General features: G+C 50.6%; 2 protein-coding genes across 4 annotated transcripts; both read right to left on the bottom strand.

The window, feature by feature from the left end:
* Window positions 1-37,011: 37,011 nt before the first annotated feature.
* LOC142856800 (ficolin-2) lies at window positions 37,012-46,496 on the bottom strand. Of its 2 annotated transcripts, XM_075984450.1 has the most exons (10): window positions 46,381-46,496; window positions 44,327-44,440; window positions 42,078-42,131; window positions 41,720-41,773; window positions 41,400-41,435; window positions 40,746-40,778; window positions 40,466-40,593; window positions 39,927-40,056; window positions 39,051-39,185; window positions 37,012-37,575 (listed from the first exon to the last, which is right to left on the bottom strand). In XM_075984450.1, exons 1-10 carry the CDS (start codon window positions 46,460-46,462, stop codon window positions 37,328-37,330), a joined length of 1,014 nt encoding a protein of 337 aa, XP_075840565.1. In that variant the 5' UTR covers window positions 46,463-46,496; the 3' UTR covers window positions 37,012-37,327. The 2 variants fall into 2 exon arrangements, with proteins under 2 accessions (XP_075840565.1, XP_075840566.1); XM_075984451.1 differs by lacking the exon at window positions 42,078-42,131.
* Window positions 46,497-95,697: 49,201 nt separating this feature from the next.
* Window positions 95,698-246,658, bottom strand: Col5a1 (collagen type V alpha 1 chain). Of its 2 annotated transcripts, none has more exons than XM_075985567.1 (66): window positions 246,402-246,658; window positions 212,639-212,806; window positions 205,664-205,877; window positions 204,801-204,963; window positions 185,222-185,353; window positions 184,017-184,148; window positions 183,296-183,535; window positions 182,389-182,568; window positions 181,786-181,842; window positions 176,371-176,412; window positions 176,107-176,169; window positions 174,315-174,389; window positions 172,996-173,088; window positions 170,940-170,996; window positions 169,736-169,789; window positions 169,401-169,454; window positions 168,107-168,160; window positions 166,847-166,900; window positions 165,331-165,384; window positions 163,754-163,798; window positions 161,670-161,723; window positions 161,010-161,054; window positions 160,411-160,464; window positions 160,174-160,218; window positions 159,210-159,263; window positions 154,393-154,437; window positions 153,867-153,920; window positions 149,921-149,965; window positions 148,255-148,308; window positions 146,409-146,516; window positions 145,570-145,623; window positions 143,716-143,769; window positions 140,072-140,116; window positions 139,890-139,943; window positions 138,710-138,754; window positions 137,876-137,929; window positions 136,680-136,733; window positions 133,966-134,019; window positions 133,115-133,222; window positions 131,534-131,623; window positions 131,199-131,252; window positions 129,944-130,051; window positions 126,864-126,971; window positions 125,327-125,380; window positions 124,445-124,498; window positions 124,253-124,360; window positions 123,451-123,504; window positions 123,241-123,348; window positions 121,969-122,022; window positions 121,112-121,219; window positions 120,535-120,588; window positions 120,248-120,301; window positions 118,851-118,904; window positions 118,064-118,117; window positions 117,437-117,544; window positions 117,305-117,358; window positions 117,158-117,211; window positions 116,139-116,246; window positions 114,723-114,776; window positions 113,903-113,938; window positions 112,492-112,545; window positions 110,840-111,095; window positions 109,933-110,045; window positions 106,341-106,409; window positions 102,520-102,753; window positions 95,698-98,017 (listed from the first exon to the last, which is right to left on the bottom strand). In XM_075985567.1, the coding sequence occupies exons 1-66, from the start codon at window positions 246,508-246,510 to the stop codon at window positions 97,871-97,873; spliced, it is 5,523 nt and encodes a 1,840-aa protein (XP_075841682.1). In that variant the 5' UTR covers window positions 246,511-246,658; the 3' UTR covers window positions 95,698-97,870. The 2 variants fall into 2 exon arrangements, with proteins under 2 accessions (XP_075841682.1, XP_075841683.1); XM_075985568.1 differs by lacking the exon at window positions 106,341-106,409 and adding an exon at window positions 106,211-106,279 and having other exon boundaries at window positions 97,742-98,017.
* Between the last annotated feature and the right edge of the window lie 41,700 nt (window positions 246,659-288,358).

The following is a 288,358-nucleotide window of genomic DNA, read 5'->3' as shown; positions in this document are numbered from 1 at the left end:
CCTAGCACGGAATAAACCAGGTGTGGCAATGTGCACCTGCAATCCTAGTGTTTGGGAGGTAGAAGCAGGAAGACACGAAGTTTAAGGTCATTCTCAACCAGCCGGGGCTGTGTGAGACTGTCTCACAAAACAAAACAAAACAATTTTCCCGTAATGAGAAGTCATTACAAATGATTTGCTAATAGCACGGGAGAAATAGTCTTTGTAAAGGCTTAGTGAGCTTATGAACATTTCCTATCTTAAGCCCTTGTAAGAGAAGTCTGTGCAGACCAAGGCAGGGTTTGGGGAAAGGGTGCTCTTGGCACCTGTTGTAACATGTCACCACAAATGCTGTAATTTCAAGTGCCATAAATGCATTCACTTTGCGTCATCAGCATTGAAGGTCTAAAACCAGTAGTCACTGGGCTGCTTTCTGCAGGATGCTCCAGGGAGACTCTGCTCCTGTCCCTGCCTTGGCTTCCAGATGCTTCTGCCTCTTCCTCCATCTTCAAAGCTCACCATCCCGACTTGGTGGCCAGGTCATCAGTGAACCGCCCGTCAGCTCCGACCTCTGCCTCCCTCATATAAAGACCCCTGTGGTTACGCTGAGTAATAGAGGCAAATCTTCCAACCCCCGGATCTTTAATTATACATCTGCAATGTCCCTTTCCTTTTAAGGGTAGCCACAGGATTGGGATCCACAGGTCACAGGGGAGTGGCCATTTTTAAGTCAGTCCAACATGGTGTTTTTCCCTCCAGTTTTCCCCATAATGAATTAGTGGTATTTTATATATCATAAAGCTTATGCTGCAAAGTAAAATATGTGGGTTTTGTGCATTCTGTTTTGGCTTTAGAGTTCCTCAGACAGATGTCCAAGGTCCTTTGTCATCTGGTCCAGGAGTCCCTCCCAGATCTCTTCCTCTCAAGCTGAGGTGTCACAGCCCTGCTTCTCAGCCTTCTTCACCCGTGAGGTTCCCCAGTCTTAGCTACCCTCCCACTTCCTGACCTAGAGGACCACACGCTCCCTACACCTGGATCTCTCTTGATTCACTCCCAGTGCCCAGTTCTTCTCCTGTTGGCCAATCATCCCCACTCCTCATTCTCCTGCCTCCTGGTCCCGTGCAGCAGGTACAGAACTGCTCTTGGTGTCCACACCTAGTGAGCTCACACCAACCCAGTCCCCTGTGTGGGCAGCTGAGGCATTTTGAAGCAGGTCTCCCAATGGCTGCAGCTGCACCCAGGAGGGAGATGTCCTCACACATCACACTCACGCTTGCACCGGTTGCCAGCTGCCCTCTGATGGCTGTCTTCTTAAAATGTCCCAGACGGGCTTGCTGGCCTAGTCCTCACTTCCTTCTGAGATGTGTGAAGCTCCCCACTGCAGCTCTTCTTCGACCCCTCTGGTTATTTCACTCCACCGTGACTCTTCCACTGCCTTGGGAATCATTTCTTCAATACCTGTCACTGTTCTAAAAACCTCACTCCTACATCCTTTTTCCATCCCCAAATGTGCCATTCACAGGGCCTGGCTCCTCACAGGAACTCAGCAGTCTTAATACGGGACTGTCACAACTCTTTGGGGTCAAGAGGAACAGAGAGTCAAGAATATGAAATATTGAATGCTGATTCCTAAGAGATGGCACTGTCTTGGACAAAGCTACTGGGAGATGGGACGCTCAGAACCAAATCTTCCTGTGAAGGTGAATGAGTCCCCTGAGTCTAGGAGCCTGGTAGGAAAAGGCCCTGGGTGGTTTACTGTTCCAGAGTGAGGAATGGCCGGAATGGACCGCCTTCGAACCCAGACGGCGATGAATCATCTTAATTAGTGCTGTGAGGAGGTTCAAGTGGATTCTGCAAATGTTAGCAGCTCCAATTACTCCGTCCCCAAATTTACTGCAATGTGGTTACACTGCAAAGCCCCAAGGGAACTCTTGGGGCGAGGGAAGGAGGGTGTCCATAGCAATGTGCCTACACCATGCCAAACGAGTGTGGGATCAGGGAGGCTTGAGGAAGGGGTGCCACGCTGAGGACTGAGTGGGCCTTGCTCTGGCAAAATCTGGTCCTCAATTCAGGACCACACTTTCCCTAGGCTTTGAGACAGTTGCCATATTGAGAACAGCTCGGGACACCCGGCTTTGCCAACGCAGACCTATACCCAGGGTCTGTGGAGAGGCTGCTCCCAACAGCCACGGTCCAGAACATTTGGTCATCACACCTGTGAATTTGGGCAGGTCCACCCTGTCTCCCAGGCTCTGAAGCCAAGACTGCCTGTGGTGACCTCCCAGCTGGGGACACTGTGTGACCTAAACCTTGGTGTGCAACTTGGCTGTGCTTAGCCTGAAACAGGCTCTGTATCTCCTGTTGCTGGATGTCTGGGGCCCTTCAGAAATCCAGAGTGCAGATTAAGATGAGCCACCTCTCTACTGCTGCAGCCAGAACCGAAACACACTGGGGCAGTCCCCGAGAACCAGCTCTGTCCTCCACCATAGCCTTATCTCCAACTGTGCGCTGGCTAGCCATGGCACAAGTCTGGACTAACCCAAGCCTCTTGTTTTGCTCAACACTCATGCTCTTCTCTGCCTAGTGCTGGCTCAGACATCCAGTCCTGCTTTGATTTGTAGTCTTGGGGTTTGTTTATATTTATCCTTCCCGTCAGCCTCTTTCTTAGGACCCCATGGGGCTCGGGAAACATCAACGAACAGGTTAGTCCACAGAGACTCTTGAGGGTTTGAGCCCATGTTTTGGCAAGGAAGCACAGAATTCTCTTGAGGTCAATGAGCATTTGTAAATAGAGAGGAGGGAAGAGGGAAGGACAGATGGGAAGAGCGTGGGCACTTCTTGCAGATCCCATGGCAACCTCCTCTCTGTGCCTCCTTTGGTACCAAGGGCCTGCTAAGACCCTGGAAACACCTCTGTCCCTAAGCCTTATTCCTAGCCTCGTGACAAATCCCTGCTGACTAGTGGAGCCTCCCCTGGTGTTCCTGCTGTCCAATAAACAAGTGGCCTTGGGCAAAGCTGGCATGTCTTGGGACCACTTTTCCTGAGTGTCAAAAGAGGGTGTACCTCACAGGATGTCTTCAATGGGGACAGAAGTCAGACACACCTTTGGGATTTTGTCCAGGACATCCAGGAAGCACCATGGTGATAGAGATGGGGCCTCCTCCACTCTCTCGTTTTTCCTTACCTGCTGTCAGCTCCTGTTCAGAGCAAAGAGCAAGACATGTCCTGCTTCCACAGGGGATAGAAGCAGAATACAAACGCCTGGAACCCACATACCTAAATGGTTCTGTGAGGCATCATTACATTCTTAGACCACTACCATAAGACCTCCAGCTTTTCCTGTGCTGCCTCAACTTGGGGTGTTTTGGGAACACGAATCCAAGAAATTAGAAAGTCTCACTGGGGTAGGTTTGAGCCAAGAAAATGCCAACCTACCTTTGGGAAGGGAGAGATGAGGAATAGGAAGATTATACTGGTGAATATACTTAAAAGACTTTCCCCAAGCCCAGACTAGGAGAACGTTAACAGAGATGGGAGCTTAACTCAAGGTGGGGAATAACGTTGTCCCATGTTGGGGCTGACATGGAAGGCCTCTTCTACAGCTAAACAATGAGAGGTCTTGGGGCCAACTGTGACATATATAGGTAGACCTGGATAACAGGAACTTTTGGAGCAGCAGTCAGGTAGGGTCCTTGGTGGGCAAGTGCAGTATCCAGGCCTCCGTCTCATTCTTTCTTTCGATATATAACTAAATGTCTGCATTAACAATGTTCTCTCCAAGGGGCAAAGATCATCTAACCTAAACCACAGGTATGAGAAGCCCTCTTCTGACTTGGTGGTCAGGGTTGTCCAAGAGACTCCCCAGACATCCAGCTTACTGCTCTTGCCCTTGGTCGCCTGCCAGAAATAGAAGGTAGGTTCCTATTGATGAGGACATGATGCACTTCAAACACAATACCCAGAGGCCATTGATCTGAAACTGACCTGGATGCCTCCACCCTGAAGACTAACTTTAATGGTGCCAGAAGCTTCCAAAGGAAGGAAACAACCAACAGCCCTGCCCACCTCTGATGCTTATGAACCACTATGACCAGCATTAGTGGCACACACGTCTTGGCAGTAACCAACAGCTCTCCTAAAACATGATCAACAAGAGGTAAATTATTCCTGGGACTCGAAACCTAGCCAAGTACCCACGGTTAGTGAGGCCATAGATCTCGGAGAGAACCTAGAGCTTTTATCGGCAGCATTTTAAACCAGCTTAGCCCTTAACCGTGCTCTAAATACTTATTTTTATACACACAGATAGGTGTTGTCCTCACCACTCACTGAGGAAACTTCTCTTTGCAACAGAGACCATTAGAAATTCACACTCACGTGTGGAGCCCAGTCCCAACAGCTCCATCTACAACCCAATTCCTACAGCCAAGGCTCAGGGAACATCGCAGAAGGGGAGGTGAAAAGATTAATAGCCGGAGCATCAGAGAGCCAGCTATGAGGTTGTGTCTCCTGGTAACATCAGAAGCTATACCTATGAAGTCTCACCAACATGGCCATCTAAGCAGGAGCTGAACAAGACAATGGCAGTGGTCATGCCAAAGTAGATGGGGGAAGCCCACAAGGCCTCAACAGTGCACAAAGAACTACAGGCAGCTAAGGAGTGCTCCCTGGTGAAGAGCTCACCAATTGTTTATTCAACACCAAACCAGCCAGCCCTGAAAACAAACATATAAGTAATATTATACAGACTGAGAAGATTGCACATATGTGTTTAGGAACACACACACACACACACACACACACACACACACACACGTAATGACAACTAAGGAAAAAAGGCCATGAAGTTGAAAGAGAGCAAGGCAGGTGTATAAAGGAGATTTTGGAGGGAGGAAAGAGAAGGGGGAAATGGTGTAACTATAATTTCCAAGAAATAATTTTTAAAAGCTAAAAAATGTTTTAAGGATTAAATATAAAACTGTAGAAAAAATCTCCTTTTACTATGGAAAGAAATGAATTGCTATACCCTGAGTGCTTAGCCAGGGCCAACTGCTGGACAGAGGGTATCAGGTGTGTGGTATTAGTATTAGGTTGGCGAGGGTTTATATATGAGGTAATTGAAGGAAACCAAAGTTGTGTCTTGGAATCTGGAGGTCTGGATTTTGCAGCCAGAGCTTCCAGTGACCCTGGGGTCTAGGGAGTGAGGATCATGCCTCCTCGGTGCTGATGCTAAGATTTCAGCTGATGACTGAGTTCCTCCATGTGTCTGCTTAGGAGTTCCTGTGAGTCTTGGATTCAATCACAGTCTTGTTTGGCACATAGTGAGAGCTCTGAAACATTGGCGGGTACAGGTCAGGTCTGGTCCTGCAGATGTGGAGAGGAGCCTGCAACACTCTGGTAGAAATCTCTGTAGGACACTCACTGTAGCCCACCATGTTCAGAGCAGGAAGGCCCCTTCAATGAGACCCCTCCCAGCTCCTCACCATCACCACCCACCCCCTTAGATGGAGGATCTTGGTCCTCGGCTGGGCTTCCCTCTGCTCCTCTGCAGAGCAGACTTTGGGAACTCTGTCCTGGGGAGGGCTTTTCTGTCTGAACATGGGACTCCGCGGCTCTAGCACTTAAAGCTGCAGAGAGGACACGAGCGGTATGCCTCTCACTGTAACCCAGCTATCGCCTTTAACTCTGTACAAAGCGGATTTGCAGCTTTCATGGAAAATTAATTTTAAGACTTAATGCTTAGTTAAATAGACTCAGGAAGCCCTTGTAGAGAATTTTTATGTCCGGCAAAGAAACCAACATTGGATGTCCTGAAGTTCCACGAGAGGCTGCCCATCCTTCCACCATTGCCCTCCCACGAGCTTGTGGCATCCACAAGACTCAGGACATCCTAGGCTCCTCAGAATTCCAATTGCTAGGATGGCTGCAGTGGGGCAGAGCTGGACTCACCGGCTGTAAAGAGACTTGCTTGGCCACTGTGGGAATCAAAGACATTTCTTCTTGGCTTTGAGAGCCAGCAGGGCCTTAAAGCCCCTGGTAGCCAGGACTGTAATATTGGCAGTGGAACTTCTGGCAGGTGGAGCTCTACAGGAGGTCCTTAGGGTATTGGAGTACAGCCCCCACGGAGACTGTGGTGTAACACCCGCAGCATCTCTCCTCCGGAGGTCAGCATTTTGCTCGGACACAATACTGCCCATTGTCTTCTGTACCCCTCAAGATGACCCTCTTCAATCATGCACAAAACTGTGGACTAAATAAACTTTCTCTCCATCTACAAAGCTTATTGCCTCAAAAATTGTATTATATTGCCTGAAATCTGACAAAAGAATGGGATACTCAAGAAGGCCTCCGTCCTTTCTGGAGGCCATATCTTAACGACCTGCAGAGTCCTTTTGACATGTGAGCCGATCTCAGATCATAGGGACTGGGACAAGGACTCCTTGAGGGCTGTTTCCAACTCACCAGAGCACTCATTTCCAGTGTTAGCCAACGGTACTGGGGACAGGGACGAGGGATGACAGACGGCTTCTGGGCCCATCCTCAGGGCCTCTGAGCCAGCACTGGGCTCTTAGAATGGAAAAGCCACAAGTTTTTGTCTTGGATGTCATCTGAATTCCAGCCCCTTGCCTGTGGATGGTTGCCCAGAGGTTGACCATGAGTCCTCATACAGGGACAGGCAGTGGGTGCCCTGACCACCGTGGTTGCAGGGACGGAAAGGCAGTCACACATGTGAGCGTGTGGGAGAGTTGACTTTGACCTGCAGCGTATATGTGGGCTCCTAACCTGGGGGAAGAGGGTTGTGCTAAGGGCCTATAAGGAGAGCGATCCGGGGGTGCAGGGGCATACTATGAAGGAGGACGGCCAGGTGAGATGGGATGGAGACTAGGGGTGCAGCCGGACCAAAGGCCAGTGAGCATGGTGAGCAGTGCAAAGCACATGGTCAGGCCTGGTGACCCCAGAGCCACTCTGACTTGGGGTTTCTGGCTACCCACACCATGACATGAAATGACCGGTGTGTTGAACTCCACCCCCGGTTTTAGTTATGTTTATGGCCATCCCAGTAAGTAAAAAGTGTCCTGATCCGTGCTAGCCCAGCAGCCTGGCCTCCCCACTGGCACTTTCATTCCCTCGGTCTTCATAAGAGCAACAACCTTCAGCCTCCAATGTCGAATCCTCACTGTCCAATCTCCCCAGTCTCCAACCTCAAGTAGCCAATCCTAGACTTCCAATCTTCTATTCCCAACATCATCCTCTGTCTTGTAACCTCCATCAACTATCAACTTCCTGGAACCCTTAACCTCTAACCTTTAACCTCTTGTCCCCAGTTTCTCCAGTCCTGGGCCTCCAATCTTAGCCTTCGAATTTGAATCTCCAGGGTGTCTTGACGCTACTTCTTTTACTTAAAATATTTTATTAAATTGCTTTTTAAAAGTCAGGCAGTGGTGGTGCACGTTTTTAACCTCAGCACTCGAGAGGCAGAAGCAGGTGGATCTCTGTGAGTTCAAGGCCAGCCTGGTCTACAAAGGAAGTTCAAGGAAAGCCTGGTCTACAGAATGAGCTCCAGAACAGCTAGTGCTACACAGAGAAACCCTGTCTTGAAAAACCAATATATATGGAAGAAACTGGGGCTGGAGAGATGGACCAGTGATTCAGAATACTGGAAAACTCAGGTTGGAGTCTCAGTATCTACACAGTGACTCACGGACACCTGCAACTCTAGTTCCAGGAGATCCAACCCCCTTTTCTGACTTTTTTGGGCACCAGGTACACATATGGTGCATATACATACACGTAGGCAAAACCCCTCCAAAAATTAAAATCGGCAGAAAATTTGGAGTTGATGTCATTAAAAGAAGGTATTTCCAGAAAGGTTTAGCTGAGCAGATAAAAATGACCCTTAGTGTGGGTGGTACCATCCCTCGGGCTGGAGTCTCTGACTGAATAAAGAGAGGATGAACCAAGCCCTGTCATCCGTTCTCTGACTCCTTGCCGCCTCATGCCCCAGCAGCCACTCTTCCGCCATCATGGTGCCTCAAACCATGACCAGAATGAACCCTTCCTGTCTGAAGCTGCTTTTGTCAGGCATCTTGTCAAAGCTGTGGGAAAAGTAATGGAGACAGTAAGGAATGTGTCCGAGCTCAGCCAGGATTCAGGTTCAAGGCCAGGGCTCAGCACCGCACAGGGACAGGACCCTGGCACAGGCTGCTCACTCCTTCCCTTTTCTGTATCCAGACCCTCTTCCATCAGCACCTTCTTCAGGGCCAGGCCATGGTGGCGGTGACCCTGGTAAGGCTCAATTGAGCCAGGTTTATTTGAGCCTCCTTCTCAGCTGGAACCTGACCTTGGACATCCATGGTCATGTCCCGCTGTGACTCCCCCACTTCCGGCTTCTGGTCCCAGCTTCATTCCTAGTCCTTGACATCTCAAAGTGTGGCCCACCTTTAGCAAGACTCCTTCTAAGGCAGGCTAGTGAGAATTTGCCATCAGTGTCTAATCCATCAGGAGCTTCCCCTCCCCCACTCTGCTCTCTCCCTCGAAGCATCTATCACTTTTCTGTGTTGGAATGGAGCTCGGTCCTACCCCACACTCCCCTTTCTGCTGCGGGAGCTTGAACAAAATTACACTTACTATTTTTACCAAAACTCCAACTCCAGTGCAACTCTTCCCCCTTGCACAGCTGAGGTTATATATCTTGGACGGTGACTTGCAGGCCGGAAGATGAGCGTTTTTTAAGCACTTTGCATAATTGCTCTAGCCTTTGCTCTTACCATCGTCGTTCTTCCTGTGGCCTTCTAGCCTGGCTCCTAGGCACTCTGCGGTTGTGAGATCCTGAGGCCAGTCTTCCCCTTCTCTACAGCATCACCCCCACACACCAGCCTGCTCCCTCTGGCCCTCCAGCAGGCTTCAGAAGGAACCACCTCCACTCCTTTAATTATAGCCTCCACCATGGCCTGGATTGCTGTGGTCGGCTATTTTTACTTTCGAACTAGGAGAGGTTTTTGTTTTGTTCCTACCTCAGGTGCAAGGACACATGCTGGGCAGATGTCACTCCTCAGATTTGAGGTCATCCTCAGAGGCTGCCCCACTTCTCCAGGCAGATAAGCCCAGGATGAAGCTGCCAGGAGTTGGGAGCCTGGTGGGCCTTTGCCTGGAAGCTGTGTATTTAGATGGGAATGCCGGGACCTTTGTTTTAATCTGTTTATGGTCATAATCTCCTATGGGAATCGACGACCCTGAACCCATGACTTTGTGCACAGGGACGTCACAGATATCCTTGTCTCTCTAATTACATGTGGTAGATGTATCTCAATATATAGACCTTGGAAGCTACAATGTGCTCCACCAAGTACAATGCCTGCAAGATCTCCCCACTGCTGCAGAGCTGGTAAAAGAGAGGATCAGTGTCGTTGATGTCACCACCGAAGACAACATTTAATCCCAGTGGTTTGGTTCAAGTGTCTTATGTTAGACCCGAGGCTGCTCAAGACACCCCCATCCATGGTCCTCTGTCTCCATCCTCAGGGTTGAGGCAAAGGACTGCCTCTGGATAGACAGAAGACAGACATCGCCCATAGGAAAATGGCAGTTTATAAAAGTAAAGGGGAAAACCCATGCTAGGATGAGGTATTTAATTTGAATTGGCCTTGTCAATTAGGTGAGCCAAAGGGGGTTTTTGATTGCTGGACTTCAGTACTTTGGTATTTGACCAAATCAGGAAATAGATCTTGGGGACTAGACTTTAAAATTTAATGTAAAAGTTTTCAGCAAGGCAGAGGGAATGGGGGAGAAGGGCGAGGCTCGCCTGAGCCACGTTTGCCATGCTCGGGCTGATCAGAGTCCCAGCTTCTACTAGCACACTTTCATGCGGATAACTTGCTTGGGAAGCTGTTGTGTTAAAATCTTTTGCCCATTTACTACATACGCCGTTGGCGAGCTTGCAATCGGTCTCTGAGATTTCTGTATCCAATGGGAGTTCTTATTAGACACATGATTTTAAAGTGTTGTCTGCCAGAGTTTGTTGATAGTCATTCTCTCTCTCTCTCTCTCTGTCTCTCTCTCTCTCTCTCTCTCTCTCTGTCTCTCTCTCTCTCTCTCTCTGTCTGTCTGTCTGTCTCTCTCTCTCTCTGTCTCTCCCTCCTCTTACTTGTGTGCATGTACGTGTGTGTGTGTGTGTGTGTGTGTGTGCAAGAACCTGTGGAGACCAGAAGAGGGCACCATATCCCCCTGAGCACACACAGACCCTCTCCTGGGCCACCTCCAAGCGCATCCCTCTCTCCCTGGTATTCCCTCTATGGTCCTGGCATCTCCAGTATCTTGGCATCCCCATTAACATTCAGCCTTCACCTTCATAGTTTCACATACATCCTTAGCTGCTCTCCACACCCCCCTCAATCTCGCTCGCATCCTCCATGTCTTTGAAACCAGTTCCACCTGGATGACATCACCAAGTTCTGCTGTCAGCTCAAGACACCACAACTGGATCACCTTCTGCAAAATGACCCCAGGAAACAGCTGGGGAAGGGGCAGAGAAACCCCCCCGGGTTAGGCTTTCTCGTGATACCTCACAGATGGAGCCTTCTGCCTTCTGCACTGTCCCAGGGCTGTGTGTGAGGTGCTCTTCAGTGATGCTGAGCCCTTTGACAATCACACCTGCTTTCCCACACCAGCCCGAACCCTCTCATGTCTTGAAATGTCTTCTGCTAAACGGAGTGACCTAGCATCTCTCAGTTCAGCTTCACTCAGGTTCATAAGGCACAAGCAGAGTGAAGTCAGAATTTCACACGCATGGCCCAAGCCCCCATTCCTGATAGCTCCTATTCCCCTCCAAAACTTTATGAGCTGGGTTCCCACTGTGCATGTTTTCCTCATCTTTCAGATGAATCCAGGACAATATTTAGTCTAGGGGTGACTTTCCTGACCCTGGCGACCTCCTTCTGTGTTTGCAACTGGTGCCCTGAAGCTTAGGGACTCATACATACTCTAGCCGAGGAGATCGGCCACACGTCCTCATTTTGCCTGAGCTCCCAGTGCTTGACTTCTTCCTGTCCTCAGTAGCCAGAGCACACATCTCTGCTGATTCTCTGCTGATCTCATGGTACCCACGGAAAGGCCAGAGTAGTACTCACGGTGTCTCCTTCTGCTGGCCTTTGAGACAGGGTCTCTCACTCAACCTAGAGCTCAGACATTTTTGGTCAAACTGGAGGCCAACAAGCTCCAGCGATCCTTCCATCTTTGTTTCCCTCCCATCAGTCCTGAGCTTACAAACACGCATGGCCATTCCTGACATCTCGCCTGGGTGCTGAGGGTCTGAACTCGGGTCCTCACCCTTGAGTGTTTACTCTCTGAATCACCTCACCAGCCCCCTGCCACTTCCTCGGTGATCTGTCTCAGGGACTCCAGCGGCATAGTCCTCCCTGGACCCTCAGCTGGTTCCTGCACTTTGTAGGGGAGGTGCAGGACTCCCTCACTTCAATGCAACTTGAAGATGTTCTCCGTGCAGAAAGTTGACCTTTGGTTACATCTGTTCTTCTGTGTGAGTTGCTTCCTACCTGATGTCCAGGCCATTGCTAGATCTGTTTTGTCCAGTTTTTCAACCTCTTCTTTTCCGTGTTCTTTAAAGTTGTCTCAGGAGGGATAGACTCTCTCTCTAACAGCTCTATCTTGACTGAACACTGCTTTAATTTTTCTCTTCAACCAATAAAGGTTTTTCTAGAAATGTTTATTCAACAAATACTTATTTTCACAATATCAACAACATGCCTGGGACTGGCTTGGGCGTAGGGAGGTGGAGCTGTGAAGACAGGCAGGCCCCCAGCCCTCTGAGGTGAGCCAGACAGTTAGTGAGCCTCCCAATTAGCCATTTAATTGCCATGGCAATAAGGAAGGGTTATAAAAGCTGACAGCCTCCGAGCAAATGTGGCAAAGTTGACCTGATTATTTATGAAAGGTTTGTTTTGGAAAATAGGCTGTAATGAGTTCATTTGCAGGATGAAGCAGAGAGATTCTCCTGGAATCCCCTGGAGAGGTGAGAGGGGCCCTGGCTGAAGAGAGCCTGGGAGAATATCCCCACAGGGGTGCTGTCCTACCAACCGGTAGCTAGTTCTGCCTGGCAGCCTGCCAGGTGTCCAGCCAGCACGTGTGTGCTCACAGGTGGAGCAAGGATGCCTGGGGCAGAGGCCTCTGTGCACATACCAGCAGCTGGCCAGTTGCCTGCCCATCTTCCTTTTCTAATAACCCACATGCTGATAATACAAATGTAAAACAGCCCCCCAGGAGGCCCAGGTGGAGAAATTAGGGGTCAATGATGGGGGAGAGTATCAATCAAGACCCCCTAGGGAGATGAGGCTAGAATCAGACTCCCTGCCTGTTGAGCCACAAAGCCTACCTGAAAGCCCAGCAGCTTCCTCCCCCCCCTACCCTCCCCCACCCACTGTCTGCCGCTGCTGCAGTGGGTGGGGCCAGAGCAGACTCAGTGCTGTGTATATCAGCAGCCCCTCCTCTCCAGCATCACTGATATCTTCTGAACTGTCTTGCTAGGATTGTCCCACCGACACCCACCGGCAGAGCCCACTGCATTTATTATTCATACCGAGGAGGGTTTCAGGGCAGCTGGCGCACACTGACTGGGAAGCACATTATTGTTTCATTAAAGATTGATCACACATGCAGCTGGTCATTTAAATAATGGCTCTACTGACACCGTTAATTGAATGATAAACGATTCCACCCTTGCCCCTCTAAGTCAATACCAGCGCCACTCCAGAAGAGCACAGCCTGTTCTCCAGTGGGGGGCTAGGAAGAGGCTGAGGGTGGAGCAGGTCACTCTGGTTTTGCACAAGGTGGGTCTGGGGGGGTCACAGAGGCCAGGTGGGGCATTTCAGATTGCCCAAGTGTTCAAGAACCCATGCACAGCTGCCAGGAGCTCAGCCGATGTAAAACTTCTCCACTAGGAACTTGATTTAATTTAATAAGACAGATACTGTGTGTGGTTTAATGCCAATTCATTACAGAAGCAAACCGATGGAGACTTAGGGCGTTAGCACACTGGGCATCATGGACCAGTGTAGTCCTTCTGGAGTGCATGGCCACCACAAGCTGCTAAGACAGAGGGAGGCATCAGGGAACATGATTGTGTATCATTCATTCATTAGTTCAGTGACTCATTCACCAGTCATTCATTCATTTACCCATTCCATTCATTGGTTCATCCATTCATTCATTCTTCAATTACTCATTCATTCTCATCTGATCATTCTTTCATTCTGCATTCACTAACTCATTCATCAACGTACTTGTTCATTCATTGTCTTAGGGTTTCTATTGCTGTGACGAAACACCACGACCAAAGGCAACTCGGAGAGGAAAGGGTTTAATTTCAGCACAGTTCGTCATGAAGGAAGTCAGGGCAGGAACTCAAACAGGACAGGAACCTGGAGGCAGGGGCTCACACAAAGGCCATGGGACGTGCTGTTTACTGGTTTTCTCCTCATGGCTTGCTCATCCTCCTGTGCAGCACCCAGCATCACCAATCCAAGGCTGACATTGCCCACTGTGAGCTGGGCCCTCTCGTGTCAATCATCCGTAAAGAAAACGAACTGCAGGCTTGCTCTGGGGGCATTTTCTTAGTTGAGGTCCCTTTGTCCCAAATGACTCTAGCTTGCTCAAGTTGACTTAAAATCAGCTCACTCATTTACTCGTTCCATTCAGTCGTTCTTAATTTATTCATCCACTCGCTCATCTGTGCAGTCATTTATTCCCTCAGTCATTGTTCATTTCCCCACTTGTTCAGCCATTAACCCATTCATTGATTCATTCACACAATCGGAGTGCCCATTGTTGGCGGAGGCTGCTCGTTTATTTCCTGACCGCGCAGACCCGAAATAATCACACAGAAACTGTATTAATTAAAACACTGCTTGGCCAATCACTTAGGTGTATTGCTAGCTAGCTCTTATATCTTAAATTAAACCATTTCTATTATTTTATATTTTACCGGTACTGGTGTGTGGGTGGCTTTCTCCTCTGGCGGCTACATGGCATCTCCTTGACTCCGCCTACTCTCTCTCTATATCTTTATATCTCTCTATATATCTCTTCCAGTCTCTTCTGCCCTGCTATAGGCTGAAGCAGCTTCTTTTATTAACCAATGGCAGTTATTCACAGCACACAGAGGAGAATCCCACATCACCCTATCCTAGGTTTCACGTTGTGAATGAGTAAGTGTGACACAGGCCTCCTCTTCCAAAACTGTTGGCTAAGAGGGAACAGAGGGCAATTAGACAACTGAGCAAGGAGACCTAGGCTGCCGAGGGGACACCGCAGGTGCCTGTGTGTGAGTCCTGGGAGAGGAAAGCCCCAGCTGAACAGAGCAGGGTCAGCATTTCTGTAAGGAGAGTATTCAGCACTGACTTCCAGGTGCACAGAGCCCACCTTGACTGCCAGCCTTTCCTCTTGCTCCCTCTGAGGGCAAGAGCTGGAGGGTGGAGCAGCCCAAGCAAAGCAGGCTGGAGTTCCAGTGATGACAAGTCTCAGGTGTGGTTTGTGTCCAGGCAAGGCTTCAGCTGGATGACAGAGAAGCTGGATTAGGAAGGCAGCCTGCAGAACCCAGGGCTCAAATGCTGACCATTATGGGTTCTGGTGAAGCCATAGCTGTGGGCCTGGGCCACCTGGGCCATTTGAAGGAAGTCAGCCCTGACTGGTAGTCCTGTTGCCGGCTTCTGTGCAGATTTCTTGGAGGAGGTGGCCTTCCTGTGGGCTACACAGTGGGCCTGTTCCATGGACGGAAGCATTCCTGAGGTTTCCCCCACATACACACTGATGGTGTGTTCTGGTGGGAATTTCCGCTGAAGTTAGGTCTCAGGCCAGGTTATCATCCCTTACCCTGCCCATCTTGTGCCAGGTTTTCCTCCCATTTACACTTCTTTTTTAAAAAGATTTATTTATTATGTATATAGTATTCTGCCTACATATATCCTATAGGCCAGTGAGGGCACCAGATCTCATTACAGATGGTTGTGAGCCACCATGTGGTGGCTGGGAATTTAACTCAGGACCTCTGGAAGAGCAGTCAGTGCTCTTAAACTCTGAGCCATCTATCCAGCCCCCATTTACACTTCTTCACGGGCCCACTTGGCTTTCCAGTTGAGAAGCCCCGGTAAGTCCTAATACCGGCAGTCTTTCCCACCCACTTGATTCTGGACCTGTCCGGCCAGCACTGATGTCACCAAAGAGGTAATGCATGGCCATCCTTCTCTATCCTCACAGAGGCTCGGGGCAACATGGCTTGTGTGGTTCTGGAAGTGACCTTTGTGCTTGTCCCTCATGGAAAACCCTGCCTGCTCATTATGATCAAGGCATGGGAAATGGTTAGTGGGTGGGGTGGTCCCCATTCTGGACCCTGTGTGGGCTTCTGTTGGGCTTGAGGTCACACTTGCAAACATAGTGGTGGATGTCAGGGGCTCAGGGCCAAGGAGGTGGTGACAGTGGGGCTCTGGGGCTCTGCTCCTGGGTTAAGGATGAGGCTGGTCCCCTAGCCGTTGGGCATGGGAAGAGGCAGGACGATTGAAATTCAAGCTTCATCATTTTGCCTTTAATCATGACAACATGGACCATTAAATAGCCAACAATTGTCCTTTGGAAGTACACCATAAGATTGACTAAGGGGCTGTGCATATAATAGAGAATTGTCCCAATTATGCCTGGTTTTTGGTGGGGGTGGGGGGGATGGAGGGTTGGAATTTAGCACTTTGGAAAATTAAAATATCGAGAAAGCAGCTATGGAGAAGACGAGTTCGCCTCCTCAGCAGCCCTTCCTCCCATGATTAATCAGATGATGGGCTAATCCAAGCGGCAGGTTTTGCTGAAGCTGCAGTTTGGGGTTTCACTGAGAGAGAGAGAGAGAGAGCAGACGTGAAGCGTGAAGCGTGGCTGGGCTGCAGGGGCTGGGGCTGTCAGCTGCACCCCCCCACTTCTGAGCTGCAGGGGCTGGGGTTGTCAGCTGCACCCCTCACTTCTGAGCTGGTGGAACAACTCCTGGCTGCCACCATTTTCCCTCATTCTTTTCCTCAGCCTAGGGAGCCCTCAGAGGAAATTGCAGGGGAGGTGGCCGTGCGACAGCACAGAGGGCTCTCACTGCCCGGGAAAGCCAGCTGTGTTTTCTCCAGGCAGGATCCACACACGGGTCAAGACCGCTCCTTCAAGGTCAAGCTGTCAAGTGGGCTCTGCTGAGTAGCATTTTAATTTGTTTCAGACATTGATTAGGCATGTGAGTGTAGCAGAGAATTGAAGCTGTGTTCTGTGGAGAGAGGGCCCTGCCCACCCACCCCAGGGCTCCTGCGGGCATTCTGCTGTTATCTTCACCTCCCCGTACCCTTGGGTACCCCTGAGGCTGGCATGTTGCCTCTGGAACCCTAAGCATCAGCATCTAGGGCTCCAGAAGGCTGGGCCACTGGGTCTTTGTGACTGTAGACTCCTGGTGGCTGTTCTCAATCTGGGCTCACACACTTGAGCAGGGTCTGGCTGGGAACCATGTAGACCCTTTAAAGAATACATTTATAGACCTTTATGAAGTCCATCCATGGACACATTCATCCAGGACCTAAAGACTCATGGAAGCCATTCCTAGGTTCTCCATACAGGGAAGAAAAAAGATCCTCATATATATGAAAGGAGGGCCCAGGACCATGGGGAGGGACTAGCTTGGATTTCTGGTATAAATGGCCATATAGCTCTGTCCAGCCACCATCTTACTTATGACTGCGGCTGGTAAATGCTGGGTGAGCCTTGATGGCCTCTGCTTTAGTTAGGGTTTCTCTTGCTGTGAAGAGACACCATGATCACAGCAACATTTAGAAAGGAAAACGTTTAATTGGGATAGATTATAGTTTAGAGGTTCAATCCATTATCATCATGACGGGACATGGTGACGTGTGGGCAGATATGAAGCTGGAGAGGAGCAGAGGCTTTTACATGTCGTTATGTAGGCAACAGGAAGTGGTCTGAAACACTGGGCATGGCTTGAACATATATGAGACCTCCAAGGCAGCCTCCACAGTGACACACTTCCTCCAACAAGGCCACACCTTGCTGTTTTTCTGCTTTCTTAGTGGCCACGCCTGAATCTACTATTTTAACTCTGTTTGCACCATGTGGCCCTTGGTCAGCACTATGCCACCTAGACCACAGCCTGGTGGGATTTCTGTCCTGCATTTGGCTTGGCTGCATTTTGTGACTGCCAAATGTTTTTGTCTAACTGAGTTGTTCTATTTTACCAGTAAAGATTCAGGAGTCAGAAGTTGGGGTGGAAACCTCCTAGATCAAAGAGGTCAAGAAACAGCCAGTTGACCATCCTCTTCAGCTGGAGACCCAGCAAGAGAGAGTGCCTCTCCACATAGCCCCAAATTGAAAAGACCACAAGTCTCTAAGTCCCTCCCTAATCCTTCCTGTGTCTCTCTCTATCAGTATTACTGGGCCCTCCTACTCTCTATGGCTGATTTTTTTCACCTAGTCGCCGGCTCCACCCTCTGATCCAAGGTGGACTTTATTTACGTGTTTATTTGGTGTTTCAGAGAACCATCAAATATCTTGCAACAATACCTACTCCAATAAAGTCACACCTCCTAATAGTGCCACTTCCTTTGGGGGCCGTTTTCTTTTAAACCACCACAGCCTCAAAACTGCTGGGTTCTCTCCTACTCCTGACAGGAGCTAAACATATAAACATAACATAAACCCTTAGGTTCCTTCCACAAGCTTACTTCTTTTTTTTAAAGATCTGTTTACTTACTATGTATACAGTGTTCTGCTTGATTGCCAGAAGAGGGCACCAGATCTCATTACAGATGGTTGTGAGCCACCATGTGGTTGCTGAGAACTGAACTCAGGACCTCTGGAAGAGCAGCCAGTGCTCTTAAATCCTGAGCCATCTCTCCAGCCCTCCACCAGCTCTCTCCTAATGGGATAAGCAGACCCTGGAAAGTGGTTCTAAACAAGCATTAGCCAGTGGCCACAAGGCATCAGCTCAACCACCACAAGCCCGTGGAGTGGCATCAATGGCACAGGAAGGCCCCTCAGAAGCAGGAGGCTTCCGGGTCCATCAGTCCTGTTCTTGGCCATCTCATGCATCTCCTCCCCACTCATGCTAGGAGCTCTGTGATTGACGTGTCACTCTTTTTTTAAATTATTTATTTATTTATTATGTATACAATATTCTGTCTGTGTGTATGCCTGCAGGCCAGAAGAGGGCACCAGACCTCATTCCAGATGGTAGTGAGCCACCATGTGGTTGCCAGGAATTGAACTCAGGACCTTTGGAGGAGCAGGCAATGCTCTTAACCTCTGAGCCATCTCTCCAGCCCCCTCGCGTGTCACTCTTGCTTCTGAGTACTTTCTGGGCTAACACAGGATTCACTGGAGCCAGCGAGATAGCTCAGGGGGTGAAGTCACTCACTTGATGCCAATTAATCTGACCACCTGAGTTGGATACCTGCGATCCACACAGGCAGAGAAGAAAACCGACTCCTGCAAGTTGTATTGTGAACTCCACGCTTGTGTTGTGGCACAAGTGCCACCCCAACACACACATCACACACATGTTCTCTCTCACTCCCTTTCTCTCCCTCCCGCTCTCTCTAAAGAGAAAAAGTAATTTAAAACAGAATAGCCATAGAACCACTCTCTGCCAACTCTTCTCTCTAATTGTGGATGCTCTGGTTTATGTTGCTGAATACTGCCGATGCGATGGTATCACAGCCACTCTTAATCTGCCCTCAGACCTTTCCTCTGTTCATCTGATCAATTCAGATCCGGCAGGTGCAGGGTGGCATATGAGCCAAACCCAGGGAACAAAGCTTTGGGTAGAACTGGATTCTCTGAATTCATATACTGGAGCCTGTGCCCCAGTACCTTGGAAGGTGACTTTTAGAGACAGGGTGAGGTGGCAGCCAGCATGGCATTCCAGTATCCTTACAGAAAGGGGACAGTTGGAGCAGGCAGATATAGGAAGACTCTGTAAGAACACAGAGAAGAGACAGCATCTGTGCACCTAGGAAGGAAACTGAGACAATAAAAACTGATGATTCGAGGCACCAATCAGTCTGATTGCTTCACTGTGGTGACTGGGCAGCCAGCAGAGTTCAGTGGGTTGGACGTACGGTTATATCCCTGTGGAGCTAGGAATCTCTGAGGGTCCCAAGAGGGCCCTGCTAAGTCCAGTATCCCCTGGCTGCAGCTGCCTTCCCCAGGTGACCCCAGACTGCATTTTGCTGTCTCTCCAGCATCCTCCAGAGATTCCTCTGTCCTTTCTGAATTCCCACTGTGCTGCCCTCATTAGCTGCTCTGGGTCCCATTTTTAGGTGTTTCATTAGCACTTGCTGACAGGGCAGCTTGCCTCACCTCATTGTATCAGTCAAATCCTGGAAACCCACCATTCCCCATTGGGAATGCAGCCCCAGTGGGAAGAACAGCAGAAACTCACTCATTTTAATCCCAGGCAATGGGGTGTGTGTGGGGGAATCATGCCCCCACTGGAAACCATAGGAAAACAAGGCGCCAGCAAGGCAGCGGGTGTCTGCATGTGAATGGGGCATGAAAGATTTCGGTGCCATCTGGCTCTGGGGCCGTCTTGTTGGGCACAACAATATCATTACACTTGGGAATTTCAGAGACTGGGCTGAATCTGGTAACAGCCACTTTCTGAATGATCAAGGGAAGTGGCTGAACCCCTCTGGGCCTCAGTTTCCCCATCTGAGACTATATGCACCTCAGATGCTGACAGGCTAGCAGGGTGCTAGCTGACTGACATTGCCATGTGCTTATGGTAGCTCCTCTGCATGAGCCCATGACACAGAGGAAGGTGAGGGCGGGACACAAGAAGAGCTGAGCCGAGCTCCAGCCCCAGGGCAGCTTCCAGCCTCATCCACTGCTAGCCAGAGTCCTCCGTCTCATGGCTGGTAACAGTAACCCCACAGCAGGGGACTGTGACAGCTTCCCAGAAGTGGGGCATGCAAGGCATGGGTATGCACGTGTGCAGGAGACGACTGTTTCCTGGCGTCTGCCATCAGCTTACGTTAACAGTCACCCGAGTGTTTTGAATGCTGGAATGGTTTCTTTACGAGAAAGCGTTTGCTTTTTGTGACCTTTAAAAAGCCCAATTAAAGTTTATATGGTGCTGGAAGGAAGAGTTCAGTTCCCAGTTACTATGAACTCTGCAGGCTACATTATTGTGGCGAAGGGGGTGCCTCCCTCCCACCTTCTCCTCAGGGGCTAGCCTGACAGGTTTCAGGGATTCAGGGACGGGAGCTTTGCTGGGGATGAACAAAAGGAAGAGAGACAGGGGTTGGCTTGGGTCACCCTCTGTGTTGTCTATGGTATGGTAGCCTGCATCTAGCCAGCTATGTGAACTGTTGACCAGTTACCCACCAAGGACAGTACTTCAGAGCCGCCTGCCCTGCTGGCTTCATGAGTTGGACACGTTTTGTACACAGGGGTCTCCAGAGTAACTTGGTGTGACTGTGGTGTTGAGTTCAAACAGGCCTGTCCCCTCTCTGAGAGCTGTGTGCAAACATGTGGAAGCACCTGAGATGCTCCTGTCCTGTGAGGAGCTGCCTACAGCTATAGGACACTGTGGGGTGGATGAGAGCTAATGAAGTCCTCTGTGCTGAGTCCCCAGAGAAGCAGAAGTCAGACCCAGGTGGTGTCCTGGTTCATGCGCCTTCCCAGGATGGTGTAAGCGGGTTGGTGCCCATGTGTGCCAATACACCCCAGGTGAAAGTGTGACCCTCATGATGCCAGGTGGGGAATGTGAACTAACAGGTGCCCAGGCAGGTCTAGGAGGGTTCAGAGACCTGTCTTAGGGCAGAGAAGTTGGGAGCTGTAGCCCTGGTCCTGGTCACAGCTTGGCCATCAGACCCCATGTGACTGATGGCCTCTCCTACCCTCTTGGGAACAGGTTAGGAGGCAGGCCTGCTGGAAAACCTGATGGTTGTGTAGTACACGGGGACAGAGAAAGTGCAGAAGGGCCACGTGATGGATGCTAGGTGCCAAGCTAGGGCTCAATAATCCCCTAGGACCTGCTCACCTCTCTGCCAGACACAGTCCCATCCTGGTTCACATCTACGGGAGCTCAGGGTCATTCCTGATGGAAATGCGGTGACCTTGGGCTCATGCTGGACAAGTCACCAGACCTGTCATTCCAAGGACCCCAATGGGTCGGGGATGCTAGCTGTGAGCTCTGTGAAGCCAGATGGGAAGCAGGGATCTGCCAAAGCACCCCCCTTACCGGTGGTAAGGAAGAGCAGGGCTATCTCCAGTCCTCACTACGCCTTTCCTTCAAACCTGTCTGGAAGAAGCCCTCGGAGTATCAGCCAGCCAGCCAGGTTGTCACAGCGCCTTCAGGAGAAAGGTCACCAAACCTCTGCTTGTTTGCTGGCTCTGCAGAAAGGGACTAATTACTAATTAAAGCCGGGGCTTTCAGGTCGGAATACTAATCCCTCTCAGCCGTGTGGCCTTAATTACACTTCCCTTCTGACATCCCAAGGAGCAGGACTGGGACCGGGAGGGATATGCCAGCTTTCCCAGACTGTGGCCCCAGCCTGGGTGCTAACCTCCCTCCTGTCCCCAGACTCTCGAAGGCAGAGCTGCTCTTGTCTCTCGCTCCTGTTCTTCCCTAGAACACACACAGAAATGGAACTCCCAGGAGGTCGAGCCTCTTCCTTTTAATTTGTTTCAGTTGTTGCCTAAAGAAGCTGCTTGGGCCTCGGGCTGGCTCTGGCAGGCCCTGAAGCCTCTTCCCAGCTGTTCTTCCCAGTGATTACAGTTCAGGCTGCCTTGGGTTTGTGTCCCTATGGATGCCCAGCTGATGCCTAGACTCCATCTTTCCTGGAAGTAGGGGCTGAGCATCTCTAGGGGCCTAGAAAATGTGTGTTCACATAACAAATGGGGGTGGCGTGAATGCTGAAGGCTGAGAGCCTCACTCAGGGGTTTGGCTGTCTGAGAGGAAAGTCAGCCTGTCAGTCAGCCCTGGGTCCAGCCAGCCCTGGGTCCAGCCAGTCCTGGGTCCAGCCAGCCCTTCCTCACCTGATTGCTCTGTCCCGCCCCACACCCAGCTGGGGCAGATGCCTCCACAGCTGGCCCCAGTGCATTCTCTCCTACCTGCCCCAGTGTTTGTTCTGTTGGGCTTGCACTCATACACCAGGAGCCCTTCCTGGCCCCCTGCAGCACCTGGCAGACCCTCCTGGGACTCCACTCTCTGGAACCTCACCACAGCTTCATCTAGAACCTGTGCCACCAGCTGACATGGAAATGGCTTCTGCATTTGTGGGCAGCCATCCTTGTCCCCGTGGAGTGTGGCATCCCCAGCAGGGCCTCCTTGCTGCTCCTGGGCCAAGCACACTAGCAGTCAGCAGTGGATCTGCATTTGCCCAGTGGAAGGATGAATGGACAAGGTGATGAATGGATGCTGCTGTTGTAGAAGTCAGAGAGAGAATTAATGTGCTGGGGCTCGGGGAGGGGTAGAGCCCTCCAGCTGCAATCAGGCAGGGAAGGAGGTGGCCGCAGCTCAGACATCTGGGGCAGCCCGTGGTTGTGGCTGTGCTCCATCATCTATCAACTGGGCCCCAGGGCACCTGCCTTCTCCTCCAGACACTCGCAGAGGTGGAAAACTCTATTTCCTGATTCGCAATGCTCAACAGCTCAAGTGCTTCATAGGCAAGGAACTAGGTCACCATGGAGGAGCCACAGCATTGTGTGCCTTCCTGGAATCTGTTTCTATTCCACTTGGGCACGGAGTAAAGGCTCTACCCAAGTCTCAAGTGGTGACCTGATCACTTTATTGGGATAACTTACATGAACACGAGTGAGGGGTTTCTCACAGGATCATGGAGGACATGAGCAGGCATAGCACCAAAGTCCCACCCCAGTAGGAGTGATGATTCATGAAACCACATCCCTGGAGTCTCACCCTGGTAAACCTTCCATCTCCTATCCTCGCTAGCACCTGCTAAAACATGGGCAGCTGGACAGGATTAGAGCCAGTAGGAGGATGGATGAATGACCAGAATGTCCGGTGAGGATCTAATGACACACCTCCCGTTCTAGGATCTCATGTAGGTCCTCACAGCCACTCTGATTTCAGGATGACAGTCATCACGCCATGCACAGGAGGCACAGGAGATGGAGCTGAACACACATGGTCAGCTTCTGAACTTGCCAACTTCATGGAGGACAGGAGACAGAACACCAGCCACAGTCCGAGACTAGTGGAGGAGATAGGTGTGGGCTTTACCCCTCGCTCAGGTCTGAGAGTGAACGTGTCAGCCAAGACACACACACACACACACACACACACACACACACACACACACACACACGGCACTCAATAATGGAAAAAGTGACTACATACTTGGTATAAATTTATTATCTGTGTAGAGATCAGAGGCATCTATAAAAGACCCTACAGACTTGTGCTGGCCAGTTTTATGTCAACTTGACACACGCTAAAGTCATCTGAGAGACAGCTTCAGTTTAGAAAACGCTTCCATATGATTAGGCTGTAGGCAAGCCTGAGGGCATTTTCTTAACTAGTGATTGATGGGGGAGGGTCCAGCCCATTGAGGGTGGTGCCATCCCTGGGTTGGTGGCTCTGGATTCTCTAAGAAAGCTGGCTGAGCAAACCATGAGGAGAAAGCCAGTAAGTAGCATCCCTCCATGGCCTTTACATCAGCTCCGCCTCCAGGTTCTCACCCTGTTTGAGCTCCTGCCCTGGCTTCCTTCAATGGTGGACTAAGATGTGGGAACATAAGCCAAATAAACCCTTTGCTCCCCAACTTCCTTTTGGTTGTGGTGTTTTACCAGAACAATAGTAATTCTGGCTAAGACAAGACTATTAATTTTTTTTCTGGTTCTTTGAAGCTGTAAGGAGAAAAGAATATTCCAGAAAATATTATTCTACCTTCCCCATGGCACTGGAGAAATCCAGGGTTGCTGTACCCTGAGGTCCGGGGCTTGCATCTCACTTAGATGCAGGCCTTTCTTCACAGCTGCAGAGGGGTAGGTGCCAATCTGAGCCAGCCTTAAAGCCTCCCCTTTTCCTGCTCAGACAACAGCGGCAGCAGCACAGAGCAGCTGCGGTGCCCGGGAAGCACAGACCCACAGGGCTGGCCACCTATGGACTGGACCCTGGGCAGCAGAGCTGAAGCCTCCTCCTCACTCCACTGTGTGGAGAGCTCGCAGCTGGGGCTTCTGGAGGCCCTGAGTGAGCAGAGGAAGATGGCCCTGCAGGATCCACCAGTCAGCCCCTGGAGCCCCAGGTGGGCCTTGCTCATTCCAGCTCAGCATCAGAGTCATTCATAATTTACCAGTGTGTGTGTCTCCACTGTTGATGTTCCATGAAGCCCCCGTGGTGTGAATCTAGGGGTCTGTTTGAAGACCAAGCTGGCAGAGAAGGTAAGTGTACAGTCATTCCTTCTTCCACACAGCCCCCTCCTCAGGTGACTGACACCATGGTCCTCACGGCTCTGGCACTTGCCAGGTTTGGCATGATAAAGATCTTGCACCAGCCCCAGACTGGTGTTGCTCTGAGAATGGAGTGAGAACATGGATTCCCCTTTCTTCTGCCCTGCCAGCTGCTTTCTCTCTTCTGTAAACAAGACTCCTGGGCCCGGACTCCAGGACCCCCCAAGCCAGTAGGTGTCCTCTCAAAGGAAGTTCTCTGCCCACCCTCTCAGCCAGGGACAATCTTGGCCCCAACAACCAGTTCATAAAAGCTGCTTCTTCAATGGCGCAACCAGACACAGCTCGGTGCTCCAAGGGAATAGGATAGGGCTTCTGTCTGTGTCCTCATTCCCTCCTCACCTCCTAGTCCCAGGCACATAACAGGAGCTCAATAAATATTCATCGAAGAAACGAAATTTGCAAGACATTTAAGAGAAACACGGCTCGAGTCTGCGCTGCCGCCAGACTTCGTTTCTTCCCTGACTCCTGATGGTTGTTAAACCAGGAAGCGTAGCATCGTTATCCCTCCGTCACCTGTCTGACAGCATGCTCCAAAGGGCCCTGACAGCTACAAGTCCTTCCTGGCTTGTGCATGCTGAGACCCTGCAGTCTCTGGTCTCGTCCACTTCTGGCTGGGGGATTAGTTTGCCAGAGAGACTGGAACACAGGAGACCTGGATTTGGTCCCTCTGCTGAGGGACTCACAGTCGGGTGGGAGGAAGCTGGTCGGCTTTGTTTGATGTCCTGGAAAGGTCAGAGGAGGAAGAGGACCAGACCAGCTCTCTATTGTCTCAATTACCAACTAGATAGGCTCTAGAGTCACCGAGGAGACAAGCCTCAGCGTGCACCTGTGAGGAGTGATCCAGATAGGTTCATTGAGGAGGGAAGACTCACCCTAAAAGTGAGTGACATTATTCCCTGGGCTTGGGTCCTGGATGGGCATTTGTCTGCCTGCTTCCTGACTGAGGATACCGTGACCAGCTGCCTCAGACTCTGGATGCTGTGACATTCCCCACCAAGGAAGACTGTCACCTGGAACTGAGAGCTGGAACAAGCCCTTGCTCTCTTAAGTGGCTTTTGTCTGGGTGTTTTATGAGAGTATCAAGAAAAATAATTAATATTAACATAAAAATAATGAATATGCCTGAAGGGGGCAGAGGTGAGTCCTGGGTCCTGGGGCTCTTCCTTGGCGATTCTGGGGTTTGCAGAGAACAGAGGGAACCCCTGGAGCCGTGTGAAGATGGGCACATTTTCCAGTACCTGCAGCTATCCTCACCTGCTGCAGGAAGATAGGCCACTTTCCAGGGCAGAGCAGGAGCCACACAAGGAAGCTTGTCTGTTTCCCTCTGAGCCCAGACAGAATAAATAGACATAAGAAAAAACTAGGGATCCAGACAGTCAAAAACAAGAACATTCCAGGTTACAGATGACATAGTCTCCCTAAAATATTTATTAATAACCCTTAGAACAAACAGGAGATTCATCGGTACAGCCCGGACAAGGTCAGTACATAAGCATCCTTCGTGTTTCACTAAACTGGCATGGTGGCACTCACTTTTGATCCCAGCCCAAGGGAAACAGAGGCAAGAGGAGCTCTGTGAGCTCAAGGCCAGTTCAGTCTTCAGTCTACACAGTGAGTTTCAGGCCATCCAGGTCTATGCAGTGAGACCCTATCTCAAAAAGACCAAAACCAAAAAACAAACAACAACAACAAAAAACATCTTAGTCAATTGTTTTCTCTGTATGCACTTGTAACACTCCAAAAACAAAATTGAAAAGAAAAAAAAATAATTCCAATATGTTAACAGCACAAAGAACAAGATAATTACGGTGCCAGACTTATAAATTCTGAAATACTGTTCACAGAGACTACGCCTTGGTCACAGAAAGACGCTTCCGCACCGCCAGCAGGATAACTTAGGGCTTTTAAAATGACAGTGTACTCTCAGTGTCTCCACAGAGTCAGTGCAATACCTCTCAGAGCCCTAGATGGAGTGCCTTTTTATATCTGGGTGAAATAAAGAAACCGTGGCTGGTGAGATGGCGGCAGGTAAAGGCACTTGCTGTCAAGCCTCAGGGTTTGACTTGATCTGGGGCCCCACATGATGCGAGCAGAGAACTAACTCCTGAAAGGCGTCCTCTGACCTCCGCCACATGCAAGTCCTGGCCTGCGTGTGTACGTGTGTATGTGTGTGCATGTGCATACACACACGAAATAAAAATGTAATGTCTTTTTTAAAAGAAGTAGGTAAACAGATTCTCAGGCTCTTATGGATCTGAAGAACAAGAGCAAAGTTGGACGCTCGCTCCTTTGATTTCAAAGCCAGTGGTCACGCTACCACAAAGCCAGTGTGAATGGCCATCTGGACAACACGTGGGTCAGCAGAACCGAGACAGAGAGCGTGCAGATGCTATGGTTGGATATAAACCTCCTCCTCAGGATGCTGAACGTTCCATCCCTGCCTGATAATGCTATTTTGGAAGGTTCTGGACACTTTAGAAGGTGGGAATCCAGCTGAAGGAAGCAGGCCACTGTCTCTGCCCCTTCTTGCCCTTCCCCTTTCTGGCCACTGTGAGGTGAGCTCTCTTGCTCCTCCACATTTTCTCTGCCATGATGCGCTAAACTCAGCGACACCGAGCCCGAATCGACCCTCCCCATTTCCGTTGTTCCTGTGGGTACTGTGGTCGTAACAGCACAGCAGTTCCACACACGCAGACACCCACCTTTATGGTCAAGTGGTCTTCAGTTAGGAGGACAACACCAAAGGGAAAATATTGCTGGGACAACTGAATATTAAAAAATTATTCATAGGTAAAAATTAAAATAAGGTCAGTGAGATGGTTCAGTGGGCAAAAGGTGTCGTGAAATATTAATTTAAGGTGTGTTACATTTGTTTATGTTGTGGAACATTTGCTTAATGATGCAAAGATGTGTTGCATTCTTTTATGTTGCATTTGTTTAACTCTGACACTGTGTTACTTTGCCTGTCTAAAACACCTGATTGGTCTAATCAAGAGTTGAATCGTGGGGGAGGGCGGGGGAAAAAAAGAGTTGAATCACCAATAGCTAGGCAGGAGAGGGATAGGCAGGGCTGCCAGGCAGAGAGTGTAAATAGAAGAAGAGGAGGAGAAGAGCAAGAAAAGGAGGAGGAGGATGCCAGGGACCAGTCACACAGCCAGGCATGGAATAAGAAGAAGGAAAAAATATACAGAAATAGATAAAGGTAAAAAGCACAGAGGCAAAGGTAGACGAGATAATTTAATTTAAGAAAAGCTAGCTAGAAACAAGCCAAACAAAGGCTAGGCATTCTTAAGAAAAAAAATAAGTTTCCATGTATTTATTTGGGAGCTGGGCAGTGGCCCCCAGAGAGTAAAGAGTAAAGAAAAAACCAATTACATAAAGGTGTTTGCTGCCAGCCCTGACAACCCGAGTTCAATCCCCAGGACACATGCAGCGGAAGGAGAAGTGACTCCTGAACGTTCTCTTCTGACCTCCACCTGCAAGTCACGGCACAAGCACACAGACACACACGCGCGCAAATCAATAAATAAATGTAATAAAACTTTTAAAAACTCAAAATGAATCAAACCCCTGAGTGTGGTCCTGGGGTGAGATGCCAGTAGTGCTTGCTATGTGAACATGAGGATTTGAAGTTAGAGCCTCTGTATTCACATCAAAATCCAGGCATAGAACCAACCCTGTTGACCGAGGTGCGGGCGAGCCAGTCCCAAAGTTGTGAGCATGGGAAAGCTATCCCCACTTCTCATCTGTATGGTGGCAGCATGGGCAGAGGAGAGACGCCCTCCTTCCCCCACCATCAATGCCTGAGGCAGGTGGGAGCTCTGTCCCTGCCTCCCATCAACTGCAGCACTCAGAAGAGTGGTCCCTACACATTGCCTGGGCAACACAGTAGAGCTGGCCCTGGAGATGTAGCTGTGGGAGGACCGACCCTGAGGATGGGAAAGCCAGAGAACCGGCCCCCGCTCCTTGCTCATCCCTGCACGGGGTGAACCAGTCAGGATAATGCAGGAGAGCTCACCCTGGTGGCGGAGACAGGGGAGAGCTAGCAGGCTGACCAACCCTGCAACTACCCAGCCCCAGAACCAGGATTATGTGTTGGCTCACCCCAACATCCATCCAATCTGTGATCTGCTGGAGCAAGTTGGGGGATTAGTCCTGTGGACCCTGGACCGCAGGATCTCTGTAACATAGGGCAGCAACAGGAAGTCCAGGAAGAGTCCCAGTGTGGATGGTGTAGCAGAGACCAGGGGCCTCAAACCAGACCAATGATTCTTTTTGATAAATGCCTGTATGTAAATTTATATGAATAAAGGGGTTCATTGTGTGACTCACTGTGTCACACTGTGGCTTCCATGATGAGATTTTCCCCTTCTTCCTTTTTTTCATCCCCCCCTTTTTTCTTAAATTTTATTTTGGGGTGGGGTGGGAGATGGGTGGGATCAGTAGGCATGATGTGAAACACAGAAAGACACAAAGACGGAAGGAAGGAAGGGAGGGAGGGAAGGAGGGAGGGAGGGAGGAAGGGAAGGAGGGAGGGAGGGATGGAGGGAAGAAACAAGGAAGGAAGGGAGGGAGGAAGGAAGCAAGGAAGGAAGGGAGGGAGGGAGGACAGGTAGAAGGAAGAAAGAAAGAAAAGAAGGAAAGCCAGGTAGAAGGAAGGAAGAAAGAAAGGAATATACAGGCTTGGTCACATGTGTCTGCAGCTCCAGTGCTGGGCATCAGGGTAGGGGAGAGACACCCTGAAAACATCAAGCTCCATGCTTAATGAAAGACCCTGTCTCAAAGGATAAGGTGGAAAGTGATAGAGCAGGCCATCCAGTGTCTGGTCTCTGTATGCACAGCTGCATGCACCTATAGCGGTGGGGTGTGTAAGGGCTAGAACTACAAATCTCTTGGGGGAAACGTAGGCATATGTCCCCATGGTCTCGGGTTAGGCAACAGATTCTCTGATGTGACATCAAAAGTGCAAGAAACAAAACAAAATAAAACCCCAAGATAAACTAAGCTTCATAAAATTAAAACCTTTTGTGTTTCAAGCAATAAGAAAGCAAGAAGACAGTGGACAGAATGAAGAAGCATCTGCAAACCCATGAGCTGACAAGGCATGTGAACCCAGAAGATATGGGAAACTCTCTACTCAATAATCAACAGACAGATAAACCAATGTTCTAAAGGAAAGAAAACTGAATAGACTCTTCTCCCAAGAAGACATGCAAATGGCCAACAAGCACATGAAAAGGTGTATGATCACATTAGCCATCAGATGTAGTTCTGAATGGTTGCAAGAAGCCTCTTATCCATCAAGGTGGCTATAAGCACAAAGACAACCAAAAAGCAATGTTGGAGAGGGGACAGGGAGGGTGGGACCTCTGAAGATGCACGGTGACAATATGAAATGGGACAGAGTGGGAGATGGGTGGCTGCTGGCAGGAGTGGAGGTGAAATCGCCATTGGACCTAGAAGGCAAGTCCAAGAGAGTCGCTCACAACCCAGCCTGAGTGTCCATAGCTGTGTTACTCATCGTAGCTAGAAAAGTACCCCCTGCCCCTGTCCCTCAACCAAATTATCAGGAGAAATGCCTATGCAGACAGAGGAACAAGAGGAACATCACTGATCACCAAAAAGAAAAAAGAAAAAGAAAGAAAAAAAGACTGTCACATGTTACAACATCCTTAAGTCTTGAAGAGTTTTGCTAAGTGGAGTCTCCAGTCTATGAAGATGAAAAGGCAGTCAGGACTCTGGGGCGGGGTAGCACTGGGAGTGCAGGTTCTCAGTTGGAGGAGGATGAAGATGCTCTCAAATTAGACTGTGCTGATGGCTGCCCAGACCCAGAATATACTAAAATGCACTGAATTGCATATTTTAAATTAGCAAACTTTATGAGATGTGAATTTTGGCTCAATAAAGCTATCAAAACAATATCAAAGACAAGAAAGACTCTACACCCCCTCATGGCCCACATCCCAAAGGCTCAGGAGAGGGTGTGTGAGCCTGGCTGTGCTGGGCAAAGCAGCTCCAGCTGCAGGACCCTGGGTGCAATTAAAGTCACACAGTAGCCCAGGTGTGGAGCAGGCCTGTGGCAAGGCTTCCGCTGTCCTTTCCTCTTTTTGTCTTACTATAATGTCAGATCTGTATGAACACAGTCATTGTAGGCACTCCCAAGATTCACTGATTGTAGACAATCTCTGTCCCTCTGGAAAGATCCCTGAAATCCTTTCCAATTGCCCCTGTCCAAGCAGTACGTTCATACCCTAATGTCTATTATCGTGACTGAATGTATGGTGTGAGCATATCATGATTTGTTTATTGATCTGCTTTTCTGTGGATGGGCATGTGGATTTGGTGATAACAGACAAAAACATAGTGCTATATAGTTTCACGGGTGGACACAGTTTGGCATTTGTCTGGGGTAGAGACATAGGCAGGAAGTGGCTAGGTGTTCCACGTACCTCCCCAGTCATGAATGGCTATGGCCGGGGACCCTCTCTTACCACCCCTGCATTTCCAGTGCTCCCTTCCACAGCCAGCACAGAAGGGTCCACCTTCTTCATTCAGTCACTCCGTGGGTTTCTCAGTGCCCAGGAGCAGCGAGAGCTGATGGAGAAGACAGTGCTGACTGTGTGCCCGATGCTCTCCTGGGAAGAGGATGTAGCAGATGGGTGTGCAGTCCGTATACAATCAACCCAAGGCACATGGGTCGTGGTTAGACCGTGATTGTAGAGGTGTCAAAGGCCGGACTACATTACTCCCTCTGAGACTTTACAGTCTCTTTCTCAGTCCTGGCCTAGGACTCTGGGATCTGCAGAATGCCATCGCTCTCTTGGAGATCTCCTTCAGCCAGCTCAGACCTAAAGAAGTACTTTGAGGGGTGGTTTGTACAACCTGTGACCCCAGGAGATGTTGAGGGATATGATGGCATATGAGAGGAAGGAAGGCCACCTCCTCTCACAGTCCGTAGCATGGTTTCACAGAGGGCGACATGGATCCATCAGAATCTGTTTCCTTCCCAAACAGCTGAGGGCAGAGACCGGAGACAATGAGTCACAGTAGCGCCCCCTTCAGGGAATTCCTGCAAAGTCCACCCCCAGCAGAAGGGAGCAGACAGAACAGAGACTGATTGAGCCCAGGACAAGACTGACTCAGGAGAACAAGACTGCCTCCTTGTTCTCACTCCTGGAATGTGTCAACCGCTCTTTCACCCTGATGTCTGCAAGAAGGCAGAGAGGGGGGCACCTGGATCTTTTAGGGGACAGAAAGGTGTGTGCTGGCCTGGGTAACTAGCTAGGCATGTCATCCGTGACCAGGGACCAGAGATGGGTTAGAGCCATCCAGACTCATGGGTGTGATGGCTATTCTTAGCTGTCAACTTTACTGAAACTGGGATTAACTAAACCACATGGCTGGGCACACCTGTGAGGGATTATTTTTTCTTAATTGGATCACTTGAAGTGGAAAGATCCACTTTTAATCCATATCTTTAGAGGTGGGAAGATACACCTTTAATCTGGGTCACACCTTCTGTTGGCAGCTTCTATAAAGGGCACGGGAGGAGGAAGCTTGCTCTCTTTGCCTGCTTGCTTTCCCTGACAAGTCCACACTTTTACTGGCATTAGAGCCTACTCCTTTGGGATTTCAGCATATACTGGTGACCAGCTGAGACATCCAGCCTCATGGACTGAAAAACTACTGGATTCTTGGTCCTTCTTGTAGTGTTAGGAGCGGCGGGCTGCTTCCCGCCACCCAGCTAGCTTTACCCAAAATAATTATACGGAAACTGTATTCTTTTAAACACTGCTTGGCCCATTAGCTCTAGCCTCTTACTGGCTAATTCTCACATCTTGATTAACCCATTTCTAATCATCTGTGTAGCACCACGAGGTGGTGACTTACTGGGAAGGATCTTAACCTGCATCCATCTTGGAGAGGAGAGCTATAGCGTCTGTTCACTTCCCTTTTTCCCAGCATTCTATTAGGTCTACTCCGCCTATCTAAATTCTGCCCTATCAGGCCAAGCAGTTTTCTTTATTAATTAACCAATGAAAGAAACAGATAGATAGAAGACCCACCTACATCACCTTCTGTGGGTAGAAAGTAATTGTTGAACTAGCTAGATAACAACCCAGACTGTAAGGCATTCTAACAAATTCATATATAGATACACATATATAGATATGTAGATATAGAGATAGATAGATGATAGATAGATAGATAGATAATAGATAGAAAATCAGATAGTGGACTAGCCTCTGCCTCTCCATAGATGGGACCCCCTAGTGAGTTGATGATCCTGGCATGGAGCACCCCAGGCATTCCAGGCATCCTAGGCTGAAGTTATTTGGGGAAAAGGCCAGCCTCAGTTTCTGGGAAGGACTTCATTGCAACTACTCTCCTAGCAGTGATAGGACAGGCAGGCATGGCCTCCTGCCATTACTCCTGTGGCACACGGTGGAGGATGCTCCAGGTACTCTGTTCTCAACCAGAAGAGAGACTCACAACAGCTCTGTGTGACTCAGAACTGGACTGGATGCTTCTGGAGAGCCACAGGGCACCAAGAATCCTCACTAGATCTGGAGATGCCCCTTCCATCTCTGAGCAGTGGGTTTGGGTTTATCTAAGACTTCCTTGTGTTACTCAAAGGTCTACGTATATTGTCTGTCCCTCGGATCCAGATGGAGGGAAGCCTGGGGCTGGAGCTCAGCCTTCAGATGTGGATGGGGTTGGCCCCAGTCCAATGACTCAATGAAGTTTTCCATGGAAGCTCAGTTTCTCCTCAGTGTGACTGGCAGGTTGACTGGCCCTAGATGAGGAGAACCTGCCAGAAGGTAGAGCTACACAGGAGTTTAGGCAAAGGCCTCTAGCGGTGGCCAGGAAGGTGGATGTGATCTGCCAAGCATCCATGAAAGAAGAGATGCGAGTCACAGGGAAGCACCTCCCCTCCGTGTGAGGTCCCAGCCAGAGGCTGACTCGGTGGCTTTCAGATGTCCACAGACAGGCGGAGAGAGCCTCTGTAACGTCTATGGTTGTTCGTCTCGGTAGCTCTTGGTTTCCTTTTTCTCTGTGTTGTGTTTTTCCAGCCTTACCATGACAAGCTATGTGGTATTTGTAATCAGGAAGGCTGAGCTCATCTTGGTGCTCAGAGCCACTCAGCTCATCAGAACTCACTCTCCCTGAAGTTCCTGTCTCTGGCTCTTCGGACATGTTCTGAGATTTAGCTCATCACCCCCACTTACAGGTGAGAGATGAGGTACAGGGCAAGAAAGTAGCTTCAGATCAGATGTCTCATAACTAAAAATACATTTCTTGGGTGCACATTGCCTCGGTGTGAGGGTGGCTAACTGCATCCAGTGGTTCTGACAAAGGGTTGAGGCCACACAATGTGTATGCGACAAGGTCAAGCGTGCTCTGAGGGAGAAGGGCATCCTGGTGGATGCTGTGCCAGAGAGAGGCTCCAAGAAACCTGTCTGTGGACTTCAATGGGCCCCTCTGAACTCCAGGGGTTGAGCTGTCTAGGAACACACTGTCCAATAGCATTGCCTGCCAAGGTCAGGTCTGGGGACACTGGGAGCCGGTGGTAGGGATGGGGTTCACTCTGAGCACCACAGGGTGAGGTGAACTGCCTGATGCGGACATGCAGGGGAATACATGCGTGGGCAGTCAATGGGCTGACACGCTGGACCAAGCCTCTGGTGGAAGCGAAGCTAGCTGGGTAATCCTAGCAGCCAGCCTCATAAAAGAAAGGTTTAGCTTCAAGGAAGGCAAACAAAACCAGAGGGATGGAGCTGGATAAGCAGGGCTTTAGGGGGCTGAGGTTGGGAGGGACAGGGCGGGATGGTCAAACAGCTCTGTACTGAGTCTCCAAGGCCAACAGACACTTGGATTCTGATGCTGGTGTCCAGCATCAGGACATAGGATCCAGGGCACAGTCCACTTAAAGAACAGAGGTCTCTACAGACGATGATGAAGCAGCCCTGGCAGGCCAGTTTGGAATAGCTGGAGGGGTTCTTCATGATACTAAGAACTTTCTAGAGTTTTCCAAGGGAGTCTCCATCCTGGTGGTACTGCCTGAAAAGACCCCAGGTTAGTGAGTTTGGGCTGGGTGTGTCATTTGAATATAAGAACCCTGCCGTGTCTGAGGCAGCAGCCAGGTCTGTGCTTGGAGCCCTAGCTCCCTTCCTCCTCATCTGAACATTGGGGGCTGACTGGCATGTTACAGCTCCCACACACATACACACACTAAATAAATATAAATGAAAATAAAATAAAATGGGGCAAATTAAGCACACTTATGGATAACAAATGTGGGATTTGTCACCAGAAGAACTGCATTTTGACAAACAGCTATATGCGGGGCTAGAGAGGTAGCTTCAAGTTTGGGAACTTGGGTTGTGCAATGATGAGGACAAGCGCAGGATTTGGGTTCTAGCACCCGTGTAACAAGCTATATAAATCATGAATGCATGTAACTCCAGCTCCCAGGGATCCAATGCCGTCTTCTGTCCTCGGTAAGCACCTGCATACACAGGTTCATATACTCATGCACGCACATGCATATACATGCATGCATATACATGCATGCACACATTAATAATCAACTAAAGTGTGTATCTATGATAAAGGTGACTCCCACCCCTGCCGTGCCCACAGCTGCTGAGGAGAACTCTGTGGGGCTGCTGTCTTTGTGATTTTCTAGGCACATTCTCCTTGTGGTGAGCATTGGGATTCACTCTGGCCTGAGAGTCTTTAGCTCCTGGGCCATGCCTCCTGCAACCATACTGGTGCCTCCATGCCATGAAGGGCGCCCTGTAGGTATGAGGCATGTAGTATGATCATGACTGAGGCCCTTCCACGGCATCAATGAATGCTCATTGTTTTCATATTGGCCATAGCCTTCGGGTTGCCGCTACTGGTGAGTAGACCCCTTGTCCCCTAAACTTGGTCTTGCTCATTTAGAGCTGTAGTCTGTATTAACACCTCATTTTATTATGATTTGCATCTCTCTGATAGATACAATTTTTATAAGTAAATTGAACCTTTTCTTTCTTTCTTTCTTTTTACAAATATGAGGGTGTTTTTAGAAGTCTAAATTATTTGGAGCCTTTCACCAAATGCATTGAAATCAATTTCATGAGACAGTTGCTCAAATCTCATGCTTTCTTTGTTTTGTTCAATGCTGCCTTTCGAACTCAGTGCCTGTGCATGCTGGTCAAGGGCTCTACCACCAAGCTCCATCTCCAGCCCAAATACTAGTTTTCACTGACCTGCTGCGGGTATTTTTACTGTTATTATTAGATTGTGCTGTTTGGTTTCTGTTGCTGTTATTGGGTTATTTTTTTGAGATAGGGGCTCATGTATCGAAGATGGGCTTCAAACCTGAGATGGCCTTGAACTTCTGATCTTTCTGCCTCCATCCCCTGAACGCTAGGATTAGAGTGTGCACCACCACATCCAGGTTGTGCAATTCTGGAAATCAAATCCAGCACTTGCATGTTAGTCAAGTACCCAACAAACTGAGGTGTGTCCCTAGTCCTGCTTTGTTTTGTTTTGTTTCTAATAGGATGTTGTGGGCAGGGTAATATGTCCTCTGCTAAAGATTTTTTTGCCTGATGCCCAGAACCTGTAAACAGTTTCAGGGAGCAACTTGACTATGTGATTTCTCGAGACCTGTGGGGCAGGTCTAAGCTGACCATATCTAAGTACAGTTAGAAATGGAGACCCATTCCAGGTGATGAACAGCAGTAGATCAGATTGAAACACTGCTGCTGGCTCGGAAGCTGGACAAAGAAACGATGGCCCAGGAAGTTAGGGTACCCAGGAAGCTGGAGGGGGTGGGAGTCAGACTCTATGCCAGGCATCAGGAGGAAAGCGCACCAGTGTCTTGACTTTGGCCGGCTGGACCTCCACAAGTCTTATTATCTTGGGAACTGTGGGTAACAGATCCTGTTCTTTTAAGCCACTAAATGTGTGGGTGACAATTGAAGCAGAGGCGTGGGGCTAAACGTGAGTTTGTAGAGAGATTCTATTCTCCTGGGTCCTTGTTTCCTTCCTTTGTGCCTGATAAGCAGATGGGCTCGTTTGAATGAAGCAGGGCATACCACTGAGATCGTCCTCCTGTTCAGACTTCCTGAGTCCCATGGAGACACTAGCCCTAGTGTGTGAGGAGTACCTCTCCTCGACCCCAGAAACCCCCTCAATTAGAACTGAGGTTCTGGAGACGAGATGTGCCCTGGGTGATCAGGCCCCTCTTCATCTTCCCCAGTACTGCCAGCCCTGTGATCAGCGCTCCCCATATCTGCAATTCATGCGAAGCTACTGTCTCACAGAAACATTTGCATAACAAGAAAGGGTTCTGCATGTTCCCAACCTCTTATGAATGTTTTCTAGCTCTACATGACTTTTTAATGGTCATGTTAATTGCTGTCAGTGAGCTATAAGGGGACACGGGGCTGGGATGGGGACAGGGCACTTATGATAATAGCAAAGCTGGGGGTCAGAGGCAGATGACCCTAGAGAAGCAGACATTGGTCGTTTCCTCCACATTTATAAATGGACTTTGCAACTCTTCCTGACTGTCAAGGTCATAGACAGCTGTGTTGGACGATACAGATGCAAAGAAATACTCAAAGGTAACACGGAAAGCTCACAGGCACAAGTCTGTTGGAGAACAAGCAGTTTTTGGAAAGGCAATTTTTCTTTTGAGACGAATATGCAGGTGTGTGAGGAAGGCTGTCCTGGAGTTCACTGGCTGTATGGGCTGTGGGTAAAGGGCAGAGCTGGACAGGGTGGGCATGCTCCTTCCTTAGCTGGCGATGATGACAGAAGGACGTCCCTGTGTGGGCAGCTAGGTGAGGCGTATCTTCATCTCAGAAACCTTGTAGCTATAGTTGTACCCTCTCCATGACTTCCAATTGACACCGTCTGCGTAGCTCTTATGGGGACCCCCGAGGTAGAGGCCATTGAGGTTGGAAGCGTGACAATCCGAGTACCACCAGGCTCCGTGGAATCGCTGCGCACAGCTGGAAGAACCCTGGTCATTGTCTTGGTCTTTGGTAGAGAAGAATCGGTGGTTTTGGCCAGTCAGAGAGTCACCTGTTCAGAAAGAACATGCATCATGTAGATAGATGCTAGACATCCACTAGACAGCCCTGCCTGTGACTTGCCTATCCTCAGCTGGAGAATTCATCAGCTCAGGTCCAGGTGAGGGAGCCATCTGTGAAAGCCTTGGGAAAGAGTATAATGACAGATATGACCCCTCCTCCTGGTCCATCAAGTCCCTGTGGCCACTGTCGTCGCTCTCCCACAACACTCTCTGTTCCCTCAGGGATCCTTTGAATTGCACCACTGGTACCAGCTCTCTCCCCACTGCAGGCTGCAGCTCTCTCTAGGACTTCTTTTAACTCCCCTCTTGCCCTGGCTGTCTCTCAGAAGACACCTAATGGCCCCGTGTCTCCAGGATTCACCCTGTTCCGCCTCCATGCTGGGCCTGCAGCTTGCAGGGGCCCTCTGTTGCGTCCCTCTGATGCGTCCCCACCTGGGACCAGTGCTCCCTGCTTGTTTTCTTTCCTAAAAGTCCCAGGTGAGATGGGGCAAAGCGGGTGCATAAATTTTAGACCTGTCACCTTCGAAGTTCCTCAGAGAGTGGCCTGCCCCACTTAGCTGTGGGTTTCGCAGTTAAATAGGTCTGGTCACGCCCCACAGCTCCCTGAGACACATTGGGAATTTCGCCACTCCCTTGTACCCAGCCGGGCACTTACTTCGTGGGATGCACTTCCCAAACCACAGGGCCAGGGTCCTTTGGGAAAAGCTGCTGTGGTTCAGATGAACTGTCCCCCCCCCACAAACTGTGTGTGTTGAAGGTTCAATCGGGGCAAGCAGTGTTTGGGGTTCTGGTGACTGGATTAAGAGAGCTGCGACATTATCAGTGAGTTAGTCACTGATAGATTCCCAGTAGCCCTTAGGGAGATGGTGACTCTGGGAAGTCAGGGTCACTAGAGACATGCCTTTGAGGGGTGTTCTCTTTCAGTCTATCTCTTTGCTTTCCATTGACCCTAAAATGAGAGGCTTTGTTCTATCAGAAGCTTCCACCATGATGTTCCTCCTCACCTTTGGTCCACAGTAAAGGGTCTGACTAACTCAGTGTCCCAAAGGTGCTCTTTCTATGGGAAAATGGGGCTTTATGACCCCATTTTCCCATAGAAAGACCATCTCCTGACTCTATCAGGTATGGTAGTCAGTGGTCCCCACTCACTCTGCATTTTCCCATAGAATGACCATCTCCTGAATCTATCAGGTATGGTAGTCAGTGGTCCCCACTCACTCTGCAGTGGAGCAGGGTGGGGCCCTTAGTCTGGGCTATTGGGCAGTCTTGGGAGTGCTATCAGACTGCTTCTATGGTCCTCACCTGGCATAAAGATGCAGATATTAGTGTTTTTCAGATGGCAACCCTAGCCTCAGAGCCATAGACTCATCAGCTCAAGGCTACCAGGGGGAGACAAAAAGCGGGCCCCTTTCCTCCCAGACTGGTTCAGAAGCCCCCATCCCAAGCCTCTTCCCAAGCTGCTCACCAGCACCACCTCCAGCAAAATTTCCCAGGACAAGCTTGTATTTCTCGGCCTCTCCCTGGATCCGGAAGGAGCTATACTTGGCAAACTCGTGATTGCCCTCAAAGTCTGTAAGGTCGACTCGCAGCTCACTGGTTCCTGCAGGAAGTGGAGGGGGGAGTGTGAAGAGTCAACCTTTGAACTTGAACACTAGGCAGGCCTGGGGAATTCACCTGGGTAGGTACCAACATCTTTTGGCCTGGGTGGGGGCACCATTTCTAGGCACCCTCCCTTCTGTTCTCCAGGCAGTACCTGAAAACCCACTGGCAGTGTTCCCTTGGCATGACCTGGCATGTTTCAGTCTGTGAATTCTCCCAGAGGGCTCTGCCCTCAAATGCAGTAGCCTGAACCTGAATGTGAAGGTTTCTTTTCTTTCTTTCTATTTTTTCCCTTCAAAAGTTGGATACACAGGAGCAGACACAATAAGGTGTCCTGGCAGTGAGTAGGAGACAAAGGCGACGTGGTTTTCATTGGATCACAGGACAGACAATGTGCGGGTGTGATGTACCACAGTGGGGCCAGAAGGGCTTTGGGGAGCCTACTCTCTGTGGCAAGGGGGACTTCAACAGGACCCAGAGACAGGTGTTCTGGATGAATTAACAGCTAGATTTGCGAAGGGATGTCCCCAAGACTACCTGCACACCTCTTCCGTTGTTTTCTGAGATGTTAGTAGCCCGCAGCTAGAGAGAGTCCTATCCCCTGACACCCTCTGGAAGGTCCCAGCAGCGATTTCATGCCCTGGGGTGTTGTTAATGTGCCCTCTAACCACCTGGGGCTCTTCTGCCCCCTGGTCCAGCACTCAGGGTCTCAAGGTTACCCAACCTGACTGGCACTGCCTACCCTGCATGGTCAGGGCGTGGATGTTGTCATTCCCCAGCCAGAACTCCCCCAGCTGACTGCCGAAGCCCTGCTTGTAAGAGGCCCAGTCCCGAAAGAAGTCCACAGAGCCGTCGAGCCTCCTCTGGAAGACCTGGGACAGATACACAGAAGTCAAGGAGGCAGGCAAACTTCCCACAACATGGCAGACCAAGTCTCAGAACAGAGCAGGAACCTGTGATCCCCAGAACACTGGGGAACTAGTGCTGTATGCATGCCATCGCAAACCCCACACAATCAAGTACATGGCAGCTAAGAGAGTAGGCAACGTGCCCCAAGCCACAGAGCAGGAAATGGAGTGTGCTGGCTCCATCTGGTCCTCCCCTTCAACATGGGCTCCCCTGCACAGGTCACCAGCCAGCATTCTCAATTCTTTGTTGTCAGAGAAGAAAGGGCTCCCTCTGAGGCACAACAGGACAGAGAAGCCCACAGGTCTCATTTCCTGTTTGCCACAGAACTTGGGTTCTGACAGTTCTGTGCCTGAAGGCTAGCCCAATACTCACAGTCCAGCCTCCACCATCAGTCTCCATGTCACACAGCACAGTCAGGGGCCTGCAATCTGACAGGTAGATGGTATACCAGCCAGTAAGAAAGTGGCCCCGGGTGAGCAATTCCTTGCAGGCCCGAGGTCCTGTGGAGGGAAGCAGGAAATGAAGGTGGGACTGGAACCCAGGTATGCTCAGAGAAGGTAGGCAACAAGCCCAACATCATACGGCAGGGGCCCAGAAGGGGAGGCAGGGACAGAGAATATCTCCATGGGGACAGAGTAGATGATGTGGTCACCTGTAGCACATGACTGAGATAGCCCGGTGTCTCCTGTGAGGGGAGAGAAGCGACCTGGTTGTAAGTGTGTGGTCATCAGCTTCATCCCCATTGACCCCTAAGTCCCCACAAATGCATGAGCTGGGTAATTCCAGGACTCGCCTAGGTCCTCCTCTTGAGGTACATGGTCCAGCTGCCTGGCTTTTCCTCTGCAGCTGTGGTAAGTACTGTCCTTGACAACACCCTTGTTGAGGCCTTGGGTATCAATGGGAGTAGATAACCCCCTTCTTGTTCCCAGCATGCTTAGACTATACTCTGCCAGAGTGTCTAACCAGGAGGCCTTGTGGGTGAGGGATGTCCATGGCATTCAGAACTAAGGTAGCTCCCTCTCAATCATAAAGAAAACATGAGGTTCTGTCTTAGAGTTTAATAATTTTTTTAAAAAAATAATAAGTAAGCATCAATTAGAAAAAATTCAATTCAGTTTTGCTAATCACCCAGCTAGACCACAAGTAGGTGCTAGGATGTGAGCCCTCAGGGTTTGACTGTCCTAGTGCCCGCCTGCCACCTACTCTACCCACTGAGCCCCTCCCTCTCCCTGGGAATGGCTGAGCATGGCAGACCTCACTCTGCACAGAGCTGTGGACTCCCGCAAGACCTAACACATGGACTCACCTTTCTCTCCACGTGCTCCCTTTTCTCCTTGGTTTCCTGGGGAAGCAGAAAACAAGATGCTAGCACCCAGAGCATCTGATCGATCAGGAGACTCACCAAAGGGGCTAGTTACCTAAGGCAGGCACCGCTTAGGGCCAGCTGGGGAATTGGAGTCAGCAAGAGTGGGGGCAGGCAACCCCTGTTTATGACAGGGAAGGGACACTGAGGCTTGGGGTAGGGCAGGCTCCCTTCCCATCTCTTTCTCCAACCCCCATGTTCTTCGTGGACAGACTGAGGTGACTTTTTAACACCTCTCGGCTGTCTGCCAAGCTGTCTGTTACCTTTAGGCCCCATCAGTCCTTCCTTCCCAGGCTGTCCAGGGAGGCCGTTGTCTCCTGAAAATTCAAATGTACTTTCTGAGCAAATCATCCACCATTGTCTCCATGGACAGTCTTTGCCTAGGTGGCAAAATCCTGACCCTGTCATACTGACCTTAGTGACCTTCGGGACTATAGTCAGGCTCGCTGTGGAGGATGCAGAGGGTGGTATAATCTAACACATGGCTGGGGAGGGTGCATTGGTGGGTTGGGCACTGGGGCCTCGGGTAGACTCCCTTCCCATCTCTTTCTCAAACCCCCATGTCTTTATGGCAGATCGAGGTACCTATTAATGCCCCTTGGCTGTCTGCCAGGCTGTTACCTTTGGGCCCCATCGGTCCTGCCTTCCCAGGATGTCCAGGGAGGCCGTTCTCTCCTGCAAATCCAAATATACTTTCTGAGTAAAGTATCCGCCATCATTCCCATGGACAGTCTTTGCTTAGATGGAAAACTCCTGACCCTGTCATGATGGCCTTAGCGACCTTTGGGGCTATAGCCAGGCTCACTATGGAGGGTACAGAGGATGGTATAGCCTAACCCGTGGCTCGGGAAGGAGCAGAGGTAGTCTGGGTACTGGGGCCTCGGGCAGGCTCTCAGTAAGCTCTCAATTATTCCTTTGTCCAACCTGAGTGACCCAGGCCTGGGCCACAGCGACCTCACAGGGGAAGACAGAGACAGGGAATGTGTCTTCAGAGATGCTGTCCTGCTAGGTCTCCACAAGGAGAGGGCAGATCTTCCTCACAGAGTGTCCACGTAGAAAGCCGTGGCTGCGTCGTGCCCAACGACCCTGTGCTATATAGTTTTTATGTTGGTTTGACACAAATTAGAGTCATTTGGAAAGAGAATAACAACTGAGGAAATGTCCCTACCAGACTGGCCTGAAGGCAAGCCTATGGGGGCATTTTCTTGATTAGCGATTGATGTGGTAGGCCCAGTTCACTGTGATGGTATTATTCCTGAACTGGTGGTGCTGGAGCCAAGAAGACAGGCTGAGAAAGTTTTGAGGAATGAGCCAGTAAGCAACATTTCTTCATGGCCTCTGCGTCACCCGCTGCCTCCAGGTTCCCGTCTTAAATTCCTGCCCTGACTTCCCTGGATAACAGACTGCAGGCTGTGAGATGAAATAAACCCTTTCCTTCCCGAACTGCTTTTAGTCGTGGTGTTCTATGACAGCCATAGAAACCCAGCTAAGATGCTTCCTGGCTCAATGGAAGCTATGAGGCAGTCACAAGGTCCTCCTTGCAGGTTCTGATAGCGGGAATCACACTGGCCCCCAGCACAGCCCTGCTGGTGTCTGCAGCAGCTTGAGGATGCCAGGCTCCCATCGTCACCTGATGGACAAAGTGGACTTGTTCATCCTCTACAGATGGACATGTGCATCAGGAGAATCAAGTTCACTGCGGGGACACTGCGGCAGGCCCGCTAACCCTACAGAGCACCCAGGAACACTAGTTCCCGCTTGACTCCAATCAGCAATGCACATTGGTAGCATCTTAGTTATAAGAAAGTGGGGCCCATGGGCTGGAGAGATGGCTCAGTGGTTAAGAGCATCGCCTGCTCTTCCAAAGGTCCTGAGTTCAATTCCCAGCAACCACATGGTGGCTCACAACCATCTGTAATGAGGTCTGGTGCCCTCTTCTGGCCTGTAGACATACACACAGACAGAATATTGTATACATAATAAATAAATAAATATTTAAAAAAAAAAAGAAAGTTGGGCCCAAAGCAAGAGGTCAACAGCCCTTCCCCATTGCTGGCTGTCCCATTCTGGTCGTGGGATAATCTCTTCCCCAATGTCCCTCAGCAAAGTTCTGGGAACAGAAATCCCCTCCCCTAGTGGGACCACAGAGGCGAGCAAGCAAGTAAGATTTGACTTGGGGCCACCCACATCAGCTCTAAGCCTGGCATCTTCTAGTGGTATCAGAAGTGTCTGTGTTTGTCCTCTCCCCAGAGGATCATCAGCAGGGTCCACCTGGGGAACGTTCAGACATGGGGCTCACCCAGGCAGCTCTGCTGCTGAACCCCAGTGTACATCGGAGTCTGACTTTGGAAACATGGGTACCACCACTGTCTCCCACTAGGGGAGAACAAGTGTGCTCAAGGTCTCCACAGGCACTAAGGTAGTGGTTCTGGGCTCTAGGGACTGTATTCTGAAGCAGACCCCAGATGGAGGATGCCCCACTCTCTCAGGAGGTCAACTCAGGGAGGAGCTGGTCCCTTTTGAGACTTTCTTCTGTCACTTGGGGCAGGTGGGGAAGAAAGTGATAGCCCAGCTTGCAGGTGAGGATGCCAAAGTGCCTATTGCCTAGATGTCTTCTAGTGATCAAGTGAAGGAAACATAGGTAGGAGACCAGGAGGCACCTAAGATGGTCCAGGGAAACCCTCCTGGATCTTCCCAGACAGGATAGACCTAGTTTCTGTCATTTACCATTGTGCCAAAGGTACCCAGTGCTCAGTGCAAGACCCAGAGTCAGAGAGGACCTGAGGTGGTCATCCAAGTTCAGAAGACCAGACTCAGGGCCCCTCCCCCATTTCTGTACCTTCCATACAACCCCCTTTTCCAGAACACACCTCTATCTCCTTTGGCACCAGCTTCTCCCTTGGGTCCCAGGGCTCCAGGCAACCCAGGGCAACCTCGAAGGATGGTGAGTTTGTTGGAGCCCTCCAGATCCAGGACTTTCACTTCTGCAGAACAGCACAAGCATCAATTAGTTTAGCTTGGGCCACCTGCCCTGAGGGCGACTGCCAGCTCAGCCACATCAGATGTGGGTAGATGGCTACAGCCAGAATCCCCAGCCTCCTCTGCAGAAATGGGGCAGAAGTCAGATTCCTTTGATGGCAACTAGGTCCGTCCTTGTCCCGGGAAGCTGGGCAGGTGAAAGAGGAATTCAGGATACAGCTCTATGGTTTGAGTAGAGGAAGCCTGCTCAAGAATGAGTCCTCCAGTTACCAGTGCTGTGGTCCTTTGACAGATCACCTAAGACCCCTGAGACTCTGTCCCCTCAGCCCCCAAGTGGTTGTAGGAACTGGAGAGATAGCTCAGCTGTTAAGAGCATAGTTCTTAGCAAGGTGGTGGTAGCACACGCCTTTAATCCCAGCACTTGGGAAGCAGAGGCAGGTGGATCTCTGTGAGTTCAAGGCCAGCCTGGTCTACAAGAGCTAGTTCTAGGACAGGCTCCAAAGCTACAGAGAAACCCTGTCTCGATAAAACAAAAACAAACACAAACAAACAAACAAAAAGTACCGTTCTTTCAGAGGACCCAGGTTTGATTCCCCATGCCCACATGACAGCTCACAACTGCCTGTAACTCCAGTTCCAGAGGATCTTCTGGTATCTGCAGGCACAAGCCTGCAAGTGTCACACAGACGAGCTTACAGATAAAACACCCATACACATTTAAATATACGGTTTCCCTAAAGAATAGGGGTGTGGCAGGGACTCACTAAGAGAATGACTTTGGAAAACTAAAATCTTGCCATCATTCTGGCATTTAGAGACAACTTCGTGAATGGTTACTGTTTCTAAAAAAAAATAAGAATCTATCTTGCTAAGAAATTCAATCAACATAAGATTGTCTCTCAGTCTTGAGGATTAACCATGGAATGACTGGGCTAGAAGAGGTCTTCTGGGGAGGGGGTATGCATGCCTCAAGGCGCAGCTGGCACCCAACAGAAGTTGCTACATTTTTGAAAATATTGTTCAACTGTGGAATTGCAGAGTACACACCCTTGTAGAACTCTTGAGTTATCAGAGAAGGGCGGGTCTTTGGTGTGTTTCTTGCCAAACTTTTTTTCTTCTTTTGAGGTTATAATTCCATTTTTCCCTTCCCTTTCCTCCCTCCAAAACCCTCCTACATACTTCTCCCCTCCCTGCTCTCCTTCAAATCCATGGTCTCTTCCTTTCCACTAATTGTTATTGTATGCATATCTGTGTGTTTGTACACATGTATTCCTGACTATGACTGAGTCCATCTGATGTCACTGGTGTGTATGTTTACAGGGATGACCGTTCGGCACTGGACAGTCATTTAGTGTGCTCTTCAGTGGGGAGGACCATCTCTCCTGCTCCCATCATCCCTCAGTTGCCTGTAGTTCTCTGTGTAGGGTTGAACCCCTGTAGGCTTTTCCTGTCTGGTTTCCCTGCTGGCTCTTTTCCCTGGACTGGGCTGTGCCTTGCTGTCTGAGTCCCTTCTCTAATCATGTCATCACCTAGGACAGCTGTCCTGTGCCTGGGAACAATGTCCCCAGGGTGGACAGAGCCAATCAGGGATATTCCCGACCCCAAGTCCTTGCCTATATGTACCATATGAGACTATAGTGTACATTTTTACCAACGTTACCAAGGTGTGTGTCAGCCACCAGATTAGAGGCTCCTAGCATTTCTCTCTGAACTCCCTAAGAAGGTAGAAAACATCAGTGTCATCTTCTCCTGTGAAGCTCCTGAGGTTGGACTGCAGGCCTCGGGGTCAGCAGTCCCAGGCTATAAAATCTCCACCTGACCTGGTGCTGGTCACTTCCAGTCTGTCTTCAGAGGGTGACACTGAGCTGGCAGGAGCTTCTCAGAAGAGGTGAGCACCAGGACACTAAGTAATTACCTGCATTCAGGAGCTTAGAGTCCATCTTACCTGGGCAGGTGTCAGCAGCATGAGTGAGCAGGCCTTTGATGAACAGGGTCACGATGAAGAGGGCAGCAGTGTCCAGGGCCATGGTAACTGATCAGCTCCCAGTCTTCTCTATAGCTTTGCAGAGGCACCCCACTCTTATAAAGCAGGAGCCCCAGCTCCCCACCTTGGGCTCCAAGTGTCCCAATCCCCAGGAGATAATCACTTCCTGGAGGCCCATGGTTGCACAAGAGGCCTGAAATTGTTCCAAGGGTATGTCTGTTCTTCCAGTGAGGCCTCCCGAGGCTCACTTCCTCTGCAGAAGCATCTGAGCCCAGCCCAGGGTCACTTCTATTTGCAAAGGACCTGCCTTGCTGGCTTAAGTCAAGCATAACCCCATATACTTTTCTTGTTTCCCATAAGGCTCTAAATCATCTGTGGTTAGATAGGATTCTGGAGCCAGTCCCCAGGACAGTCAGGAGTGAGCTGGTCACTGGGGATTTGATGTGGACAGGAAAAGAAGTTCTAACCTGTGACACCCGAAGTACTCTTGTACCGCTGCCTTGTTACCGGGTACCAAGGTAGAAGAACTTGCATGACATTTACAAGTAGATCCCACAGCCTGCAAGGATCAGACACTGGACTCTATTCTGTCAGAGATCCAGTGGACCGGGGCCCACTCATCACACACACAGGTGAAGACACCTCTTGTGTCTCCACTCTGGTCTCCCTGCCTTCAGGCGAAATTCTGTGTTTTGAGTTCTGTACCCTGCAGGCTCAGCCTAAACTGACAGTGGCTCTTCAGCTGAATGATATGGATGTCTGATGATGTCAGAGGATGGGGTTTCAAGGAACAGCTATTTCCCTGGGTCACTGTGAAAAGTAGTCCAGCTGTACTGCTTGTGTCAAGGTAGACAGACGCAGGGACAGAGTTAAGAAGCCTAGGAAAATATGGGGTGTGTGCTGGAGCACCATTGCTGAGTGTGGTACGCAGTTCTAGACAGCACCATTGTACAAGTGTAAGCAGGCTTCTTTCTGAGTCTCCCAGCACCCCTGAGCCAGAGAGCACAGGGCTGAGGCCTGGCAGGCAAGCTTCATTGTGTCAACTAGTTGGTTCAGGATGAATGTTCACCTGGGGTTTGGTCAAGTCGGAGAGAGGGAGTAAGTCTTTGGACCCCCATATGCCAGCTGCCTCTGCTGGCACAACTCCTTCCACACAGTCACCAGGAGAGATGTCACCAGTACAGTCCTGTAGTGGGAAAGGCTGCTAAGATATGGCTTGTGAAGACTGTAGATGCCGTGGTTTGAAGATCAAAGGTGTTTGATTCCACTGTAGTGTTGGGAGGTGGGGCCTCTGGGGCAGTTAAGACTAGGTCAGTGTGTTGGTTACTTTGCTATTGCTGTGATACAACACCACAGCCAAGACAACGAAGAGAAGAAAGCGTTTATTTGAGGCTTATGGTTCCAGAGGTTTGGAGCCCATAATGGAAGATCAGAGGTAGCAGGTGGCAGGCAGCGGGGGCAGCAGTCAAGACTCACATCTCAAAGGGAAAATAGGAAAGCAGAGAGAGGGCACTGGAGATGGCAGGTTTAACCTCAAAGTCCTCTCCCAGTGACATACTTCCTCCAGCAAGGCCATAATCCTAATCCACCTAAGCAATTCCACCAACTGAGGACCAAATATTCAAATGCCTGAGACTATGGGGGGACATCTCACTTAAACCACACAGTAAAGTTGTCAGAGAGTAAGTTCCATAGTCAGTCCTGATGGTTCTATAGGAAGAGGGAGGACCAGGACACATACGTGTGCATATCCATACACCCACGTGTTTGCACCCATGTGTGTATGCATATACCTTCATGCAAGTGCATACACATGCATGAGCACATGTATGTGTGCGATATGTACATGTAATACACATGTATATTCACGGGTGCATGTTTATAAATAGTAATGCATGCACGCATGCACACACATGTACATAGTAATACATACATGTGTGTTCATTGGTACATGTATATATTCATGCATGCACACATGTATACATATACATATGCATAAACACTCACAAGCATTCCTGCCTTTCACCAGGGACCTGTGTCACCATTGCTAGCAAGAGAGTCATCGCCAGATGCAGACCTGGAATTTGCATGCCCAGAGCCACGAGCATAAACAAAACTCACTTATTTATGAATCATCTGTTTTGTGCTCTGTCAGTAATGTAAAAGAGACAAATATATCCAGGTTCTGCTACAGTCAAATATTTTACATTTGGCTGTATGGGAAACACTGACCTCTGGCAATGGCAATCTGGATATTCAGGACTGTCGATCCTACTGGGGACAAACAGCAAAAGGTCACAGACTTGCAACCACAACCGCTAAGTTCTGGGAACATAAATCTTGAAGAAAGAAAATAAGGCTCCCAGCTTCTTTTATTGCAGTGAGAATTTACCAAACTCAAAAGCTAACTGCACAGCTGTGCAGTGCTAAAGGTCAAAGGTCAGTGCCAAGGACTAGGAAGAGTATGTGTTTTGGATCCAGAAAGGCTCCAACCTAGAAGCAGGGTGAGCTCCCTCAGCACTGCTGCAAACTGCCTTTGAGGAGGTGTGTGCCAGGGAGAAAGCTAAGATTGAGAAACGTCTTGGGGTCTTCCCAGGTCGCTCGTGCCTGCATGATGGGCTTCACAAGATTTTTATGTATGTGTGTGTGTGTGTGTGTGTGTGTGTGTGTGTGTATTGGGGTGACAATTTACAGGAGTCAGCTCCCTTTTCCTACCTTATTTCTGAGGCAGGCCCTTTCCTGATATTTGTGCATGGTGTACTTGAGGTGAGCTGGCCCGAGCTTCTGACCAGTTCTCCCATCTCCAAAGAAGAGCTGAGGTCTCATGTGCGGCCATTCACTGCTCCCAGTGGGTAATGGAGAGCAAATTCAAGTGGTCAGGCTTGTGCAGTAAGTATTTTTGCCTGTTGAGTCGTATGCCTGGCCCTCTACAAAGTGTGTGTGTGTGTGTAAGTAAATGTCAGAAAAGGATGGGAGACAACCATGCTCGAAGGGAGGAAAAGCAACAGGTCCAAGAACCAGTAATGAGAACCCAGGACATGGAACACAGAGGTCACAGGTGCCAAAGCTACACCCTCATAGCGAATGCCTGAGAGCATCCTCTGAAACAGGAATCCAGAGTCCTCACTAAGACCAGGATCTTGGAGGACTGTGTTCATGTAAGTCTGTTCTGCATTGATGGATCAGGGTGCCCATGCCACGTGTCCCCTGAGTGAGCAACGTGTCCACTACATATATCATCAGTTATCTCTTCCAGCATACATTGGACAAGATGGACTTAAAATGTTCAGAAAAGCCATGATACTCATGAGCAGGACCAGGAGACACTGGTCTGCTCTGCCTGGCACCAAGGCATCCCTAAAACCAGCAGTAACTCAGACAGGATGCTCTTGACTTAGGGCTATGCAGTCAGACAGTAGGGCCAGCAATGGGCCCAGCAACAAAGCAGGGTGTGTCCCACCCTTTGATCTGTGCCAGTGGAGGCTCTATAGAGAAACAAGGAGTGAAAACTTTGAATAAATTCTCCAAACAACTGTCTTTGTGTATAGAAAAACAAGAAGGGAGAGTTGAATCCAATCGTACAAAATGAAATCAATGTTGGGAAAACCGTAAACCCTAACATGAATGGTAAAACCTAGTGGTGTTAGATCATATTATATGTTATCAAACAGCTTCACTGATGTCTTATATGGGATAGAAAACTGTCAGGCACAAAGTTTAGAAACTGGGGTGAACCATGGAGAACAGCATTTGTTTTTCAAACTCCACCAAGGTGTGGGGGAAGACAAACTTGAAACACGTCAATGCACGCATGGTAGAGGGCTCGCTTTGTTGTAAGAGGGCTTCCTGGGAGCCACCCTCCTCTGGAAAGTGGACCAGTAACCCCAAGAGATGCTTATAAGCATGGATGCTTCATTCCAGTAGACGCAGCAAAGCACACACAGCTCAGGTGACCGGAGCAGTACCCTTAACATCACTAGACACCAACCATCCATTCAATCTAGCACAGATTTTTTCAAAAAAGCAAACTACATAGGGTTTTGGTGAGAATGCATGAGAACTGGGGACCCTCATCCACTATCACAGAGGGTGCACATGGTATAAACACATCTGAAAGCCCCTTGGCATCATGTCCACAATTCTTTGTGACCGGTAAACTCAGCATCCAGCCACGGGTAGCTCAGCGGGGAGATGCTGGGACCCACAGGAAGACAAAAGATCCACCTGTTGCAGAATGGTCACTACCCTGCAAGGGGTCTCATACTGGGGAAGTGTGTACAGCAATGGCATAAAGCCATCACAGCTTCTGCGGAAGCTTGCTGGAATTCACAAACCACCAAGCACTAAATGAAAGAAACACGAATTAAAAGAATGCTGGGTACAGGCTAAGTGTAAGGACCCAAGTTCAAATCCCCAGCATCTGCATAAAAGTCAGGTTTGGTAGGGTACATCTGTAACCCTCTCTCAAAAAGTGAGATGGAGAGCCATTAGGAGGACCTCTACACACATGTGCACACACACAAGCACATGTAAACATGTATGTACACCGCATGCACTAGGGCACATGCATACACTCTACACCACACACGCACACATACATAAAAAGAACATTTATAGTTAAATTGTGTTTGTGCAAAGTTTATGAGAAGGGACCTGAGCAGTGGGATTAAAGAGTGTGGTTAGTGGTGAAGTAGGTAGAAACAAGACTCCAGCCTCCCAGAGAAACCTGGTGTGTGGAACTCATGGAACTTCACCTGGGAGGGCCCTGGGAGGGCCCTGGGAGGTTGGGTAGGGCCGTGTTAAAGTTTCTTGGGCTTTGGTGAATGGATGTTTTGGTTCACTAAAGGAAGGTCAGAGCAAGAAGAGCCAGCACAGGTGTCAAGGTCAGCCTTATTGCCTCCTGCTGAAGCTCCAGACCAACCATTCACAGGAAGCTTGGGGAATGGAGGGCCCAGAGACCCTTTCTATACCCTCACTTCTAGGAGATCAACCAAGCACTATAACCTTCTCTGGCCCCCAGTGCTAGTGCTGAAGCCAGAAGAGAGGGAAATGGACAGAGAGAGTGTGCCTTCTGTAGGGACCATGCCCACACAGCCTGACCGCTGACTGCCTTGCTGATGGAACAAAAAACCTTGAAAGATGTAATGAATGGTTCCTTATTTGCTGGGCTGTGGCATAAGTGGACAGGGGGGAAGGGCACTTCCAGCTAGGACACAAGGCTGGGGCTGCTCTGCAGGTTCTAGGGGAGATGGCTTCCTCACTCAGCCTCCCTTCCCAGGATCACAACTGAGGCAGATACCTAGCCACTGCACCATGAATGGCCCTTTTCTCCAGAGTACCTGGACTTTCCCCTGTCCCTCTCCTAGGGATACACACCCCCATGAAGCCCGGAAGGCGGTAGGAGGGACCTTTGCATTACTCCATCTCTGAGCTGCCAGGATAGCTGTGTCCCCTGTGAGGACATCTACCTTCCACCCATCTGGGATACAGAGGAAATCTGCCAAATTCAGAGCTCAAGAAAGGGACTGAAGGTCCTTTCACCATCCAGTGTGGGACAATTCCTGTTTGGGAGGAAAATAATTCCTTGAACCATTTCAGAGGTGTCTATGCCGGTGGGCTACTTCTCTCCAGCCTTAGGCCATTCACCCGGCCCTTTCTGCCAGTGGATTTAATTGGCCCTCCCCACCCCTGGGTTCTGGAGTCGCCAACTTCCCCATTCTCCTCCCTCCACAGTCTCCTCTCTGCTGGGGCCTGACTCTGGGGACACACCATTAAACATCATGAGATCTTTTCATTCCATCTTCTCTGGCTGAGGATCATTCATCTTAAAGGTCCTCAAGCCTGTCTGTCTCCACCCCACTGAGATCCTTCCTGGTGGAGCCCTAGGGAGAGCCCCCTAGTGCTCCACATCCCACGCTCTTCCCCTTGGCCCCTGTAGACAAGCTCAAAGGTCAGTAATCAGCTGTTGTGAAACACACTCAGAGTTGTCATATGACCCGGAACCTTGGCTCCCAGGTGGCGACCTGAAAGTAGTGGGGTTGTGTGTATCCACAGATTCGTCCCTTTGCAGCTGTAAGATCATTAGGGCCCAAAGGTGGAAGCAGATGCATGTCCCTCAGCTGGTGAATGAACAAACAACACAAGCCATCCATCAGCATGCCCTCGGCTATCCAGAGGACTGAAGTTCCGGTTTATATCACACTGTGGATGAGCTTCCAGAACGGGAGGGCCAGACCACACTGTATATGTGTATATGCCCCCAGAACAGGCAGATTCACAGAGAAGATACATAGTAGTTGTCAGAGCCTGGGGCAGAAGAGAGGGCGTCGGGACAATGGGTCTAGGGTTGTCTTTTAGGTGATGAGAATTTTCTAAGTTATTATAGAACTGTAGAATATGTTGATGACACATGACTCTTAAAACATACAAAACCCCGCTGAATCGAACACTTCAAAAGGGTGAATTCCGTGGTGTGTAGAGTCTATTAATAAAGCTGTCAAAAGATAAAGGGACTGGGGAGACCCAGTGAATAAAAAGGCCTCCTTCAGATCCACGGAGGTCCTTAAGCAGTGCGTGTGTGTGTTCATGTACGTGTGGGTTTGTGTGCACAAGTATTCACGAACATGTATAAGCTGGAGGTCTGGTCCAGCTGTCATTTCACACTCTCTGTTTACCTTGTTTTTTGTTTCTTTTTTGTTTACTTAGTTTGGGTTTTGTTTCTTTGTTTTGAGAAAGGGTCTGACTCACTATGCACTCTGAGCTGCATGGAGCTTGATTTGTAGAATAGAGAACCATCTGTCTTCTGCCTCCTGGTTGCTGGGATTAAAGACGTGCGCACAATGCCCAGTCTCTGGTTGTTTTATGTTTTTAATTGTGTGGGTGTTCACATGAACACAATACCTGTCTCCACTCACATGTCATTCCTATGGAGGTCAGAAGATAATTAGTGGACATTGGCTGGTTCTCTCCTTCTACCGCGTGGGTCCAGTATTTAAGTCAGGTTGTCCTACTTGGTCGCGAGTACCTTTACCTGTGTGGGCCACCACCTTGGATTTTGCCTGAAGCTTTCCAGTTAGGTTGGGCTGACTAACTAGTGAGCCCCAGGAAGCTGCTGGTCTTCATATTGACTATGTTTGGGATTATAAGCATGTAGCACATCACCCAGCTCTCTCCCTTCCTCTCTCTCTCTCTCTCTCTCTCTCTCTCTCTCTCTCTCTCTCTCTCGGGTTCTGGGGATTGAACTCAGGTCCTCATGCTTGCAAGCAAGTCCTCTACTGACTAAGACTTCTTTCCAGTTCCTACAGGGTGGGAGGTGTCCTTGCCTTCTGCCTCCTTTCTCTTCTCGTCCCTCTCTCCCTTCTCTGTCTTCCTCCTTCCCCCTCTCCCTCCTTTCCTCTTGTCAGTTCCCTTTCTTTTACCTTCCTTTGTCAGGAGCCCAAGTTGCTGTGACCCTGTCTTGGGAAAGCCACTTTCTAGCTATGTGGTATTAGGAAGTGTTTGGCAGCCCTGGGGTGGGAGGCAGAGCGGGCAGAGCGGGTGAGGGAGGGTATCAGGCAGTGCCAGCCTCTGAGAAGCAACACTGCAGTGGTGGTAGCTGAGGTCAGCCCGGGCCACGAGGCAGAGCACCTGGGGCTCTGCAGGAAGCATTCCTCACCCATGGACTGTTTTAATTTCCCAGAGATAATAATGGGGCACAAAGCACCTGCCAGGCCCTCGAAGACAGATGACCAGCGCTTGTGGCATAATAGTCTGTGTCACAGAAAATTGGAATTTATATCTCCCGAGGCAGGGCATCTTTTCACACCATTCCTGCATCCCTAGGACACGTGAGTCTGCCCTAGGCTGCTTGCTGGAAGACACAAACCAAGACAGAGCACTGTGGAGGAACTCTGCTCCCCGTGTCCTGTAATGTCTTAATCGAGTCTACAAGCCCTAGGGCAGCGTGGTGCAAACAGATCCAGGAGATCCTCTTCCAGCTCCGCCTGGGATGAAGGTCACAGTCACCTTCTGGAACCCAGGCGCGACAAATCAGACAGGCAAGGCTGACACTTTTCCTGAGGTTTTGTTCCGTCTTTGTGATTGTTCTTGCTTAGTTCGCTGTGTTTTTAAAGCTTGTGAACAAACCAGATCCAAGAGTCTGTCCCCACCTGAGTTAACCTAGTTGTTCTTAAAAACCCAAATCCGTCTACAGCCTTTTGTTCCTGGAGCCCAGAACACAATCCGCCTTGCTCTTGATTTAAGCATGCTGACAGGTCCCTGCCCGCATGCCTGCACTGTGGCAGGAGTGGAACGGGGCTTTCATATATAATGCATGAGCCAAGCACAGTGGAGGCAGGGACGAAGAGCGTGGAGCTACGTGGAGCTGTGTGGACCCTGTGTGCCATCTGCCCTGGAGCTCGGTTTTCAGAGTCATAACACAAACATATTCACTCTGGGTAAGAGATCAGGATGAGGCTGCGCAGGGCATTTGCTCACCGAAGTGGATTTAATTTTTTAAACTCGCATTAGGACAGGATTAACCTTGCTGAAGGATACTGAGACATGGGCAGAATGTATAAGACTCATCCCAGTATGCGCGGTATGGGAGAAACACAGGTGAAATTAAACATTTATGGTATGGAAATGCCTTTTCCTCAGCCTTCTTCCTCCCTATAGTCATCTCTGAGGTGCTGGCTCCCTGCCCTGTGGAGTGGGCACAGGCTACGACATAGGCCTAGTCACATGGTGTTCCCTCCATCCTTCTGGCCCCCTCACCCTGTCATTCTGGGGACAGGTAGGCGGGCTTGCAGGCTTATGAATGCATGATTGCACACACACACACACACACACACACAGAGAGAGAGAGAGAGAGAGAGAGAGAGAGACAGAGACAGAGACAGAGAGACAGAGAGAGACAGAGAGACACACAGAGAGACACACAGAGAGAGAAACACAGTCCCTGCCAGGCTCTTTCGAGACCTGCTCTTTGCAAGCCAGAGAGTACCTGGTGTGGTCTCCATCCTGTCCTGTGAACTGGAGGCACTGACTGCATGTTTAAAAACAAACAAACAAACAAGCAAAAACAGGCTCTGATTGGCTGGTCAGCACGTCCGTTGAGCTTTGTGGGAAGGCAATGCTTACACTAGAAAAGGCTAACCCACTTGTTGAGGGCTCCTTAATCTAGGAAATTCTCCAGTCCCATACAAACCATGATTGATCTATACTCAAGAGGCCATCTAGGAATTTCCACACTTGATTAGTGAGTTGAACAAGCAAGTTCTTGCTTCTTTCTCAAGCACTTTAATTTTGCAATTTCTCCACAAACTCTTTCAATAAAAAACATTTCAAAAGAACCAACAAAGGAGAACTGAAAGCAGGCCACGGTCCGCCCTGTGGTTTCCTCAGTAGAGCCCAGATCTCTGCTCCAACTGGTGGCTTGGCTGAAATGCCCTTGGGAAATTGCCAGTGTATGCCAGAATCGTGCAAACCAATGGCAGGTTCCTCTTTCCAAGCACTGGACTGCGGGCGTGCCCTTTGACTAGCAGGGGGCTCCGCACTGTGACATCACTGCAACCAGCTCTCTACACAAGAAAAGCCGGGAAGGCTGTGAACCCACAGTCACCATCTGGAGACCCCCGCAACCCCTGGGAGCATGGTAGAGAGTGGTAGAGAGCCTGGGCCTGAATCTTTCTGCTTGTACTGGCTACTTTTACATCATCTTGACACAAGCGAACATCGTCTGAGAGGAGGGAACCTCAAGTAAGAAAATGCCTTCATAAGATCAGGTTGTAGGCAGGCCTATAAGGCTTTTTCTTAATTAGTGATTGATGGGTGAAGGCCAGACCATTGTGAGTGGTGTTACCCTGGCCAAGTAGTTCTGAGTCCTATAAGTAAGCAGGCTGAGCAAGCCGTGGGGAGCAAGCCAGCAAGCAGCACCCCTCCATGACCTCTGCAATAGCTCCTGCCTCCAGGTTCCTGCCCCCACTACTTTTGAGGATGAACAGTCATATGGAAGTCATATGGAAACAAACATCTTTCCTCCCCAAGTTGTTTTGGTCATGGTGTTTCATCACAGAAATAGTAAGCTAACAAAGACACTGCTCCTGAACCTGTGTGGGGACAGGGAAACCTCCACATGGCAAGTTGCTGCAGAGCAGTGACCTCCAGCAGGGGACATCTGTATACACTTTTCAACCGTCTTCGATGTAAAGAATATCCTTAGTGACCTAAGAGTGAGTTGTGTTCAGTGAGGGATCAGGGTGGTACCCACACCAAATCGCCTTCTTTAACCTGCATCACTCTTAGGTTTCAAGGATGTAGAGACTACCCAGAGAGGCACACAAGCTAGTCCAACCCTCTATCCCTGGATAAGACTCTGTGTGAGGTTCACCTTTCAAATTAGCCTCTGTCACAGCTCTTATGGGGACTGGTACCCTCGGCCTGTAGGGAAGAGGCTGTTTTGCACTTCTTTCCCGTTTGAACATGAGTCCAAATGGACAATCTAAGAAAGGATATGACCTCTTAAACTGGGGTGTGTTGCTGTTCCTGTATGTCTATCCAGTACCTCTCCCCCCTTTTCCTCCTCCCAAACACCAAAAGGTGGAGAAGAGCCTTCTTTTGGGTACTCTGGAGATTTTGGAAGACCCCCATGCCCATCTTCTAATGTGGACTGACTTATACCTAAAATAGGGGTCAGGTCCAGCTCCAGAAAAACAGAGTGTCCCAAGATTTAGACCAGTGATGGAAATCACCCATTCTCCCTCTAAGATTCCCTTCCTGACTTTCTTGAGGCCAGACTGCTATCCTGATAGCAACAGTAACACTGAGTTCCTGACCTGGATGTGACAACAGTGGATATGGGCCAGAGGAGGAGCTGAGCAGGGGAAGTTCAGTATGCTCCTGCCCAGCTACTGTTGGCAGATGCTAGGCATGACCAGGAAAGGATTCTCTTCTCACCACACCACATGCTCCCTGGGGTCAGAGGTCAGCTGTCCTCCCTTGAGGCTAGCCTTGTGGATACTGGCCTAGAGGTGCCATTGTTCACCCAGCCTTCTACCTGGGCATCACCACTTTTCTACCTGGGCGTCAAAGCAAAGGCTGTCACCACCAGAAATGATGCAAGGAGCCCTTAGGGTACCAGCTCACTCCTCTGGGTCTCCAACTCCCAGGCTTAGTTGTGCGATGCCGCTGGATCTAAGGGCATCATGTGCCACAGGCCTGGAAAGCTGGTGTTCCCAGCTATTACAAGTTTCCAAAACCTACAACACCTAGGAGCTGGTGCTGGACGGGCAGCGAAGCCTCCCCTGAGCTTCAGCTGCCTCAACCACAAGGGAAAGAGAGACCCCACACAGCCCCTCCCTCCAGCCCACATCCAGTCTGAGTCCACTCACTCGGCTGCAGATAGTCACTTTTCCTGCTACATCTTCAGGGTCCCAACCCCAACCCTCCCCTCACATGCTACCTCCCAGTTTGAGCTTCACCACACCATGGAGCTGCAGCCCCGATGGACCCTATACTTCCCCCAGCCCCACTACAGAACCAGATCCAGAGAGAAAATTGCCCCGTTGCGCCTCTGTGCAGACCCGGTCCACACTCTCCTGTTATGGCTGTTCAACAGACTCAGACTTTCCCCACTGGCCCAGTCTCCTAGCTGTGTCTCCTGTCCCTCCAGCCCTGCCCTATCCCAATGCCTCACCTCACTCCCCCATCACATGCATCAGCTGAAGCCTCCTGCAAACTCAGATGCCTCCTGCAGACTCCATGGACTTTCTTGCGTGCTTCTGTCCTTGCCTGTTAACTGCAACATGCCCTTCTGTCTTGTCCGCCCATGGAGTCACTCCTCTCTTGTCATCGTTCCTGAGGGAGGGCATGCTGGACCTTGCCCTCTGAATCCCACATGTGTCTTTGAGATGATTTTCATCAGTCTCCTGCTTGCCAGCATCTGGGATCCCATGGACCTAATCTACCCTTGAGCAGCAAACTTACAGCTTGAGCACAGGGCTGGGGGCTGTGACCACCAAGGAGTAAGTGGATGATTGCATTGGGTAGATTGGTAGGTGGGTAGAAATGTGGGCGGATGGATGGCTGAATAGGTGGTTTTGGAATGGTGTGTGTGGGGGAGATAGGCAGGGAAGTGGAAGTGTGGGTGACTGCATTGGTAGGTGGGTGGATAGACAGATGGACAGGTGAATCAGGGCATAGATGGGTAGGCAGGAGGATGAATAGTGTGATGGCTAGTTTTAATGCCAACTTGACACAGGTTAGAATCATCTAGGGAAAGGAAACCTCAATTGAGAAAATACCTCTAGTGGATTGGCCTTTAGGCAAGGCTATCGTTCTTTTCTTGATTCATGATTGATGCGAGAAGGCCCAGCTCAGTGTGGGTAGTGTCACCCCTGGGCTGGTGATCCTGGGTGGTATAAGAGAGTAGGTTGAGCAAGCCCTGAGGAGCAAGTCAGTAAGCAGCATCCCTGGCCTCTACATCCTTTCCTGTTCCAGGCTCCTGCCCTGACTTCCCTCATCGGTGGAGTGTGAAGTAAACTCTTTCTTCCCCACATTGCTTTTGGTACTGGTGTCTGTCACAGGCACAGAAACCCTAACTAGGACAGAGAGGTAGATGAACGAGGAGGCAGATAAATGGGTAATGAGTGGGTGGGTACAGGACAGATGGATGTACGGACAGACACATTGGTAGGTAGGTGAATGCATCGATGAATGCGTGGATAAGTGTGTGGATAGTCGAGTGGATAGATAGGTAGGTGGAGAGATGGTTAAGTGGGTGGATAGGTGGAAGGACGGACTGCTGAGTGATGGACAGATGGACAGGTAGACAATTAGACTCAGTGGATGGATGGGTGGGTGAAGATTGGTCTAAAGAGGTCCTTTCAGCCCTGAAAATGACTCAGGGAACTAAAGTATGGATAGTTTTGTTTTGGCTGGTTCCAGATGAGGACAGTGGCTCTGTCTGGACCACTGCCTTCACAACATCTCCCCTTCCTCTGGCTCACTGGGGAGAAGCACAAATGGCAGCTAGAACCACTGCAATGGATTCCAGAGGAGCTCCACGACACTGAGGATGAAAGGCAAGGTTGGTGGGATGCGACCTGTCTGGGAGATGAGGCTGTGACATGTGGATCTGGCTGAGTCTTGTAGCCAGACCAGTCATAGACTCTGGAAGCATCACCAGAACTAAGGACTTCCCATTGGTATACTAAGAAGGCCCAGGTCCTGGGTAGGGGCAACCTAGGTTTCCTCTGCTTGGCTAAGTGGCTGCAGCTGGGTGCAGAATGCTGGCAGGACCACCCTTACTACACATAACACTGAACACATCACGGTTAGCTTTCAAAATGGTTCAGAAGATGCTAAGAGCAATTCTACCCTCCAATGGCCTCTCGGTCCCAGACGGGGAGTGGGAAGTGGGGTGAGATATGATTCTCCAGTCACAGCTGGGCTCCAAACAGCTGCAACCCCTTCACCTCAGACTGGTGGCTTCTCTCTAACAATGTTTGCTGCTACATCCATCACAGACCCAAACAGAGTTTTCTAGGCAGAGAGACTCTACACCTAATGACCTTGGTCTTTCTGTGACAGAGAAAGGACTCCCTCCCTCCTCCACTCATGCACCTATGGGCATCTAAGCAGCACCAGAGCAGGCAGCCTCCAGCAGCCAGACCACCAGGACCCTCTGCCTCGTCCTGTGCATGAGTTTCTCCACCATGACCCAGCTACCCCTCCCCAGGTGCCCTCCCGTGCTCTTGTCCCCTTGGCTGGGCTGCTCTGCACATAAACTGAGCACTAAGCCCAGGCCTGGGTTCAGAGGCAGAGCTTAGAACACAGTCAGCAGGTCCCCTTCGGAGACTTCCTGAGCTCTGCCTGGGCTGTGGGTGACAGCCGTGGCAAACACGCATTGTGCACTGTGTTGGGTGGAGATCAATGCTTGCCGAAAGACAAAATGGGATGAGAAGACAGAAAGGGGCAGAGAGCTCCAAGGCAAGCACTGAGAAGGTGACAGCTGAGCCACACACTGGCATATGTTCTTCTCTCAGGAGCATATCTGGCCTTGCAGCAGCCTCAGCCCTGTTCTGCGATGGAAAAGCAAAGCTCAGAGAGGGTGTGTAGATGATCGGAAGGCCCACAGCAAATGGGCAGCCTTAAGCCCATTTCTCCTCCCTCTGAAGCTTTCTGATTCCATGCTAAGAGAAGGTCAAGCCAGGTGGATAAAGAAGTGTCTTACAGGAAAAAAGGAAATAAGAAAGAAATGCTGCCACATATCCACAAGTCAGGATCACCCTCCCTCTTGTCTGTGTTAGTTTTTCCGCTTTTCAAACTCTCTGCAGTGGGGTCTATTCTTTCAAAGCTCAAATACAATCAATAAAAAATCCTTCATCTAGTTTCTGAAAGGCATCCAAATGCCCCTAATCTGGTGGCCAGGACACTGAAGTGTCAGGAACCTCCAAGTGCAGATTTGAATTAAAGCGTGATGCCGTGAACTGAATGTAAAATGTCTCCATACATAGGCTCATGGTTTGAACTCTCAGTCCCCAGTTGGTGGCCCTGTTTCCTGGAGGTGATGGGAGCTTTAGGAGGTGAGGGTCACCAGATACGGGTTCTTGGGTGTGTGTTGTTCTTGATTCCAGACTGGCTATCTGTTGACTGTGATGCGAACAGTTCCACCGCCACAAACTGAATTGCTGCCGCCACGATGGATGGAAACCCATGGAAATATTGAGTCAAAATCAATCCATCATCCTTCAAGCTGTTCCCGTCAGGAATCAGGGTCACAGTGAGGTCAAAGGAACCAATACAGAGAGGGCCACAAAGTGAAGTCCCAGCCTGTCTTGACCTGAGCTCAGGTGTGCCTGGGATGACGCGGGCACCTTCTTCACAGGTGGTAAGGGCCTTGTGCTACTTCTGTTGCTGTTGTTGCTGTGACAAACACTGTCACCAGAAGCAATATAGGAAGGAAAGGCTTGATTTCAGCTTTACAAGCCTCAGCCCATCCTTGAGGATGTCATGGGAACGCAAGGCAGGGACTCGAAATGGAGACCACAGAGCGATACTGCTTCCTTCCTGGATTGTTCGCTCTGGCTCATGATCAGCCAGCTTTCTTACACACAGTGGTCTAGGCCCTCCTCCACCAATCAGCAATCAAAACCGGTCCCTCAGATGTACAGAGGCCAGTCTGTTAGAGGCAATTCCTTACTCCAGGTTCCCTCTTCCTGAGTGACTACTTGTATAGGCGTTGACCCATACATATCAATGGCAAGCTCTCAGATAATCAAGAATAGGTACTCAATGGTCACCACCTCAGGAAGGGTCAATAGCAGTCCCCTGCCCTCCTTGCCAGGGCTGAGAACAGAGGATGGTAATATAGGCCTTGAACCTGGACCAATAAGCTGAGGGGGCGGGGCTTAACCCTGTGACTTGCCCGGGAGTCCTGTGTCTTCCCTGCACCACCATCCCCCACCTCTGTACCATGCACGGGTGTGAGGGTCCAAGGATACCTTCAGTGACTTGAAGGAAACCGGCAAGTTCTTGAAGTGATAAAGGAAGAGCCACTTCCGTGCCCATCCCCTCACCCCCCACCCCCACCCCCATCCCCGCCTTCTGAGATTGAGGCTCCTCTACTTGAGCTCTTTTGTCTCTCGCTCCCCCAAAGCCTTCAGCTTCTCTGCGGCTGCAGGAAGCTTTGATTCGCTGCCGAGAATCTGGGTTGCAATTTGGGGGCTCAAAAAAAAGGGAGGAACCATTTCTTGTGGGAGGCACGGGAGGAAAATCATTTCGGTGACTGTAGGTAATTAAGTCGCCACAGCGCTATGGAACATACATTATATTATACGATGATTAATCCCTGGGACAGCGGGGAGATTTTTCATCTTCAAAGCGCTCCTCGGCTGCTCATTAATCATCTCAGCCCCAAGGAAAGAGAGGCTGATTCTGTTCCTGGGAGTGGGGAAACTGAGTCAGCTGAATGTCTCTGACCCCACCTCCCAGAAGCAATGCAGGTCAGGGCCACCAAGGGCTTGTGCCCCAGGTGCCTCGTCCTGGTGGCGTCAGCCTACTTCCCGGCCTCGTGGGGACCTGCACGCGAATCAATGGAAATGTTATTTTAAATGAGAAGAAAGCTGCCGAGCTCTGCTGGCAGGGGCTGCCAAGGCGCGCCCGGCTTTCATCTGCTTTTGTTCTCTCTGCCTGGGTACCTGCGAATTTGCAGTGCGCAGCCTCCCTGGGAAAGCGAGGCATCTTCCAGTTCTCTCAGTGAGCAGTTTAAAGGAAAGTGCTGTTTTTCTCACAGACGCCTTCCTTTGCAATTGGGACATCGTGCTATAAATACAGCCCATCCTGCTTTGCATTCAAATTGTTGTGAAAGTTTGGGGCTGTAAATAATATGTTCTAGGTGCTCGAGACAGATTTTTTATTATTATTTTTTTTCCTCCCAGTTCCTGGAGCCAGTGATAAATTAAACATTTCTTTTACACTCCCACCCTGCAATACGAAATACAGGGCTGATTGCTTCACACCTGACATCAAGTGTAAAGGTGACCTGTGGGTGAGTGGAGGGTGGGGAGTTACTCTGAGTGGGAGAGGTTGGGGAGCAGGAAGGGGGAAGATGCTTTTCCGAGCTTGACCTTCCCCGTGATGATGTTTACATCTGAATGACCTTCTGATAGCAGGAAGGGATCGCCCCCCAAAGATCTCTTTTATGCAGGGGAAACTGAGGCTGAGAGCTATCTGCTGCAAACATGTCCACCATGACTACAGGGTGTGCCCTGGCCCGCTTTTCCTCTGGGTGTGCTGGATGGTGGAGAGGGGAACAGCTGGTCCTTGAGCCCAGCTGGAAGAAACAGGCTGCCAGGCACTGTGGACAGGTAGAGCCCACTGGCAGCATCAGATGGGCCCTTACAGACAACATAACCTCATATCCAATCTCCAGTCTCAGTTCCCTTGCCCTGAAGTGAAGTAAAAAATAGAATTCCTTAGGCCCTGGGGAGGAGTGAGAAAGGTCTCTGATGTGCTTAAGGGGGAGCAGCTGTGACCCAGGACCCCATGCCCAGGAATGATGTCACTCCTTAAGCCATTGGAAACACATGCAGGCTGCTAGGAACTCCAGTCGATACCAAGCCAGCAGGTATCTTTTCTTACTCTGTAAGCCCATTGGCTGAGTCTACCAGGAAGCTGTATTCATCAGACAGGTTTAGATAGGACCTATGTTTTGTAGATACAAAAGGGTTCATCCTGGACATGGCTGGGCTGCATTCGGACCCCAGGCTAGAGGAGAAGGTTTGCATGGGCCTTGACAGCAGCGTGGGTCAGTCAACACTCCGGCCACAGGTGGCCATGCAGTCCACTCCGAGCAGCGTGACCCTGGCAGCAGCACGTCCCTCGGATCTAACATGGCCACTGGTGACAGCGCAGAGCCCAGATATCTGCGATATTTGTTGGTGACACAGGCCGTGGGCATCAACCCAGACCCTGGCTATAGTAGGACCATGGCCCCAGATATGGTCCTAAGAGGTAGCCTGGATCCAGATGCCACCGTGGTCATGGTTGCAGCAAGGTCTCTCAGATCAGTATCACCTCGCCACAGGGTGGCCCTCAGACACTAACACAGCCACAGGTGGAGGCCCAGATCACAGGCACCCACCCAACCCTTGATGGCAACGGACACTTTGGATATCAACACAGATCCTGGCTGTGGTGGGGCCACAGACCCACACGTAGCTCAAGCCCAGACAACAATATGGCCCCAGTGGCAGCCCAGGCTGCTCAGATTGTGGTGGCCCCTGTGACGACATGGCCCTCGGGCACTAACGTGGTCACAGTGGCAGCCTAGATCCCAGGCATCCTCACGACTTGGGATGGTAACAGGAGCCACGGACATCAACGCGGATCCTGGCTGTGGTAGGGCCACAGACCCAGACATGGCCCTTGGCAGCAGGCCAGGACCAGACGTTACCACAGCCCAGGGTTAAAAGCAGGCCTCCGACATCAGCCTATTTCTCACCACCTTTGCCTCTTCAGATCCACCTCTCTCCACAGGACATGAACCTCTTTGCCTCTCTCTCCCTCCTATACCCCTCTGCATTAGCTCACCATAAAGATGCCGGACTGCCCTGACAACCAGTGGTTTCTTCCCGCCCACCTGGTGCTGTGTGAGTTCATCTCCTCTGATTGGTCCCAGTAGCACTGAGCAGGCCTGTGGCTTCTTCCTGCCCGACCAGGGCAAAACTCCAGTTCCCGAGTTTTCAAGGCAAGCATTTAGCTAGCTGAGCCTCCCCCAGCCGGTACTTTATTTGAACTATTATTATCATTTGTTGTAGTATCCTCACTGGCAACTGTTTTCTTTCTGTAGCTTTTTTTTTGATTTCCTTGATTGCTTTTGTACAGTGCTAAGGATAGAACCCAGGGCCTTGGGCGAAGGATGCCCTCCCCATTCGCACCTCAAGCCCCTAGCACCGGGAACTTGCATGGCCAGTTTTGTAGACTTGTTTTCTACAGAAAGTTAGCGAAAGCCGTGTTCCTCTGAAGACTACATCACAGGCGACTACTCCCCCACCGTGTTAAAATTTGATTTCTATGCTTGGCTTTTTTGTTTTTCAGTCTTAAAACTTCCCTTTGACTCCGTCTTATGGCACCTAGGTCTATGATGGGGACAAAGCCATTCATTTCAAGAGAGTTTGTCGTTACCTCTTGAAGCATGGTCCTGGGGTGTCTTGAGTCTTTGGCGCTCCTAACTCAGCTGGATCAGCAATGCAGGGTTGGGTGTCTTTCTGCTGCAGGGTTATGTGTTTCCTTTGTACTTTGTATCCCCCATACAATTTGGGACTGTGGGCTGGACTTTTCAGATTTTGTTCTTTTGGCACCCTGATCCCTTTAAACCCCTTCTGGGACAAAGTAGATTTGTTATTGTTTGAGCAGAGAAACCTCTTTCTTAGCAATGTTAAGAGCCCCAGTTTTGATCATCTCCCCAATAGCCTTTTTTCCTCTTCCTCCTGGTCATCAGGTACTTTCCTTTACCTTGAAGATGCAGATGTCTGAAAATGTGCTCCGAGTGTACGCTGCACAGGCCACGGCTTCATTTTCTGGTTTTCAAACTGACTTTTGAACCTCCCAGAACTCCCTAATTGTTCAGGCTCTTTTACTGGTGATGACCCCAGGTGATGACCGACTGTAAGTATCCTGCAAAGGGTCCCAGCTACCCTAGGTCCCTGCCCCTCTGGGTCCCTGTTCCCCTTAGGTACCTGCTCCTTTAGGTTCCTGCTCCCAGTGGGTCCCTGTTCCCCTGGGTCCCTGCTTCCCTGGGTCTATGCTCCCCTGGGTTCCTGTTGCCCCTAGGTACCTGCCCCTTTGAGTTCCTGCTCCCACGGCATCCCTGTTCCCCTGGGTTTTTGCTCCCCCAGGTCCCTGCCCCTTTGGGCCCCTGCTCCTTTGGGTCCCTGCCCCTCTGGATCCCTGCTCACCTAGGTCCCTGCCCCTTGGGGTTCCTGTTCCCCCTGGGTCCCTGTTACCCCTAGATTCCTGCCCCTTTGTGTCCCTGCCCCTCTGGGTCCCTGCTTCTCTGGGTCCCTGCTTCCCTGGGTTCATGCTCCCCTGGGCCCTTGACCTTTTGGGTCCCTGATCCCTTGGGTCCTCGCTCCTTAGGACTAGTCTCCCTTTGGGTCCCTTTTCCCCCTGGGTCCCTGCTCCTGGATCAGTGCCCCTCTGGGTTTTGTTTATTTGGTTTTGGAAAGAATCTGACCCCCCCCACCATCCCTTCTAATTCATTAAAGGATATGGATAGCTATACTTTTTATGTTCTAATATGAAATGCAGTTTACATTTTTCATAAGTTTTATTTTATGTAAGATTTTATTTTATCTTATGCATACAAAATTATACAAAATTTTATTTTATATATACATAATTGTGAATTTTTATGTAAAATAGTTTGTGTCTCAACTTTGCAGTCATTTTCCATGTTACACGTGTTTGCCCATTTAGGTTTTTAAACAGCCACTGACTCACGTGAGGAAATAGTCATTCTTTTACTGTAGACTTGGGTCCTGCACAGCATTCCACGCGTGTGCAGATGCAGCCTTCTCTCCGCTGTTGGCTTTTCTCCCAGGAGTGAGGTCCCTGGTGAGCCTGTGGATTCAGAGAGCATTCTCTGTCACTGACGTGAGGTCAGCAAGATTCAGCCACCACCAGGCCCCCGAGGTAAGGCAGGAAGATACTCTGCATTATCAATCTTAGCCCCACCCAGAGTTTCCTTCCCATTTCTTTCTGATTCAGCTTTTTCATGCCTGCACTCCAGGCTTGGCTGGAGGTCTTGGGGACATGTGGCCTGTAGGGGTAACTTGTGGTTGACAGGTCTATTTGATGTCCTGAATATGGTTTGTGTGTGTAGTATATATGTGTGTGCACTCAAGCACATAGAGGCCAGGGGCCAACATTGGGTGTCTTCTACTGCTCCCCACTCTATTTTTTGAGATGGGGTCTCTCACTGAAACGGGAGCTTACTGATTGGCTAGACCAGCTGGCCAGCCAGCATCCAAGGAGCCTCCTTCTCCTCCTCTTCCCCTCAGCACTGAGGTAACAGATAAATATCACCTCACCTGGTTTTGCTCATAGGTGCTGGGGGTCTGAACGCAGCCCTCAGGGTTTAGAGTGTTTTACTAGTTGAGCTGTTTTCCCAGGGGCCGTGTGTTGCGCACTGGGATTCTGGGATCCTAGGCCTGAGAAGGGCCATGACTCTCTTTTTTGAGAATCTTTCTGGATGGTTGTTATGGGCAGTCAAGATTGGGGACCTGCAGGATCTGCAGGTGATTACAGAGCAAAGGAGAGCACACCCCCAGGCTGTCAGAGAAAAGCTCATTTAAGAGCAGCCGTCCTCAACCTTCCTAGTACAGGTCCTCGTGTGGTCGTGACTCCCCAACCATAAGATTATTGTCGTGGCTATTTCATAACTGTAATTTTGCTACTATTATGAATTGCAATATAAATCTGTTTTCCAATGTCTTAGGTGACCCCTGTGAAAGGGGCGTTTGACCCCCAAAGGGGCGTTACCCACAGGTTGAGAACCCCTGCTTTAGAGGGATATGATTCAGAAGAAAACTGTGTGGAGCAATCTTCCCAATGGGAGTCACTGGAACCCAATTTACAGGACCTGGATTAAGGGCAGCTGAGAGCTCCCAGCAGCCCTGTTCACATGACCCTGAACTTCTGCCCTCTGCCATTCTGCAGAGCAATGTGGGTGGCCACGCCTGTACCACAGCCAAGCCTGTCCTGTGATAGAAGCCTGGGTCAGACCTGGTTAGGCTATGTTTCAAGCCCCTTGTATTGGCCACCAGCCTGAGCAAGCCCCTTTCTGTAGCCCAGTGTGTGGCTGTGGGCGTTCTGCTCTGCAGGTGCTGAAGCCCACACAGCTTCTCTTAAAATGTATGGTCTCCTTCGGTGGGAAGACCTGCGTGCCCAGAGGGACTGTCCTGCCCTTTTCAGGACACTTTCGAGCAGCCTGTGCCTGCAGGCTCCAAAGATTTAGTGGCTATGGATCATGGGTAGCTGAGAGGCCCGTGATCTGGGTGAACAGGAGACTTAGTCAGCTGTGAAATGTGAGTCTCCTTCCAACCCCCCTTAGGGTTAGAACTCCTCTTACCACAGCAGGACAAAGCTCCGAGAGTCCTAGTTGCCGTCTTGGGACAGATGGGTTTTCAGATGGCCACTAGCTGCTTTACTGGCTGGGACTCGTGACACATGGTGTGGTGGGTGGTGGGTGGGAGGGACAGAATCACTGCACAGCTCCAGGAACCACATCACTGGCCGCCCCCCACCCATATGCTCCAGGCTGGCTAGTCTCTATGACGATGACAACAGCATAAGTAGTTCAGAACCACTAAAGAACAGCTGAAGAACGCAGAAGGCCGCAGCGCTTGTCACAGCCAGGGGGTCTCGGGGCTGCAGAGAGGGCTTCCGCCACTCCTTGGTCCTCCTCGTAGTTCTCCGTCCACCATCTCTCCTTGCAGTGCATCTGAATAAAGCACCTGCCTTTCGGGGATGGACACAGATTCACTCTTGCTGTTGCCCAGGTCATGACCAGAGCAGGGCATGGCAAGCAGAGCGGGGGTGGGGTGGGGTTTGGGGGGGATCTTGGGAGCTAAGAACAGGACCCCTTTGAACATATAGACCCTCTCCCCTTCAGCCCTACTGGGGCTCCCACTGAGACAGTCCTCAAGTGTTTTCTGCCTCCCTGTATCTAATGTATCTATTATCATGAGGCCATCTCCCTGAGGTGGTCCAGGCTCAGGCAGGAGGAATTTCCCTTCCCTCCCTCCCTCTCTCCCTCCCTCCCTCTCTCCCTCCCTCCCTCTCTCCCTCGCTCCCCTTCCTCTCTCTCCCTTCTTCCCTCCCCCCTCTGTGTGTGTGTGTGTGTGTGTGTGTGTGTGTGTGTGAGAGAGAGAGAGAGAGAGAGAGAGAGAGAGAGAGAGAGAGAGAGAGAGAGCACATGTATGCGTGTGTGCATGCGTGGTGTGTGTGTGTTATTGTTCACATGAGTAGGTCGGAAAACAAACTCAGATGCTGTTTCTCTGGAGTTACCCACTTTTTCATTTTATTTTATTTTTTGAGACAGGGCCTCTCCTTGCCAAGTAGGCTACGCTGGCTGGCCTGACCTATGGACGCACATCCCCAGCTCTGGAACACACGTGTGCGCCACCATGCCTGACTCTTTACGTGTTTCTGGGGATCAAGTCCCTTAGGCTTGCGTGTCATCGCTTTAGCACCTAGGCTGTCTCCCAGGCAGGAGAGACCTTTAACACAAGGCGAGTCACTGTATAAAAAGTATCTGCTGGTCTTGGTTGCCAACAGGAGCTTAAAATCTCTCTTATTGTTTGGAATCTGGAAGTGTACCGGCATTTTCCACTGCTGCCAGCCCTCGGCCTCCTGGAGCCTCAGCCTGCTTTGTTCCTGTCTGCCAACTGCTAAGCTTTGCTTTTCCTTGTAACACCTAGACAGGCCGCCAAGAAAAATAAACAGACACCATTAGAATCTTGTTTTTCCAGGTCTCTCCCGGGGGCCATAAAGGATGGCTCTCCCCCGGGGGGCCATAAAGGATGTTGTGCATCCACCCTTAAAGTTGTTGTTGGTAATGCATTGATCAGACTCCCGTCTTTTGCCCTCCAGCCCCTACCAGCACTGAGACCTGGGTGGCTTTAGATTTAAATCAAAAATAGACCTACTACAGATTTCCTTATGAGTTACAAGATCGCATATGGGTATTGTGATAGAAATCCTGGGATCACTATCATGTTGTCCCTGGTTCTGCTGTATACCCTGACAGAGTGCCTTGGGGGTTTCTACATGGCACAAAAGACCCAGGAGCTGCAAGTGTCTGTAGAACCTCTGTGACCATCTGAGAACTGAGCATCTATAGTGTGGTCCCATCTACTGCCTGGTGGCTTGAGAAATGTGTCCTTCCCCCAGGAAGAGGACCGAAGACCGATGTGAGCACCGCATTATTCCGTACAAAGACATCTACAAACAGTGTTGACCTGATGGAAAGGGGATTTCATAAAGACGCAGCCTCTTCACAGACGTGTGCTCCAGTGATGGACTGGAACATGAGCTGTCTGTGTTTGCACTCACACTCTGAAGTGCACGGACTGGAGAGACGGCTCCATGGGTAACGTGCTTGCTGTGTAAGCACAAGGACCTGATTTCAGTCCCCAACACCCATGTATTGGCGGTGCACCCCTGTAATCTCTGTGCTGAGGAGGCAGAGGCGGGAGGCTCTCCTGGGCTCTGGCCAGCCAATCGAGCCAAAACTGCAAGTGGCAAGAGCCAGGCCCAGTGAGAGACCCTGTCTCAGAAAGTAAGGTGGAGTGCAATCAAGGAAGATATCAACACTGACGTCTGGTCTCCTCATGCGCACACATCAGCAAATGCACCAACACACGCACACACATGCGTGCACACACGTACACAAGCATACACGCACGCACAGTGAACACAGGTCTGATAGGTGGGGGGACAACATGGTGACTCTAGAGGATTGAAGGGAAACTTAAGCCAACCTGGTTAAAAAAAAAACATAGGTCATGCTTCTGCCTCGCTCAGTTTCCTGTTTGTGGGGTGCAGCTAGGAAATGCCCCCCTTGTCTCAGGGAGAGCATGTGCAGAAGACCCAACAGTCAGGACACTTTCCCTGGTAATTTCAAGAGAGCGTGACATCTGTGGATACTCCTGGGACTTGTGGCGTGTACACCAGTTTTAGTCTCTCAACCAAGTGATCAGTGCCACTTGCGGGGAAGAAAAGAGAAGGCAGGGACTTGAAGCAGATGCCTATGCTGGCCTGGAGGATGGGGGTAGGGGCTCAGCCTGGGGTTTTCCTTTCTATTGTTAACACCTGCGACCCTTCCTGAGATGACCTGGTGGTGGTCAGTTTCAGGTGCAATTGGATTAGTGGGAGAAGCCAAGGGCTGGGTGAATAGCACACAGTCAGCGCATTGCCACAGCAGAAATGATGGGGTGGGGAGGCAGCGGATGGAGGGGAAGATGCCATCTAGTGAGTTAGCTCCACCGCGGTGGACTCCGCAGGGCCCCACAGCATACATCCATGCCCCTCTCCTGGGTCTCGGTGACACAGCCTGGATCAGTCTATTACTTTTCTCCCTCCCTGTGATCTGACAAGAGGCAACTTGAGGAAGGGTTTATTATGATTCGTAATATGAAGATACAGTTCAAGATGGTAGAAAGTCTGAGCAGCAAGAGAAGCTGAAGGCTGTGGCAGCAGGAACATGAGACTGCATAATGACATCAGGGTGGACCTGGAGGCCAAGAAAATAAGACAGGAAGCAGGCAAAGTTATGAAGCCTCAAGGCCCTTGGGGTTGGGTAATGGCTCATCAGTGAAGAGCATTTACTGCTCTTCCAGAGGACCCAGGTTCGAGTTCCAGCACCCACATGGTGGTTCCTAACCATCCATAACACCAGTTCCAGGGAGATATGATGCCCTCTTCTGGCCTCCATGGGTATTGCAAGCACTTGGGGCACATACACATATTGGCAAAGCACTCACACACACAAAATAAATAAACCTAAAAAAACAAAAACAAACAAGCAGGCAAAGCAAAACTCAAGGCCTGCCTCCAGCAATTCACTTACTCCATATAGGCTTCACCTTCTTAAGTTTCACAACTTGTAAAAATCTGAAGCTTCTAAAATTGTACTGGGAACTGGGAACAGAATATATTTAAACGCACAAGCCCATGGGAGGTGTTTTCTATCTAAACCATAGTGAATGGGACCCCATTTCAGAGGAGCAGTCACATGCTTCCCAAACCCAGCGCAGCATTTGCTGACGTGACAGCCTCTTCAAACACTTCTTCCTGGAGTCGATGGACAGGTGCTGTGCTTTGGATGCTGACTGTCTCCCACAGGCCCATGTGTTAAAGGAGAGGTGTGCAGTGTGACTCCTTTAAGGGGTGGGGTCTACCTGGAGGTTTTTAAATACTGGGCATGTGCCCTTCAAGTAGTCTATGGGACTCCTCTTCCTTGCTCCTCTTTGTACCCCGATTATAATGTAAGTGGCTTGTTCCACTGCACAAGCCTACTAGGCCTCCTTGTGCCCAACTGACCATGGATTGGAGTTGTTAAACCCATTAGCCCACATAAGCCTTTCCTGCAGAGGCAGAACCTGGAGAGACAACCTTTCTTCTCACAGAAGTTAATGGTCTCTGGTCTTCTGTTATAGTAATGGAAAACCAGTTCATACAAACCAGCCAGGGAACCCATGGTTCACAAAAGAGGTGGCACATGGGACCAGAGACACAATGGGTGGGAAAAGAGCATCAGTTTGGCTTCTAGAAAGACTTGAAGCCCTCACCAACCAAGCAGAGAGGCCTTCCGATGCCTTGGGCCTATACCTTCCAGGAACCCACAAACACTTGCTCCCATGTGCACCTTATTGGGGTGATTTCAGAAGACATCTCTCTCTCCCAAATATATTGGCCTTTTAATAAATATTTTTAAAATCTTATCAAGATAAAGCAAAGATGCTCATAAGCAAATTACATCAGGGCTCAAATTTTCGAAATTTATTTATAAAAATTATTTTTAGCTCATCACTCAGTTAAGCAAAATTTAAAAACAACACTTTAGGGAAAAAAACTTTGAGCTTGACAGATTAAAAAATGTTTCTGTCTTTAATCGTTTATTTTTGTCTCCTGCAATAATGACACCTACTTGGGAAGGTAAATGTTTTTTGAACAAGCATCTCTCAAGGTTTAACCTCAATTAATCACAGCTTCAAAGCTCTCTCACTTCCTGGAGGAACCAGCGTCCCGGGAGAACCTGTGTAGATTCAGAGACCGAGACCGAGCCCTGGGCCAGAAATTGGAACTGGGGCTCAGAAGGCTGAGCGATTGCTTAGCATACAGGACGCCCTACCTTTGATTGCGGCTCCACATTATCCAAGCTGGGACTACACACTGCCCTGCTCAACACTCCAAGGGTGGAAACAGGAATATGGAGACTTAAGACCATCCCTGGCCAGCCTAAACTACACAAGACCCTATAAATAAACTCCCTCCATCATTCCCTCCCTCCATCCCTCCCTCCTTCCATCCCTCCCTCCCTCCTTTCCTCCCTTCCTCCCTGCCTCCTTCTCTCCCTCCCTCCCTCCCTTCCCCTCCCTCTGTCCCTCCCTCCCTCCCATGACTGCAGTTACATTGGCCCTGGGCCCTACTGGATACTGTGAGTGCAAAAGGAAGGGCAGCATCCCAAACTGTGCAGACCTGGGGTGCTTTTGGAGGTCCAGGGCTACACTGGGGATCCAGAAGTCTCCACCAGGAGAAAGAAACTGGTCTGTGGTTGGACTGCTTCCTGGATCAGTAGCTAGACAGAGAATAGCAGCTCAGAGTGTGAGGGGAAGGAGCGGGGTAGCTGTCCAGGACACATGACCTGTGTGCTATTGCAGGGTGGAGGGGCACTTTAATTTTGATTTTACAATATATATAAAATGTTTTAGAAACTTTAAAAGTTCTACAGTCTTAAAAATTCAAATACCTTAAGTTTAGTCTCTTTTTTTAAAAAATATCCACAGTCTCTTTTTTAAAATCCAAAGTACACAACTGTAGGTGCATGTATATATATATATATATATATATATATATATATATATATATATATATATATATATATATATATATATTTAAATACTTGTTTTCTTCAAGAAGGAAGAGCCAGGTACAGTCACAATCTGAACCAAACCAAACCAAACCAAACTCCCACAATGTAAGTAATTTAGCATCCAGTGTCTGGGATCCACTCACCAGGTCTGGGCACCTCCAAAGGGTCACTTCTCCAGCTCTGCCCTCTGCAGCACGCCCAGCTTGTCTTGTCGGCTCCAGCAGGCTCCACACCACTGCTGCTGCTGCTTGTGGTGGTCATCCCACGGTGCTGGCATCTCCAAACTGCTGGGTCTTCTGCTGCAACTGGGCTGCACTTTCACCAATGGCCTCTCCTGGCTCACTCTTCAGGGACTCCAGCCCTGCCATACAGTGCCAAGCCTTAGCTGCTCTCGGTGACCCCTTCATGTCTTCAAAACCAGGTACACCTTACCGAGTACTTAGTACTCACTCCTTACCTTACTGCCAGCACAAGGTACAGTCTTGACTACCTCGGGAACAGGGCTTCTGCGTGTTGACCCTGAGAGAACATTTCCCAGAAGACTTCACCTCAATAATGCTGACCTCTTCTTAGCCACAGCTGATCTCTAGCCCCGGGTGACCAGTACCCATTGCCCCAGCAAAGCAAAGAGGCAAGTATAAGGCCTCAGCCTGTGGGGAGACTGAATTCATACTGACAGCCTAGAGTGCCTGGGATACCACCACTTAGGGGCTTATTTCCTCTTCTGAGCCAGGAGGAAACAGAAGCCTATGCTCCATAGCCCCACCTGCAAAGACCCCTGAGATGGAGAAGAGGGGATGCATTTCCAGCCTCCCACTGTCTCTCCTTACTATACACCTTCAACAAAGGGCTTCCACTGAGATCCCAAAACTAGTGGAGACTAGACGAACCTAAGAGATTCGTGCTACATGAACCTTTCCAGTGAAAAACAGCTCAAGAGATGGCTAAGGCTTCAGAACACTTACCATTCTCCCAGAGAGCCTGGGTTCAGTTCCCAGCAGTCATATCCAGAAGCTCACAACCACCTGCAACGTGTCCTCTGGCCTCAGTGGTACCACCATACACAGAAACACAGAAACTCATGCAAGCATACAACATAAATACTATACATATAAAAATAAAGAAACCTTCTTTTAAACTTTTATTTATTTTTATTTTATGAACATTAGTGTTTTGCCTGCGTGTATGGGTGTGTGAGGGTGTCAGGTCCCCTAGAACTGGAGTTAGAGACAGTTGTGAGCTGCCATGTGGGTGCTGGAAATTGAACTGGGTCCTTTGGAAGAGCAGTCAGTGTTCTTAACCTCAGAGCCAGCTCTCCAGCTCCTAAAGAAACCATTTTTTAAAAAATAAAGGTAGATTCCCACCCCCGAAAGTACCATAGTAGAATGAAAGAAATTGAATTCATTTTGAACAACAAAGATGTGACATCTTTGACAGGTATAAAACTGCCCACAAAATAACACATGAGCAAAATAGAAACAAAAAGTCCCTGAGTCCCCATCATGAGAGCTTGGGGCCATTCCTTCACCTTCTTGCGTCTGAGGAAGCCACGGTTCCAAGCGGGGCAGAGGTGACACACGGTTCACCACCAGCCTACACCGCCCAGCTGCACTCCTCCACTTCCTCTTTCAGAAGTGGCCCTCCACAGCTCTGCCCAGCTGCCCAGCATGGTTCTGGCATGCGCTGAGCATGGTCACACTGGGAGAAGGGAGATGGAAGAGATGAGATTAGAGGTAGAGGGGTCTGCAGCCAACGTTTGGGCCACAGCAAAGATGCCCACAACATTCTAACCACTAAAGGAACAGATTCAAGCTATACAGAGAAAGCTCTGAACTTCTGTAGAAACCAAGGAAATAAAGGGCTCTAGAAAAGCTATAAAAAGCTATAAAACCTATATCTGGCTACTTCATAACTTTAGTTTTCTTCTAAACACTATAGATAGCCAGGTGGTAGTGGCTCACACCTTTAATCCCAGCACTCGGGAGGCAGAGGCAGATGGATCTCTGTCGGTTCGAGGCCAGCCTGGTCTACAGAGTGAGCTCCAGGACAGGCTCCAAAGCCATACAGAGAATTCCTGTCTCAAAAAACAAAACAAAAACTGTATACAACAGAAGACATCAAAAGGAAAAATGTCAGCTGATTTTAAAACCAAGGAAAATAAGAAAACACAAGCTCTCAGAGCTGGTGACTGGGAAGTCAAAGCAGGAAAGGTCCGTAAGGCGTGTGTGTGTGTGTGTGTGTCTGTGTCTGTGTGTGTGTGTGTGTGTAGTGCTGGGGCGGCCCTTTCTACCTCAGCCCTGGAACAAAGAGCAAATTAAATCCAAACAGGAGACAATGAACAGTGATGAGAAAGAGCCAGAAGTGGTGGAGAAAAACAATAGAACCAAAGTTGCTGGGTCTTTGAAGAAGTCAATAAAATGTAGAAATCTGTAGCCAGGCTTTTTGAGAGAGAGAGAGCACAAAACATTAGTCATTTTAGAGCGATATCATTAATATATACTCTGCAAACATTAAATGAAGATACTATTTTTCAAAACCTGTGCCAATGAATTCAGCAATTCTTGAGCACCGAAGTCACTCAAGAAATACACAGCCTAGAGTCCATGAGCTGTCTGGGTCGATTAAAGCCATTACTACCATGCCTGACACCTACGTTTAATCCCTGGAACCCCCACAGTGGAAGGAAAGAACTGGTGCCCAAAAGTTGACCTCTGACCTCCATGTCCACAGCATTACATACGTGTGAATGAACACACACAGCCCCACCCATCCCATCATACACACACTAAAATAAGTGAAATGTTAAGAAAAAAGTTTTTTTTAACTTTATTTATTAAAGATTTCTGCCTCCTCCCCGCCAACCACCTCCCATTTCCCTCCCCCTCCCCCGATCAAGTCCCCCTCCCTCATCAGCTCGAAGAGCAATCAGGGTTCCCTGCCCTGTGGGAAGTCCAAGGACCACCCACCTCCATCCAGGTCTAGTAAGGTGAGCAACCAAACTGCCTAGGCTCCCCCAAAGCCAGTAGGTGCAGTAGGATCAAAAACCCATTGCCATTGTTCTTGAGTTCTCAGTAGTCCTCATTGTCCGCTATGTTCAGCAAGTCTGGTTTTATCCCATGCTTTTTCAGACCCAGGCCAGCTGGCCTTAGTGGGTTCCCGAAAGAACATCCCCATTGTCTCAGTGTGTGGGTGCACCCCTCGCGGTCCTGAGTTCCTTGCTCGTGCTCTCTCTCCTTCTGCTCCTGATTTGGACCTTGAGATTTCAGTCCGGTGCTCCAATGTGGGTCTCTGTCTCTGTCTCCTTTCATCACCTGATGAATGTTAATATTCAGGAGGATGCGTATATGTTTGTCTTTGGATTCACCTTCTTATTTAGGTTCTCTAGGATCGCGAATTATAGACTCAATGTCCTTTATTTATGGCTAGAAACCAAATATGAGTGAGTACATCCCATGTTCCTCTTTTTGGGTCTGGCTTACCTCACTCAGGATAGTGTTTTCTATTTCCATCCATTTGTATGCAAAATTCAAGAAGTCCTTGTTTTTTACTGCTGAGTAGTACTCTAATATGTATATATTCCATACTTTCTTCATCCATTCTTCCATTGAAGGGCATCTAGGTTGTTTCCAGGTTCTGGCTATTACAAACAATGCTGCTATGAACATAGTTGAGCATATACTTTTGTTGTATGATAGGGCCTCTCTTGGGTATTTCCCAAGAGTGGTATTGCTGGGTCCAGGGGTAGGTTGATCCCGAATTTCCTGAGAAACTGCCACACTGCTTTCCAAAGTGGTTGCACAAGTTTGCATTCCCACCAGCAATGGATGAGTGTACCCCTTTCTCCACATCCTCTCCAGCAAAGGCTATCATTGGTGTTAAGAAAAAAGTTTTTAAATAAATACAGAGCCTGAAAAACCCCCATATGGATAAAAGGAATTGAAATGACAGTACACACAAACACAAACACACACACACACACACACACACACACACACACTTTATCCTGTAATGTGGCATTGCTCGAAAGGTAATTTCTTGATCAATGAACAGAACAGAGTCCACAGAGGAAACCCAGACCCAGGTGGCTTTAAGGACGAAGTCATCCAGACATAATAATAGCAATTCTACCCCTACTATTTTCTGAAAATCAAAAAGTTACATCTATTTCCTAACTCATTCTTTAAGACCAGCCTTCCTCAATACTAACGCCAGACAAAAATTATCACAAGAAAAGAATAATGATAGATCAATAACCTTTGTGAGCATGGATGTAAAAATTCTAAGCAAGACTTCAGCAAATGGAGTCCAACTATACAATGTCTAAAATACAGCAGGAGCTGCTGAGGGTTAGCCCAGGGGTGGGAGGTGTGTTTACCATTTGGAAATCAATGCTGTTCTTCATCTTACTGGGCTGAAATGGAAAAACCTCATGGTCATCTCAAGAGAACGGAAACACATTTTTAGTCGTGATCCATCCCCCATCTCAAAGACTCTTAGGAAACAACAGGTAGAAAGTCCTAGCGAGTTACAGCACAAAGGAACACAGTCTCGTTCTCCTGAGGTTTGTGTGTGGGCCCAAAGCCTACACACAGCTTCACTGAGTCCGCTACTGAGGGTCAAAGGTGACCACCGAAGTTCTACCATCCCTGAGATCCACTGGGGGAAAAGCTGTGTCTAAGCTGCCTCAGTTGCTTCTCAGAGTCCAGCCGCTATGGCTGTAGAAGTGGCGGGTGCGGCTCCCTAAGGGTGTTGGCTGCAAAACGCCATTGTAACTAAAGGCTGCCTGCCCATGGCTTCACTAACATGGGCGACTTCCTATCTCAGAGTGGGCAGGAAATGAGAGCAGCAAGACTTGCCTAGCAGGAACTGCCATTTCATGTGACACACACACACACACACACACACACACACACACACACACACACACACACAAAGACCCCCATTGCACTCCCCCACACAGAAGCAAGCCACAGGTTCTGTCTACAGTCAGGGAGTAAGAACCTGGCAAGGTAGGCTAGTAAGGCACAAGGAGCCTGGGGACACTTAAGGGTCTGTCACCACAAAGAGAAACTTGCTCAACAAACTATGAAAAAGTGTCCCCAGCTCACATGACATTAGCGATACAAAAGTGAAGGCACAAAGAAGGATCGAAAGCAGGGGCTGGGGAGATGGCTCACTTGGCAAACTGCTTGCCTTGAAAGAATGAGGCCCAGAGTTCGATCCCCAGCACCCACTTAACAAACTGGATGCAGTGGTACATGCATGTAGCTCCAGTGCTGGGGAGGCAAAGGCAGGTGGATCCCTGGAGCTTCCTGCCAGCTAGTCTCGCTGAAATGGAGAGATGAGCTCCAGGCCAATGAGAAACCCTGTCTCAAAAATAAAACAGATAAGGTGGCAAGGGACTGGCAAATGACACTGATGCTTGAAGTTGACCATGTTCTCCATGTGCATGTGTACACACCATCCTCATGCACACACACATGCACACAAGCACATGCGTGCACACACACGAATGCTTTCTGGTAAGATGAAAGGCATCTGATAAGATGAAAGCTGATTCACAGGGCAAGAGGTCCAAGGTTAAGGCAGAAGGTTAAGACTGATTGTGTCTGAAGTGGATCTAATGATGCAACTTGGTTCAAATCAGAATCCCAGCAGCCTTTATCTTCGGAGCCATTGGAATTGAGCCTAGAAAGACACAGAATGTAGGACTGCCCCAAAATCTCTGAGGAGAAAGAAAGAATAAATTTGACAGATGTGGCATGATTTCATTTGTTATTATGTTAATATTGCTACATAACTTGATGGGCTCTGAATTACAGGAGTAAGAATTATCAATACAATTATGGTATTATCTCAAGATTATTAACTCAGCAATGGGGTATTCATTTAAAGGGAGATAATGGAACAATGAAACAGAATGGGGACGCAATAATATATGCTCAGATAAAGAGACGGATGCTGGGCCAAGGCATGGAGGAAGTGTAGAGAATAAGCTGTTCAGGAGGGGATGCTGGGAAAACCAGCTTGTAACAGTTGATGTCGATTCCCAGCACCCCCTTAAAAAACTGGGTATAGTTGTACATGCATGTAGATGCTGGGAAAACCAGCTAGTAACAAGAGATGCCGACCCTACCTCTCATTGTATGCAAAATCAACCTGAAATGGACCACAGACCTAAATGGTAAACAAAAAATAGGAAGCATCTAGAATGGAAAAACAAAGGTCCTGAGTCAGTTTCCTGAAGTACTGTTTCCAGTCAGAAAATATCTACAGGGAGACACCCCCAAAGTCCCGCTCTTCCGCCCAGTAAAAGGCTCCTTTGGAAGCATTGTTTTGGTTAATTTCTTCATTGCTGGATCAAATGCCAGAAGCAGCCCAAAGGAGGAAGGACTTATTTTGAATTGCAGTGTCAGCTCATCGTGGGGAGAGGACCTGGTAGAATTCATGGTGTAGGGAGGGCATGGCGGAGACACTTCACCTCCTGGCCAGTCAGGACTCCGGAAGTATGGACTGTCAGCAAAAAATGGACATCATCTTCAAGACCCTGGTTTCTGCTTGCTAGGTCACAATGTCCAAAGGCTCTTCAACCACCCTAACTGTACCAAAGCTGGAGACTGAGTTGGAACGTGAGTCTATGAGGGACATGTCACTGATGTACACACACACACACACACACACACACACACACACATATATATTTGAGACAGGGTCTCACTATGTATCCTTGGTTGCCTTGAACTTACTATTTAGACCAGGTTGGCCTGCAACTCACAGATTCTCCTGCCTCAGCTGGTATTAAAGGCATATACAACCACACCCTGTTGACATTTCCACACTGAAACAGGAATTTAAAAAAAGACTCAGAGAAAACATTTCTGAATCTTAGCCTGAATAACAGCCCTAGAACCAAAGAACCACATATGACAAAATGCAGCTACCAAAATCTCTTGGTGCCCAAGTACCTTATTTAACGTAGTATGACGTTTGCACAGAAAGTATACACATCCTTCTGGGTGCTTTAAACCATCTCTGGGTGACCTACAACACCCAGCACAGTGTAATTGCTATGTAAACAGTTGTTGTATCGTATAGTTCAGGGAATAATTTGGAAACAAAAACACAAAAGTATACAGATGTTCCATAATATGCAATTTCCCTCCAAAGAGTTTCAACCTGTGCCTGGTGGAATATGTGGGCATAGAAAACAGACAGAATGCCCCTGGTGCCACTGGGCACAAAGAGAGATGAACTGTGGGTCCTCTAGCCCACCACGACTCTCAAGTACACTGACCACTTGTTCACTGACAGGAAACCATTAGGGAGGGCTGGAGGGACAGTACAGTCCGTCAAGTGGTGTCCGAGCAGGAGGCTCTGCGCTTAGTCTCCGGGTCTATATAAAGAAGCTGGACGTGATGGAACCCACTTGTAATCCTGGGGAGACAGACACAGCTGGATCCCTAGAACTCAGGTGGTGAGTTCCAGGTCAGGGAGAGGTCAGAGAGAGACCCTGTCTTGAAAAATTAAGGTAGATGGTTCCTGAAGACCCTTGAAGTTGTCCTCTGGATTCTACATGCATGCCCTTACAGAGGTGCATGTATATACTCATACATGAGTGCTGTGTGGGCATGTGGGCATGCAAACACCACACACACACACACAGGAGGGGAGAGAGAGAGCGCGCAGGCTCATTTACAATGGCAGAACAGATGTCACCTAGAGAGCAAGGCACTGAGATGCTGGATGTAGGGAAACTTAGGGAGGTGACAGACAGGTGTGTTCATCATCCTGACCAGGGTGATGATTTTATAAGCTGATTGAATGTCAAGATTACTCATCTGTACACTTAAATTACATGCTGTTTATCATAAGTCAAGTCCATCTTGCCGATCCCTGACAAACATAAACCGTACATGGCCCAGAGTGCAGGCTTCCAGGGGTCCTTACTGTTGTCAACAGGAAGAGGCGCCTTCTTTCGGCTCCAATTCACACACAGGAGAAGGATGAGCTCCTGCCCTATGCTGGGGCTCTGCAGCTCTTGCAGATGCTGCTAACTGGTCTCCAGGCAGCTCTTTACAGCCAGAGTGCTTATGCCGTGTCTCCCCAAGCTATCCTGGCAGCCAGAGCCAGCAGCTCCTGGCAACCCTTGCGGCTTTCCCACCAGCCTTCAATGTGACTCGCTCAGCCCACTCTAGTCAAGATCAAAATCACAAAAAGGTGAAAGCAATGCAGTCTGAAAGAGACTTAATAGGAACTGACTGCGGCATGAGGGGTAAGCGTTGGAGGGCAGAGTAAGGCAGAGGCTTCTCTGGCTGACGAGCAGTACTGGTATGTTTTGTTTTTGTCTTGAGACACGAGCTAACTCTGTTAGCCCAGATTGTCCCCAAACTTACTATGTAAACCAGAATGATCCCCAAATTTTGGCAAACCTGCCTCAGCCTCCTAAGCGCCGGGGTTAATTGCCTCAGCCTCCTAAGCGCCGGGGTTAAAGGTATGACGTGTTACAACAGAGAGGGGGTGATTTCACAGTTAAGAAGCTGGATGGTGCTTTGTGGCCCCCCACATGGCCCTAGTGCTCCTGGCAGGCTGGATCAGGGACAACTGCAAGGCCCTGGAGACAGGGCCATCCAGAGTAGCTCTGGGCATTGGAAAGATTGGCTCCAAGACCCCGTATCATGGAAAGCCATCACGGGTTGAGAGCATGGAGTCTGACAGTTTCTTCTATGATTGTGAACTTTCCTTTCTCCTTTTTCAATTCATGCACATTGTGTTGAGCGTCTCTCCCTCCTCCACCCTGTTATCTCTTCTTGCCCCTCTCTATCGTTTTATTCCTACTTATATGTACATACGTGATTTCATGTGGCTGTGTGAAATCCAGGAACCTCAAATGAGAGAAAACCTGTTTGTCTTTCTGAGAAGGCTTTAATTCATCATTCGTTTTCCTGCAAATGAGACAACTTCCGCCTTCTTTACAGCTGAAAATATTCCACTGTGTGTGTACCACGTTTTCTTTCTCCGACCCTCTGCTGCAGATGCCTGACTTGGCCCATCACTTGGGCATTGTGAGCTGCAGTAGCACAGGTGTGCTGATATCTCTGTGGTGTGTTGGCTCGGAGTCTTTTGTGTAGAATCCCAGAAATGGCGTAGCTGGGTCCTAGAGGAGAATGCTTCTTAGTTCTTGGAGGCCCCTCCATACTGATTTCCCCAGATAGCTCTCATAAATGATAAAACCATTCACTTTCACTAGACATCAGAATGACCCCCCCTCGTGTGTGTGTTTGTGTGTGTTCATGTGGTGTGCGTGTTTCTGTGGGGTGTTTGTGTGTGGTGTGTGCTCCTGCGGTGTGTGTGCGTGTGTGTGTTTCTGTGGGGTGTTTGTGTGTGTGTGTGTGTATGTGTGTTTCTGTGGGGTGTTTGTGTGTGTTTTGTGGAGTGTTTTTGTGTGTGTGTGTGTGTGTGTTCCTGTGGTGTGTGTGTGTTCCTGTGGTGTGTGTGTGTTTCTGTGGTGGGGGGGTGTTACTGTGGAGGAGGGTGTGTTCCTGTGGGGTGTGTGTATATTTGAGTACACTTGCTTGTGCAGGAGGGTGCGAAGGCCAGAGGTTGACACTGGGTACCTTTCTCTGTTGCTCACTGCCCTATTTTTTTTTTATTGAGAAAAGGAAGAAAAAAAAAAACAAGTTTCCACCTCCTCCCAGCCTCCCATTTCCCTCCCCCTCCTCCCACCCTTCTCCCCCTCCTCCCACTCCTCTCCCCCTCCCTCTCCAGTCCAAAGAGCAGTCAGGGTTCCCTGCCCTGTGGTAAGTCCTAGGTCCTCCCCCCTCTGTCCATATCTAGGAAGGTGAACATCCAAACTGGCTAGGCTCCCACAAAGCCAACACATTGAGTAGGATCAAAACCCCGTGCCATTGTCCTTGGCTTCTCATCAGCCCTCATTGTTCGCCATGTTCAGAGAGTCCAGTTTTAACCCATGCTTTTTCAGTTACAGTCCAGCTGGCCTTGGTGAGCTCCCAGTAGATCAGCCCCACTGTCTCAGTGGGTGGGTGCACCCCTCGTGGTCCCGACTTCTTTGCTCATGTTCTCCTTCCTTCTGCTCCTCATTGGGACCTTGGGAGCTCAGTCCAGTGCTCCAGTGTGGGTCTCTGTCTCTATCTCCATCCATCACCAGATGAAGGTTCTATGATGATATGCAAGATATTCGTCAGTATTGCTATAGGCTAAGGTCATTTCAGGTTCCCTATCCTCAGCTGCCCAAGGAACTAACTGGGGACCTCGGCTTGGGCTCCTGGGAGCCACTCTAGGTTCAAGTCTCTTGCCAACCCTAAGGTGGCTCCCTTAACTAAGAATTGTGCTTCCGTGCTTCCCTATCCAACCTTCCTTTATCCCAATCCTCCTTTTTCCCCAAGTTCCCCCCATCCTCCCCTTCTCCCTTTTCTCTCCCCATCTCCCCTTACCCCCATCCCACCCCACCCCCAAGATCCCAATTTTCTCCCCAGCAATTTTGTCTACTTCCCATAGCCAAGAGGGTAACTATATGTTTTTCCTTTGGTTCACCTTCTTACTTAGCTTCTTTAGGATCACCAATTGTAGACTCCGTGACCTTTATTTATCACTGCCCTATTTTTTGACACAGGGTCTCTCACCGAGTCTGTGTCTTGCTGATTTTGGTTAGACTGCCCAGTGAGCTCCCAAGACCTTCCTGTCTCCACGTGGAGCTACAGACACATACTGCCACACTGGGTACCACACCCAAAGGCAGGTGCTGGGGATCTGAGCTCAGGTCCTCATGCTCACAAGGCAGGCACTGTACCCACTGAGCCATCTCCCTGGCATGGTGACCTTTCTCTAAACCCCCAGACCTCTCCAGGACTGAGGAGGTGCTGCATTCTGTGGGTTCACCCAGGTAGGGGCAAGATTCCTTATATGAAATTAGAACAGAGAAGCCAGAACCAAGCACCTGTTCTTTGCACGGATGCTTCCTTGGAGATGTTGGCCAGAGGCTCACAGCGGCCTAATCCCGCTCATTTGGCCTCCAGACAAGGAACAGACCCATGCTGGTGTGTTTCTCCCTGAATCTGGACAAAACGGCATCGTGATTCTGCAGCAGCTCTTTAGCACCTGGGACATTCGCCATCAGCATCATGAGCACTGGCAAAGTCTTCCTTTAGGTGATGACGTCACAGTCCATCTGGAAAGGTGACACCGAGCAAAGAAACGAGCCGGTCATTTCAATGTGTTTATGCGTCACAGGAGAACAGCTAAGCCACCCCCAAGTTCAACAAACTCATGTTTAAATGGCCAGATTTCTAACAATGAGCTCATACCCACAGACTTGGTTGGAACAGGCCTCAAAGACATAAATTTAAATAGATTAATTTTGAAGAATGCAATTAAAATGTTTAAGTCTGTTAAATCAGATAAGCCAGTAAAGAGGCTGAGAGTCATTTATGGGTTCCGTAAAAGAAGTTATTAAAATTGTATGTCGTATGGGAAGTCAGGTTTATGAGCCAAATTCAAAGCTTAGGAAAGCACTGGGTTTGGGGATGTCACTTTAAGACACCAAACAAACTACACTTGAATGGAACTTTTTTAAAAGCTGAAGGTTAAGATTCAGAGTCACCTTTGCTAAGAAATAAGATCTCACAGGTGATAAAACAGCAGAAGAGAAGCCTTGCCACTTAGACCAGGCCCAGGGCAGCTGCCTCTCTATGATGGGGAAATTGAGGCTCAGGAAAGAGAGAGGCTACCTTGAGGCTATTTGGCTCTCTAAGGGTCCCAGAGTGCTTCTGAACAGAGCAGCCTCCGGCACCCTCATCCACACCTACCCTGGGAGCCCATCCGCATCCTCCTGAGGTGAAGGGTTTGAAACCTGCTTGACTTCTGCCCATGCTCACAAAATAATTCCTCTTCATTGTCAATCAACTTCATCAGATTTGGAATCACCATGGAAACACATCACTGGTGCATCTGTGAGGATATCAGCAGAATGGTTTAACTGAGATGGGAAGGCCCATCTGAATATGGGTGACACCTGTTGACCTGAAGTCCCAGAGTTATAATTAATTAATTAATTAATTAAGGGGAGAGTGATCTGGGCATCAGCATTCGTCTCTCTGCACCTTCACTGTGAATGCCACGTGACCAGCGACCTTCAGCTCCTGCAGCCCTGACTTCCCTGCCATGATGAACTGAATACATCCTCAAACTGTGACTTGAAAGAAACCCTCCCTTGCTTAATCTGCCTTTGACAGGGAATTTGCCATAGCAACGAGAAGCATAATGTATAGACTTGTTGTGGCCTTGGATTTCATTTTTACACAGATTGTGAGCCCTGACTACACTCTCATTTTTATCTTAGTCAGTGAATGTTTATATCTAAGGGGCTTTCTCTCTGCCCATCGCTCTCTCTGCTTACTTGAGGCAATGTCCCACATGTAGCCTAAGCTGGCCTGCTGCCCCATCTCTGTCATGCTAGGATAACATGTAGGGCTGCCAGGCCTGACTTTGCACCATTTTAACAGGGAGAAATGCATTCTGGAGACCAGCTTACCACGGTGACTTCTCTCACCACTACGAATTGTTGCTTTTCTGTCCTTTCCTGTGCTGCCCCAGCTGGAGAACACTGCAGCATAGCTGGGGCGTGGGCCTGCCCACAGTCTGAGTTTTTCTCTTCCCGTGTTTCCACTCGATGTGAGTTCAAGGCTGCCACTCCTGATCACTGTTTCTCTCGTCCTCATCTTCCTGGTTACTCTTCCTGTCGCACCCGCTGCTGTCTCCAGGAATGCTTCCTTCACCTCTGCTCCCTCCCGGAAGAGGCTTCTCCTGTTCTCCTGTGTCCACGCTGTAAGTCCATCTCCCTGACTCCTCAGATCAGTAGTGTCAGCTGCCGCTCATCACAGTCGAACATCTTCAGCCTGCATTCCTCCAACTCTGCCCCCTTCCCCTGCCCCCCGCTTGGTCCGAGTCCCACTTTGTCTGTTTGCTCCTTACCTCCCAGGAGTGGGGGCTGACTGCTCTTATTTTATAAACCATATCTCTTTGGGGTGGTTGAGAGTGCTGGCTGCTCTTCCAAAGGAACCAGGTTGGGTTCCCAGAACCCATGTCGGTGGCTCGCAGACACCTGTAACACAAGCTCTGAGAACTCTGACTTCCTCTTCTGGCCTCCAAGGGTAGATGTGCATATACAGACACACACACACACACACACACAAACACACACCACACCACCCCATAATTAAAAATAAAATAAATCTCCGAAAACATGGCTTCTAAACCCCAATGGATCAATGCTACCAAAGCTCTCTGTATCCATGGGTTCTCTGAATTTCCATCTTCAGCATTTACACTTAGTTCATGCTTGCTTTTTTTCCACCTCTTCTGAACCCCCCACATCCTCACCTGTGGTCTTCTTTTCTGGCATATATATGGTTAAAGTACTGGCTGAGAATTCTGACATCTGAGGCATTCACGTGTTTCTTCTCCTTCTGTTTCTCTTCTCCACTCCCCCCTCATGGCAGAGTTTCTATGTGTAGTGTAACAGTCCCAGCTGTCCTGGAACTCGTTTTGTAGACCAGGCTGGCCTTGAACTCACTGACATCCTCCTGCTTCTGCCTCCCAAGTGCTGGGATTAAAGGTGTGTGCCCTACCACCCAGTTGTTTCTATTTCTTCTTGGCAACAGGCTCCACGTTCCTGCTAGGGCATATCTAGTAGATTCTGATTCTATGCCAGCTATCATGAGCACTCTACTGTGCAGTCTGAAAATGCCACGTACACTGTGTTAGTATGCACTGCTCTTCCTTAGAAGAGGCCTGGCAGGGTGCTTTAGACCGGCCCCGCACTATTTAACTACTCAGTCCTGCGGGGCTGCAGTCTTGCAGGGCTGGCTTCCAGGCTTTCATAGGGTGCCTCTGTCTGGTCCCTTTAGTTGGGCATGAGGCCTCAGGGGAGTCCAGTGATGAGCTGGGGTGGAAGCTAAGCACTAAGCAAGCATTCACCGCCCTGCTCTTGACTGTGGCTGTGACATGACCGGCTGCTTCAAGTTCCTGCCTTGACTTCTCCGCTGTGATGGACTGTAACCTGGACATGTGAACTAAAATCTCCCCTAGTTCTCAGTCAAGGTCGTTTATCAGAGCAACAGAAATAATAACACATATGAGACAATAATAACACAACAGAAATAACCACAACATATGCCCAACCATGATGCTAACCTGGATCCCTGGGACCAAGTCCTCTGTCTGATAAGACAGCTGCCACCTTGTCGGGGAAAAGTCATTATGGTCCATCTTTTAGAAGAAGTACATTATAGCAATGTGCAGGTCAATGTACATTATAGTACCTTATACTAATGAATCACAGATTAGCAGGAGGCTCTAGGCCCCTGTGTCCCTAGCTAGCTGCTAGTGCCTACTCAATTGGGTGCTCTCTCATTTAACTTAGGGTTGAATGGTCACATACAGTTAAGAAAGAGCAGGGAGACCATGAGCTGTGGGAGGATGGGGGATTTGGGGTGGGGGCTATGCTAGACAAATGACAAAGATGGTATTTCTTCCATGGAAAACCCACCCAATAAAGAACTCAGGGGACAGAGAAACGCCATTAGGAATATAAAAAAAAGCAACAACAAACAAAACACCGCTGCCATGTGCCAAAACGACACATCAATGTTTACTCTAGACTCAGTGCCGCACTGTGCTAGGCTGTAGAATAAATTGCTTCACTTTTGATTCTCCGAGTCTACATTATTCCTGTTTGTCTCTCATAGTTCATAGTAGAGGAAAGCCAACAAGAGAGAGCCAGGCGCCTGCAGGTCTTCTCCATAGAGCCCTTCTCCAGCTTCCCCATCTACAGCTCACCTCCATATGAGTTTCTTTTCTATTTCTATGATAGCATGCCATGATCAAGGCAGCTTATAAGAAAAAAAAAGAGAGGACATGTTTAATTGAGCTTATGGCTCCAGGGGGTTAGAATCCATGATGGTGAAGCAAAGGCGTGGCAGCAGGGACAGCTGTGAGCTCACATCTCAAACCCTAAGCAGGAGGCAGAGAGAGACATTGGAAATGGCACAGATCTTTTGAGGCTCCCACCCCTACCCCCAAGGACACACCTCCTCCAACAAGGCTGCCTCCTAATCCTTCCCAAACAGTTCCACCAAATGAGGACCAAGCATTCAAAACTGTGAGCCTACAGGACCATTCTCATTTACATGACCACGCCCACATCAGCCCCCAGTTGCATTTCTGCTGTGCCTTAAATGGGTGTGGCCATAGTGGCCTTACAGCCCAGTTTCCTGAACTATACTGTGAGTCATGAGGGTCTTAGAACCGAGTGTGGGTGGTGATAACCTTGTCAGCAGTGGAAGGTTTCTGCATACTCAGTGAATTCAAGTTCACTCTCATCCAGAGTCCGTGTGTTTCTGGCAGCGCTGGCCTGTGCTGAACCATGGGAATGGCACTGGGCACGTCATTGGATCGTGTGTCATCGAGCCTCCTGAACTACATTGCTCAGATGTGAGGCTCTCGCCTGCTGTGAACTGCAGGTTCTACACTGTGCCTACAGTTTCCGACTTTTAGAGAAACACAGAGACTTAACTACAGGGGGAGAAAGTCAAATAATTCCCTCCCGCCGTTCTTCAGCATGTAAATATCATGTCAGTATGTCTTTGGATTGAGACTATCAGATTTGGGGCTGGAGAGATGGCTCAGCCGTTAAATGCTAAGCTCACAACCCAAAATATAAGAGAAGTTTTGATTTTTTAAAAATTGTTTGAGTTTCTGACTTGAGATTTATTTTTAAAAATGCTCAGTGAATTTTGGGTTGGGATTAGGACAGAATTTCCAACAGTTCTGAAAGTGTTTTAAATATTTCCCTACCATCTTGTACTATGTTTATATGCAAAGTGGCATTGACGGCTGTAAGATCAAAATATCAATCGACTCTGAAAAAGATTGAAGAGTTTCTAGGTCTCATGGTATCAAATATTCAGGCGAGATTAGATCTTTATGTAAACACAAGCACATCCATGCAACACAACCACTCAGCACGGCCACACAGCACAGCCATGCAGCACAACCACACAGCACAGCCATGCAGCACAACCACACAGCACAGCCATGCAGCACAACCACACAGCACAACCACACAGCACAGCCATGCAGCACAACCACACAGCACGGCCACACAGCACAGCCATGCAGCACAACCACACAGCACAGCCATGCAGCACAACCACGCAGCACAGCCACACAGCACAGCCAAGCAGCACAGCCACACAGCACAGCCATGCAGCACAACCACACAGCACAACCACACAGCACAGCCATGCAGCACAACCACACAGCACGGCCACACAGCACAGCCATGCAGCACAACCACACAGCACGGCCACACAGCACAACCACACAGCACAGCCACGCAGCACGGCCACACAGCACGGCCACACAGCACGGCCATGCAGCACAACCACACAGCACAGCCATGCAGCACAACCACACAGCACAGCCATGCAACACAACCACACAGCACAGCCATGCAGCACAGCCACACAGCACAACCACACAGCACAGCCATGCAGCACAACCACACAGCACAGCCATGCAGCACAGCCACACAGCACAGCCATGCAGCACAGCCATGCAGCACAACCACGCAGCACAGCCACACAGCACGGCCATGCAGCACAGCCACACAGCACGGCCATGCAGCACAGCCATGCAGCACAGCCATGCAGCACAACCACACAGCACAGCCATGCAGCACAACCACACAGCACAGCCATGCAGCACAGCCATGCAGCACAACCACACAGCACAACCACACAGCACAGCCATGCAGCACAGCCACACAGCACAGCCATGCAGCACAGCCATGCAGCACAGCCACACAACACAGCCATGCAGCACAGCCACGCAGCACAGCCATGCAGCACGGCCACACAGCACAGCCATGCAGCAGGGCCACACATTGACAGGAAAATTTTGTTTTTGTCTTTAATGAATGATAAAATTAATTAATATGTTTACCAAAGTTTATTTTTAAAATAGTTTCTTTAATATAGTTAATCTAATTTCTTTTACAAATTACTATCTATAAATGCTTGGTATGTATATCTGTTTTATGTGTCTATATGCTTGTAGTTATATAAAATTTCTTAGGAAAGAAAGGGTCAAAACCACAAAAAGCTTAAGAAGTCATGCCATGAAATGTTTGTGTTGATGATGTTAGAGAGAAATCTTTATGATCCATTTTCAGGGTGAGGTGGAATTCATTAAGGAATCACAGATAAGCAGGAGGCACAGGTTCCTGTCTTCCCCTACTTGGGAGCTGGCTCCTGCCTGCCTCAATGTATTTTAGTTTATCTCAGGGTTAAAAAGGTACAGTATCTGCTCTGTGACCAGACCCTCAGAACCCATGTACCAGGAAATGGAGGGGTGGTGTCAACCTGGAGCCCCAGGAGGATGGGGAGGTAGGGGTGGAGTATCAACCTATGGGAAAAACAGGCAGGAACGTCTCATGATCAGTACTAAATTGCTGTGTTGTCCATTTTGCTTTGTTTCTGACATCTGACGTCACAAAGCAGAAGAGTAACCTTCTCTGCATTTGCCTCTCTGAGTCCTCAGTACGCTCTCCTATGAAGCAAAATTGCTGTCCATCACATTGCAAAGACAGACCCAAGCAGCCTTCCAAGTGGGTGTTCACAATCCCCACTCTGCAAAGTCATAGGTGAGAGGTGGGACTCACATCTGCAATACTAGGGGTGAAGTCTACAGAAAGAGGCAAAAACCTTGGAGGATCCCAGACATAGCAAAAAGACCAGGGCACCAGAGAACAGTGGATGGAGACCATGGAAAGATAGGCCTAGGGAGTTTGACTGCACGGGTGTGTGACAGCTGATCTTGGATCACACAGACATCACAGGTGGGTGAGTGACACCCACCCTTGGCCACCCAGATATTGATATAAAGGCACGTGATGTCCATGTCTCCATTGAGACGCTCTATATTTCACTGTCCTTTCCAATTATCTTCCCAATGGCCTCTGTGCCCCGCCCCAGGCCTATCCCCTGCTCCAAGCCCACCCTCATAGCCATGCTCCCCACCAAAAGATCCCTTTGTCCTCAAAACCCTTCCCTGATGTCCCTTTTGTTGTGAAATGGAACCTCCCAAGATGGGAGCCAAATGAACCTTTCCTCTTCGTGCGTTGATTTTCTCAGGTATTTTGTCAGAATCACGGAAAGCTAATGGATAAACTAAATGTACAGGAGTGGCCCAAGCCACCGCCACGTTTTTACCTGTGCCCAGTGTCCTGTGTGGCCTCCTGGGACTCACAAACACTATCTCTGGGTGGGAGCTGCTGCCATCGAACTGCAGCGCCTTTCTGCCCCTACGTCCCAGGTCCATCGCCTTTCCCAGCTGGGCATATACTCCTTCATTAATCTGTAAACTCGTTCCCCCAAATCATTCTTTTTCCTGGGTACCGGAAGACCCTGTGTTGTCAATCAGAGTGGGAAAAGCCACCATCTAGCTCTGGTCTTCTTCAGCATGGAAACATCCGCTAGAGTCTCAGGCAAGGAGGGATGTAAGGCCCTCCTGGCAAGGGAGAAAGAAGAAACCCCAGCAAACAGGTCTGCAGCAGTTAAGAAGGCTTCCGCTCTGCCTTTTCCTTCTCGGGTGTTGTTCCGCACTCAAGTTCCACCCTGGATGAAGATGGCTGTGTTCGTCAGCTTTGTTGTTGTGACAGAATACCCGAGAAGATCAATCTTCAGCTTCCAGGGCTTCACGGTCACTTCCCTGGGTGATGTGGAGCCTATGAGGTCATTGTGTGTCTCAGAGGTGGAAATGTGAGGGAGGGAAGCCTATTACTATGGCAACAGAAAAGCAGAGACAGAAAGAGGCTGGGATCCCAATACCCCTTTCAGGGGTACTTCCCCAATAACCTAACTTCTTCCCAATACATTCCACTTCCTGGGGTTCCACCACCTCCCAGTAATGCCACAGGCTTGTGTCCAGGCCTTAATACATGGCCTGTGCAGGCTGTTTAAGATCCAGAACACACTACTTTACCCTCACCAGTGTAATGAAGTAGGTTGCCACACCGGAGAGACTGCCCATGAGAAAGGTCAGCAATGGCTGCCCATCAACAGCACCCAAGGACCCGAATCCTGCCGCCGCCAAGAGTGCTAGGAAGTAGGGCCTTCTGTGGTCATCTGGTCAACCCTATGAAAAAGACCTGGGTCCTCACGGGCACCTGATTGCAAGGCCAGGCGAGACCCTGCACCTCAAGGCCTGCTGAAGCTCTTTCCAGAGGCTGTGGGGTGAAACTATGAGCTGTCTCAAACCTCTATGTCCTTGTGTCCTGGGTTACCCCACAGTGAATCCCACGGACACAGAGGGGGTGGGCTCCCTGACTGGGGAAGATCTTCTTAATGGCTTCGACCCTGAAAAGGCCTCTGGGCAGAGGCTTCTAGTTTGAAACGAATTTGAGGACGTCCCAGAGGGCAATGGATTCTTGCACAGCTGAACATGTTGGCTCACAACATATGCCTGGAGACTAGATGTCTCCCAAACCGACGTGATTTCCACCCGTCAATATGGAAAGGAGGGATGTGGCATGCCCGTGGGAGGACACAAGTGTGGCTCCTGTGAAGTGTTTACTCTTGGGATGCTGCTGGGGAGGGGCGTCTTCCTGCCTGGGGCCTAGAACACACCTGGTGCCTGACAGGAGTCCCGTAAGTGCGGTGCAGGCAGTGGCAGATGCTCATGGCTCATGTTTGGGAAGACAGGGAGCAGACGGAAGCCTGGGCCTTGCATCCCAACATGCTGATTTCCACAGGTTGAGGGAGGGACGGGGCAAAGAGCTGAGCTGGCGCTTTCCAAGATCAAGACTCACTACAGTCAAGCTGGGGAATCTAGCCTTGGTTCCTGCTGGGGGTGGGGGTATCCTCACCTACCACACTGTGGCAGGGCAGGGAGGTTCCAACACCCGACACAGTGTCTAGCTGTTCAATCATTCAGAGAGAGTCAGCTGGCCATTCCAGTCCAAGAGTCTCACGGAGAAGCTTTGTTCAGGCAACAAAGGGGGGAGGACCACAGAGGGCCTACCTAGGCAGGGCTCTAACCTCTAGCTGATTCTTTGAGCAAGGTGAGGAGGGAGAGATGGAAGGGGCGTTCTGCTAGAGTTGCCAGCCTGAGGGCTCTCTCCTCCTGGGTTAAGTTCTAGAACCATCTAAGGAACTTAGGTGCGGGTTGGGGAACCACAGGAACAGTGACCCCTAACCTAGGTGGTGGGACTATAATGCTAAATCAACTGTTAGAAGCCACTCTGTCTCTCGAGATCTGGGGCCAAGCACAGGTTTATGGGCACCCTAGAACAGGTCTGGAGCAGCCCAGTCGGCGCCTGGCCTTCCCATTCTCAGCCAGAAAGCTGGCCCACTCTGGTCTGAAGGAGGCTCTGCCTTCAAAGTGTCTAACCTGCAGGTGCAGTTCCCAGGGAGGTGAGCCGGGCTGTTTTTTTTTTTTTTTTTTGCTGTGTGCTGCTTCATACGGGTCCAAAGTCAAGGGACCCTGCAAGGCTTCATCATCTGCTCCTACCGACCCTGCTGGAGGCCATTTCTGTGAATCCCATCTCTTAGCAGCCAGCTTTCCACCCATGCATTCCTGAGGCCCCACCAGTGGCACCTCCCGCCATGGCTCCGTGGACCTCCTCTTCTCCTGTGGGGCTCTTACATCTACCAGCCTTTGACAGTGTCAAATCATTGGTGTCCCTTTCCCAAGTCACTCACTGCAACCCATAGGATGTATTGGTGTCATCTGCTCCCACTCCAAGCCTGAATTCCAGCTGCTCAGCCACAGTGGCCAAATTCTGATGGGTGTGTCCCCCAGAGCTTTTCTCAGTTGGCTGTTTCATCCAGCACTGCAAATCCTCAACTCTGGAGGCCTTGGAGGCTTTGCTCTCCACAGTTCAGGGCTGCTTTCCTCCGGATATTACCTCATCATTCACTTCCAAGCCTTGGAGCTATCTAGTTATTAGTGAGACTCAAAGGCCTGCCTGTGTGACTGACAGCAGCTTTATGCTGGGAAAGAAGTGAGGCCTCCCCTCCAGGACCAAGTCCTTCACAGTTCAGGGGTCATCAGGACAGTACTCTCAAATGGCCCAGTCTGTGAATCACCTTGGCAGAAACAGACGCCCAGGCTTCCTAGCAGAGCGTCTATAGAGCAGAGTGGTATGCTGCCTGCCGTCATGGGGCTGCGAACCACACTGAGATCCTCTGGCCTGGCATCCCTTGAGGTGGCTCAAAGTAGCAAAACCGGCTTCCAGGAGTGATGGTACACATTCCTGAGAGTCCGGTGGCTGTGACAGCAGAACCTGCAGGGATGTTGCCATGACTGCTGGAATACAAAAGAGCCGCTCCTTCAGAAGCAGGAGGTACAGGCCCCATTTGCTGAATGAAGGTCATTGGCTGAAATGAACCACCTGCGCCTCCTCCAGCCACAAACAGAAAGGAGTGTGACCTGATTATCTGGTTGCAAAGGTGTCACCTGATGGATTTGGTGACACGTCCCCTCCGGGTGCCAAAAGCCCAGGGTGAAAAGTAAGGCCTCTGAGGTCAGCACTGGCTACATCCTAATACCCATTCATGGATACAAAGCAGCCCACAGCTGAGCTGAGCCCACAGCAGCATGAGGTCACAGCCAGCAGCCATTCTCCACCCCTCCTAGACCACCACCCCCAGTTCATAGTTTTTAATGTCTGGGACTGTAAGCCAACAGAAGCATCAGGTGGCAGAGGGCCTGGCCATGCAAAGGAAACAGCCGGTCAAGTCTCAGGTGTAAACAGTAAACTCCTTTATTGAGACACTGTTACAAGGATTCCTTTAGTACACGGTTTTAAAATATTTTTGAACACTCTTCCTGTGGAGAAGTGAAATTTTGAGGCTTCCAGTTGGACCTCTGGGAAATATACAATGTACCCTTTGGCCTAAAATTTTAAAGGACCCAAGGTCCTATAGTTTTTTATCACAGCATTCTGTTTATGCTTTTGTGTGTATTTTCGCCACCATTTGCCCAATTATATATATATGGAGAAAGAGGGAGAGAGAGCACACACCAGAGAAAACGGAGACATAAAAATGATGCCAGGAGCGTTTCTGCAAATATAAGAAGTAATTTTATTGTAAAATATTGAAGGTGAAGTGGACTGAGGAGAACAGGACACATTTTGGACTTCAGTACAAATTGCAACTTGGAGGGGAACTGACAGAAGAATGGGACAGGGTGAAAGGGCAAACCAGATGGGGAGAGAGGCAGACACCGAATCACATGACCTACACAGAATCCACAGGGCATCACATGGCCGTCTTCCAATATGGCTTTTCTCAGGCAGAGGCACGCACAGCAAGCGGTCCCTGGCTCACGATGGTATCCTGGCTTTCAGAAGCAACCTCCAGGCCAGGCTTTTCTTTGGCAAGAGTAAAACTTGTTGTTGAGGAAACCCGGGGATGCCTGTTGGCCGCATTCATCAATCCTGGTCACTCCCGGGTGCTGTGTTGTGGTTTCCTTCACTTTGGGGTGGGGTGGGGACAGGAGCACCGGAACATGATGGCTGACTCCCTGGGCACCATAGCCTCCTCACGGTGGAAGGAGAGGCACAACAGGCGTGTGACTCACAGTGAGCCATTCTTTTCTCTTGCTGGTCCCGGAGACCTCTGCACCCAGAAGGCAGCCTCTCCATCACACACACCTTGGAGGAGCAGGAAGACGACAGCATGCAGAGGGATCCATCCCGACCCCAGAACTGACACCTGTACCCAGAACACCCCTCTGGTGGAAACCCAACAGCAGCCCTGGAGCCACGAAGTCCGTCATATATCTCTTAGTCCACCTGCTGCTCACAGGGCAGTCTGGCTATCAGCGTGGGCACCCAGTGGCTTCCATCCCATCCTTGGCACACACACAGAAATTAGCACCACGAACATTCAGCAACTGAACACAATCATGGATACGCAATGTATCATGCAGGAAGTCTTTGTTTTGCGCGTGTGTTTTCAAATGAAATCAGCGGAGCCCGAAGGGGATTCAGGCTTCAGGAAGGATGCCCCACCATCATGAGCACGGGGTGCCTTCAAGGAAGAAAGGTCTCTGGCACCGATCTGATCGTTAGGTCCTTGGCAAAATCTCAGAATGTAGAAAAATGGCCAGGATAAAGGCAGGTGGGGGAAGGAGGCACGGCGGGCACCCTAATGCAGCCTCTAGGACACATAGCACCACGAGAGACAAGTGTAAAAAAATCAGCACCAATGTTCATAGTTACTTATCATCTACAGAACACGTGGTTCTCAAGCTTTGGACACTGTCCCATCAGCCTCTGCAGGAAGAAACACGGAAAAAGGAAGCAATCAGGATTAATTTAAGCCTGTGTTTTAATCTGAGTGCATGTAGGAAAGGCAGGATCTCAAATGCCTATTTTTCCCTCCCCATAAAAAATTATCCAGAGCTAATCAAAAAGAAAAAAAATAATTAAAAGTCTGGAAAGGGCCCAGGCACCTGCAGTGGCGATGCAGCTTCTTGCCGACTGAGCAAATTTCCAATTTATTGCACTTTCTTGCTGGGTGGGGGAGGGGAGAGGAGTGAGGAGATGCCCTCTACAGAGAGCTGGATTGCAAACCCGAGCTGGTGCCCCGTCCCAGCTGCCCACACTCCCCATGGGCCTGAGGCTGGGTTTCCATGCAAGATTGAAAGCCAGGCACACTTAACATTTATAACAATACAATACAAATATTTACTTAAAACTCTCACAAAAACATAAGCACCTTTAATCCATCGGAAAGGCACGTGTGGAATGACATTTGGCCTCTGAGTGGATGTGTTGAGGGGTGTTTAAAAAAAAAAAAGAAGGCTTTGGCGACCTTTATAGGAACACCTCAGAGCATCTTTTGAAGGTCAAGGGGCGATACATATCTTCAAGTTGCATCTTTTTAAGTGATTTCCAAATACTGCCCCACCCTAACTCCCTGCCAACAGTCCATGAACGCCTTTGATGAACCTATCAGGAGAGCTAGGGACCAGGGCCTGCAGTGTGGCAAGAGGCTGTGGTGTGGCTAGGTCATGTGATTCGGCTCCGTGGGGGACACGGCTCTTTCCCTTTGTTCTCTCTGGGTGTGGGGTCCAAGGCCACGGAGGGTCCCTCCGAGGCACGGATGAGTCAGGCAGGCAGGGGTGAGAAACGTTCACTGTCCGGGATGGGCCGTGCACAGGACACCCACAGCTGGGGTGCTGAGGTCACGAGGTTGCTCTGAAGACCGGTGGGCTCAGCAGCTCCTAACCCAGGAAGCAAGCTGGCCCCACTTCAAATCCAAATTTCTGTGAGGCTTCACCAAAGTCGTTGAACATGATGTCCACGATGGGGACTTGTTCCACTTTGGGCGTGTCAATCTCCAGCACCGTTTTCTGGTAGCCTTTCTTGGTCTAGGAAGGGGGAAGAAGGTGGAGGCAGTTAAAGCCGGGGGCTTCTTGCAGTGGTTAAGGTGTTTAGGTCACCTACCACCCCTGGCCCAGGTCCCCCTCTGCCCCAAGACCCTACCAACTCCCTGAACCACCAAGAACAGCAAGTTGGAGGAAACATGGCCAAGCAGAGAGGTGATGGGACTTCCCGTAAGACTTCACACAAGAGCTGCCATCCCAGGCCTCTCCTAGACAGGTGAGGGAACTTTCCTTACTACCTGTTCCAGAGAGAACTGGGTACACTGAGGCACAGAAGGGCCATGATGGTGCAGGGCCCAAGCAGTCTGTGCCCTACTGTGATCAGATCAGCACTTTTGAGCGGAGCAGGACAAAGCTCTCTTAGGAAAAGCAGGCTGAGCCTCAGGCAGGTGGGGGGAGTTGCCAGCAGAGTCAACCCTCTCAGCCCAGAATATAGGGAGGCCATGAGTACTTCTGTCCCCACCGCCAAGCAAGCTTAACTTAACTTTAGTTGTCAAGAGCATTTATCACAAAGAACAATCTGGTTCACCCACTCTGTCAACTTCCTTCAATGGTGCCCAATGTCTGCCTTTGAACCACAAATCTTGGGCTACCCACTGGCCACCTGTCCTATGCCAGGGCTTCCACTACCATGGATGTAGGCTGCGTTTACATGCAACTGTGTCTGGCCTGGGAAGGCTTTCACTCCACTGCGCAAGCCCTGGAGAAATCACGAGGAGAAAGCAGAAGGGCAGCAAGCATCTCCTTTGTGGGTACAACATGCCAGGATGCAGCCCGGCAGAGGGTCCTCTACTGACCCTGGGTCAGTTCTAAATCTTTCATGTTTGGTGCCCAGCTGCAGGGCCTTCCTCTCCATGGGTACCCCAAATCCAAATAGGAGCCCAATTACTCAAGGTGATTGTGGGATGCTGGGCACCCACAGAGATGATTGGATCATGAGGATGGACCCCTGGACCCCTCATGAGTGAGACTGGTTCCCTCATGAAGACCTCCTCTGTCTTTGCCATGTGATAACATTGCAAGAAGGCGACTGTGCACAACCCAGGGGTGATGACCCCAGCCTCGGACTTCCTACTTGCAGAACTGTGGGCAGCTCCCATGGTTTGTAAGCCACTTAGGTGATGGTCATTGGTGGCCATGGCGAAACCAACCCAAGCCACCCTGAGCCACAGCTGCAGAGGAAGCCACTCTTAGGTTTCCGATCTCAGACCTGAGCGCACTAGTAAATTTCTTTGTGTAAAACTGCTAAGCTCTGCAGGTTAAGTCGTTACAATAGCACGGCTACTTGACATCTCCAGCTGGAATATGGAGGGATTGCTGAGAGTGCAGGGGTGAGTGCGGGAGTGGGCAGAGAGAGTGCAGGGGTGAGTGCGGGAGTGGGCAGAGAGAGTGCAGGGGTGAGTGTGGGAGTGGGCAGAGAGAGTGCAGGGGTGAGTGCGGGAGTGGGCAGAGAGAGTGCAGGGGTGAGTGCGGGAGTGGGCAGAGAGAGTGCAGGGGTGAGTGTGGGAGTGGGCAGCTCCTTGTCTACCCGGCACGAGTGTCCGGTCTTCACTGCTCTCAACGTCCACTCGCCCCAGGCCCCGCTCACCCACAGCTTTCCTGATAAGACCCCTCTGTCTTGCTCTCAAAGCCAAGCTAGGAACACACGGAGGCCCAGGAGCGTTTGAACACTGCAGGCTCTGCCCATCCAGATAGACTTGGAGTGAATTCAGAATCTGCAAATTTTTCTTCAATGGGAATCTTGGATGATTTTTGTCATCTATAGTTTTCTGGCTGTCCCTTGAGACACATCGAAGGAACTTGCCACCAGGAACCCAGCACTAGAACACGGTCCAGTTTGAGGGCTGTTCTGGCCAGGGATGGGTGGTCATACCCTTGCACTAAAACTTATCTGCGGGCTAGAGAGATGCTCAGGTGTTAAAATGTTCACTATGCAAATATGAAGAGAAGTTTGAATCCCCACAAATACATAAAAATGTGGCATCCCACCTGCAATTCCAGTTTTGGAAGACAGAGATGGGATCCCAGAGCGAGCAAGCTAACAAGACAAGTCATATCAGTGAGCTCTACATTTGATTGAGAGACACTGCCCCAGTAATTAATATTCATGATTCCCAACAGACTCCAATGTTAGGGCTCTACATGTGTACATACATACACGCACACACATACATACACACAAACAAGCTTGCGTGCGAGCATGTATATACGCAAGTGCATGTATACGCGAATATGTGCTTATACATGTAAAACATGCATATACACAAATATGTACATCACACACATAAAAAATACAAAAGAAAAAAAAAAGACAGGGGCAGTGGCCCATGCCTTTAATCCCAACCCTCAGGAGGCAGAGACAGGTGGATTTCTGTGAGTTCAAGGCCAGCTCAGCATACAGATTGAGTTCTAGGATGGCAAGGGCTACACAAATAAATTCTGTCTCAATAAAAAAAAAGGAAGGGGGAAAAATCTGGGTATCTTCAGGGGCTGGACTTTCATACGCATTGAAGCTAACTGTGGGGTAGCTGAGACCCTCACCCTCCTGGCCAGTTTAGGGAGCCAGAATTGGCTACTCCTCATGTAGGCCCTGTTATCTTGGGCTCTGCTCCCCGACCCAGACTTACACGAGGTCAACAGCCTGGCCTCTCCTGGACCCTGGAAGGTGGTATAGTCTTGGGAAGCCATGTGAGGTCAGTGACGGGGTCTCCGTTTTTGTATACCAGTGAGTCATGAAGCTACAGGCTTACAGCAGGCCCCACTCCCTTTCTTTATGGCATGAGCATGGAGTGGGTCTCTCTCCCCTACTCCGGGGACCACCGTGTGTGGAGCTGGCAGGCGATTTCACGTGGATTTGTGGGGCCCCGTTGCTCCAATTATCAGAGCGCTTAGAGAGGGACGCAGTTAAAGAAGAGACATAAATAACCATCGCCAGCTAGCAACGGCCCCCCAGGGGCGCACAAAGCTGCACAAACAACGGGATTGATGCAGAGTGACTCCCGGCCCCTCCACAGGGCCAGCCTCTTGGCAGCCCCCTCAATCAGGCTACCCAGCCACACAGTACCAGCATCGGAATTCCAATTTCAGTGGCTGTGATTACAAAATGAATCAAGTTGGCCTCCCAGGGCTGGGCAGGCCTTGGCACCACTGGCCTGCGTGTGGAGGACAAAAAACTCCTGAAGGAGCCCTACAATTGAATGAGAGGATCGTGACCTTTCAAATCGTGGCCGGACTTCTCCGGGGTTTGGGGGCGGAGAGCATGTTGGCCACCCCAGCAAGTCTTGCTTGCTGTTCCCTTTGGACTGCCTTGAGCCCGCTGTCTTGCTGGTCTATCCCTCCCAGTACACAGAGCCAGGTTTTTCTATCAGCGGGTTATTCTGTTCTGAATCATTATTTCCCCACCTTTTCCAAGGCAGGATTTTCTTTCAGAAGTAAAAACAGCAGGGGGCTGCTTTTCCCTTTCTAGCCCAGTGGACTTCTCCATCTTACACTTGCCTCGGCATCTGGGGATGCTGATGATGCCACAGCTCATATGATGCTTGGTGCTGTGGATAGAATAGCTCTCCCCATGAGAAGACGGTCAGTGTGGGCTATGGTCAGGAGAGCTTGTGTTTTAGCTACACACTTCCACACTCTCTCTGGGCCAGCCTGCTGTAGGAGGTGTAGAGAGAGCTCCTCGGCAGGGTTGGCTCCCTGCTCAGAAATCCAGTGCTGGACTGGAGAGACATTTTAGTTAGCAAAGTGTTTGCCATGTAAGCATGAAGACCAGAATATGATCCTTAGAACCCACATTTTAAAAGATGGGTGTGAGGGCTCAAGAGATGGCTCAGTAGTAGAAAACACTTGTTACTCTTGCAGAGGACCTAGGTTCAATCCCAAGCCCCCACATGGTGGCTCACAACCATCCATGGCTCCAGTTCCAGGGGATTCAATGCTCTCTTCTGGCCTCCATAGACACTAGACATTCTTGTGGTACATAGACATACATGTGAACAAAACACTCACACACATAAAATACAAATTAAATAAACCCTTAAACTAAAAGCTGGGTATGGTGGCACATGCCAGCAGTCTTGGTGCTGGGGATATGTGGCAGGGGAAGGCTACTGATTCCTGTAGTTCACTGGCCAACCAGCTCAACTTACTTGGCAAGCTTAAGCCAGTGAGAGACCTTGTCCTTTTACAGGAGTGACAATCACTTGTGCCATCCACTAATACATAAAAGTGCGCATACACAAATACAGACACGTTTCCATGCACACAAAGGTGCCCAGTCTGGGTTCTCACCCTACCTAGAAAAGAGCTATGTAAGTAGAAGTGGTCTCTAAACTCCAAGCGGGACCTGTCCAAGTCAGCTACACCCTGATATGGGCAGGCTGGGGGCATATTTGGTCCCCGATACATCCCCAGGGAATGGTACACAGAAGACACAGCTGCGCACCCAAGGGGGCATACAAGGTGACATCACGGGCACATGTGATACTCACAGCACAGCCATCCACCAGGGCGCGGATGTAGGGGTTGTTATCGTAAGACATCTCCTCATCGTTGGAGCCCAAGAAGCGGATAGCCTTGTCGTAGCTGCCTGTGGCGGCATCCTGCCAGGCCACGGACTGGTAGCAGTTGTAGGTGATGTTCTGGTGGGCGGAGGCACTCAGCAGCCGCAGGAAGGTCATTTGTACCACGCCCACAGGGTTGCCTTCAGCATCCACATAGGAGAGCTAGGGGGTGGGTATAGCAAGGGAATCAGCAGGGTAGAGATAGAGCAATGGCCACAGAGTTGCCCACATCCACAGGGCTTCACCCAAGCCCATCTCCCTGAGGCCACTGCCTGGAAACCTCCAGACTCCTTGCCCCTAAGGCCAGCACATGGAATCTCCTGGGAACTCTGGAATCAGGAGTCAAGTGAAAATAGACCCTGTTTCCTTCAGGGACTGACAGTCTACTTATTATCCTTCACCCAGCACCCTCCAGGTCCAGTGCCTGCACTGCTTCCTCCAGAAGCCTGCCTGGATCAGGTTTTCCTGAGTTTGACCCTCTTTTCCGTCTCTAGCTTTCAGGCCACGTCTGAGGAGCCAACCGCCTCCTCCCCACTTGGCCGGGTCTGCCTGGCTTGACTACACTGAATGAACATACGTTCCGTTAAAACCTGCTCTCTCGTCTATGGGACACAGACAGCTCCACGCTCCCATCAGTGAGTCAGGGTGCTGGGAGCAAGAGGCAAGGTCTCACTTCCTCGGATCAAATGTATGGGAATAAGGCCTAGGAGTAGAAACAGCTCCTGGGGTTCTGGTGACCACACCCTTTGCTGCCCTGATAGTTCTTGAGTGTTCTATCCGACCCTGAGCCTTGACAGGAGTTCTTCTCTCTCCTGGGCACACAGCCATGGGCAGGAGATGCTACGACTGTCACATTTGGTCACAGCTCTGCCACTGCTCCTCACGGCTTCCTGAACGCAGCCCTGAGGCTATGTGTACCAGCTCATGTGCACCCTGTGTTCCGGGCCTGTGTGCCATCGTCCTTGAAACTCATATGCCACAAGCACAGAAGCTCAGCCTGCTGTCCCTGTCCCTGTTCTTAGCAAAGGAAGGTGGCACGGGCTCTTGTGGAAAATGGAAGGCCACCTGCTGAGTGTTCAGGCTGTTCACGGCCCCACCTTGTGAATCTGCTAGATTCAAGAACTAGAACAGCCAAGAGATCTTGGAGAATGGCTTGGATGGATGATCAGCCTGAGTAGGACCTGAGCTGTGTGGGAATTTGAGTGACCGGGAGTACCCTGGAGGTACAAGGGTGTCCTCTTCTGTAGGGATTCTGAGGCAACAAACAGGCTATCCTGCTGACCACTGGCCATAGCAAGCAAGAAACGCGGGTCTCTGGAGACAGGACCCCTCACTAGACGGCTCCACTCTCCACAGCAAACTGGGAACAGCATCAGGTAAAGAGAATGCCACTTGCTAAGTAGCTTCCACAGTGTCAGCAGTATCTCAAGCCACTCTGTTCTGCTAGCATGGGCATCCCGAGAGGAGGATCTCGTTTTCTGCATCTCTCTCACAGGGAGTTTTCTGAGGTGTCAGCATTAGCGGTGGTGTAAAATTCTTAGTTGTGGGACAAACCACAGGCTCCCCCAGCCTGGGTGTGACTGGAGTCCTCTCTCCGGGCAAGGACTAGAGGGCTTAGCTGGGCAGGTCCTGTAACGACTTTTCATTAAGAAAAGGAGACTGTCAGAGGTTCGTGTCTCACCCTGGTAATCCCATCTCTGGTCGGCTGCTGCTCTAACACTGCTCTGTATTGGCCACTTCAAAGGACACGAGGTAGGAAAGGAACCCTGAGGCAATGTTGGGTCTGGTACAGGGCACAGTGATCAAGTAAACAGTGACAACTTCAGAACCCATGTATTCAGAAGCCAGGCCAGGATCCTGTCCTTCCCACCGTGGCACTAGGACACCATGGGGGTTCCCAAGCTTCCGGCAAACTTTATTCCCTTGGAGGCAGCTCGAGAAAACCCACAATCAGACTCTCAGAGGAAAATGCATACCAACCAGTGGTCTGGGCATCTGGTGTTCCTGGGAGGTCACATGACTGACTCGAGAAAAGACACATGCCACAGCAGAGGCAGAGCTGGCACCAGACACAGAAGGACCCAAAACTCCAGTACTATCCTCGTAGGATCCCAGTCCTCAAGTGGCCCTGCCCTGGGGCATTTCCTGCCATCTCAGTGTGAGCAGCCATCTTTGGCAGCTCACAAAGAGATTGGCTTCTTCCCTGCCCTCCAGTTACTGTGGTTCTTACTGGGAGCTGGGAATGAGGCATTGGAGCCTGGAGGCAGGCTGGTTTGTTGTGGATGGTCCCTGCACCCCTGTTCCTGGCAGCCACCTCAGGAAAAGGTCAGAGGGGGTACCTAGACATGGGTATTCTATGGCTATTTGTTCCTTCAGCAAAGATCATGGTGGGCGCCCCCTGGGGGACCTGGACTACACACGGAAGCCATCTTGGAAGGGGAGAAGCCAGGCCAAGCTCAGGCAGACAGGACCCAATGGATCTCAGACCTGGGGAGTCTCACCCCCTTCTTGCCTCAAGTCTCCTGCCACTGCTCACTAGGCCTCCCTCCCTACAGGTCCTTCTGTGCACCAGTGGTTCTCTCTGAAGGAAGCAGAAGAAGCAAAGGAGAAGAAACAACAAGGAGGAAGCCCAGCTCCCAGCAAGGGAAGAGAAGACTGTGGGGGCTGGAGCCAGAAGAACACAGGCCTGCAGCTTCTGTGCACAGGCCGAGCACCTCAGGACCCCAACAGCCAGCCAGACATGCCTCCAGGGAAAGGGATGACAGAGAGGATGGTCCCGGAAGCCACTGAAAGCTTGGGTATGCACGGCTCTGTGCTTGCTAAAGGCGGAGGTTGGTGCAGCGTTGAGAGGCAGTGGAAGCCCAAAAGGGGTTTGTGTGAGCAAGGACCCATAGGGTGAGGCCCACTAGATGGAAGAAGAGAGTCCAAAGAAGGTGTGTAGGCTCTACTCGGGACTGGAACCTGGAGTCCGGCAGGGTGTCACTGAGCTTCGATGGGGCTTTAGGAAAGGTTCAGAGAGCTAAGGGGAAGATGTCCTATTTTGAGTGGAAATGAATGAATTGAAGCAAGTTCCTGGCCTCTGTGCTGGCCACAGGAGCCTTCTGGTTGATGTTTTAAGATCTTTTCACCTCCAAGGTGATGGGGTTCTGAGGTACACCTCCCATGAGTTAAAAACAGACTAATATGTGAGGGGCAAGTGGAGACTTCAAGGCCAACAGCCAGAGCCCATGGGCCATGCACAGCCCAGGAAGAAGGTGTGAATGGCGGCAGCCTGGACGGACCCTCAGGAACCACCTCATGGGCTGCGCCCACGGACTTATGCATGTCGTCAGCTGGGTTGTGCCATCTGTCAGTGGCATATAACTGGAGTTCCCACCTCCAGCTGTGGGTGCCCTGAATCTCAGTGGGAAGCTACCCGCTGACTTCCAGGAGGGAAGGAACTCTGGGCGAAAGAGAAGGCAAGAGGAAGGAACATCACACCCATCGGACCTTGCTGTCAGGCGTGTGGAGCAAGATGGCCTTTAGGGCATTAGCGGGTGTGGCCCCAGCTGCAATCAGTCCCAGGCAGCACCCAGAGCCAGGCTGAGCCGCAAGCAGGCAGCGTGAGGCGGCCACTTACCAGGGAACCCCGTTTGTACTGACTATACCAGGTGGAAGGCTGCTCTTTGGGCCAGCGGGCCATTTTACTCTGCAAGATAGGAGATGGCGGGTTTAAAGTGACAGCTGCAAAGGACGTGGGGTCACCTTACCAGTTTCCCACGCTTGAATTCACTGAACCAGGAACCTGGGTTTTCTTTGGGCCAAGAAGTGATTCTGGCCTACACATCAGGCAGGGATGGTGGGGAGGGAGAGAAACAGAAAATGAAAGGGTTACTTCTGCCTCCACAGTCAGATCTTCCCAGCTTTCCCAGCCCCTGTGTCCTGCCAAGGTGCCTACGCTTCCCTTAAGAGCTGAGGCCTTACCACAGTGACACGGGGTGACAACAGCTCTGGAGCCCTACAGTGGCCTCGTACATGTCAACACAGTTATGCCAGGGCTGCAGACCGCACCCTAGCAGCTGGTGTGCACCAGGGCATCAAGTGACATGAAAGGCACCCGTGGGGCAGCACACAGAAAATGCCGGAGTCTCGTGTCGGTGACGGGAAAGTTGCAGCCAGCATGCAATGTGTGGACATTGCATCCCACTCTCAATCTTGAGACACAGCGGGTGGTGGTCTTCCGCTACACCTGCTACTGCAGCAACATGGGCAGCCCCACTGTGTGGGAGCTGCAGAGGGGTGTGTGTGTATGCATGTATGTATGTATGTATGTATGTATGTATGTATGTATGCACAGTATATGTATATATGCATACATGTTTGCATGATATGTGTGTGTGTGCATAAGGTACATGAGTGTGGCGTAAGTTGAGTACATAGCCATGTGGAAAGCTCCCTCCATGTTGGCCAGCTGCAGGCCATGGGAAAACCAGGCTGAGACTGAGCTCGAAGCTCTCTCCCTTCTGGTTGATTTCCTTAGCGCTAGGTGGTACTAAGTAGGCTGCTGGGGGGATGGAGAATTGTCCCCAACAGTCCTGGTTAGTTATATGTCCTGCAGGCTATTCTACCAACAAGCCAGACAAGATGTGCACATTGCTGCCACAGTGATTCAACTTTTATGATGTAACCAGCTGATTTTCAATAGGCTTAAGGCTCACTTCCCGGAAGGGAATTCACATCTGGAACTGGAGGGCAGGGGGAAAGCCCATGGCTGGGGAGATGACAGGCTCTAGCGGGGAGGCCACTACACTGCTTTGTTAATGTTTGTGACTCCCCTATCAAGTTGCCTTCTAACAGTACCACTGCTGTCTCGGCTGGTCATGGGAGGAAGCTTATTCTTTTGCAGCAGGTGACTTGCAGAGGCGCGTAACTAGTCACGGAGACTATGGGGCTGCTTTCACAACACAGTGGCCGCAGATGGAGGAAAATAACCACACATATTTATCACACTCTCTAGGGCTCAGGAAACATCACAGAAGAAGGTGTGGAAACACTCTTAGAGCCAGAAGAAGGGGTGAAACATTGGTTTTGTAGCTATATCCTCCAGATGGAAACACCTTTTCCTATAGCTAAGCTTACTAAGGCTCAGAAAGTAAATACAACTCACAAGTCTCAGAAACCTGTTTTGGCTTACAGGACACACAAGGCCCCTTCAAAAGCTATAAAAACCATGGGAAGAAGAGGTTATCTGACCAGCCACACTGTCTGCCAATCACAGAACTCCAATGATACAGCTTTGGTAAGCTGTAGGCCTAGGGCAGAGGTCTTTCTGCCTTTGAGTCACCCAAGCCCCTGGAAGTGACCCCAAGAAACTCATAGCTTTGCTCAGCTAGACCTGGGTAAAATAATTTTTTGTTCTTTGCTCTTTTGCTGGTGCCCTATCTTAGGTGAAAAGCTGTTCGTCATTGTCTCCCCAGAAAAAGTCATACAAGAGAGGGGTGTGTGTGTGTGTGTGTGTGTGTGTGTGTGTGTGTGTGTGTAGGTCTTCACTGGGGATTTGTAGTCTTCGGGGCCCTTGGAGCTGTTAGGTAATATTCCGTGACAAGGAACAAAGGCTGCCCCAAAGCTCCTTGTACTTTCAGGGATATCCTTCATCATGGGCTTACTTCGGGCCTCCCTAGGGAAATCTCACTTAGGGTCTAGTGGGTGGTTGAGTCTCTGTAGGTGAGGGTGGGAGGTGTTGTCTCTGGACTGAATCACTGTAGGAGTGGGAAAAAAAGAGTCCTCCAGACAGCCTGGCCCAGACTGGGCTGAGCTGGTCCTTTCGAGACCATGTTTGGGACCCGGGTCCATATGTTAATTGGGGAGAAGAAGAGATATGAGACACTATTGATTGCCCCCCTTGAGTTGGGTGGGTGCTAGGACAGAACAGACTGCTGGAAAAAAATGAGGTGTCCTGTCTGCCAGAGCCCTCAGAATCCTCCACTTTTCCCTGTTGTTTTCAGATCTATCAGTCAAGGCCACACTTAAATTGTATGGGAGCAGTTCCTCCCAAGTTAGAGACAGAGAGCACAGGCGTAACTCAGACTTCTGCTCAAAGCTGCTCCAGGCCCTGGAGCCTCATGTCCCAGCGCTGCTAGGAGAGGGTCTTTTCATCCTGGACAGGGCAGCCCTGGCCCAGCCTGTAGTTCATACATTGGAAGAAGCAAAGAGCCAAAGTACAGGGTCTGTAAAGACTCCATGTGACCCAGCCCCAGAGACAGCTTGGCTACTAGCGGCTGGCTGGAGAGGGCCAAGCACCAAGGCAGGTGAGAAAGGTCTCTTAGTTTAATTCCATCCCCAGCTCTGGCCAGATGGAGGAATCCAAGACCCATAGAGTAGGCGCTCAGGTCTCAGACCTCTGCTAAGCCCTGGCTTGTTTCTGGGAGCCAAGGGATCCAGGATGCAGGAGGGATGGATGGATGTCAAGCCTATGAATCTCTCACACCTGCTCTGCTCCTGCTGCCACCAGCTGAGTGTGACCCAAGGGCATGCTGGTGCTTGCCACTTTTATGGTGTGATTTAGGGAGGGGATGGAAGCCCCAGGGAGCCCTTACGCTCCTTCCAGCGGGAACTCACTCCCCAGGTGACAGGGTCACAGGAGGCTGTGGTGTGGAATACATGCATACCTGCTGTGGCATCCAGAAAATGGCATGGGAAAACTATGAGCCATGACAATCCAGGTGGAGAGACCCTGAAGTTGGAATCGTGGTCACATCCTCAGATATGGAAAATGCTCATCCTGCCTGTTCTAGGCCAGAGTCGCCTTTGCCACAGATTCCCCCACATAATTTGCATACCCATCACTTGCACACAAATTCCTACCTACAGGACTGAGCTCCTGAAAGACCACAGGGGTGACTAACTGATCTCCCACAAAATCTCCTGAGTCAGAACCCACTATCTGCCCACAGATTCTTCACACATACCCCTGTCTGGCACCTGAGAGGATGGGGACAAATTCAACAGAAATAAGTTGGCACTCTCGGTTTAGGCACAGCAACCTCTAGATGTCTTGGGCTCATCATCACACTTGTCCCCAAAGTTTTAGGTTGGTCTGGGTTGTGGTGCTTCTGAGAGCCCCAGGGAGGCTGGAGGGGCACCCTCAAGGCAGCCTTTCTCCCACTTGCTGGGACCTAGGCTACACCTGCCGCCACGTACCTGAAATATCTCATCTCAGGACCCCTTAAGAATGACTTCCAGAAGAATGCTCTTGGTTCCAAAACTGATTGGTCTCTGACTTTTAGCCCTAAAGCTGCACACACACAAGAAATACTGATGCCCTGGCCGGACTGGAAGCAAGCGGTTGACATGAGTACTCACCCCCTCAGACTTCTTGTCAGGGAAGACACATGTGGACCCTCCGGCTGTGAAATTGCAGTAGACTTTGAAGGAGTCCCTAGAGCACCCCTGGTTGGGATCGACCCAGTATTCACCTGGTTTCAGAGACAGGGAGGCAGATTCATGAGAATGGCTCTCCAGACAGCGGCAGAAACCACCGCAACATTTCAGTCTGGCTGTTAAATGCCCAGCCAGGGCCATAAAGTCACCAATACAGCCTTCCTTCCTCATCTCAGAGCGCTTCCCTTTTCCTGTGGGGAGCATAAAGAGTAGCAGACAGCCCTGCTCACAAGAACAGAGCCGGGCCATGCAGCACACCGTGTACGTGACTGCTGACCTTGATGGGTGGGCGACAGAAGGGCAAAGAATGTCCTGAAACAAACCTGGAAATTCACACAAGTGTGGAGTCAGAATGTACTGGAATCAGACACCCCTCGCATCTTGCAGGAGCTATGTTCCTACTTACTGGGGGAAGACAAGCTGGATTTGGTTTGTGGCTCAACAGGCCCTTGGTTTGAAAAGGGTGAGGATGAAGCCCCATGGTTCTGCTGGTGTTTAAAACCCGCCTTCCCAAGCATCGCACATCCTGACATCAAGCCGCCTTCAGGGTCAGCTAAGTGCCAGGCCAAAGGCATTTTATACATTGTCCATTTACCACCACAGGGCATGTTTCTGTGCCCATTTTACAGATCAGGAGCAATGAGGCTCAGAGTAAAGCAGCCTTGAAGCCTTGGTGCTCAGCCCATCTGACCTCCCCTGACTGTGTTACCTCCCTCTCTGATGTTTCCGCAGATTAAGAAAGGGTCTAGCCTATGCCTCCTCCCACGGACGGGGAGTGAGTGAGGAGTGGCTCTGACTGGCCTAGACTCCCACTGTGGCCCTCCCTCACCGTCTGGGAAATCAGGATGGCAGAGCTGTAGGTCCTTGCAGGTACGGGCGGGGTTCTGCTGTGTGCCCAGTGGCCGCTTCATCTGCTCAATCTCCTGCTTCAGGGAGTTCAGGGAGCCGAAGATCTCCTCCATGCCATCTGCGTAGTCCACATAGCTCTCCCCAGCCCCGTCATCAAGGAGCTGGCTAGCATCAATGTTCCGCCGAGTCCGGGATGCCTGCATTGGCAGGGGCTGGATGACCTCCCCTGGAGGGCCCTGGGGTGCAGAAGAAAGCAGTCATGGATGGAGGTGGACAAGGATGGCTCTGTTCCAAGGGCAGAGTTAAGATGATCCTGAACCAGAAATCTGGGTCCCTCGGGCTCTGTGTGCTGGGTTGGAAGGACAGGTGCCAGGTCACACTGTTTGCTCACTCCTTCCTGTATCCTGAATACTCCATGCCCATCCACTTGCCCAGGCTAAGCACCTTTCTCCCCTGAGCCCAAGGCCCTGCCTCTTCTCCAGAATTTAGTGGCTCAAGGTCTTAGCTTTGCATGTTGTTCTGTCATACAACAACACACATGCGTAATGCTCATATAGAAACATGCCTGAATGTTTATACATTCTTGTTCATACATATACACATGCATAATATGCATTTAGAAACACATACATTCATGTTCACATATATACATAATACACAATCTATACATATACATGTTCGTACATGTATATTCATATATATACATATACATACACGATACATACATAAAGAAACACACATGCATATTCACACACTTACATATAGAAACCCTAACTTTGACAAATGCAAATGTACAATATACATAAATACATATACACATATGCATGCATGCTCACACATACATATAAGCACATATATAACATATATGTAGAAATATACAATACACATTTCATGTTCATACACACATGCACAAAATACATATGTACAGCTGCACATATTGTGTTCACAAACATACCTTGTGTATGTACACACATATTCACACATATACAAATAGACTCACACATCCACATTTACAAATTCATGTTTGCACACATATATGTACATATATAACACACAGACAAAAATACACACACTTGCATGGACATGCATGTTCCAGTATGCACATGAATATAAATATCCATAATACATATAAACACATGTACACCTATACAAAGAGAAGTATATATACATAAATACATATTTACACACCTAAACATACTATGCATACATGCTCACACACATGCATATAGCATAAACATGCATGCACTTATACTTACATGCATATTTACACATGTATGTATAGGGTACACACAAATGCACAAGTCCATACTTACAACATGTATACAGACATAAGTTATTACTTATAAATATGAATATATACACATAACTAAGTACACATAAGCGTGTACAGTCATATGACACACTCACATAGTCACAAACATACATGCACATTCCCTCTCTCTCTGGCCAATAATCCTACCCAGGGCAAGTCAGCCCATGAGCTCCATGGACAGGCCTGTGACACTGACAGCCCCCTTTGCATCCCCAGGGACCAGCCTCTGGGGATACCATCTGAGTTTCACTGCATCTCAGACAGCAAGCCCCACAACAGACACTCCTTCAGTCTCCCTCCACACTTCACAGACTACTCACGGGTGGGCCAGGGAGTCCTGGGTGGCCTGCCTCGCCCTTCGGGCCGGTGGGACCCTGTGGAGAAAGCGACAAACCAGTACTTGGTCAAGGGGCCTTCTGTGATCTGACAGACCCACTAGCTCCAGAGAGGTCAGAACAAAGTGAAGGCAAGACTTCTCTTCTTGAGGCTGGCACCCTCCACAGCAGGGAGCAAAGAGCCCAGATGTGTTGGCCTGAGCTGGGCTGGGCTCATTCCGAAAGACAGGAGACAGGTATAAAAAAGAAAAGAAAATGCCAACAAACAGGTTTATGGAAGCATGCCAGCTGCGTGGGCCATGGGGGAAGTGTAAGCCCAGCTCCCATCAGGACTCCATCCCACCTCTGCCAGCAGGGTCCTTATCAGAGAGACTAAAAGAAGTGCTAGAGAGGACGGGGCACTGCTGGTGGGGACACAGAATAGTCCGCCATGGTGGAAACAAAACAAGGTGGGCATGCTACACCATCTCACTGTCCCACTTCTGAGTAGAACAAGGACACAAGTCACTGTATCTGTGTGACACTTGACCCCGTGGTGGCCGCACTGAACACAATAGCTAAGATGTGGGATCAGCCTGGGTGCTCCAGCCAGTGAAAAGGAAATGCATCGTATACACACAGGAGTATTGCTCAGTCATAAAGGCCATCTTGTCTTGTGCGTGGGGACACAGGGGAGGGGTGACGACTAGAGGCACTCTGAAATCAGCATTACCAGAAGTACAGTGCAGAATAATTAGAACATTAGCAGTTGATAGAAAGGACATGATAGAATAGTGATCGCTGAGGTTAGGGGAGGGCACCGGAACACTGGAAGGATGGAAGATGGATGATGGATACCAACCATGGTTGCATGGAAGGAATAAAGCATGGCGTTCTATAACACAGTGGGGGATTGACACACATCCTAGCCTGCTAGGTTTCATGACTATATAGAGAGGCTGGAGGGCTCCAAACACAGAGTAACAATAAAGACGCAGAAACGCTAACGACTCCAGTTCGGTCAGGACATGCCATATGCACAAAGTGAGAAGCCACACTGAGCCTGATAAATACATGTGTTTGTTACGTTAGCCAGAGTGCAAAAAGGTTGCAGGGTCTGGCAGAGCTAGCTCGTCTCATTTGATTTTCTCCCACAACACCCCAGGAACAGCTACAATTAAAATAATACTTAAAAGCAGCCAGCAATAGAGAGATAGAATCATATTTTTTCGCCAAGGGAAATCTAGAGAAAACAAGGAATACCAACAACACACAGTATAATGAAGAAGAGGGGAGGGGTGGAAAGGATCTCTATGGGCCCGGGTGGGCATCCAGGTGACCCACTTCCCAGAGGGCTCCTTTCCCACCTCCAAAGTAGTCTCAGGTATCATGGGCCCCACAAGGCAGAGTCACTTACCGAAGAGCCTTTAGCACCTTTGGGACCTGGAGGGCCCTGCAGAGAGCAGAGGTCAGAATGTCAGTAAACAGAGGGGCCCACAGGTCCTAGTTTCACTCAGCCTGTCCCTGATCCTGCACTTGCCTGCCCTCTCTGCACTTGCCTGGCTGGTAGGCAGGAGGAGAGCTGGTGATGGCTGCCACTCACCACCACCCCCTAGAAGGCAGAGGGTGTCCGCTGAGAGTCCACCCTGCCCACAATGCTCAGCTTGGGAATGACATTAGATATCAAGAGTCAGGGAGTGTCTGGACTCCTGAGGGGCCTGGAAGGAGTCAGCTGCCGGACATCCAAGGCCATGTGAACCCAAGGTCCAGTTAACACAGACGGGTCAGGGAGGGCAGAGCTCAGGGATGTGGGAATGGCATGTGGGAAGCACAAGGAGGCCTAGGCCAGGGTGTTGAAGAGGACAGGTCCCTTATTCTCAAGCCTGGACTGAGATGGCCTGACTCGTGCGCATTAGGAAGAGGAGAGCCAAGACATTACCCCCCTCTTCCCAGATGCTTGCAGAAGGATCTGCATTCTTTGGAATGGGGTTCAGGCATTAAAGTTTGCCCTTCCCTTCCCCTTTGGCAAGGCACCCAGGGGACTGGCATCCAGGGGACCAGCAACCCCTCTCCTGCTCCTGTGCCTTGGAACCCCAGTGTTGCATTATATATAAATAAGTTCTGGTTCAACCATCTCGCCTGACTTCCTTGTGGTTCTCTAGCCCGGCTCATCCATCTCGCTTCCCTCCTTGTATCCACTGGGTCCTACATCCCCTGCACCTGTCCTAGATACATACCGGCAGGCCAGGGGGCCCAGGAGGCCCAAGTGGACCAGAGGGACCAGTGATGCCCTGGAAGGGAACAGAAAATGCAGGTTACCAGCTTTTAGATGGGGTGGGATTGAGGAAGGTGACAACGAAGCCTGGAAGGCAGCTGTAGTCAACCACTCTAGAACTTACTCCACGGTGAGGGCCTTCGTGCCTCCTTGCTAGATTAGACTGATTCACCCAAACACCAGCCACGGGCTGATGTCCCCAGGCCCAGCCCCTCCCCAGGCCAGAAGGAACTATAAATTAAGACACCACCCCCACCGTACACCACTGGAACTCAGAAAAGCCTGATCCAGCCTCCTGCCCAGCTTGGCCACATATCTCGGTTCATGGTGTCAGGTCTCACTACAGGAGACAGGGGAAAGCAGAAAGTGTCCAGGAGTCTAGCCTGTCCAGCCACAGTTGACAGCCCAGCCTCACAGAGAAGAAAGTGTCTCCCTGCACTGTTAGCTCACAGGGCCTGGCCTCTGAGTCTCTACTGTGTCCCGTGTTTCTCAAGCCTGCACGCTGGAGACACCTTCTACCTGTAACATGGCCAAGACCACTCTTCATGTACAGAGCCACATAGTCTGAGTGCCATGGAAGCCTGGCGACACTTGGCAGTCAGAAAACAGCCCACAGTGGCTGAGGCAGGGCTTCAGGGAGTCTCCTCCTTTGATGCCATTCACTTCCAATATGACCTAAAGAGGGATATCTACCGTTCGCTCAGCCTCCTGAGGCTCTTGTCACCCCCACATTCTGCTGCTGTATTCAGGGACAGATCAAGGCATGGGTAAGCAAAGATCCCCAGATGTGAGTGGGTACAAAGTGGGGAGTCCCACTACAGTGAACAGGGGGTTCCCCATGTGAACACGTGTGTCTTTTCTTCTGTGCCGTACACAAACTAACCCATTTTCAGCTTGGGCATCTCCTCCACTTTACCTACTACAGACAAACCAACATGCAGCCAGGGTTTCCTCCTAGCTGACCAAGACTGCAAATTAACCCACTACAGTGGATCCAGGGGAAGTCTGGGGTCAGAAGTGGGCATCTGTGACAAGGGGGAGGCAGGGATGTTAGTGGCCATTGCTCTGCCTCTCTCCACAAGTGAACGCAGCTGACGGTCCACCATCACCTTCTGCCCAGTGAGTTAGTGAAGATGGGGAAGGATTTGACTGCTCAGGCCCTCTGATTCTGAGGGTCATCACGCCAATGAGCTTCTGCTCCGCCCAGGACTTGGGTTTGGGGTAAGTTCTAACTTGTGCCTTGGGGACCTAGCTAAGTCCAAGTCCCCGCTGGTTCCATCTGCAAAGCAAGATGTGAGATTCCACGGCAATGAGGGCATCCTCCCAGGTTCCGCCAGAAGCTAGAAACTGCTCTGGAGATGTGAGTTACTCTATGTACCTGTTCTCCTTTAGGACCAGACGAGCCCTGGGGGCCGGGGAGTCCTCGGTCACCCTTTTCACCTTGCTCACCCGGAGGTCCGATGAGTCCAATCAGACCTGGATGGCCCTGTGAGAAAATAAAGCTATGACAGATATCTGTGCTACCGGTGCCCTGAGTCCACCGCACAGAGGGCCAGGTGACCTGGCACACGGCCAGAACACAGGGAAATGTGTCATCGTCAACATGTCGAGGATTGAAAATAAACAGAGGCCAGGCGACAAGGGAGGCCTCATGGACCCTTGCTGGTAAGGAACATATCTGAAGAAACACAGGGAGAACCAGGGTGTGGCTGAGCAGGGAGGCCCTGGGCTAGCATGTGTGAGGCCCTGGGCTCAAATCTACAGGATGACCACCACCATCCTGGGCACTGGACCCCAGTGATGACCAAAGGAAGCATATAGGGGTCTCCAGACCCAGAGGCCACTGGATTTCCCTGAGGGATAGTTTGCTTACTTTAAACATGTATCCTCTTCCTACAAGGCCTGAGGTTGACCCTGAATGGAAACCGCCCCGTGCTAAGGATATTATAGTCACTGAAACAGCTTTCAAGAGAAAAATCCACCATATCTGCCCTATACATCTTTTGGTTTCACACGAGTTTCTAGAATGTTCTGGCAGGACTGCAAGCTTCCATTATGTTGGTGAAGGATCTCAAAGTAGAAAAGGGTATTCCTTGCTGTCTTCTCTATGGACAGCTGCCTGTCTTATGAGCCCATTTATTCACAAATAAATCAACGTGAGGAGGTGAAAAGACGCCACCAGTTAATGATGCTCGGGGCTTTTAGAAGGTTCTTGTCAATTATGGGGCTTCTAGGACACCTTGATATAGGCATGAGTCTCAAAGCCCTGGGTGTACTTCTCTGTCAATCTACCTCCAGGTCCTGCGACAGTCACAGCAGGTACTTGGTCAGTAACTCCTATGGATTAGTTGATGGTGTTGCTATGGCAATATTGGAGTCCCCTAAGCCTTAGCTCACCTTTTCGCCTTTGGGACCAGAGTCTCCTTTGAGTCCAGGGAGTCCTGGAGGGCCCTGTAGGAGAAGAGAGAGGAGTCAGTCTCCTTGTCCCAAAGGGTTTCCAGTGACCGGCCCATACAGAAAACACTGGCATTTCATGCTACTCACCAAAGGGCCAGGGGGACCATCAGGGCCTGGGGATCCTGGGAGGCCTTGTTCACCCTGAAACAGAGTCCCTTGTTGTGATTAGGTGCCCCCATAATCACCTGTCCCTCATCCTATGCTTGCTAGGCCACTTACCACAGGACCAGGGATCCCTCGAAGACCATCAGGGCCAGGCTTCCCAGGGGCCCCTTGGGGGCCAATAGGACCAGTCTTCCCAGGAGGGCCTTCTAAACCGGCTTCTCCCTGTTTAGAGGATGCAGATATTCAGAGGCCCCCAGGGTGCTTCAGAGATGCCCCCATGTGTCCTACGTGGAAGCTGACTTGGCCCACGCTCCATCCTGTTAGCAGCGGCTCCCTGACTCCTGCTGACTGTGGTAACCATCACAGCAGATCACCCAATAGGTGCCTAGCCAAATGACACCCGTATGTGGGGGCTCACTAAGTCTCAGAGATGACAAATGTTCCCATCCAGGCGTGCAGGTCACCCCACTCGAGAGTAACTGGGTGTTCCAGTCCTGGACACATGTACCACTCAGGTAATGCCCATCCTAGTACCCTAAGGCCCCACTTCCTGTTTATTCTGTCTTCTGCTCTGTCACAGGTCAAAGACTAGGTGTGACCTCACCCTGGCTCCTTTTGCCTCCTTCCTCTGCTTCTTTATCCTCCCTCTGCCTCCATGGCTCCTCCGTCCTTAGACTGCACCCTGCCATTGCCCCAACCTCCTTTAGACCCACAGAGGTCACAGCCACCAGGGTAACTTACCTTGGCTCCTTTCTCTCCTTGTCTTCCTTCGGGGCCCGCAGGGCCTGGAGGACCCTAGAAAAACAATAGAACAACTAAGATTTGAGCGCTGAGTTTGAAGACCAGGCCTAGACTCCAGGGAGAGCAACAGGATGTGAGGCCACCCTGGACCACTCTCCAGTGAAGATTCAGGCCCCCATACGCGATCCTATGACTCCAGAAACCTGCAAAGCTTCTGGTGGATCTACAGATGCCCTAAATGCCTTGTGTATAGAAAGACCTCGCCTGCCTGTACACTCTGTGGCTCAGCCGCCACAGTCCAGGCATCCAGTGACACACTACAGACATCTGTTCCTTATCTTGACTCTCCTTCGTTCAGATAGGCTGGTCTATGGACAAGGAGAGTGCAGCTCTTGAGAATTTTCTCTCCCATGATGGCAGAACACATACGTCAGTCACTGGCCATCCTGAACACCCCTGGTTTAGACTTTGCTTCCTCTGAGGTTGCTCCACCCAGCTGTGTCTTCCCACTGATCTGTGACGAGAATTTTCTCTCCCATGATGGCAGAACACACACGTCAGTCACTGGCCATCCTGAACACCCCTGGTTTAGACTTTGCTTCCTCTGAGGTTGCTCCACCCAGCTGTGTCTCCCCACTGATCTGTGACCCGATGAGCGTGTTCCACATTTCAGATATCTGTGTGCCCTCTTCCGGGCCAAGCGGGGCACCAGGGGCTCCACAAAGGGGTAGAGGTCTTTGTGCAGGAAGCAGCCAGTGAGAGGGGAGCAGAGGGCAGAAAGACTTACCCTCTTTCCTGGAGGTCCGGATGGACCGGGTTCACCAGTAGGACCTGGGGATCCCTGGTTGGGGGAAAGGACACAGAGCATCAGAAGTCTGTCACGTCAGGACACAGGGCCGTGCTGCCACAGCCGAGAAAACACTTGGCGATTCAGTCCTTTCTGTGGCTAGCCCTGCATGGCCCCTCTCTGGTGTGAGTATAGCAAGTCCCATTCCCTGCTGGTGGCACTCAGGGACTACAACTGCTAGCCCACAGCTGTTGTATCTGGAACAAAGAGAAACCCTGGGGCATGCTTGAGTCTAACACCCTGGAATCTGGTTTCCACCACGTCATCACCTACGTCTCACTTGTAGAAGGACCAAGCTGAAACCCAAGGCAGGGGTCATGTCACGACACGTTTGGCTCATAGTCTGTGCCCCCAGCCTTTCACTTCCATTGCTGCCTGTCTCAGATCAACAATACAAGTCTTTGCCCTTCCTTGGGTCAGTGATACAACGGTTTGAATGGTCTCTAAAACCCAGGCTCATATCAGACTGCCCTTGCGCTGGTGTTGAGAGGAGGGGCCTGGTGCTCAGGTCATGTGTGTATGCATAGTCTACACCACAATCACAGAAATGAGCTCATTCTAAAAGGGTGATTAAGCCCACCTCTCCTTCCCCATCAGGTCAGGGTGGCATCCACTATGTTATTATTTGAGACGGGATCTTACTCTGAAACCGAGGCTGACATTGAACTCATTATTCAGACCAGACAGCCTCAAACTTGTAACAATCATCCTGCCTCAGTTTTCTGAGTGCTGGAATCAGAGCACGAGCCACCATATCTGTTCTTACCTTGCTAAGCCACAGCAAGACACCCTACCTGATCGGGCCCCTCTATCTTGACTTCCTAGCCTCTACCACCCTGAGTCAAACACATTTGTCTTGTTTTAATTCACCCAGCTTGTAACATTATCCCACCAGCAGCAAAAAGACCTAGAGAGTCAGTCATTCCTAGGAGCTGGCCCCACCTTGGGGGTAGGCTGGAGAGACCTCTGAGTCCAGCACAGTCCAGCCAAGGGACCTGAAGGGGTCACCTGGTCCCACGTCAAAGAGACCACCTTGCATCAAAACAGCTGCTCAAGACCAAGTGGCCTCAGTCTTAGGGACATTGGGCACCTGTTGGGAAGCTTTGACTGACATTCAGGGTGAGACTGGGACATTCTGCAGAGACCTTAGACTTTGGGCAGGTCCCCTGGTGGGACCACACATGCGTCTTTCCTGTTGAGGAAGGGTCCCAGCCTCCATTAGGTCCCGGGGCTCCTAAGCTCTGGCCACAGTCAAGAGGGACCTAAGTTTGGGCTTCTCATAAAGACCCAAGAATGCAGGGATGGTCCTACCAGGAAGGCATCAGACCACAACTCACCGTCTGTCCAGGTTCACCATCATCCCCTTTGTCTCCAGGTGGACCATCTTGACCCTGTGAGAACAAGAACATTGCTTCCACTGGAGAGATCAAGTTCACCCTCCAGCCCTAGTATGTTCTCAGATCCTTTCCCAAACCCACGTGCACCTACTGTGCCCAAAAGTTGGGCATTGGAACAGGGATAACCTGGAGGGGCGCTGTGGCCTAGAGAACCCGGTAGAAGGGTAGAAACAGCGAATGAGCAAATTAGGGATGGCAAGAGGTGGCAGAGATGGGAGGACACTTACTGCAGGGCCTGGCTCTCCAGGGGGACCAGGGTCTCCGGGAAAGCCCACAGGGCCCTGAGAAAAGAGAATGAAACTATCAGCAGCCTGACACACCTGCATGGCCCACTACCACCCAGGTCTCAGGACAAGGGACAGTGCCGACCCCTCCAGCACTTTTGATCGTGAGGCCCCTATCCTGAAGAGTCCACGTAAGTGCAAACACACCCAGGAGGCAGGTATGGAGCAGCAGCCTTCTGCTCTTTTGAGCCTAGTGAGGGCAGGTGCCCTACCCACACATCCACTCTGGTGGCCCCTTTAATTTCTGATGCAAAATTGGGGCCATCAGGGAAAAGCAGCATCCTGAGCCTGAAGGCCTTCCATCAGGAGCCCCGCTGGCTGCTGTTTCTGTCCCAGGCCTCCCCACCCCCTCTTGCAGCTTCATCAGTAGCTGCTGTGGAAACCTCTAGGGTAGACAGAATTACCCTTCCAACACACAACATTCGTACAGCTGTTCCTAGGTTAGGGAGCACCCAGTGCAGGCACTACAGGGACTCAGAACAGATGCTGCCCAGACACCACAGCATCTAGCGTTACTTACAGGGCTGCCTTTGGGACCATCATCTCCAGGAGGGCCTTTGGATCCAGGGGGTCCAGCAGCACCAGAGGGGCCAGCTTCTCCCTTCTCCCCTCTTTCTCCTTTAGGTCCCTGGAGAGGAAGACAGCTCAGTTCTCAGAGCCCACTGTGTACTCACCAGAGCCTGAAAGGCACTGGCCTGGAACTGGCCATCCATGGACTCATTGCTGCATCACGCCGGCAGCCCTTTCCCAGCATCCCTGTGCTCCAGGATGGGGATGGAACTGTTCTTGCCTCTAATTCTCCATAGCAACCTCATGTGTACCACCAGGCAAGCAAAGAACCCTGGCCTTCTAAAACCTCAGCTCTAGGTAAGGTCTGATTCCTGATCTGATGAAAGGCGGTGAGGGAGTCCCATAGTTCAGGCATAGGAAACAGTGGGAAACTGAGACACCTCAGTCCCACAAGATGCTTCCTAGATCCAAAGCTACTCTGGGGACGTCCTCTCAGTGACCGTACCCAACCTTCAGAGGCCAACGCTAGCTGAGTTAACAGGGTGGCTATGCTCATACCACAGCAGTCTGTGAAAGGGTCTATGTACCACAGATGGCAGTTACCGGTGGCCATGATTGTGAGGTCATTGTTGCGGTCTGCGCACACACACACACGTGTGCTCAGCCCCATGTCTGTACATACGCACGGACACAAGCTCAGCCCCCACAAGATGCTACACCTTCCCAATATAGTTCTGTTTGACAGAGCAGGGTCATGACTCCCATTTCATGGGAGGGGAAACTGAGGCATGAATGAAGCTTCTGGTCCAATGCCTTGTCAATGTTCCCACTAGGCACATCCCACTGCTCCTCCAGGGCCACACTCACCGGGGGGCCTCCTTCTCCTGGAAGACCAGGCTCTCCAGCTTCACCAGGCTCCCCCTGAGAAGACAAGACAGTGTTGGAAGGTTCCCTCACCGATGGTGATAAGGGACGGGCCATGTGGCAGCACCTGCCCAACTGCCCCATTCTGCCTGCCTATCCTTGGGCACCGGAGTCCAGGACTCTGTGGGGTCCAGATAGCTCACAGGAGTGCAGTGGGAAGCCAATGCAGAAGAAGGAATGGGAAAGACATGAGGGAGATGTGAGGGGATGGGGATGTCGGGGCACTGTGCAGATCACAAGGGACACCAACTCAAGGCTGTCCCAAGCAAGTGCTCTGCCTCCTCGCACACGGGCCACCATGCCTTCCCACCATGATGAGCCAGACAGCCCACCAGCCTTTAAGTTATTTTCTCAGGGATTTTGTCACAGCGGTGAGAAAAGAAGCCGGGTAGAAGCGAGAGACCCAGTGTATTCTCCTGCAGTGCTGAGACAGGAAGGAAGGGCCTATGAGATGGTGGCAAACAAAGGCCGTGTAGGGGTGAGGCAGTGGGGAGGAGACAGCGGTGCCTCTAACCCACACCCACTTCTCTCTCCCTTTCTTATCATAAAGAACAAGCACAAACCAGCCTGTCCCGAGCGTAAGGCCTTGCATTAGGAGCAAGCCCCAGGAAGGGCAGACCGTAGGCTTCTAGCCCTTTCAAGGCCCAAGATGGCCTGCTAAGCCATCCTCCCAGTACCCTGTGGAGCTCAGTCTCACACTGAGACCATCACGGTTCATACACACACGTGTAGTCACAAGCATGCATGCACACATCCACACATATCCGTGCCCACATGCTTGGGCTAATGGTGCTCAGTCAGCCTCAAGGGCCAGGCCCTAACCATCAGGAATGGCAAGGCCCTGGCTGTGAGAAAACAGAACTGGGAAGAGGCGGTCACAGCAAGCTCAGTGTGGAAGGAGATCTGAGTAGGAAGGAAGGAAGTGGGTGGGGTGTGGGGGAGCCAGCATGCTACTGCTTTGGATTTTGCAAATGGCTGTTACAAACGACCACTGTCAGAGCTCTGGACTTGAGGTCATGCATCTACTTTTAGGTTTCAAGATGGGTGTGATGGGAGTGTCTCTGTGCAAACATGCATGCGTACATGCATGTGTGCTCACATACACAGGCACACGAGTGCATCCACACACAGGCACATGCGACTGTGTGTACACACAAACACACTACTTCTCAGGGAGCTATGGGGCAGACACTGTGATAAGCAGACGGACATCACCTTTTCTCCCACTGCACCAGGGTTGCCGATTCCGCCAGGAGGACCTTGTGGCCCATCAGCACCTGGAGCTCCAGAAGGTCCTCGGGGACCCGGGGGACCAGGAGGGCCCTGGGAGAAAGAAAGAACATTGGGCAAGACAAGTTGAAAATACCCTTCCCCAAAATGTAAACCAGGGGAGCCCTACTGGGCCTCGATGGCCCAGCCACTTACCATCTGGCCCACGTCTCCTGTCTCACCCTTCTCTCCTGGAGGTCCTGGCAAACCCTGTGGACAGAAAACTAGTGAGATGCTACTCTGTGAGAGATGCTCAAGGCTCTCACGAGTGCCACAGCCATGATCAGCCCTGCTATGATTGCCACTCCTATGATGCTTCCTGAAGGCCCTGAAGTGTGCTTCCGTGAGTCTGCCTCCGCGGAAGGAGTTTTCCTGCTTCCAGGGCTCACACAGCCGAGGATATAATCAGAGGAGAATGGGAGGATTTATGGGCACCAGCACTTACTTACGGCAGCTTCCCATAAAACAATAAACCTAATGAGCTGGCAGCAGGGAAGCTTCCGGATAAATCAAGTCCCCACCATATGCCAAGTACCACCACTAACTACAATTTGTGTTTTCCAAAATAAAGTCTTGTGTTCAAAGAATATTTAATGGCCTTCAACATGGCCCATAACATAAAACGAAAGGCTGGTGTACGCTTTACAGTGCACAGTGAGTTTGGGGTTTTATGGACATCCAGTAGAGTCAGTCACCCTGGGCAGAAACAGGTAACCTAGAGGGCAATGAATGGGGTGGGCTGGGGGGATGGCTGTCACTTCTAGGTGGTTTGTTCAGATATGAACATGTGTAAGTGCGTGTGTGCGTGCACATTCCTGTGAAATAGGCAGCACTTCCAATCCCTACTACTGAGGCTCAGTTTCTTCATTCTTACAATGACAGGAAGAGTGGGCTTAGCAAGATACTGACACCTCTTCTTGGCGGGGTGGGGTGGGTTCCTGGGAAGCTCCATGGTTACCTGTAATCCCACTGGCCCTGGTGGTCCTGGGAAACCTCTTGAACCTTCATCTCCTTTCTGTCCAAACAGGCCTTGTTGCCCGCGAGGGCCAGGCTCACCGTCTGCTCCCTGGAGGAAAGAAGTGAGCATGAGCGAGGAGGGATAGCAGCTTGAGAGGCGGGCCTTGCTATGTCATTCAACACGGATACTCACCGAGGGACCTGGCTGCCCGATGGGGCCTTGAGGACCCGTAGGTCCAGGAGGACCCTATAGGGGTCAAACAGAGACATAATTATTTTGGAATTGCAGACGAGTCCAGTGGTAGGTTGATTCTGTCTCCAGAACCGGCTGGGTGAGCAGGATGTGACTTTTGAATGAGAGTCCCCAAATGTGCCAGTCATCAGAGGGACACTAATGATTAGCATTATGGCACAAGCCAGTTGTAGGTTCTGAGAAGTGGGCAAGGCACGCAATCCAACTACGATCATGTTGCTATGGGTAACAGAAGCGGGGCAGGTCACTCCGTGTCCTCCCAGCAATCCCTCCCCCCCCACACACACGCCCAGTTGTGGCAGAAGAGACCCCCTCGGACAAGGATCAGAAGGCTCAAAGCTCCTAAGAGCTGAGCTAGGGAGGGACTCCCCCATGACCCTTGCTTGCATGCTGTCCTCAAGCACCTATCACCGTGGGCTCAGGAATGGAGAGAGAGAAAAGCCCGCTGGAACAGACAGCCAGAAGCCTGTACTGACGCCTAGCGACGTCACCACTGGTACTAATCTGAGGCTTAGGGGAGTCTCATGACGCTGGAGGGGGCTGATATGGGAGATGGGGCTACAGCACCCACAACCCAGCACCTCCAATGTATGAAAGGGCAAGGGACAATGGATGTTTTGCTTCTACAGAGCTCTGAGTCCTCAGAGATGAGCCCCCAGGCAGACACATGGCTGGTCGTGCTTTGCACCAAGAGAGTCTCTCACACGCCTGAACACACATGCACACGGGTGTGACCCGGGAGTCTGCGGTGTTGGGATCACGGAGCATGAACACAGGGTCATTCTGCTCTCGGCAGCCACTCCAGCACGCTCACGCTCTTACCTGCTCGCCTTTGTCCCCCTTGCTTCCCTTCTGCCCTGGCTCCCCGATCTCTCCCTGGGATGGACAGGAAGGATGTTGTTAGTCCAGTGGCTGGATGTGCCCTTCTCGGTCCCAAGGGCAGTCTTTCTTGGAGACTAACAACAGTTGCTCTCCACATGGTCCCGAAATTTTCCAAAAGAAAGTAACCCCTTACTTGAACTTGGTTTTTTTTATGATTTTGATGTCTGTGTATACCTAGGTGTTCATGCGTGTGTGTGTGTGTGTGTGTGTGTGTGTGTGTGTGTGTGCATAGCCTGACTGTATGTCTGAGCACTGGATGCAGACACTCTGGGGAGGCCAGAAGAGGGTGTTGGATTCCTTTTAACCAGAGTTGCAGGCAGTTGTGAGCGGCCATGTGGATGCTGGGAACTGAACCTCAGTCCTCTATAAGAGCCGTCATGCTCTAACCACTGAGCCATCTTTGCCGTCCCCTACGTCTTATCTGCTCCTTTTTGAGACGGGTTTCTCACTGGCCTTGAACTTGCCTCCATCAGCTAGGATGGCCAGCCAGGGAGCCCCAGGGTTCTTCCTGTCTCGCCTCCCAGGTTCCGAGGTTATAGACACACTACCACACTGGGTTTTCTAAGCATGGGTTTGGGGAGTCGAACTCACTTCTAATGCTAGCAAGGCAAGCGCTTTACTGATGAACCAGCTCGCTGGCTCCTCGATTTCCTTTATGATCCTCAGATTATTGCAAAGGTATTAGTACACATGGTGATGTGGTAGCCTACGATCCTCTCTGGTGGTTCCGTTGGACAGCCCCCCCCCCACATGGAGACATAAGACTAAGATATCCTCTGTGTAGAGGTGAGAAATGCAGCAATATCACGAGAGAGCTCTGGCAAATGGAGAGCGAGGCTGAAGAACTCAGCCACACACTCTTTCCTTAATGAAGTATAAAACCCGGGCTCATCGATAACAGCATCAGAAAGAGCAATAAAAACAGAGCCTCAATCATTCAAGAGAAAACTCTTAAAAATATACACAGCGTAAAACCTCATTAAATCCAGCCCCACACCGTCCCCGTCTGAAAGGGCTTCAGCTCTGGTGACGACCTGCACACATCTCAGGCAACAGAAAAGCTGCCAAGGAGCCATGTGCTTTCCAGGCTCCCGACACATGCTACAGGTCTTATTGTTATTTATTTGTGTGCTGCTTTAAAATCATCCCCTCGTGCCCGGTCTGAAGGTGCACAGCACCGATCTGCCGGCTGAGCCCTCTGTATCATATATGATGCTGTCTCCAGGTCTGAAGGTGCACAGCACCACTCTGCTGGCTGAGCCCTCTGTATCATATATGATGCTGTCTCCAGGTCTGAAGGTGCACAGCACCACTCTGCCGGCTGAGCCCTCTGTATCATATATGATGCTGTCTCCAGGTCTGAAGGTGCACAGCACCACTCTGCTGGCTGAGCCCTCTGTATCATATATGATGCCACTTAAAACACTGCCCTTATACTTATTGCCGACAGGCCACACACATTCCTACTTCTCCGTACCTTATCTCCATCTTCTCCAGGAGGACCCACGGGGCCAGCTGGACCAGGGAGCCCCACAGGACCTTGGAGGCCATCGCGGCCAGCTGGGCCTTGCGGACCTTTCTCGCCCTAGAGAAGACAGGCAATTCAGATCAATACAGCTTGATATTGGGAACATCGTGCCAGCACCGCTCCTCACCCTGGAGAAGGGCCCCGGGGCAGGAAGTTGGGGGTGTGCGGGAATGGTCCTAACATGCCATCCAGAGGAGTGGAGGTGATTCTGCCCAGTTCTGAACTGTGGATGGATGTCTCATTGTTGCACCAGAGCCACGCTCAGAATACCACGTAGAGTGAATTCTCATTAATCCAGTCCCGCAGAGTCCAGCCTGAGTCATTCCAAGGGGAACAGGGAGCTGTTTGGAGGACTCCTTAGAGATGAGGAAACTGAGGCACAGTTAGTGCTGCGTTTGAACATGCAATGGTGAGGCCTTGGTTCTGTCTGTGGGTGCTGTGGAAATCCGAGGAGGATGGACTTCATTTGGAAAAGCAGGTCACTGAAGCTGTTCTGGAGAAAAAGATTCACCTCCCTCTCCCCACTGCCTTCTTGGCTGCCCTAAGGTGAGCAGCTCTGATCCAGCATCCAGCATGTCCTTCACCATATGTTCTGTCCCACTACAGACCCACAGCAATGGAGCCAGCCATGAACCAAAACCTCTGGACCACAAACCCAAACAAATCCTTTGATTTAAGTGGTTTCTCTCACATATTTGTCAAAGTGACAGGAAGCTTATTAGCAGAGCTTGTGAACGGAAGTTCCCGAGTCTGCTTGGGCTCTTCAGAGCTGGTGAGCAGGGACCATGCTGTGCTACGGGATGGCCTGAGCAGCAGCTTATGCAATCTCTGTTACTCTCTCAATGCTTTGTGAACACCCTGCCTGTACAGGCATACATACACACATACATGTGACATGTATGCACACACATACACGCATATACACACATAAACATGACATGTACGCACACATACACATGATATGTATGCACACAGAGACATGCATATGCACACATACACATGACATGCATGCACACACAGACACGCATATACACACATAAACATGATATGTGTGCACACAGAGACATGCACATGCACACATACACATGATATGTATGCACACAGAGACATGCATATGCACACATACACAAGACATGCATGCACACACAGACATGCACATACACACATACACATGACGTGTGCACACAGACATGCATAAACACATACACATGATATGTATGCACACAGAGACATGCATATGCACACATACACATGACATGCATGCACACACAGACATGCACATACACATGACGTGTGTACACACAGACATGCATATACGCACATACACATGATATGTATGCACACACGTGTGTATACACAGCAAAACACAAACATGTATACATACAGACACATGACATGTGTGCACACACATACAAAAGCACAAACAATAAGACACATATGTCCACAGGCATGCTCCCACACAGGATATGCACAAGCTTGTACATATGTGTTCCCTCCCCCACATACACAAATACATGCAGACATGCATCCGCACATATACACATGCATGGCATTCACACAGCATGCCATGCATATACACACACTCGAGCATGCACATAGACATATACACATACAAATCCTCATCTTTTCTGCCCTCCTAACTCTGACTTGTTTTTCTCCCTTCATAATCTCCAGAGATCTCACTAGTACTTGCTACACTCAGTTTTGACAAAATCCCATCACCAGAGAGCAACACGCATTTTCTCACCTCAGCTAGGAGTTTATTTTTTCCACTGACACAAAGAAAGAAATGTGTGCAACAGGAGAGGGCCATGGATGCTGGCTAGCCGGTCCTGTCCTTCGTACACCTCAGTCCCCACCCCTTCAAGTTAGCCTGTCCTCCGTAAGCTAGAAAGAGCTCTGGCAGGTTCAGGGTTTGGGCAGCATCTCTCCCTGCATTCTCTGTCAGGTTGGGAGTCTGCAGAGCCACCGACCCTCTCTCCATATTTTCCTCTTGCTGGATCTATTCTGGGAGACGGTGAGCTTTTCCCTGCTTAGGGCAGTTCTGGCAAGGTTTCTACTTAAATATTGAATCTCTGGAACCAGTGAGCTTCCTCCAGTTGAGTCTGCACGTGCCACATGTCCTGAACCTCCGACTCAGAATCCAGCTAGACCTGTGTCCTGGGTACCTGACTAAAAATGGCACATTGTTATCAATCGGCAGAAACAACGTTGAAGGATTCTCTGTGGTACTGAAGCTCCAATGTGAGCTGACTGTTCTTCCTCCTTGTGAGCCCAGGAGAGCAGGACACACGGAACACAGCTTCACTAGCTTCAGTCAGCGGGCATGTGTGTCCAGCTCGGTAATCCATGCCCACCCTACACTGATGCTCCTTCCAGCACTGAGAGAGGGAAGCTGGGCTGAAATCTGTGAGATCTACCCCCACGGTCGTGGGAAATCCAGGGTGATGGGAGGGCATGAAACTGCTTATGAAGTGTAGACACAAAGTGGGGGTTCGGCGCCACTACGAATGGGGAGCCATGCTGGATGATCAGAGAAGGGCTGTGTGGAAACCCAGGCCTGCCCAGTGTCCTGGCTTTAGAGGTCTTTCAGCGCCCAGTGAACTCAGGCCTCTCAGAGGAGCTGTTCCACCTTCTGGGGACCTACCTGCCCCCCTCTGCCTGACAGTGTCTCTCTCCTGTGGTCTCATCAACAAAGGGGTCACCCATTCCCAAACACTTGTCTTTCTCCTAAAAGACCCAGTCATGAGGTTTTGGGGGAGGTGATATTTACTCAGCAGACTGTCCAGCTACCCAGGAGGCACAGTAGCTACAGAACACAGGTCTGTAGGGGACAGGCCACTGTGGTATCAGCATTCTGGGTAGGCCAGGTTGAGCTGGCTGGAACTCCTCATAGGTCTATCCCTATAGGATAATCAGACTCCATAGCCTCTGTTTCCTCCCACGGCAGGAGAATGTCCATGGAGATAACACAGTAGGAGGGACAGGACCAAACCTGGGAGAGGACCCCAATCCTAGGTGGTACTTACCGGAACTCCTTTCTCTCCTGCTGGCCCTGGAGGTCCCTGAGGCCCAGGTCTCCCTGGAATTCCGATGGGCCCTGCAGCACCAGCTGGTCCTCTCTCTCCTGGAGAACCCTAAAGCACAGTAGGAGAATGACTCACTTTAGAGGCTTCTGAGCTGTATGGTAAGACTCACTGAAGCACCAACAGGTCACACCACGCTTCCGCTCACTTGAGAGCCCTCGGTGGCCCCTAGATGACTTTCTACAAGCATGGACTGTTCGGTCTAGTATTTAGGGCTGTCATCAGGACCCTTCTTAGCTCTTCTCCTCCCACAATCCCCTCTTACGCATGCCCTCTCCCCCTACCTGTCTGGGAACAAGTGCTATTTTGTCTGTCTTTGGTGGTCTTTTCCGGAGACCCGGCACCTACCCATCCCGGTAGGGTCTGCCTGCCCACAAAGTGCTCACAGAGTTAGAAGAGTGGGTCTTGATCTGGGAGGGGACAGGTACTGATGATAACAGGGAGCCAGGCTAAGCTTAAGGTCACACCGAAAGGCCAACCCAGCCTGCAAGCCCTCCGTATACCCTATCAAAAGGGGAAACTAGTTTCTCGTTCCATCTGATGTCCCCAGCCTGGAACCCAGCTAAGGGAGGTTACTCCCAAACTCATCTGGACTTGATACCTGAGCACATCCATCAGGCTGGCTTGAATGGCAGAGGAAGCAAAGTGGACAGCCCTTACCCATGTCAGGGAGGAGCAGCCTCAGGCACGGAGCCACGGCTAAGGGCCTGGGAAGGCAGGGTCCTAGAGCCTCTTACAGTTGGGGTACTGGGATTGGCGGGGGATTAGCTAGTTCATGAAACAACATGTAATAGCTTCTGGACTATAGGCTAGAGTTAGACCCCTTTCCTACCTGTTCTGGGTGCTCCGCCCTAGGACACATCCTTGAGCTTCATAAGGAGAGCACCTACTCTCTGTGCTGACCCAAGAGAGGTCCACACCAAGTGTGAGTCCCCCTCCTCACCTCCATGCCCAGACAGGTCACTTGTAGATCTCCAAGCTGTCACTCCCCTGCTGCTCCTCATCCAACGTGCTCCTATGATGCTATCAACCCAGCCTCTGGCTCAGGGATTCTATTCCTACTCTCTACCCTGTCCTCCTGACACACTTGATGGGGACCTTAGCAGCTAGGCACGCCCTCCCAGCTCTGAGGGCATCCTACCTTGCCTGAGGAACAACAAGTCTGAAGGATAGGATGGGATAGAAGACTTTGACTTACCGCAGGACCTGGCGGGCCAGGGGGGCCTTCGCTGCCTTTTAGCCCAAGTGCTCCCTGTGAAGTAGTAGGAATAGGATTGAGGGCACTGAGAGGGATCCCCAGGGCTGTGCACCAGGGCTGTGCACCATACCGCCACACCCACAGAGGGAGCCCCAGGGCTGTGCACCATACAGCCACACCCACAGAGGGAGCCCCAGGGCTGTGCACCATACCGCCACACCCACAGAGGGAGCCCCAGGGCTGTGCACCAGGGCTGTGCACCATACCGCCACACCCACAGAGGGAGCCCCAGGGCTGTGCACCATACTGCAATACCCCCCTAGCCCATCACTCACCACTGGGCCGGGGAGCCCTCGGTCCCCAGGGAATCCACGCAATCCTGGAGGGCCATCCTTCCCAGGGAGGCCAGCAGGGCCTGGGTCCCCCTGGAAAGAGAGCCAGAGTTAACCCTACCTGGAAGTGCCAGCTGTTGATCTCTCAACCTCCTTCATTGTCTAAGGTGCAGGGTGTGGCATTTGTTAAGATCCATTGGGATCTTGACCGGAGCTTCCTCTAGCCCCTTGGCTTTAAGGAAATTCTCTGCTTTTGTTTCCATTTGGAAGCTGAAGACGGAAGCCCGGACCTGGCACGTCGCCTCTGTTCCTCTGTGGACTTCTCTGTGGACTTGAGCTCAGCTCCTGCAAACACCTGGGAACCATGTTCTCCAGGCTGGTTCTGTATGTAGATCTGGGGAAGGGACTCCAACTGTGACTCCCTCTCCCTGTGCTCATTCAGGTCCCAGACCTATAAAGTCCAGCAGAACCACAAGGGTTCCGCAATGGGACCGTGTCAAGCTAAGGGCACACTAGTAGCTTGTGGTTAAAAACACACCACTCAGGGAACTTGGCTGCCACCCCAATACCCACTTCTAATAATAGACACCATTGGGCTTGCCCTTCCCAAAAGTGTAAAAGATAGAATATCTTCCAGAATTTTCCCTGGCTTCACATGGGAAGACACAGATCTTTCTGAACTCAACGAGCTCTCTTTTTCTAGAATAGATAGATTTATAGTCCAAGAGCTGTGTATGTTAGGGTTATAGATGTGTATTCACATACACACAGATCTGAGGATATATGTCTTTACTTACCCACACACTTACGGGATGTGTGATTTCCTTCAGTATTTATTTCCTGAATGTCTCTAATCTTATTTATTTTTATATGATCACATCAACAGATGGGGTGGGCCAGACACGGTGACACATGCCTTTAAACCCACTCAGGAGGCAGAGGAAGGTGGATCTCTGCAAGTTCAGGCACAGCCTGGTCTACATGGCAAGTTTCAGACTAGCCAGGGCTACACAGTGAGACCCTGTCTCAAAACAACAATAACAAAAAATAGCCTGAGCGCTCGTATTTTTAGTTGCTGACACAGAAATTTGAAGAATTTTATGCTAGCATACAAACATTACAACCACAAATTTGGGGCACTCCAGCCTACTGGACAGACTACAAAAAAAGGGAAAGTCGGCGCTGAGTACAAGGTTAGAAATGCATTCATTTTTCATTTTCAGAATCTATTTTCAGTGTGTTTAAGCGAGGGGTTTTCAAAGAACTGTGCTCTACCAGATCTGTATTGGCTGCTGAAGACTCAGAGCCTTTAGTCTGTTTCTGGGAGGAATGGGCAGCAGGGGAAGGCACGCTCCACAGGGTATGGGATGGTTTGATCCCATGTTCCCTCTGTGCGCTAGCTGCAGCAGGTCACAGCCCTGTCTCCGTTCAAGCAAAATGGATCTGAACGTGTAGGTTTCAGAGAAGCATGTGTTTGATAAATTACCCATTTGTTGAGAAAGATCAAGAGGAAAAGCAAAGTTTTAACTGATTCCCTGGGAAAAAAAAAAGATTCTTCCCACACGGAAGCTTCCGGACACTCACCTTTGTCCCCTCTTTTCCGGCAGCACCTGGGAGGCCCTGTTCACCAGGGGGCCCTGGAGGGCCAGGGTGACCACGCTCGCCCATCGGACCCGTTTCTCCTGTGGGACCCTACAGGGAGAGACCGTGTTGGTTTTGAGTGAGTGACCTGTAAGGGGGTAATCTCTTCTTCCTGAGCCTAGGGACAGCCCGACTATGGTGCCAAAGCATCCACAGTGGACCTCCCATTCTTCTCCATTCTCTCGCAAGGCTCTTCCTGCTGTCCAAACGCCAGGAGGAAAAGATGAAGCCAGTGGAGAGTTAGCCATGGCTGGTGTCCCCCTGTGCCCACGCCTCTCGAGAGGCTGTTTCTGGGATGTGATCAGAAAGATACCAAGGGCTGCCATAATTGCCACAGGGAGGAGAAGGCCTCATGGGCTCCAATTCTGGGGTGACACCTGGTGTCAGTCTCTTCTCATTATGTCAGGTGTGACTTTCTAAGTGGCAAGGTGGCGGGTACAATACTGTCCTTGGATCTAAAGTCATCAGCCCCAGCTGGAACCTGTGCCCTTCACTGATCCATATTGGTTGGAATCAGGTGCCTCTGCTGCCCGCAAGAGGACAAAAAGACACCATTGGTCCCTGTGCCCATGGGGGTAGTTGTGACTCCAGAGCCTGGCCCTGTTTGGCCTGGGGTCACCTGAGCTCTCCTGCCTGCTTTCTCTCAGCACAGCCCCTCCAGGGGTTCATCTCCTGCAGTTAGCACAAACTTTCCATGGGACTTAAGCCTCTCCACTAGCGGGTCCACCCCCCTAGAACTGGGGAAAACTGACCAGAGCCCTGACTCCCAGACCCAGGACGCTGCAAGGTCTCACCTGAGGGCCAACCACTCCCGGGGGGCCTGGAGGGCCAGTCTTGCCTTGGAAACCCTGTGGAGAGAGTCAGCAAGCTGAGGGCCATTGCGGCAACACACACCACACTGCTATAGTCTCCTCAGAAGCCCATCCCGCACCAATCCCGGTGGCTGCGCTCGAAACCCTCACTTTGGAGTCATGCCTTATGCTCCCTTTCCATACTAATTTCATGAGACTACTGAAGTCAGGTGGGTGAGCTCCACGCTGCGTCTTTGTACTGAGAAACCGATTTTAAGCCTGTTATTCTCCCTCATGTCACTGCGTGTTCATTTTCTGAGGACACACGAGAGCCGTCTCTGGGCTGGTGCTCATTAGCAACTTTGTAGGACGGTTTAGCCTTTGTTATCTGACGCCTCTGACGCACAGCAGGTGACTCGCCTGCCTGCGTCTCTTCATATTTAGGACGGGCGGGAGCCAGGCCTGGCTGTTCTCTGAAGCTGTCCGCTCAAATATGTTAGTTTAAAGTCACTTCATAGATGCTGTCTCCTTGAGGATCTAAATGCTCATGCCTACAATGGTCCAGGCTCGCCCCCCACTTGGGCTCTTCTGCCCGATCTCTCCTATTGAGCAGGAAGCTGCAGCAAGCTAAGCTTGATCTGAGGCCTGATGGCAGAGCAAAGTTGGCACAATGAGATACACCTGCAGCTGCCAGGTATACAAGGATGGATCTACCCAAGGCCTGAGAAGGATGCTCTAGCTGTGCAGAGGTCACTGCTACGGCAGGAGGGTGAGCAGGTGGCTCAGGGCCAGCAGGTGACAGTCTAATATCTCACACAATTCACTGGCCACATGAACCACATCAGACTCTGCCCTGTCGTCTCCAGAGAGCTCTTCTCTCTCAGCCCAACACAGCTCACACAGCAGGCATTTCTGAGACACATCTATTTGACAGCCAAAAATAAGGGGTGATGGACAGGTCAAGAGGGGGAAAGTTGACAGGATGTAGGAGCCAAAGTAAAACTCTGCTCATGGCAGTGTCCGTGAGGAGGGCAAGAAAGACCTCCCACCAGGTCCACAGCCATTCGAGGGCCAGGCAGGACCGACAAGGAGGAGTCTGCTCCTTGCTGAGAAACAGAGTTTGGGCTCCCACTAAGAAGTAATGTCCACTTGTGTCTGGATGGAGGAAAACGGAGGAAAAGAGGAGGTGACGAGGAGAGGGAAAAGAAGAAAGGCTACACTCCAGAGGTCTCCAGACAAGTCTTGGATGGTCAGCGGCATTGCCGAAGTGGCCCCATATTTACAGAGGTGGCCGCGGCATGATCGAAGATGCTGGGAACTACACTTTCCCAAGCAAAGACAGGTTTAATTATCTGCAGAGTAAGTCTGAGGAAGAAAAGCACACAGTATGCAAAATTCTTCTCTTGTCTCCTTGGAAAGGCATTAGAGGAGAATGTGCAGAGCTCTGAAGAAATGCTTTAATTTTTCTCTCTAAACAAAAGAGCAAGGTAATCTTCATTTATCAGCCGGCACGGGCTGCTCCAACACTGGCAAAGGCATAATTAAAAGGCTCCTCGTCCCTGTGCACTGAAAGGCAGAGGGGACAACATCTTAAAGCATGTGCCGGGACTCGATATGATGAGGTGGTCAAAGGTCCACGTCAGGAGGGTCAGTTTCAGCCATGAGAGCCCCCAGAAACCTTCAGGCACAATGAACTGGATATAATGACACAGAAGCCTGTCGGCGCCATGGGCCCCACTCTGCTCGGTGAGAAACGCTTAAGCCTGTACAAACTGCCCTTTAATGTGGATGGGGCAGGGGACACAAAGAGAGCATTCAGAGTGGCAGCAAGGATGTTGTCACCAGCACTTGGAGGACTCAGTTGCTTCCAGTCTGAAATCCCGGGGTCACAAGTGCAACCAAGATCACAGGCAGGCAGTGCTCTTTCTGAGATGGGGTCTCTCACTGAACCTGGAGTCCGCTCATTGGCTGAACTAGCTGGCCAGACAGTCTTAGGGACCCTCTTGTCTCCCCTTCTCCTGCCTCAGAGCTACAGACTTGCACCTCCACACTGACTTTTCACATCAGTGCTGAGGATGGGAGCTCAGACCCATGCTTGCCCCATGGGGCACCTCACGCACTGAGCCATCCCATTTCCCATCCACAAACGATTCTTCTTTATCATGACAGAGGAGGCTAAAGTCACTTTTTGCTCCCTTCCACCAGCTCCCCAAGCTGGAATCTCCCAGATGGACAATATTGGGATCCATGTGCTGCCACCCTTGCCATGGGGTTCTGTAGCCTAAGTGATCAGCTTTTCACAGGGACAGAGTGCCCCCCCCAGCCCCCAAGCACTCTTCCCTATAAGGGCTGTGGTGTCCCCAGTAAGGCTGCACACACAGTTACCCAGGGAAAATAAAAGTTGGAGACACAGGTCTTCTGATGTCACAGTACTGTGTCCCGATGGCTTTAAACATGGCCTTTGTCCAAAGCTACTAAAACAAGCAAAGAATCACTGCCCAGTTTTCCACTGTGACATCCTGGGGCTCCTGCCTACCCCATAGCCTGACCCCAAGTCAACAGCAGATGGCTGGTCCACAGGAAGCCTTGCTTCTTTCCCAGCTGGGCAGGACCCCCTGGCTATGCCAGGCAGTCAGCAGTGTGCTATGTATAGGGTTGTGAGCAACCCAGCCAGAAAGGCCAGACATTGCCGTGTTCCCAGCACTTGTAATACTCACTGTCTCGCCTCTCTGCCCAGGATGTCCAGGGAGCCCATCCTTGCCTGGTGGGCCCTGTGGAAAGAATCACAGCAGGGAAGGTTCATTCAGCAGTTCAGAGAAGCAGGTGACAAAAATTATGTCATTTTAGTGGCTCTTGAGAAAGGGAATCACCCAGCTGCCACAGGGACAGCAATCATGGAACTAGATGCCATGGAGAAACCTGTCCCACAATCCTTATAGCTGTCCCAAGGGGTCAACAGAGATGGGGGGGGCGGTGGTCAGTCAGCTTCCCAAGCTTGAGCGGGTGGGTGACCTGGTTGCACTGGGATCCTCATCTGTCAAGCTTGACAGACAACTGAGGAGGGACAGTAACTCCAGAACCCAGAGAGAGGTCTGGACAGACTTTCCCTGCCATGAACATCCCCTGCCAAGGCCCTTCCCCTGCTGTGGGCTAAGTTCCAGACCCTTTCCTCCCATGGACCTTCCATGTTTCCAGCCTCCCCCTACAGTGGACTATGGTTCCTCCTCTGATGTGGAATTTCCCTGGCATGAACCTCCCATGCCTTATGCCTTCCCCTACAATGGATTTTTCACAGGCACTGACCTCCCCTGGCATGGACTGTCACCTTCCCTGGGCCTTCTCCTGGCTTGAGCCTTCTTCTAGAGTGAATTCTCATTTGTTGTGGGATGCCTCCTACCCTGTACTTTCTTCTTCTGTGAGCCCTCCCTTGCAATAGGTGGGCCCTGAGTGGGCCTTCCCTTGCTGTGGATTTTGCTGTCAGCCCTGCCTGGATCCTAGGGAGGAACCAGCTTTTGCTGCAGACATGGCTCCAGAATGGACAAAAGACCTTTCAGTTTGTTTAAGAAATCTTGTTACATTTGTGTGGTCACCCAATACACTAGCACAAACTCAGTTAGAATGTCATGATATTCTCAATGACAGCAGGACCTGCCATGGGAGGCGCACACAGGGGAAGGGCCTCAGCGGCGAGGCTCATGGAAAGGAAATTCTGTCTAGAAGTAAACTCTTTCCAGAGCAGGAGGCCTGAATGGGTGGGGCATGGCCACAGGCCGCCTTAGCAGCCAGGCTTGGGAGGTTGTCTCCACTGCCCACCTGGCAGGGTCCACCCTTCTCCCCCATAGCCCAGGGAGAGGAGGAGAATGGTGTCAGGGAAACCTGACCTGCCATCTCCATGGGAGAAAGAAGTACTTACCGGGGGACCCTTGGGTCCGGGGAAGCCCGTGGGTCCTTGGGGTCCATTAGGTCCCTGGGAACAGAGAGTGGCAAGTTTGAGAATGGATTTTTTTTCCTGTTAGCATCCCCCACTCTTTCCTCACTGTGGCACTGGGTGCCCTAAAACCTTCTCCCTATTTAACCTGACCTCTTTTTTCCCACTTGACTCTAGAGAGAGAAGAGGGAGAGAGAACTTAGATAGAAGACAGTAGATGGGTAATAGACAGTAGATTGCCAAGATAGATGATAGGTAGGTAGACAGACAGACAAACAGACAGATACTAGATAGATGGTAGATGGGTAATAGACGGTAGATTGCTAAGAGAGATGATAGGTAGGGAGACAGACAGAGAGACAGATAAATACTAGATAGATGATAGATGGGTAAGAAAAGATAGGTAAGGTAGATAGGTGGATGGATGATAGATAGATAGATAGATAGATCGATAGATAGATAGATAGATAGATAGATAGATAGATAGATAGAGATAGATAGATAGATATAGATAGATGTCCAGTGGTCAAGTTGCATGGCAATACCGAGTCCTCTTTGCTGTATGAGGCCAAGACAGAATTTTTGTGGTCTTAGTCATCTCCAGCACCCCAAGGCCAGGTCCAGAGGGTGGGATGAGGTCTCTACCCGAGGAACACAAACTTCTGGATATGAGCTCTCAAGCCTCAGCAAGCCCTGCTCCTCTGCAGGGCACTGTTTACCTCCTGTACTGGCTCACCCAAGGTGAAGGGCCTGGAGTATGTTTGGGGCCAGCTTCCTCCCTGGAAATCCCCTCATAGCCCAGGCCTGAAAGACTCTTACCCGCTCACCAGGAGGGCCAGCCGGGCCATCGCCTCCGGAGTTGCCCTGAGAGAGGAGAGAAAAGCTCACCATGACTGCTATGGCCAAGGGCTCTTCGAGGGCCCCTCTACAGTCCAGTACAGCAGTATGTAGTGGCATTGAGCCTCAGTTCCATGCTAGCCTGCCTCCGTGCACAGCCAATAGGAAGCTAGCATGAGCAGGATGGTGATACTTCTGGAACAGGCCCCCATGGCTAGCCTGACACAGACTGTGCTCAGCCAAGAGCACATCAAAATGAATAGAAAGAACACACGGCTCAGCTTCTGACTATTCCATGTACCTAGCTGAGAGGAGGAACTTCTTAGGAACAGGTGAGTCCAGTGTGTGTGTGTGTGTGTGTGTGTGTGTGTGTGTGTGTGTGTGTGTGTGTGATGGACCTGAAACTTAGTACAGAAGAGCTCAAAAGAGGGGATGGAAAAAAAAAGAGAGGATGGGCCAGAGGAATGGGTCAGTGTTGACTCTCTGCTAACTGGAACCTCCTCCCAGCAAGATTATTTTTAAAATATTCTTATGTGTATCAATGCTATTTTGCCTGCATGCTGCCTGTGCATCAGTTGTGTGCCTGCAAAGATGGCATCAGATGCCCCAGAACCATAGTTCCGGATAGTTTTGTGCTATGTGTGGATGCAGGGAACCAAACCTCGGTCCTCTGGAAGAGCAACAACTGCTCTCAAACACTATCTCTTCAGTCCCCGAGTCTGGATTTTTACTGTTTAGAACTGGGCAACACACCATGCTTGGCTTTCCCCAGGTTTACAGCACAGGGAGCTGGTTTCCCCACTCAGCATGAGGAGTCTGGGCAGTGGTAGGCTCAGCTCCTGCCTGCACCAGAAGGAACCTTCTAGCGAAGCCCTCTACCGTTCTCAGACACCCTTACCAGAAAAGAAAGAAGGCTTCCCTGCCAGACCTGGGTGGGGCTGTGCAAGGCTGGCTTCCTGGGGTCTGAAGCTCCTGTGTCTGAGAGCTGTCCTAGCTCTGTCTGCATGGGGTCTCCCTAGGGTTACCCTGAGTCACGTGGTTCAATTCACAAAGCGTGCTGAAGGCTGCCAGAGGGCAGAGCCCCCTTTAATGATAGTCAAGAAAATTGTTACACAGACCACCCATGGCTGATCTCCACAATGGGAAAATACCATGAACCTACCTTAGGGCCAGGCTTCCCTGTGATGCCCCGTGGGCCTCTTTCACCCCTCGGACCCTGAGCAGACGAACAGAGAGAAGAAAGGTCAGTTAGCTCAGAGGCCCCCAGACTCACAGAGCCCACCCACCCACCTCACATGCTCAGTTTGTACAGAGAAGCTCTAGGCCACAAGGAAGGTTAGTTACCGTTGGGCCTCGCTGTCCCCGTGGTCCTGGCTTTCCAGGTGTCCCCTAGAAGCAGAGAATAGGATGTCAGTTACCCTGGGCACGGATGGCCCAGACCTGCAGGCTGCCCTCCCTGAGTTAACAAGAGACTTCAAGAATCCAGAATGAGGTCAGGAAGGTCCCATCTGGGGGCGAATGGGAAGAGTATAAGGGCAGAAACATTGATGGATTGTGTCTGTTACTTAGCTAGGTCACTGGCTCCCTCCCTCTTCCCCACTCCCCTCCCTGCCTCTTCTCTCCTCTCCTCTTAGTGGGCACAGAAATCATTACATGAAGAGAGAAGAAAGTCAACTCCTATCACACATAATTTTCTTCCGCTACTGTTAAGAATATTAGGCATTAAATTTTCATCAGCCTCTGCAGGCGCGAGGGGAAGCTGCAATTTAACATAGAAATCATACATCCAAGAGTCCCTGGCTTCTCTCAGAGTTCCGGCCTTTCACTGCTGCTGATCTGCATTTTCCAGACCCCGGAAAGCAAACGCACGGCATTTGTTTTCTGTTTTCTGCCATAGCAAGGATATAATGGCCCGCAAGTGCAGTTTACCCACAGCGCACAGAGGTAATGGATTGCCCGCAGAGGCTCCAGCACTCTGAGGTTCATCCCGGGTTTATCCTGGCCGCTACCAACAGAGCCAAGTCAGAGCGATAAGCCGAAGCCATAGAGTGAGCCTTTCCTTAGCATTTCCCACTTGTTCGCTAGCAGAAGCAAAACAGTCTCCCATTTTGAAAGGCATTTAATGAAACAAATCACAGCAAATGAGTTATGTTTTTTTCTCCCCCTTAACAGCACACGCGTTCCTGTTATAATGCCTCAGCTCTGTGACAACATCCTTTGGCTGCAGGTAAATATTTGCATATGAAAATTAAGGAAGACATCTGCTGTCTTCTGATGTGTGTGCCCTTACTGACAGTGTAACTAGCCCTGACTCATCTGGGTACGCAATCCAGGCTGGGCTGCCAACCCTGCTGTCCCTCTCCTACCTTTAACACTGCCTGGAACGACACGCCGATGCCATCTGACCTTGCGGCATCGCTGGCACCCGATGCAGCCTGCCCTGATGGTTCCTGGGGCGTCTAGGCACACTAGCCTTGGCAAGAGGCAAACAGGTCTCAGCCCAGCTTCCATCTGGGCCCTGGGGTAGCCTGGTACCCAGCAGGGTATGTGGAAATCTAAGCCTCAGGTGTACCTGGCCTCTAGAGCCTGCCAGGAGAAAAGAGGGGGTCCCTGAAAGGGTCTTGCCTACAACTCCTCTGGAACACGATATCAAGCTGAAGTATGAAGAGCTTGAATTTGCTGGGAGACCTCAGGAAGGCCTTCCTCTCCTGGGACCCCTCCAAGAGGCGGGATACAGTCTTGTCCTAAGACACTGTTCTGCTTGCATCTTGGCTCGGCCTTGGGCTGCAGCTGGCTGGTTGGGCAGTGTTGCTTCTGATGGCTTCCCATTTAACCTCCCACTGTCAGACAGTCACGGACCACCAGCTCTGCGGAAGCCAGGCCTCTGGTAACTGAGGACCGAGGTATATGGGTGAGTGGTAAAGACGCAATGTGCTATAAGCCCAGCATGGCATCCACAAGAGAGGCAGGCTGCTGACCACGTCTTCTGCAAGTAGAGCAGGTCTCCAGGGTGCAGCACAGACCCCACCCCCACCCCTTCACAGCCTTCCCATCCTCTGTCACATGGGACCAGGATTACCTTTAAAATTTTCCCCGAGGTTACCCCCATGACTAAACTCTGGCTGCCTTGGGATAAAGACCTACTCTGAGACACAGCCTCCACCAGCCCAGGCCTCTGCACTGGGCTCAACTACACCAGCTTCCCTAAGTGGTTCTGTCCCCCTTTCCCCACCCCCAGCCCTTTCTGGTCTTAGCAGGAGCATCTTTGCCTCCTGGTAGTACCTGGGTCTAGGGGCTCAGTTTATCCTTCCTTGCATGCTCGTTACCCTCGAGCACTGGTTCCTGGCGGCTTCTTATCTTGCTCAGTCACCGGAGCATCCCCTGCCTGGTAAGCTCTGAGCTTAGCAAGGACTTAGGAAGCGTGCGGTGCAAGCGAATGAACTGCCTTCTGTGAAGCCCATGTGACTAAGGGAGCATGGCGGAGCAACAGGATAACATAGCCTTAACCTTGGGGTTGGTGTTAATTCAGGAGATGATTTTGCACCAGAGGCTCCTTGCAAGGCCAGTCCAGCCTCCAATCTCCATGGACCGTTAGGAAAGCCAGTCACTCCTAGTGGTCCAAGGACCCCCAATTTTTGGTTAAGCTCTCATGTAGGCAAAGCAACAACCCATGAGCTTTCCATCCTATTCCAGAAGCAACTTACACACCTGTGAGACCCTGGACCTCACGGGGAGTATGTCCAAATATCCAGGGGACAAACCTTCCCACAAACACTAGTCAGATGATTCTAGATAGAGAGTTTGACTGAGAAGAGAGATAGATGATTGGATGGATGGATGGATGGATGGATGGATGGATGGATGGATGGATGGACTGATGGATGGACTATCAATGGATGGATGGATGGATGGATGGATGAACTGATGGATGGATTATCAATGGGTGGATGGACCAATGGATGAATGGACCGATGGATGGATGGACCAACGAATGGAGAAACGAGAAGATATGTAGAGATACAGAAAGATGATAAAAGAACTGTGTGAATGAGAGGCGATGGTGGCAGTAGATAGTCTCAACCCTGTGCACTCCTTCCCAGGACATTTCTGCTTTCTGAGTTGTGAGACTGGAGACCACTGGCTTATTCACATGGTCTCATATCCTGAAGTCATTTATCCTGGTTTTTAAGAGCACATCAACTCTGTTTTACACATGACATTCTGATGAAGCAATGTCCTGAGAGGAAGAGCCTCAGCCTCAGCTCTGTGTGCGTGGAGGGCAGGTAGCAAGGAGCAGTCTGTTCTGTGTCCCAAACACCAAAGGCCTCTCTACGTAACCAAAGCCCAAGATGACCATCACACTTCATCTTCCAACTGGAGGTGCTCAGATCTGTGCCACCACTCAGAGATGTGATGTCGGGGGCGGGGCTTCTACAAGGAAGGCCCGAGTCAACAAGGACATCACAGAAGGTGAAGGGGGAGGGACATGGTTCCCCCAGGTTGGCCCTCAAGATACCTCTGTGAGAATGACAACAGAGGGAACCCAATGGTGTCATGTCTGCCCTGTCTTTACAACCTGGGTAACTTCCAACAGGGACTGCAGGTCTGGGAGTCACTGCACATAGCCCCAAGCTGATATGCACTCCGTGTGGTAGATCACACCAACGAGAACAAAATACGACCTTTTCCCCCTCCCTGTAAAGTTAGGATGCAGGGAAGTCTCTCAGAAGAGGATCGTCTGGAGGAGCCCTAAGAGTTTCCTGGCTCCCACCCATCAGAAAGCTCCATTCTCCCAGCATGCTTTTGCCCTCCCACGGCCCCTTGCAATCATGGTGCCTCCATAACTGAAAGTTGACGAAAGGCTTAGAGCTCAAGATCCGCTACTTCTGAAAACGTAGTTTTGATAACACATGGGGAAAAATCAGCCGAGCATTGACTGGGGAACCAACACCTGCACGCCAAGGCGGTCGAGCAACCGCAGTCCTTACCCTGCCACCCTTCTCTCCGTTGGCACCCGGGAAGCCAGGGAATCCGATAGAGCCCTGCAAGACAGTAAAGGAAAGATAAAACAAGACTGCCAAGCCAGGAGCAAGGGCCATGCTGTCGTGCCCACTAGGGCGAGTTCCTGATACTGTTCACATTCCTTTTCTACCCACTGACCAGATCTTTGTACCCAACCGCCATGCAATGCCCACCAAGCCCCCGCCCACCAGCTAGCCATCCTACTCACCCACCCATGGAAAACCCACTCACCTATCCTTCCAGCCTCCTATCATCCATTCGCCTAGCCACCTCCCATTCCACACCCATTTACCACTCAGTATTTCCTGAGCATTCACTAGATTCCAAATCCAAACCCAAAGTTAAGTCCTAACATGTTCCATCCCGTTCCCCTCACTACCCACATAGAGGCTGTGCATTGCCAGCTGTTATCTGGGGGATGGGAGAACATGAGCTGCTGAGGTTCTGTGGAAATAGGGGCTGCATCTCACAGCTCTGATCATTGACCCTGTGGTCACAATTTGTGACCTGTCCCATAAAGCCTTAACTACAGCATAACGGTTTCCAGGGTCAGAAATGGACCCAAATCCAGGCACAGACTGTAGTACTTAACTATATTCAACTCTACAGATGTACACACAGGCCAAATATGGTTCTCATGACTTTCCAGACTCCATATATGAACAAAAATATGCCACGGGGGCTCCCCAGGACATACCCAGGGCAGCCCACTGCGCACCAATGTTGGTGTTATCTACGGCCCTTTGTGGGTCTGCCCTCTGGGTGGCTTAGCATCCTGCCCTGAGCACATTCCTGTTCCAGGAAGTCTTTGACTCCATGCCCTGTAGTCCTTCTTTGTGTCCACCTGGCCACCAGGCAGGAGACTGAAACAAGGGGATCTGGGGCGGCCACTGTACAGCCCATTGCTGCATCTAGTCACAGCCCAAGTACAGAGATTCAGATCCTGCTGTCTTGTGTCCCCAAAGCGGCCAGCACTGTGTCATATCCCACCCTCCCCTCTCTCAGATGTCTCCTCTCCTTTCTCTCCTCCTGGGACAAGCACCTAAAAAGAGGAAGAAAAATGTACCCAGGCGCCCATTTCCCAACACTTGGGCGGACGACTCCAAGTGGCAGATACATTGAGGTCATATCTAAGGGACACACAGAGCGAACAGGAGGACAGGCCACTGCTTGCCCATACAGGCCCTTCTCCTTTGGTTGGCAGGCCCTGGCTCTTGTGAGTCAAAGCCAGTGGAGCTAGCAGGCAGCAGAGGGCAGGGATGCAAATCTGGGGCAGGCTGGCCGAGTGCTGCTAACCAGGTCTCCAGCGCAGACAGCAGTTATTGTTTAAGGAGGAACCGTGAATAATAAAATGTGGGATGAGAAGAGAATAATGTTCACACTGATTTCCAAAGCCTTTAGGACCTGTTCCACTTAAGCCTGAACATGACTGCAGATAAGACGATAGCTGTCCCTCTCCTGCTCCGTTATAAACAGTCCCCAAACTTCCAAAGCAAAATGAGGCCAAGAGCAGGCTGGTGTGGATAAGCCAGAGGGCTACGCAACCCCAGTAGGCCACCGGGACCCCAAGCTGGCCAGCCCCATGGCTGGGATGGTTTCTGCCCCCTTCTCTGAAAGGCTCAACTCGTCCAAGCGCTTTCTTTGAGCTTGATCAAATTAACACCAAAGGCTGCCTGGGGACTATGAGATTACAGCGAACATATTGTTCTACTGTGACACAGAAGTCCCGCAGAGGTGGAGAACGGATGAGGGGGTTGGGAGTGTGCAGGATGCCGCATGAGACAGTGCCTGCCAGGACATCTTAACATGGCTTAAATTACCTTTGGTCCCTGTCTTCCTGGGTACCCTGGCAATCCTGGCACTCCGAGCTTTCCCTAGGAGCAGAAAAAAGACTCATAAATCATAAACATGACTTCTCCATCTCGTTCTCTGAGCAGAGAGCACTGCTCTGAGGGGGGCTAGGGCAGGTTGGAAGGGTGGGGTCAGTGTACAGAGGCAACTGGATCCCACCCCTCTGGAACTGAGTGGGTCTCTAAGTGAGCCTATCTTACCAACATGCCTGGAAAACCAACCACCAAGCAAAGGGATGGTTAGTATGGCCAGGAAGAAGAATGTTCTTACCCAAGGGGGTTCTGAACACTCTGTAAGAGTTCTAGCCCAGGGCAGGATGGAGTGGGGGACTTAAGTCCTCCTTGTGTCCCTTCCTCCCTGGGTTACTGGGGACAAAGTGTAGGAGGGTACTGGTGGTACAGGGCAGGCTAGAGACAGGTGTCTACTGGAACCTCGTGCACATGCCATGTGTGAGAACATTCTGTCACCCCAAAAGTGGAGGCAGGACTTGATAGGGATGGGTAACGGATGTATGGCTGGTAAGGTCCCCAAGATATATTTGCTTATATCTGGAGGAAAACACTCCTCTAAGGTATGGTGGTGGGGTTCAGAAGGGGAACATGGAACAGGAGAAGGACCAATGGATCCATACACAGACACACACACACACACACACACACACACACACACACACATACTGGGAGAAGAGGCAAAAGACTGGGGGTAGTGACATGGGCTATTCAGAAGTCCCACTACCCCTGCCAAGCATGGGAGGGGCCACCTGGCACTCAGAGCCCTCTAGGCATAGCTAAGCATTGTAACCACAAACCTTCTCCCCAGTGGGCCCCAGAGGACCAGGATCACCATTGGGACCACCACGACCCTTTGGGCCTTCAGGACCATCTTCTCCTCGAGGACCAGGTGGGCCAATCTCTCCCTGCAATCAGAAAAGAGGAGATGAGGGAGATGCTCCCCAGTCTCTACCCCCAACTGACCCCTCCCACTACTCTGGGGTAGGATTACACACACACACACACACACACACACACACACACACACACACACACACATCAAAACACAGACTGCTCAGAGACAAACAACTGCAGAGTGCTCATTCAACCTACTAATCCTTTAAGTATTCACATCTGCGCACCTAGAGAAAACCCGGCTCTAAAACAAGGCTCTATTTGTAGAGGAAGCAGAGCCATAGTACCGTGCTCCCTCATCTGTTAAAAACTGTGCTCCCAGGAAGTACCTTTTGTATGACTCATTATCTATTTCTATCTATCTCTATCTATCTATTATCTATCTATCTATCTATCTATCTATCTATCTATCTATCTATCTATCTATCTATCTATCTATCTATCTATCTTCTATCTCCTACTTCCATCTCATCTCCAGGGTCTCTCTAAACTGGCTGAAAACGCAAACTCATCCTCCTGCCTCTGTCCCTTGAGATTACAGGCACACACCACCACGACTGTGCTCAGTCAAGTGGACTCTAATTGTGTGTGCCGAGACATCAGAGAGAAGGAGTCAAAGGGACTTCTGCTGTTGACCTAGGGTAGCACCTCAACCAAGGCAATGAGGATCCTTCATTTGGAGGAGGTCTGGGGCAGCCTTCAGCAGCAGCATGATGGAACACCATGTCCCTTTTTAATTTTCCTCCTCTAGGACAGGCAGGTGGCTTCTGTCATTCTCTGACAGGTTGTGGCAAAGTGTCAAGTATATAGGCCCTCTTGTTCTGGAATGTTTGGCAAAGGTTCCTTTGGGGCCTGCTTTGGGAGATAACCACAGAAGTGGACAACAGGCCCGCGTTAGACAATAGACAACACTCAGGTGTGTGCAACATCTGGGCTACCAGAAGCACAGTGCGTCACCTTCTGTCAGGCTCAGACTCATTCTGAAGTTGTGGAGAACGTCTCAGCAGGAGCTAGCAGATGGTTCTATGGGTCACCAACCTAGAAACCGCCCTCAGTGCCACTGTTAAACCCTGGCTCATTGTGCCTTCTGTGCTAGGCACCCCCAATCTGAGAAAGCCATGCCCTCTTCTGCACCAACAGCTCTCTCTGGAGCTGGGGTGAGCAACCCATCAGAAAGCAGCCAGGCTATAGGGCATCACCCACCACCCAACACCAGATGGCAGGGCACTGGGGTTGCATGGTCTTAAGAGTGACCTGAATGCATCCTGGGGACCGGGATGGCCCAGGAGCTCAAGAGAGACTGCAGATCCTCAATAGGATATGGAGCTGTTGGCATCTGCTACATCTTGGGCAGTGGTTTGCTTACAGGTCTGTCTGGATGGTTTCCGTCCTCCCTCCCAGTTCCTCTTCCCAGGGTTGCTCATCATCCTCTGGGGTCAAATTTCTCTGTAATCCAGGGACCCCCCCATCCTTACTAAGATGCCTACCCAGCACCCAGAGTAGAGGACCAGTGACCACAGTTGTCCTTGGCGCTGCTCTGGCTTTGGAGTTGGAACTGAGGAACAGCGTCGAGAGCACTGCACAGGGCCGCTGGGCTCCGGGCATCCCGTCCTCACACTAAGATCTTGCAGAAGTGCTGCCTCCCTTCTGATAAGCTGCTCTTTGGTCTCAGATACCCCCCGCTTTCATGCAGCTCTCCAGACCCACCCTGCTCGACCCTGACCCGAATCCTAGGCCCACAACACTCACCCGGTCGCCCTTTATTCCCATGTCGCCTTTGAATCCAGGGAAGCCGTCTTCACCCTGAGCATAGACAAGAAAACGCATCAGTCTACAGAGAAGAACTCCGCTCCACAGCACCACTTCCCACCACTGCACAATGGGTTTGCACTGTGCAGAACACCCAGCCCGGGGCAGAAGCAAGAGAGCTAGCTGTACGTGGAAGAAACTCGGTGCCTGTCTGGAAGGAGGTATGTGGACACCTGGCTTCACACCGAAGTTCTCAGACATTCTCCCTAGAACCATGAAAGTCTGCCTTCCTGGCCCCCTTGGGACAGCCCAGGAACTTCCCTGGTAAGGCAACATTCCCATGGAACCCAGTCACATCCTCCCATGCAGCCCTGCCTTGTGAAGATAAGAAGACAACATAAAGCAGTAAGCCTGGGACTCTAAAAATCCTCCTCAAACAGGCAGAAGATCCTCCAGTAATAAAGACTCCCAACAGAGTGGGAATTCTGGGACACGGGGCTTTTCAATCTACTTTAAGAGGACTTGCTTTCTCCTAAACCCCTATGAGATCCACACAGCGGTGTTCTTGGCTGAACGGTTCAGAAGACACACCCATTCCCCTGACTCTGCAGGAGGCGGCCTAGGGTTCTACCCTGCAGAGGTGCTCTAGAAGGAGTAGATATTGAAAGGCCTCTTTGCCTGCTCTTCCCAAAGTGTAGTTAGTAAACACCCAGACACAAGGTAGGACCACCCAGCTACTGTGCTGTTCCCACCCACAGCCCTTGAAGCAGTGCCTGGAGAAAAGATTTCAGGCTAGAAGATCACTCAGGAGAGGAGGCAAAAATGTCCACGGGTGTCCAGTGAGATGCAGGGGCGGGCACATCTGCAAGCATAAGCAGATGCAGGTGCCAGCTGCTTGAGCTCAGGCTTGGCAGGCCTTGCTCTCACAGCCTTCAAACCCCAGTGTCCCAGGGAGCACCACAGCCCGCCACAAAGGGTTGCCACAACCGCTAGCTACGGCAGGAGGGAAGCCCAGTAGGACGGAGCTCAAGATGGACAGATCACATCCAAGTGCCAGGCCTCTTACCACCTAACGGAAAGGACAAAAATAGCTGGCTTCACAGTTCCACGATGGTTCTTCCGCCAGGGGTATTGGGCACTCTGACGCTAGGGCATTCAGAGGGCCATTACTTAGCTTCGTATTAACCGATGATGATCCATATAGGCCTGATATGTGGCCTTGACCATGGCAGGCAGCACCACATTCCAAAATGTGGCTTATATGTGAGTGTGAGCCGTCACTGAGCTGGACAGGCCTTCACGTGTCCCAGCGCTGAGCCCTAAGCCCAGGCTTTAACCTAGCCTGGATGAACTCTGTGCAGGAAGGCTGGGTTTCTCAGGTACTAACAATGACAACTAATCATGATGAGGACTGCTGTCTGCAAAGGACCCACAGGGAGGGGTTTGAGGGAGGAAGTATGTGAATATGGCCACGTGGCCATCCTAGGGCCCCTGGGTATACTCTGGGCCAGCCCAGGAGATGCTGGCAGTACCGTGGCTCTAGGTAGCTCCTTTCAACTTTTACAAACAAGTAAGCATCAACTCCCCTCCATACTCAGAGGCAACCCCACCGGGTTCTGTACCACACTGAACCAGCCCACTATCAAGTGGAAAGATAGATCCTTACCTTCTCTCCCTTGGTGCCCTTCAGTCCTCGGATGCCATCTGCCCCCTATGCAGGCAAGAAAAGAGAATGCTCATAAACACACAAAACCCAGGGGGGGATCAAGGGAACAGCTCCCACAAGCGGTAGGTTCCAGTATCAGAAGGGCCCCATTCACTATATCCCCTTGTCCAGAGAGGTTCCAGTATCAGAAGGGCCCCATTCACTATATCCCCTTGTCCAGAGAGAGAGAGGCGTTTCCTGTGCTCACATTGATTGACAGGGGCTCACATGAGGCCCCCAGTGTCCTTCATTCCTTCACTGGCCTCTGAATCCTCCTTCTACACAAACACCCAAACCTCTTCCTGGCCAATTACTCAAAGGTCTGGTTTTGCCTCTCCAAGGACCCAAACCCCTGCCAACACTTTCCCATGCTAACATGCCTGCCTGTTCTAGAAGTAGTCCCTCAGCCCTTGCAGCTAGGAAGAACTCAATGGCGGCAGGCAGGTTAAGATCCTGACCCTGTCCTATGGCCTCTGATGATGTCCCAGACGTCTGTGTGCCTCAGTTTCCTTATCTGGTAGTTGACTGATACGGACCCTAGCCTTGTTTCTGCTGCTCGGAAAGAATGGTCTGCAAACTCTCAGGACAGTGACCAGGCATCCAGCAGATAGCAGCCAGGAACTGTCTTTTTGTGTAACCTCTGCATGATCATTCACAGGAGACATGGTATTACGTCACTAATGCTACAGCAATGACTGTGGCTGTCCTCAGCCCAGGGTGGACCACCTCACCTCCCTGCTAGACACAGCTCTAAGGACATAGACCAGACCCCTTTTCTCCCGTTCTCGATAGGCCTAGTGCCTCTGCTGATGGAAGTGAAATGGTGAAATCTAATGACATATGCAGCCACATCCTCATGGTCCATGACCTTTCACCTCAGGCCGCTGAGAGGAGTGACATTTACCTACATGGACAATTGACTCCAGGAGCTGCCCCAGGCTGCCTTTGCCTAGGACCCCAGAGGAGCCACGTGACCGGGACCGTTCCTGCTGGATAAGGCTGCAGCCTAGGCCTGAGCCACTTTCTGGACCCAGGAGCCACCAGCTGCCCTCTGCTGGCCAGAGCTCCACACAGGCTTGCAGTTCTGAGCTTTTTGTTGGGCCTAAGAAGAGCTTCAGAATGGAGGGTGGAGACACTCAAACCCAGGAGCTCAGACTGTGGTCTGGGCCTTGACACAGGAAGCTAGGAGCTACAAACCAGGCACACAGGTACCATGAGATCATAACCACTGGAGAAAGAGAGGGCTTGGAGCATCAGGGGCAAGCCCATTGTTGGCAGCATCCCTACTCCGTATCCCGTGCTGCATGGCTTGAGATGTGGAATGGAGAGGCAAGAGGATACATGGAGCAGAGAGAATCTGGGTAGCAGCTGGGTCAAAGTATTGATCACTCATCTTGACTGGGTAAATGAATGTGGGTTGACATTGAAGGTTCCCAGTCTGTTAGGATAGCGGCCCCTGGCCCTTGGTGGCAGTTATAGATGGAAGGCTCTGGAGGAGCAGTGCTAACTCCAGGGAGCCTGCTCTGTGCTTGTTCAAACCTGAATCAACGATGGATAGAAAACTTAAAGATGGAGAGAGACCTAGGGCAGGCATGGAGAAATCTAGCATACACACGACCTCACAGATTCTGTGAACAAGGGTTGCCACAGCACCCAAGCGACAGGAATATAACAACACCTGTGGTCCAAAGGACTTAGGAAGGTGCGACGTGCCCTGTCTGGCGAGCTGCCTTGGAGCTAGTGGTCTGTGAACACTTGTTCTTTTCCTGAGATACCTTCTGGGTATCTAGAAGTCCCCAAAGAAGAAGACAGTGGGTGGGCCGTCCAGGTGGCTGTTCAAGCCCTACCTACCATCTCACTCTTCCTGGCATGTCCATGGAGGAGAGACACAGAACCACCAGAACCCTGTGGTGAACTCTCAGGTCCAGGCCTGCTGGCACAGACCTGCAATCCAAACTTCTCCTGAGGCTGAAGCAGGATCCTGAGTTAATGGCCAGCCACCTAGGCAGCTTAATGAGAGTCTGCCTCAAACTGGGGATTTAGCTCAGAGGTGGGGTGCTCATCGGATATGTGCACCCTGAGTTCATCTCTTAGTTAGGAGGGGAGAAGGGTGAGAGGGGGCGTCTTTCAGCCCTTTCTGCCTTCAGAGGCCACAAAGAGAAGGCCCAGGTATTGGAGCAGAAAGTGGCTCTAACCAATAATGAGTCTACTTGCTCCTTGACCTTGGACCTCCCAGCCTCTATTTCAAAACCCCCGATCATGGGATATCTCTTACACAGACAGATAAGCCATGACAGAACCCTTTCTCATGGAGAAGTTTAGGTCGGAAATGACCAGCTCTCCCTAGCCGAGAACTAACTATCCCAATGGTGGCAGCCAGGACCCCTACCTCTGCTGTGTCTGGACCTGGAATTCATTCGGTAGCCAGCACCACATCTGCTCTCAAGAGAACAAGGAGCAGGATCATCTATTCCTCTTGTGAAACCGTCTTAGAGCTTGCTTTCCCTCTGCTCCCACGTCTAGCTGGATTGCTCACGTCATGAGTGAATTTTAATCAGATAGACAGATAAGAGCATTCCCCATAAACATGCTAAAGTAAACACCTTTCGGCTTGCAGAGGAATTATGTAATTAGCCATGTAGAGGAGCTGCCAAAGGCTGGGGGTAGGCGACAGGAATTCGTAAGATAAACACGCATGCAGCTCCCATAGTCAGCACTGCTGCTCAGTATCTTCCTTAGAGCAGTCACTAGGCATTCTGCTGGGGAAAGCGTGCTTAAGGAGCAACCTGACCCGCCTAAGGCTGCCGTGCTTGAGAGGCTGCTCTTGAGGAACGTCTCTGTTTCTGAGACGTGGAAGCAGGGCCGTCGGGGTTCAAGTCTAGCCTGAGGTACCATGCTAGGTGGGATTCTGCACGGTCTCTGAACACTGAGGTCCTGAGTTCTCCACCCCCACCCCCACCCCAGGGCAGCTGTGCACTTTGGGTCTGCATTCATGCTGGACAGAGAAGAAGAGCCACAAAGTAGACGGGTGAGGTCAGCAGCCTTGGTCATATTGATAAAAATTCTTCAAACCTAAGAAGTCATTCTGTGTGTGCGCTTGTGTACATGTGCACACTCACAGGGCCACAACCGTGTTTCCTTTCCTGTCAGGTTTGAAGGAAGGAACTGTTATCTTTTGTTGACAGTGGGAAGCCTGGAGCTTTGAGATGCTGCTAAGCCCCTGTTATGGAGAAAGAAAAGGCCCTGTCCGTGCTCATCTTCTACACAGGAATGTGCCTTCGCCCTGGGAACCACGGAACTCAAGATTAAATCACGCAGCTCAGAGCAAACACAGTTAGTGCTGAAGGGACAAAGGGGACCTTGCTCTCAATATTGCTCTGGTATTCTGTGTCCTGCTTAACAAGGTTCCAGGAATTTCTACCAGCAGAAACATGATTGTAAACAAATGGACATCTCCCATAAACTCTGCCTCCCAGGGATCTGAGAGGACACACTGGTCTTTTCTTTTCCAGCATGTCAGTGGCTCAAAGGACTGTGACTGGGTTTTCCCGGCTGGCCAGGCCCCTGCTTCATGAGATCCTACCCGCTGTGAAAGGCTCCTGAGGTCAGCCTGGTCGGAAATGGTAAGCACCAGAGGACGGCCAGTACCACCTACTTCTTCACAGGCTGCCTAGGAGGTGGTCCCTTGCTCTATATCAGTTTGTACCTTGCTGTCAGACTGCATTCTCACCTGCTCAAACCTGTTGTTCTGGGTCCCAACATCTGTATACTGAACTGGGGAGCCAGGCCACGCTAGAGTGTTCGTTATGGGGCTTAACCACAGATTAACTTCCAGGAGGCAGTCAGGGCCATGCATCCATCCCATCCTGACGCCCGGGAAGACCCAAAGCTACAGAGTTCCTCTTACCTTGACTCCTCGTGGACCTGGGTAGCCAATGGGACCCTGGGGACCAGGAGGACCCTAAAACCAAAGGGAAAGACCATTAGCTACCTTCAGGTGTGAGTACCCGGGCAACCTCTGTGGAACCCCATAAAGCCGCTTTTGGGATATGCAGTATCACAGATACTGATGAGGATGTTGGAGGAAGCAGAATGGTGCCTTTCAAAGAGCATAAATGTCTAAGGACAATCAGATGCTGTGTCCAGCTCCAGGAAGCCAGGAGGGGATGGGAGAGAGGTAGCCATGCAACATAAAGAGACACAGCTCTTGCTCGAGAAAAAACAAATAAATGTGTCCCCATCCTAGGCACCTTGAGAGGAAATAATTTTCAGCTGGGGAACAGGGGTATCATATTCAGGGAAATGACATCCTTCAACAGTCAAAAGGTCTTCCCAATGACTGACCAGAGCTTACAGTCCAGGTACTACTCCCACCCTGCCTGGGAGACCTATAGAGAGACTGGCTGCTGGGGCCGGGTGCAGCAGGTACCTACCTGGCCTCCTTTCTCTCCTGGAGGACCTTCTTTGCCAGGGTGCCCCTGTCACAAGAGAGAAGTCTTTATTAGTTAGCCCCCTGCTCAGAAAGTGGCTCCTACCTCTGCGGCATTTGTGTTGGTTCTGCAGCTGTGCCCTCTCCAGGAAAAACAAAAGAATGAAAGTCAAAGATAGCTGGACAGGCAGGCAAGCTACTTCCAGTTCCTGGACCTCGGCTGCTTCCATTGCAAAATGGGAAGAAGCAGTGTGGCCCTGCAGCTGGTTGCTCATGGAAGGGACCATGATGATGAGGGTATAGCAGGCCACCCAGTCTGAGACCAGCCTACCCTCCAGGGCAGATTTCACTATGCCATCACTTAAGGTCACACCAACCAAATGAACCTTCAGGACCAGACTCCTGAGCCCCCAGGAACCAACAAGAGCCACAGTGTTTGCCAAATACAGCAGCTAGCTATTTGGGGAAACTGAGGGCAGGTACGGTAGAAAGAGGGCCATCTTGTCACCTGACTGAGTGCATCAGCACCCCAGTTTTACTCAGTCACATTCCAGTGGCCCTGCAGAGGCATCTGGGCCCTCTGGTCATCTCCCACAAATCCACACCTGGGCTAATTCCATCCTACAGAAAGCAACATAAGCTCTGTCTCACCAGACTGACCCTGGTGTTAGAGCCCTAAGGTCATAAGCAGTGAGTCACAGGTAGAGAGGAACCCCTAAAAGACTGTGTTCATCTTAGGGACATATTGTCCCACTGCCACCATTTTCCAGCAAATAGAGGCCAGGCAATGGGGAAGGGGCTCACTGCTACCTCTGGGTACATTGAAACTGCTGTGCATGCCTGGGCAAGTCACTTGCCTTCTCTAGGCCCATGTTTCCTCTAGCTTAAGTGGATTAAATATCTGGAGCCCTAGACACTGGTTCATCTTCCGGGGAATAGCTGGACGTGTGGGTTGCTCCTCTTAGTTGTATAACTGATTTTTGCAAAAAAGCTCAGCAAGTGAGTTAGGACACAAAATTCCAACGTGGGAGCCAGGTAACTTTTGAGGGAAACTGAGGCACCCACAGGTGGACTGTACTTGGCACTCTGGCTCCGAAGACAAGCTGATCCAGTCCCTGCCTTTCAGAAACAACCGTGCTTAAAGAAGGCATCGGAGGCTCTCAGCTGCAAGACTGAATCTAAGACAGCAAGGAGAGCGCGTCCCCCCTCAGGGTAGCCAGAAGGGTAACTGTGGTCTTCCTCTTTGTGCCCACCGGCCACAGACAGGGATGGGCAGGCACTACGGGAGGTCACACGCCAGGATCTCTGTGACACACGCAGCGAGCATCACTAGGGAAGCCAGATGCCCTCTCTGTGTGTAGCTCCTTCAGGGCCATGTTAGAGATGGCACGTGCCCAACCACGGAGGGCATCAGAGACACCAAGGAGATATTCCCTAGGTGCTCAGCAACGGGAGTGTGGCCGACCAATAGGAGCTGGTGGATACCATGGCCATGGCTGACAAGATGCCTTAGATGGGTCTCAGCCGTGTTCTAGAAGGAAGCAGCTGCAGCAGGGAGGCGAGGGCCTCATTTTTTAACCAACAGGCTGAGAATAGAAGAAAATCTAACACTGACAAATCTTCCTGCCGTGCAAGGCGAGGCTGTGTTCTCTCTCTGCCAGTGCACATTTTCCCAATATTTTACAGTGAATGTTACTTCCATAATGGAAAAATAATAAAGCTTAAATTATTTGTATTTGATATTTTTCTGATTAAAAAAGTAATATATGTTCATTGAAGACAATTAGGAGAGTGGAAAAGGAAATTAAACTCCTCCACAGCCCACCGTGCAGAGCCACGAAGCTGGTCGGGGGCACAGGCTTCCAATCCATTTTCTCTGCGTGTGTGCATACAAAGCGGGCAGGTATTATATGATCTGAATTTAATACTGGATCATGAGCACTTTCTTCAAACCCTGACTGTTCATTCACATTTTATTTTTACTGGCTCCATTTACCCATCATTTTGCTGTGTGCTGTGGAGAATTAATCATATTTCAGGGCACTGGGTATGACTTGAAACTCTCCCCCACTCCTTTCCCCCCTCTGCCTCTCTACCTTCCCCCTACTCCTCTCTCCCCCTCTGCTTCTCTGCCTCTCTCCCTCTATGTGTGTGCATGTTTATGTGAGTGTATATACATGTGTGTGATTGTGTGTAGAGGCCAAAGGTTGATATGAGATGTTTTCCTCAATTGCTCTCCACCCTAACCATTAAAATGGGGTCTCTCGTTGGACCTAGAGCTCTCTGACTTGCGAGACTGACTGGTTGCAAAGGCTCAGGGACCTTCCTGTCTTCTCTTTCCCAGCCCCAGAATTACAGGCATACACTGCCATGCCCAGCCTCTATGCATGCTGGGATAAACACTTTACTAACTGGGTCATCTCCCTGTCCTGTCAATCACTCTTTCTTCACAACCAAAACTAAACAAAGAGCAGAGGGAAACGGCCTCAGCACAAGCTGGCCTCTTCAAGGTTTATCAACAGCAAGCGGCTTTCATAAGAAAACCCATCCATCTTCCCTCCTTCCCAAACACATCGACAGCTGGATCTGGTTAGGGTCCCCGATGTTTTTCTGGTCCATCTGCCATCTTTGGGTCCTTCCCAGGGAGAAAGCAGGCCTCTTCCACAGTACATTTTAAAGTTTAGTCTTGGAATTGACAGGAAGTAGAACCCCCTAGGAAGAAGCCTTAGGGCATGTCTGTGAGAAAGTTTCTGAGGTAAAGACTCCGCCCCCTAACTATGGGCGCTCCATCCCATGTGCTGGGGTTCTGGACTGAAATAGAAAGAAGCAAGCATCTCTCTCTGCTTCTTGAAGAGGGACACAATAAGTCCAGCTGCTTTGAGCTTCTGCTGCTGTGACTTCCCTAACATGACAGACTGGACCTCCCTTAAACTGTGAGCCCCTCTGTCCTCAAGTTGCTATTGTCAAGTATTTAATCACAATAACAAGAAAAGGAATTAGTATAGTTCCGAATAGAGACAGAGAGTTTACAGGTCAAAGGGTTCTGGTTCCCCACCTACAAAATCTAAAAGGAGACCATGCTCAGGGGCCTGACTCTCAAGAAGTTTCAGTGTGGGGAGAGGAATTCTAGGCCAGAACCAGCCAGGCCTATCGAGGCCAGAGACACATCTGTTTGTGGAAAGGATACAGCCACTCACACCCGGACCATCTCCTCCCTGCAGGAGATGCATGACACCCTGCATTAGACCTCCCTCTGTGGGCATCACCCACCACAGGAAACCGACACTAGGGAACCACGGTCCTGTGACCTGTGCTGGCCAACGGGGATGGATCGGGCCATCCATCTGCCACCTCCCTCACCTCACTGTCTACTAGAAAATGTGACATCTGCATCATTTTTTTTTTTTGCAACACAAAATAAATGTCAGTTAAAGGACAGACGTGACACACGATGAGATGGCAGCCACTTTGCTCCTAAACTCCCCAGCATGTCCACATGGAGATGGCAGTGACCGCATGTGTTTGCTCAGACCAACCAAAGATAAGCTGGAGTCTGAGAGGCACTGGCCCAGGCCACCCTCGGCATGGAGTGGAGCCAACAGCTCACGATGAACCATTCATTCCCTGACCATTACCACACTCAACATCCCCTTTCAGTTTTTTCCCCCTTTTCTACTTTTGCATCTGAGTACGTGGTGCACGTGTGTGTTTATAAGTCTGTCTACATGTAAGTAACCCCATGCATGTGTGTGGTCACATGGAGGCTTGAGGTTGGCGTCAGGAGTCCTCCCTGATCACCGTTCCACCTCAGTCACCGAGGCAAGGTTCTCTCAGACCAGAGCATGCTGGTAGAACTGGGCTTGCCTGCCAGCTTGCTGCGGTAAATCCCCATCTCTGCTTTCCAGAGCTGACCACCCAGCATTTGCATAGGTTCTAAGGGTCTGAACCCTGGTCCTCATGTTTGTGTGGCAGTCACTTTCATCACTGAGGCATTTACCTACCCCCATCCACCCCCCGCATTTAGTTTTTAATGGCGTTATTAAAACAATAAACGAAACTGTCATAAATAATGAATGCATCTCATCCTGCTTTCCGAGATACATCCTTTCAGTTTCACTAAACACTAAAGAACAAGAGAAGCCGGGAAAGGATAGTGGGAGGGGGGAGGGGAAAAACTGGAGGGAAGATTTGATAATTTACTTTTAAAAATATTTAAATTAAATTGAAAATTGAAAAACCCTCAAACCTGCAACATTTCCAGGCAGAATGGCAGCTGTGGGTGGCGTCACACACACACACACACACACACACACCCCTGACTGCTTCCTCTTCCGTGCTCCCCCATTTCTGCACAGCTTGCCCCCAGATTGGACCTGTCACTCACTTGCTATTTCCAGGCCCTGTCTAATCTGGCTCCCCAGCTGTGCTCACTGCAGACATATGCCCCTCCTTCCAGCAGCTTCCCCCTAAATTCAGAGTGTGAACACTAAAAATACCTCCGGCACACCCTGCCCCTCACTTCCCATACCGGTGACATGTGTGAGGGCTTGGAGCCCAGCCCAGTACTCTCACGGTTTCAAACACGATGCTGAGTTCGGGGGAACTAATTTGCACACCCCAACAAGAAAGTAGCGCTCCCACCACGTAGCCACATCCCCTCTGTGACAGGAACACGGTAAGAAAGCTTGAGATGAATCTAGTAGTCACTCAGCACAGAGCACCAGTTCACATGAGTTTCACCCACAGTGGCTCAGGGACACCGATGTCCCCAGTTTCCTTTTGGGGAGGAGAGTGGGCAGAATGGGAAGGGGCACTACTCACCGGGGGTCCATCAGCACCGGGCATTCCTGGGAGACCTGGTTTCCCCAAAGGACCCTAGTACAAACCAGACAGTATGTGAGGAAATACCTTTGATGTTTACTCCGTCCCTGGGATACCCAGCCCTTCTCTATAGACTCCCAAAATAATTCAGATATTGTCCCTCAGGGTAGCTGCTGTGGTCCTCACTCCTAGCATCCAGTTTTCCCTGCACCCAAAGAAGTGCTTCCTTTGCCAGAACCTTCAGTTCTCTATGGGGGTACCCCACCCCCATCTTCCTTCCTCCTTACATCTCCTGAGCAAATGCTGGTGCCCTGGGAGCCTCCTGAAGCTGCTCCTGGCACAAGTGGCACCTATGAAGTCCCTCCCACAGCAGGGTAGCCACAGGGCCACCAGGCCACCGTCCCCTGACATTCTTAGCAAGGTCCGGGTCCAGCACAGCCTGGCTGTCTGCATGACAAGCATTCCCAGGATCTGAATGCCCTCAGAACCACTCTAAAGTGTTTCTTGCCAGTCAAGACCTAGACATTCTGCATTTCCCAAAATAACACATGCATGGAGTTCTATGATGCCGTTGGGAGTATCTCAGGACACGGTAAGGGCCAGAAGTCTATGTGCCAAATTCACTAAAGCTCAACTAAATAAGATGCTCAATTCAATCTGAATTTCTGATAAATGGCTCATAGTTCATACGCAACAGTGTGTGCTGGTTTGGGGATCCCTCACCCCTTGCTAAAACCGGCACTTCCCCACATAGATGGAGAGTGAGTCGTGAAAGGATGCATGAATTAATGAGAAGGATTTAAGATCCTCCCTGAGGCTGGCATGCTTGGTTCCCAGAGGGTTAAACTTCAGGGCCTTCTGGAGAGAAAGGTGTGCATGCCTGCTAGTGAAAACCAGTAGAACCCCAGGCCTGCAGGACCCAGGAGCCATGTGCCCTCTGCATGCACCCAGCTGGCCCACCTACCTTTTCTCCTGGAGGACCAATAGCACCCTGGGGGCCTGGGAGACCCTGGAGGGGGAAGCAACAGGGGAATGAGGAGACTGACCAGGGAATCCCTCCACCGTTCTCCCACTGATTGCCCCCCCTCCATCCAGAGACCAACCATGTGGATGGCAAAGCTAAAGTCTGTACTTCTCAGACACCTGACCCGAACCTGGGCCCCACCCTGAAGTTCCAAGTCACCTTTCCCAGGATACTTACCTGAGCACCGGGATTACCCTGCTGTCCGGGGGGCCCAGGCTCTCCCTGGGGACCCTATGGAAAAACAGAGGCAAAGGCCCTGAGAAGAGGGTCTAGGAACCTCATTTTCACTTCTCATCTTTTCCTCCTGTTCTGAACTGTCCAACAGAAGTCCCCTGGAATCAGGGGAACAGCTGTGGGAACAGCATTCAGGAAAAGGGAACCCACCAATGAAAAGTAGGCAGAATCTTATACCCGCAGGATTAATGGTTTGACTCTGAAAGGGGGATGTGGCCTTGCACTGGCAGAGAGTGTGACAGGAACTGAGCAGGAAATAGTTTATTAGTAGAAAAGTGTGCCCTTGAAATAGGTCTAGAGCTAATAGACTCACTTCTGATGGCATTGACTCTTACTTGGGCCAACCTCGGTAAGAAATTCCAACTTGGGATTCTGACACCAGAGGCTTCTGCCACCAGAGGGCAGCACCAGGTCATGGGTCAGAGCCTAAGGTGCCCACTCTCCTGCCCCAGTTCCCAGCTAATACAGACTTCCACTGCCAGGCATGGACTGTGCCCACAGACCACCGCCACAAGCCAGATCATGTGACCCTTGGGACTCACCACATTTCCTTTTGGGCCGGGCTGGCCATCCATACCAGTTACACCCTGCAGGAGAGCGATAAGGAAATGAGATGCTTTCAATGTAGCCTGAGCAACCCCACCCCACATGCTCGGGCACGGGTCTGAGGTGACAAGACAGACTTGACTCTCCACCCCTCGCAGTCGGGGCTACTGACCCTTCACCAAGCTCTAGCTGAGTTGTCAGGACCCCGCACCCTCAAGTGAGCAGACCCTGAGCCCTACAAAAATCTCAACGGGGCTGAAAACTGTAGGGTCAGTCTGAGCCACCAAAAACAGAGCCCCAGTCAGAACCACGAGCCTCTGTCCCCTTCCAGAACTCCCAACAAAGATGCTGGAAGGCCTCTAAAGCAGAAACACGGTGTGGCATCCTGAGGTATTTCTTATGACAGAAAAAAAAATAGTCAGCAGGCATTGTGTGCCTGAAAGGGAAGTGGAAAAGTCTCGAAGAACTGCGAGGCCAGTAACCTCAACCCTACCCGTTTTCTGGTTCTTCCTGTATGAGTACGAGTGACCCACAGCCCCTCATACCTACAGCCGCACACCAGTCAGTATGGCCTCATGTCCCCAATGCCACTAGCTAGTTAGAGGGTTTCTGGGGCCACAATGTGAATACATATGCCAAGAGGTGACAGAACTTACGGGAGGGCCAGGAGGTCCAGGAGGCCCTTTGGGCCCAAGCAGACCACGTGGTCCCTGCAAGAAGGAAGAACAAGGAAAACATGAAACCCAGCTGGAGGCCTGCCCTGCTTGTCTGCCCTGCACAGCCCATGGCCATCACCCTGCACCCCACTGGAGCTTAGCCGGTGAAACCAGAAGCCTAAGAGACACCGTCATGCCCCACTTATCCCATCCTCCTCTCTCCCTGGAAAGGGAATCAGAAGTGGAGGGTTCCTGAAAGAGGGGGGCTCAGCTCGACATCAGGAATGTCTTCAGGGAAGGGGTCTTTCTCATTTGCCCCTGACACTCTGGGAAGTGAGCACAAAATCTCTCCACAGAAACTCATGAAATTGCATTGCTCCGTGGGATCCAGTGTTTATTGCTGAGTCTTTCCTTAGTCTCTCTTCCCCGTGGCACACAATGCTGTCATTTCTGGGCTGACAGAGCTCAAGGGATCAGAGAACAGGGTCAGAAGACAAAAGTCCTACAAGGAACTTCAGGGTCTTGTTGGGGACAGCTACTTAGGAGAGCCCAAGCTGTTCTCTCCTCCCCTGGACATGGAAGGGTTGTTGGTGCAGGAGAATTGTCTGTATTCTGTCAATCATGTTTTAAATAAACGCTGCCTGGCCAGGCAGGAAGTATAGGTGGGTCAGCCAGATTGGAAGTAGAAGCGGGGTGATGAGAACAGGAGAATGCTAGGAAGAAGGAAGCCCATTCCTCCCATTCCTGCCTAGACCACCAAAGACACAGGAAGTGATCTGCCCTGCTAAAAAAGGTACTGAGTCATGTGGCTAACATAGATAAGAACAATGGGTTAATATAAGCTACAAGAGCTAATAAGTAGCATGAGCTAATGGGCCAATCAGTTTATAACCTAATGTAGACTCTCTGTGTGATTTTCTTTGGGGATTGCCAGCTGTGGGGTACTGGGCAGGACAGAAACCCTAACAAGCCAGCTCTCATGTCACAGGTTGTGTGCAATGCCTCCCGCCTCGACAAAGGGCCTGGTGTGAGGTGCCCTGGATGCTGATGTCTGGGGTGGATACAGGGCTGCAAGGGAACCGCCCACCTTAGGGATTACAGGCTTCCCCACAGCCTCAGATCTCAAGTGCCCTGATTTTGACAGAACCTTTTTAGATGAAAAAAAAAAAACCTCAGGACACCTTTTCCTCACGTTCACTGTCCTAAACGCTTCCTTCATTACTTTCATGCTTAGTCATAAATATTTTTGAGACACTAATAACCCAGAAGGCACCGCTTAGATGTGTGTTAAGGAGAGCGGCGCTGATGGAGCCTCCTCAGTGGCTAATCAGACATCTAGGGTATAATTTCATCCCAAATGAACCTGAGCGTGCCGACCCTGCGCTCTGCCCTGTGCGGTGTTTGTGGCATAGCTCATCAATTAGCTTCGCCAAATGCGAATGGCCGCCTGACTTGGATAACGAAGGTAGGTTTCTGAGCGTCAGTAAATGAAAGATAATTAATGTCCTTTTACCCTTGTGAAAATCTGCTTTAAGCCTAAATACAAATTGGCTGGCTGAAGGCAGCTTTTCCTGCAGTGGACCGGGCAGCACCCTGGAGAGTGCAGTTGCCAGGCCTGGAGCAAGCTTGGGCCTATTCAGTCCCCTTGACTGTCCCAGCACCCACTATGGCTACTAATTGGACACCTGCCATGGCACCCTGGACACCAGCACAATGTCCTAGAGGCCCATCATGTTACTTAGGTGCCTGCTATGATTTATGAGGAACACACGCCATATCGTGTCTTCCTGTCCACTCTGACACACTTGGGTGCCCACCGTAGTCCCTCTGAATGTCCTCCATGTTGCACGTGGGACATAATTTCCCTGGAACTACGATGCCCCTGGGCATTTTCTACAGCTTCCTCCCGGTGAAAGGGTCAGTATACACTCCCCAGAGTTACCCAAGCCCTAGTGTCCTTCTTCTTTTCTATCCTGGGCCAATGTCACTTGTCCCCTTCTTCCAACCAAGCTCTCTAATCTACACACCCATCAATTCCCAACTGTGTAACTGAGGCCCAGAGTCCTCCCCCATCAGCAACTTACAGGCTCCCCAGGCAGCCCCCTGGGTCCAACTTCTCCATCGTCACCCTATGGAGGAGAGAGAGAGGATGATTAAGGTCAAAATTTGAGGTCTGGATACCCAGAGGCCACCTCCCAGCACCGCACAGCGGGACTCCGTCCGCTCTGCTCAGACATATGCTATTTTGCTAGTGCTGTTCCCATAGGAGAGGCCCCTGTCCTCACTCTGGAGCTACAAGGGTGCAGCTGCTGCAGGGAAACCGTGAAGCTTGGAAGCAGGCCCTGCTTGCCAGCTACATTCACAGCTGCAGCAAAAGCAGCTAGTCAGAGCACTTATGGAGTTCAAGGCCTTAGTGACCCTCATGAGTAACAGAAACTGAGAAACAGGGACATCAGAGGAGGGACAGAGGAGCCCTGGACAGACTGTTCTGAGCTCGGAGTCTCTCAAAGTCCAAAGCAGCCACAGCAAACTCAGAAGAGCCTTTTCCTCCTGACGCCAGATGGGATGGTTGTCCTGGTTCCATCGGGTCACACCCAGGGATGCTAGCCAGGGCACATTTCCCTATCACACAACTCATCTCTCCTGCCTTCCTCACACACAGAGACATACGCGCTCCCATACAGCCTGCCTGCACACAAGCTTATGTGTGTCTACATTGAATACATCTGCTCACTGACGCATCACATACATACATATATGCAAGCATCTGGGAGTAGACTTTTGCATCCATGGCAGTGTACATGTATGTGCACACCCTGTGTGCACACATATGTACACAAAGGCATACAAAACATAGTGCAATCTGTACATGAAACACAGCTGGGCACACAAATGCACATACATGAACCCACACCCACATTTTCTAAATCAAGGGGTGGGGCATCCAATAGCACCCCTCTCCTTCCTCACCTTACAGCTGATTAGGCCAAAGCCGAGAAAGGGGAAACTCCCTAGCAAAGTCCGAAACTGGAGAGGGTACAGCTTCTCTCCCACTTTCCGGGGCTTCTTGAACCTCCCAACGATAGCGTGAGGAGCCCATACATCTTATCACTCATTCTTGATCATGCACATCTGTGCTCTGGCCCGAGTACGAGCTTAACCTTCAGCCCCTCGAAGATACTCGGGACAGACCTGAGGAGGCCTCTGGATACAGAGCCCAGGCTAAGGAGCCCACCGCCAGCCCTTCCCTCCCTCTGTTCCTATATTCGGTTGTTTCGCCCTTCCCTCCCTCTGGGGCCAGAGATAATGACTTTCCTCTTTCCTCCACCCCCTGCTCTCCTCCTCTAGCCCTTGCTTCTCCACCTGACACCTCATTTAGATGAGATCAGCAGAGAGGCCGAGCTCATTAAGCCCCTGGCATCTCCCCTCCACAGGATCCGGGACACCTGCCTCCTATAGTTAGAAGCTCCGCTTCTGAGGCCCATGACAGTTTGACCCTCATGGGCAAGAAGGATAGGAATGCCTGTGCCTTGCTTCGGTCTCAGAAGCACACAGCCACCTCCCTGGGCCAACATGCACACCTCCTTTCCCCAGCACCCCCACTAACCCTGTCGGGCCCATACTCACAGTTTTCCAGGGAAAGGGATGCTGAGATACGTACCCTTTCTCCATCTTCTCCTGGAAGTCCAGGTGGGCCGGAAGGACCAGGGTCACCCTAGTAAGTCAACCAGGGTCAGTGTTAACCACTGCAGAGCAGGTTGTCAACAACTATTCCAAGCCCCTTTCTCTGTCTCTTAAATCTAACCCTGAACACCACAGGGAGCAGGCTAGCTCCCCTGGGAGGAGGATATATGCTGAGTGGTCAGTCTATGGGGTTAGCCGCAGAACCTTGCACCTAAGTCCCATCTGGACAGTTTGATGGCAGCAGAATCATCCGACTGAACACCTAGCAGGTGTAGCAGGAGACACAGACATGCAGGCACATGGTGCACTTGGGGTGAGGGAAGATACCGCAGAAAGGTACCACCCTGGACCAAGAATCCCTGAAGGTCAGGGCTAATTTACCTCATGAAAACCTGCAGTTCCAAGCCTCGCCTGTAGCAGGCGCTCAATTGTGCTCTCATCAGTAGGTCAAAAGGATTGCACACACACACCTTCTATCCAAAGACTGCCACTGGTGGCTTTGAGTTTGCCCGTGTATAAGCATGATTGTACTGTTGCATCCCCGTGTACATAGTATATGCACATGCATGTATTGTATATGTACGTATACCCATGTCTGCCTGTATGTGTGGGTGTGCCTGGGTAAGTATGAATGTCTGTACCCATGTGTACTTGTTTACATACATGTGTGCTCCTGTGTATATACATGTATATGTACATGGATGTCTATATGCCTGTGTCTGTTTGTACCTATAGCATATGTGCTTATGAATGTGTGCATATATATCTAGGTCTTATGTGATTACACTGACATAGATGTCTCCATGCTTGTATGTGTGTACACATGTGTGGGCCTGTGAATATGTGTATACATGTATGGTATGCATGTGTGTGGCTAAGAATGTGTGCATATGCATATGTGTGTGGATGAATATGTGTACCCTTACTTTTGTATATGCCCATGAAGGTAACTGTGTACATGTGTGTAATACATATACATGTGCCTGGATGTCCCAAACAATGCTAAAATTGGCTGATAAACCCACTTCAGGGCAAAGCAGGTCAGAGAGGATTCATTCCAGCGGGGGTGAGAAAGGCAGGTAGGCACCAAGGTGGCCAATTCCAGGCCTCCTTAGCCAAACCATCCAGAGCCACCGCCTTACATCCTGACTCTGCAGCTTGCATGTGATAAGTGTTTGGTTTCCCACGCATGTGAAGCCTCCCTTAGGTAGGAAGTGGGTTCTAGAAGGTTTTAAAGCTAGTTCTAATGGGCATATTCCCTCACTTCCCTGTACCCCATGATGCCCTGGGGATGAGACACCTGCTGGTCTTGTTTCATGAACTACAGTAGGAAATCAACTTCTGTGGCCTAGATCTCCATCAACAGAGACTTCATTCTGGGGGTCAGTTCTGTGAACAGTTACAGCACTTTACACAGGGACACTGTGAAATGGGGGAACCTGGCCCCATTTAAGGAACCTGAGACCTTCCCAAATCTCGCAGCAAATACTCACCCTGTGGCCCTTCTCTCCTGGCAATCCAGCCAGGCCATCAAAGCCACGGTCACCCTGCAAAGACAAGAAAACTCCATCAAACACCTATACAGCAACACCCTCAACTCAGCGCCCTGGACCCAGGGTGCTCTCATGGCCCCTGCACGGTGCTCCTGTCTCAGGCCACTGTAGAGCCTGAATATGCCACCTCCTCTCTCCCAGCAAGGCAGAGAGTGGGAAGGGAGGAGCACTGTTGCACCCATGCCAGTCCCCATGCCAAAAGCCAGGGCATCCTTGGGAATACAGACATGCAGTTTTATCCGTGGCCGCTGCAAAGTCAGCATGCTCTCATTTGCTCTGAGGTCCCCCTGCAGGAGGGGTGGTCTCATCTGTCCTGATGGTGGCAGCCTTGTGTCCCAAGGGCTGTCACACACCGCAGCTCACACTCACTGGTGAAGGCCCCAGCATCGTCACCTGCAGGGACTCTGGCTCCTGTCTCCCAGCCTCATAGAGCCCAGTATCAGCATCCCATCTTGTGGGTGTATAAGCCACGTAGGATGAAATCAAGAGTGGAGTATTTGAGGCTTTTCATGACTTTGTAGTAAAAGAACAAAAACTACTTGACAGAATAGGAATATTTCCCTCTGTCTGTCATTCACGACCTTCAGTGTCCATTAACTCAGGGTTCACAGGAAGCATTCAGGACTTTGGAACCAGGGAACCCAGCACAGATGTGCTGAGCAGGGACAGTTCATGGAGGAGAGCATTCATACAGGGTCATGGGAAGAGGGATGAACCCAGGATCCACAGCATCAGGCGGGAAAAACAGTTGTCATGCATCTAGACAAGTCCTATGCATGCACAGGAGCCCCTGTTCTCCTGCAGGTGTGTCTACTCAACCCCACAAGGTCCAGGTCCTGACTTCCCAGGGCAGTATAGGAAGATTCACGTCCCATAGACTTGGGATCATCTGGCCACTCACGTCCCCAAGGGTGTGGCCTGCTTACCTGCACACTCCCAAGGGGTTCTCACAACTGAAGTCACCCCACCTCACTCAGTGCCCATAAGAAGAGGGAACCTGCCCTTTTAAAGAGATTGATGCTCACCTACGCAATTCAACTGTCAATCTCTCCCCCCAAACACACCAAAGGGACTCATCCAAGACAGTCAGCACACCCTATCGTCACACTCGTCACACATGATGGTTATGTCATCAACATGACGTCAGGGATGATGGTGAATGTGGTCCCCTGACATAAGGAGGTATGGGTGACAGCCTACCTTGGGGCCTGTTTGTCCAGGCATGCCTCTGGCTCCATCACTCCCAGCACGGCCCTGGAAGAGAGAAGACAAGCAGTCCGTATGGAAGAAAAGGCAGCCTGCCACATCCTCTGGGAGCAGCTTCCAAGCAAGCCAAGCTGAGGGTGGAGATCATGGAAAGTACTCTGGCCAAGGGCGACTGTTCAGTGTCATCAGACTGGACAGGGGACCCAGATCCAACAGCCCGAGGCCATGCCACACCACTGACCAACAAGTAAGACTATAATGTTTGTCTCACTACGACTTGCCCAGGAGCCTGGTACCACCTGTCCTTCTAGGCTTGGGAAGGATGATGGAATTTGGGAGACCCAGTACAGAGAACTCTATTTTATGGCTCCAAAGACAAGCTCTTTGCTACCACTGGGAAGAAAATTAAAGACCAAAGATTCATGGGAACAATAAAGGCCTCTCTCGGTCCATCTGAGTATGAGAGAGATTCAGAGGGTGTGTGTCCCACTCAGACAACACAGCGACCTAGAGGCAGGGTCTGCCCTGGTCACCCATCTTGTCTACTCTCACACCTGCTTCATAGTCATGGAAAATATTCAAGAGCAAGCCCAGGGTTCCCAGTTGATTGCCATAGGACTAAAGGCCAAGTGGGGACCTTCAGTGTCTGCTATATAAGCTATAGTCACCACAGGAGAGGCACAAGGGAACAGGGATTCCCTGCCAAGCCCCTGCTCACTTGTGAGACACACCAGCATCTTCTTTCCTGTCTCCTGTAGGTAATTGGTCATGGGTTAGGGGAGGCATGGTCAGGCATGGAGGCCGTGTGGACAGTGGTGGCTTTGGTCTCCATATGCAACACCTGATAAGGTCTGTTTGTAGCAACAGGATGGGCTAATTCAGACTTTTCTACTAGTCTTCCTGGAGTGTGGTCATCACTTTTTAATAGTGTGGCATCTTATAGCAGCTGTACTCCTGAGGAAAACAGCTGGATCCATCCAGGAGAACACCATTCTCAATGGGAAACCCCAAAAGGCTAGAGGACTGAAGGAAGGCAGGAACTGAAAACAGTCACTTCTAGAGAGGAGGCACAAGGTGGCCCCAAAGACAAGGCCCACTATCAACCATCAATGATGTGGATCCAACTGCTGTGACCTGTCTGGTAGGACAGCATTTGTTCCTAAGCAGAAGCTCAGACACAGCCTTGGAGATAGACATGGGACAATGAGTCCCTGAAGGGGACAATCTACCTTAGGTCTGGGCATGGATGCCGCCACCATACCACATGTTCGTAGCACCTAGCACTTACCCGTCTTCCAGGCTTCCCCGTTGGGCCAGGTGGACCTTGCACACCTCGCGGACCCTGCCAGAAATCAGAGGACAAAGCATCAGGGCATGTCCCTCTTCAGAGGAAGAAGAACGTTCATCCTCATGCTTGTCAACCTAGCCTAAGGCTTCCTGTTCCAGTTGCCCACATGTGGGCATCCCAGGCCCAAGACAGAGATCCAACATTAAGTGGGGGCACAGGGAGCCTGTTCTAAGGTATCAAAGGACAATTCTTCCTGATTTGGTTGAAGAACTGGGCCACCACGAGAAACCAGGAACACCATCCTGAAAGCAAAACAGGGGTAGGTTTACACATACCTGAGGTCCCATATCTCCTGGCTCACCCTTCAAGCCTCCGCTCCCAGGAGGACCCTAAGGAGACAGTATAAGATTAGTGTGTACTCAGACAAGTGACACAGGACACAGCAAGGCTGCACGGGGTGGATCACGAGGGTGGCCTGCCAACTGCGACAAAGCAAAGAGCATGACTTCTGGGAGGCGGGGGGACCTGTAGCTGCTGGGGTCTCTTCCTGGTTCTTCGTGGAACCCCAGGGGATGGAGCTCACAGAGTCCATGAAATCCAGAGAGAACAACTTGGCCTATGGTTTGTTACAGCCCCTAGCTTGGAACACACTACATAGCCTATGGTCCAGCTCAAGAGTTCCTGGGAGACTGGCCTCACCTCCTGGGTGCAGGGTACTGAACCCAGGCCTGGGGATGGGAGGCAGCATATGACAAAGTCATGAGGGGCCCAATGGTACAAGAATTCCGTGTCCTTGGAATTGGGCATTTAGCTCAGTGGTAGAGTGCTTGCCCAGCAAGTGCAAGACTCTGGGTTCCGTCCTTGGCTCTGGAGGGCGGGGAGGTAGCTGTGTCCTTGTAAGGTCCTACTCCCGGTCCCCAGAGCTTGTCTTTGACACTTGAATGACAGCTGAGTGTCCCTGCATATATGACATCCATGCTGTACTGTGAAGCCCCAGAGGAGAGTTAACCACCTAGACCAGGCAAGGGAAGACTGTAAACCTTGTGGTTTCCCTGCATTGGGGTCACCTTTGACCCTGGAACAGAACTGTAAGGAAGAAAACCCCAGAAAGACAGAAAAGCTGATTCCTCATGAACCAAAGGTGCAGCAGCATAGCTGTATGGGCTCAGCCTCTTAGGACATCTCCAGGCCTTTAGCATAGCAGACCCCTCCCCCACCTGCTGTATACCTCCCATGATAAGAGAAAAGTGAGAGTAGCCTAGAGTGTGTGCTTTACAGAGAGAGCTTGGAGCTCAGATGCAGAGGTGAGGAGAGAGCACCCCCATTCTCCCATCATGCTTAAACTGAAGACCATTTCCCAGGAATCCCCCAAAACTTCAAGTGACCTTAAACACAGCCACACACACACATCCCACACACACACATGCTCCCACAGCTCCAAGAACCTGTCTGAACTGGCTCCCAACTGGGAACAAGGTCCTGAGCAGAGGGCCATCCAGTGTTCCCCACCCACTGATCCCAGACCTGCCAATCACTCACCATGGGGCCGGGTCTCCCGGTGAGACCCATTGGACCAGCTGGTCCTCTCAGTGCCAACTGAAAAGGAAAGGGGAGGAGATCAGGAAAAGGCTATGGGTGGACCTGTCCTGGCTTTCAGGCCAGGAGGAAAAGGGGCCTAGGACTGGAGGTTCACAAGAGGTCTCACCCACTCAATTCTGGACTCTCAGCATCCACAGGGAAGCAGGGCACAGAGGGAGAAATCAGTGCTACCCACTGCCCTACTGTGGGCAGGGTCCCCAACGTCTTCTTCTCTTCCAGCACTGCTGGAGAGACCCTGCTTGTGGAACCTCCTCCCTCCATACCAAATCTGAAATGTAGTCTCCCTTCCTGGGCTGAGCAGAGGTGTGTATTTTCCCTGTTTCATTTCCTGAGAGGCACTAGGTACTCTCCAGCAATGACAGAGGTGTGTGTGGCGCATGGCAGAGCCTGGGGACCCTGGGCTCTTTCTCACATACTGAATCCCAGCTTTGTGTGGCTCCTGCCAGCGGCCACACAGGCTCAACTTGTCTTCCTCTCCATTGTGGGATTGCAACCTCCAACACAGTGCCATCTTAAGTTTGGAAGGTTATTTTGCATTTTAAAGCTCTCTGAAGGTTAGGGAGATGGTAAAATGCTTGCCATGCAAACATGAGAATCTGAGTTAGGATTCCCAGCATACATGTAAAAGGCCAGATGTTCCAGCACCTGTCTCTATCCCTTGTGCTGGAAGGCAAAAACAGCTGGATTCCTGGAGCTAGCCAGCTTAAGCAAATCAATGAGTACCAGGTTCAGTGAGAGACCTTATCTCAAAATAAAATAGAAACCGATAGAGAAAAATACATGACATTCACCTCAGGCCTCCACACACATGAACACACAGGTACAAATATACCCATATATACACAATAAAAAATGTAATATTAAATAATTTACAAATAAAAATATACAGTATTATAAAAGCATTCCAAAAATATCAGAACTGGAGAGATGGCCCAGGGGTTAAGAACACTTCTTCCAAAGGACCCAAGTTCAATTTCCATCACCCACATGGTTCACAACCATCTGTAACTCCAGTTCCAGAGGATCTGATGCTCTCTTCTGGCCTCTGTGGGCACCAAGCACACACAGAAAATAAAAGTAAATACATCTTTAAAAAAAAAAAAGTCTTACAAGCTCTCTCTCTCTCTCTCTTTCTCTCAGTTGACTTTGATAAAATGCATTGATAAAGAGGCCAGGCAGGCAGGCCCATGTCAACAAACCTAATCCCAGGAGAGCCATATCCGATTTGGGTTTATCCCTGGCTGGCCTCTTCCATGGCAACTACACAATGCTGAAACCGTCCTTCAGCTACCCCAGTGCACTCTGCCATTAACGTCTGTTCTGCCCTGCAGAGTACTGTCAATAGTTCCGGAGTTTTATTTTGGCTTCATCCACACTTCACCAGAGGATCACCCACCTGCCCACCCCACTGGCCAGTGGCAGCATCAGGCCAGTTACTGGCCATCAGGAATCTGGAGCCACGTTCTCTAATGATGCCATTCCTGATGGGCTTACTCAGGAAGGAGGGGACCCTGGACCCAGATCTGTGACTCTGGGCTCAGTGTGAGAGACCCTGGACCCAATGCAAGAGCCTTGTGGGTCCATGAAAGATTCTGGGTCCAGAGTGAGGGACCTTGGGTCTACAAGCTCTCTCCTAGGGTGTGTCCTCGCACTCAATAAGAACCCCAGCCCAGGGAAACTGAGTCAACCATCCAGCATCCCTACCCAGAGCCCTGAGAGTGCCTTTCCCCATGGCTAGCCCCAAGTGCAAGGCCTGGCAACAGAGGTGAGTGTTTGCATTCACTGGATCAGACAAGCTGCAGAGATCCAGAGGCCTCTCACCCCTCATTGTGGACAGGGAACCCCTAAAAACTCTCCTTAAGCTCCACACATTCTCCAGCTGTATGTGGAAGACCCAACCTTCCCTGTGCTCCTGACCAGGCAAACTGTGAGACAATCGTTTGATCTCTGCAGCCACCGGGGCCAGGCTGTGAATCCAGGCATTCACACTACTCACCCTGGCTTGCTGGAGGATAGCCTGGGCCTGGGACTCCTGGGCAGAGACCATAGGGCCCTTAGAGCCAGCATCACCACCGCCTCCAAACCGGAACTGCAAGAGAAAGGTGAAGGGTCACTAGGGAAGGAACATGGCACCCACTCTGACCCTAGCATGAGGTGGGTCTCATGGTCCTTATGTAAGCAGAGACTTCCAATCCCAGAACCTGCATCAACCTGTGTTCCACAGCAATCACAGCTCTTCCTGTAGCGTGGACACCTGAAACCCGGCCCTGTGCTCACAAAGGACTTTGGGCCTTCATTGCTTTGCACCCTGAGGAGCCACAGACCCTCACCACTGCAAAACATAACCAGGGGTCAAAGAAATAGGGCTAGGTCCAAAGGACCTGCAAGGGACACCGTGGGCTGGGTCTCCCTTAGTGTGACATGCATCTGGGGCATACAGTGCAGCTGGTGCTCTTGTTCTGAGACCTTAGAAAGAGACCAGGAGCACCAAATGCCACTTTCTTCAACATCTGCCCTTGAGAGGGGAACCTGCCAACTTTCCGTCCTCCATCACACCAGCTGGCCCCGGAGCACTGTGCTTAAAGAGCAGAGCTGAGAACAGTGCTGAGGGCACAGACCTGGGAACATAGTGATGAAGGCACAGGGCTGAATACAGCCCTGAGGACACAGGGCTCAGGCATAGTGAAGGAGACAGGGACTAAGGAAAACAGTCAAGAACAAGGTGGCTGAGGGGCTGGCCCAGCCCTGCCTATGCCTCCCTCTAACTCCTCACTTCCCCAGGTTTGTTAGGCCTGGCCTACCTAGAACCCTCGCTCCTGAGGGCACTTCTGCAACGGTCCCAGATATTCTCTGGAGGAGAGACAAGAGTCCAGGGCATGTACCCCTTTCTTTATAGTCTCCTATAACGGCAGAGACCCCAATGCCAGCAGCAGTGGTTGGGTGCTGGCTACAAGGACACAGATATCTAGAAAACTTCTTGGTTTGGACCCTGAGGCCAGGTTGGCTTCCAGCTACTCTCTGAGCTCCAAGTCTTTCATCTATGAATGATTGACCTGAGGGACCATTCTTCACTTATCACAGACACAGAATGTGAACCTGGGCTTCATTCTTATTACTTAGGATTAAATAGCAACTCCAATGGAAAGTAGCACCTAGAAGGTTCTAGAATAAACCACCACAGTTACAGAAGATGGTACAGAAGTAACTTCCAATGAACCACCCCCACAAACCCCATTCCTGGGCTACCATATATCCATGCACACACACCACTTCCAGGACCTATCCACTGCAACCTCCTCAGTCAGAGACACTTACCGGCAGCATGAGCATTGTTCCTGGAGGACCAGGCAAGCCATCAGCACCAGGAAGACCTGGGCGCCCAGGGGGACCCTACAAGAGCAGAAAGAAAACTGGTCAGAGAGATGGAAGGACGAAGCTGAGCAGCAGCACTGGGAATGAGAATTCAGAAAACAGGCTAGGCAAGACAAAGACTTTATAACAGAAACGTTCTAGAAACCCAGAGAAAGAAATAACACTATAGGGGGCTGTGGGGATGGGGAGTGAGGGAGCTGACTTGGGTATAAGGAATTCAGAGAGGAAAGGTGGGTGACAGTGTCCGGCTGGATGCTGAAGACTGAAGACTGAGTGTCAGGCTTGGAGAAAGGCAGGGGCCAGCTCCCGTCATTCCAGAGAGCCCCCACTGTCTCCACACAGACTGGAGCCCGAGAACTGCGGCCGCAAGCTCCTCTGGCCATGAATGAGGAGCCCTCCTTGCTCCAGTCCCCAGCTCTGCATGTGACCAGGGACTGGAGGACAGAATAGAGCGAGCACCTGCTCGTTTGGACAGACCCAGAGTATGGTGTGAACAGAAGGAAGGACCACCCACGGGAGCACAAAGCCGTCTTGAGCAACTTTAACGTGTTCAGGAACATTCTTCAGGCCCTGGCTTACAGGGACAGAGGCTGTGACAGAGTCAGAGTTCAGGCTGTCTTACAAAGTGAACTCAGATGCCCAAACTGAACCCAGCTTGCAGAGACACCCACGCCTACAACCTCTTCCCTGTATCTACAGGTGCCTAACTTTTACACTTACCCATACTTGCCTAAACCACCATGATATCCTCAGCCACTGCCTTGAAGAGGCCACAGCCAGCAGAACACTCTACTTGACACCTTCCATGAGAACACACCTTCATCTTCCTTTCTACCTCCTGCTTAAACGCCTTACTGTGCTGGGCCAAGAATCAGCTCCAGGGACAAATGCCTGTCCTTAACACACATACATCCTTGTCTGCAACTCAGATGTCTGACTATAGCGATGACATTTATTAGATGAGCAGGCAGGAAAAGAGAGAAGAGAGGAAGGGAAAGAGCGAGGGAGGAAGAGAGGAAGGGAGAGAGGGAAGGAGGGAGGGAAAGGAGGGAGGAAGGGAGGGAGGAAGAAGAAGGATGGAGGGAGGGAGGGAGGGAGGGAGGGAGGGAGGGAGGGAGAAAGGAAGGAAGGAAGGCAGGCAGGCAGGCAGGCAGGAAGGAAGGAAGGAAGGAAGGAAGGAAGGAAGGAAGGAAGGAAGGAAGGGCTTCAGAATCCCACGGGCTGCAGTACTCCAACCCACCACCAGGTGTCGGTAGGAGTCCACGGCCCAGGACTGGGCTCACATCCCACCCAGAACAAATTGACCAGCCAGTGTCTTGATTTCTAATAAGAGGGGCTAACGTGAGAACTAATGTAGGCTCCGGGTCAGTACCAGCTCCTGTGTCTCACCAGGGCCCTTCAAGCTGTCTCGCTAACGTAGGGCCACTGCCAAGGGCATCTGACTGCCGGCCAAGGCTGATGCCAGCTGCCTCTGGGCCCAGCTTGGTTTTTACACTCCTGGCACAGAGCCAGGTGAGAGTCAACTCCATAGAGACCTGAGGGGGTAACAATGCATGGCCCTGGGGAGAGGGGTCATGTGAGGAAGGAGTAGACGTCCTTAGTGTCATTTCTACATCAGAAAACAGTGCAGGAGGCAGAGCAGGAAAGAAGGAGGAAGAGACCGGACATGGCAAGAGGAAGGACGCACAGACAAGCCCACCGAGCACATGGTCTTGGAACTGAATCTGCCTCTTACCCTTTCTCCAGGGTCACCCACTTGGCCAGTAGGACCCGTAGTTCCTGGTGGTCCCGGAAGACCCTGGAATTAAAAATAAAGTCAAGACAGGGTTTCAGATAAGGCCGCAGGGCAAAGCCTTCGCTTCTGGTTATGAGAGAGCAGAGTGGGGTCAGGGAAGCAGACCCAGGTATCTGCAAAGGTGGAGAGCATCCAACTTCCTACCCAGGAGTTCCCCCCACAGTACCTCCCACAGGTCAGAGGGTAATAAATGCAGACACTCACAGCAGGGCCTTCAGGGCCTGGGGGCCCCTCTATCAGCATGCCCTGTAGAGAGGAAGAGAAGGGGGACATCTGAGATCACTGGTCCAGCCCAACTGAGCTGGTGGATAACAGTCTAGATTTGTAACAGTCAACCGAGAGATCAGTCAGTCCCTACAGGGCTCAAGGGCAGCGGCCTGTGGTGGGGAACACACTCTTACTGTCTTTGCATTCTCCTCAAACACAACGTTGACAAAAGCACCACAAGCCAGAATGAGAGAAAGCCCCGAATACTACTGCTGTCCTCTGTCATCTACCTGAAATCCAGCCACCCAAGGGGTGGAATAGACCCCAGGACCAGGCACCTAGGTGGACTGACAAAGGCTGAAGAAAAGAAGCTACATGGGCTGAGGGTACTCAGGACACACCCAGTTCCTCCTCCCCACATCCTTCTGAAGTCATCTGACCCACAACCGCCTTTTTCCCATCTTCCATCCTGTCACTAACCCTCACTGTGTCCAACCCCCAAAGGGGATAAGGTATCCCAAAACCTATTGGCCCTTATTTATTTATTTGTTTGTTTATTTATTAAAAATTTCCACCTCCTTCCATTTCCCTCCCACTCCCCCCACTCCCTCTCCAGTCCTAAGAGCAGCCAGGGTTTCCTGCCATGTGTGAAGTACAAGGTCCTCCCCCCTCCATCCAGGTCTAGGAAGGTGAGCATCCAAACAGACTAGTCTTCCACAAGGCCCTCTTGGTCCTGTCTTAAAAGAAAGGCTTTTCTGCTTTGGGACCTGCATTTCTGGGCACCCCCTTCAGAAAGTACCACCCAGACTTCTCTTGGTCTCCCAATCACTGCCTACCCAGAACATTCTGAGTCCCTTGCACACTTCAGGAGAATCTGTGCTGGGGGGTGGGGATCTGCACACGAGGCCGCAGGCTGGTACCCAGAGTCTGGGACAGGCTTTGGGTGGGTAGTTGCAGGACCCTGTCATGACACTGGCATGCCGTACGGACTAGCCATGTGAGAGACATCCATAGGTACGTCTTGGTTCTCAAGACTGCAGGAATAATGGAGTGAGTGGCTGAGGACTTGGCCTTGAGCCAGGTCCCTGTCTAGTCTCCCAGCCAAAGGAAATAAGAATGGCTATTCTGCTGAGATAATGGGTACCATCATGCCTCCAAATGTGTCTTTGAAAACACATGACTCTCTTGTCAAATGTGTGCTTTGCCCTAGCAAGCGAAAAGACCTGTTCAAGTGGAGGTGTGAGGCCTGAAATGCTGGTCACCATGGCTAAGGGGGAAGGGGAGAGTGAAGCCCAACTGACTAGGGGCAGCAAAGTACCCTACACACACACACAAGCCTTAGCCACCCTGCCTATGAGGTCTCCTGGTCTCTGGGAAGCTATACGCCATGTTTACACAGATGCACTAGGAGAAATATTTGTGCGTGTGATGTACACAGAGAACTCATCCAAGCGGCTCATCTTCCCACTTCCCGTTTCCCCTGACAGGCAGCTGGGAGGACTCAGAAGTGGAGAAGGGATTAAGGGAACCACTGGTCCAAGCAGGGCCCAGGAGACAGCAGCTGTCTTTGCAGACACACACACTGTTGTTCTGAGGAGCGGAGACAGCATCGTGGGAGCTCACGGGAGGCCAGTCCAGGATCACCCCAGGTCAGAACAAAAAGGAAGGCATGTGGCTAGGAGAAACAGCCCTGGTCCCGTGGCCTTCCGAGGCAAGCTGAACCTAAGCAGCACCCCACACCCCCAACATCTCCTAATGCACTGGGGCTTGGAACTACAGGAGAAGGTCTCTGTAACTGACAGGGCTTATTCCCTGGCGTCCTATGAGAAACAATCTCAGCCACCCTCACTAACCCCAATAAGCCACACTCACACACTGACTCATGCTCACACAGAGAAAGGCTGGGACATAGGGTGGCAGACGGAGCCCCTCGCAGTGTATACACATGCTGGGGGTGTCAAAGCATCCATCTTGAGGCCTGGAGAGATGGCTGAGTCAATAAAGTGTGCAAGCATGAGAACCTGAGTCTGGATCCCGGGATCCACATAAAACCTAGGCTTGCACCTGTAACTGGAGACAGGCAGAACCCTGGAGTTCACTATCCCAGCAGTCTAGACAATGGCTGAGCTCACCACCTTCCTACCTCCAGGGAAACCCTCTTCAGGGTGCTGAGGGCACCTGCACATACATGGCAGACACTTCAGAAATATTTTTTTAAAATAAAATAAACCTTAAAAAAATAAAGTGGAGAGCAACTGAAGGAAACGATTGGCATCTACCTTTGACCTCTGCGTGTATGTACACACACCCACAGGTATACATTGTACATATCTGTACCAAAATGTACCTATATACACAATAATAAAAATGATTACGATGATGATGATAAAAGGCCATGTTGTTTTATTTCCTTAAATACATATGGTTAAACAAAAATCAGAAATAAAAAAACCTTAGACTTAGCCGGGCGATGGTGGCGCACTCCTTTAATCCCAGCACTCGGGAGGCAGAGGCAGGTGGATCTCTGTGAGTTCAAGACCAGCCTGGTCTACAGAGCTAGTTCCAGGACAGGTTACAAAGCCACAGAGAAACCCTTTCTCGAAAAACCAAAAAAAAAAAAAATCTTAGACTTGGCCAAACTGAAGACAATTGTTTACTTTTCAGTGAGTAAAGACTTTGGTCTATAGCCTAGGCTAGCCCAGATCTCAGATCCTCCTGGCTCAACCTCCCAGTCGCTGGTATCATAAGTATATGCAGTCACTCACTCCCAGCTCCCAAACCATTCTTAATAGAGATCCATCCACATGCTAAGCAGAACAAACTAGAAGCAATGGCAGAGCCTGGGGTCCTTTGGTAAAGTGATGGCCTAGCATACTTTGTAGCCCTGGGTTTGAACTCCAGCACTGGAGGAACTGGGTATGGTTCCTAACCCCAGGACTAAGAAGACGGAGGAAGGAGAATCAGGAGTTTGAGGTTATCCTCAACTGGTTAGGAAGTTCAAGGCCAGTCTGAGCTACTTGAGACATGGTTTCCCCTGCCCAAAAAGGGTCAATGATAAACCAGGAAGGTAGAGTGGGTGGCACCAGGTGAGAGGCATCAACTCGGCACTTCTGGCCCCTGAGCCCATTGTAGGCTGGTGCCAAGGCTACTACTGGGTCTGCCTCATCTCTGCCAAGTCAGATCTGTCCTTTTAAGGAGCCCCTTGTCTTGCTGATAAATGAGAGGAGCTAAACCTGAGCAGGGAGGGCCAGCTATGCCCCTCCTGGATGCAGGGGACTGACTGGCGCTGTGCTCAGTAGTTATAAACCCATGCTGTGGGACAGGTGTGGGGAGAGGGAATAGCAGCCGCCCCCACACGGGGCAGGGTATACACTGCCAGTCCCCAAGGCTTCCATCTGTTTATGTATAGCTAAGACTCTGAGGACATCTGGCGACGCTCCAGGTTGACAATTCCAAATGTTTACACCATCTCTCCATGGGGACTTGCCAAAGGCCCCGTGGACACTCTGAGGAAGCTGGGAAGAAGCAAGCAACAGGCGGGGGTGGGGGAGGCTTCTGTAACTGCCTCCAGATGGCTTGGGCTCTTCCTAGAGAAGAGGAACTGGATCGTCTAGTGATTGGGTGTCCATTGGACCGCCTCTACGTTCTCAATGCTATCTCTGGCCCGCCCTCACCCACAGCCTCCTTCAGGGAAGCTCTCTAATGGAGCTCTCTCCATGCCTCTCCTACTCTCAAAACTGGGGTACCAACTCCACATACAATAATCTTAAGTAAGCCTTATTCTAAGGTACCACTCAACCATTTCTGAAGCTGGGAACCAACCTTGAGGCCTGCAGAGCCTTGGGTACCTGCCTTCTCTGGGATCTCACTGCCCTACCCAGGAAAGATGTTCCTTTTAGTGAAGCATCAGGGACCCCGTCAAGGGGCTGCAATGGATGACCACGTCCACCTGAGGTGAAGTCCCACTGAGGCAGTGCCATATGGAGGTCTAGCATAGAAGAGATCTGTGCAGCAACCTCCCTCTGGCACAGAGTAGAACAAGCCTCAGACTTGTGCCTGGGGATTAGTCTGCCTTGGTCCCTTGAGATGCTCCTCTTCAGGACTAGCCTCCTGTGAGTATAAACTTGGGTTGAGGTTTCCCATGGGGTTGAGCAAGGGGCCCCTGAGTTGGGCTACCCTGATGCTCTGCCCCCTTTCCCTCAGTGCCCGATCATACAGCCTCAGATAAGGGTTGTCATCTTTCGATCCACAGGGAGGTCAGGGAGGGATCTAGAAAGAGGATATATGCCCTCGGACTCACTGCCAGGGGGAACCAGGGGCATGAGTAGCAGGAAGAGCCCTTGGAACCAGCAAGAGGCTTTCTTCGAAGGCTTCCCTTGGCCAGGAAAGAGGCCAAGGCAGGGAGCTTGCCCTGGTCCACTGGCCTACTAAGCACTGCCAAGCAAGGCTCTCCCCGTGTGTGAAGGTGGTGACCCTATGAGGCTGGTTCTCTCTCTGAGGGAGCCCCAAGGTCATGTTATGAACTCAGCTCCAGGGAGCCAAGTCCTGGTAGTGGTACTAATAGCTCCCCAGCCTTGCAATGGCTGGGATGTAGGACAAGAGCCTCCTCACGGGCTATGTTAGGACAGATGACCTCAGTGGCCAGCTCCTCTAGGCAAAGCCAATTCTGAGCCCACACTCCCATGGCTACCAAGCCCAGTGCACTCAATTACACAGCATTCTGTTCCCTGAGGTCAAAGTCCTGATGTCAGCAGCTCTGAGACCCAAGCAGGCCACAGCAGCCAGCAGGACAAGGCCAGGCTCCCAAAAAACTCTCTGACTGAGGAGGGGACACGGGCTGTACACAACCACACATTCTCTACAGGTTCTTGTTCTAACTTACCCAGGATCCCACTGCCTAATGACATGGGGCTTTACTCAGAGGTGAGTCCTACCTCAGAACCACTGACATTCCCTTGATCGTCTTTCCTGTTTCAATGGTTGCATGCAGTAAAGGGACTCAAAGGGGGGCATTAGGGACACAGAGAGGTGAAGTCTTTAACTAACTATGCCCCTGCCTACTACTTACACTAGGAGTTCCCCACCCAGCCTTGGTCTAGCCTCCCTCTCGAGGTCTGTGTCCCTTCTAAGGAAATCTCCGCAGAGGTGCTCTGACCTTCCGCCTTCTCTCCAAGTACAGACACTTGTGATCCACATGCTGCCCAGCACCTTGACCGAGCTCTGGAATACTCCCCCAACCCAGATTCTCCCAAGCATCTGTGATACAGGGGATGATTGCATGGGGATGGCTTCTCGAGTATCCTGACGGGCAGAGAAGGGACCCACAGTCTGGTCACACTCTACAAAACCACCATGAGCTTAGCAGAGGACACCACAGCAAAGACACACACACACACACATCTGTGTCCTTACCGGCTCAATAATGGCTGGCTCTCCCTTTTGTCCTTTCTCACCTCGAGGTCCTCCAATCTGGGTGGGGGTCAGTGTGGAATGTGAGATTCCAGAGAAGAAGAACGGGGGAGAGAAAGGAAACAAAAAGTCCACATGACACAAAAGTTGTGCAAAAGCAGAGTGCTCCCTGCCACCAGGTGTCTCCCCTCGTGTCCAGGAGGAGGCTAATGAGCTGAAGCGGGCTGCTCATCCTCACACCTAGCCACGCATATACAGACACAATCAGGCAATGAGGCGCAGCTAATGGAAGTCGGAGGGGCCACTTTAATGAGAGAAGCTCAGCCAAGCATGGTGGCACATGCCTTTAACCCCAGCACTTGGGAGGCAAAGGCAGATGGATCTATATGAGTATTAGTCTGGTCTACACAGTGAATTTCAGGCCAGCTGAGTCTACATAATGAGATCCTATATCAAATTAGTTAATTGGTTAGTTAGTTAATTAAAAGAGAAGAATGAAGCTGCGTGCTATCCTAGGTCACTCTTGCCACCCTCAGACTTCTGGAAGGGCTGCCCCTTTCCCACCACCCAGATGCCCCCGAGCAGAGAGGAGCCTGGGTCACTTACCCCCTCGTAGATGGTGTCCTGGTTAGCCGGCATGCCTGGCCCTATCTCTGAGGGCGAGACGTTGGAGTCGGAGTCAGGGTCGAAGTATGGGTCATAGTAGTTGTCTTCTATGTTCTTGATAGTTTCCTCAGTGAACTCACCACCCAGGTCATCCTTCCCTTCCCCTGGAGGCAGAGCTGGCTGTAGATGAAGGGGCAGAAGGGGCAGAGTCACTCAGGGAGGCCGACCAAGTGACTGCAGACTTCACCTGGCTGGCACTGAGTCTGGCAATTTCTGCCGGACACATAACAACCAGTGGCCCACAACAGACCATCTAGAGCTGAAGCCCATGGGGATTCCATGAAGACCTGAGCTCCCCACAGCCTTTCTGCACACTTTCCAGCCACCATGGGGATGGTTCCCTAAACTGCCCAAGACCCCATAACAAGTTAGGGCAGTCTCTGAGAGCGGCACTCCCCGCTGGGGAGGTCTGCACTCAGATGGTGATTATGGCTGTACTCTACCCACTCTGTGGGCGATTAAAACTTGCACCCTGGAAACCGAGGGTCTTTCTAACAGTGAAGAACACAGTGCCCCGTGAGGGTTACTCTGATGCTCATGGATGGTACTCCTGGAGCCAAAATCTACAGTATTATCTGTGCCACCCTGAGAATGAGAACTCAGAGCCCAAGAGCTATTCTACCTATTTTGCAGTGGAAAACAGAAATAAACTCAGAAAAGCCAACGGCTTCCAAACACACTCAATCCCACTACAGAGGACTCGGGAGCCAGAGCATGGGGGCGGGGGTTGTTGGGTAATGAAGGCCACCCAAGGAAGTAGGTGCTCAGCAGGGTCCCAGAGCCACAGCCTTGGCCCCTTCCCCCACCCCTCCCCTAGGTCAAGACATAAAGGAAGGAAGACAATTACATTGGAGGTATTGGAGGTAACAGTGGTGCTGGTGGGAATCTCGGCCCCTGAGTCAGGGTTGGTGGGCTGGTCAGGGTTCTCTACCCCCTCGCCATAGCCAAGGTCTTCATAAGGGGAGACAGTGTAGTAGTCGTCAGTGGGCACATAGTCATAGTCCCCAATTCCTGGATCATCCTCCTTGCCAGCAATGTCGCTGGTCTCAGGCACTGTGGGGGCTTCTGGTGGGGGCTGGGTCTGTTCCTGGGGGCAAAGAATAGAGAGAGGCAGTCAGGGGACCTGGATCCAGGATTTTCTAAGCACCCTTCCTAGCAACCCGTTAGTATGACAGTGAATATCAGAGCGTGGATGCAGAACTCAGCCAAGGCCTATGAACTTGGATTCAGGATCCTTTGTCCCTGAAACACAGAGACAATGTGGAGAGAGGCAGCCAGTGCGTGAACACCAGCTACCAGGAGTGGCATGAGTAGATGGAGGACAACCCAGGAACATACCAGGAAAGGTCCAACCACAGCTTAAGCGTCCATATATGTGGGGAGGGAGAATGTTTCCCTCTGTAGCCCAGGCTGGCCTAGAACTCATGACTGTCCCAACTCAGCTTCCCAAGAGCTAGGATTGTGGGTATGTGCCATCATGTTCATGGCTTCTGGCTCTCTACCTTCCCCTGCTCCATGGCCTGGAGGGACCAGGAACCTCCCCGACCCAGCCCCTGTCCAGCTCAGACCTCAGGAACCTCCGTGGTTTCTCTGGCAGCTTCCACTGGCTTCTGCGTAGGGGCAGGCTCCTTCCCGGGGTCTTCAGGGTCTTCATAATATGGGTACTCGTAGTAATAGGTCTCACCGTCTCCTTCTGGGTACTGAAGTCAACGGTGGCCATAGGAAGAAGGAATTGGACATATTACAGAGCAGCCTGTCAACCTCCTTGCCCTGGCTCAGATGGGGAATCAGATGTCACAAGGCACTGCCCAGCACCAAGGGTCCCCAGACAGGGCTCTTCCCTCAGTCACTCCCTGAGAAGCTGAACAAAACCCAGAAACCCAACATGGAGATGGACGACCTCACATGCTCCTGAGAGGTCAGCAAAAGCAGAGCCCTCAAAGAGGTTACATCTGACCCATAGGAATCAGAGCCGGGCAAAGTGTGAGTTCCATTGGTCACAGCCATTAGGCACCAAACATGACCTTCAACCCCAACTCATGGGACTCATAGTCAGAAGCAGCATTTTTGTCCTCAAATACTAATCAGGGACCTGGTGGAGGCTGGCTTTGGACATCCATCCAGCAACCTAGGATCTGTGGGGCTGGGCTCTAGGCCAGGGAACCCTACTGCCCCATGAACACCCCCTACCTCATCTGAGTAGCAATGAAAGAGGAGAGGTGTGAGGAGAAATACAGCTGGAGAGACAAAGAGCTCAGAGGAGCAGAAGTCAGGCCTGGCCAGAGGCAGGGGAAAGACAAGGAAGAACTCCAAGTAAAATAAATAACAGAGGGCCTGGGGTGAGCAACTAGAGCGAGAAATGGGGAGAAGGACAAAGGGGACACACATGGCTGTCCTTCAAAGTCGCAGCTACTCTGGGAGTCAGGTTATTGACCACAGTACATAGGACTGAGCATGCTTCAGGTACCCATGAGGGAATGGGCTGCACTCTAAAGAAAAACTGAGGCCACAGCCTGAGGGTAAAGGGCACCACCTATCTGCAGTCATTCATGGACGTGTGTGGAAGATTAAAGGCCACAGCTGCTGACGGGACTTCCCTGAGAGACTCCATCATGGCGAGGTCGGTGTAACTACTCCATGGTAAAGTGGATCAGACATCACACACTGCTTCCCCTATGGTCCTGCAGCTTCCACAGTCCTTTGTAACCCTGCAACTCTGTACCATCCTGGTCTGCCTGTGCTCCCACCGTTAATCCGGACAGAGATGACTCACGTATTCATCCGGGTTAGGGTCCTGTGACTGAGGTGTGTCAGGGACCGCGGTGTCACAGTCGGGGCTGTAGTGCTCACAGTAATCATAGGCAGCTCGGTGGTCAGAGACAAAGAACAGCTGTTGGATGTCACCCTGCAAAAGAACAAGAGCTCATGAGCCAGCAGCACAGGTACTCATAGGGACCTGAAGGACCCAGGGGACCCAGCCTGATAGCCTGGATCAGACAGCAGCCTGGGAAAGACCCTGAAAGGAGGTACCCTCAGGGACACACTTCCTCCCAGCAGATGCTGCTCTGCAGAGCTACTTAAGCTAGGTTGGCTGACCTAAGGATTAACCCATTCATCCCCCCAACCTTCTATTTACCCAGGCACCTATGCATTTAGCTACCTTTCCATCCATCCATTATCTAAACACCCATTTATTCACTTACCCACTCATCCACTCACTACGCTTTTATCCATCCATCCATCTATCCATCCAGCCAGCCAGCCAGCCAGCTCACCCATCCATTTACCTCCTATTCACCCATCTATCTACCTATACATTTACCTACCCATCCACTCATCATACATCCACCGACCTATCTACTCATCTACCCTTCCATTAACTATCCACCCATCCATTCCCTAATTCACCCATCCACACATCCATTTATCCACCTTTCCATCCTCATCCATCCACCCATCCATCCATCCATCCATCCATCCATCCATCCATCTACCTCACAAATCATCCATCCATCTACCAGATACCTGTTACACATTTGCCAACGTCGTGCTCACAGCTAATGTAGTTAGAAAGCATAAATGCATCTGTTCTAGGAGGGCATATCCCTGTCTCCATCAGTCTCCAGCACTGAGGGGTATCTCTTTACAATGCAAAGCTTGCTTTTTCATTGAGTTAAACGCAGAATTACTATATGACCTAGCAGTTCCAGCCCTGGAACTTAGAACAAACACTTGAACAAATTTCCCCAAATCAGTATGCCCCTAAAGATAAAGAGGGACTGACTCACTTGGGCCAATGCATATCCATATACTCTCAGAGAAGTATTGTCAACAACCCCAGAGCTCCAAGTGTCCATGCAAAGATGGCAAGTAAGTGGAACACAATGATGAATGCCCCACGTACAAGTCAGCCCCGACGACTCCACACAACCTAATGCTGGAACTTCCCAGCTGATCACAGAATCAGGTACCCCACTTCTCTCTTACTAAGATATGCAGACAGCAAAGAAGTAAAGAATCTGCAGAGACCGAGAGCACAATGTACAGATACCCTCCTGATAACAGCAAGAGCCAGCCTGAAGCAGGGGCTGAGCCCTCCCAGCCAATCAGACCGTATTGGTGACAGTGACCGGGAGTGAGACTGTTTCCATTCGCTGAGCACAGGTAAGGAAGGGGCTCATGGCCTCCCATTGTGGCCATCACAGTCTATCAGCCCCCATTCAGTAGCCCAAGAAAGTAAGGCTCAGTGTCCAATAGCAGGTGGGGCAAGGCCTGTGAAGGTGGCTCACAAGGTTCCAGTGACTTCCTCCTACTGGGCTCAGAGCTGGAGAGACGGTAGCAGAGCATTCTAGCATTTTGAAGGCCACACTGGAGATGGTACAATAAACAGAGGTGACCTAGGGCTGCGCCAGGTCAAGTTCTCTGTGCCTGGAGCCCATCCTGTCACACGATGCTATCACCATTCACTATAGTTGAATGCATTACACTACGCTGGAATAAAGTGTGCAATATATCCTATGGAATTTTCCGGTAGTGGGCTGCAGAGACAAGGCCTAGATGAAATTTGGAAACCAGCACAGTCTCTTGGGTTTCTTTTGGGTTTTCTCTCCACCCCAGGCAGAAATGCTACCTGCCTGGTATCTTTTCTCAATGGCATCTTTGCCTTTCCAGCTGAGCTCTGCACCCCTAGCGGATCTGCAGGGCTGAGTCCTCCAAAGGGACAGCAAGATAGAGAATGTCAAGGGGACAGGGGACAGCAGAGGACTCAGTTAGGACAGGGAACTCAAGAACAAACTTGAGGTAGCAGCGATCAGACACTTTGGACATACGAGGCCAGGATCAGACCACAGGATTCAGGAGCAAAGCCACAGGCCCAGAAGGAGGGGCTCAGAGGGACTTGACAGTAACCAGCGAGCACTCAAGAAGGGAAGGAAATAGTAGACGCATTTTTGTGATTACAGAAGATGACGTGCCCAGCTCTTTCTCACTGATCTCCTTACTCACCCATCCATCCATATACGTTGCCTATCCATCCATGCATGCATGCGATTCATCTGCCCCTCCAATCATCCAGCCAGCCATAAGGGCCCTCCACCCATTGATGCACGTCATTCTTATGGCCATCCATCCTTTCTCCCATCCATTTATTAATGTCATCGGTCCATCTATCATTCTTGCATATCATCTGTCTATCCACCCACCCATGTCATCTGTCTACCCATTCATTCATTCATGTACCCAGTCATGCGTCCATCCATTAACCTGCTGGTTCAACAGCCACCAGCACCTCCTAAGTTCTGGCCACCATGTCATACACTGCAAATGCATTTGTGACACAGAGCAGCTACACAGTGGTGCCCACATTCTATCAGCACAGACTGACCTGTGCTTTCTGATAATATCACATCCTCCATGTAGTCATTGTGAGCTTCTTTTGGTGCCCTATTTCTGGCCAGAATCTTGGGGTTATCTCTGGTCCTGCACCCACAGCTCTGCTGTGTTCTGGGGAAAATGTGGCCTTCTTGCCCAATCCAGGGGGCCTTGCATCCCTGCTTTTCAATAGGTGAAGCATGAACCGTTCTCTGAGATGGACCCTAGGCTGAACCTGGAGGCTGCAGGGACAGGTCTAGATGTGGCACTTCTATCTACATGACCACGGCAGGACGGCAAGAGTATGTCACCAGAAGTCACTGAGTGTAGGCCCACAGGTGGCTTCCTAGGATCCTCCTTCCTGAGAAGGAGGGTGTGGATGTCTTCTGATCTAGGACAGGATCCGTCACCATCTCTAGCTTCTTCTGAGGGGAAGCTGGCCTAGAACTGGGACGAAGTGGGAGTACTCACTGACAGAACCAAACACCAGTCTCGGAATACATCAAAGGCCAGCCTCTCTGAACCCTGGAGGCTGAGTTCCACATACATGGTCCCACTGGGGCTTGAAAACCCCAAGTAACGAGCAAAGAATTCCAAGTACCTTACACAGGATTGAGTCTGGACGGCTGGGTAGGGTAGCCTTCAGGGCAACCTACAAGGTCCTTTCCTCTGGGTACCATTACAGTAGACAGATGGAGCCCAAACCCTGATCTCTATGGAAAAGAAGGGGCAGATATTTCCTTCTAAGTTCTGCCTAGTGCCCTAGGGCACAGTGCCCATTCACTCACGTGACTGTTACTCCCCACTGGACAAGTGAGGAATTGTATTCATGAGAGGTCACTGGCCCTGATCTCAGAAGTCTGGCTTCCTTTCCATTTCTGATAAAGCACTCGGACAGAAACAAACTAGGGAGGAACAGATTTATTTGGCTTACACTTCCAGGTCTCAGCCCAGGATTAAGTTCAGGACAGAAACCTAAAGCCAGACCTATTTGCTATTCCATGAAGCATTGCCTCTAAACAGAGAAGTCACCCACAGCTAGGAGTACAGCAGAAATCATGGAGGAGGGTGCTCGCTGCCTCACTCACAGACAGGCACATGCCCTGATAGTGTTTTGCTGTTGCTGGTGTTGTTTGCTTGTTTTTTGTTTTTTGAGAGTTAGCCTTTCTGTGTAGCCTTAGCTATCCTGTAATTTGTGCTGTAGACTAGGCTGGCCTTGACCTCAGAGATCTGCCTACTTCTGCCTCCAGGGTGCTGGAATTAAAGGAATGTGCCGTCACCACCGGGCTCAGTTAGCTTTCTTATACAGCCCAGGACAATATACCTATAGAATAGTGCAATCCAACCCAGGCCAGACTCTATCTATTCACAATCAAGAAGAATATGCACCATAGACATGCCCACAGGCCAGTCTGATCTGAGTCTCTTGAGACTCCCTTCTCAGATGACTCCAGGCTGTGTCAAGTTGACGATTCAAACTAAGGCATTGAGCTACAGGGGTAGTTCACAAGCCCTGTACCCATGACTACCAGCTGACCCGCCCCACCTGTCCCCACCTCTGCAGGCAAACTCCTATCCAGGCTACAGACAGAAAAACATTCTTCCCCGCAGCAAGCAGGACAGCTACTGCCTTCTTTGGATGTGCAAAGAGCTGTGCCCACCACTCCACAATACTGCTATGCCCTGGAGCCCAGGTTCCTTCCATAAGATGAGGCAGGACAGCTGTGCAAGAGGCAGCTGGGGGTAAGAGGGCCAACCTCACCCCTGACCCCTAGAGATGAAGGGCCAAAGGCAAGGACAACAACTTCTTCCTCCTTTAGACCAGCGCTGGGCTCTAGCCCATAAGGGGATTTGGGAGTCAGAGAACAGATGCATAAAACTGCTTGCTGCTGCTGCTGCTACTGCTGTTACTGCTTGATGCTCTGCAGCCTCTGCTGCAGTAAATGGGGTGGGGGGGGCGCACATCAGGGTCCCAATGATCCCCTCTCCGTATTTTACATAGTATTCCCCCTACTGGCACCCAGGCTAGTTACTTCCCTCTCATTCCTGTCACCCCTCCCCACCTTCTCTGAAACCAGCAGAGGTGCCCACAGCCCTGGCTCCCTCCCTCCCCACGTGTCTCTCCTAGGATGTTGGAGGCCTGGGTTTTCAACGCCCACAGATGAGAGCCTCATCTCAGGACGGTATGGGAAAAACAGACATTTTCATTTAGCAACATGACCTCTATCCAGTTCAAATTTCATCCAATTCAAATAAAAATATTTTCTTTCAGTTGAGAGCTTGGCGTGTAAATAAATGATCTCCAAACACACTTGGCGGGAGGAAGAGATGTCTTTGGGGGGAAGTGAACACTTAGAGTCTTTGGGGCCTAGCAGCTGACACATTGTAAGACCACTGTCTCTTACAGGCTCTGTCTGCCTTTCCAGGAGCACCACGCTCTCTGGGCAGGGATGTGTCTAACATATCTCTGCAATCCCGCTTAGTGGTCAAGAGAGCGGGACAGGGTAAGATGGCTCCCTGTCACTGAGTGTGGGTACACCACCACCTACACACTACATGACAACTGGTTCCCAGGCTGGATAAAGGGCCCTAGGAACTAATGCAAAGTCCCATATACCTGTGTGCCTATCCTGGAACCCAACTAAGCTGGCTTCAACCCAGTAAGGTTTTCAGTCTCAATGTGGACATGCAATCAACCCAGGCTGGTCGAGGAATGCCTGCCTTCCCAACCGCATCCGTCTCCGAGCCCTACTAGAAGTTGGTTTAACTCTGTACCTGGTACTGGTGCAGAGTGCCTCTGGCCCATCTTCCTTTGCTCACTGCATGTGAGGGAAAGGGAGAAGGGCCTCAAATGCCCAATGCTCAGCAAGACTACCAAGGGACAAGAAGCTTTCTGCAGGGCAGGAGGATAAGATGGTAGGACAGGGGCTCCACTTGGCACCTGTTTCTGCTCCCCCCAGCTGTGTACTTGTTAAAGCCTGGGGCTGGAAAAAGAACTCAGCCATTAAGAGACTCGTTGCTTTCCCACAGGACCTGGGTTCGATTCCCAGCAACCACTGTAACTCCAGTTCCAGGGTATCCAACACCTTCTTCTGGCCTCCATGGGCACAAAGTACACAAACGTACATGCAGGCAAAACACTCATACATATCAAATGAAATAAATAAATCTAAAAAAAAACAATGGCCAGAGTTTCACATTGAGAACATTTTATCAATGATTCATGGGAGAGACCCGGGCTCCATGCAACAGCCCTAAACCTCACAAGGACCTCTTTAAAACATGGGAGAAATGCAGACTTTAAACATGCAGGCTGGGGGCCCCCAAGGCCTCCTCAGAGCCCAGTAGTAGCCAGTAGGGGTAGAGGCAGGAAGCCAGAACCTAGGCTGGGCTCATAACCTCACTCACCCACAGTTTGCCACTACACAGAAAGGTCTCACATCTGAAGTTCAGAAAGACACTCTTAGCTTCTCAATGAAGGCAGGAGATTGCAATTGCTCATGGACAGCACTCTGAGGGCCCTGGGGTGCTGCAAGATGTCAGGATCAGCTGCCCTTCCAGAGGTGGGCCTTGGCCCCAGGTTCTCATAAACAACCGGCTGAATTTGGGGATTGGGCCACAGGCTCTCTGCTCCTGCATGGGGACACTGGCTATCCAGGATCTCACTGAGGTTCCCTTAATATCAGGTCTTATTGCTAATCATCCCCATATACACAGCCCAGAGACAGCAAGGATGGCAGACAGAACCCCCAGCTCCTTCAGAATTGCCCCTGCTCTTACCTCCATCCTGATACAAACCACATACCCCGCCCCCTTTCTCCATGGGCATGACTTTGCCCAGAGAGGGAGAGGTCACACGCCAGTGGGGTGGTGCCATGTAATACTCTAGCCCGGCCCACTTGCCCACCACAGAGGAGTCTCAGGGGCAGGAGTCAATCTGCTGTTCTCTGCGTTCTAGAGATTTTCTTTGGAGTCTGTTTTCCCAACACTACCACAAGGCCACAGACCCTCTGCACTTACAGGCCTGGAGGCCTCATAGCAAGAGCTGAGGTAGTCTGGCTGTTTGTAGATACAAGCATAGATCTTGTGCACATTCATGGGTGTGGAGACTGTATGTTAGCTGTAGTATATGCCCATGTGGGCACTGCTTTGTCTGTGTGCATGTCCATGTGATGTCATGGGAGGGCCCTAGTATGTGCTAAGTGGCTGACCCTCAAAGAGCACAGGAGTGTGGACCTGAGTACCCAGGACACTGTTTTCCCCCTCAACTGCAGTTATGGGTTCTCAAGAACTGCACTGAGACTCCCCGTCCCCCTTCCTCCCCACCCACGTCACCCACATGATGACATGAGCTGCTCCGGAAGAGGGAATCTTGACTGAGCCTGCCTCAGATAAGGTCTAGTGTTGTCCACCAACCCTCGCTGGCCCCTTCTGTATCTCAGCAAAAGTGACCATTCCCCAGGCCTGACCCTACCCTATCCCCACACTTCCAAGTGAGGGGGATGGATGGCTTCTTCCATCTTTCCCTTCTCCATGTCACAGAGAGATGAGACCACTGTCACAGACCACCCAGGAGGAGGCTGCGCACACCTCTCCTAGCTCCCTGGAGTGGCTTCCCTTGGAGCCTAAGGCCACAGTGTCAAGCTGTGCACCTCACACATAGGACACCCTCAAACTGCTCAGTCACCCGTGCAGGCTTATACGTGGTAGGTAGCAGCCCAGCCCATCCTTCTAACCCCAAAGGCCAGGGCCAAGCCCCACCACCACACAAATGCCACACACAGAACTAGCAGTCACACACGGCCTGCCTATGGTGACCCTAAATCACGTGGGGAGAAAAGGTGCCAGTATTCAAATACCACCTTCACCCTCACATACTAACCTTTGCCTGTCCCTTCCCCTTCCGTTCACAGGCTTACTTCCTGAGCCCCTATAGAGTCTCTAGAAGCTTCTACCCCCGTGCCTGTCGGTCATTACGCTGTTCCAGTGTGCTGTGCTGACCGTGCCCCCATGTTGGCAGCATCAAGTGAACAGTCCATTTTTCTTCAGAGGGCAGTCCCATCCCCATTTGGACACTGTAGAGATCACGCTGTCCTTGGCGCTCACGGAGCCTGAAGCATTTTGCTGAGCGAGTCGGTTGTGTTTCTGCCGATAATGAGATTTTAGCCAGGCTGCGTTGGGCCGAGGAAATTGCAAAGCTTTTGTGGAAGAGTCTGCAACCCTGGGGGCTATGCAGCGAGCACACTCACATACAGTGGAGAACTTTGCAATCTACCCTCTCATAACAGAGCCTTTCTCTGTCCCCCTCCCTTTTCATTCTTCCTTCTCCCTGAGGCAGCCCTCACGCCATGGCTGCCATACCTGGCCCTCACCCCATCCAAAGGGGGCTCTGCAGGGATCCCCACAGACTACTGCTTAATTTACAGATTACATCCTGAATTTTATGTGGATGACCTTGAGCCTGCAAATAGACAGGTGCAAATAAGTTGGAAAAACAAGCCCTTCTTGTTGCAGGCTGCAGGAAAGGCAGCCCACAAGTGTACTCGCCGCAAGTCCTGAGTCCCCACTGCCACACTCCCTGGCCATGAGCCATCCCCAGAACCATGCCCAGAGCTGGTGAGGGTAGACCTCTCCAACCCCCATTCAAAACACACCTAGGTACCTGTGGCCTGGACAAGTTCCCAGAGCTCCTTGCTTGTTGTCACAGGTGGAAGGAGGTGGAACTCGAGGGCCACACTGCCAAGCTCCCCTGGTTTCCCATCTGAGTCACGCTCAGTGATCTTAGGCACTTTCCCAAACCACATCGGGCCACGCTTCCCCATCTGTGAGGATGGAAAGAGGACTGGCCTTGGCAGCGGCCAGCGGAGGCCTCAGCCCAACTTCCGCAACTGGAGCAGAGGACGACCATGTTTCCAGCGGCAGTGAAGGGCTGCAGAGCCAGGCCACACGGGCGCATGCCAGGTACCCGTAGGTACGGGACACACCCTGTCAGTCAGCCAGGGATTCTTCCACAGGCTGGAGCAGAGCACCGAGTGCTGAGGGACCCTTTCTGTCACCCCATCTTGTACCCAGAGGTTCCCTACTGACAGATCACCCGTTTGGGTCTTCTGGAGCCCACACAAATCACATTTAAAATTTTTACTTCGGTATTATCGCCTATGGGCTATACAGGGTGGAAACAAAAATGTCTAAGCCAGGGAAGGGGACCTGAACACACTGCTCTGTGGTTTCCAGTAGCCTGTGGAGATGGGCTGAGCTGTATTCACAGGACCAAAAATGTCTTCTTGCTTCTTTTCCTAGACCCTATGAAGGGTGCAGGGCATAAAGGCATCATGCAGGAAGTATCTTAGACAGAGAAGGATGATCACCATCCTCACCACCACCACCATCACCACAACCACCACCAAGACCACGATTACCACTATTACTATCACCACCTCCACTGCTAACACCACCAAGAACATCATCACCACTACTACCACCAACATTACCACCACCACCACCATCACCTAAGCCACCATTATCACCACCACCCATTACCATCACCACTTTCATTAGCAGCACCAAGACCACCATCACTACTACCATCATAATCACCACTATCAGTACCACCAACACCTTCACCATTGCCACTACCATTACCACCAATACCTTCACCATAATTGTCATCACCATTACTACCATCACCAAGACCACCATCATCACCACCAATACCATCATCATCATTACCACCAACACCTTCACCATCACCATCACCATTACCACTAGTGCCTTCATTATCATCATTGTCATCACCAAGACCATCATCACCAAGATGACCATCACCACTACCACTATTAGTACCGCCATCATCATCACCACTATTATTACTACTAGCACCACCATTACCACCATCTAGATTACTGTCACCACTACCATAATCACCAAGATCATCACCACAATAACCACTACCACCACCATTATTACCATCACCACCAGCACCACCACACCACCACCACTCTTCCAGTCATGACCATAACCATTCCCTACTGTCATCACCATCATCTGAACGCCCCTCTTCAGCATAAAAGCCTGCAGGGAATGCACACGGCTTTGATTTCTCCTCCTCCCATGCTTTCAGTGTGTCCCACTCTCTAGAAGTCTATGGACACAGGTGAATAACTCTGTGTCATAACTGTTAGTCTCCAGGAGGAAAAACAGCCCTTAGGCTTCCTGGGGACCGTTTGCACAATTGTGCCATGTGGATTCTTCCTGAATGGTCCAGACAGGCATGATGGAGCTCAGAGCTTGGCCATGGTCTCCTACTCCATCAGCATGGGAGGTGTTGAACCCGGTGATGTGGGTGAGGCTATGTGAAGAAGGCTACATATTGACTTGAGCCAGGACTATGAGTATGGCCAAACCCAGACCCCACAGGATACCCACATGAACCCAACAGCCTCCTAACAACCTGTAAAGTGTGTGAGTGAGTGTGTGTGTGTGAGTGTGTGTGTGTGAGTGTGTGTGTGTGAGTGTGTGTGTGAGTGTGTGTGTGTGTGAGTGTGTGTGTATGAGTGTGTGTGTGAGTGTGTGTGTGTGTGAGTGTGTGTGTATGAGTGTGTGTGTGAGTGTGTGTGAGTGTGTGTGTGAGTGTGTGTGTGTGAGTGTGTGTGTGTATGAGTGTGTGTGTGAGTGTGTGTGTGAGAGTGTGTGTGTATGAGTGTGTGAGTGTGTGTGAGTGTGTGTGAGTGTATGTGAGTGTGTGTGTGAGTGTGTGTGTGTGAGTGTGTGTGAGTGTGTGTGAGTGTGAGTGTGTGTGTGAGTGTGTATGCGTGTGTGTGTGAGTGTGTGTGTGAATGTGTGTGCGTGTGCGAGTGTGTGAGTGTGTGTGTGTGAGTGTGTGTGTGTGTGAGTGTGTGTGAGTGTGTGTGAGTGTGTGTGTGAGTGTGTGTGTGTGAATGTGTGTGTGTGTGCGAGTGTGTGAGTGCGAGTGTGTGAGTGTGTGTGAGTGTGCGTGTGTATGAGTGTGTGTGTGATTGTGTGTGAGTGTGTGTGTGTGTGTGAGTGTGTGTGAGTGTGTGTGTGTGAGTGTGTATGCGTGTGTGAGTGTGTGTGTGAATGTGTGTGCGTGTGCGAGTGTGTGAGTGTGTGTGTGTGAGTGTGTGTGAGTGTGAGTGTGTGAGTGTGTGTGAGTGTGTGTGTGTGAGTGTGTGTGTGAGTGTGTGTGTGTGAGTGTGTGTGTGAATGTGCGTGTGTATGAGTGTGTGTGTGAGTGCGAGTGTGTGAGTGTGTGTGAGTATGTGTGTGAGTGTGTGTGTGTGAGTGTGTGTGTGAGTGTGTGTGTGAGTGTGTGTGTGTGAGTGTGTATGCGTGTGTGTGTGAGTGTGTGTGTGAATGTGTGTGCGTGCGTGTGCGAGTGTGTGAGTGTGTGTGTGTTAGTGTGTGTGTGTGAGTGTGTATGCGTGTGTGTGTGTGTGAGTGTGTGTGTGTGTGAGTGTGTGTGTGAGTGTGTGTGTGAGTGTGTGTGTGAGTGTGTGTGTGTGTGTGAGTGTGTGTGTGTGTGAGTGTGAGTGTGTGTGTGTGAGTGTGTATGCGTGTGTGTGTGAGTGTGTGTGTGAATGTGTGTGCGTGCGTGTGTGAGTGTGTGAGTGTGTGTGTGTTAGTGTGTGTGTGAGTGTGTATGCGTGTGTGTGTGTGTGAGTGTGTGTGTGAGTGTGTGTGTGTGAGTGTGTGTGAGTGTGTGTGTGTGAGTGTGTGTGAGTGTGTGTGTGAGTGTGTGTGAGTGTGTGTGTGAGTGTGTGTGAGTGTGTGTGAGTGTGTGTGTGTGAGTGTGTGTGTGAGTGTGTGTGAGTGTGTGTGTATGAGTGTGTGAGTGTGTGTGTGTGTGAGTGTGTGTGTGTGTGTGTGTGTGTGTGTGTGTGTGTGTGCGAAGGGGGTGATGTTGTCCTAGTTTGCTTCCTATTACTGTGATAAAACATTCTGACCAAAAGCAATTTAAGGAGGAAAGGATTTGTTTTTTGGGTTTTTTGTTTGTTTATTTTTTTATCTTATCTTACAGGTCCCAATCACAGTCCATCCCCAAGGAAAGTCAGGCACAGGGAACCACTTCCTAAATATAACCCCAGTAGCACAGACACTGAGAGAAACAATAAATGGGACCTCCTGAAACTGAAAAGCTTCTGTAAAGCAAAAGACACGGTCAACAAGACAAAATGACAGCCTACAGAATGGGAAAAGATCTTCACTAGCCCCACATTGGACAGAGGTTTGATCTCCAAAATATACAAAGAACTCAAGAAATTGATCATCAAAATAATAATCCAATTTTAAAAAAATGGAGTGCAGACCTAAACAGAGAACTCTCAACAGAGGAATCTAAAATGGCTGAAAGACACTTAAGGAAATGTTCAGCATCCTTAACCATCAGAAAAATGTGAATCAAAACAACTCTGAGATTCCATCTTACACCTGTCAGAATGGCCAAGATAAAAAACACTGATGACAACTTATGCTGGAGAGGTTGTGGGGAAAAGGGAACACTCCTGCGTTGCTGGTGGGAATGCAAGCTGGTACAGCCCCTTTGGATATCAGTATGGCGATTTCTCAGAAAATTAGGAAACAACCTACTTCAAGACACAGCAATACCACCAATACCACTTTTGGGTATATATCCAAAGGATGCTCAATCGTACCACAAGAACATGTGCTCAACTATGTTCATAGCAGCATTATTTGTCATAGCCAGAACCTGATAACAGTTTCTAGGCTCCCCCAAGTTCCTCAGCCATGTGCCCTTCCTGCTGCTCTGCTACCCTTACACGTGTCCCTGTCTGCCCTGGTCCCCTCCCTCAGTGACTGTGTGCCTCGGTGAAATGAGGTCTAACTTCCTAGATCTCCTTAGCCACAATGGTCCCCGGGGACCAGATCAGAATGTCTGCTGCATGCCAGCCCAGCGTGATGTCACTGGACAAGGCCTGACTTCCAACATAAGGTCGACCCTGTCTCCTGGGAGATGGCCGCTGCTCACAGTTTCCATGGAACAAACCTGACACCCTCGAGGGTCAGGCAAGTCCTCTGATGGGTTGAATCTCTACTCTGCTGCTCAGGGCCTCAGTACCATGCCTTACTGGGTCTCCAGAAGCAGAGACCTCCCGTCTGGTTGCCTGCCAGTCAACAATTTACTAGATGACTAACGCTGTGTGGCCATCGGCCAGCCATGCACAGGCTGGTGACAGCTCCTGAGCCCAACAAAACTCTTCCTAAACCTGACAGCGGTGGATCTGGAAGCCACTCAGGCGTGCCCAGTGTTTTGCACTGAGGTGTGCGTGCTCTGGTGGACCAGCGGAGGCCTTTTTCAGGATGCTTTAGAGACATGAGTTAAACTGATGCCCCAAAGCTATGTTGTAGCTCTGACCCTTCAACTCTGGAGTATGACCTGACCGAAAATGAGCCTTGTGTGGATGGAGTCCAGCTGAGGGTCTTCAGGTGAGACCACCGGGTTTGGGGAAATCCCTAGGAGGAAGTGTGACCCGCACACTTGACCAGGATGGACAGCTGAGAGCCTGGGTTTGAAGCTTCTTTTCTTGTAACTGAACCCAGGTCCTACCATTTTGCTCTAGAAGCTTCCATATTCCCATGTACAGGTCAGGGCGCGGGGGCCTAGAGTAGCACAAGAGGGCTATGTGAACATAGGTCTCAGTTCTGTCGGCGAGAAGTCTCAAGCAGCATGTCCAACATGGCCACAGCTACAACTACACTGGGTAGCAACAGGGACTCAAGCCAGATCACAGGAACAGCTGGCCCAGACTGTCCCATCTGGACTGTAAACATCATAATGGATGCTGCCTAGGGCACAGAGATGGTATCAGAGGGGTTTATGGATAGTGACCTCACAGCTCTCTGCAACCAGAGTCAGAACCAGCCTTCCTTGGCTGCGCTCAGAGTGGGGAGAGCACCTCGTGCCTCACTGTGGCACCTTTTGAGATGTGTGTGTCATCCAAACCGACAGAGATGACAGAGACGAAGCATAGGACAGTGTCGATAGCTGGACAGGGGAAGCTGTTCTCTGAGCCTCTGTAGCTTGTCCGCCGTCACTGGCAAAATCCCACAGGCTGGGACCAGCTCTCTGTGGTGATTTCTCATGTCACTCCATTCCCCAGTGACACCAGTCCTTATTCATTGGTTTGGCATCCCACTCAGCAAAAGGCCTGAGCTGAATGCCTGGGACCACTGAAGTTCACTGGGAAGGCCCTTGGTGGATGGGTGGGAGGCAGGAAAAGTGGGAGAGGCTTTAGACTCGGAGCTGAAGCTGGACCCGGTTCTGGGGCCCCACGGTAACATCTCCCCACTCACATAGAAGATGGATGACTCTCAGACTGTTCTTGTTTGAGAAGGCCGGCCCCAGAGCTCCATGGGCTGGCCGACGAGGAAAGCGCCTCCTCAGCACAGCCCGTTCCTGTCTCAGACAGATTCCAGGAAAAAACACGTCAGTGGAAAAGCCGGGCTCCTGGAAACAGGGAAGCCAGGATTAGGTAAACACTTGGCCTTCTTCAAACGCTGAGGTGTGGTCTGGAGGGGGTAACCGCCAGCAACTGGGGTGCACAGTGAAAGTTGAGTTTACAGTCTGTTTGGTTTGTTGCCCCTTGAAACATTCAACAGCTTAAAAGTGCATTTGGCTCCTGGCCCAGAGTCTGCAGCCAGCCATTCCCCATACCCTGAAGCCTCAGTTTCCTCCATGGCCCTCCTTCAAGGCACACTTCAGGCCTTTCCACCTTGGGGCCCTAGAATCAGGAAAGAATACCCATCTCTGCCCTTCCCTCGCGAACACTGGTCAGGCCCCAACCTGCAGACAGCAGAACAAGAGTGGCCTCAAGTTCCAGGTTGAAATGGGAAATAGGATGATGGGAGTAGGAGGAGTCAAGAGTGATTGGCAGGTCATTAACTGTCATGCAAGACAGTCAATGCAATGAGCTTCCATCCTGGAAAGACGTTTTTTCTGGTTCTTTCTAGAAGGTTCTGGGCTTCACAGATCTGACAGGACCAGGAATTCTGGTGACTTTGGCTAATGAAGGATCACAGAAGCCAGTGGCAGAGGTCGAGAGCGAGGCTACACTGCTGGAGAAGAGTCTCCCCTTCTGCCATGTTGCACCCATTTTACAGATGTGAATGCTGAGTTCCAAGTCCTCAACCAGGAAGACCACCTGAAGGCCACCCAGGAGGAGCTGACATCTGCATTCTGTATACCTTCACTTCCTCTCTGAGTGGCTTATCACAGCCTCCCTTGAACATCAGCGAAACCCCAAGTTTCAGAGTTGCGGAGGACGTTTGATAAAGTTGCTCAACTCTTGGTGCCAGCTTCGCAAGCTCGCAGATGGGAACAGAGGCCTCAGCTCCCAGCACCTCGCTGCTGCTGACAGTCTGGCTACAAAGACGCTTTGGCTAAGAGCAGCTCACTTCCACCATACAGATAACACCTTCCCTGACAGCTGCACCCCGCTTCCAATCCCCAAAGCTTACTCCTGGATGAGAAGAGGATGTTTGTCCGCATGGGGGAGGTTGAGGCAACCCCTACACACACACATATTTTCTGAATCGTGGGCCTTGACCTACCCAGCACCTCCTGCATCTCAGATTTCAGGCGCATTGCCAGGAAAGCGACAAACCTCAACAACATATCCCTCAGGAAAAACCAGCATGGGCTTAGAGATGCCTGAGTGAGCAAGGGAGACAGGTGAAATCCTAGTAATCTCGCCGGACCCAGACAGCGTGAGGCCCCGGTGATGAGAACATAGCCCATGTTTCACAGTGGGCTTCTGAGATAGCACGGCAAAGCTGGGGCCCTGGTGTCCCAGCAGCAATAACTAGGACCAGGCTTACAGCAATGTTGTATCCATTCATTCTCTGTGGTCTCTCCGTTCAGACGGAGGCAAGGGGATGGGCCAAGGGCTCTGTTCCCTCCCTACCTCTGAGAGGAAGTCAACACAGTTACTCACTAGATGACTCTGAAAAACCCAGAGGTGGGACAGCCTCTATCTTTGCCTTCCTGGAGAAAGCAGTTCCTGCCACCGTCAACAGGCCAGGAGGGCCACAGCTCTGACAACCAGAGGGCCTGAGTTCAGCATGGTTCCCCAAAGTCTCTGAGCAGGCCCTTCACACAGTCCTCAATGCATGACCCAATTGGTGGCCCGATTTCACCCATTTTACAGATGTGAATGCTGAGTTCCAAGTCCTCAACCAGGAAGACCACCTGAAGGCCACCCAGGAGGAGCTGACATCTGCATTCTGCATACCTTCACTTCCTCTCTGAGTGGCTTATCACAGCCTCCCTTGAACATCAGCGAAACCCCAAGATTCAGACCCAAGCTAGTGAGGCAAAGGGGTTGTGCCCGAGGGAGCCAGCAGCTGCCAGAGACTGCCTGCCAAGGCCACTACAGCTGGGCTCAACATGTATACGCCACAGAGCTGAACAAGACGCATTGCAGAAGCCTCTACCTAGGCTCTGGGAGTCTCCTCCATGACCGTCTCCTTCAGAGTGTCTTCACGATGCGCAAACGTCTCTGTGGGGCCATGATCACCCCAGCTTTTCTGAGGCCCGTTGGAAGCCATGTGGAGTTCAGCAAATCCGCTTGGCAGAGGTGCTGAGCGGGAGCCCTGCAAGCCTGTGCCAGCAGCAGCCTGGCCTCCGCCTCAGCGCCAGCACCCTCCCACTCCCAAATCCAGAGCGCTATGGAACAAACTGCCTTCAACAGGCATAAGAATCTTGTGGGAAGAAACAGCCGTGGGAGATTTCCAACAAGAACCCTCTAGAGAAGTCAGGCTGTGAAAATGAGCAAAAAGCAAGCACTATTATTTGAAACCTAGAAAGCAAAGAGTTAAATCACTTCTATTTCAAAAGGGATAAAATTCCTGTCTCAGTTGCGAGGAGACATAGAGAAGCTGAGGCGGGCCCCCACCCCTGTCATTACACCCATAAGAAGCAAAGAGGAGGAAAAGTCCCCATTGGCCACCCTCTGCCTTGCTGCCCTAGCTGGTCTTCATTAAGGAAGACAGGTCCAATTTCCCGCCGTGAGCACAGCTAACAGCCAGGAAACCCTGGGGCTGGGAAAACACAGCCCTCAGACTATTAACAACTTGTGGTCAACAAAAATCCCTGGCTTCTGGCAGCCTCTCTCCTTCAAATCAAATTCCACGGCAGGAGCAAACAGCTCGCCAGAAATGCGGGGCGGTGAGAGCATTACAACCTGCTGTTCCTCGGTTGCGTGGTGACACCCTCCCTGTGCGTGGCAAGAGAAAGACAAAGGCAAAACTGGACTCTGCAGTATCTATATCCAAATGGGTTTGCAAATTGGGACCTGTCTTCGTTCTCAACACAAATTGGTAACCGCGACAGAGAGCTTGCTGTGGACCACGCGTGTGTATGCCTTCCGTGGATTGATTTCTGCACATTGCACAGTGGCACACACGCACTTTCATATACATGCACACAAACATATTACTATTGTCCCCATTTTGCAGATGGGAAAATTGAGCCTCAGGTATGGCGAAAATCCAGCCAAGACCTCTGAGCTGGGTCTAGTTCCCTGAGCTTCGGCGGCACCTTCCCACGCATTCTGGAGAACAGTACTGGCTGCTCCGTTATAGGATTTGTTTGGGGATCCTTTTAAGATGGTGCAAGGCTGAGGAGATAGCTCAGTCAATAAAATGCTCGTCACACAAGCGTGAGGACCTGAGATTGAAGCCCGAGAACTGAGCACTGGTTGTGCGCGCCTGCCACAGTGGATCTGGGGAAGCAGAAGCAGTGGAACTCACGGAGCTTCATGACCAGCCAGTCCTGCTAACCCCGTGAGCTCCAGGCTCAGTGAAAGACTTTGTGTCAAAAAACAAGGTGGAGAGTGACAGAGAAAGACATTTGACATTGACTGTTGGCCTTCATGCGCACATGCATGAACATGAACACATGTATATGCATAAGCCACACACAGATGCACACACGCACACACACATACACACACATGTGCACACACACTTTTTTTTACAGGATGCAAAACTTTTTCCGGAAACTTGATGATAAAAGGCACGCTGGCACACCCTGCAAAATGGCGAGTGTTTGGCACAGTCTGACTCCACCAGTGCACAGAGGACTCAGACCTGATGTTTTGCTCAGCCCTGGGAAGCCCTTACATGCCTGCCTTCAAGAATTTGGTCACCAGAGACTGGACGGCAGGAGCCACCCTGGCCCCACTGGCTAAGAGTTCTCTCACTGGCTCCTCAGGTGTTCCTCTTATTCACACTCTCCAGGGTAGCCCTGGCACTTGCCAGAATCTCAGTTTTTTGCCTAGATCCTTCCACGGGGTCATCAGTGAAATCGGTACTTGACCCCTAGGCCAGCTGTCAGTCTCAGCTCCCCAGAAGAGGCCAGCAGCCACCTCTGTCTAGCTGAGGACACTCAGCCACCCTCCAGTTCATCCCGGATTCCTGGGCAAGTCTGGTCAGAAGCCTGCAGTGAGAGCAGCTCCATGGTTTAGAGGACTTGGCACTGTCTACACACCCCATGTGCCCATCCCACCTGGCAGAAGCCCCGGGCTACAGTGTCCTAGAAATCAGCCTTTGAAAGGCAGCTGAGTGTAGCAGACACAACCACGCCCTGCTCCCATCTTCTCCTGGAGGGCCACCCTGTTTCCCCAGCGGGCAGCTGGCTGTTCTAGAATCTCTATAACTCTTTGCTACAGCCCATCTTCACCCTGGCAGACTCAGGCCTAACCTCCGCAGTGAGTGAAACTCACACTCATTGGGCACTCCTTACCACGACTCCACCACGAGCCATTTTTCTCACAGAAATGTGACCCATGTGGCAGTCACATTGCAATTCCACATCGGGCCACAAGCTACATACAGACAGAGCGCTTAAGGTCAACTGGACATTGCATCCAGCTTGCTGGGCCCTGAGCGTCTGAGGGGACATGGCTCTAGAACTCATGCAGCTGTGAGGCCATCGGCACGCCTCAGCCAGACACAGTGGCAAATTCACAGTGAGTAATGACATTCACGTGGTACTTGGGAATCTAGGAGGGTACTGCCCCATTCTGTCCTGCCCAACCCCTGGAGGGGGATATCTGAGAGCCAAGATAACCCTCAGAGACCATTTTCCAGATGAATATCAAACTTCTTCAGCCAGGGAGCCCTGTACCACCAACCTTTCCACAAAGTCCAGATATGTCAAAGAAAGGGAACCAGACCAAGTGTTCTAGCCCAAGGGCTCTGGCTCCAGATGAACGTGGGAATCAGACCTCAGAGATGGCACCAGGTCCTGTCTCAGTTCACCTGGTTTCTGGCACCCTCCGGGACCACCAGACACCTGCACAGGCACTCAACCTTCTTCCTGAAGCAAAACAATTCCCAACATCCTTCCAAGTTCTACATGAACCCAGAGGACTCTGCGGACTGGAGCGCAGGCCCCAGGCCCTGCTCTGCTGGGCTTCCTCCTCCTGCCTCTCGGGTGTTTCCCAGGGAAGCAGGCTCTGAACCAGGCTGGAACACCACTGACTTAGCATACACACACGCACATGCACACACGCACACACACACACAAACACACACACACACACGCACACTGAATCAACTACACATCCTGACAGTCCCGCTACGTGGCTTAGTTCTGCCCTGAAAGTCCACTCAAAAGTTGTCAGTAGGATCCTTGCCCATCACAAAGTGCCAGTCAGAGCAGGCTTGCGTGTCCTCTGTCTACCCCAGCCTGGCACCCAGGAGACAGGGACTAATTGCTTGGAAAAGGGCAGTCATTACCATCCCTGCATGATTCCTACATGGCAGCCAGTCTGGCCTCTCCACTCACAGGCCACAGCATCTTGTGGGAAGCAAGAGAGTCCAACTGGTCCCTAACCGAGGAGATGGGTCTCCCACGGTAGTCATAGTGTCCCTATAGGAGGGGCCACCGCTTGCCCACAAGTGTCCCAAGTGGCATGGGGGAATGCCTATCTCATGCCTACCTCAAATATTTCATCATCCAGAATCCGAGAGCCAAACATGATGATGCCATTGACGTCTATTATGGGGTGGTCACTGCGGTTGAGGAACTTCACAATCTTCTTCTTACAGTCAAGGATCAAGGTGACATTTTTCCTGTAGACACTGATAGCAATTCGGTGCCACCTGCAAAGGAACAGGTACTCAGGAAGGGAAAGGGGTACACACTGCAGAAGGCCAAGGTGTAGCCTCGTGGCAGTATCCTGCCAGTGCATCCAGGGCCGTGTGCTGCAGAGCCTCTGAGTGGCAAATCTGGACACAAGTCTGGGCAATATCACATGAGAATTTCACTGTCATTTAGACACTCTCTAAGAGTCCAGAAGGGATCACATCCACTGGTTTCAGAACTATTTTTTTGAAGGCTACAGCAGGCTTCTTTCCCCATCATGACTATAGAGTGTCGGTAGACAACAAGAAATTAGTGCTTATAAACCAGAGAGCCCTTGTCCTCGCTCAGTTGTCTCTGTTAGGAACTGCCCTCAGCTTTGACTGCGACTGGGAAGGTTCTTTTGAGTTTCTAAAAGTTCTGCTTTGTGAAGTCTTGACATGGGTCCTGGTTACTTACAGTGAAGCAGGCTAGACTCAGGGAGGAGCACTTGTAATGCAGGCGCTTCTTGGGGACAGATGTAAAATACAAGAAACCTTCTCTCTAGTCCACCCAGACCCTGAGAAACAGACTTCTCGTCCCTAAGATGCAAACCCTGGGAGCTCCTGGGGTACCCATGGAAGGTATGAGTTTGAGGGCTCAGGGGTGGACCCATGCTCAGCAGGGTGCCCCATGCTGCCTAGCCAGCAACTCCAATCCCTCCCTCGACAGGATACTTACTTGCCATCTGACAAGTTGATGCCAGGGAAGAGTGGATACTCCTCAGGCCCAGGCTTCCCAGTGTGGTCCTCATAGAGGAAGACGGGAGAGCGGCCCAGCTCCAGCCCCACCTGCTGGATGCCCTGCTCATTGTAAACAGAGACCAGGAAGGCCTGGCTGCCTTTCTTGGCTTTCACGGTTGTCAGGATGGAGAAGTCCTCCGGAAAATCAGACTCTGGAACAGAGGACAGGGTGAGAAGGAAACAGGAGAACCTCAACCCTGGCCAACCGTGGCGAGCAGCAAATAGGCCAGCTTAGAGAGCCGGCAAACCCAGCCGCGTGTGGTACCACTCTGCAGCTCACTTGCCTGAGGTCAAGCTTCCACAGCATCCTCTACTACCAGGGGTCAGGCTGCCAATTCAAGGCATACTTAAAAATGCAAGCTTCTCCAGCCAACCCCAGTGGCCCTTCCAGCCTCACTCTCTGGACTCCATCCTACACCTCCACACATTGGTTAAGAGTCCTACTCAGGGCCCACTGGACTGAGAGCTGCCCTCGATAGAGGCAGCTTCTGAAGCATCTTTGTGTCTCCCACTGCATGGAAGCCTGGGCATAGTGTGTCCCATTCAGTGTCAATCACAGGGGATCCGAGGAGAGGAGGAGAAGAAGGTGGGAGACTATGGGCTTGGGGCAATCCTAGACTCACACTTTCTGAGATTTCCTTGTCAATATGCAAATCAAAGAAAAGGTAAAAATAAATTTAAAAATACTCTAAATTTAATTTTTAAAGAAAAACAAATATCTATTAATGTTGAACAGGAGGGCCTGCCCCCTTCAACACAGTAAGCCTCTGTGCTGGCCCTAAGGGTACCTGAATCCACACCTGATGCCACCCTTAACTAAAACTAGGTGAGACCTCAGCTACCACCTCCCCTTATGTAGGCATCAACTATTCTCCTGTGTTAGAAGTTGCGCCACCAACAGCCTGGAGCTGATGGGGTGTGAGGAAAAGTAATCTAGAAACAATGTTTCCTTCCCTGACCCATGTACCTTATAGATGCCTCAGAGGGCAACACCCAGCAAGGTGTCAGCAGAAACAGGTTGATGGAAACAGGTGCACTATCCTCTCTGTAAAGGACCGGGAGTCTGAGGTACGGGCTGGGATAGGACAGGAGTGTCTGGCTATCCCCACTCTTCCTTTAGAGTTGGAACAAGGTCAACTATTTGACCCAGAAGTCTACTAGACACCGCTGTAGCCAGGTTAGGGTGTGCCGGTCCCGTGCAACGCTATCCAAGGGCGCCCTCTGCTGACAGAACTGTATGCTGCAGGTACTATCCTGAGGGGAAAGTAAGATGTCCTAGGACCTGGAGTACTGGGGACCCTTGACTGCGGTTCCTTCCTACCTCCAATGTAGACACGGGCAGGGAGATCTTGTGAAGACAGCGAGAGCTCTTGGCAGTGAAACTATTCAGGCCCCAGGAGTGACACAGGGCATGGTGGGGTAGGGAGGCAGTGGAAGAACACTCCCAGGGATCACGACGTCTCTCACTAAGGGGCCCTCAGACTCTGACATGAAACATGCAACGCTGGCATACCCAGTGCCCAAGTCAGGTACCTCTGTAAAGAGGCTGGGTGTGCAGGGACCCGTTGGTGTGCTACGCAGCACGACCAGCTCTGCTGGGCTCAGGATGGCAATGTCAGGCTGCTCCGATAGTCGATAATGATGGTTGTGTGGTTACTTAGAAAAGACAGACTCCACTGAGGGCCTGCTTAGCCTTGCTTCAACTTCCAGCCAGGAAGTTGTTTGGAACGCAGCAAGTGAGCCCTCAGCACTGCCTTGCTGCCCTGGGCACCACACTGCAGCCTCTGCTATTCAGGGATGTGAGGGAAGACAGAGGTCTCAGCCTGAGCTGGTGCTGGTGGACAGCGAGGACTGGCATGCGTGCCCGGTGGAAGGCCCTCCGGCTGAGGAGCAGTTAGCCATGCTGCTGGTGGGCACTTGTAGGAAGTGGGCACCAGAGTGGTCTCTATAGCAGCCTGGAGGCCAATGTCTGAAATCCAGGCTGGACCGTCCAGTCATCATCCCACCTCTGTGCCCACCCTGACTCTGTCCCTTGCAGTCACCGACTGGAAGAATATGAAGAATGGGACATGGGAGAGTCCTCCTTCTCCGTTGTGATCTATGGCTGAGGACAGCCGGCCCGTCTCTCTCAGCTCATTGAAATGCTCTTTCTCAATGTTTAAAATCGCTATGGTAACAAATTTTCTCAGCTCAGACAAAACTTGAAAAAGATAAATTATGTTGAACATTAATCTCTCTCCTGGCAAAATAACAATGGATTTATAGTCACTTTAAGATGGTCCCTTCTCAGCTGTGACAGGAACCGGACGCTGACGCCGTACTCCAAGCTTCCGGGCAGTCTGGGAGAAGTGCACCTGCTGTCTGGTGCTTCCTAATTCATCTGGCTCAGAAAAGCCACCACTGAGAGGCGAGCAGAGCGGAGGACCAGCCGCTGTCCACATGGTACACCCTCTCTCCTTCCACTGACACCCAGAGTCTCCTGTCCACGTCGGGAATACAGCGGGAGGCTAGCATGTGCAGCTGCCACGGAAGGGCCTCAGCCTAAGTCAACCGCTATGGGCAGGCTGATGGATCACTCACCTTGGTGAGGTAATCAATAGTTATGGCAACTCCCCTAACATGGGCCAGGCTCCAGGGAGAAGTCAAGGGACAAACATGGTTCTCGCTCCCGGGAAGTACTATTTCCAGACGGAACAGGAGCAATACATGAGTTATTTGGATACCAGCCAATGTGCAGCGGCCTGGGGCAGGGTGATGAAAGAGATAAGGGCGGGACATTGCTGCAGAGTGTGGAGAACTTTAGACAGACAGGGAGCCTGCAAGGCATTTCGGTGACCCCTGTTCAGAGGGATTCTCGTTGGCTTCCCTCCACCTGCCCGCAGAACTGTCCAATGACTCTGGACAAGATAATGGGTCTCAAGAACGGCTGTCATCTGTCACTTCCTGCAGGATGGGGTTATTCTGGGGTCACCCAGTCTGGCCGCCAGGTGGGGACAAGGCACCTGCAGCTGGCCTATCACCATGAGACGCCTGGGACCTAAGCGGGAGTGAGGGAGGAGTGCCTCCAACACCAAGTAGGTGTCAAAGGTGGGCCATCTGCCCAAGGGGACCCTTATACCCCCAGTACAGAGAGATGGGGCTCCTTTCAACCAGGGACTCTACATCCTACTGAATAGAGGTGCAGGGGACATGATATCCCTAAACTGGAGGATTCCACATACCACTCTATGTGGGGACAAGAGGCAGGCCATTCCTTAACCAAGGGACATCGCATATTGATGGGGGTATAAGGCAAAGGTCATCCTGTATGAGGGAGGAAGGGGAAGCCACTGATGAACTAAGAGCTCTCACATCTTATTGTACAGGAAATGGGGTGAAGTCACCCTCACCCAGGGAATCCCACATGCTGCTATATGTGTGGGTTGGCCACAGCCTCTCAGAGAGCACACAGTCCCGTTCACTGACAGAATACAGTACCTCTGGCCTGGTGCTCTATTCTCTCACTGTCCTAGGTCCTTAAGTCACATGGGGCCTCTCAGGCAGCCAGAACCCTGCCCTCCACCCATGACCACGGTCTAGGGCCAGTATTCTAAGAAGTGCTTCATTTTGTGGGCAACAGAGGATTGGCTGTACCAGCGACGGTGAGAGGAGGCAATAAGGACAGTGGGTTGCTCTGCTGAGCGAGGGCTACTTCCAGAGTCTGGGGCCTGCTGACGACTCAGGATTCTGGAGCAAAGATAGAGCCCTGGCACCAGGCGGTGGTGGCACACACCTTTAATTCCAGCACTCGTGAGGCAGAGGCAGGAGGATCTCTGTGAGTTCAAGGCCAGCCTGGTCTACAAAAGCGAGCTCCAGGACAGGCTCCAAAGTTACAGAGAAATCCTGTCTTGGAAAAAGAAAAAGAGATAGAGCAAGGGGCGATGAGGAGAAGGCCTCCAAGCCAATCCCCGCTGCCTAGAGTCAGCAAAGGGAAGACCTCAGTGCCCAGCACAAGAATGGTAGGAACTGAACTTCTACACCCAAGGTGAGACCAGGGGACCTTCCATAGTGTGACTTAGGAGAACATTACAAGGAGCTGGTGCTGGCTGTAAAGCTTGGTTGTATACAGAGAGGATCCATGGCCACCTTCATGCAGGACCTGTTAGTTTCTCTTTGATGTAGTACCTGTCCTGTGGGAGCGAATGCTTAGACCCTACTCCACGGACAAGCATGCCCAGTCATCAAGAGAAACAGACTGCACAGGTTATGAATGGAAAATCAATCAACCCACTAGCGTAAGACTATCGTGGAGTTCAGACTAACCATGGCCTTCACTGGGCACTAAGACAATCACAGACGTGTATTCATGCTCTACTCAATCCAGCCTTGCTGCAGGTGCCTGGAGCTCTTAGGCCCCCTAGTGCAGCTCCTGCAACAGCCAGACTCCCCACCCTGGTGCAACCAAGCTGCCCCTGCGCTCCAGAAGGAGGCACAGAGCAGCACACAGCCATTCTTGTTCTTACCTAGGCTGCGGCAAGGGCTGGCATGTGACCACATGAATCCTACGGAAGCCATCCCACTAGGTCTGAGCTGTTTCCTGAGCACTTGCCAGTCAGAAAGCCTGCAGTACCTTCCAGGAGTTTCCAGGATGAACCACCAGCTTTGAGGCATGCACTCTCATGCATCAGATGGTATACAATGCTGTCCCCTGAACAGCTTTCCCAGACTGACCTGTGGGACCTCAGGAGATGACGCCACAGAAATCCCTCTACAGGCACTCTGAAGCCACCGACACCCACTGTGTGGCCAGTGCACCCCACACCCTAATCACCGCAACCCTGAGTATCTACTCAAGTTACTAATTTGAGGACAGGAGAAAAGAAAAACAAAAACTTCCCAGGACTGGGGCTGGGACTCAGATGACAAAGTGGCTTCCTAGCTCACGTGGAATCCTGGGCTCCATCACCAGCATCACATAAACCTCATACCTATGCTTGCCTGAAATCTTGGGCTTAGAAAGGTAGACAAGGCCAACCTTAGCTATAAAGCAAAATTTGAGACAAGCATAGAATACCTGGCATCCTATCAATAAATGAATAAACAAATAGATCCCAAGGGGTCTGGGGGTAAAGGTCTGTGATCCCCACACTGGGGAGTCTAAGGCAAGAGGATAAGCGCTCAGGACAGGCTGATGCCAGGCACAGTGCCACGTGCCTATAATCCCGGCACTTGAGAGGTGAAGACAGGAAGCTCAGGAGTTCAAGGTCTCCTTAGCTGCTTGACAAATCCAAGGCCAGCCTGAGCCTACATGAGATTCTGTCTCAAAAACAAAAGAGCAAACTATTCAACAACCACAAAAATATCCCCTATCATCTAGGTGAGGGATCCAATCAATTTCCTGGGCTCGGTGAGCTGATCCCGCAAGAGTTCTACCGTAAACTGACCCAGGGGGAGAGAATGACAGAGAGGAATGGTAGCGGCCTGTTTTGCTAGTACTCTTGCCTTGGGTGACAGTGGTAGGAGAAACTATTATCTTCAGGCTGTCTAAAGGTCCCTGGACTGGGGACACTCCCCATCAGTCATCTCTTCAGCAGCACCATGCCCTGCTGTCCCCGGCCAGCCCCTTCCAGCCTTTCCATGTCTCCAACTCAGGAATCCTAACTCTTGGGCCCCAAGGCAGAAAAAGTACAACTCTCTGGGAAAAGATGAGACTGGGGGTTCTCAAGGTTAATTCCCCCAAAATATATGCTCTCTTTAAAAATAAGGCACAGTACCCTGCAGCTCCCCATGAGGAAGAGTGAGGTTCCCACTCAGAAAGGTCATGTGGGCCATCTATGCTCACAGATAACGTATGCATTCTCTAACCTGGGCATCTGCGACCCAGGGTGGTTTTGCACCAAAGGCATGCTCCTTGGAGATGCCAGGCTGCTTCCCCTGGGGTTGCAAGGGATGTGCCTGGTGCCTGACACCCATCCATCCAAAATGACACCTCTGGCCAAAGCACCCAGCTTCTCCCGCAGATACAAACTTTTAAAAATCACAACGATATCACAGAGCCCCTGGGAGGTTTGGGACAAACCCAGACAACAGAAGGTCAGAGGCAGTAACAACACAACCAGCAAGAGCATCCTTCAGGGATACAGTGGACACATGAGGTTCACGGGGACAGCACAGTTTGCGAACACTGCCTGATCCTGGTCCAGTGTTGGAGGGATCATGTCCAGACCACCAAAAGATTGAGCATAGACTTCTAACGGCAGAAGGGGAGTGTCTTTTGCCAGGCTCACTTCTTACTTGGGTCAGCAGAGTCAGGGCTCCTCAGGTTGAGCCAGCAGGCCCTCCTGAGGCAGGGAAAGAGGAGTCTATCACCTGCCCATCACAGAATAATCCCAGAGCATTTAATCAATGCCAGTGGGTGTGGAGGATAGGAGCTAACTACCCAAGAGGGTGGATAATCTGGATGCATACCTCCAGACAAAGTGGCTCCCTACGGATGCATAATTAAAAGCAGAGGTCTGGCACCTGGCAGCAGATTCTCATTAAGAATCTCTCACGCTAGCTGCCAGCCAGGATGTTGGGCTTGGGTATCTTTATGTCACTGGCCCATTAGGCTTGTGTTCCCCACTGCAAGTACTTCCTTTCCCATGACCTGAGATCTCTCTTGGCCTCACCCCTGGGGGGCATCCACTTCCTTTCTGCCCTTTGTCTTTGTGGTCCATCGTTGGTGGAAATACGCCTGCTTGGAGCCCTCAAGGCAAAGACTAGGCTTGCACACACATGAGGGGTGGGTGGGTGGTAGGTTTCACTATAATGAGGAGGACTCCCAGGAAGCACACGGGGTTCTGCTGCAACCGCCCACTCCTGCTTCCTCGTTGCCCCCTGGAGTCCCCGGCATTCCCTCCACCACCCTGAACAGGAATGGGGTGCCGCTTACCAGGGTACAGCTGCTTGGTGGGCATGCTGAGTTGAGCATCTTTAGAGACTCGGTAGGCGACATCCGGCCCTTTGGAAGATCGTCGAGTGGCACAGAAACCTGTGGTTTTCGTTACCCCTGAGGGCAAATTGTGAAAATCTAGCATCTCCAGAAGATCTGTTGGCTGAGCTGCAAAGACAGAGACACTGTGTCAGCCCCCGGTGGACACAACTGAGGGGCACCCTCCTGGAAGAGAAGGACGGTCTAAGACAACTGAAGTCAGACCTCCCCTCTCCCCTCCCCCCAACAAAATCTGGTACACAGGAGAGGTTGGCGGCCTGCTCAGGACCAGGAGGGACACTTCTTAGAAGTGGGCTTATCTCTGTTCCTGCAATCAACTGCCAGGGTCATTCCTACAAACCAGCTGCGTACTTCTGCAATTCAGCCACCAGGCATTGCCTATACCCCCAACCTTTCTTGCTTTACAACCTGCAGGAACTTCTTACTCCGAACCCTCAACTGGCCTGAATCACACGAGCTCCACTTGTCTCTCCACTGCCACTGGTGTCATTTTGTCCTCCGTGTCCTGACAACGGTTTACAGAAAATACCCAAATTCTACCTGCCTTCAAAAGACCTCAGCCTGAATCCCCAGGGCAGGAGAATGCTTGCGGGGACCTCAGACCCCTTTAGGAAGGCTTCTGACTTTACATCCTTTGCAAGCCACTCAGAGAAAGGCAGACTTGACCCTCTGACCTCTGAAATACAGGTGCCTGCTCAAGAGCTCAACAGTAGCCCCTGATTAGCTTTAACTGTCAACTTGACCTTCTAAGAGTGTTTCATCGAGGAACTGTTTATATTGGGTTGGCTTGTGGGCGTCACTATGGGGGATTAATTTAAATTAACTGATGTCGGAAGACCCTGCCCACTGTGGTACAGGGTCCTGAAGTGTAAGAGTGAAGAAATCTAGAGGAACACAAACACGCAGGTGAGCTGGAGCATCCCCTTCCTCTCTGTTCTTGACTGTGTGTGTGATACTGAGCAATGGTTGAAGACCCCGCCTTGACCTCATCACAATGATGACCTGTAACCTGAAATTCTAAACGGAAAGAAATTCCTTCCTCCCCTGAGCCTCTTCTTGTCAGGTTATTTTGTTTCTGTGACAGAAATGAAACTGGGACATCCCCAAACACAAACCACGCCCCTCTGTCAGAGCCCCCTCTCCTCACATCAAGAGGCCTTTGAGACTACACATGCCTGCCCCGGACTACTTGGTTTCCTGTTTATCTATGCTCAGTCTGCGTGACAACAAATAGGAAGCTCTTGGCTATCTAGTGGAGAACAAAGTCCAAAGTGGTACCACAAGGGTGTAAAACCTCCCGTCACATGACCAGGCTGGACCAGTGTTGTTCCATCCTGTGGTTTTCCTCTGGGAAAAAGGATTCTGCTATTTGACTGTATGTGGGCTGCAGACTCAGAGAGGGCAACTATCTCCAGGGAACACAGTGTGTGCAGAGACAGACTCCTGCCATGCTAAGAGGGTACCTGGATCTAGCTGTGCCTGAAGGGCATCTATACATGCCCATGTGTTCATTCTGTGTGAGCCCGTCTGTCTAAGAACACCACATACCTAGCTAAAACTCAGAGCCCATACCTGAAGGCTGCAAGAGCTGAAATCGGCTTAGCCTGTGACTAAGTTGATTCACTAACTTCCCACCTTTCTCCCTAAGCGAGTACTACCATGAGACACCCTAGGAAGACGGTCAAACTGTTTTTAAGCAGGTAGTAACCAAAGATGATCATGCAGGCTTCTGATCCATCTCCAGCGGCAGTCACCAAGTCTAGAGACTGACAAGTCACCTTGCACTCCAAGGCTGCCTAAGGGGCCAGGTCTGCAGCCAACTTTTTGGCATCCTTCAACACTTACTCCAGAGAAGGGTTCCCCACCTCTACAGGAAATCACTATGAAGGGCACAGTGTGGACACACTATGGATCCAAGATAGCCTCCCCATCTCAGAATCCTAGGCAGCTCTTAGCCACTACCCAGTGCCAGGCCCACATAAGGTGTTAGTCACTTGTGTATTTGTGGCATCCCGCCCCCAGGTACCCTATGTGGTGACAAAGCCTTCACTGGGTTCCGTTTGTCCGGTGAACATCAAAGGCAATGCTGAGCATGCTGGCGAGGTTGTGAGGCACAGTCCCAGGCCTGGACACAGCCGTGGGAAGACAGCTGTGCCAACTGCTGGCACACCTGGCCAGAATGACCCAGCGCCGAGCCTTGGGTCATCTCGGAAACTCAGCTCCAAAGCTGGCAGTGGCTGAGGGGAGAGATGAGGATCCCAGCCGGGTTTCCTGGACCTACACCACAGTCTCCATACTATGATGCCCTTCCCAGACCAGACTGGAGCCTGCTTTCCCCATTGTCAAAGCAGGGAGCGGTTTCCCAGGCGTCGGCCTGGGCGTGTTTGTAGATCTGTATTGCAACAAGTTTAAAAGGCCATCAGACCTTTCCTAGGCCCAGTGCCACCCTTCCTGCTGGCCAGGGCCTTTTTGCACCAGACAGCAGGATATATTTAGTCTTAAACAAGGTATGGGGAACACTGGAGTAGTGTCCAGCACACAGGCTTCTGGAAAACTCTTCCCCCAACATAGAAAACTCTCTGCCCTTCAAGCCAGTGCCACGCCCAGGTGGAACACCTCCACCCTGAAGCAGCGGAAGCTTGGGACAGGTGGACGTGTTAAGAACGCAGGGTCCCTCTTCCCCCACGGGAGGATCATGTCAACTGAGGCCAGTTAAAGAAGTCACAGAAGTCATCTGGAACCTGCCAAGAACAGTTCCCAGAACTCCATGGCTCAAGTACAGGGTCCCCCAGGAGGAAAATGGTATTCTTGGGATCTTCAGGACTCACATGGCATTCCATCTGTGGCCTTTGCTCCCAACAAGGAACCTGTACTTCTAAGTAAGAGTCACTTGAGTGAACCTGAAGAACCCTGAGACCCACTACCCACTGCAAACGACACCACCTCCAAATGCCTTGCATGCAAGAACTCCATTGCTCTTTCAAGGCTGTTGCACCTACGATCAGATCAGACTCCAGAGAGAAAACTGCTTTCTTCAGCTAGACCCAATCCTCCCTGGGAGTCCTGCTCCACAGCCTGGGAGACTAAAACTACATTTCCCAAATGCCTTTGCAGTAAGAATTATAATGGCAAGCCACAACCTACCAATCAAAGATTATCCTAGAGTGAAAGGTGAGTTGTAGTAGCCTCCCTGACCTGCCCTCAATGTCCGTGAGGCGGGCAGAGCACTGAGACCCTTGTGTTCGGGCCTGCTGTCCAGCCTCAGAGGATTCCGTACTACTGCAGCAGGGGTCCAGCCATGTGAGTGACAGCCTCACTGTGACAGCATGTCCTAGAATGTTACCTCATTTATGGACTTCTGACTCCAGCAGGATCTGCTCTCCAGACAGCCTGTTACTCGGCTATGCACATGCCTCACCTGCCTTTGAGGAACATACGTGAGGAGCGGAAGCAATACCAGGCCATTGTCCTCAGGCTGCATCACAGCACACAGGGACCCGGCCCTAGGACACAGGAGCCCTGCTGTCACTTTTAGACACAGAAAGGAGCAGATGTTGCCCCATCCCTCAGTGGACAGAGACCCAAGAGGCTGGACTCAGCCTCTCATGTGTATTCATGGTCAGGCCAGACACTTGCTGTTAACACTCCAGCATCCCCATGCCATTTTAATGCTGAAGGAACTAGGTGTGGTATCTCTAAAGGAAAGTGGATGCAGGTGAGCTTAAGATAAAAGAGGGGTAACTAAGGAAGCAGTTGGAAGTATAAAGCTGAGCTCTAGACAGTCAACACACAAAGGGAGCTATGTACCAAGAGGCTCAAATGAAGGGTCCAGGATAGACCAAAAGATGGATGGATGGAGGATGGATGGATAAGCAGGTGACTGACTGGTTGGTGGGGCAGAAGACTGTGTGAATGAATGATGAGTGTACAAATGGAGAGAAAAATGGATGGGTGGGCAAATATGTAGATGAGTGGGGGGAGGGAGGGAGGGAGGGATGGATGGGTTAATGGGTGGGTTGATGTGTGGTAGGTTAAGTTTTTTGGGGAAGATATGAACAAACATCATTTCGCCCTAGATAAAGCAACAATGACAAGCCAAAGAAAGGCTTCCACCCAAGTCTAGCTTGACAAACCAAAGAGTTTAACACTTAGGTCTTACAGGATCACTGACAAGTTAGAGGTGGTTATGCTGACAAGAAAGAGACATGCCTCACCCAGAAGTAGCTAATCACTTGCATCCTCATGGAGAAGCAAGGCCTTGTACATTGCCTCATGTACAGCCATTTGTGAACATCTAAGATACCTCGTGAGCCCTCTTTCCCCTCTAGAAAAGATGTTAGTAGACTTGATCTTGTGAGGATAAGTATATCCTGCTGCTCTGATTTCAAGAATGCAATAACCATGTCATACTTGGAGGGCAGCATTCCTCAAGGGTTAGGTGAATGAACACAACAGTGGACTGATGGATGATGGATGGTAGGTGGGTGGATGGATGATAGATAAATGGATATGGATGAATGAACTGACCAATGGATGGGTGATGGGTAAATATGGATGGTAAGTGGGGTAGGTAGGTAGACTGATAGACATTATAGATGAATGTATGGATGATGAAAACTGGACAGATGGTCAGATGGTTGGTTGGAGGAAGGGAGGGATGTATGTTAGCGTCAAGTGTATTAGTTGTTGGAGGATAGATGTGTAGGTCGATTGATGAACAGATAAAAGGATAGATGGATGGGGGAGTGGGTGGATGGATGGATGGATGGATGGATGGATGGATAGATGGATGGATGGATGGATATTAATGGCAGGTGGATGGATAGTGGACAAAAAGATAAGTGGGTAGTGGGTGAGTAGGTGGGTGGAAGGAAGGATTAATCAATCACTCACTGAGCAAGTGAGCAGAAGAATGGGGCAACCAGGAGGCAGACGTCAAAGACAGATATTACAGATGGCTAAATATTCACGTTTCACACCCCAGGGACACTGTCACTTTTAACCACAGAGTTGCCTTCCCCTTCCCCAAGACGCATTTCTTTCACCACCTCTATGCCCTTGGCTGCTCTCGCTCCTCCAGAGCTGAGAGTGACTGAGGTCATGTCACCCTGACGCCTCCCATCTACTCACTTCACAGCTATTGGACACGGAAGCATCACTGGAACGGCCATGGCACATGGGCTCTCCTGACCTGTCGCCCGGAGACAGACAACTAAAACTGAGCCACTGACATCTGAAGATGTGGCCCAAGGCTCTGCCTACGCTCCACTCAGAAGGACCAAATGAGGTAGACAGCTCATGACAAGGCCATGGAGCAGCACTCCACGGCCCAACACCAGGAGGTTCCAGGATTCAAGAGCAGATGGAAAGAGGTATCTGCTTTTTGGAAGAAGAGAAACTAGTGTCTGGTCATAGCTGGTATAGCTCATGCTCAGAAACAGAAAGGGTGACATCTATGAGGACACCAGCCTGCTCTACAGAAGGGCCAGTCCCATGTTGGGCAGCCTAGACCTTGGACTGGAGCCCTTGGCAAAGGAACACATCCCAGGCCACAGTGCCAACACTGCAAAAGCAGCCTGCTCTCGGGAAGACCAGGGAGGGCTGGGTCACCATCTGGAGCCACTCATGATGTGCCCTCAGAATAGAATCTAAAATCCCAGCCTTCGTGCTTTTGGCCACCACAGTCCTGCCCACCCGAGGGAGGAGAAACCCTCAGAGGGGACCCTGGCCAAGCCCTGACCTCAGCACCTCGGCTGTCCAGCTCAGCAGGAGGCTCGGGGATGACAGAGATTCACAGGGAGCACCACAGATCAATGGGGTCCTGAGAGGGGGGCTACATGAAACAGCTTGTAGGGTTCATCTTGCTCCCCACCCCGTTGAGGTGGGCATCAAAAGAAATGAGAAGGGCAGAGGGCTTCTGTCCTGTGGTGGGCAGGGGCAGAGCACAACCAAGACTTAGATGTGTCTGTTGAATGACTAAGTGAGCCCCTGGCTCGTACACGGCAGGCTGGAGAGAGTAAGTTCAGCTCTCCTGAAATTCGCTTCACCTTGGCTGCCATGTTCCCTCTCTCACCAAGCTCCGCTCTCGGAGCAGCTGTGAGCTGAGAAGACGTGCTATGAGCCATGGAACTGCAAAGGGGAAGCACTCAGAGGTTCTGAGAAGCCATACTGCTGACCCAGCAGACTTGGTTGATTCTGGCCTTTGCTCCAACTCAGCGCACACACCCTTAATAACCTGTATATTTTTAAGCACTTGCTGGGAGCAGGAGGCCTCCAGCCCAGCTACCTGTCCCCTCCTGACATGGGCCTGGCATGGCTCCCTCTACCAGGAGTTCCACAGGGATTCATGTGCCCTCTGTGTTTTCACAGAGAGGTCACTGGCCCCAAATCCCCAAGGCAGCCCCGGCCCCACTGGGCCGCTCACTGGTGACTGGGATCTCAGCAAAGGCAAGGGGGTATTGCAACCTATCTGAACCTGAGGTACGGCCGATTTATTATCACCTCATGGTCAAACAGGCCTCTCCCAAGTGGTGTGGGACAATTCTGTATTCTGTCAAATATGCTATAAATAAAAGCTGATTTGCCAGTAGCCAGGCAGGAAGTATAAGTGGGCCAACCAGACAGGAAGTAGAGGTGGGTCAATGAGAACAGGAGAATTCTGGGAAGGAGGAAGCCCATTCCTCTGCAGTCCTGTCCAGACACCAAAGAAACAAGATGTGACCTGCCCCATTGAAAAAGGTACCAAGCCATGTGGCTAAAATAGGTAAGAATAATGGGCTAATATAAGTTATGAGTTAATAAGTAGACTGAGCTAATGGGCCAATCAGTTTATCATTAATATAGACTTCTGCATGATTTCTTTGGGGCTTACCAGCTGTGGTTACTGGGCAGGACAGAAACCCCAACAAGCAGGTCCTCATGTTAGAGCCCCATGATTCACAGACTGCCTCAGACACCAAGGTTCCCTCACTTCACACCTCCTGGGAGAAATTGTGAGCCACCATGACCACCTTTTGCTGGTTGACGAAATGAAAGAAAATGAGGACTATACAGAGACTGAGAGACATTCAGAGGTGACAGACGAGAAAGACAGGGTTGGGGACAGAAAGACAGACATAGGGGACAGAACAGAGGAACAATGAGGTGTTCTGTGCTGCAAGCTTCGAAGTCAACATGAGTATCTTCAAGAGAAAAATGTGTGCACCTTCCTGTGAACCACCCAGGTTTAGTTCTTTAAGTTCACAGACAGAAGAGTAGGAGGCAGAGGCAAGGGGGGCTATGAGCAACAAGGCGTAGGTAGACTAACAGCCTCTGTCCTGAAAAACCAAATGAAGTTCAAAGAGGTGCAGCCAAGCATGCTGGTGCCCCGCCCACACCGCTACTGAATGCACAGGACAGCAGCCTTCACAGGCTGGAGCGGCCAACCCTCCCACTCTCTTCCCTGCCTCTTCCCAGTGGCCTCCTAAAGCAAAGAGCCTGTTTCAGTAAAGCCAAGCCAGAAAGAATGGCAGACCAACCGGAGGGTCTGTCTGCCCAGGTCCCTCCCACCAATTCTCCCCGAGGATAGTGGCCTCATCCGAGGTCAACCAGGAGGTCGGAAAACAAACAAACGGGGTATCTTGGAGGCCCTGTAAAATTCTTCTCCAATGACTAAAGCTGGGGACAACAGAGGGTGTGGCCAGGGCTGCAAGCAGACAGTGTTGGCCACTAGGAGCTAGCCAGGCCTTCTTCCCTCTCCTGCTATCCCCAGGCCTCTGGCGGTTGGTGCCCTGATCTCAGACCTTTTGCTAGGCACACTGCTACCATAGACATGGGTCCCTTTACCTGCAAACTCTTCGGTAACTTAGAGCTTCTGTTTCCTCCAGGCAAGGGGAACTCAGCCTGTCACACAGCACCTTCCTCACCCCACTGCATACCCCAGGAGCCCTGAGCTGGCTGGTCTATCTCCACATCATAGCCACAGCCTTGTAGGGATCCCCAGACACCTCTTCCCCTCCACCCCTGCCTCATGGCCCTTCCAAAGCATGCCTGAGTTTGTGCAGTGCACAGCATGGCCACCTTCCCCATTTAGCCCCAGATGGCCACAAGACCATTTGGTCACTTGTGACAGTCAACAAGGCATAGCAGACTCAGCAGTGTGGGGCTAGATCCAGACTCCTGGGAACCTGCCTTGTCCCCTCAGCAAGGGCCTGAGGCCATGCCCCCAGCTGTGGGACTTGGATGGTCATGAGCAGTTATAGACCTAAAGCAGCATCCTGGGAGGAGCCTGCCCATGCCTTTCCTGCCTCACCTAGTGCTTTCTACCAGGGCCTCACTTACTGGGCACCTCCACTAGCCCCATAGGGCAGGAGACAAGGACGTATATGGTACAGGTGGCACTCCCAGCGACAAGACAAGGAGTCCAGGGGAGAAACAAAAAGGAAGGCACTTCCAGCAGACAAGATGTCACAGTGCTGGGTTGAGGGTGAGACATGAGGATGGATTAGAACTGAAGACCTGAAGGATATCTCGAGCAATCAAAGGCAGAGGGGTCTCTTCGTGGCATGGTAACTGGAAGTCAGCTCTGCCTCTAGAAAGCAGAACCTGGTGTTTCCCTCTACACAGATCCACAGGCCTCCCACCCAGCAGTCACACCTCTGATCCTTTCTGTGAAAGCCCAAGCAGGTTCTCTAGACAGCAGGAATCTGCCTCAAAAGAGCATGCGCGGAGGGTTGGGTGTGTGTGTGTGTGTGTGTGTGTGTGTGTGTGTGTGTGTGTGTGTTTGTGTGTGTGTGTGCGTGCTGTATGCTGTTCTACTACGTACGGTTCTGATCCTTCCCCCGGGGTGCCCAGCATTTCCTTACTTCCCAACAATTGCCAAGTTCATTTTGTTGCCCTGAACTTTGAAAGCATGAGCTCTATGGACCCACATGGGCTGTGATGGTGGGCAGAGCAGAAATCTGCACCATAGCAGGAAATGGGGTCTCTGTCATTGACTACAAGGGAAAGCCCCTGTTGGGAAGTAACCGAAGCTAGCATGCAAACATTCTATGAACAGCAGAAGGGAGCGGGTGCAGGCCAAAGTACCTCCAGGGGGGGCACACAGCTGCACTAGATACAACAGAGATGCCCCAAGACAAGGGTTACACCCACTCAGGCTGTAAGCGTGGGTACTGGTCTTGTCTTGAGAAGCAACAGCAGAGGCTCAGAACTCTGCACCTCCAAGTCAAACCCCCTCACTGCCACAGTCTTCAGAGCCTGCCCTTCAGGAATAAATGAAGAACCTGACGAAAAGATTGGGGAAGATGCCTAGGGTCTGACCAAACTTCAACCAACTACAAATCGGGATCTAAAGTCTTCATTCCTTCCTCTAAGTCATGGGACAAAAAGACGGTAGAATACTTCCAGAGCAGAATGGTTTGATGGGTGGATGAGGACTGAATTGATAAATATGTATATGGATGGATAGATGAATGATGGATTGATGATGGTTAAATAGATGGACAAATGATGGCTGGCTGGCTGGATGGATAGATGAGTGGATGGACAAATCATGGTGTGGGAAGTCCTTCTGTATATGTGTTGCTTTTATTGGCTAATGAATGAAGAAGCTGACTTAGCCTGTGATAGGGCAGAATAGAACTAGGTGGGGAAAACTAAACTGAATGCTGTGAGAAAGAAGGCAGAGTCAGTGAGGGAGAAGCCATGTAATCTCACTGGAGACAGACACAGGATGGAACTTTACCCGGTAAGCCACAGCCACGTGGCGATACACAGACTAATAGAAATAGGTTAACCAAAAATATAAGAGCTAGCTAGCAATACACACAAGCTATTGGCCAAACAGTACTGCAAATAATAACATTTCTGAGTGGTTATTTTTAATCTGGGCAGCTGAAAACAAACAAGCAGCATCCGCTTAACAATGGATAATGGCATAAGTAGAAGAGAGAATAGATACAAAAGGATATACCATGGATGGAAAGACTAAAATTAAGTTACCTCCCCAGGAAGAGAAGAAGCCTAAGATGGACCACATAAGCCATCATTGCCCAGCTTCTGTCCCCAGCAATAAGTTGTTCAGTGCCATGCCTGACTCCATGACTGGGCAGGGCAAGCATCTCTGACCACTTGGATTTTTCTCTTCCAACTCAAAGGCACTTCTTCCTTCCTAGCTAGAAAGCCAGTAATTCCAGGAAGCTACTGACCACTGTTCCCAGCTAGGCAGTTTCATGGAAAATCTGGTTAAGAAAAAGGGAGGAGCCTGTGCCTTTGCTTGGAAGAAATTATTATGGAGGGAGCCAGTGGCCCAGAGCTTCTCCTTTAGTCTGTGACTGCCCGTCCCTCACTTCTCTTGAAGACTTGCCTGAAGTCTAGACACCTGGCACCTTTGCATGACTTTGTACATGGAAGCCAGACACAGGCCAAGATACTTTCAGAAAGGCTCAGACACATACACCTGTAATTCTCCCTAATGCAGTTGCCTACAGTACTGTGTGATATCCCCAGATAAAAAGATCACGTGTAATACACACATACTCTTACTCAAAAAAGAGCCAAGCCAACAGTAAGGAGAATGGGGGAAAATACAACATATGCAAGGAACTCTTGCAGGGAGACCTGAACCAAGCCTTGGAGGACAGAGAGGAAGATGCAGTGCCATATGGGAATTAGCAGATGCCAGCACGCAGACTCTGAGACCACGTGAGTATTGTGCCAGGCACAGGAGCACCACACCAAACAGCAGCAGAGAAGTCCTGCAGGAGGCCTGTCCTAGTGGCTGTGGGAGCTGTGTTTCATTCCATCAGGGACCGGGAGGAAATGTCATCAGCCAAGAGACAAGGTACCCTGAAGAGTGGGATGGTCCAGCTTCTCCCAAATTTGCTCAGCATCTTGTTTCTAGTTCTGGGTGATCATCGTTGCTTTTCATCTGTGGATATGAATGGATATGTTTCTCTCACCCTGTCCTTTCTCAAAGAATTAAGAGCGCCAACAGAATGGAACATGTGTCAAGAACATTGTGCCTACAGCCAACTGCCAAACAAGGTGTGTCACAGAGGGACAGGCTGAATGCCAGGCTCCTTGTGAATGGCACTGCCAGCAGAATCTACTCACTGTAGAAACTGACCTGAGAGCTGAGCAAAAGAACCAGGTGGTTTTGTTTGTTTCCTCGAAGGTAATTTTCCCTCACTGTTCTGAAGGAAATGGGGGATGATGCCAGCAGACAGTTTCGGCCCCATGGGTATGGTTGTGCTTGTGTGTGTGTGTGGCTCATAGGGTCCCACCAACTCCTGGGAGGACTCAGGGGGTAGGCTGGTCCAGGCCAGCATCTAGATGCCCAGGAAGCTGGGTTAAGGTGATAAGAGGTAATTACATAACCGTGCCAGTTGCATGTCAGACCTCTAGGGGTCCCACTGATCATAAGGTCACTGAGACCTGCTACGCTGCTCTGAGTTGCCTTTCCTCAGCAATGTCCCCTGAGCACCTGCATGTCATAGCACACTGAAGGATCATGCCTCCTGATTCATTCCAGAGTCGGGCAAGGCCAAAGCTGCCCTGTTCCAAGTTTTTCCAGATGGATGGCCTGTCACCACCAGAGACACAAAGTCTTCTTGGATGTTCTGGTAGACTTTTCAAGACTCACGGGCAATGAAAGACAACTTTCTTGGTGCTGATATGCTCTATGAAACAAGAAACTTTGTAGTAGGAGCTGCAGGCAGGCCTGCTTTTCATCCCGCCCAGCTCCCATACGGCTAGCTTAACACCCGAAATAACAACACACAAACTGTATTCATTTAAACACTGCCTGGCCCATTAGTTCCAGCCTCTTATTAGCTAATTCTCACATCTTGATGAACCCATTTCTAATAACCTGTGTAGTACCACAAGGTGGTGGCTTACAGGGAAAGATTCAGCATGTCTGACCTGGTGCTGGCTCCACTGCATCTGACCAACTATGCTTTTCTTCTCCCAGCATTCTGTTCTGTCTGCTCCACCTATCTAAATCCTGCCCTATCAAAAAGCCAAGGCAGTTTCTTTATTAACCAATGAGAGTAACACATAGTCAGATGACCCTCCTCCATCAAAACTTAACAATAAATCACCCACCAACTAACCAATGAACAAATGAGCCACCCACTTACTAACCAATAAATAAGCCACCCACTAAATAACCAATGACCAAACTATCCATCTACCAACTAACCAATGAATGAATGACCCACCTACCAACTAACCAATAAACAAATGAGCCATGCACTAAATACCAAAGAACCAATCTACCCACCAACTAACCAAAGAATAGATGAGCCACTCATCAACTAACCAGTGAAAAACATGAACCCAACAACCAACTAACCAATGAGCAAATTAATCAACTAACAAATAAAAGAATAAAATTAACCAACCAATGAACAAACAAATACACGAACTAACTGTTGAAAAAAATTCACCAACCAGCTAATCAATGGACAAATGAACCAACCTATCAATCAACAAACAAACAAGTCAACTAGCCAATGAACCAACTAAACAATGAACAAATGAACCAGCCAACAAATAACAGAGGTAGTGGAAGAAGCCTAGATGGGTAAGGGTGCCCTGCAGTAGCTCGGTGAGGATGCTGATACTAGGCCACACTAGCCTGGCATCTCCCCTTTTAGGTAGATTGTAAGAAAGCTTTGTTCTATACCACAGTGTGCATGACTGTGAGACAAAAGCAAGGCCCATGTCCATCATGGGGGGACTGGTTGGATCCCAAAAGCTGTCCCTGTCTAGCTCACTGAAAAAAGTGGGTGGCAGGGGTCAACCTCTACAGCCTGACATGAGAAGGTGACCAGGACCCACTGCTAAGTGGACACAACTGTGTTCAGAGACACCGATAGCATGCAGTGCCCTGTGCTAGACTAAGTAGCAGAAGTTGATGGGTTCTAAACACCCACCCCATACCTACAGGATCAAGAACAAACGGCTCAGGAGTCGACGGCCGTGGGACAGATCCAAGACTGGACAGATGGGTGAAGGAGAATATGTGCCTGCCACTAATCAGCATCTACTTCTGAGGAGCTGTGTGCATCGATATAAAACTTGCACTATTCACTTTTTAAAAAATAGCTTTAAAAGATGTAAGTGTAAGCATTTAAAATCAGCCATAGCTCTTTAATTTAAGAGTCTAAGTGATGCTCTATCTAACGAATGTAGGCTCTATGGAAGGTGAGAAATGCATGTGACCAGGGAAACACACTGCTAACTCTGCAGCCTTGGCTGTAAAAGCCATGGGACCTACCTACCTCTTCAACTACTGCAGCACAGATGTCAGGCTGCAGAAACCCAGGGTATCCTGGAAAGAAGGTCTCAGGTGAGGAGTGCCCCAGGCCCCTGACCACCACCCAGGCCTCACTGCGCACTCTCGGAAGCCAGCTTGGAAACTGAGCCCTGTGCCATCAAACCACTGATCCTGAGCCATAGAGAAGGAGCAAGCCATCCTGGCATGCCCCACCCCAGAAGCAGATCCTCATGCAGAATAAGGGCCGTCTGAGAACGTGGGGTTTCTAGTGGCCGTCAAGCAGCAAAGCAGGAGCTAATGAAAAACAAGAAGGTATATTTGTGACAGAAAGCCCCAGGAAACATTTTGCAATTAAGAAGGAAGGTACACAAACAACCAACTACGGTTCAATGTCGCTGGTGGCTAAATGCATTCAAACTAAATGAAGGCCCCTTTGTGTTCATTAAAAGTGGCACAACTGGCATGGATAGGGATTCTTTACCCTGGGGGTGGGGTCAGTCTGCTAGCAGGAACTCAACGCCTCCAGTGCAGGTGCTCCCTCCGGACTGGGGCAGGCATTGCATCACAAAGGGTCACCACAAATCGGAACCTGCATGTGCATGTACGGACGGACAGACAGACACACACACACCTTTCCAAAGTGACCCCACACACCACTGTGTGCTCTCCCCTATGCCCATGGTCTTAGTCTTGATAACAGGCAATCTTCAACTGGCCTTTCTAAAACAAAACCGTGTTTTCAATTCTTGGGACTGTGTGCACCTCAGAGCAGAGTGACATTTGAAGGAGGCCAGCCCACATCTCGAGTCCACCCAGGGCCCCTTGGCAAGCCTCGGGTCTGCCTCACCCTTGCCCTTTCTGGTTGAAATACGTACAAAGGCAAATGTGTCTGTTGGCCACTAGCTCCTCCCAGCACGAGCAGCAGGCTGGCACTGCCTTTCAATTCTTGTTAGAAGAGACAGCTTTAGAAAAAGAAGGAAATTGGCCCCTGAAGAGGGTTTAACACCTAGTATATACTGCAAAGACAGCAATACGAGGTAGGAAATTAATGGGGGACATTTCAGGTTACAGATGCCAGCCACCAACAGCCCTACACCCTGAGCACATCACAGTTTTCCAGGTCCGAGTAGGGCTGCTGTTGGATCCTCGACTGTACCCTGTCAGCAGACATTTTGCTGGTTCTGCATACAGGTCGTGGCCAGCTATTCGCTTGCTGTTGACAACAGCGAGTAGATGGAGACCTTTCTGACAAGCCTTTCCGTCCCTTCATTTGATTATCGTGTGGCTCCAAAATGATCTAATTCGACTGCATGATGCAAAACCATGCTTTGGTCACTGTGACCCTTGGCCAAACATCTCACACCACACCCTGGGACCAGGGAGCATTTTTTTCCATTCCCAAAGCTCAGGATCAGTTCTGTGAAGGAGGGAAATGACTCCCAAGGCTGAGGAGTGGGACTCAGACTCCTTCCTCCACTAAGTGCATGCCACAGCTGAGCGCTGTCCCCTCTCAGGAGTAAACCACATGACTCTCAAGGTCTTCCCGGGAGTAGCTAGGAAGGGCCTCTCCATGGTACTCTGCAGGGGCTGCTGCTGGCCCTCCTGGGTATGAATGAGGAAAGTGCATGGGGCTGCACAGAAACCATTAGCATTCTGGACAATGCCTTCCTAAGGACAGGCTGTGGAGGGGCCACTCGTGACTCCCATCTTTCTCCAGCTCAGGCTGGCCCTTCTCCCAGCATGCTCAGCAGCACCCAGCCCATTCCACTACCTGACATAGACTTCAAATTGTGATGTGCGTCCCACGCACAGTCAACCAGTGGAACAGCTGGCAGAGAGAAGACCTTAACAGGTCCAGAGTGTGGTATGTTTTCTCAGTGGGTCCCAACTAGGACTTGGCAAATACAGATGTCCAGAAAGGGAAGGGAAGAATAGTATCTGTTAGTATCTACTGGGTTCTAGAAGGTTCATGATTTTTGACCAATGGGAGGAGATCTATGAAACATAGAGTGCATTGTGCTGTTTTCTGTTGTTTTTTGGTTTGGTTTGGTTTGGTTTCCTGTTACTAGCTCTGTAGACCAGGCTGGCCTCGAACTCACAGAAATCCACCTGCCTCTGCCTCCCAAGCGCTGGGATTAAAGGTGTGTGCCACCATGCCTGGCGTGTGTGCTGTTCTTATTCCTAAAAGTTCATCTGCTTGTGTTGACCCTGTGACTCAGATGCACTGCTTGCATTCTTCAAACTGGGAAACACATTCACCTAAAGGCCTAAGGGACCCAACATGTGTCACAAGCACAAGAAAGGGTCCCAAACTTTAAGCAAAATCCCCTGCTGCAAACAGGGACTCCCTTCTTCGCGGTAGATTGAGACGCCTCCCTCATTCTACCAGGTGAGGTCTGCTAGGGCTTGACACCTGAGGAGCCCGCGACCCAGGATGTGGCAGCTGGCTGGTAACTGGGAACTGCGGTAGGAATGGAATTCAGCAACTACAGGGCTCTCCTATTCCTATGCCTGGCATGTGAGTCAGTGTCTCAGAATTCACCCTAAGGAAACAACCGGAGAGGCAGAGAGGATCTTCTGGGAAGATGTTCATCCAAGCTTTATTTACAACAGCAGCCCAAAGCTGGAAGCAGCCCAGCTCCTACGCCAGAGCAGCACTTCGCTCGGCTGCAAGTCTCAGTCCCCGAATACGACACAGGAAAGTCCAGAAAAAAATAATCCAGACATTGTAAGTAACTTTTATTAAAGCATCCTGTTACAACTCTGCTGTCTTAGTTGCTAGCCTGGAACGGTGCCCAGTGTGTGAATGAAAGGCTCGCTTGCCACAGGTATGCACACACAGGAACAAACGCAGCACACCCAGATTGCTCTACGGTTGTGCTTTCAAGCATCCCCTGGGGTCTTGGAATGTGCAGTCCATGGACGAGGTGAGGTGGCCGACTTACAGAGAGTTCTGAAAGACGTGGGGTAGAACTCTTCTTATTCCTAAATAGATTTATCAGGAGCCAAAATGCACTGTGCAGGAAAGAGGCTCCTATGTCTGCGCAGAACAGATCAGGGGGCCTGCACTGAGGCCAGCCACCCCAATTTTCCAAGTGACTCCAAATGAAGAGTGTGGCAACCTCAGTGTCTCCTCCTGGAAAATGAGTAGATGGAGACCTCCCCCCCCCCCCCGGGCCATGGCATCTCAGCTGCCGGTTTCACTTCCATGACATCGGGTAAAGGAAAATGCACGATTGACGACCTGCTTCCAGACTTATCCTGGGTTTGCTTCATGAACTTTTTGGTTTGTTCGTTTTGTTTTTGTTTTTCAAAACAGAGTTTCTCTGTGTAACCCTGATTGTCTGGGAACTCACTCTGTAGACCAGGCTGGCCTCGAACTCACAGAGATCCGCCTGCCTCTGCCTCCCAAGTGCTGGGATGAAAGGTGTGTGCCACCACTCAGCAGCTTAACGAACTTTTAAAAATTCCTTTTCATTATGTGCATTGCATGGGTGTGTGAGCAGGTGTCCACGGAGTCCAGAATGCGTGCCACTGGATGCCCCTGGAACTGGAGTTATATGTGGTTGTGAGGCTCCTAATGCTGGTACTGGGAAACAAACTTAGGTCCTCTGCAAGAACAGTATAGGCTCTTAACCACTGTGCCATCTCCCCATCCCCTGCTTTAGGAACGTTTAAGGCCACACATAGCTCTCACTGTTACGTCAGCCCAAAGGCAGCCACCTGACAGTGGGAAAGGCATGCAGCCCAGAGCAGCTGGTTCACACGTCACGGTCTCTGTTTTCTATAGCTGGATAATCTGCCTGCTTCCCAGCAGCACACCTTTGGGACCCTGCGTTCATCTCTCAAAAGAAGCAGGTAAGAAGTGTGGCCTGAGGACCAGGTGGCTACCCATTCTAGGAAAAAACCTGAGTCCAGATATTTGAGCATCCTTTCCCATGATTGACACGTTTAAGCATGGAGCTGGGTGTTTTCCCTCTGGGAGGGAAGGGTTTACACTGGGAGGAGCCCTCTTCTTTGTCAGGCTTCCCCTCAAGTTTCTCGAAGACTGGCACTGCTCTGTGAGTCTGAAGCCATAACGAGAAAGTAAACTTCATTCCTTTCTGCACTGTGTCCTTTCCTGTGGATGCACCATAATGTATTCAAATGCTTCCCCTGCAGCCAGGCATGGTGGTGCGTGCTTGCGATCCCGGCACCCAGACTCGGGCCATTATGGGTTACTTAAGGAGAGTCTTTCTGGACAAATGACTCCTCTTGGTGAACCTGCAGGTGTGTTGAGCCTCTGCTCTTCCCATTATGCCTTACACACTTGAGTGGTGAATACAACACACCCAAGGGGCAGAGCTGCTGGGTCAAAGGGCACATGCATTTTAAGATCTCAACAGCTACCGCTGGCTGCCTGCAGAAGAAGGGGTTTACTTCCCCAGCTGAATGTCCATGGTGTATCTGTGGCCCTGAGGCTTCACCTTCGTGCTGTCCTTGTTGATGTTACACAATTTTCACATGTATAAAAGTTCCAAATGGGGGCTGGAGAGACGGCTCAGTGGTTAAGAACACCCACTACTCTTCCAGAGGACCCAGGTTCAATTCCCAGAACCCACATGGCAGCTTACAACTCTTTGTAACTCCAGTTCCAGGGGACCCGACTCCCTTACACAGGCAAAATACCAATGAATATAAAAATAAATCAATATTTTCTAAAAGTTACAAACATTTTCCTTTCTGAGAACTAGTCATAACTTTGACCTTTTTTCATTAATTTGTGGGAACTCTTTGCATATTATACCATCCTGACCCCTTTCCTGCCATATGGCTTCACATTCTTTTCTTGGGATTGGTGGTTGCTTTTACCCTCCAGCCAGACAGAAAAACTCAAATTATTCTCTTTTACAGTTTCTGAGGTTTATGCCATGCTAACAATGTCATCTTCCCACCCCACCCCCACTGCCTCGTAATCATAAACACCTACCTCCCAAGCTTTCTTCTAGCGGTTCTGTGGTTTCATTTTTAAAGCTCACATCTTTGATCCATCTGGAACGAATCTAGCACAAAAGGACAGCAGACAGCAGCATCTTTGCCCCAGATGGCTTCTTCATTATCCCAGCCCAGTTCCGTGATTAATCCTTTCTTCCAAAGTCCATGTGAAATTGCAGACTTTATTAGGCCCTAAATTCCTGTCAGTGTCCTGGCTTCTAAGGACAAGGGTCACACATCTCCCACCCGCAGCTGATTGACTCGCATGGAACGGAGGTCCGCCGCTCACCAGCCCCCGCCCCCAGCATGTTCTCCTCCCAAAATGCAGCCCAGGGAGGCCAAAGCTTTCTTGTCACCCCACCCCTGCGGCATGCTTCTCTGTAATAGGTGACTTGGAATAGGAGGCGTAGGAACCACCGGATGTCCATCGCTAGCGGAGATGCTGCGACAAAGCAGGCCCTCACAGAGGTCAGGATGGTGGCGCGAAACCTACAGCGCACGCGACATAAGGACAGCGCATCCTTGCTGCTGCCGTGGGGTCTCAAGGTTCTCACACTCAGGAGGGGTAGCCAAGGGGCACAGGGTCCTTGGCAGAGTGGCTGCAGGATCTAGTCCAGGGCCCAGGTAGCCACTGAGACAAATGCCCCCTCCTCTCTTGGTCCTCTGCACTCATGAGCTGTGGTTGGAGGATTACAGGTGACTTCCAGCCACATCTTAGTCCTTCTCCTGTTTTCTGAGATAACTACAACAAGATTCATCTTAGCCACAACAGGTTAAAGGCCGAGGAGGGAAATGCAGAGGGAGGGACCTTCAGTGCGATGCAGAGCCAGCTAAACCCTGACTGCTGGTGCTCTCCTAGCCAGACTGACCTGTGACCCCTGGGAACCTGACCCAAGTGGGGCCTGTTCTTTCCCCTGGCCTGGCATGAGAACTGGGGCGTGGAGGTAGTACAAGCCTCATACTGGGTAAAGCCACAGTGCTGCCACACCTGTTCTAGGTTGTAGCCCAGATTTCAAAGACCCCATGGCCCAGCCAGGATGTCACTCTTCTCCTTGGGGCTGTGCCAGCTCTGTGCCAATTACAGCCGTGTGGAGCTCACTGTGTTACACTTCAGGAACGAGGTTCCTTAACCACTCCTTGGCAAAGTCCCATACCGTGCCTTGGACATTGGTGTTGCCACAGAGGCGTTGATGAGTTGAATTTCCAGGTTCAGCAGAGCAGGCAGGGTAGGTGTACAGTAGCCCCAGGAGAGGCAGACGTGGTTCTTCTATGGCTAACAGATCTGGGCTTGAGGGCCACAGTACAGATTCTAGCTTGTATTTGTGGCCCAGCAGAGACACAATTAATTACAGTTTCGGAGCTCATTGGCCAGTTTCCACCCAAGCAGGCAGCTATGCAAACCCATCCCTTGAAGAGTTGTGAGAACAGGCTAGGAATAAGATCAGAGGCGAGGTGAGAAGCCCAGCAAGAACCCCTGGCAAATGAGCAACTCTGGCATGGGCCTCCATGCCCACCTGCGACCTGCCTCCCAGGGATGTAGGAGGGGCCCCACTGGTGAGGATTCCTTAGAGATGTAGGAGGAGCCCAGCCGTGACCCCCTGGGGTACATTAAGGAAAAGCCCCACCAGTGAGGTTCAATGTTGAGATTCCCTGGGCAGGGAACTCCACATGCCCAGCTAAGAGTCAGGATGAGTGAAAAGAAAAACGGAAGCCAGCTTCTCTGTCACCTACAGACGGAGTTCCCTGGGCTGGTAGGGATGTCAAAACAGGAAGGAAGGTGGTAGCTGGAAGGCAAGAAACAGGCATGTCATGAGAGTGTCGCACCGGTCACTCAGTCTGGCACAGCCCAGGGGTGGGGATGCATGGAAGGAGCAGTGGAATGCCAGGGCTGGGTGGGTGTGGCTCTGCCCTGGCTGCAACATCCCTAGAGAAACCAGACCAGGAAACAGTTTTATAAGCAACTGGAAAGAGATCAGACTGCCTCTCTGCCGAGGAATTTATCTGTTGGCCAAAATATGGGCCAGGCATGAGCACTGAGGGAGAGAGAGCATGGCAAGGGCCTGGTGTCTTCTGCTGGGCTTAGTCTGAGCCCAGGGAGGGAGGCAGGCTGGGAGCATGCCCGCGTCCAGAGTGAGGAGTCCTTTACAGTCTCACTTCCCACCCGCAAAGCCCTAGATGACAGGAGTTCCTCAAGGGTGGGGCTCAGACACAAAGAAGTAGCTGGGGAAAGTGGATAGAAGCAGGCAGTATTTAAGTCATTGCAAATCAAGGCTGGGAGTTTTTATGGGGTATGATGGTGGATCCTGGAATAGATGAGCTGGGGCTGAAAGCGGCAGCTGGGGGAATAAAGCACTGACCAGGAGAGAGCTACAGAGAAGGGCATAGGTCCCAGACGGGTGCCAACCCCACCTCAGGCTGGCTCCTTGTGGGTTTCGCCATCTGAAAAGTCCTTGCAGGGGCGGGGTAGCTACCACCTGGGGCTGCTGAGGGGGGTGAAGGGTAAGCAGAACTTAAGCCGAGAGCTGGGAACGCGGCTCAGCTGGTGGAACGTGTGTCTAAAAGGCACAAAGCCCTGAGTTCGATCCCCAGCACTGTAAACCGAATGTGGCGCAAATGGCCATAATCACAACACTCAGGACGCAGAAGCAGGGAGGTCAGAAGTTCAAGGCCACTTTGGCTACTTAGTGAGTTTGAGGCTGATCTGAGGTTATAAAGAAAAGGTAAAAAGTACCTCACCCCCATGAGGAGACGAGATACGCTTAGCTTTAAGACTCACTGGGGGCATCAGCCCCATTGTGCGAGACCTAGATGCCCTGTACCAAGCTTGGGCACAAGTCTGCTATTTTTCTGGGCATCAGCAAAAGATCCAGGTTGGTTTAGGTATCCTGGAACCCTGGATCTAGACCTGTGGGCGCAAGGGTACAGTGCAGTAGGATCTCAAGCCAAATATTCTGACCTGCCACATACTGATGAGCAGGTTCCTTGGCCAGCCCATAGTCCCTAGGTGTCCCTGGGCAAGCACTGGGCATTCTCTCCCTGCAGATCTCAGGGCATTCATCCTACAAGCCCAACACTACAGCGCTCGGACCACCTTTCCAGGACTCTTGTTCCTGCCCTAGAATGACCTGAGTAGCGTGAGCCAAGTGCTACTCCAACATGGCTACACTCTTATCCAGCAAATATTCTGGAGTTTGCAGGTTACTATCAGCTCAGCCCGGAAAGGATGCACTGGGCACGGCCTATGCTGGTCCGCTGTAAGATCCAGCAAACTCCAGACCTGTCTGGTTCTGTATGGCCTCAACTCTGCCTCCTGAGGTCCCACAAGCCTGTGATGTACATAGACACCATCCACTCCACTCCGCACGTGAAGGCACTGAAGCACAGACCTGTCATGCCTGACTGAAGTCACACCGGCTGCTACCCAAACCACACCCAATTTTAAAGCGCTGAGGTGCAATGCCACGCTTGGCCTCTAGGTGATGCCTTCCTTTCTTCCCACCCCCTAGAGCCAGAGATCTGAATTCCAAGCCTTGGGGCCACTCCACAGTGCCAGAGCCATGTTTTGCTCTGTCTGTTGGGAATTCTGGTCCGCTGGGTGACCTGAAGCTCAAAAGGAGATCACAAGTGTAAGGTGGAATTCCCTCACTTTCTCTTGTAGTGTCCAGGTACACTGTGGGGCCAGGTAGGCGGCCTAGGCAGCAAGCACCAATTGTAGGATCAGAGCCCCACGGGGCACACACACACCAAGACAGCCAGGTCACATAGCTTTCTGAGTTTTTGATTTTCTGTTCTGAAAAGTTCATGATTTAAAGATGTGGGTCACACCCTGCTTGACTTCTCTGGCCCCATCGAGCTTACGGCTAAGCCGTACCAGCTTAACTCTTGGCCCCTCTGACTGATGGATGACTCAACTCCCACCCAGCAACCCCACCCACCCTAGCCCTCGGCATTTGGCTTCTCGAAGCCCTCTCACCAGCTGTCAGCTGAGATAGAACAGACAGACCCTACCTGGCCATAATCCCCCACTATCAGACCTGCTCCCACTAAAATGGAAAGCGTGACTCAGCCTCCTAAACACACAGGCTGCTCACAGCTGGATGCTGCTGAGACAAATCCTCAGACTCTCCAAAGGCAGACCAGACCAAGTCAGCCGGGAACCCAGGGCTGAGACTATAGGAAGCAGTGCCCAGGGACAGGGACCTGAGCCCCAGCCCTTACAGCACAGGACCCCTCCCTCGTCCTGCTACCATCACACACCTCCCCTTTCAGTCCCTACTACAGTGATGAAGACTCCAAAGAAAGGGAGGAAAGTCACCTGCCACAGCCTTCTCTACTGGTCCTGACACCCAGCCTGAGTGCCGCCCCTTGGGCTGGGCAGAGTTATTCCCAGAGCACAGATGTCATCCTAAGGGGTCAAGCTCTGTCCCTCACCAGTCGCAGGGCTTCTGTGGGCCTGGCTCTTTTCAGATTCCCCTACCATCATCCCTCAGGTGCAAGAATCAAATTAGCACATCTTTGGATTGTATTATGCTATGACGTTTGACTTTTCAGAAGCTGCCATTTGAGCATGAGAACAAAATCATTTTTTGTTGATGAAAACCAAAATCCTTAAGTGAATTCTGGCTTGGGATGAGGGCAAAATTTCCAACAATGTCTCAACTGGCCCCAAACACACCTCTGCCAATTTGTACTGTGCATTTGTACGAACTAGTGTTCTCGGCATTGACAATCATAACATCCGGATATCGAGCGGCACTGAAAAACACCGAACGCACTATACATCAGGTGATGACAATATTCAGCCCAGTTTTAATCTTTATATAAAGATGAATAAGCATGTCCATCTCATTAGCAAACTTGCTTCCATCTTTAATAGACAGTAAAATATGTCTATAGCAGAGAGTTGTTTTTAAAATAACCTTCCTCACACCTACCAGTAAACATTTGATTTAGGTGTCTATTTTATATCTCTGTATATCCAGGGTCACATGAATAGAAAAGGGGGGAGAGGAGGAGTGGGGGACAATGAAAAAGGAAGGGGAGGGGTTAAAGTAGAGGAGGAAAAGTAGGATGGGAAGAGGAGGAAAAGAAGAAAAAGGAGGAGAGTGTAAGAAGGGGAAGAGGAGGAGGCAGCAACCGTGAGTCTTACCCTTCACCCGCAGTGACCATGGACAAACGTGCCTCTTCACATGTGGAAGGTTCCTTCCACCTTAACCCACATGCAAGTTACCAGACCCAGGGGAAGTTTTGGGGGGAATAAGACACCAGAGCCTGCTTGGAACCCTGTGCGCCTCATGCTCTGACCCTCCTCAGTTGTCCTGACCTGATGGCACGGTACCTGAAGGACCACAATGAGCAGATCAGCCGTCTGCTCCCTGTTCTCCAGCCTTTCTATGGTACAAAGGCAAGTAAGGAGAAGGGCCTTGGCTTTCCCCTAAGGCATCCCACGTGGTCCTCCTGCCACACTCTCCAGGCCCTTGTACAGCAGTCCCTTTGGGAGCCTGCAACTCCTCCTCAAGGGCCAAGCAGCTGTTTGCAATAGGCCCAGCCCTGGCCCCAAGCAGAGGAGGAGCATGTCCACAGGCTGGACCCGGGGAGTCACGGGGCATCTGAGGACAGGCAGCTCCAAGGCTAGGAGACCCGGGGCTGCCCCTCCCCACACACTGAGCCAGCAACAGTGAAGAAATGGGGCGGGCCTAAAAAGGCAGGAAAGACTAGAGGCCCATTTTCAGTCACCGCTGAAGAACAGGGACCAGCCAGCCAGCCTCAAGCCCGAGTTTGATTATATTAACACCGTGGCTTGGCGGTAGTTTACAGCACCTGCCTGCCAGGGGTGGGGTGGGCTCTCCTGCCTGCACACCATCCCGAGCAGAGATGTTTGGGAACACTGATATTCATTGCCTGCTTAGACAGCAAGGATGAGACAGGCGGCACTGACCTCCCAGCCTTCGGAGGCTGCACAGCACCCCCAGCTGGCTGGATTCAGGAAAGCAAGGTTCCTTTTCTCAGCACCAGGATTATGGCAGAAGGACTCTCTGCCAGGCATCACCAAGGGTCTGGCGCCCCTCTCATCACCACCTGTGACTTTAGAAATGCCCAACTCATCTGAGTCTAATTATCTGCAAGTGGCTTGAAGCTAGAGGCCAGCCCCTACATTATGCAAGCCCTTCTGCATGGCATCTATCCGTTCCTGGGCGAAAAACGCCTTCTGAACTAACTCCCAGGTGTTTGATGCAGGAAAAGGTGAAACAGCCCCAAAGGGTGACCAGTGGGATCCCTACCTCTAAGGAGGAGCTGAATGGTATGGTACTGTACCCACACACACCAGCTCCACACTTCACAAAAATGAAAGGATGCTCCTGGATCCCAATCAGTAATAAAGACAAGCTACATAACAGTTATGTGACAGGCCATCTGCTACCCACATGGACTGGAGGCAACTCACTGTCACAGCCTCGATGCCCGCAGCAATCCCAGTACCTCCTACAGCCAGCTCTGCTTCTGAGCCACTGAGATCAGAGAGATGGAGCAGCAGGCACAAGAGCCCGCAGCCAGGCGCACACACATGCTTTCCTGATACACAGGGCCCTTCACTGTCCTGTTCTCTAAGGATCTGCAGAACTTTCTCTTCCAGTGTCTGACATCCAACCGAGCTGGCAGCAGGGGAAGGCCCTCCCCAGGGACTGCCTGCTGTGTCCAGAGTTGTCACAAACTGCCCTCGACTAGTGACTAACACCAGAATTTGGGGAGGGAGTTCCAGAGATCTTCTTAGAACTGGCCCTGTGGACCCACATGCACGAGGCAGGGTCTTGGGGCCACTGAGGCTGAGAGTTATGTGTGTGCCTGGGTTATCTGCGTTCCACCTGCTGGTTTCATTCTGGGCCCCCTGCTGAACCCCTCAAGGTCCTTTTTTGAAGGAATTGGATCTGCTCACTGTCCTATTTTAATTTCCTCAAGTCCAAAGAACAAGGGCATGTCTGAGCAGGGTCATAGGCCCTCTGTAAAAGGCTAGCAAGCAGCTCTCTGGGGACCAGCCCTCTGTTCCAGGGCATTGCTAAAGGGCGGGAAAGCCCCTGCTGCAGGCAGAGTGGCAGTACAAAAATATCTGGGGTGCAGTTTTCTTGATACGGGCACCATACACAGAGCCCCCATCTTGTGTCATATAGCAGATAGTCACTGCAGGTCCTCAGCCCCAGGCTCTCCAGCCAGTATCAGTCTGAGACCACAGAGTCGCATAGCCAGGACATACTCTGTGAAGGCGTCTCAGCCCTCCTGCTTCAGAATCACCTACTGAGGGGGTAGCTGAGCTGGTAGAAGGGACTGGAGCCTGCACCATCGGCCTAGCCATGGGTGGCTGGAAAACAGGGCGGTCCCAGGCTTACCCTGCAGCTCCTTAAGAATCTCCAAGCAACACAGCTCCATGTGTGAGGCTGCAGGTTCCATGTGTGCCCCCAAACAGAAACATACTGACATCATACGTGTCATACAATGAGGTCAGCTACAGCAGAAACTGCGATCCCCATTCAGTTTGCCTCAGAGATGAGTCGGCATTTTATATCCGCTCTGCAGATGGGAAAACAAGGCATGCTAGATGCTTCTGTTGTGCTAAGTCCCAGTACACAGGGAAAGGCAAGATGCAGGGACCTTCCTTCCCAACCCCCAATTGTGAGCTGGATGTCCGAGGGCGTGGGAAACAGCTGTCCTCTGCCCCTTTGGCCTGGAGCCTCCAGGGCACTGACCCTCTCTAAGCTCCATCTTGGTGACTCTCCTCATTCTTCCCACACAGATGGGTCACCAAGAAGAAAGTGCAGTCTCAAGGCCACACGAGTGTAGCTTCTCCAGAGTAGACCCACCTAGAGGGAGAGAACCCCTGGACGACAACAGACAGAGCCTGGAGAGGAGGAGGGGGAGTTCTACCTAGGAAGCTGGCTTTTAGGGATGTGTCCCCAAAGACTCACAAAGGAAAGCAGGTGGTGTCAGTAATCTGCTTAAGAATTCTGGGGTGTGGGTAGAGCAGCAGTGGGCAGACCTGGGGGTGTTGTAGAATATGGGGCCTTGTTGCACTAAGTCTGAAGTTACCCCCATTACCCTCAGAGCTAACAGACTCTTCTCAGTCATGACATGTTCCAGAACCTCACACCCCATACACTCCAGTCCAGCCCTGATCCCTAAGATCTTCTGGGAAGTAGACGGGAGTTTGTGGAACCTCTGGGGAGGACTGGCTGTACCCCACGGACAGGAAGGAGGCAGTGTCCTGGTCCTTCAGCAGGAGGGGCTATATAAAGAAGGGACTGGTGGGACATTCCCCACTTTTACACCGCTTCTCCCCCACTTTCACACCGTTTCTCCTCACACGATTGCCCCAGCCAGGCCTTCCCTGCTGAAACTCAAGCCCTGTCAAGAGACAGCATCTCCTCCAAAGGTCCTCCCCATGTTCTCAGCATCCCAGAGCCTGACTAAATCCAAAGGAGAGTTCTCCCTGTGCCCACCATGGCAATTGCAGGCTGTCCCATACTGGGGCAGAGACCGGCATTCCCGTACTCACATCGTCTGCCACTGCCCTCTGTGAGCTCTGACAATAGAGGAACATTGGCTGGGCTCAGCATGTCAGCTGGGCATATACCTGAACCACTGTCCTCCCAAAGGAGAAAGCCTCAGAGGTACCCGATCCTGTATCATAAAGGGAGGAGAATCGCCACTGAGTACCTGGGTAGGGACATATCTGTCTTCCTGAGTTACCCACCTCTGGCTGAAGGAAACAGGGAAGCCAGGCCAAGTCCACCTGGCTGGCTTTGAGTGGGCTGAAGGCCATGCATCACTATAAATGACCATGGTGAGAACCACAAAGAGCAACTGTCACGGCTTCTTGGGACCTGGCCTGGCAGAGCCTCCTTGAACACAATGGAAGGCTCAGTCCCACCCAAAGATGTCCGAGGAGCACAAGCACTGTGCGGGTCATGCTGGAGAGCAGGATTAAAAGTGAAGATGAACAGGAACGAGAAAAGAGCAGCAGGGGAACGCGTCCTCTGCGTCCATCAAGGGACACCTACCTTAAATTGCACAAGGGGTGGACCACAGGGGGCTTAGCACAGTGCTTCTGAGGCAGGCCTGGAAACACAAGCTGGTCTCTGATTGGCCAGTGCTCCATGGGGCCTGACAAGCGCCTTCTTTTGGTTCTCCAAAGCCTCTGTGGGCTTGGCAGGAACTAGCTCATTTGGACAGGCACCTCCAATAACTGGCGTGGTTTCCAATGACCGTTGAGTATTTTTTCTGCTTCCCATGTTAAATGCACTTCACTTGACAAAGTCACCTAAGCGGGTGTCTGTCCCCTCGACAAATCCTACTTGAGAGCTCCTGGCAGCCAAAGATGGCTTACCAGTTGCTCACCAATTCCCTGGCACCTACAAAGGCTGTGAGATCAAAATGCCACCGAAGCCAATTTCCTCACCATAGCCCTAGGCTTCCCCTCTGCACAATGCAGCAGGGTGGCCCACCGGTCCTCTCGCCACATCACACTCAGGCTAAGATGCTCGTCAGTCTCAATGGGAAGTCAGTTTGTCCAAGCTGTCCCCAGCCACACGTACATATCGATGTCATTCTGTGCCATTTATTTCTCCATTTTAGAGGATGATATGAAACTCCCCATTGTCGAGACATTGGTAAGAAAGAAAAGGATGGAAAACTAAATTTGTCCATAAGAACCCAGCATTTGAGCCCCAGAGATTGCTCTACAGATTATGGATACTTGCTGCCAAGCCTGGCAGCCTAAACTCAATTCCTGGAACCCTGATGATGGAAGAGAACCGACCCCTGCAAGCTGTCCTCTGAACACACACACACAGACACACACACAAATGAAATACCAAAAAAAAATGTTAAGAAAGAACTCTATAATTAGGAAGCAAAGGTATGCCCGTGTTATGACCAGAAGCATCTCAGAGTCTGCCCCTGGATCTCCAAGTTATTACACTTTGAGGAAAGTGGGTCAGTCTGTGGTTCGTGTCTTAGGTCTGAGTCACCAAATAATAGTAACATTTACCACTGATGTGGGGTCATTACTGAAGCTGGGAATATTCCAGAAATAAATGACTGTGTTCATCAGGAGCCGAGGGGTTGACGGCTGAGACTACGTGACATGGGGGACAGAAAGAGACCCTGGGGCCTGCAGTTTGCACCCAAGTCTGTTTCTCATCTCCTGTCCTTCCGTTTCATCCTTTCCTCCCAGAGCCGGAAGAGGTGGCCAGGAGCCACGATTGGGCGGGTCCATTCCTACTTCTTGACCCCCAGATCCTCCTCATAGAGAAGTAGCAACAGTGGGAGGGGCATGGAGGTACCTGGTCCACATTGCACACAAACAGACCTCCAGACTGAGCTTGGGGCCTCGGGAGAGGTGACAGTCACAAATGAGCACGGCTTTCCATGCTTCCCCCATCCTGAAGACCCAGTGTGGCCCTCTAGGGAGACCAGGCTCAGCTAGCTCCAACAGCACATGATAACAGCCTCTAGCCTCATCAAGAACCCCAAAGATCACAAGAGAAATCATGTAGCTTGTCTGTGCTTCACCAGGCTGTGTATTGCTCTCACAAGAATCTGCTGTAGTTACAATCATTCATTTGCTCACAAGTGGGGAAACTGAGGCCCAGGCCAGCTGGGAAGAATCGGAGTTGGGAAGAGCATGCAGACTGCCTCGCCCAAGTCTCCTGTTCTTCCACCTATCACCTGGTCTGCAGGCAGGCCATGTCCCACAGTGACTACAAGATGGCCTGGTTAGGGCCCAGGCAGGCTCCACCCATTGAATCCCAGCACATCCAAGCTGGGCCTGAATTGCCACAAGCATCTGGCAAAGTGCTGACAGCAGATGAGCTGATTACGTGGGAGAATACAACCAGATGGGGAGCCCAGATGTCACACAAAATTGCTCTTTTCATTAAACTGGGGGGACATGTGGACCAGCCCACCCTGTGGCAGGACCCAGCGCCTGTGGTCACCAGGAGCTCTAGGGCTCCAGGGCCATGAGCATCTCTTCACCTCCCATTGTGCACAGAGCACCGAAACGTCTTAGGACAGCTGTGGAAACACATATGCACATAAGTGTGCTTTCAGACTCGCACACATATGTGCAGTTACACGCACAGTTGTTCATACATGCGGGCATAAAGCACATACAGGGACATGCGCACCACATTGGGCAAGCACATTACACACACATATACTTGACATGCACATAGCATCCATGAAAACAACCCTGGAACTGACCTGTCCGGTGCCTTCACACACACACACACACTCCTCAGGTGACTACGATACCATCACGAGGGGTCTGGGCAGTGGGCCATATGCAGATGAGAGCCAGGCGAGAAGACAGGAGCTGCATGGCACCTCCTTTCACATATGTACTCCTCCCCAAGTTTCTTGATGTCCCAAAAGGATTTAGGGAACCCTTCCCTTTTGCAAGTTACTAGAGAGCAGAGCTTGTGAGACAGTCCTGAACCCCCAAGCCTAGGTCACTGCCTAAGAGGCATTTGCGGAGCCACCCAATCAGTCTCGGGCCCCCTCAAAGTGACACACGCTCATCATTTCAATTTCCAGGAATGAAAACTGAGGCACAGCAACTCATCCTGGCCTAGCTAACCCCACCACCTCAGAGGCAGAGACAGTACGTGTCGGCTCCTCCTCAGCTGTGCACAGCCCCCGGAGTCACAGCAACCTCACCACCAAGGAATGTCCCCCACAAATCATCGCCAGAGTTCCCACAGGCCAAGTCAAAAGCCTATCTGGTCTGTATCATATCCTGCTAGCACAGTGCCAGGTCCTGCCTCCCATCCTGAGCGGGATGGGGATACCAGAGACAGCTAGCGAAGTTCTGGAGACCCCTACTTCTCTCTCAGTGGCATTTCTGTTCTCCTGGTGTAGGGTCACCGAGGCAGGCAGGAACCGGGGGCCTGCCAACCCACTAATGAGGGGCTTTCCAGCCACGGCAGACGGCCCAGACTGAAGGTCCTAGGATAAGTTTGGAATATCCAGCTAGGAAGGAGGGACAAGAGGAAGATTAAAGCCAGAGGGAGAGGGCCCAGTGGGGAAGGGTAATAAAAAGCAAAGGGGGTCAGGGTCAGGCCACCAGGGACCCACATGGAGACATCCTCCAAGTTGGTTCCACAGGATCCAGCATGTCCAAGGCAGCCTAAGAACAAGAAGAAAGATGTCTGGTGCCAGGAGGGACTCAGAAACCCCTTCACCACTGCCCCCAGCACCTCCAGGCCAATGCAAGCTAAAAGCCTGTGGTACTTGAAGGTTCTGCTGACGGTGAAGTAGCTGGGTGGTCCGAAAGGAGATGTGGAGACCAACACCCACTGAGTTCCTTTGGAAGGCCACAGACCTCCAAAGGGAAGTGGAAAGGGAGGGGCAGGGGAAGGAGGAGGAAGGGAAGAGTATAGGGGAGGAAAGAAGGAGAATGCAGGTAGAAGAAGCAGAAGGAAAGAGCATAAACTTTGCACTGGCCAAACAGAACACCCATCTGTCCCCTTGGGTCCTGCCTGGACTGCGCCCCCAAGCTGGGACTATAGCCTAGAGTACTGGCTCTCCCAGAGTAAAGCTAAGAAATGGGTGTGAAATCAAAGACCAGAATGTCTGGCAGGAGGGTAGCCCTTCACTCAGGACTCTGACCAGGCAGTCGGAGGTTCTGCTCATTTACTGTTGAGCTTCTATCCAGACAGCTACCAACGAACTAGCCACCAGCATTAACTGTGCCCAGAGCCATCAATGGGCAGGTTGGACAAGCCCACATTACAGCAAACAGTGTCCTGGGGTTGGGGAGATAACGCTTGGCACACTAGGCACCACTTGCCATCCCTGATGTGCCGTGAGGGGACCAGGTTAGAGCCTTACAATCTGCTCAACAATCCCCTGCAGGAGGGAACAGGCTGATGAAGCAAGGAGATACAGAATGGAGCAAGAGGCCTCCAGCCAGAGGCAGGGGCAGGCATCGGGCATCAGCTGGCCTCCGCTAAGGGTGTGGCTATGAGGAGCATCCAGAAATATCTACAGGGTGGGGTGGAGAGGCAGTCTCTGGCCAGCGCCGCAGGGCCAGCCTCCAGGACAACATCATCAGGGAAAAGGCTGTGAGCTAGCCCCACATCTGGGCAAGAACAGCTGGAGGCGGCCCCATAGCTCCAACCCTGCAGCCAGAGTAATACAGTCTGACAGACACAGAGGGCTTCTACAGGGAGCTGAGTTCCTCCACCAACTGGACTTAGCGGAGAAAATGAAGGAGGGCTGGAAGGAGGACAGAGGAGGGAGGGAGGACCCAAGGATGTCCCTGTAGCCAACTCATTGAGTCACAGGAAATTTAACCATTCAGTATCTGTCAAGTCTCACAAAACTTGGCTGCCTTGCCCTGCAAATTGTTGCAAAAAGAAGTCATGTGACTTGAGCCCACCAATAGCACATGGAGGAGATGACCTCAATTTCCAAATATTGGGGTCACGTTTCATTTCCCATTACCGCCCCCCCCCCAGCTAAGACTTTTAGCAGCTCCCACTGCAATCTGATTTCCCACTCCTTCACACACTTGGCCAAGAAGGAGGCTGAAGAACTGTGCTCACAAAAATCTCAGAAAACATCTGGCAGATCCCGAGAGGGAGAGAAGAGCAGAGCAGGGTCTGCCTGGACTTTCTCCTGACTCGCCTGCCTCGAATGTGGGCCGCTGTCCCTCCGGCCAAGCACTGAGAATGACTTCAAAGTGGGTCCCACCACAGGAGCAGGAGAAAGCCACCTAGAGCCCACCCAGAAACCAGTTTCTTTGCATACCTCAATAAGCCTTCTTTTGTCCAAAGCAAAAAGTCTAACACCACAGCTAGGACCCAGGCAGCCCCTTCCGAGTGGCCACACCCTCAACAGCAAAGGGAAGTAGAGGTGGAGGTGTCCTAGCACAAGGATGGAGACAAGCAGAGAAGTGGGTGGCCACAGGGCAGAGCAGGGCTGGTTGATGCCAGGAATGCCCTACCTATGCCCATAGTAACCCCAGCTTCTGGGGTGAGGATTCCACGGAAGGATTCCCTCCTGAGGTTCTAGGGAAACCCCAAAAGAGGTGCCAGGCAGGGGTGAGTGCCAGGGGAGCATTGTGGGAGTGAGGGAAGGTGGTCCATCCTGGCTCTCCTTCACTTTCTGAGGGATTCCTTCATCCCCTACTTATAACTGAAATAAAATCCAGGTCAGTTGGTCTAAGCCATGCTCTCCCTCCATCCCCAAAGGCCCTGGAGCCCCTTCCAGGCCACTTTTGTTTATATCACATACCCACTGGGCACTAATGATGCCAGGAAGCAGGAGAAGAATATTATAATTGGCCATGGAACATGGAAAATGATTCTCCCACTAGTCCTGGAAGTGCCAGCTAAGAAGAGCCTTGTCCTGGACACGAGCTGGCCAGTCCACTGCAGCCACCCGCTGTTCTGTAGCCTGAACTCCTAACCACCTTCTCCTCCCCTGTCAGCACATGCCCGATGCCCTGGGCCATGGTGGTTAGGGGTCTGGGAAGATTTATCCCACAGCTAACTAACAAAAGTGATACTGAGAATAGCATTGCTGCCCAGACGTGTGCTTGGAAGTATTGGAACCCAGACAGGGACAGTCAGTGTCTCCCTGATTCTTCCCAAGGGATCAGGGCTCCTTCGAAGGGCCCATCCATTCTGGCAGGAGGAGTCTCACATCTGCAGATCATCTGAGCAGTTCCCAGTCCAGACTCCAAGGCCCTCTCCTGGCCCGGCTCTCCGTTCAATCCATCTTTGGGCAGGGAGCCCAAGAAAACTACCTCTAAAGGGGTTAGGAGGTTTGCGGTCTGATTAGGACCAGAGTTGGCCTACTACCTAACAGGGCTCCACAGTGCCTCCTGAACGCTTGGCGGGGACTACAGGGAACCCCGTCCCCTGGGAATGTAGAGAATCAGCCCAGACAGCGGGAGGGTGTGTGCCGAGGGAAGTCCAAAGCTGGGGATTCAAACTTCTAGGATCCCTTTCACCCCCAGGAGTCCCCAAGGAATTGAATGGCTTTGACTCTAGGGGGCGGCCCTTCCCAGCTTTCAAAGGGGAAGTTTCTACTGAAGGATTGCGTGGGATGGATGCAGCGGGTCGCCTGTGATGTGGGACAGGGAATGTGAGGTTTGGGGACAAAAGTGTGACCACCTCTGCTCGGATCTAACACGAGGAGAACTCTTCCTTGGCTCGCGCGACAGCCCCACCCAACTGGCCCGTTTGAGGAGGGGGGCAGTACGCCCGCGGGGATGGAGTTGGCCGGGTTCCCTCTCCCGGGCCCCCAACGAATGGTATTCGTTGTCTTGCCCGGTGCATTCCACAGGCCAAGGGGAAAAGTTCTGCAGGCTCGGAGGAGGCCGGCGGCGAAAGCGCCTAGGATGACAGCGGCGCGTTCTACAGTCCCGGAGGCCCGGTCCCCCCAAGTCCTGAGTGCCCTTACCTGCGCGGCTCGGAGGCGGCGCCCACAGCAGCAGCAGGAGCAGGAGCAGCGGCGGGGACAGGAGCGGGGCGCCCGGGCGCGCAGCTTTCCAGCGGGTGTGTACGTCCATACCAGCGGGGTGAGCGGGCCGGGGAGCGGGGAGGCGCACGCGATGCACGGGACCAGGGACACGGCCCGGGTGGGGGACACAGAGAGGAGCGCGACAACTTCAGGGAGTCATAGGAAGCTCGGCGCCCGCCCTATCTCCCCCGCGGCGGTGTCTGTCCTGGAAGGGGCGGCGGGCGCGCTCGCCCACGGCGCGGGGATCGACTTTGGCCCGGGACGGCCGGGACCCCCTCGCTGGCTGCTCGCGCGCGCCCTGTCCTCCTCCTAGTCCCTTGGCCTCCTCGCCGCTGCCACCCCGCGACCCGATCCCCGTGGACGCTCAGCTGGAGTGAGGTCCTGCGCCAGCCGCGGGGACGAGGAGTGCGGACCTCGCCTTCGGCGCCCAGCACTTTTCCCCCCTTTCCCTCCCTCCCTCACTGCTGGCAGACACGGCGGAGGCTGTCGATCCCCAACGCCCGCAGCAAATCAGAGCCCGGCGCCCCGCTCTGCAAAGCCGGCCCCCGCCTCCCACTGGGCGCCGCGGGCGAGGGGGTGGGGACAGCGGGCGAGTCGCGGCGAGGAAGGGGCTGGCCCGGGGCGGGAGCGGACGTGGGACGGGGGCGGCGCCCCCCGTTCTTTCTCCCCGCTCTGGGCGGCGGCCTCCGGAGCCCGACGGCCCACCCTGGTCCTCTATTCTTCCCGCCCCAGGTGCCCCGACGTGGACAGACTCCAAGAACCAGCATTGAGCCCCCCGCCCCACTCCCTGGCCAAAGTTTGTTCGTCTGAGTTCAAAAGAGAGAGATTGCCCTACCATGCCGAACTTTCTCTTTAAGGAGGAGTTCCGAGAGCTCCTCTTCTGGGCGGAGACTCAACTAGCAACTCAGCCAGAAGGGGCTCCCTAGACTGTGACTGACAGAGCAACCTAGCGTTAGGGACCCGCCTTCCACCTTTTCCCCAACTAGATTGTCAAGGATGCCCAGAGGGGCCTCAAGTGGACATAGGGTAACCACATTATTAGATGAAGTTAGCCTCAAATCCCACCCCACCCTCTCCCTACTGTCCCTGGCGGCCCAGCCACTTGTAAGGAAAAGGAGGCCAAGGGAGAAGTCCCCCTCCAGAAGTCCGGTCAGAGCGAAGAGAGACAGGAGTTTCCCCCAGATTTCTCCAGGCCCAGGAGGCTTTGCTAATGTCTGACTCACGGCCCTGCCCTTCTCCAAGAGCTTCAGGGTTTGTTTAGAAAGAATCAGCGTTAATTAAGAAGGCTTTCAGACTCAAAGCCATTGCTGCTTTTGAACACATTGCAGTCGGGGAGGATTTTGGAGTGATGGGGACCTGACTGGGACTCCTTTCTTCTCTTACATCTTCAGACCAATGTGAGATTCCCTAAATGCCCCTACTTCTCATCATTCTTCCGACCAGGCGGGTACAGGCAGTCATGGGGCAGAGGCAGCCAGGGGGCAGAAGCAGTCAGAGGGTCCAGGCAGTCAGGGGGTAGAGGCAGTCGGGGGTACGGGTAGTCAGGGGGTACAGGCAGTCAGGAGACAGGAAGCCAGGGAGTACAGGTAGTCAGGGGGTACGGGCAGTCGGGCAGAGGCAATCAGAAGGTACAGTCACCGAAAGGAATAGCTAGGATGGCTTGCTCTGGTTCTTGAAACTGAACATAGGTGACCAGTACTAACTTCAGCCACACTTTGCTTAAGTGTGGGACATAACCTACAGTGGTCATCGCATAGTGCATAGCAGAGAGGAGGAGGGTTGGGGTGCAGCTCAGAGGCTGTGTAAGAAGGTAGCACACAGAGAGGAGAGGTCAGAGCAAGCATGAGAGCACAAGCAAGATTACAAACCCAGGCAAGGTGCAGTAAATGTTAACAGGCACCTCGTATAGTTCAGATAAATGGTTAGGGAATCGTGTGTATGTGTGTGAGTTGTATGAATGACAGTGAGATGTGTACATGTGTGTATATGTACACATGTGCGGCATGTACATATGTGTATGCTGTGCATACTGTGTTCCTGTGTGCATGTCGTGTGGGACGTGTGCACGCATGTGTACATGTACAAGGTGTGTGTGCACAGATGTAACGTATATGCGCATTGTGTAAGAGGTGTATGAGTTCAGTGCATGTGTTCATTTGTGTGTTACATGTACTATATGCATGCATGTGTGTTGATGAATCTGAGACCTCTGACCCTCTCTTTCCCATGCACCTCACTTAGTGAAACTTTCTCTCTGGCACTCCATGAGGTCCCGCCACACCCCTTTGATATGGAGTGGCCCTGCCCCACCTACAAGATCAGCCTCTCCCTGTGGACAGGTAGTGCTGACACAGGTCAGCAACATAGTTACCAGCAGTGGGCCTTCCCAGTTCTACCTTGGGGAATGCCTCGCTTTTCCCCAAGCACACATGAGCTTCTCTTCTGACAGTCTAGAAGCTAGCCCCTGAGAAGTCAACTTAAGTGTACATTCCAAGGTCCTGGAATGCTCTTGTCAGGAGCCATGGGAAGCTTGGGTTTGTGGCTCATGACACAGACAGGTGCTGGACAGTTTTATGTCAACTTGACACAAGCTAGAATTATCTGAAAGGAGGGAACCTCATGAGAATATCTCTGTAAGATCGAGCTGTAGGGCATTTTCTTGATTAGTGATTGATTGGGGAATGACCAGCACACTGTGGGTGGTGCCATCCCTGCGCTGGTCATCCTGGGTTCTATAAGAAAGCAGTCTGAGCCAGCCATGGGAGCAATCCAGGAAGCAACACCCCTCCGTGGCCTCTGCATCAGCTCCTGCCTCCATGCTCTTTTCCTGCATGTGTTCCAATATTGATTTCTTTGATGATAAATTGTAAGCCAAATAAATCCTCTCCTCCCCAATGGTGTTTTGTCAAAGCAATAGACACCCTAAGATACATGTTTTATCTTCTCTGAGGAGTAAGCCACACAGTGCCTGGGCTGTGCTGGCAAACAAAGTTCCTAATGGGGTCCAAACCTGAATTTGGGAGAAATGAGTTCCTATCTCACCAGGAAACTCAGAGAAAATTCTCCCAGTTGGGTGCTTTGATGTAGGTACACAGTGGTAGGAGGATGAGCTACCCTTCCATTGTTGAGTTCCATGGGGATGTGAAAACCTCAGTTATCCGTGAGACTTTCACCAAGGTCGCCTGACATCACCCCACACAGTCCCCAACCTACATCAGGCACACATAACAAGAGAGCTCACTCATCCCATCTACAAGGGGAGGAAGCTGCAAGTCAGAGATGGCAAGGGGCCTGCCCAGGGCACCAAATCTACGGACTCAGTTCACTGTGGCAGAGCCAAGATGAGTGCCCAGTCCCCGCAGCTGCTCACTAGCCTCAGGATTCTTATCCTTTCCTGGTAGACAGACTCCAAACGCCTGCCTCCCAGCAGGAGCATCTGAGCCGTATCCTGCTCAGGCACAGGCAGCCCCATACCCAGCATCCTCCTGTGCCCTTTGGCTTCTCACTATAATGGAGAGCCCTTGGAAATCTACTTGTTGTTTGGCCTGTTTGCCAGCATGACTTTAGACTCTAGTGGCCTGCAAGCTGCCTGTGGACCCCACCCACACCAGCCTTCAATGTTGCACCAGGGTCCATGGTCACGGGAGTAGTTTGTGCTTTTATCTTTCTCTCTCCTCTCCGTCTTACCTGGCCCTATGCACCTGCTAGCAGCATGCCAAAATGGAAGGGCTGACCTCCATCCAGTGCCCGCTGCATGTCCCAGCCAATCACACACACCATTACCCTTTGTTGTAGAACACGGTCCTGCAAGCAAAGCAGCTGCCATTATCATCAGGTCAGTTGTGCCCGCTTGAAGGAGTCCATCATGGTTAGACTTGTGGACTATTGCTGTGCTCTCGGGGAAGGAGGGAGTGAGGAAGGTCGTTGGGCCTTTATCTGAGACGCCAGGGGAAGGAGAGGCAAAGGGGGAGCTCTGAGGGGTGGGAGGTGTTTCTCTCCTTCTCAGAACATATGGAGTATCCCGGACAGTTGTCCTCAGGTAGGGCTCCACTGACCCTCCAACAGGTCACAGGCCTCTGTGGCTCTACAGTAGGAACAGAAAGTCATGGATTAGCTGTGGCTCTGAGTTATGGCTAGGGATATTCACGCCAGCAGGGTTGCCTTGGTGTTATGCCCAGGGAAGAGCTCTATCCATCCATCTTTGAGCTGGTATTCAGAAGTCAGGCCAATGCCACAGTTGCACACGCCACTACTGCAAGCCCTGGACATGAGATGCTTGTCCCCTGTGAAGTGAGGTGGTGAAACTGACCCTGGGATTCCCAAAGACTCAGATGAGAAGTTAAGCGGCAGGTTTGGGACAGAGGGGACAGGACAGCCCTGGATTTTTCCCTCTGTGTGTCCAGCCACTCCCTGTACCAAGCTGTTTCCATGTCCTGTTCACCAAGACTGGCTTCTTTAACCTAGTCTGGCTAGCCTTTCCCCACCAGTGCCAAACAAGCCTTTGAAAAATGATGGGATTTCCAGGCAAAACAGCCCAGGAGACAGTAGGCTGACTTTTGGCATGAAAAGCAAGTTTGCAGAGAATCAGACGACAGCGTCCTGAGATGCATTTTCCAGACGGTGGCAGCTGGCACACGGATCGTCTCCCGTAGTCTGTTTTACAGAGCTGGCTTGAGACTGCAGGCCAAGGAAAACGTCCATGGGAGAAATTCCTGTTTTGTCTCTTTAAGAACCGTCTGCAGAGGTGGAGATAGCATCATACTGCAGAGGACTGTCCTCAGGATCTGTGAAGTCACCAAAAATCATCTAAATCCCTGTTTGTCTGTGACGAACCTCCTGCACAAGACTCTGATCTCACCAGATCTGCCCCGCAGGACAGGATGTGCATGCTGGCCAGGATTGTGGGCAGCTCCTGTCGAGCCAGCCAGCCCTTGTGTGGGACGTTTGGGGATGGGTAAAGTCCCAGGAGGAAGAGGCCTTGTGGCACCTGCACTCAGAAAATAGTCACTTTTAGGAAGGTGTACGGATTAGTCTTTGTCACCTTGACACGAATCACAGTCATCTAGGAGAAAAGAACCTCAGCTGAGGAATTTTCTCCCCAGATTGCCCTGTAGGCATACCTGTGCATTTTTTTTTGATTGTTGATTGATGTGATTGGTATGGGAGGGCTCAGCCGACTCTGGGTGGCGCCATCCCTGGACAGGTGGTCCTGGGAGATATAGAAAGGATAGCGGAATGTGAGATTGGGAACAAGCCAATCATCAGCATTCCTCCATGGTCTCTGCCTCAGTCCCCACCTTCCGGGTACCACTTGGGTCCCTCAGTGATGGACGGTGCTTGGGGCTTGTAAACCAAATAAACCCTCTCCTCCTTAAGTCATGCCATTTATCACCGCAATAGAGAAACAGCAGAGCAGAAATGTAGGCGATCCAGACTAGGGGTGGGAAGGCAGGGCCAAGGATGAACAACAATGTCCTTGAACTCCAGGGATCAAGGGCTGCAGAGGCCCACAGATAATGCACCAACGTCGCCCCGACATTGTCCATCACAGTGTGCCTTCAGCCAAGAATAATGTAGCCCTTCACACCTGCATGAGACCCGCCCCCCCTCTGCCCTTCACAGACCACAGACAGAGGAACCAGGGCCCAAGACGACCAGCATGGGAGAAGAATGAGGCTCTACCAGTTCTGCCATAGAGACGTTACTCTCCCTCCACCAGCACCTCCGTACACACTTCCTCTGCACAGCTACTGCTGACTCCCTGGTCACCCATCTGGCCCTAGGAATTGAGCATCCACTATGAGGGATTCAAAAGCAACTAGTCCCATTTTTAAAATGACTAAACTAGGGCCTTAGGGACCCAGCTGATCTTGGACAGCAGAGCTTTGAACCTGTCCCGTTCTATGATAACACCTGTTGCTGCTAACAGCCGGGTTCTGTGTCCTTCCTTCCTTCCCAGCAGCCACTACTCCTGTGTGCACACATCCTAAGGATCCCTCGAAGCTCAGCTCTAGGCAAGCCTCCCCAAGCCCTGGAACTCTCCTGCGCAAGACACAAAGGGATGTCATGGATTTCTGGTCCCACCCATCTGCTCAGCATCTGACCCACACTGAGGCCTGAGGACATTAGGTTGTTGACTGATGTTACTTTATACGGTCCTGGTGAATTTGGAACTGGGTCCCCAAGTACAGTGAGCATACCCTGAGCTCTCTCAGAGCTGCAGATAGGTCTTATGTGGTTCTTGGTTATGAGGTCAACTGAAGAATAAGTGGTGGATGCTTAGACCCAAGCCTGTGGTGATCTCGTTTGACCCCAGTACATACTTCACCCCTGGCATTGCGACAACCTGGCCCAGGCAGGCATCCTGATAGTGTGGATACAACCCTACTTGCTGGCAGCAGCATTGAGCTGTGCTCTCAGTTCTAGGACAGTGGCCCCACCGAAGCGCCTTGGGCAGCCACTCGAACAAACCTGGAACTAAAAGCAACAAAAGCCGCCTCTCCAGCCCCAAGACTACAGGTCAATGTGTGATCTGCATGATCCATTTGCAAATTAAGTCACATTCTTAACCCCAGGGCTTAAGATGCAAGCCCAGAACGTGGTACCACCGGTCAACCCATTACAGTCACGGGAACAGTAAGACAGACACTGTGCCCCAAGCCCGCTAGTCCCTCCATCTCCTTGAGCCAAGAAGATGCTGGGCTCCACAGCTGTGGCCTGGAACAAAGGGTAAATAGGGGCTGCCGTGCAGCTGGGTGCCAGGGTAGATGCCACCCAGCTTCCTGTGCCCCGAGAGCCTGTTCCCAGCAGGAAGCCTCAACTGGCAAACGAACTGGCCACTGGGCTGAGGGCAGTGTGAGATGGCCGTGCCTGCCAAACTCCAACTGGGACTGTTGGTTTTTCCAGAGGGCTCTAACTTTATTTGTTTTCATTTTGAGCATTAAACCAATGTTTTTAATGGAAATATCTGCCCTCTTAGATTTTCTTCCATAAGAGGAAATTTAAAAATGGGATCTAGCCTTTAAAACAAGTCTCTCAAACGAGTCTCACCCAGAAGCTGAATTCACTTGTTCCCTAAAGTCATTGAGCTTGGTTCATAGGGAAAACTTGGCCCGAGAGAATGATGTATGAGATTAGGGGAGGGATGGTGTGGGGAAGTCAGGGAGGGAAAGGATGAAGAAAAGGAGGATGGTGACATTGGTGAGACTCCAAAACGATCTACCTATCTGACCCCTTAAGTGTGTGTGTGTGTGTGTGTGTGTGTGTGTGTGTGTGTGTGTGTGTAACTGCACGTGTGCAGGCACACATGCTTGTGAATAATGGGTGCATGTGTGGTGGCCAGAAGTCAACCTTAGTGCCATTCTTTAGAAGACAATTATTTTGCTTTTTCTTTTTTGAGATCAAGTCTTTGGCTGAGACCTGGTGCTCACCAGGGTATTCTAGCCTGGATGGCCATTGAGCCCCAGAAATCCTTCTGTCTCCAGTTCCCCAGCCCTGATGTTACAAGCTTACATCGCCATATCCATGTCCCTTTAAAAAGAAAGTCTTAGTATTTTTATGTATATGTGTATGTGTGAGAGAGAGAGTTAGTATGTTCACATGTTCAGGTGTCTGAGGAGACCAAAAGAGGACATCAGGTTCCCTGGAGCTGAAGACATCAAATGTGAGTGCTGAAGCCTGAACTCATGTTCTCTGTGAGGGTAATATGTATTCTTAAGCACTGAGCAATCCCTCTAGCTCCATGTCCACCTGCTTTTGGTGGGTTCTAGAGAGAAAACTCATGGCCTCATCTTACAGACAAGTATTTCCTCAGTTCCAGTTACCGCCCCCTCATCTTTGGTCCCCACTTGAGCCATAGCAAAAAGAGCATCCACCTTCATCGGCACTCAGAGTCATAGGATTTCCAGATGGAGATCCAGAGTCCCGCCACCAGCATGTTCCCTAAGATGCATGCCCTTGCTGTCTGCCTCCAGGCAGATTGGATGAAGGTGATGCTCGGCTTGCTGCACAATGGGGCAGGTGTGAGGGCAAGGAGGTGAAGACAAGGGGTGGGAGCCCCCAGTGGCTGACAGTGGAGAGGACCACAGCCACATTGCCAACCTGGGACTGTTGTCATGTCTAAGAGAAAGTTTTGGAAAGATGCAGCTGAGTTAGCTCATCTTGAGTCAGTCGGTGGGGCCCAGATGCCCTCAAGAGTATCCTCCTAAGAGGGAGGCAGAAGATAACTGACAAACTTGTGATGATGATAGAGCAGCTGGGGTGATGCTCACATAAAGCCATGGGATCTGGAGGCGCCAGGAGCCAGGCGGAAGCTCTGCCTCTGGAGCCTCTAGAGCAGTGGTTCTCAACCTCCCTAATGCTGCGACTCTTTGATGCAATTTCTTGGTAACTCCAACCATTAAATTATTTTTATTGTTACATCATAACTGTGAGTTTGCTGCTGTTATGAATCATAATGTAAATTTTTGGGGGAGATAGAGGGTTGTTAATGGGGTCACAACGCACAGGTTGAGAACCTCTGCTTTAGAGAGCATATGGTCCTGTCTACACCTTGAATGTTAGACTGATAGGTAGGCTCTAGACCTCAATGAGAATGAGCTTGCTTTTTAAGCTACCCAATCTGTGGTATTTTGTAACGGGAGTCCCAGAACATTTGGACACAGCTCTCGTAGGCCTCTTGGCCAAGGAGACAACCAAGAGTACAGGGTATCTCTGATGAACCGAGATGGCGTCGGCTGGGAGGAGCTGGGTATGTAGAAAGAACCAGTGGTGGGCCTGGGCTCAGCTAACTAATGACCCAGAGGCACTTTCTCCAGGCATCTCTCCTATCATGGGTTGGAACGAGGAAGAGGTACAGGGTCTAGGCCATTCCTAAACAGGTGAGGGCACAACCTGCACATCTGCTGCCACCATCCCAGCTGGACTCAGGAAGAAGAGGACATAGAAGACACGCCAGTCAGGTCTCCCTCTGGCCCTAATGGGAACCAGCCAACCCTATGTGCCACGTTCCTAATAAACTCAAGCCGGAGTTCTGGTGTGCTTGAATTAGGATTCTATTGCTTTGATAAAACACCATAGCCAAAAGCACTTGGGAGGAAAGGTTTATTTAAGCTTACAGCTTGTAGTCCAACATGAAGGGAAGTCAGGGCAGGAACTCGAATAGGAACCTGAAGGGAGGAACTAAAGCAGAGGAACTTCCTGGCTTGTTGTCCATGGCTTGCTCAGCCTGTTTTCTTAAATAATCCAGGCATGTACCTCCCACAGTGATCTAGCTCCTGCTACATCAGTCATCAGTCAAAAAGATACACCACACACTTCCCTTGGGCCAGAGTGGTGGGAGCATTTTCTCAGCTGGGGTTTCCTTTTCCAAAATGACCCAAGATAGTGTCAAGTTGACATAAAACTAGCCAACACATGAATCTGGGAGGTGCTTTGACCAGATCATCCACAGAGTAAAACCACAACAAGAAACCCTGAGGGTCGCGACTGTGGGAACAGTTCCACTATGTCAATGGCCTGGACAATCTGCAACAAGAAATGTAGGATGCTCCAGGTAACAAGGATACAGGAAAAGGAGTGAGCCTTGGGGAGATTTGCAGGGTGAGGTTGGGGGCAGATGAGGAGTCTGCCTAGGCCTGTCCAGCTCTAGTCCCCTCCCAAGCATCATGGGAGACCCTCCATCCATCCATGTCCACATCAGAGAAGGTCAGGCTTGGGCCAGTGTTCAGTGAGTTTCTGGGAGACACTGGGCATGAAAAGTATCTTCTGGTTAGTTCTGAATGCCTAGGAGAAGTGGGCAGGAGGATGTGCAGAAAGAGAAAAGAAAGCAGGACACTGTCCCCAGGGAAGCTGGACAGAGAAGACGCAGGGAATGGCGTTGTGATTATCTGGCAAAATGAGCTTAGTTGGGTGGGCGTTCAGCTGTGGCCTTGACCCAATTTGGAAGGAGGGTGATTGCAGACATCAGTGAAAACTCACATCACATGACAACACTGGCATGGATAGCTCAGGTGGCATTAAATCTAATAACAGGTGTCCTTACATGAAAAACACAGAGAAGAGACACACAGAGGGGAGGAGAGGCCATGTAAAGATGGGATAAGCAAGAGATGCTGAGACCAGGAATTCCCAGACAGAGCTGACCCTTCCACGCCTGCCATTCTGACCTTTGGCTTCCAAGATCCGAGGAGAATACACTAGTGTTGTCTCTGTCCTCAGATGGTGCTGTTTTGTCACAAGAGCTTCAAGACACAGAATCCTGCACAGTAGACCTGATCCTCCATGTCCAATTGGCTCTGGAGACCGGAAACTCGGAACTGTGAGAGGCAGGCTGGAATCTCAGCTTGGTGGAGGGGGAGATGAGTATCAGCTCTGCATGGTGCCCACCCCTGCCCTGATGCTTTGTCCTGTTTGCCTCCCAGGCACTGTCCTCTCATGTACCCGGCACCACGAGCTGGCCACCCATCGGTGGCCTCTTAGGCTCGAAACTGCTGGCACTGCAGCAAGCTCACCATGACATCCACTCTGCATTCCTGTCACCTCTGGGTTAGGAAAATTCAAGCCGTGAGCCAAGGAAAATGTACCAGAATGTTGGGAAACGAGTGTTAATGAGACCCTGGGTTTGGGCATCTCTGACTGCTGCCCCCTGAGGAGGTGTTCTCATTCACTAGGGCACCCAGCCAAAGACCCTTCCCATTTAGGATTGCCCCCATACTCTTTGAAGCCTATGGGCTTGGGCCAGTTTGGATCCCTGGGCTCTAGCTCCTCGCTGGAAAATTAAAGCAACCCGCAGATGGTGCGTGCTGGCATTGATTTGGTTCTCTTTATTTTTGTCAACAAGGTTGGTTTTAATGAGAAGCAGCAGACCCAGGCTGCAAACTTTCCACTCCTGCAGGTCTCAACAGCAGCAGCCTGACTTCCCACCCCAGGTGGGGAGCTGCAGAGTTTGTGGACCTCGAAAGGAACAGAAGAAAGGTACTCAGCAGCTAGCCTCCAGCTTTCCCACGGCTGGCTGCCTGACTCCTCCGCTGGCATTCCTGTCCCCCAGGGGCTCCTTGCCCTGCAAACCTGAGGTCCAGGCACTGCCTCCTTCCTTCTTCTTGCTCAAGAGGGAGGTGAAATAGAACATTTCCTGAGAGCCTGACGCTCCTTGGGCAATGACTCAATTTCCTGATTTGTGACATGAGAACCAATAGGATTGTCACAGGGATTCGGTGGGTTCGCAGGTCTGTGCTTGCCCAGGGTGACACTGGGAACAATCTGATAGAAGTCCCTATTCTGGGACCTCTAGATTGACCCTCTCCTTTGCTCCTGCAGATCCCGGCAGCCCTAATCTGACCCCCAACTGTCTGTCAAATTCTTCTGACCGACCGTGAGGAGGCGGTGGTATTGGCCATGGATGGCTGAGGCCCTGTTCCTAGCTGTGTCCCGGGGTATCGTTTGGTGGCTTAACAAACAGACTGTGTGTGCAGCTGGCTTTGAGCAAACGGTTGAGGCCCTTGTCCTGAATCGTCAAATCCTCCCCAGAATGGTCCTGGTTTCTGACCTCGCTGTCCCGCGGTTGTTGGGGACGGACACCATTTTCCCCACCAGGTGGCAAGGAAAGTTTTCCTCCTATCTCCTTCAAAGCTGGGATTTCCTGAGAGGCGGCCATCTGTTCTCCTCAGACACTGTCTTCCTCACCAGCTGCCTGCAGATAGATATCTGGAGGGTTGACATGTGGAAGAAAAAAACTGCTCTGCCTGAGCCAGAAAGAGAGAAGACAGAGTGGGGTTATGGAGAAGGAGATTCTTTTCCTTCACCCCACATGTGTCAGATCACACAAGGCTATTCCCAGGCTTGTTCATCTGAGGGTCCCCCACCGTGGAAATAGAGTCACCCTTACTGTGAATGAAGCCCTCGTTGACTTGGCCACACCTCACCTTCCCATCCAGGCCTTCCAGACACCCTCTTGGGAACCAGAAACCAGTTCTTAGCATAGGCCATAAGAGCATGACTTAAGAGCATGGCCACATTTGTGTCAAATTGGGGACAGGACAGTAAAGGTACTCGAGGGTGGATAGTTCAAAGCCAATGTCTCAGGCCAGTTTTCAGTCAGGCCACTGAGGCAGCTGGTGGTATTATAGCCCCTAACTGAGACTCACTAGGCTAGGGACCTTCTCCCCTGATGCCAACAGGGCCTGGAACTGTCCTCGCAAAGGCTGGCACTGTGGGCCTTCCTTTAGACCAGCCACCGGACATCCTGGATGCAAAACACGGGATTGTTCTTTTTTTGCTTACGTTTTGAACAAATTAAAGCAATTATCAATGCTCGGTTGAAAGTCGGGTCGACAGATGATGTTCGGAGAGAGCAATGGAAAAGGCGACAGTTTATATAATTCTTTCAGACACGTGCTGCCTTCTATACCTCAGAATAAACCAACCGGGAGAACACGGAAGGCGTGCAGAAGTCAAGAGTTGCCCACATCGGGGGCTGTGTGTGTGGCTAAGTGAGAGATCAAGGTTCCTGGCTCCCTGTTCCTCTTTCCATATAGACAGGCAAGTTCCTATAACTAACTAACTGAAATGAATGAATGAATGGCGGTATGGTACCACAAACAGATCCTGTAATGGACCATGTGGCCTGCGTTGGGGGCTGTTCAAACCCAATGCAGATTTAACACCACACTTGATTCTTACAATAACCTCGCGCCCCTGAAGCTGTGGACATTTTGTCTGCTGTACAGCTCTGAGGTAGAGTCAGGATCCGGGAGAGGATAGGGAACGCCAGACGAGTTTGGACGTAGTCTCCACATCTGGGCTTGGGATGTCTTTATCCCTAGCTTGGATGACTCACCAGCTCTTCCTTCACTGAGGCCGCTGGTGACTGGATTGGAGACTTGTTGCCGGACTGTTTCTTGTAAAGAGAAGCACAGGCTCCCTTTGGGGTGGGTGGTGGGTATGGATTTGGAGAAGGCCTTCCCTGAGCGACGGGATGCTCAGGGAAGCCTGGGGTAAAGGCGAGTCAGTGATTGCCTAATCTGGATGGCTGACCTACTTTTCCCCCTCCTAAACCGAGACCGCTGTTCCAGAAAGCCCACGTTGCCCTGGCTGCCAGTCTGAGTGAGTCCATCCACAGGAAAGTCTCCGTCACCTCAGAGGCCATGAGCAATTGCTGGACAGAGGGCGGGCGGGAGGGATGGAGACAGCATCTTTCTGTGCAGAGGGCAAGCTCTCTCCGGCCTCACCCTAGCCCATGGGCAAAGACAGCGGTGACTAAAGGCACGGAGGCACAAAGATTCTGAGGTAAATGGGCCACAAGGCGGGGAGGCGAGTTCAGAATGGCATAGGACACAGGCACACTGGGTCAAGGTGGGTAATGGTCCAACCCAGCACCAATATCAAGCTCCAATGTTCAACATAGTTAAGGCAACATAGTAGCTACACAGAGGCTTCTGGATTCTATGGCGGCCACAGCAATAGAAGTTCTGATTGGAGACTATATAGCCAATGGGGTTTCCAAACCCATCCTTTCTACAGGGTTAGAAGACATGCCTCCCCCTCCCAAAGTTCTGATGAAAGAAACTCAGGAAGTTTAAGTTTGCAAACATATACCACATTCCTCCATCCCTGACTGGTGGAGGACACATTTCAGCCCTCTGGGAGACAGATGAACCAGCTCCTACAGGACCATGCAGGCCTGTTAGGTGAGCTTAAGCGATCTCTTTCCTCTCTAACCTCAGCTTCTTCGGTACTGGATTCTGGCAAAGCAGGGAACAAGCACGTGTCGTGAAAGTCTCCCAGGTGAGCATGGCGTGTGCCCTCTGTAATCTTAGCTTTAACTGTTACCTGAACCTCCTGGTGGCTCTGAGACCGTACTGGGAGATGAGGGGTGACTGAAAAGTACCTTCAACCCTACAGACAGTTCTAATGAAAGCGGCTTTGTGTGTGTGTGTGAGAGAGAGAGAGACAGAGACAGAGACAGAGACAGAGAGAGAGCACTGATGGGAGAGTAAGGAGTCAGGTCCTTGGAAATTAATCACACAGGGTAGGCAGTAGGCTGGAGCAAGCTCTTAACTTGTACATGGCTTCTACCTACTCTGGATAATTCATCCGTATAACCCAGAGGAGATCTGAGGATGCCTATCTGTCAAATTCTGGTTTCTCCCACTGCTCTTGATTGGAGACCCTGCTCCCACAGTCCTGTACTGCTGTCTGTACTGCTGTCTGTGCCTCCCAATTAACTCTAGAGTCCCCAGTGGACTCTAGTCTGGGCCAGCCTCTTCCAAGTGACCATATAGGGGCGGCAGATGCTGGTGCATTATATTCAGGTCCCTGTGAAGTCATCAGCTCAGTAAGATACACCAGCTGTGAAAGGTCTGGGTGTTATGGCCGCAACATGGAAGCCACAGCGGCCATAGCTTGCTGACCCCGGTTTTAGCCCACATCCCCCGTTTTGTAGACAAACCAAGTATGTTCATCTGGACGCAGAAGTCACGTGTGGCTTCCTTGGGAGCTGCTTCAGGTCTGGCCTACCACTGTGGCCTGCAGCCCTCACCCCCAGGCAGGGCTGTGCACTATGACCCTGGGGTCACCCTTGGGGTCACTCATGTGTGGGTGCAGTGGAACCTCAAGCTTTCTCCCAACCAGGGCGGGAATGTGCGGGAAGGAGGGACTGCCCTGACGGGAAACAGCTGGGTTAATTAGTGACCGAGGTTAATCCTGCTCTGTGAGAAACACCATTCCTTTTCAACAGCAGGGCCACCTCTGAGCCCGGCTTATCAGTGTCTGGCCACAAGTCAGCCAGCAGGAAAGATAATTCTATTGCAGGCTTGGGTAGGTGAGTGGGAAAGGAAGTGGGAATTCCCAGACCCATCTCCGCAGCTATACCGTTCTTCCCTGTTGCACAAGCCCTTGTCAGATGCCTCACCCCGAGAAACCTGCCCTCCAGGGACCAGACATCCTATTTATAGCTCAGCCCATCCCCACATCTCCCCTTTCTAACTGGTACTTGTCGTCAGAGCAGGGAGAGCCTCAACCAAAATTGCTGGACTCCATCTAGGGTACTGAGGCTGAGACACAATTAGGGCCCCAGTTCAGCAACAGCCTCACTTTGTCTGAAGACATGACACGTTGGCTGTAGGCGAGGGTGCAGCCTACGAAGCCATTTGTGCAAGGGGTGTACAGTCAGCCAAGTGCGTGAAGGTGAGTCTTCATAAAGCTCAGCTGGTAAAAAGCCAGGCCACCCCATCCCAGGGATGAGCACCACCATCAAATGCTCTAACTGAAACCCACTGGGTACCTTGCTGGAGAAGACATAAGCTCTTTCCCCAAAGGCCATTTATAGGAAGCCAAATAAAGATACATACTCCAACCTCAAATGCCCCAGAGCCTTGCTCTAGATTCTCTCCCCTGCTATGACCATGCAGATGAGGACACAGGGTCCCCCATCTGTCTACAAAGTTAGATGTGCCCCTCCCATGTGTGTTATACAGAACGGCCTGAAAATGGTGGTGTGAATACCAGACTAGGCACAGGCTCAACTGGAACCTTCCAGCATCTGCCAACTGTAAGGTCACCAAACAGTCCTCTAGGCTCATGAAGGAGAACTTACTAGATGATTGTAGTATCAAATGTAATATATCCAACTGTCTTAGTTAGGGATTCTATTGCCATGAAGAAACACCGTGACCACAGCAGCTCTTATAAAGGAAAACATTTAACTGGGCCTGGCTTACAGTTCCAGAGGTCTAGTCCATTATTGGCATGATAAGAAGCATGGTAGCATGAAAGCAGACATGGTGCTAGAGAAGGAGCTGAAAGTTCTACATCTTGATCCATAGGCAACAGAAGGAAACTTAGAGCTGCTCTAGGCATAGCTTGAGCATATGAGACCTCAAAGCCCCACTCCACGGTGGCACACTTCCTCCAACAAGGCCACACCTCCTAGTAGTGCAACTCTATTTGTCAAGCATTCAAACACATAAGTCTATGGGGGTCATCCCACAGCACCAACCCTGCTCAGACCTCTCCTAGAGCTGGAAGAGTCAACTCTCAGGGTTCTCCCACCCATTGAGGTGAGAAGAGAGGCTCTGGCCTCATTAGCTCCTGTTGTATGGCATAGTACGCTGAGCAGAGCAGTCACTATCTCCATCAGATCAGTTGTGCCTGCTTACAAGGCCTATCACGATTGGGCCTGTGGATGACTGAGGTTCCCTCAGAGAAGAAGGGCATCTCCCCTGAAATTCCAGGGGCCGCTCTCAGACTTTTGTATGCAATTCTGTGCTAAATGTACAAGGCCTTAGTTGGCTGGTGGGGGGATACTGGTGTATACATAGGCTGGGGAACTTTACTGAGGTAGAGGCCATCTTCATGGCTAGCAGGAAGCCATGATCCATGCTGCATGAAGACTTCCCAATGGAGCTGTTGGGCTGTTTCCACACCCTGGGTAGTAATGTCTCACCTGTGATCTATAAATAAGTCCAACAAGCTCATTGCTTCCCCCAAGGTGATTTTAGTAGAACTGTACTTTGGTCTTTTGCTGGAACCTTATGAGGAAGGGGTGTACATTGTGTACATCTCCCTGGGGAGAAAATTTTCACAAGTCCTGTCTCCCAGCATCCCTTCCTTTGTCTGTAAGGAAAAATGACTCTGGTCCTCAGAAGTGTAAATGGAGACTGCTTTCATTTTCCAGCCTCCCAGACCCAAATAATCACCCAGAAACTATATTAATTACAACACTGTTTGGCCAATAGCTCAGGCATATTCCTGGCTAGCTCTTACAACTTAAATCAATCCATTTCTATTAATCTGTGTATTGTCATGTGGCTGTGGCTTACCAGTAAGGTTCTGGTGTCCTTCTCCTTTGACAGCTACATGGCATCTGTCTGAATCTACCTTCTTTCTCCTGTATTCAGCTTAGTTTTCTCATCTAGCTCTATTCTGCCCTACCATAGGCTAAAGCAGCTTCTTTATTAACAAACGGTAATAAAACATATTCACAGCATACATAGGGTAATTCCACATCATCTTCCCATTTCTGTCTAAATAAAAAGAAAAATTTTAATTTTAACATAGTAAAATTACATGCAAAAACAGATATAAGCAAGAATTACAGTTACAATATTTCTTTGTGAGTCTAAAGTTTCATATCTAATTTGTCTCTTATCATAACTAAGGAAAACTATAACTATCTGTCTTCAGCTCCATCAGAGACCCCAGAAGGATATAATAATATCTAAGTAAACAAGAAGTGCACTGTAAGTAACTTTCAAAACTCTAGAATTGACAGAGACATCTCGCTGCCTGGACAGTCACCCAAAGTTCTTCTGTAACACTGGGGCATCCATCTTCAGCCTACAGGCCTATAGTATCTGGCAGACTTTTCAGTGAAGCAGGAAGTTTGAAGATCTTTTCTACCTTGTACCAGCAAAGTTTGTCAGTTGCTTTTTTGCTGTGTCCTGCAGAATGTCTGGCAGACTCTTTCATGAAGTAGGAACCCTGAAGGACTGTCTCACCTTTAGACAAGTTCAGCAGTCATTTTTCTGTGGGTCCTGCATGTCCAGTTTATATAGAATACCATCAAGCAGTCCAGGCAAGAGCAGTTTCTTGCCCAAATGGCTAGCCTTGTCATATTGAAGTCAAACTCCATAATGAGTTTCTTCAATGCCCATCAACCTCTTTGAAGTAACTGGTGCTGCCAGAAGCAGACATATCTCACTGTTGAGAAAAATCCAAATTCCTTTATTTATTTATTTATTTATTTATTTATTTATTTATTTAAGATTTCTGCCTCCTCCCCGCCACCGCCTCCCATTTACCTCCCCCTCCCCCAATCAAGTCCCGTCCCTCGTCACTGCGAACAGCAATCAGGGTTCCCTGCCCTGTGGGAAGTCCAAGGACCACCCACTTCCATCCAGGTCTAGTTAGGTGAGCATCCAAACTGCCTAGGCTCCCACAAAGCCAGTACGTGCAGTAGGATCAAAAACCCCAGTGCCATTGTTCTTGAGTTCTCAGTAGTCCTCATTGTCCGCTATGTTCAGCGAGTCCGGTTTTATCCCATGCCTTTTCAGACCCAGGTCAGCTGGCCTTGGTGAGTTCCCGATAGAACATCCCCATTGTCTCAGTGTGTGGGTGCACCCCTCGTGGTCCTGAGTTCCTTGCTTGTGCTCTCTCTCCTTCTGCTCCTGATTTGGACCTTGGGATTTCAGTCCGGTGCTCCAATGTGGGTCTCTGTCTCTGTCTCCTTACATCGCCTGATGAAGGTTAATATTCAGGAGAATGCCTATATGTTTTTCTTTGGGTTCACCTTCTTATTTAGCTTCTCTAGGATCACGAATTATAGGCTCAATGTCCTTTATTTATGGCTAGAAACCAAATATGAGTGAGTACATCCCATGTTCCTCCTTTTGGGTCTGGCTTACCTCACTCAGGATAGTGTTTTCTATTTCCATCCATTTGCATGCAAAATTCAAGAAGTCCTTGTTTTTTACTGCTGAGTAGTACTCTAATATGTATATATTCCATACTTTCTTCATCCATTCTTCCATTGAAGGGCATCTAGGTTGTTTCCAGGTTCTGGCTATTACAAACAATGCTGCTATGAACATAGTTGAGCATATACTTTTGTTGTATGATAGGGCATCTCTTGGGTATATTCCCAAGAGTGGTATTGCTGGGTCCAGGGGTAGGTTGATCCCAAATTTCCTGAGAAACTGCCACACTGCTTTCCAAAGTGGTTGCACAAGTTTGCATTCCCACCAGCAATGGATGAGTGTACCCCTTTCTCCACAACCTCTCCAGCAAAGGCTATCATTGGTGTTTTTGATTTTAGCCATTCTGACAGGTGTAAGATGGTATCTTAAAGTTGTCTTGATTTGCATTTCCCTGATCGCTAAGGAAGTTGAGCATGACCTTAAGTGTCTTTTGGCCATTTGAACTTCTTCTGTTGAGAATTCTCTGTTCAGCTCAGTGCCCCATTTTATAATTGGGTTGATTAGCTTTTTACGGTCTAGTTTCTTGAGTTCTTTATATATTTTGGATATCAGACCTTTGTCAGTTGCTGGGTTAGTGAAGATCTTCTCCCAGTCAGTGGGTTGCCTTTTTGTCTTAGTGACAGTGTCCTTTGCTTTACAGAAGCTTCTCAGTCTCAGGAGGTCCCATTTATTCAATGATGCCCTTAATGTCTGTGCTGCTGGGGTTATACCTAGGAAGTGGTCTCCTGTGCCCATGTGTTGTAGAGTAAAAAATCCAAATTCTTAAAACCTTTTAAATACTATATTCTGTAGGTCTTTGAAGTGTTAAAGATTATCTAACTCAACTATACCTCTGTATATCTAAAAAACCTAACTAACATGAATACAAATTTGACTATTACAAATGACTATTAATCTGTAATTTTTAATTATATATTACATTTTTAAATGAGCTATATAAACATAAGACCTTAAAGAGAGTAGAAACAGAATAGTCCAGACCCCAATGGAGAATGTACCAATGGGCTTCCCAAGCAAGTACCCAGCAGAACCACCCTGTCCCTTGCTGAGTTGGCATGGGCATGTGTGAGACTGAGACAGACTACTCTGAGCCCTCTGTCCAGCCCCAACCATAGCCAGATCCAGGTCTGTTCATGGAGCAGCTTTTCCTAATTCTGCCAAGCTCAGGGGCGGAAAGCCAGATTAGATAGCCTATCTCTCCAGATGATTTCGTCCTGGCCCTCCCCCACAGCCCACACACACACCAGAAGTGCTGCCAGAAGCACCTGGGTGCCCCTTCCTCTGAGAGATGCCCCAAGCCTGATAAGTGGGCAAAATCAGGATGCTGAGTGGATGGCTCTGCCTCACGGGAAGCATCACCACACGGGTGTGGGACTCAGTGCCAGCCATCTTCCCACACGCCTCCTCTGCATCTTTCTGCAGCCCTCCACACCCCTCCACTTCTCTCCACAACTTTCTTTGTCCTTCCACAACCTTCCACATCCCTGTAGGCCCTACCTCACAGCTCTCTTTCTCCCTGGCCCCGATACAGCCTGTGGCTCACCTTCCTGCAGTCTTCTTGGCATTTACTGAGCTCCTGCAGATTTACAGGTATCCTTAGGCACACTGGAAATCCCAGTGTGACACTGAAGGCCCCTCCCATGAGACACCCACTGTGTGGCCTGGGTAGTCAAAGAAACACATGGGGACGTGGGTTTTGATTGCAGAGAGTTGGTTTGAGTCCCACATGCTCAACAACACAGAGCAGGGAAAACAATAGAAAGAGCATCTGTTGCAGGGTAGTGGTGGCACACGTCTATAATCCCAGCACTCAGGAGGCAGAGATAGGCAGATCTCTGTGAGTTCAAAGCCTACTTGGTCTGCAAGACCTAGTGCCAGGACAGCCAGGGCTACACAGAGAAACCCTGTCTTGAAAAGGAAAAAAAAGTATCTGTTGTCCAGTTCAGAGCTATACTGTGGCTAAAGGGAGAGACACACAAAGCTAGCCGGTGAGGGGAGAGGAGGCAGGTGTGAAAATTCATGCCTTTTAATCCTGAATTCTCTGTAGGTTTGGGATCAGTTTGCTCTACATAGTGAGTTCCTGGTCAGACAGAGTTATATAGTGAGACCCTATCCCAAAACAAACAAACAAGCAAACAAAACACACACACACACCAAAACAAAAACAACAGACCAAACAAATACAAAAAATCTGGGTGGAAAACACTCGAGAGGGCCACAACCCGAAGTACATGGTATTTGAACTATTATTCTGCAGGTGACCTGTGAGCACCTCCCCTTTCCCTCAACTTCTCTAGGAAATGTCGTCCTTCTTAGACCCAGTGCCTGCCACAGGCCCCGAGACACCCTGTAGAATTGTCCCAGCCTTCTGAAGAAGGTGGTCCTTGCTCGCTGGTCCCATCATCCACCTGGTCACCAGAGGCAGGCTGGCAGGCCAGGAGTGTCTGAGAGTCTAGAAAGGGACAGGGAAGAGGCTGAGGGACAAAGAACTTCAGATCGACTGAAGGAAGCGGAAAACAGCTAATCTTCTCTTTGGCAAGAAGAGCTGAGGCAAAGGCAGCCAAGGAGGGTTCCGGTGCTGGCCACCACGCTCTGATGCAGATGGCCGGTACATCAGGAAGAGGAGCCAGCACCTGGCATGCTTCTGCCTGAGAATCCACATGTGCAGGCCCACAGCAAGCTCATAAGACCAAGACAGAGCAAAAAAGAGAGCAAGAGGTGACCCTGTTGTGCGGACAAGGGGAGAAGGCTTCCAGAGCCTTCTGAGAGCACCCTTTCTGGGCTTCTGGATTGAAGGGTGAGCTCTATGGGGGAAAGCAGAGAGGACAAGCAAGCCTGGAGTGCAGAGCTGGGATTCACCTTCCAGGCACAGCCACAGGGGCTCACTGAGCTGTTGAGAGAGGGTGAGCTGGCATCTCAGAGAGCTGGCGTATCAAGGAGGTGTCTATGGGACCAGCGCAGACCCAGCAGCACCCGGAGGGCCAGGTTGGCAGGCTGCAGTTCTGAGCTTCTGGGCAGGGTGGTGGTAGTGGCCTGCAGCCCCTGACCTGAGGCAGAAGGGCTCTGGTCTTTCTGACCTTGTCTGAAGAGCCGGTTTATTTCCTTCTCCTACCTAGCAGAATCCAGTCCTGTACCTCCTACACAAGTAACAGCCGCTGAGACTGCCTTGAAGGGAAGCTAGAACTCTTATGGGACTGTACAGCAATAAGGTTGCCCTGCAGTACTCAGGCCCCTCTCACCTGCAGAGGGCTCACCTCTCCATGGACAGTGTTCAGCTTCACTGGGCCTGCTTGACCTTGCCCTGACCTGTGCACAGGCCACTTCCCTTCTGCAGGATACCCTGGGCAAGTTGAGGCCCGTACACTTAAGAGGCCAAGGAGAAGATGAAGGGCTAGCACCTTTTGCTGACACTTGGGCCAGCAGTACCAGGTGATGGTGGGTAGATTCTCCCCTTCAGACAATTACACCCAGCACTACTGACCCAGGACCAGAAAGGAGTCCCCAAGTCTGTCTCCTAGACACTTCTAAGCCTAAGATCTGTGTCGCAAACTTCACTCCAGAATAAAGTATGGCATACAGGTCTTCTTAGCCTGGGACTCCTGGTCTAAGTCCACAAGATGCATAGAAACTGGTGCACTCCTCTCCGAGTCTAAGTAGTCAATGAGAAAAAGAGGGGTGTCCAGGTAAGTGGCCATTCTGGGGAAACAGTAGATTTTAATGAGCTAGGAATTTATAGAAATAACAAGGGGGCAATTGTCCGAGTAATACCTTGACGTGTGGGAGCACAAACACCTGGTATCTATGTGGTGGAAGGAGACTACTGCCTCCTCTGACACATTGTCTTCTGCATCCACTGGTGTGCATGCACCCAGGACCAGAGTTCAATTTCCAGCACCCACATTAGCTTGTAACTCCAGCTCCAGGGGATTCCAACACGGTCCTCTGGTCTCTGATGACACTGCACACATGTGTACATACACACACAGACTGAGACACATACAGACATTAATGAAAAGTAAGTCATAAGAAATAAAAGGGGTTGGGCAGTGGTGGCACATGCTGTTAATTCCAGCACTCAGGAGGCAGAAGCAGATGGATCTCTGTGAGTTCAAGGCCAGCCTGGTCTACAGAGTGAGTTCTAAGACAGCCAAGCCTACATAAAGAATCCCTGTCTCAAAAACACCACATAAAAATGATAGAGGTGGAGGAGGAGGAGGAGGAGGAGGAGGAGGAGGAGGAGGAAGAGGAGGAGGAGGAGGAGGAGGAGGAGGAGAAAGTATGATGATAAATAAATAAATAAAATAAAAGGAAGTGTAGGCCCTCATGGAGGCTTGACCTGGGGTGAGGGCATGTGAATGTGGTTTGCCCTTTGTAATAAAGCCTTCCCACAGCAGAAGGGTGTGGCATGCCGGGATACAAATGGTCGACAGAAAACAGCTTTATGGACTGCTCAGTTTGCTCTTATCCAAAGAAGAAATTATAAGCAGGTACGCGGGAGTGACCACCTAGGAAGCAGGCCTGAGCCAGAGACCTCTGCAGGACCAGGCTCAAGCCAGGGACCTCTGCAGGATCAGGCCCGAGCCAGGGACATCAGTGGGAACAGGCCTGAGGCAGCAACCTCTCCCAGAGCAGGCCCAAGCAAGCTACCTCCACAGGAGCAGGTAAGGGGGAGCGACCACTAAGGCAGCAGACCCCAGCCAGAGACCTCTTTGAGACCAGGCAAGAGCCAGTAACCTCAGTGGGAGTAGCCCCAAGCAAGTGACCTCTGTGGGAGCAGGCACTAACGACCTCCAGATTGCAGAGTGAACCCCTGGAGTGCTGAGCAACCTCCAAGGATGCTGAGTGACTTCTGGGGTGAATGGAACCATGGCCCCGACTGTACCACGAGGAGGAATCATCTGAGCCTTGGATCCACTGGCACCTGGAAGACTTATCACCAGAGACACAGACCCAACTACACCAATCAGAGGAAAAGATAGGTAGTCAAGGTAAGAACACACTCAACACCACAAAGACCAACACGACATCAACAAAAACAGTGGCTTTATAACAACAAGATTTGAATACCCCAATATAGATGAAACAGAAGAAAATAATCTAAAATTAACTTTAGGAGAATGTATGAGGCCCTTAAAGAGGAAATGAAAAATTTCCTCAAAGAAATGGAGGAAAATACAAACAAAAAATTGGAAGAAATCAACAAATCTCTTAAAGAAAACCAAGAAAAAACAATCAAAGGGATGAAAACAATGATTCAAGACTTGAAAGCCAAAATAGAGACAATAAAGAAAACACAAACAAAGACAACTCTGAAATGGAAAATATGGAAACATGACCAGGATCCACAAACACAAGCATAAACAGCAGAATACAAGAGATGGAAGAGAGAATCTCAAGCGCTGAAGATACAATAGTCAAAGAAAACATTAAATCTAACAAAAGCTTAACATAAATTCAAGAAATATGGGATACCATGGAAAGATCAAACCTAATAATAATAGGAATAGAGGAAGAAGTCCAACTCAAAAGCACAGAAAATATATTCAACAAAATCATAAAAGAAAACTTTCCCAACCTAAAGAAAGATATGCATATGAAGATATGAGAAGCTTACAGAATATCAAACAGACTAGACCAAAAAAAAAGTCCCCTCACCACATAATAATCAAAACACTAAATATACAGAATAAAGAAAGAATGCTAAAAGCTGCAAAGGAAAAAGGCCAAGTAACATATAAAGGCAGACCTATCATAATTATACCAGACTTCTCAGTGGAAACAATGAAAGCCAGAAGATCCTGGTCAAGCATTATGCAGACATTAAGAGACCATGGATGCCCGCCCAGACTATTATAACCAGCAAAATTTTCAACCACCATAGAAGGACTAAATAAGATATTCCATGACAAAACCAGACTTGACCAACACCTAGCCACAAACACAGCCCTATACAAAGTACTAGAAGGAAAAACTCCAACCCAAGGAAGTTAGTTATGTCCACAAAAACGCAGACAATAGATGATCTCACAGCAGCAAATCACAAAGAATGGAAAAACACACACAATAACATTACCAACAACGAAAACTAAAATAACAGGGACTAGCAATCACTGGTCATAAACATCCCTTAATATAAATGGACTCAACTCACCTATAAAAAGGCACAGGCTGACAGATTGGATATGAAAACAGAATCTATCCCTCTGCTGCATACAAGAAATACACCTCATCCTCAAAGACAGACGTCACCTCAGAGTAAAGGGTTGGGAAAATATTTTCCAGTCAAATGGACCTAAGAAACAAGCTGGTGTAGCTACCCTAATATCTAACAAAATAGACCTCAAACTAAAATCAATCAAAAGAGACAAAGAAGGACATTTCATATTAGTCACAGGAAAAATTCTTCAAGAGGAAATCTCAATCAGCAGAACATCTATGCCCCTCGTATATAAAAGAAACACTACTAAAGCTTAAATCACACATTAAACCCCACACAGCAATAGTGGGAGACTTCAACACCCTACTCTCACCACTAGAGACAGAAACTTAACAGAGAAATAAGGGAACTAAGGAAAGTTATCATTCATATGGACTTAACAGACATCTACAGATCATTCCATCCAAACATAAAAGAATATACCTTCTTCTCAGCATCTCAGGAAACTTCTCAAAAAATTGACCACATACTAGGTAACAAAGCAAACCTCAACAGATAAAAAAAAATTGGAATAACCTCATGTATCTTATCGGATCACCATGGCTTAAAATTAGAATTCAATAGCAATAATTTCAGAAAGTCCACAAACACATGAAAATTAAACAATGTTCACATGAATCACCAATAGGTCAAAGAAGAAATAAAGGAAAAAATTGAAGACTTCCTAAAATTCAGTGAAAATGACCACACAACATACCCAAATTTATGGAACACAGTGAAAGCAGTGTTAAGAGGAAAGTTCATGGCACTAAATGCCTACATGAAGAAGCTGGAAAAATTCCACACTAAGCCAGGTGGTGGGGCACATGCCTTTAATCTAAGGACTTGGGAGGCAGAAGCAGGTGGATCTCTGTGAGTTTGAGGCTAACCTGGTCTACAAGAACTAGTTCCAGGGCAGGCTCCAAAGCTACAGAGAACCCCTGCCTCAAAAAACAAAAAATACAAAAACAACAACAACAACAACAACAAAAAGAATCCCCTAAAAACTCTAGAACAGAAGAAGCAAACTCACCCAGGAGGGCTAGATTGCTGAAAATAATCAAATTGAGAGCTGAAATCAACAAAATAGGAAGAAAATACAAAGAATCAATGAGACTAAGAGTTGGTTCTTCGAGAAAATCAACAAAATAGACAAACCTTTATCCAAACTAACCAAAAGGCAGAGAGAAAATATTAAAATTATCAAAATCAGAAGTGAAAAGGGGGACATAACAACAGACATGGAGGAAATACAGAAGATCATCAGGTCATACTTCAAAAACCTGTACTCCACAAAATTGGAAAACTTAAAGGAAATGGACAAATTTCTGGATAAATATCACTTACCAAAATTAAATCAAGACCAGATAAGCAAATTAACTAGACCTATAACTGCCAAATAAATAGAAGCAGTCATCAAACATCTCCCAACCCCCCAAAAAATTATGAGATGGGTTCAGAGCAGACTTCTGAAAGATTTCCAAAGAAGAACTAATACCTATACTCCTCAAATGTTCCACACAATAAAAACAGAAGGAACATTGCCAAACTCTTTTTATGAGGCTACAATTACCCTGATACCCAAACCACATAAAGACATTACTAAGAAAGAGAATTACAGACCAATCTCACTCATAAACATTTGTGTAAAGATACTCAACAAAATACTGGCAAACCAAATTCAATAACATATCAGAAACATTATCTACCATGATCAAGTCGGCTTCATCCCAGAATATAATCCACCATATAAACAAACTGAAAAAACCCACATGATCATCTCACTAGATTCTGAAAAAGCCTTCAACAATATTCAGTGTGATAAAATCTCCTTCATGATAAAGGTCTCGAAGAGATCAAATGATACAAGGACCATATTATAAAGGCAATATACAGCAAACCAACAGCCAACATCAAACTAAATGGAGAGAAACTCCCAGTGATTCCACTGAAATCAGGAATAAGACGTGGTTGTTCACTCTCTTCATATCTATTCAATACAGTACTTGAGGTTCTAGCTAGAGCAATAAGACACCAAAAGGCTATCAAGGGGATACAAATCGGAAAAGAAAAAGTCAAACTCTCACTATTTGTTGATGATATGGTAGTTTATATAAGTGACCCCAAAAATTCTACCAAGGAACTTCTACAGCTCATAAACACTTTCAGTAATGTAGCAGGATACAAGATTATCTCAAAAAATCAGTAGCCCTCCTTTACACAGATGATAAATGGTCTGAGAAAGAAATCAGAGAAACATTACCTTTCACAATAGCCACAAATAACATAAAATACCTTGGAATAACTCTAACCAAACAAGTGGAAGACCTGTATGACAAGAACTTTAAATCTTTGAAGAAAGAAACTGAAGAAGACACCAGAAAATGAAAAGATCTCCCATGCTCTTGGATAGGTAGAATTAATATAGTAAAAATGGCAATCTTACCAAAGGCAATCTATAGATTCAATGCAATGCCCATTAAAATCCCAGCAAAATCCTTCACAGACTTTGAAAGAACAATACTCAACTTCATATGAAGAGGTAAAACACCCAGGATAGTAAAAACTATCCTGTACGATAAAGGAACTTCTGGAGGCATCACAATCCCTGAGCTAAAATACTGAAAACAGCCTAGTATTGGCATAAAAACAGTCAGGAGGACCAATGGAACCAAATCAAAGACCCAGCTATCAATCCACACACCTACTACCACCTGATTTTTGACAAAGAAGCAAAAACTATAAAATGGAATAAAATAAAAAAGAAAGCATATTCAACAAATGGTGCTGGCTATCGACATGTGGAAGAATGAAAATAGATCCATATCTATTGCCATGCACAAAACTCAAGTCTAAATGGATCAAAGACCTCAACATAAAGCTAACCACACTGAACCTCATAGAAGAGAAAGCGGGATGTACACTTGAACGCATTGGCACAGGAGACCACTTCCTAAATAGAACCCCAGCAGCACAGACACTGAGAGAAACAATTAATAAATGGGACCTGCTGAAGCTGAAATGCTTCTGTAAAGCAAATGACATGGTCAACAAGACAAAACAGCAGCCTACAGAATGGGAAATGATCTTCACCAACCCCACATCAAACAGAGGTCTGATCTCCAAAATATTACAAGTAACTCAAGAAATTGGTCATCAAAAGAATAAATAATCCAATTTAAAAATGGGGTACAGACCTAAACAGAGAACTTTCAACAGAAAAATCTAAAATGGCTGAAAGACACTTAAGGAAATGCTCAACATCCCAGTCATCAGAGAAATACAACTCAAAATAACTCTGAGATTCCATCTTACACTTGTAAGAATGACCAAGATCAAAAACACTGATGACAACTTATGCTGGAGAGGTTGTGGGGAAAAGGGAACACTCCTGCATTGCTGGTGGGAGTGAAAGCTGGTACAGCCCCTTTGGATGTCAGTGTGGTGATTTCTCAGAAAATTAGGAAACAAACTACCTCAAGACCCAGCAATACCATTTTTGGGTATACCCAAAGGATACTCAATCATACCTCAAGGACATGTGCTCAACTATGTTTGTATCAGCATTGTTTGTCATAGCCAGAACCTGAAAACAACCTAAATGCTCCTTGACCAAAGCATGGTTAAGGTAAATGTGGTATATTTACACAATGGAGTGTTACACAGCAGAAAAAAATAATGACATCTTGAAATTTACAGGCAAATAAATGGATCTAGAAAACATCAATATTGAGTAATTGAGGTAATCCAGACCCAGAAAGACAAATATATGTACTCACTCATAAGTGGCTTTTAGACATAAAGCAAAGGCTACAATTCACAATCCCGGAGAACCTAGATAACAAAGAGGACACTAAGAGAGACAAGTACATGGGAAGCAGAATAAGACAAGATCTCCTGAGTGTATTGGGATCATGGGGCTCATGGGAGGGAGCAGAAAGAGTGGGGGGAGGAAGGAAGGGGAGCAGAGAAAAATATATATAGCTCAATAAAAACAATAAAAAGAAATTATTTGTTTATTTATTTTGTATATATGTGTGGGGCAGGTACATACCACAGTGGCCATGGGGCTGTCAGAAGCAACATGAGGAAACTTGTTCTCTTTTTCCATCATGTGGGTCTTGGGGATTGAACTTTGGTCATCAGGCTTAGCAGCAAGCACCCTTACCTAATGAGCCATCTTGCCGGCCCATAGCATTTATTGATAAAAATAAAATCAGTGTGTGATCATCACAGACCCTTTCTTTTTTGTGTTCCTTGACAAAGCCTGACTCCCAGCAGTTATGTAGGAGGAAGAGGGGGCCAGGGGGGCCGAGAAGGTTTCAAGGACCAAACCATAGAGCTGCCTGGCCCTTCCTCAGAGCTAGGACAGAGGGAAGGCACTCTTACCGAGCGAGGAGCCAGGCGCTCCCAGAGGCTGGACCTGTTGGCATCCGGACTGTGGGCTTCCCCCTTCCAGGACAGTGAGAGGCGTGTTTCTGTTGCTTAGGGACTGTTCAGTGTCTGGTATTGGTTAAAATGTCCCTAGCAGAGAAATACAAGAATTTATGGCAAGAGAACTACTGAAACCAACACCTACAAAGTGGATGTCATGTCCATTCCGGGAACAGACAGCCCATACTGTCTCCAGGGGGTTCCAGGGACTGGCCAGAGAAAGCTTGTGTTTCTGGCGTGGTGGTGAAGTTGGGGAGGCAGGGGTGACTGCTGACAGGCAGGTGAGGGGAGAGCCACAACCAGAAGAGAATCAGTAGGGAACCAGTCAAGAGCCTCAGGGGGAAACACATCAGAGCACATTACTGGAGAGCTGGACAGAGGGCAGCCTGGAAAAGAGCGGCGGAGAATCGTGGCTGAGTTGTGCTTGCATTTGGGGGCTCCGGGTGTGTGGAAGGCAGAGCTGGGGAGGATGAAAGAGCGCCCTGGGAGAGATTCTCGGGAACGTCTCGAGGTGCAGCTTGGTGACTCTCAAATGCTCACAGTGACAATTGAAAAACAGAAAATGACTCAAAGGCAGGATTTTCAACAAAACGGAGACAAAACCTAAAAATCTGTGAAACTGGAGTTGGTGTGCAGCCTGTACCTGTCACCCCAGCACTCAGAGATTAAGAGAGCATGACTCCATCTCAAAAACCACACGCACACACCAGAAGTAGGGAGGGGTTGATTTGGCCATGCAAAGCAGGAGCTCTTGAATAAGGCAACCCAGCGACCCCAAAGGCATTTCAGAGTCTATCAGTTCATCCTCCCAGCACACGCCAGAGAGCCTGGGGAACAAAGCGAACTAAGCATAGGAGTGCGGCCTGCTCACACTCCCTGCCCACTGCCACCCCAGCTCACACTCCCTGCCCACTGCCACAGCTCACACTCCCCACCCACTCCACCCCAGCTCACTCTCCCCACCCACTGCCACCCCAGTTCACACTCCCTGCCCACTGCCACCCCAGCTCACACTCCCTGCCCACTGCCACCCCAGTTCACACTCCCCGCCCACTGCCACAGCTCACACTCCCTGCCCACTGCCACCCCAGTTCACACTCCCTGCCCACTGCCACCCCAGCTCACACTCCCCACCCCTGCCCCTGCCCACTCCACCCCAGCTCACTCTCCCCACCCACTCCACCCCAGCTCACTCTCCCCACCCACTGCCACCCCAGTTCACACTCCCTGCCCACTGCCACCCCAGTTCACACTCCCCGCCCACTGCCACAGCTCACACTCCCCGCCCACTGCCACAGCTCACACTCCCTGCCCACTGCCACAGCTCACACTCCCTGCCCACTGCGACCCCAGCTCACTCTCCCCACCCACTGCCACCCCAGTTCACACTCCCCACCCACTCCACCCCAGCTCACACTCCCCGCCCACTGCCACCTCACTGTCTGCAAGCTCTGCTCCCCGCCTCCAGAGGAACCCCCTTCGACAACGCCACATCACGATCCAGTGACCCACAGTGAGTTCTAGTCAGGGCCGTAGCCTTGGTTATGTCGTATGCTGGACCATCTCTCACACCTTGTGTAGGTGTGTGATGTGTGTGAATACTTCCCCGTGGGATTCCAAGATGGAGGACACCTGGAGTGTCAGGGGACTGGAGAGGTGCAGGACCTCAAGGAGAGACTCACCAATGAGTCTGCTCTAGGGTGAGGTCTGGTAGAGTTGTGTCACAGAGCTGGTACCTCCATCCAAGAGCAGCAGCCGAGGGCTGGGACCTCTTCAAAGCTGGAGGCTACTCGGCGACTCTTGCCTCTCACCTCAAGGCATTCTTGTGGCAGCTTGTGGGGTCGAGGATGCTTTCCCCAGAGCTGTGAGGTGAACTGACACTTTGCCCGGCCAGGTTTTAGGTTTGCTTGGGACCAGTGACTCCTCCTGCCTCCCTTCCCACCCTCTCTCCTGCTGGCCATGGGGGTGTCTGCCCATGCCTGTCCAACTCTTGTATTTTGGAAGCCCAGAACATGTTTGATTTTTCAGGTTTACAGCTGGAGGGAAAGTTGCCTGGGGATGAATCATGCCTGAAGTTGCAGCCACATCTGATTTAGTAAAAAGAAGAAGAAATTAAACAAGCGTTGAGAACCTTGTGGCCACAGACAGGGAAGATGTCCGAGCTGTCATCCGCAGTGAGAAAGCCGAGCTCCCAAACAGTGGGGTGATATGTGGGGCCCACTGGGTCAGATGACAGCATGCCCAGACTCATGCAGGACCCAGAGGAGAAGGAAGAAGAGGGGTAGGGGAGGGAGAGAGGAGGAGACGACAAGAAGGAGGGAGGGAGGGAGGGAGGGAGGGAGGGAGGGAGGGAGGGAGGGAGGGAGGACTTGAGAGGAAAACTCAGGTTGAGCTGAACTGACAGAATGGGATTTCAGCCTGGAAAAAAGTCACTCCAAATCACAACTCTGGGAGGCAGCCTGGCTGGGGCACTGGGACGGCATTCCTCCTGAACTTGAGGCTTCTGAATGAGGAACAGAAAAGGTCCTGACATCTGGGAGGTTCTGCAAGCCTTGGAGTGCCATGCTGCTTTCCTTCCTCCCTTGACCTCTCTCCTTCCAGGCATCTTTGCTTAGCATCTCCTAAGTTCCAGGTCTCTGCTGACAGGAGCCGGAGAATTGACTCAGGGGCTAGGAGCAGACTGCTCTTCCGGAGCACTGGGGTTCGGTTGTTAACCCCTAGACCATGGCTCATGGGCGTCTGCGACTCCAGTCCTAGGGTGTCAGCATCTTCCTCTAAACTCTGTACACACGTGGTACACAGACACACATGCAAGCAAAACACCATCTGCCAAAAATTAATTAAAAATAAATCAATAAATGAGTGAAAATGAACATGGGGGCAGAAGAGACGGCTCAGCAGCTAAAGGCACTTTCCGCCGAGCGTGATGACCTGAGTTCAATCCCTAGAATGCATATGGTGGGAGGAAAAAAAAACCAACAACAACAAACATTGCAAAATTGTCTTCAGATTCCCATGTGCATGCTAAAGCATGCACTTTAATTAATTAAAATTTTAAAAATAATTATAAAATTGACAGCAATAGAGGAAGACATTTTGTGTTTACCTCTGGCCTCCACATGTACACTCACACCCACCTACCCACACACACACACACACACACACACACACATGCACACGCACACACACACACAGAGATACACACATACCGTGCATACATATTCTCACATACAATGCACATGGCTCAGCATCTAACTTTGTCACCCAGGCCATCCAATCAAGTGCACTTGGCTGATCCACTGGCTCTCTGCACACACAGTAGACTCCTGCCTTGCTCTTTTCCCCATGAGGACCCCCCTCCCCGTCATTTCCCTTGTGCTGATAGTGCCCATTGGGCCCTCCATGTTTAGAAAAGAAAGCTGGCCCATTGTGGCCTTCACAATGATGGCCTTGTTGCTTTCTGGTCACTCAGAGGCCAAAGGAACTACCGCCTTTCTTTGGCCCTTATCTCCCATCAGGCCGTGCTCAGCCAGGGTCATGTCCACTCCTGCCTGGTCCAGGACCATCCTGTACCCTGGATCAAAGGCACCAGGGGGGAAAAATGACTATGAGAACTCAGACAGTTATTAACTAGACAAGAGATATTGATCTCTTTACTGCTACCACAAGAGAACAGCACTAGCCTCTTCACAAGGGGCTGTCTTGTTCAGGAGACTTGGCAGGGCTGGTACGGATGCCTGGACCGCTCTGAGCCAGCAGCAGAGGGATGGCAGGGACAGGGAGAGCCCTCGCTGTTCCTTCCTTAGTACTGGATGGCAATGTAGCCTGGAGTTGTCCTAAGGCCCAGACTTACAGGGTTGTCATACTAAGTAAATCTGAGCAACTTAATGAGAGCGCCCGTGAAGCATGGCATCTCTCGCTGTCATCGCCGCTTCCTCCAGACGAGGACAGTGCTTCATATGGGAAGAATGTGTGCCGGTTCACCCGTTTCTGCTGCAAACTGCCCCCAAGGTAGAGCTAGGACCTCTCGGAAGCGAGACAGTACCTCAGCTCTCGGGTTTCAGAAATTCCACTAGTCGGGCTGGGATCTGGGTCGTGAATCATGCCCTGGGTTTGGAAAAAGTTGCAGAATCGAAGCCAATGGAGGCTTGTGGCCCACCCAGTGGGGACGTGGGCTCTTGCCCAGGATGGTGAGTTCCAGAAGCTGCTGCACTTCCCTGCCCGGGCTCTGCCGTCAGGAGACTGGAGTCAGACCTCCTTCAGACCCGGGAACATGAAACACGTATGCAACCTCTTGCCAGGAGTGCAGCTACCCAAGGATCTCAGACAGCTTCCAGGGATGCCTGACACCCACAGAACAAAGCTGCACGTAGAAGCCCTGCATGGGATTATTATGTGAGGCGCTGCAAATGTCCAGAATCAGGAATAACAGAGGAGTCCCAAACCACACAGTTCCCATCTCTTAGCAGCAGAATGAGGAAGCCTGGGAGGAAAAAAGCCTGAGACACAAACAGAAAGTTCTCAATTGAGATATAGTATTTAGTAAAGGCACAATGCACTCACCCTGAATCTACTCCAGGCTGGTCTCTGAAACTTCATTTGCAAGAACTCCCTGGGACTGGTCCCTGGCTATCTCCTCTCATCCATACACCTCAGACCTCAGGCGCCTGTCTTACATCTGGCCTCCTTGAGCCAGAATCCACTTTCCAGAAATGTCCTTCCAGAAGTCAGCTGCCAGCAGACACTGAAATCATGTCAGAGGCCACTGTCCTGAGCATTTGGTAGAACCCTGAAGATTGGCCTGTTTATCTGCTCCTTTGTCAATGATGCTTCATCCCATGAGGCTAGAAGGAAAGGGCTTTTATGTGCCTTTTAGGAGACAGACAGCCACTCCACCAAGGTCTTCTGAACTCCCTGGTTCTAAGAGGTTGGCAATTTTACACTCAGACTTGGCCATGTCCTGACTTTGAACGGCCACTTCCCTTCCTCCAGGAACTCACATCGTTCCTGAATCCCTTAGCACAGGGTACCATGCTGGGTACCAAGCACTCACCATCTCAGTGTGCCTCATGACTGAGGATGCCTGGCTGGTCCTTCTGCAGGAGACTCTATCCTCAGGGTGAGGGTGGCTTTTGCCATGTCAGGGAAGTGGGGATGGTTCTGAGCAGAAGGGAAAACACTGCATCTGCCCACACATTCTCCAGGCCATTGTGACTTAGAAGGCAGTTGGAGCTATACCCTCAACAGAAGATGGAAGACCATACAGCTTGCAGAGATTGTGCAGGGCTGGGATGCTCTATGTAGGCCTTAGAGCCAGGGGAGGCCAGGCTGGCTCTCCATGGGGGTCCATTCATTCTTGACAGTGAACCTGATGGAAAGTAAGTCAGGTCTGGAGGATGGGTGACAAGCCTTGGTCTATTCTTGGACCTCAAGTATATCATAACATGACGGTCCCTGCAAGCAGCTCAGAGACAGTGTCTACATCTAAGGAGAAGCTGGGTGGCAAGGCAGTGGGTTCACAGCCTATCCTGGTGGAGAAGAGCGTGAACCTTCCTCCTGTCTGGTCCTCCGTGGTCTGTGGACCTGGCCTTCCTGCCCCTCACTAGGTATTTGCTGGGATCTATCTGACTGTCTGAGGACCAGCCGACAGACACACTTCACAGAAGAAGAAGGCAACAAGACTGTAGCCCGGCAAGAGCAGGCTCATCCCACTCCCAAACACCCCCACTCCCAGCATGTCTGTAAAAAGACAAAACTGGGGCTGGCAGGAGAATGTGATTTCCAGTGCTGAGCCCCTGGGATGGACGTGGTGTCCTCAACCACCACCCCTGATTCTCTGTGTGTATCTCCTTTCTGCCTCCCTTCCTCTCCCTCCCCAGATAGCAGCACAGGCTGACTCGCAGCCCCAGCAGCATCAGATCCTGGAGAATCCCGTTGTGGATGCGGTAGAACGGACCCCTCCTTCTCTCTGGAAACATCAGAAGGTTTGACTCCTGGGACCCACCCTAGGCTGGAGGGTATCACTCAAACCTGTGAACTGACACCCTTGGAGGCCGGAGACCCCCTGCTCACGGAAAATGTGTGTCATGGAGGCTTCGGTCTGCTCCATTCAGAAAGCCAGTAAACAAGCTGGCCGTGTCCCCTGGTTGGAAACCGCAGGCTAATGACAATCACAGACTCTATGGAACTACCAGGCTGGGAGCCACAGACAGAGAAGCCTCACCACTTCCAGGGCCTCATGTTCTCTGCTCTTTCCTTCAGTGCCTGCCCTGTGAGGAGCTGCCAGAGAAGAGAGCCCACTGTGCCAGCATGCCGTCCTTCCAGTCCTGGGGGCGGACACGGAGTATATACATGGTCCTGGTGTAGTGTGGGGGCTGAAGACTGTCTTTGCCCCCAAATGCAGTTTCTCCTAGCTAGCTGCACCTCTCCCAGGCACAGTTGCCCTTCCCCTCTAAGCCCTGGGTCAAGACTGCTCTCCTTGCCCACAAGAAGGCAGTGTGAGGGCTGGGGCCACAGTTGAGGAGGGATTGGAGGAGCTTTTGTTCCTAGGATTTCATTTGCTAAGAGCAGGTTTGGGGAAGGAAGAGGTTAAGCCCCACCCCCTGCACTGACAGTGGAGAGAAATGGAAGACACCTGCAGAACAGGCCTCAGGGAGGAGGTGGGGAAGGGGAAGAACAGAAGGTCAGGCTGGACCCATGCTCCAGGCTCACCAGCAGATACCAGGGAAGCTGGTCCCTTCTTGGGAAGGAAACGGTGGTAGGTTCTATGGCCATAATCAAATCTTGAACTCCCCAAGATTGCAACATGAGCTCAGTACCAGCAGAGAAACCCCCCCCAAGTGAGAGCCTCGCCCCTCCCTGCCTGTAGATGGAGAAACTGAGGCATGCATGCAGAATGACTCACACAAGGCTCTAGTTATGCCCAGGCAGAACTCAGACTGATCTCAGCCAAGATGGCTACAGATTCTCTACAGGGTTGAGAATAAACTCAGAGAGGAAGAGAGGTGGCCTCAGAAGGAGGATGGGGGCTGTGTGCTGTGAGGCCGCAGGCAGTGATGACAACAGGGTTTCCCTGTCCTCCTCCTATGGGAGGTTTCCATCCTGCCATCTGGCCGCTCATTCCCTTCAGGAGGTGTCTTAGGAGGACAGGGGAAGGGCCAGACATCGCTTCCCCAGCCAACCAGGGCTCTGTCTCCCACCACCCCACGGGCAGTTACAGAGTAGCCATTGCTTTCAGAAGGGCCCTGGGCTGCAGCTGGCTGCACTGGTGATCCAGGGTGAGCTTCAGAAGGACTTCCAGGGCCCCTCTGGTCAGTTGGCTCATTGTAGACCCTACTGGTCTCTCGCAGCATTGTCTGCTGGGGGTATCTGGCCCCCACACCTGGGCCCTGAGCCCAGGCCCAAGCATTGCACAAGTCAGGCCTAAGCCTGGGAAACTGGGGCCCAGGCTGGGAGGGGTAGAAGCTGCCCCAGAGGATGTTTGCAGGGTGAGTCAGAGCAGATGGGGGGCTGTCACTGCACACATGGCCACAGCAGCAGCAGGGGAGGAGGCTCAGGTCCCTCCCCACCAGAAGGCAGACCAGAGCAGACCAGAGCGGGCAGGCAGGGCCTGACACAAAGGTAAAGGCCTGTTTGAGTCAGAGAACGTAGGAGATGAAGGAAGTTCTGTGTTGTTCTAAGGACCCAGCTCTGTTAGAGCAGCCAGCGACAGTGGAGCAGCGGAGGCTTCCTGCCAGCAAGGCATCTTGCTGGGTCTGCCCCGAGGAGCCGGTAAAAATAGCCTGTTTGAGACTGTGGATTGTTCCGCAGGAGAGGGCAGCCTGCGATCAAGGGGTCATGGCACGGCATCGCCTTGTCGCTTGCTAAGCCGGTGACTGCCCAGGGCTATCCTGTCATTGCTATGCTCTGATGGGGTAGGGTGGGGTAACAGAGGGCCCTGAATGCCAGAAAATTCACAAATGACTCTTCTAGCTTGGTACCCCAGTAACTACACTGACATTCTGACTATTTTCTGTGGTTATTTCACCCCAGAAGATACCATAGATTTCTTTGATCCTTGTTCAAAAACAACAACAACAAAATGGAGTCTGTTGGTGCTAAGCTTGAGGTCCTGCTGCACAGTGCTGGACAGGTCCAAGGAAGGCTGTTCACAATGGATGTGAGCAGAAGGTCTATTTATAAAGGTCTCTGCTCAGCTGGGAACTGTGGACTGTGCCTCAGTAGAACCATTGGGGGCAGGGGCAGGTGTTAAGTAGGGGAGTCCTGGGAAGAATCTCATGGCACGGAGACTTGATTCACGGAGGTGACCAGTGACACAGAGGATGGTGCCTTCCATAGCAAAGCTTATTGTTCCCAGTTCCCAGACCATAATCTGGAAGGTGCTAGGACCCTCAGGAAGCAGTAGCGGACAGGGGTGGGAAGCGGGAGGCGTGCAAAGCCCAGGGCCTTCATTTCTGCAGGAAGGGCCATGGGAGGCAGTGGGGGTGAGTTTGACCAAGCTTCCCTGTGACTGATAGTTCTAGGGGATGCTGGGCTGTAGGAATGGTGTCCCAGAAAATATCAGCCTAGAGTGTGGTTGTTCTGTGGGAAAGGTAGGTGGGGTTGTAGAACCTTGGTGGTTGGTATGTGTTTTAGAAGGTGTGTTAATAGGCAAGCTGTTGACTGTCTTCAGGATTCAGCCTCTTGGTATCAGTGTCCTTGGAACATCAGAGAATCATAGAGAAGAGAATATGTGACTGACAGGCAGGTGACATTTTACCCTGCACAGGTCTGGCCCCCTCAGCCTTGTCACACAGCTCTCTGAATCCCTAGTAGGCTCTGAGGGCTCCTCCCCACCTGAAGATCCCCTCCCCCTCCTGGGGATTCTCTCCCCTGGGCTGCCCTCTGCTATCACTGACACCCTCCCTGGTAATCTCCTGGTGACGTGTACAGGTGACGGGACGCCACCCTCATTAGACTCACTTCCCGGCACAGTTTGCGAGGGCTCACCCGCCACATCACTCACCAGCTGTAAATGCCCATTCCCAGGGCCTGTCCTCTGCAGTCGCAGTCTGCATGAAGGGACCCTCTGCCTTCTCCCCTCCCGAGCTCTCAAGGAGCCAAGCTGCAATGTCACAGACTTTGTGTACCCTTTGCTTTGAGTTGAAGGAGTGGCAGACATTGTCTTCCTGCCATTCCCACGGGGAGGCAGGGATGTGTTCCTTCGCTCACATTCCCTGAACTTCTGGTCTCTCAGTCATTTCTAATTTGAACCAAGTGGGCTCACTGTGTCATCATGGCTTATTCCATTTGGTTTACAAATGTTTATTGAGGTGAAGTTCGGTCTCATAAACGATCTGCTTTAAGTGAACTATGCCACGGCAGTTAGTGCATTCACTGTCTGTACAACCGCCGCTTGTTAGTCACTTTTTCTGTTGTTCTGATGAAATACCATGACCAGAAGCAGGTTATAAAAGACGGGGTTTATTTTGCCTTGCAGTTCCAGAGGGTAGAGCCCATCACAGTGCCAAGAGCAGGAAGCTGGCCACTCACACTTCATTCATAAGCAGGAAGCAGAGAGACAAAAACTTGATTTCTCCTTGAGCTCAGGGTCCCATCTGTGGAAAGATGCTGCCCACGTTTAATTTAATTAATCTCCCCCTCTTCAATTAATTTAATCTAGAAAATGCTTCCTGACCACAGGTTCAGAGCCTTGTCTTCTCAGCCATTCTAGATCTTGTCAAGTTGACATTCAGTGTGAAATAGCACATCCAAATAAATGTCCTTTCCTGAGGCTCTTGCTCCAGTGCCCGCTTTCCAGCTAAGGTGGGCATGATTTGCAGTTTTGTCAGAGGTAGGACCAGTGCTCGGGATTCACACCTGACAGGTGGACATCTGTTGTTGATGTCCCCTTCACCTCGGGCATCTCAGGTTTGCTCTCAGCGGGCCTTTTGAGGAACTGTACTTTTCAGTTATAATACAATATGGTTCATCAGTCTTTTGCTTTCTGGAAATGTTATCTGGGTCCTGGGGAGGACACACATGCCCCTCCAACTTCATCAACACGGCCACACTGCCTACTAGAAAGTATTGCTGCATTTAACCATTCTTGGGTAGTTAGTGTCACGATTTCTTTCTCATCATCTCTTCCTATATGGACACGCAAGTGATCAAACCACTTTTATATTAAACTCAGCAGATGCTGCTTATCACAGGCCAGAGGACACACGTGCATGTGTCTCTTGTGTGCTGTCCTCTTGGCCAGCTCTAAGGAAACACTTTGCTCTCTTGCTGGGCTCCGGTGTTTCAGCAGACAGCAGAGCAAGTCTTAGCTGCTTGCTTATTCTTTAATATTTTCAGACTATTCTTGCCCCTTTGCACTTGCATAAAAACTTTAGAGTCAGCTTATCAATTCCGCTGGGATCTGGCTTCATTTCTCTGAGAAGATAAGGCAGATAATGAACCGTGGTGTTCCACAACTGAGCCTTCATCCGACACGTGATGTATGGGTGTGTCTTTTCATCTGTGTGGTTTTCCCTCCCTCCCTTCATCTCTTCCTTTCTCTTTCCTTCTTTTCTCCATTTCTGTTTCTTTATGATAAATTCCTTTATTTTATTTTATGTATATGTATGTTTTGCCTGGATGCATATACATTCACTATGTGTGTGCAGGAAAGAAGGCCAGAAGAAGGCATCATCAGATCCTCCTAAAACTAGAGTTACAGATATTTGTGATTTACCATGTGGATGCTGGAAATGAACTGGGGTCCTCTGGAAGAGCAGCCGTTGAGTAACCCCCGAGCCATCTCTCCAGCATCATGCAATTATTTATTATTTATTTTGGCTTGGCATTATAGTATTGTGCTCATACCCTAAACAGATACAATTGTTTTCAAATTAGTTTATTTATTTGACTTCATGTGTATGAGTGCTTTACCTGCATGTATGGATGAGTATCACAAACATACATTGCCACAGAGTCCAAAAGAGGGCATTGGATCCCCCAGAACTGCTGTTACAGATGGTTGTGCGTGGCCCTGTGGTCCTCTGCAAGAGCTACGATCCTCTTAACTGCTGATCCCTAAAATGTGTAGGTCAGGCTAGCCTTGACCTCATGAACCTCCTGTACCCACCTCTTCAGTATATCCTGCTGGCATGCACCTCCACAACAGGCAGATTCACTTCTAGTTCTGACAGTTTCACAGGGCCGTCTTTGGCTTCTGACTGCACACTGTACCATGGGAAGAGAATGGGATGCTCTATTTTCTTCCGATGCTCACACCTGTTTGTTCTATCCAGGAGCGGCAGGTGTGTTACTGTGGCAACATTCTTGCTCCATTCTCAGAAGGCAATTGTAGTATTTCACAATAGTTGTAGATTCTAGTATTTCACAATGGTGGTAGATTCTAGTATTCACAATGGTGATGGATTCTAGTGTTTCACAATGGTTGTAGACTCTAGTATTTCACAATGGTTGTAGACTCTAGTATTTCACAATGGTTGTAGATTATAGTATTCACAATGGTTGTAGATTCTAGTGTTCACAATGGTTGTAGATTCTAGTATTCACAATGGTGGTGGCTATTTTGCTACCGCTGAGCTTTTTATTGTTTGTTTTTCAAATTCCCTTTCTAGACTAACGAAGTTCCCTTTGATTTCTTTGATCTGCTCAATCCTGGTAATGTAGTGCATGCCACTGCTTGGCTATTTCAAACCCTAAAATAATCCTGTGTCGCACGCCTTTTATGGTTTCACCAACCTGTCAATATTTTGGTTGGAATCTTTATATCTATGTCTATGAGACAAATCAACAGCGCTAGGGACATTCTTTCTAGTCTCTCAAAGAACTCACGTACGATCAGCACTAGCCTTTAGTGAGTATTTAGAGGAACTGTACAATCAACTCACTTGACCCAGAGCTTTTTAAATTAAAATTTTAATTTCTTTACAAATTATACTAAATTTCCTTTGCTTCTGGTGTCTCTTATGGTAGAGTGTTTTGTTCTGTTTTGTTTTCATAGCCATAGTCCATGCTGGACGAAAACTTCCCAGTGCTGTTCCCACTGCTGTTCCCAGTGCCGTTCCCAGTGCTGTTCTGGGGTCCCTCCCGATCCTGTCATAACCCTCACCCAGGCCCTCAGTAAGTCCTGTAAACTCACCGACTCCCTGGGGCGAACGATGCTGGACTCAGGTTTTGCTCTTCCGTGGGCCTTGTGAGGAGGGGTAAGTGCTGTTGGCATCTTCCGTGGAGAAGATGTTTCCACCACAATGTATTTCACTTAGTGCTAATCAGATTATAAATTCTCGTGGGCTCCAATGGCCTAAAAACATTCTTATTTCATGTACGTTGCTGAGGACTCTGCCCTGGGTTTGTGCTCCTCTCCAGCAGGCCTTTCTTTCAGCCCCATGAGACTCTTCCTCCACTGAGTCTGGTTTCTACTGTCTCTGTTGAGAGACTGGCTACCTATTGAGGTTAACTGTTTTCCTTTGACTAATCATAAATAAAGACATTTTCCTTTGTCTTTGGATTTCAGTAGATTTACCTCACTCTTATAATGCCAACAAGATCATGACCTCATGGAAGTATGTGCGTGTGTGTTTGTGCAAGTCTGTGCATGTGTGTGTGTGCATGTGTGTGTTTATGTGTGTGTGTGCATGCACATGTGTACATATTTGTGCGCATGCATGTGTGTGTGCGTGTGTGCGTACGTGCGTGCGTGCGTGCGTGTGTGTGTGTGTGTGTGTGTGTGTGTGTGTGAAGACTTGGACCTCAATGGAGGCAAGTTTGGGTCTCTCTTCCCATCACAAGAGCTATGT

The sequence above is a fragment of the Microtus pennsylvanicus genome, chromosome 9 (genome assembly GCF_037038515.1).
Source record: "Microtus pennsylvanicus isolate mMicPen1 chromosome 9, mMicPen1.hap1, whole genome shotgun sequence".
Taxonomy (NCBI): domain Eukaryota; kingdom Metazoa; phylum Chordata; class Mammalia; order Rodentia; family Cricetidae; genus Microtus; species Microtus pennsylvanicus.
Note: the sequence above shows the minus strand (reverse complement) of the source record. Positions and strands in the feature narration are given on the sequence as shown.

Excerpts from the sequence above, each read along its gene's own strand:
- Col5a1 (XM_075985567.1), bottom strand. The coding sequence starts at position 246,510 with ATGGACGTACACACCCGCTGGAAAGCTGCGCGCCCGGGCGCCCCGCTC. Across the intron at positions 176,413-181,785 it reads AGCCAGCCATTATTGAGCCG|GGCATGCTGATAGAGGGGCC; the intron begins GTAAGGACACAG and ends TCCTCTCTACAG. Across the intron at positions 161,055-161,669 it reads CTGGACCTCCTGGCCCTCCC|GGTGTAACTGGTATGGATGG; the intron begins GTAAGTTCTGTC and ends GCTCTCCTGCAG.
- LOC142856800 (XM_075984450.1), bottom strand. The coding sequence starts at position 46,462 with ATGGCCCTGGACACTGCTGCCCTCTTCATCGTGACCCTGTTCATCAAA. Across the intron at positions 41,774-42,077 it reads AGGACCGATGGGGCCCAAAG|GAGACAACGGCCTCCCTGGA; the intron begins GTAACAGCCTGG and ends TTGAATTTTCAG. Across the intron at positions 39,186-39,926 it reads CCACGCCCTGACCATGCAGG|GAACCAGTGAGCTGCGAGTC; the intron begins GTAGGCAGTGCC and ends CACTTCCTGCAG.